The 286,511-nt window shown below is 47.8% G+C and overlaps 5 protein-coding genes, 1 long non-coding RNA gene and 1 pseudogene across 22 annotated transcripts; 4 read left to right on the top strand and 3 right to left on the bottom strand.

Annotated features, from left to right (window-relative positions):
• Positions 1–30,897: 30,897 nt before the first annotated feature.
• DMRTB1 (DMRT like family B with proline rich C-terminal 1) lies at positions 30,898–42,323 on the bottom strand. Its single transcript, XM_057546819.1, has 5 exons — positions 42,306–42,323; positions 37,831–38,410; positions 35,688–35,893; positions 32,320–32,464; positions 30,898–30,962 (listed from the first exon to the last, which is right to left on the bottom strand). The coding sequence occupies exons 1-5, from the start codon at positions 42,321–42,323 to the stop codon at positions 30,898–30,900; spliced, it is 1,014 nt and encodes a 337-aa protein (XP_057402802.1).
• An 8,920-nt stretch (positions 42,324–51,243) lies between these two features.
• On the top strand, positions 51,244–54,090 carry LOC103003505 (phosphate carrier protein, mitochondrial-like; annotated as a pseudogene).
• Positions 54,091–144,478: 90,388 nt separating this feature from the next.
• On the top strand, positions 144,479–226,095 carry LRP8 (LDL receptor related protein 8). Of its 15 annotated transcripts, none has more exons than XM_057546193.1 (21): positions 144,479–144,763; positions 145,544–145,663; positions 181,263–181,385; positions 189,055–189,183; positions 192,380–192,769; positions 193,994–194,116; positions 194,939–195,061; positions 197,044–197,082; positions 198,240–198,359; positions 198,431–198,556; positions 201,585–201,759; positions 203,770–203,997; positions 206,993–207,111; positions 207,687–207,826; positions 209,248–209,389; positions 210,692–210,844; positions 211,717–211,941; positions 213,961–214,029; positions 217,948–218,120; positions 219,060–219,236; positions 221,436–226,095. In XM_057546193.1, the coding sequence occupies exons 1-21, from the start codon at positions 144,658–144,660 to the stop codon at positions 221,472–221,474; spliced, it is 3,039 nt and encodes a 1,012-aa protein (XP_057402176.1). In that variant the 5' UTR covers positions 144,479–144,657; the 3' UTR covers positions 221,475–226,095. The 15 variants fall into 15 exon arrangements, with proteins under 15 accessions (XP_057402176.1, XP_057402170.1, XP_057402187.1 ...); XM_057546187.1 differs by having other exon boundaries at positions 197,044–197,121; XM_057546201.1 differs by lacking the exon at positions 192,380–192,769 and having other exon boundaries at positions 144,480–144,763; positions 197,044–197,121.
• LOC130708191 (uncharacterized) lies at positions 225,161–229,070 on the bottom strand. The gene is made up of 3 exons (XR_009008279.1): positions 228,683–229,070; positions 225,879–226,014; positions 225,161–225,236 (listed from the first exon to the last, which is right to left on the bottom strand). It is a non-coding gene; the product is annotated as an uncharacterized LOC130708191 (long non-coding RNA).
• On the top strand, positions 229,016–239,311 carry MAGOH (mago homolog, exon junction complex subunit). Of its 2 annotated transcripts, XM_007164433.3 has the most exons (5): positions 229,019–229,199; positions 232,275–232,333; positions 233,550–233,660; positions 237,825–237,907; positions 239,071–239,311. In XM_007164433.3, the coding sequence occupies exons 1-5, from the start codon at positions 229,112–229,114 to the stop codon at positions 239,168–239,170; spliced, it is 441 nt and encodes a 146-aa protein (XP_007164495.1). In that variant the 5' UTR covers positions 229,019–229,111; the 3' UTR covers positions 239,171–239,311. The 2 variants fall into 2 exon arrangements, with proteins under 2 accessions (XP_007164494.1, XP_007164495.1); XM_007164432.3 differs by lacking the exons at positions 237,825–237,907; positions 239,071–239,311 and adding an exon at positions 235,249–235,610 and having other exon boundaries at positions 229,016–229,199.
• A 1,646-nt stretch (positions 239,312–240,957) lies between these two features.
• CZIB (CXXC motif containing zinc binding protein) lies at positions 240,958–246,954 on the top strand. The gene is made up of 8 exons (XM_007164434.2): positions 240,958–241,115; positions 241,357–241,440; positions 242,763–242,819; positions 243,206–243,287; positions 243,497–243,528; positions 244,817–244,894; positions 245,626–245,691; positions 246,696–246,954. The coding sequence occupies exons 1-8, from the start codon at positions 241,110–241,112 to the stop codon at positions 246,771–246,773; spliced, it is 483 nt and encodes a 160-aa protein (XP_007164496.2). The 5' UTR covers positions 240,958–241,109; the 3' UTR covers positions 246,774–246,954.
• A 9,313-nt stretch (positions 246,955–256,267) lies between these two features.
• Positions 256,268–284,899, bottom strand: CPT2 (carnitine palmitoyltransferase 2). 2 transcript variants are annotated; one of them, XM_007164435.2, is made up of 5 exons: positions 284,619–284,899; positions 271,421–271,501; positions 269,546–269,652; positions 257,927–259,231; positions 256,268–256,902 (listed from the first exon to the last, which is right to left on the bottom strand). In XM_007164435.2, the coding sequence occupies exons 1-5, from the start codon at positions 284,768–284,770 to the stop codon at positions 256,571–256,573; spliced, it is 1,977 nt and encodes a 658-aa protein (XP_007164497.1). In that variant the 5' UTR covers positions 284,771–284,899; the 3' UTR covers positions 256,268–256,570. The 2 variants fall into 2 exon arrangements, with proteins under 2 accessions (XP_007164497.1, XP_007164498.1); XM_007164436.3 differs by lacking the exons at positions 269,546–269,652; positions 271,421–271,501; positions 284,619–284,899 and adding an exon at positions 269,407–269,452.
• Positions 284,900–286,511: the final 1,612 nt, after the last annotated feature.

Below are 286,511 nucleotides of genomic sequence, written 5' to 3'. Positions count from 1 at the left end.
GTTCTAGCATTCTGTAACTAGTATTTACAATAGGCATCATTTATTAAATGTGGAAAGAATAGTCTCTTCAACAAATGGTGCTGGGACAACATGCAAAAGAATGAAGTTAGACCCCTACCTCACATCATATACAAAAATTAACTTAAAATGAATCAAAGACCTAAAGGAAAGAGTTAAAACTATAAAACCTAGAAAAAAATAGGAGTAAATCTTCACAACCTTGAATTAGGCAATATTTTCTTAAATATGACATTAAAAGCACAAGCAGCAAAAACAACAAAGATAAACTGAACTCCACTAAAATGGAAATTTTTTGTGCTTCAAGGGATACCATTAAGAAAGGGAAAAGACCCTCTGAGACCCTCTCCAACCAGGCTGGGTCTAAACCCCACCCATACACCCTCACCCAGGGCCTTACCTCCAAACTCCAGAACTCCACACTCCAGAGGCCCCCCTTCAGATGTGCTGCCTCTCCCCTTCCATACAGGTCCTAAGCAGAGGCTCCACTCCACGCTTCAGTGTTGCTCTGCCTAGGCCCCGCCCCCAAGGCCTTTTCGGCTGCGTGGGTCCTGAGCCTAGGCCCCACCCCACCCTAAACCCCACCCCTGCCTAAAGGTAGTTTAGTTCTACCACCCGCCTAAACTCCACCCCCATAGACAAGGCCTTTTTTTTTTTTTCTTTTTCTTCTTTCTTCTTTTAGGTTGGAGTTCTGTTTTACCTTGTTGTTGTTGATTCATTTATATTTTTATTTTTTCTAATAAATCTTTTATTTTTCTAACTTTATTTTATTCTTTACACTTTGTTATTGTTCTGCTCATTTTAGCTTGTTCCCGTTTTTTTTTTTCTTTTTCTGTTTTGGTTTTGTTTTACCTTGTTGCAGTTGATTCAATTATATTTTTATTTTTCCTAATATATTTTTTATCATTCAAATTTTATTTTATTTTTTATTCTTTGTTGTTGTACTGCTCCTTTTCTTCTTTCTGTTTTTTTGTTTGTTTGTTTTTGGATTTTGGTTTTGGTTTTTTTTTTTTCCATTTCTTTTCTTTTTATTAATTTTTTTTTAAAACATCTTTATTGAAGTATAATTGCCTTACAATAGTGTGTTAGCTTCTGCTTTATAACAAAGTGAATCAGTTATACATATACAATATGTTCCCATTTCTCTTCCCTCTTGCATCTCCCTCCCTCCCACCCTCCCCATCCCACCCCTCTAGGTGGTCACAAAGCACCGAGCTGATCTCCCTGTGCTATGCGGCTGCTTCCCACTAGTTATCTATTTTACATTTGGTAGTGTATATATGTCCATGACACTCTCTTACCCTGTCACATCTCACCCCACCCCCTCCCCATATCCTCAAGTCCATTCTCTAGTAGGTCTGTGTCTTTATTCCCGTCTTGCCACTAGGTTCTTCATGGCCTTTTTTTTCTTTCTCCCTTAGATTCCGTATATATGTGTTAGCATACTGTATTTGTTTTTCTCTTTCTGACTTACTTCACTCTGTATGACAGACTCTAACTCCATCCACCTCATTACAAATACCTCCATTTCATTTCTTTTTATGGCTGAGTAATATTCCATTGTATATATGTGCCACATCTTCTTCATCCATTCATCTGTCGATGGACATTTAGGTTGCTTCCATGTCCTGGCTATTGTAAATAGAGCTGCAATGAACATTTTGGTACATGACTCTTTTTGACCTATGGTTTTCTCAGGGTATATGCCCAGTAGTGGGATTGGTTTTGGGTTTTTTTTGTGGTTTTTTTGCCATGCCATGCACCTTGCGGGATCTTGGTTCCCAAACCAGAGGTTGGGCCCAAGCTCCTGTGGTGTGAGCACTGAGTCCAAACTGCTGTACTAATGGAGAACCTCAGAACCCAGGGAATATTAATCGGAGTGAGGCCTCCCAGAGGGCCTCATCTCAGTACCAAGACCTGGCTCTACCCAACTGCCTGCAAACTCCAGCGCTGGATGCCTCAGGCCAAACAATTAGTAAGACAGGAATACAGCCCCACCCATCAAAAAAAAAAATGAAATGACAAAATAATATGTTGCAGACAAAGAAGCAAGGTAAAAACCTACAAGATCAAATAAATGAAGATGAAATAGGCAACGTACCTGAAAAAGAATTCAGAGTAATGATAGTGAAGATGATCCAAAATCTCGGAAACAGAATGGAGAAAATACAAGAAACGTTTAACAAGGATCTAGAAGAACTAAAGAGCAAATGAACAGTGATGAATAACACAATAACTGAAATTAAAAATACTCTAGAAGGAATCAATAAGAGAATAACTGAGACAGAAGAATGGATAAGTGAGCTGGAAGATAAAATGGTGGAAATAACTGCTGGGGAGCAGAATAAACAAAAAAGAATGAAAAGAATTGAGGACAGTCTCAGAGACCTCTGGGACAACATTAAATGCACCAACATTCGAATTATAAGGATCCCAGAAGAAGAAAAGAAAAAGAAAGGGTCTGAGAAAATACTTGAAGAGATTATAGTCAAAGACTTCCCTAACATGGGAAAAGAAATAGTCACCCAAGTCCAGGAAGCACAGAGAGTCCCATACAGGATAAACCCAAAGAGAAACACACAGAGACACATATTAATCAAACTATCAAAAATTAAATACAAAGAAAAAATATTAAAAGCAGCCAGGGAAAAGAAACAAATAACATACAAGGGAATCCCCATAAGGTTAACAGCTGATCTTTCAGCAGAAACTCTGCATGCTGTAAGGGAATTGCAGGACATATTTAAAATGATGAAAGAGAAAAACCTACAACCAAGATTACTCTACTTGGCAAGGACCTCAGTCAGATTTGACAGAGAAATCAATAGCTTTACAGACAAGCAACAGCTACGAGAATTCAGCACCACCATACCAGCTTTACAACAAATGCTACAGGAACTTCTCTAAGCGGGAAACACAAGAGAAGAAAAAGACCCACAAAACAAACCCAGTTCAATTAAGAAAATGGTAATAGGAACATACATATCAATAATCACCTTTAATGTAAATGGATTAAATGCTCCAACCAAAAGACACAGACTGGCTGAATGAATACAAAAACAAGACACTTATATATGCTGTCTACAAGAAACCCACTTCAGACGTAGGGACACATACAGACTGAAAGTGAGGGGATGGAAAAAGATATTCCATGTGAACAGAAATCACAAGAAAGCTGGAGTAGCAATACTCATGTCAGATAAAATAGACTTTAAAATAAAGACTGTTACAAGAGATAAGTAATGGCACTACATAATGATCAAGGGATCAATCCAAGAAGAAAACATAACAATTATAAATATTTATGCACCCAACAGAGGAGCACCTCAATACATAAGGCAAATGTTAGCAGCCAAAAAAGGAGAAATCGACAGTAGCACAATAATAGTGGGGGACTTTAAGACCCCACTCATACCAATAGACAGATCATACAGACAGCAGATAAATAAGGAAACACAAGCTTTAAATGACACAATAGACCAGATAGACTTAATTGATATTTTTAGGACATTCCGCCTGAAAGTGGAAGAATACACTTTCTTCTCAAGTGCACACAGAACGTCCTCCAGAATAAATCACATCTTGGGTCACAAATCAAGCCTTGGAAAATGTAAGAAAATTGAAATCGTATCAAGCATCTTTTCCAACCACAACACTATGAGATTAGAAATCAATTACAGGAAAAAAAAAAAAACAGTAAAAAACACAAACACATGGAGGCTAAACAGTGCACTACTAAATAACCAAGAGATCATTGAAGAAATCAAAGAAGAAATTTTTAAAAATACCTAGAAACAAATGACAATGAAAACGATGATCCAAAACCTATGGGATGCAGTAAAAGCTGTTCTAAGAGGGAAATTCATAGCAATTCAAGCTCACCTCAAGAAACAAGAAAAATCTCAAATAAACAATCTAATCTTACACCTAAAGCAAGTAGAAAAAGAAGAACAAACAAAACCCAAAGTTAGTAGAAGGAAAGAAATCATAAAGATCAGAGCAGAAATAAATGAAAAAGAAATGAAGGAAACAATAGCAAAGATCAATAAAACTAAAAGCTGGTTCTTTGAGAAGATAAACAAAATTGATAAACCCTTAGCCAGACTCATCAAGAAAAAACAGGAGAGGACTCAAATCAATAAAATTAGAAATGAAAAAGGAGAGATTACAAATAACACTGCAGAAATACAAAAGACCATAAGAGACTACTACAAGCAACTATATGCCAATAAAATGGACAACCTGGAAGAAACGGACAAATTCTTGGAAAAGTACAACCTTCCAAGGTTGACCTAGGAAGAATTAGAAAATATAAACAGACCAATCACAGGTAATTAAATTGAAACAGGAATTTAAAATCTTCCAACAAACAAAAGTCCAGGACCAGCTGGCTTCACAGGTGAATTCTATCAGACATTTAGAGAAGACTTAATTCCTATCCTTCTCAAACTCTTACAAAAAATTGCAGAGGGAGGAACACTCCCAAACTCATTCTACAAGGCCACCATCATCCTGATACAAAAACCAGACAAAAATATCAAAAAAAAAAATTATAGACCAATATCACTGATGAACATAGACAAAAAATCCTCAACAAAATACTAGCAAACAGAATCCAACAGCACATTAAAAGGATCATACACCATGATCAAGAGGGATTTATCCTAGGGATGCAAGGATTCTTCAATATAAGCAAAACAATCAATGTGATACACCATATTAACAAATTAAAGAATAAAAACCATATGATCATCTCAATAGATGCAGAAAAACCTTTTGACAAAATTCAACACCCATTTATGATAAAAACTCTCCAGAAAGTGGGCATAGAGGGAAACTACCTCAACATAATAAAAGCCATATACAACAAACCCATAGCAAACATCATTCTCAATGGTGAAAAACTGAAAGCATTTCCTCTAAGATCAGGAACAAGACAAGGATGTCCACTCTCATCACTATTATTCAACATAATATTTGAAGTCCTAGCTATGGCAACCAGAGAAGAAAAAATAAATAAAAGGAATACAAATTGGAAAAGAAGTAAAACTGTCCCTGTTTGCCGATGACATGATACTATACATAGAAAATCCTAAAGATGGCACCAGAAAACTACTAGAACTAATCAATGAATTTGGTAAAGTTGCAGGATATAAAATTAATGCACAGAAATCTCTTGCATTCCTATACACTAACAATGAAAGATCAGAAAGAGAAATTAAGGAAACAATCCCATTTACCATTGCAACAAAAAGAATAAAATACCTAGGAATAAACCTAAGGAAGCAAAAGACCTGTACTCAGAAAACTATAAAACACTGAAGAAAGAAGTCAAAGATAATGTAAACAGATGGAGAGATATACCATGCTCATGGATTAGAAGAATCAATATTGTGAAAATGACTATGCTACGCAAAGCAATCTACAGATTCAATGCAATCCTTATCAAGCTACCAATAGCATTCTTCACAGAATTAGAACAAAAAATTTTACAATTTGTATGGAAACACAAAAGACCCTGAATAGCCAAAGCAATCTTGAGAAAGAAAAACGGAGTTGGAGGAATCAGGTTTCCTGACTTCAAACTATACCACAAAGCTACAGTAATCAAGACAGTATGGTACTGGCACAAAAACAGAAATATATATCAATGGTATAAATCAAGGATAGAATGCCCAGAGATAAACCCACACACATATGGGCACCTAATTTATGACAAAGGAGGCAAGAACATGCAATGGAGAAAAGACAGCCTCTTCAATAAGTGGTGCTGGGAAAACTGGACAGCTACATGTAAAAGAATGAAATTAGAACACACCCTAACACCATACACAAAAATAAACTCCAAATGGATTAATGACCTAAATGTAAGGCCAGACACTATAAAACTCTTAGAGAAAAACATGGACAGAACACTCTTTGACATAAATCACAGCAAGATCCTTTTTGACCCACCTCCTAGAGTAAGGGAATAAAAACAAAAATAAACAAATGGGACCTAATGAAACTTAAAAGTTTTTGCATAGTAAAGGAAACCATAAACAAGATGAAAAGACAACCCTCAGAATGGGAGAAAGTATTTGCAAATGAAGCAACTAACAAAGGATTAATCTCCAAAATATACAAGCAACTCATGCAGCTCAATATCACAAAAACAAACAATCCAATCCAAAAAGTGGGCAGAAGACCTAAATAGACATTTCTCCAAAGAAGACATACAGATGGCCAAGAAGCACATAAAAAGCTGCTCAACATCACTAATCATTAGAGAAGTGCAAATCAAAACCACAATGAGGTATCACCTCACACCAGTCAGAATGGCCATCATCAAAAAATCTAGAAAAAATAAATGCTGGAAAGGGTGTGGAGAAAAGGGAACCTTCCTGCACTGTTGGTGGGAATGTAAACTGATATAGCCACTATGGAGAACAGTATGGAGGTCCCTTAAAAAACTAAAAATAGAACTACCATATGACCCAGCAATCCCACCACTGGGCATATACCCTGAGAAAACCATAATTCAAAAAGAGTCATGTACCACAATGTTCATTGCAGCACTATTTACAATAGTCAGGACATGGAACCAACCTAAATGTCCAACAACAGATGAATGGATAAAGAAGATGTGGCACATATATACAATGGAATATTACTCAGCCATAAAAAGGAATGAAATTGAGTTATTTATAGTGAGGTGGATGGACCTAGAATCTGTCATACAGAGTGAAGTAAGTCAGAAAGAGAAAAACAAATGTTATATGCTAACACATACATATGGAATTTTAAAAAGCAGTACTGATGAACTTAGTGTCAGGGCAGGAATAAATACACAGACATAGAGAATGGACTTGAGGGCACAGTGGGGAAGTGGAAGCTAGGATGAAGTGAGAAAGTAGCATTGACATATATACCCTACCAAATGCAAAATGGATGGCTAGTGGGAAGCTGCTGCATAGCACAAGGAGATCAACTCAATGCTTTGTGACGACCTAGAGGGATGGGATAGGGAGGGTGGGAGGGAGGCTCAAGGGAGTACATGTATACTCAAGGGAGTATACATATATACTCAAGGGAGTATTTGTATACATATAGCTGATTCACTTTGTTGTACAGTAGAAACTAACACAACATTGTAAAGCATTTATACTCCAATAAAGATGTGAAAAAAAAAAAGAAAGGGAAAGGACAATCCACAGAATGGGAGAAAATATTTGCAAATCATATATCTGATAAGAGACTTGTATCTAGAATACATAAAGAACTTTTACAACTCAATAATAAAAAGACAACCTAATTTTAAAATGGGCTAAAGATCTGAATCAACATTGCTCCAAAGAAGATTTACAAATGGCTGAAAAGCACATGAAAAGATGCTCAACATCACTTGCCCCAGAGAAATGCAAATCAAAACCACAATGGAATACCACTTCACACCCACTAGGATGGCTGTCATCAAAAGTCAGATAATAACATGTGTTGGTGAGGATATGAACAAATCAGAACCCTCATACAGTGCTGGTAGGAATGTAATAGGGCAGCTGCTGTGGAAAACAGTTTGGCAAGTCCTTGAACAGTTAAACATAGTGTTACCATATGACCTAGCCATTCTACTCTTACATAGAATAAAAACCCAAGAGAAATTAAAAACATGTTCACACAAAATCTTGTACCTGAATGTTTACAGCAGCATTATTCATAATAGCCAAAAAAATGGAAACAATCCAAATGTCCACCGACTGATGAATGGATAAACAAAATGTGGTATATACATACAATGGAATATTATTCAGCCCTAAAAAGGAATAAAATATTAATACTGCCACAACATGGGCGAACCTTGAAAACATTATGCTAAGTGAAAAAAGCCAGTCACAAAAGACCATATATTGTATGATTCCATTTATATGAAGTGTGTAGAATAGGCAAATTCATAAAGACAGAAAATAGATGAATGTCCGTCCAGGAATGAGAGCTTGGGGGGAACGGGAAGTTAATGGTTATAAGGTTTCTTAGCGGGGGTGGTAAAAATGTTCTAAAATTGATTATAATGATGGTTGCACAATTCTAAAAACCATTGAATTGTACACTTTAAATGGGTGAATTGTATGGTATGTAAATTATGTCTCAATAAACCCATTATTTTTGAAAAAGAGAGTCTGTGTGTGGAATTTGTTCTTATAAACCTAGAGAAATGATGGCAGAACCCATGCAGTCTAATTAAGTGACATCTTGGCAGCAGCACCAAATGACTAATCTGTTATTTTTCCCACTGGCACTGCATTTCTCATCAGTATGCAGCCCTGTCCCTTGCTTGGTCAGCTGTCTCACCTCAGAGACAGAAAACTAACAGGTCAGGTACTAATTATAAAAAAAAACTCTCCTTGAGCAGAAGAAAGGAACAACAGGGAAACATGTGCATCCCAGGTACATACTGCAGCAAACCTTTTTTTTTTTTTTTTAATTTTTAAAAAATTACTTTAGGGTTTCCCTGGTGGCGCAGTGGTTGAGAATCTGCCTGCTAATGCAGGGGACACGGGTTCGAGCCCTGGTCTGGGAAGATCCCACATGTCGTGGAGCAACTAGGCCCGTGAGCCACAACTACTGAGCCTGCATGTCTGGAGCCTGTGCTCCGCAACAAGAGAGGCCGCGATAGTGAGAGGCCCGCGCACCGTGATGAAGAGTGGCCCCATGTTTAAAAAAAAAAAAAGAGTGGCCCCCCCACTTGCTGCAACTAGAGAAAGCCCTCGCACAGAAACGAAGACCCAACACAGCCAAAAAAAAAAAAAAAATTACTTTATTTTAAAAAAAATCTTTATATTTTATTTATTTTAGAATTTAATTTTAATTTTATTTATTTATTTTTATTTTTAATTTCTGGCTGCGCTGGGCCTTCACTGTAGCTCACGAACTCTTTGTTGCAGGCTCAGTAGTTGCAGCCTGTGGGATTAGTTGTCCTGAAGCATGTGGGATCTTAGTTTCCCGACCAGGGATCGAACCCACATCCCCTGCATTGGAAGGCAGATTCTTAACCACTAGACCACCAGGGAAGTCCCTACAGCAAACCTTTTATACAAACTAAAAGAATTAAAGTCAAGGGTTGATCTCTAAAGAAACCTCAAAGAAACACCATGGAAAAACATGCTCTTACAGGCACAAGGGCTGATAGGAGGTGAGTTGGGTGCTTTTACAGCTGTGCCGGGAGCCTGGGTAGTCTTTGTTCTTACAAGCAAGTTTTCCCACAACTTCTTTTGTTCTTTCTCCAGGGGAACAGCCTGTGCAAAGGTGTAGAAGTGGGAGAGAGACAGTGGGGTGAGCTGAGCACTGAGGTCGTTCAGGCCAATGCAGTGGGCGGGGTGGGGAGGGTGGGAGGCTGGAGAGGTCAGTGCGCCAGGACCACCCAGGGCTCTGACTCCAGCTGACGAGTTTGGATGGTCTAGCTGGGTGACCTTGGGCAAGTCACCGACATCTCTGAGCCCAGTTGCACATCTATAAGTGTCCTCGGAGGGTGGTAGTAAGAATCCCATGAGATAATACATTGTAACAGGATTAAGAAGGTTCTTGGAAGGAGCAAGCACTGAGTAAATATTAGCTGTTACAAGGACAATGATGTTTCTCTGGCTTCCCCAGATTGCCTGACACAGGGAAAGTCTAAGTGAAATAAGAGAGGGAACCTTGATAAGCGTTGATCTCATCTCCTCCTAAAACCCCATTAAGGTGACGGGACAGAAATAAGAAAGACCGTGGGAACAGGAGCAGAGCCAGTGGAAGACGGGGCTGATGGGGCCGTGGAGACTGCACTAGCTGGGCAGAAGCAGCTCCATGTCTGCGGAGGGGGCACTGCTGGACATGAACAGGGTCTCCCACGGAGCCCCAGGAACGCCCAGGACTCAGAGGCACCAGATATTGAAGAAGGTGGGGGCTGGGGTGGATTAAAAAGAAGGGGGGCGGTGGAAAGTCAGTGTGGGAGATGTTAGACTTCCTGGTACCCCCTTTCCCAACCCTAAAGCCAGGCAACTAGTCCTCTCCCTACCACTCACCTCCCACTCCCAGGAGACCAGGAGATGAAGGTTCATTCTCCAGAGACAAAGAACCAGGGCAGATCCTGACCCAGAAACACCCTGAAGGACAGGAGGATGGAGAGTCCTCTCTGCAGTAATTGGTCTCTAGAACCTTCTCCTCGAAAAGCTGACTTGCTACCAGAGCACCCCAATGGAGCCCACAGTCAACAAGTTGTGCCCCCCCGCCATCCTGAAATCAGGCACACAGCTTCTTTTTTTTTTTTTTTTTTAGTGCCTGTAACAATCACCAGGAACAAACAGGGACAAAATAAACCCTGGAGGAAACAGACAATGCAGGCAGCAGAGCAAAACTGAAACAACAAACAAAGGAGAACTGAAATGAAACCCTGGACAGAAGGTTTGAAAGGTAACATTAAGGAAACCCTTCAGAGAGTAGGCAAAAAGTATAGAAATAGAGAACAGGAAAAGATAAATAAGAAGGCTTGAAGATCAATCCTGGGAGTAATATCTGACTAATAAAAGTTCCAGAAAGAAAAGAGAAAATGAAGGAAGGGAAGCTACAAAAGAAGCATTAAAAGAAAAATTTTCATAATGGAAGGATATGAGCCTCCAACTTGGGAGGCCAGGACAATGGATGAACAAAAGAGCCTCACTGAGACAAGTCATTTGAAAACGTCTGAAGACCAGGGATGAAGGAGGGGTCCTAAAAAGAGGAGGAGGAAGTGGAGGCTAAAAGGAGCGAGAGAGCCCCATACAAAGATACAGGGTCAGAACGTCAGCGAATTTCTCAGAGTAACACTGGAAGACAGACAACTGTAGAGACAAGTCTTAAAACTTCTGAATGGAAACAATTTTCACCGTAAAATTCTATGCACAGCTAAACTAGTAATCAAAGGTGAGTGTGGAATAAAGATATTTTCAGACGTGAGCTACAGAAAAAAGTATTTTCTATGCACCATTTTTCAAAAAGCTACCAGAGGACAAGCTCCACTAAACTAAGGAAATAAAGCAAGAACGAGGAAGGAATTGGATCTTGCAAACAAGGAAGCCAGTGCAGGAGAGGTCAAAGCCAAGGCTAAGTGGACAGCCGCGCAGCAGGGCTAGAGGAGCAGAGGGCTGAACTGGAGCCTCTGACGCATCCGGCAGTGTGGACAGTGCTATGGAGAGGTGATATACGTGGCCATCAGAGGGTTTGCGAGGGATGAGCAATAGGAACATAGAAAACCAGACAAATGAGAAAACAAGGCAATTATTAATTTCAGAAAACAGTAGAAGTATGAGAAAAAGAAACTAATCAGAGTACAGTACTTGGATTAGTAAATATTTACACAGTCACGATAACAAAACTCCAGAATATCTATTTAATGAAAATTTATGTGCTATAACTACTGGGAGTTTGGGGAAGAGGGAAGTGGTGGGAGCGTCAGAAGAAAACCAGGCCGTCACTGTCCCCCAGGAAACCAGCAGAAAATATCTCAAAGTAAAGAGGCAAGAAATAGCACTTAACGTATTGTATTGAAGTGTGAAAGTGAATACAGAGGAAAAAGCTTCAGTATTTGACTGTAGCTGCCCCTGGGAAGTGGAACTGGAATTGAGGCTTCTTGAGACTGGGATAATTTGGGGACTGTTGATTTTTGTTCTCAGCAGTACACTACTTGATTTAAAAAAAAAAAAACCAATGTGTTTATATTACTTTGAGAAAAATTAAAATGAAGGAGCAGTAGGAATAATTAATCCTCTTGGTAGGTGAAGATACTGATGCTCGCTAAGTCTAAGGGGCGTGCCCAAGACCCCAGCATGGCCAAGTTAGGACAGGAGCTGGGTCCCCCACTGCCAGGTGGCTCTCGGGTACCAATGACTGTAAGCCATGGTCACAGGAAAGATGAAAACGGGAACGTTACCATGTTGAACCTCAACCTTCCAACGCTGGAAGGACCGTTTGAAAAAAGTTCAATCCGTGTATGTTATGGTTGGTGAAGCCAGTTGAGTTCAGGAGAAACGTATGACCAGAATTTGTATTTATTTGATCCAAAAGCTTGACTTTCAAAGAGGGGGAAATATGGGACCAGGGGAAATTCTTCTCAGTGACCGTGAATTCCCGGGCCACAAAGCAGAGGAGACAATTTCCATAATATTCCACCTTATTCTGTGCACGCTTCCAAGCAGCCTTTGAAGCTGAGTTTAGAAAGCAACCGAGAGCCTCTTGCTCTAAAACAAATCAGCTGTTTCCCGCCTACCCCTCCCCAATGCCCACCCCCTCCACCCCACCCCACTGCCTACTTTTGCAGCCTCAGCTCCCAGCAGCCCCCTCTCAACCTGCATTCCAAATGGGGGCAGCTCAAATATAGGGTGTGGGGTTTGGGGGTGCCAGGGCTGGACCGGGTGTGGTTGCTCTGTGAGCGCCCTGGGCACAGGGGGCCTCGCCCGGACTGGAAGCCGGTTAATGTTGACGGAGGGAGGAAAGGAATGAACTTGTGAGTGCCGGGCTCGGAGGCGCGTCCAGCCTGGCGCCCCGGACAAGCTGCCTTCGCCTGCAAAGTGGTGTCTCATAGGGTTGTCTGCGGGGCCCCTGGTTCAGAGCCACTGGGGGCCACTGGTACAAATGCAGATTCCCGGCTCCCTCTCAGGCCCTCTGAGCTTTGCAGCCCGCACCCCAGGGCTCAGCGCCCTTCCTCCAGCCGTGGCAGCCTTCTACTGGGCTGAGAGGTCTACTTGAGGCCCCCAACCCTGGTCCCAGGGATTTGTGCCTCCTGGCTACTCACAGAGCAGGGTGAGAACAGAGCCGAAGGCCCAAGACCTTCCCCTGGTGGGGGCATTTGGGGGCAGGTGGCCTCGAAAGCATTCAATTCCTTGTGCCTCAGTTTCCACACCAGCAGAGTCAGGGCCCCGACTTCCCAGAGGGGTGTGGGGATTGGGCCAGTGTGGAAACATCCTCAGCAAATTTCAAAGCCCTTCAGAGCCGAGAGGCAGCCTCCTGGCCGAGAACACTAGCGGAGGCCGCAGTGGGCAGTGGGTAGGTGGGTCCAGGCACAAATCTCTGCAGGGTGGGGGGCTAGGGAGGCACAGGCGCTGCTGGGCCCACCTCCCTGCACTTCCCACACCCACCCAAGTGAAGAAGGCACCACCATTGACCAACGGGAAACAGGCCTGACAGCGCTTGCGGGGACTTTACCCAAGGTCTCTGGCAGAGCTGGGAACCGAGCTGGGCATCCTGCCTCCTCCCCAGGATGGGAGAAGCCCTACCCCATGACAAACTTTCAAATTCTCATTGCAGCTAATAGCCCCTTCGAAATAAAGTTAAGTAGAGACTACGGAGCCCTCTCTGCTGGAACAGCCGGTTGGCTTGGGTCCTGGCGCCCCCTCGTGGCCGTTCCTTCAGCTTTCCCCAAATGCACTTTGCAGTCCAGCTGCCTGAATTGCTGATGGGAGGAGACCTGGGGGTCCCCACCAGCTGCAGGGGGCTATCCCAGGTGGAGGAAGGGGTCAGAGGCCTGGATGCCTCTTGGATTCACTGTGCAACCTTGGACAAGCTCCTGAATGCAGCCAAACCAATTGTCAGGGGAGATTAGAGCAGAAGGCACCCTGGAGACTACTAACCTCCCCCGACTCATCTTACAGGGGAGCAAGCGGGCCTAGAGATGCCAGGCAGGTGTGATGTGGGAGTGGACACGGGGGTGCTGGGGAGGGTGCACCATCATGCACTGGCTGGCTCTGGAGAGGGGGGCTTCCAGAACCAGGAGAACGTGCCCTCCCGACTCTCACCCCCAGCCCAGGACCCAGGGTCTTCGGGTCAGCCGCTCCCCTCCCCCCCTCACTGTCTCCACTATCCTCCCTCCCCACAGCCTGACTCCTGGCTGCTCCTCCTGCCCCAGACCCTCAACACTGCCAGGACGGTCACTGGGCAGGCTGGGGGCAAGCTGGAATTCACGTCCAGCCTCAGTGCTGCCCCAGCCTTGCCCCTGGGGCCCCCTCCCAGCTCCACGCCCCTCCACCCATGCAGTGCTCACACTGAGGACCCCACGGGCCAGTCCTGTCCAGGTGCTAGCGGCAGACTCTCCTGGAGAGGCAAACCTCCCTTCCCTCCTCCCTCCCAGAACCCCAGCCACAGGCCCCCCTCCTCCTCCCCCAGAGTCGGGAGTGCTGATGGCCCTCTGTGACCATCAGAGGGCCCTCTTGTGACAGCTGGCCCAAAACCCCACAAACTAACCCTCATTCTCTGCCTCCTCCATCTGTAGCCTCTTCGCTCTTTCCTCGTCAGCACTTAAAGAAGTTCTCAGCTAATCTTAACACACACACTCACAGACTCCCTTCCCTCACCAGCTACTTCCTATTTCTTCAGAGCCCAGTCTTCAAAAGAGCAGTTACACTCATTATCTCCCCCTTCCCACTTCACAATCACTCCAAAGCCCTCTTGTTCTGAAATCCATTTGACACTCTTTAGTCCACTCTTGACCCATTCAGCTCAACCAGCTGACCCAGGTTCACCCACTATGTCTGTCCTCTCGGGTCTCCAGGCCTTTGCATATGCTGTTCCCTCTGCCTGGAACACCCTTCCCTCCCTTCCTCACAATACTAATACCTTCTTTTTCTTCAGCACCAAGCCTGAGTGTCACATCCTTTGGGAAGCCTTCTCTGATGCCCCAGGCTGGTCTGGCATACCCTCTAAAGGCAGCCCATGATTCATGTGACCTGGCCCCTGGTCCTCTCAGCCCCAGGGAATTTCTTTCAGTTTCTCAAATATGAAAACCTTTTTCCTACCTCAGAACCTTTACCTGTGCTACTTTTCTGCCAGGACCCATATCTGCCCACCCTGTCCCCCATTTATATCTGGAAAACTGGTGTCTCCTCTTCCAGGAAACCCTCTCTGCCTCTTCAGAGGCCTCCCTGGGTTCCTGAGGTCCCAGGCTTCCTCTGTCACAGCACTGACCCCTCTGGGTGTCACGGAATGCATATGTCTGCCTCCTGTAAGCTTAATGGCTCGTCATTCCTGGGCACCGTTCGAAGCACTTTGTATATATTAATCCTATACTGTATAGAATAATCCTATTGCTATCCCTGTTTCACAAGTGGAGAAAGTGAGGCCCTGTGTCCTTCATTAAGGCCAGAGCCAAGCACACAGTCTGCACCAGGCAGAGCTTCCCAGATCTAGAGCTGAGAACCGACGCCTCCAAATCTGGTTTAAATGGAAACCAGCCTCTGAGCAGCTCCCCACCACCCCCCCCCCAAACCAGCCCTGGATGAAGGGTCTGCATCCCCTTTCATGCTGTTTATTCTTTTGAACAAATTGTGAGTTTTATAAGACATTCAAGGCCTGTGGTGGCAAACACATGTTCCCGTGGTGAGAGTCATTGGACCTGCTGGGCAGAGGGCTGTGAGTGCAGACGGCCCAGCCACCCAGCCCTGCTCTTCCTGTCCCTACTCTTCCGAGAGCTGTGGACACCCTCAAGCACCTACAGCCCCTTGGACCACTGGAGAGAGAGGCCGCAGCTTCATCTCCGCAGCTCCCTGACTCCACCCCCCGCCAGCATCTCCTTCACATCCAAGGCTCTCACGCTCCAAGGAATGCCCCCCAACCCCACTCTGCAGCAGCCGGAGCCTCACAACACTGCTGTCACCTCCACTCAGCAGGGAAGGAAACCGAGGTTCAGAGAGGGGAGGTGCCTTACCCAAGGTCACACAGCTGGTTAGCCGACAGGTTTTGTGTCCCTTGCACCTGGCACATTGTACTCCACGCATGATGTCCTGGAAAAGCCTGAAGCTCTAGGAAGCAGGGGCGTTGCAGTCTAGGCCTGACTCTGCACCTTGGGAAGTCACTCACCTCCTCAGGCCTCAGTTTCTCCTTCTGAAGAACAAGGGGGATGGGCCCACAGAGCTCTGCAGACCCCCACACTTCCAAGGAAACAGCTTGGCCGTGTGACCTCAGGCAGCCCTCACAATCATCAGGTCCACCCCTCTGAATGCTGACTCTGTCAGTGAAAAGACTCTCCCTATCTCTTTTTTATCAATTTTACAGGTAACCCTCAGAAGTGCCCAAAACAACGGAGGTTGTTTTAGTCTCACAAGCATTCTCCAACCAGAACTTGGTTTTTCAAAATAAAGTAATTGAACAAGTGCCCCATAAAATGTGACACTACGTAAAGATTCAAATATGAGGCAACCTCTCTTTTCGGAGGGATAAATTTGGGGGAATACCCACTTGCCTCATATTTGATCATGTACGGTAGCTGCCCCTCCCCAGAGGCCTGGGGGAGCACCCTGGCTGCACTAGGCCTCTTTCAGGGCACCACTGACTCCGTGCTCCAGCCACACCCACAGCAGCCCCTCCCTGAACCTCCTAGGAAGACTTTGGTCTTATGGGGATAGTTCCTGGGAGGGGAAGGCTGCAGACCCAGGTGGGCTAGGGCAGATATGTGAGACAGTGACATTGCAACAAAAACAGAATGATGAAGAAGAGCTAGACCAGCAAAAGCATTCTGAGATGAGGACACAGCAGGTGCAAAGGCCCTGGGGCAGGGATGAGCTGGGAGTATGAACTAAGGGGCCAGAGTGGCTGGCAGGAGGTGGGTGAGGGAAAGAGTGCTAGAAGGTGGGCCGGCAGGGGCCTGGGCAGTGAGGTTCATAGCAGCACTGCCCCCACAGCCAAACCTGCACACCGAGTGCCAGCAAGAGGGACAATGTGAGAAACCTGGGACACCACACAGGAATATCACATAGCAGGTAAAACAAAAGGGCCACAGCAGCCCACAATGATGTGGATGAGTGTGAACGATATATTGTAATAATCGGTGAAAAAAGTTCGCCCCAAAGACTACAGCCTAAAATAACTTTAAAAAAACACTTAGGAAAACATATGGATGTGATGAAATAAAAAAAGGAAAGCTAGTGAATGAGACACAGGGATTCAGGGTGCTGGCTACAGTGGGTGGGGGAGGTGAGGGTAGAATTGGGGACCAGATGGCTGGATGGATACTGTCAAGGGCCTGGCTTTTGTCTGGAGCAATGGAGTGATGGGTGCTTATCACATTATTAAAAATAAACAAGCAAATGGAAGTAGGCCGTGCATGGGCCAATGATGAATTTATCTCATGTACCAGCCTGGGTGGTGACCATTTGATTCAGAACCTCAGAAACCAGGCCAAGGAGTTGGGGTTTTACTGGAAAAGCAATGGGAGCCACTGCAGGGTTTGGGGCCGGGAGTGACCTGATTTGATTCATATTTTATAAGGATCACTCTAGTTGCTTACGGAGAATGGAGTGGGGAGGGGAGGCAGGGCGTCCAGTTAGAAGGCCACTGCCATCCACCAGGCAGGAGGTAATGCTGGGGGCAGGGGTCAGTGGTGGCTGATAAAGCTGAGAGCTCTGTTTTGCCATGTCCAGTTTGAGATGTGGAGCTGGTTACTCTCCCTTTGCATCTCACACACAGATCCCTTCTCCACCCTGTGTCCAGAGGGGCTGACCCCTGTGGACAGCATTTCCTGGGCTCCTTTGCTCTCTGGCTTCCAGTAGGAGACCAGAGGATGGGAGGAGATAGAACTTGGGATATCTCCTCTACAATGAAAGGTATGTGGCCCCGTGTGGTACCAACTACCACTAAATAAGAGGCACGGTGCTAAAGGGGCCTCTGGGTTTTGGAGGTTGCATACACCACACCTGGGGGTGCAGCTCTGACCTACTGACTGGGGAACTGGTACGCCTGCCAGTTTTGGATGGGCCCATAGTAAGAGCGGGCTCTGCATTTGGTCCAGACTGTAGTGCAAGCTGTCCTGCCACACGGGCCTTATGACCCAATAGATCCAACGGGACTTGGGGTGACGGGGGCCGAATGGCGTGGGCTGGTGTCCCTGGCATGGCCCCCACAGAATCGCAGCGCAGACCGCTGAAGTTTGGGAGCCCAGCTTGCTCTCCTCCACTGACAGCTCTTCAGGCTCTAGGAGAGACTGGACCCCGTGACCACGGAACACTGAAGGGCTGGGTGACCTGAGCTGCCGGCTGGATGTCCTCCTGCTGCCTACCCTCCGCTGCCCCTGCCTTCTCCCCTGCTCTGTGCCCCGGAGCCTGACCTGTGTGGACTGTATCAAGGGGCTCCTTTGTCCTCTGGCTTCTGGCTGAGCTCAGCATTGAGGAGCCCCAGCAGGAGATTGGAGCGGGGAGGGGAGAGGGGTCAGAGTGGAGTGTCCCTGGGAGAGGTCCTTGCTCTGTCATAGCAGACTTCTCTACACGACTCCTTCCATGTCCCACTAGCTGCTCTGTCCCCTTGCCCCTCAGCCACCCCAGGGATGCTACCCAAGCTCTGTAGGTGCTGCACTGTCCTTGTGGTTTCTCACTCCTCACCAAGCTTTTGTATTAATTCCTTTATTGGGCCCCCTTAAATTATCTTAATTTGAACATGCTGTTTCCTACGGGGACCCCGTATGATAGTGTGTAGGCAGAATTCTAAAATGACCCCAGGAGTCCGCCCCCTGCTGTACATGTCCTGTAGAAACCCCTCCCCATGAGTCTAAATATGATGGGATAGTCACTCCTGTGACTACATTATATAAGACCCTATCATAGCAGACTGGAGAGAGATTCTCCCGCTGGCTTTGAAGAAGTAGGCTGCCATGTTGTGAGAGGCCCACATGCCTGGGGCTGAAGGTGGCCTTTAGGAACTGAGGGTGATTCACCACCAACAGCCTGCAAGAAGACCCCAGTCCAACACCTGCAAGGAAGCGAATTCTGCCTGAATGAGCTTGGAAGAGGACCCTGAGCCTCAGACGACATTGCCACCCTGGCCGACACCTTGATTTCAGCCTGATGAGACTCTGAGCAGAGAATCCAGTTATGCAGTTACCCAGCTTCTGACTTACGGGAACTACGAGACAATAAATGGGTGTTGTTTTAAGCCACTAAGTTTGTAGTGATTTGTTATATTATAGAAAACAAACACACTGGATTTTATCCACTCCTCCAAACCATAGGGTTGAGTGTGAGCAGCAAATATGTGCGCAACACTGGGCTGCAGCAGGTCCAAAGGCAGAAGTAAATCATGCGAACACTTGGCTTACACGCCCATGGAAACTTCTGCTGGACTCTGCCATCTCCTTTGGGGAATTCCCTGTGACCAGTTAGCAGAAGAGAAGCCACTAGGAGCCTGATTTACAAATGGGTGTGCATGGTGTGTCACCACCAGCCAGAGTGGATGGAGGCTGCATTACAACCCCATTCAGGGGCTTCCCTGCGAGTGGCGAAAGGAGATCCTCCTATGAGCAGGGCTTAACTTGTACCTGATGCCCACATCAGAGGAAGGAGGGACAGCCTGAGGTATGGATCTACACTGATTCATGGGCAGAGGTGTATGGGTTAGCTGGCTGCTCAGGGTTTTGGAAAGAACAAGATCGGAAAACTGGTGGGTATGTGGCTGGACCTCTCAAAAGAGGCAGTGTGTGAAGATATTCACTCCCAAGAAATGTGCACCAGAGGGTTACCACTGCAGGTGAGGCTCTCAATAGCTAGAGGGACAAGAGGACCCATCTTGCAGATGTCAGTTAATCTCTCTCCCCAGCTCAGTGGGCTCATGAACAAAGTGAGTGTGACAGCAGGTGTATTAGTCTGCTTGGGTTGCCATAACAGACTGGGTGGCTTAAACAACAGAATCTACTATACACAGTTCTGGAGGGTGGGAAGTCCAAGATCAAGGTGCCGTCAAGGTAGGTTTCATTCTGAGGGCTCTTCTCTTGGCTTGTAGGCAGCGCCATCTTGCTGTGTGTTCACCTGACCTCTTCTTTGCATGCATGGAGAGAAAGAGAGAGGGAGCTCGCTGACGTCTCTTCTTATGAAGACTATTCTTATGGGATCAGGGCCCCAGACTCATGACCTCATTTAACCTTAATTACCTCCTTAGAAGTCCCATCTCCAAATACAGCCACACTGGGAATTAGGGCTTCAACATATGAATTTGGGGAAGACACACTCAACCCATAACAGCGGGGAGGAAGGCTTTTCATAGGCTCAACAACATGAACTCCCCCTTACCACAGCTGATCTGGCTGCTGCCGTTGTTGAGTGCCAAGTCTGCCAAGAACAGGCCAGTGCTGGCCAATGGTGCCCAAATGACACCATTGCCCAGGAAACCACGATGATGGCAAGTTGATTACCTTGGATGTCTTCCACCATGAGGACTGCATCAATTCATCCTCATGGAATCTGGGTATAGATTTGCCTTCTCTGCTGGATACTTCTGCCAGCACCACCATCTGTGGTCATACAGAATGCTTTCTCCATCACTATGGTGTGCCGCACTGCTGCCTTCAACCCAGAAGCGCAATTAATAGGGAGAAAAGTGTCGCAGGGGGCTTGCACCCAGCAGCTAGCCTGAGGGGATGGAGGAATGGCTGCTGAGGGCTCAGTTACAGCACCAGCTGGGAGTCAGCACCCTGTGACGACATAGGGGATCCATCGCTTAGGATGGGGCGTGTGCTTAATCAGTGACCGATGTACAGTGCTGTCTCCCACCAGGAGCGTCCCCACTCACTTTTAAAAACAATAACAGCTTTATTGTATATAATGCACATGCCATATTATTCACTTATTTAAAGTGTACAATTCAATGGGCTTTGGTATATTCATAGTAGTGCAGCCATTACCACAGCCCACTCACGGTTATCCCTTCATAACCCATTTGTGAAGTTTTGGCTTCCTGTCTCTGCAACATAACAGATCATGTTGGAGCTCTGCACAAATTCCCTCCGATTCCTGCTGTCCATGTTTGGGCCCTTCCTGGGTTCAGCGTGTTTTTGCTTCCAACAGGCACATCTGAGACCTTTTCAGAGAACATCCCTTGGGCTTCCAGAGCCTGCTTGGCCCACAGGCTCAGACAGCTGGAGGTGCCTGGGCATTTATATCACCCCCGGGGCGGTCCTTAACCAGTGACTGAGGGTGAAGGAGTGTGACAGCCCAGTTCTCTAGCCTCAGCTCCCGGGCTGAGGCTGAGAGCTTGCCTGAAATGGCATCCTTCCTGGCTTCTCCCCCTTCCTTGTCCTGCTCTCCCCTCTCCCTAACTGGTCTCTCCCAAGAGCACCTCCTTCATAAATCACTTCTACACTAACCTCACCTTGGGGTCTGCTTTGAGGAATCCAAACTACAACAGCGGCCTTGGGCTCAGTAGGCTGGGGGGTGCTAGTTCTCAAGGCTTCCACCAGAAAACACTGCCATGGTTCCGCTAAATTAGAAGCGGGGCTGCCTCTTGGCCACTTTGGGCTCCTTGTGTTATTGAACTGACAGGCAAAGAGTTGCCGTGCTGTCCTGAGTGGGTGACCGCGACTACCAAGGGGCCACCGGGCTCTGCTGCACACAGGGAAAAGAAAACTGGGCCTGGAACCTGCAGAGCCACTGAGGTCGGGGACCAGATGCTTCCATATCCTCTAAAACAGTAGGCGGAAAGCTGCAGCAAATGACAATGACGGGCTGACCAAGGACTCGGGCCACGTGAGGAGGAAGAGCTGGGTCACCCTCCCAGGTACAGAGCTCCCACCAGCTGAGCGGCTGGCAGAGCATGAGGGGAACATAGAACGGGTGCTAGAAAGAAGCACTAATGATGATTCGCTTCTGCCTCTCAACCAGCTACAGACGTGGCGACTGCCGCCACGATCCGCGTCTTATGCTGACTGGTCAGTTTTTTCCCCTCTCCTGCCATCTAGCTGATGCTCTGGTTTAGGTTCCAGGCTGGAGTGTGACTGAAGCGACATCACACCAGGACGATCCAGAGGCTGATGGCTTGTGTCCCTCCTCTGATTTTGAAGATAAGAGTTTCTTGCTCTGAGAGAAGGGTAAGGACGCTGAGTGGCACGGGGCGGACTGTGGCAGTGACTCTCTGTTTGCCTCCCCCCAACTATTCTCTGCCCTCTTGCCCTATTCTGTGCCCAAGGGGCTAAGCCAGAGCACTGTGAACTGCATCCCACCCTCACCACCAACCCCACCGCTGCCCACAGCTCCTTTGCCCTGTGGCTTCCAGTTGGGTTTGGCCAATGGAAAGCACCAGCAGGAGATCAGAGGAGGGTGGGAGGAGAGTGAGGTAGGGTTGTTTCTACCCAGTTCCCTCCATGGTCTAAGCTATTTTGTGGGGCCAAAGTTATATCCCTCCATGACTGCAGCCCCTGCAGGCAGACCCGCATCCACAGGCTCCAGCTCACTCTGGGAAGACTATTTTCTAGTCTAATCCTGAGCCTTCCGAGTTGACTTCTGTTTCCTGCCAGGACACCTTTTAGACATGCAGGGAGAGAGGTGCGTAGACAAAGCCGACACAAGTGTGGAGCCCGGGCCAGCCCTTATAGCGCACTAGACTGAGTGTAAGGACGTGGATCTGGATGAGTAACTCCAGAGAAAGAGCATTGTCAGGAAAAAAGGAGGGTCCAGGGCCTGCCTGAGGAGTGCCAACATCCAGAAAGCAGGCAGAGGAGGGGGCAGAGCAGCCATGCATGAAGGAGCAGCGATGAGGCAGGAATCAGGAGAGACTAGCGTCCCAGAATCTAGAGAAATGTGTGTAAAATGCATCAAGAGGTTGAGGGAGCACAGGACAGAGAACTGACCACTGGATTTGGCCATGAGGCTATCACTGGTGACCTGGATGGATGAGTCAGATGTCATCCTTACCTGTGACAATCCCACTGGAGAGGCAAGTGAGTGCAGTAATGTCTTGGAGGGAGAGGTACAGGACACACCTGGCATCAAAGGAGAGCAAGACTGGACTTCCTTGGGAGGCTCAGAGCAGGCTCCATGGAGGTGCTGATGAGGCCCAGGGGAAGGGTGGCCCAGGCAGAGGATGCTGTGTGAGCAAGGCATTTTGGGAAATTCTCGTACAATGGGGGCAAAGAGGCATAGAAGACTCTGAAATGCTCAGCTGGACTGTGGGTTGTGAAAGGCCTGTAGGTCAGCCTGAAGAACTGGGCCTTGCAGTAGTGGGGAGCAAGAGGAGGGTTTCATGCTGGGGAGTGCCCAGGCCAGGATGTGGGAGGGAAACAGCCACCTTATCCTAGGAGCCCAGCACAAGGCCTGGCCCATTGCAGGCACGCAATAGACGCTTATTGGCACTGCGGACAGAATACGGGCCACTGCTGATGTTAAAGATGGTGGCTGGCATCACCCTGTGACTAGGTTGGTACACTGTGTTAGCAAAACATTCATTCCAAATCGGAAAAAAAAAAATCCAAAATCCAGATGTTCAAAACACTGACAAAGACCGACAGTGAAATGGCCAGGGTTTCCAAACCAGGTGTGTTTCACACATTTCGGAACGAGGTGTTATTATCTCTTGTTTCCCCAAGTCGGGGGGTGGGAGGAGCAACTCTACCAGCAAATGGCTGACAACACTGGGAGGCAACTCAGTGTTTGCTGGGTACCTGGAGTATAGCTGGGAATTAATTGTCCATGAATGCGGAAACGCAGCCAAGTCCACACAGAGTGTTCCATGGACAGCATCTGCTCCCAGGAAGAAAGGAAGGAAGGGAGGGAGGGAGGGAGGGAGGAAAGAAAGAGGGAAGGAAGGAAGGAAGGAAGGAAGGAAGGAAGAAAGAAAGAAAGAAAGAAAGAAAGAAAGAAAGAAAGAAAAAAGAGAGAAAGAAAGGAAGTCCTGATTCCAATTAAAAGAAGAAAAAAGATGAAGACACCACCCAGCACCTAATTACTGACAGACCAATGCCTGTGTTAGCTCGAATGTAAGAGCTGACATGATAGAATGTTAGCATCTCACGATCTGCTGTTAATTAAACGTAGCACAAAGGCGCAGAGGAGCCGTACATCTGCTCACAGGATGCCGCATGGCTCGGGGAACGCTTCCTGGCCCGCCTACCCGCTCACTCACCGGGGCTGGCGTGGAATCCCCAGCCTGGGCTTGAGGGCAGGGGTGAAGGACTCTATGGTTGGAGGTTGGACGGCCCCAGAAGGAGTGAGAGGTGGGCTTGAGCTTGCTCACCCAGATGCCCTCTGCAGATCGGCTGTGTGTGTGTGCCCAGCCAAGGGTTTCTCTGAAGGCGGAGGGGTCAGTTTGGTGGCCCTGCTTGAGAAGAAAATCTTAGCCGGAGAAACCTTTAAAATTTTAAGTTAGCAGTAAGAGCAAAATATTGGAAACAACCTAAAAGTTTCATAGCGGGGCACTGGTTACATAAAGTAAGGTGCATCCATGCAGTGAAGGACTACTAAGCTGCTAACAAGAATGAGGCCAGGAGGATCTCCAAGCTCTGATGCGGAAGTTCATAACCAGGGTCCGGAAGAGAATTAGGGGCTCTGTGAACTTGGCTGGGGGAAAATTACATCTTGATTTTCACTAACCTCTAACTATAATTCAGTGTTTCTGTCAATTATGAGTTCAGGCCACCAATCCCAGTAGAATTAGCAGTGACTTGGTCACCAATAGAAATCACAGATTTCCTCATATCACTTTACAGTGGTTGCAAATAACTCAAAATATCAATTATATCACTACTTAAAAACGGTTAATAGTGATTAGACCCACCGATAGATTTTGTTATTTAATGTGTTAGTAAAGAAGTACACGTATTACTAAACCACAAATGTATTTCTCTATTTTGACAAGTATATTAAACATAATTGGTTTCCTCTGTAACCTTATGTGTTTTATTTTATCCATTTAAAGCACTGCTCTGAGAAGGGGTCATAGGCTTTTCCAGACTGACAAAGGGGTCCATGGCTCAAAAAAAGCTCAGAAAATCTGATCTGGTGTTAACGAAAAGAGAAATGTGCAGAACAGTGTGGATCATACACTACCATTTGTGTGTTTTAAAAAAACATATCAATGGAACAGATTAGAGAACTAAGAAATAGATCCACACAAATATGCTCAATTGATCTTTGACAAAGGTGCAAAAACAATTCGATGGAGGAAAGATAGACTTTTCAACACATGGTGCTGGAGCAATTGGTGCTGGAGCAATTGGACATCCACAGGAAAAAAAATGAAACTCAACCTCACACCTCAGACAAAAATTAACTCAGATGTAAAATGTAACACTGAATCTGAAAAAAACTGAGTAGGCTGTATCAATATCAATATTCTGGTTATGATACTGCATCATTGAGGGAAACTGGGTAAAGGGCATGTGAGATTTCTCTGTGTTATTTCTTAGAACTGCATGTGAATCTATACTTATCCCAAAATCAAAGTTTAGTTAAACAAACAAACAAAAAAGCTTGTACAAATCATCTCTGGAAGGAGACAGAAAAAAGAGGAGATGTCTCTGAGGAAAGAAACAAGAATGGGTAACAGAGGTGGTGAAAAAAAAATCTGCTTCTGGCTTATACTTTTACCGTTTTCTTATATTCACAATTAATTAATTATTTTAAAACAAAAACAAACAAAAAGTTTGGAGAAAAATGAAGAAATGAGCATGACGAGAAATCATCCCGATGAAAATCAAAACTGTTTCCTAGGTTACATTTGAACTAAAAGTACCATTACTGATAATTTTCCTATCTACCTTGTGGAAGGGTATATATTTAAATTTTAATATACCTCATTTTTTAAAAATCAAGTACTCATTTTTTAAAAATCAACTTCATGCTACTTTGTTCATTTTCAAAATGAAAATAAAAGGTTTTAATTTTTAAAATAATTTTATTCCTTGTATAAGACCTGAGCTAGGTTGTTCTTTGTGTTCAGCCTGTCCACATGCCTTGAAAGCATCTAGGCTGGGTGGACTACCGTTGGGCAGCAAGTCTCAGGGGGCCCATGACTTCCCCAAGACTCACAACTCTCCCTTGCTGAGAAGCAGGAGAGGCCAGTGTGGTTGGGAACTTAGCTCTGGACTCAGGTGGAACTCAGATTTGATCCTGGCTCTGCCACTTATAGACTGTATGACCAAGAGCAGGAACTTAACCTCTGTGGGCCTCAGTTTTGCCATCTGTAAGATGGAGGAATTACAGTGCCTGCCTGGAGGAGTTGCTGTGAGAATTCACAGAGAGAATTTGTGGAAGCACTCCTACAGTGCCTAGCACATGGGGAGCATCAGGAAGTAAAGAGCCACAGCTGTTAGCCTTTGTGATTCTTAGCCTCCCGACACAGACTCAAAGAGGATGTTGCCTTCAATCATCTGACCACACGAGTACCATATACCGTGCACTGAGAGGTGGCATCGAAGGCGTATTTCTCATGAGAGCTCCCTGCATCCTCAGCACACCCCTGAGCCAGTGCTAAGAGGGCAAAGGAGGCTCAGAGAGGTTATGTGATGTGCCCAAGTGCACACAGCTAGGAAGAGGTAAGGAGGAAGAGTGGTGCCCTAAGACCTTGGGTCTTGGCCAAGGAGAAGCAGCCACGGCTCATTCTAGGGCCTTTGAGCAGCTCTCTAGTAAGAGGGGCCTAGGTCCAAGCCCACCAAGACCACGGCATACAGGAGTGGAAGGAGCTGTGAGAATCCCCAGGACGGCAGGAGACGAGGGAGAGGACCTCGTCTCCTGCCCTAGACCCAGAAGGGCATGTTTAGGCTGCAGAGGATCCCCACCCCACTCTCCAGGAAAACTGGGAAGGTCAAGGAGGGAGGGCTTCTCTCCAGTAGGGTTTGGGGGGCCAAAACCTACAGGTGCAGCCTTAGAAGACACACCTCTGTCCTCCACTCTGGCCACAAGAACAAGCATTCTGTCAGTCCCAGCTCACACCATGGGGCTTGAGGTGAAGCCCAGGCCACAGCAGGGGCTCGAGCAACAGGAGGTGTTGACTGCCTTCTGGCCCAAAGACCCCAAGGGCCCTTTCCACACTGGTCACAACAATGCCTATTTTAGCATTCTCTCAGGAGGCTTTGCATGCTGGGGTCAGTGAACAGAGTGAGCAGTGGTTTTAGGAGGCAAAAGTCCTCAGGCCGCTCTCTCTGTGCTATGCTAGAATCTGCCGAGAAACGAGGGTACATTCAGGTAGTCTGTGTTCAAAAATATCTCAAGATGGTAAGTCAGGGCAAAATGGATATTAACAACTCTGTAACTGGTGCCCAGGGATGTATGTCATCCTCTGTATGCCCTTAGCCACTTATAAGCTGTGTGACTTTAGGCGAATCAATATCCCTCTCTATGCCTCAATTTCCTTCATAAAACAGGGATGATAACATACCTCTTCCCTGGGTTGCTGTGAGTATTAAATGAGGGAGCGGTGCAGTGCTTGGCACACGGTAGAGTTTCGGTAAAGGCTGACTCCCTGTTCCTCTGCCCCCGTGTGACGCCCGAGCAGATAGAGCACACGTGTAAGGCAGAAACGCCGAGTGAGTGGCCAGAGGCAGGGTAACTCAACCCTCCACCCAATAATGCACAAAATGATCCTGAAATTCTGCAACTGGCGCTGGATAACTGTAGTCCTAACGAATGCTGAGCCCACCTGGGAGTGGGGACACAGAGACAAATGAGACCTTGTCATTGCCCCCAGGAAGCTCACGGGCTTGTGGGAGGGACATCTACTTGGTGGGATCAGTGTGATAGAGGGCCTGGGCAGGCCCCAGAGATCCTCCTAACCCAGGCTGAGGAGCCCTGGAGGAGAGGTCACCTGAACCAAGTCGGAAAGGGATAAGTAAAAGATGAGTTACTTGAAGCTGGAAAGTCTAGGAAGAAGGCTTAGTGTGAGCCAAAGTGCAGAAAGGGGAGAAAGGGTGGGGGGATACGTCATGGGACACGGGGATTGGGGCTGGTGTCTGAACACAAAGATAGTAGAGCATCTATTTCAAGAGCAGGGCAGAGCAAAGGTGATTGCTGAGAGGTTGGTGATCATACAGCCCGGGCTAGAGGCTCATCATTTTGATTTCCCAGGGAGATCCCAGGTCTCCTGGGGGCGCTGCACGCCTATTCCTCCAGCTGTGCTTGCGGAGGCGCAGCAATGGACCCGCGCGCTTCTGCGGAGGCCAGTCGCTGAGCAACAGGCCCCGCCCCTGCGGTTGTCTCGCCTCCACGCGCCCTCTCCTGGCGGCCCCTTGCCACTGCATCCGGCGTCAGGGAATGCCGCCTGCTGCCTTCCAGAACGTTCTCCCAACTCATAGCCAAGCCTTGGTTATTTGGGTTGAGCAATGCTGCCCCCGCCGACGGTCTCTCTGCTTCCAATCTTTTTCTGCCTGGACCCGGCTGACTCCACCCCTGCAGGACCTGGGCTGGGCCAGCCAGTGAGGGAGGCGGCCAGAGAGGGGGACAGGCAGGTTGTGCTGAGAACGTTGGTCTCAGAGCAGTAGGGAGCCATGAAAGGTGTGTGAGCGGGACAGCAACATGAGCGGGTCTGGTGTTGCAATGCTCATGCTGAAGCTGCTGGAGGACAGCCTTGTGGAGCAAGGCATTCAGGGAGCACGGATTAAATTGACTGCAAAGGCTACAGGCAGCAGGGGTCAACTGAGCCCACCAGGAAGTAACCATGGTGACGGCACACAGGAAAGGGCAGGCTGGGGCTCTCAGAACTTGGGGTTCACATCAAGGGGAAGGGAGCTAGGCAGGGTTCCACCCTGCCCCACAGCTGGTCTTTTCAGCCCCAGCAGGCACCCTCAAGGCTGCAGGAAAGATGCTGACCAGTCTCTGAGACTCATCAGTTCACAGGTCTGCAGGACAACTGAGCGATCCTCCCCTTCCAGGAGTCCTATGGACATGGATCCCTAGAGGACAAGGGGACATTGCTCTTCTCCATAGGACAGAGCTTCCCATCTCAACCCTGCAGGCTAATTAAACATTGGTCTGGAATGGTGTGGAGTCCATGTGGTCACAGACTGCCTCTTACTTGAGTGTGTTGATCAGAAATGCAAAAACAGCTTTACGGATTAATGCAGTTTGGTTGAAAAATCTTTCAAAGCATGGGGTCTAAGATAAAGCAAGGTGATGAAAAATTAGGGTCACTGATCCAGCCCCACCTGGCCATACTGTCAGAAGGTCACAGGTCCAGTGAGGGCAGAGTTACGCCAAGTGGAACCAGACGCCGGGTCTTCCCCCACCCTCCTGGGGTTCCTACAGCCCTATGGACCCAGGGGCAGCACCAGCATTGGGGTGGCTGATAGCTTTAGCCTCAAAGCCAGGCTAGTCCAAAATCGCTGCATCATCAGGTCCAGACTGAAGCCAGTGTGACCTGCAGGCCTCAGTATGCCTGGTTCTGCTCTGCTGAAAGCACTGTCTGTAAAGCAGTAACTGAAAAATTCCTATGACTGTACTTGCTCCAGTACCTTCCAACAGAACAGGCCCAGGCCCTTGACCTCCAGCCACCACACTGATGTTGAGAAAACAGTTAGAATATCACTTCTCAGTGTTATTCCTGCCACCTGTCCTAAGACGCCTGGCCCACAGGCAAGACAGGAGGCAGGTCGGCCTAGTTTCCTGGGTGCCAATCCTTCCCAGACAGAGAACAGGACACTGTCCCTCACCCTCAAATCTGTCACTCCAGGTCTCCTACCCTTTCTATCTCCCTACTGAGAGTGCCTACCCTCACCTAACTCATTCTTGCACTTTAAGATGCAGTCAAAGCCCCAATTTTTCCAGAAGGCTTTCTCTGACCAACCCCCCCCCGCCCCCGCCAACAGCCCCTTTACCTCTCTCTGTCCCATAGCAATCCCACTGGACTGTCTATTTGTCCCACTAGATTCCATGCTCCTCATGGGCAGAGCTGATTGCCAGGTTCTGAATCCAGCAGAGATGCAGGATGCTTTTTAAATGACAGAGGAAGCGAAAACAAGGGAATAGAACCAGGACCCTAAAACACAAAAATGGGATCAAGTTCTGTTTTTTAAAACCATGTCACTCAGCAGGGACCATGAAAGGAGCTAGGGAAGAGAAACTACAAGAAATCTTTACATTTTATGTGTCTGCATCAAATTTCCTTAAAAGGTCTCTACTGCTTAAAATAACAACAATACTGATAGTAAAAAACCTACTAGCCTGGTCCAAGGCTCTCACTTGGTAACCGAAGTAAAGGAAGGGCCTTGCCTAACTACATAGAAAGAGCAGGCCAACAGGCCACAAACCCCAGCTCCCGACTCCCCTACCCAATGCTGCCTTCTACAAAGATTTAAAGAGAGGATAAACCTTCCACAAGGATTTCTACTGCCAATTTTATTTCAATAGTCAACTGTTCCCAGGGAAGAAACTGCTGGTGCCACAGGTGATGTGGAAGAACCGTCCTGTTCTCTGAGAACTGCATCAATGCTTATGAACAGACTACTTTTTAAAGCTGGCAATCACTATAAAAACACCAAACAGTCAAACTTTAATAGATTTTTTAAAACCAGAAATGATGCCTATAATGGCTTAAACTTCATGGAGGACAAGTAAAGCAGCCCTAGCGGCTGGAATGCTTATAGTAAAGGCCCCTGGAGAAGGGGCGAGGGGGAGTGGCCAGGCTGACCCTGGGGGACAGAGCAGCAAGGAAGGATGCTGCAGAACCTGCTGTCAGCACCCTAGTCCTGGCTGCTTGTGCCATCCACCTGGATGTGCTGGACACCTGATGTCTGTGTGGCCCCCAGCTGGGGACCAGGTGGAGGCAGCAAAACCAGAAGGCTGAAGTAGACGATGCCTCCTGTCCTGGAGCGGGACCTAAGGAATGAAAGGCTGCCTCTGGGGGTGAGTCTGATAACAGCAGCACAACTCAGAGATGGTTAAATTCATTCCTTAACGTGAGCTTCCGCCAGTCCCCCACTCCTTACAGCCCTGGCTCTGCCCTGGTGATTTCATCCTCCAAGCTCCTTTTCAACCCCCTGTTATCTCAGGATTGAGAGAACTTAAGCAATCACCTTCCTTCCTCCAATCTTGAAATGGGAATTAACTGCCATCTTACGCCTATCACTATCCTTCCTCCCTACACATCACTGAACAGAGACAAGAAAATTATTGCTGTAACGCCCCCAAGGCCCCACTCTGCTGGCCTGAGGGCCTGGGCCTAGTCGGACTGCTCCTGGGACGAAGGCTGGCTGGGCTCACATGGCCCCTCCGCATACTGGTCATCTGTGAAGGACAGAGAAGAGGGGCTGGACTTAGCAAGAGGGAAAATTACCTGTTTTCAGATGTAAGTTTTCTCTAAGGCATTCTCATCATTCCCATTCCCTACGGAGAATTAGTTATTCCCACTGCCACCTTTAATTTGCTAGGAGTCAGGACACTGGAATTCTAGCCCTGGTCACATGATACAGATTCAAGTTCAAACTCCAGCTCTGCTTGTCACAAGCTGGGTGGGAGGAAGCAAGCTACTCCCAGCTGTGAACCTCAGTTTCTCCTTCTCCCCAGCTTCTCCTTCTGTCAAAGGAGATGAGGCCATACTTTGCAGCATCAGGGGATTAGGTGAAACAGTAAATGAGAACTAACTTTTACTACCGCCTTCATCGTTTCAGCCATCTTCAGGATGGCCTCATGAAGTAAGGGACCCTTATTAGTCCGCTTGTGCAGATATTGAAACTGAGGCACCAAGGAGTGAATTAACAGGCCCGAGGTCATACCGTTGGCAAGCGCTGGAGTCAGGACTTATACCCAGGCTGTGCGGCACCAGGGCCAGCGTACTTCAAGCCACACTGCACCATCTCCCCACCTAACAGATCTAGGTGTTGCACACACAGCAAGTGTACAATAGGCCTCAGTTTCTTTTCCTGTGGAGCCTCAGGGGAGGATGGAAAGGGAAAAAAAAAAAATCCTAGAACCTTTAAAGCTGCAAGGGTCCTCAAAAGAAAACCCAAAGCATTTTCACATCCAGAGTTGCAGTTGACCCTCACAGTAACCCTGTGACAGGGCCCGTTTTACAGGTGAGAAGACTGAGATCTAGAGGAGGGTGTGAGTGCCCAAGATCACCCAGTACACCAGTGGCAGAGCTGTGAAGGGCAGGTTCTCTCTAGAGTGGCCTGGGGGAGAGGAATCATCCCCACCAGCCCCCAGACTGGCTCCAGCTGCTGCTCCAGGCTCAGCACGTGCTGTTTCCCCAGCCAGAGAGGCCTGGCACCTCTGGTCTTCTGAACACACCACATGCGTGCCATCCTCCAAGTCTCTGTCCACGGGCACTACTAAGGTGAGGAAATTAGCATTGGACCTGGAGCCAGACAGAGAATTCTGTTGAAATCTGAGCTCCGCCACGGACATATAGGAGAAGCTCTCAGGGTTCTGTCGGTTTCCTCACCTGGGAATGGGGACCCACCTCCCCTAGATGCTCACAGATGGAATTTAGGGAGGGGTGCAAGGAAGAGCTTACCCAGGGCCCAGCACATTTAAAATTCTGTTCTCCATTTCCCTTCTCTGCACGTCCACTTCACAATAGGGCCCCCTTCCTCCAGAAAGTCTCCCTGGCACCCCGGCAGCTGGAAGATGGGGGCTCACTCACCAGTGTCCACGTCAGACACAATGGACAGCGAGAAGGACGGCGGCGGGGGCAGGCAGTGGAGCACGGAGAGGTACCGCGGGGGGAACTGGGGCGGCGGCGGCGGCAGGTAGTAGCCGGGCTGGAGGTCTTCCACTGGCTCCACCACCTGTGGGGCACACACAGCAGAGAGCCAGAGGGGAGAGGGTTGGCCAGAAGGGCCGACCCAACGTTCATTCTCCTGAACGGGGGGCTCCCCGTGGGGCAGATTCACCTCCGTGGCCCAGACACCGGGGCACAGGGCGCTCGGCAAGCACCTGCCATAGATGACTGAGGCAAGAAGGAACACAGGCACACCTCAGATAAGCCCGGGAGCAGGCGCACTTGCACAGGTCCACAACCTCCTTCCATCCTTACGACCCTAGGAGGGAGGTTCTACTACTATCCTCACTGTGGTGACCAAAAACTGCATCAGTGAGATGAAGGTACAGGCCCAGGGCCACAGAGCTGGTGAGTGGCAGAGGCAGAACTGAATCCCAAGTCGGCCTGACTCCACTGCTTTGCAACGGAGAAGGATCTGCATGCATCCCGACTACGTGTGGTCCCACCTTCTGCACGTGTAATGACTCAGACTCCAGGGTCGCTGGGCCTGGGGGGTGTCCCCCTTCTAACCACACAGTGTAGTGCAGCCGTTACTGAGGCAAGGGCAGCTGGGTGACCTCAGGAAAGTGGCTTCAGCAATCAGCCCTTCTGTATTTCTGTTCCTTCTCTGGAGACGGAAGCTCACCCCACACCACAGGACCCCAAGGCTGGAATGAGGGGACGTGGAGGGGTGATGACTACACAGAAAAACTCAGAGAAACTTAACTGGAAAGACGTGAATGGAATAGAAAATTATGAATTTCAGGTGTGGGTCCTATTATTTACTTCTCCATCCAGATACTTCAGAGCAGCCCTTCTTAAGCTGTGTTCCAGAGAACTCTGGTGTCCTACAAGGTATTTCCAAAAGTGCTCTCAACAGTGTTCTTTGTCCAGGGAGTTTGAGAAACCCTGCATACCACCTCCACACTGGTGAGTCGCACACAAGCATATTAAAGGCCTCGAGGCAGTCTGCAAAAATCTCCTTAGGTTAACCCAGCACTTCCTAACTTAATTTGACCACAAGGAAGGGAAGATAAGCCCACTTTTGAGCACCTGCCATGTCCCAGACCCTGTGCCAGACACTTTGTACACATTCACACCTTATTGCTGGAATCTATCAATGGCCCTATGAGATAGGACTCTTACCCCCGTCCTACAGATTAAGAACCCAAGCGAGGTCCTCAGAGGTTAGCTGACATCCCCAGGCCATGTGGCCAGTAAACAGCAGAGGTAGGATTGGTCTTTAGGTCTGTGCGATTCCAGGCCTGTGCTCTTTTGTGGGAAGAGAAAAGAGGAAGAAAGAAGTAGCAGGTGGGGCAGGACAGGAAGAGAAGGTGGAAGGTGGCTCGGGGCGTATCTAGGAGGCTGGGCAGGGGGCAGCAGGACAAGGATGAAAGCAATTCATAGGCTCTTGGGTTCGAAGCAGCTTCACAAATAAACGCCTGATCCTCTCTCCAGACGTGAAGGGGGTGCGAAGGGGGATTATTAGTGCTTTAATTCCAAGCTGCTCAGCGGAGTCTCTCCCTGGATCCCAGCTCCTGCCTGGGGCGTGTGGTGGCAGCTCAGGCCCAGATAAACCAACTGAGATCACACTCCTAACAAAGGCCGTCTGGCAGGCCTGTCAATCAGAGCCCTGCCCTGGACGCCAGGCCCCAGGCTTCTGTGTGAGCAGACGGTGGGTGTGTGCTCCATTTGGCCAAGGTCCCTCTCTTTGTGTGGAGGCTAGAGACGCCGTGCTCTCCCTGGGCTGCAATGGGGTGGCCGGCACCCCCAAATTTCCGGCAGGGCAGGGGTGGTGGTGAGAGTCAAGGGCCATGTTTGCCCTGCCTCTGTCCTGGCTCTGTCACTGACCAGCTGTGTGATCTGAATCCTAGTCCCTCACTCCCCAGTCCTGTGACCCTGGACAAATACACAACTTCATGGAGCCTTCGTCCTCTGCCCTACAATGAAATAACATTCACCTCGAGGGCTGACATAAGGGCCAGTAGGCACTCCGGAAATTATCAAGACCAGGGGTGTTCCAACTTTTCCCCCTTGAATGAATGGAAAATGATTTCTAAATAAAACTTTAAAAGATCTGGAACAGACAGAGGAGAAGCTGCTGAGGTGAAGCAAGAGTGGGGATCCAGCCCCTGCGCGCCTGACCTGCCTGGTCACAGCTGCAACCCCACTGAACTGGCGAATGACCTGTGGCTAATGACCTCATTATTAAATGCCAAGCTTTTATCCTTTCTCTTACTCACTTCCCACATTAAACCAAAGAAGCCTACTCTCTACTCACTCTTCTCCACCCTCCACCCAAGGGAAACATCTCTGTAACACCCAGGGTTAGGCTTGTAGCTCTGAGGGAGAGAGTAAAGGTAACAGTGGTCTACATTTCCATGAACTTGAACTGCGTCTGAGCCAACCTCCCCCACAGGTCCAGCCTTATGGGGTCAAGGTCAGGACTGGTCACCCAGGCCTCTCACTGTCCTGCAGTCCTGATGGCCCTCAGTGGTTGCCAAAAGGGAGAAGGGTGGAAGGAGCTGGTAACCAAGGTCACAAAACCTGGTCACCCCACCTGTATCTCACACAACAGCTCTGACTTTTACACATCCAGCACTCAAAACTCCAGGCTCAAAAGCACACCAGTTAGTAGCCAACCACTGATCTTATAAAAGGATTAAATTTCATCCATTCTTTCAACAAATATCTCCTAAGGTGACTGGTGTTTGGGGAAGGTTTCCATATTTTTCATGACTAAGCTTAAATGCCATTTCCTTCTGAAGGCCCTCTGCCATCTGCAGTGGGATGTACCTTTGGGGCAGGGGACCTACGTCTGCTCCTGGCTCTGCCCTCAAATGTGTGGCTCCAGGAAAGTGATATTTCCTTTCTGGTACCCAGCAAAATGAAGGGCCCTTCTAGCACTGGCATTCCATGGGTCAAGGCTGGTGGTCACTCAGTGTTACTGTGTGGCGGTTCCTTGGGCTCATCTGAAATGTGTCTGTATTCCTTCTTGCCTGAGCTCCCGGAGCCTTTTAACCCATTCCACAGCCCAGTCTGACTTGTCTACATGTGTACAAGACTTGGCTACACACGTGCATTCCCAGAGGCACACACGGTACAAGGTCAATGCTGTATCCTTCCGACCAGTGCCCAGGACCTGGTACAGAGTGGGCACAACGGCTGGCTTCCTGGGACTGAGGGTCCGTAAAAGCAGCCAGGGTAACTGGGATAAGGCGGAACCTCGAAAAGTCAGGGATGGGACTCACCAAGCCTGCTCCATGGTAGTGGCTGCAGGACACGTGCCGGAAGTCCTGCTGCAGGGGGACCCCTGGGGTAAGGGATGCATCCTGGTAGCCCAGCAGGAACGGGTGGTAGGGCTGCATGCTGGAGCAGCTGCGGTACAGCTTGGAAGGCTCTCTTTCCAGGTACTCAGACCCCACCACATGATCTGAGTTGACGCTCAGAGGGGGCCCTGAAAAGGGACACAAAGAGGGAAGTGTTAAGAACACACGGAGCTAGGAAACAGGGCATCACATTACTGTCTGAAGGTAGCAGTACAATAAACACTCATATCCATTTACGGAGAACTCCCACATCCATTATGCTTTTGACCCTCCCTGCTTTTTAAACCCTTCACCCATGTTCCACTCACTGTTCTTAGGAAAAGTCCTTTGGCACAGCCACGAAGCCCCATGTGGGCTGGTTCCTGCCTCCACTCCAGCCTCCTCGTTCCCGAAAATCTAGCAGCTCCTTCTTTCTCCTCCACCTCAGGGCCTCTGCAGATGCTGTTCCCTAAGCTTGGAAGGCTTTTTCTCCTGATCCCACTTTGCCTCTTGAAGTCCTCAGTACTCAGCTCCTAATCTTCCTTCTGACCACAGTTAAACCATCGATTGATTATTAGAGCTCTATACACCAATCTGTGCAACTCTTTGATCAGTGGTGTCCCTCTCCCAAGGACAAGATCCTTGAGGGCAAGGAATCTGACTCATCCTTTTCATCACTAGTGTCTGGCACATAGTGCTCAGGGCTCAGTCCCTGTTCTTTGAGGGATGAAACAAAGAAAGGCACTGTGGGGCTTCCCCGGGGGAACAGTGGTTAAGAATCCACCTGCCAACGTAGGGGACACAGGTTCAAGCCCTGGTCCGGGAAGATCTCACATGGCGCGGAGCAACTAAGCCCGTGTGCCACAACTACTGAGCCTGCGCTCTAGAACCCGCATGCCATAACTACTGAGCCCGTGCTCCACAACGAGAAGCCACCGCAATGATAAGCCCACGCACCGCAACGAAGAGCAGCCCCCGCTCGCTGCAACTAGAGAAAGCCCGGGCACAGCAACGAAGACCCAATGCAGCCAAAAATAAATAAATGGAAGGAAGGAAGGAAGGCACTGTGTCCATGGAAAGGTATCCTTCTCCTAGAATTGCTGTTTCAGATCTGTCTTCTCCATCTAGTTCTCTAGGGACCTATATTTTCCTAGAATGTCCCAGAAGGCAGAAACGGGCTTCAGAGAGCATCAGGCCAATCCCTTTAGCATACAGAGGGGAGAGACTGCCACAGAAGGAAGGAGCTTGCCTAGGGTTACAGAGTGAGCAGGCCCCCAGCGTCCTGACTCAGACTTGTGCTCTTTCTACCACACTGCCATAGAGAAAACCAAGAAAACACGTGTCTGCACCCAAAAAGAGCCCCTTTAAAAAAGCTTCAAATCTACATGTGACTTGAAATTGTAATAGTGAAAGCCACAAGACCTAGGGAACAATGTAATTTATGCATATGGAGGGAGGGGAGAAAAAATAGGCAACAACAATCATCTCAATAGACTGTCCTGTAGGGAGCAGAGATCGCATTCCCACCCACGCCTGAGAAAGAGCTGGAAGGGCTGCACAGTTAGACCCATTGCGGCAGGGCATGGCTGAGGGGCGGGGCCTCTAGGGCACGGAAACGGAGGGGACGGTGCGCAGGCGCAGTCTTGTTGCGCTAGCCCACCCACAGGGACGTCCTGGGGGAGGAGCCTCCAGCCCAAGAAAAGGGCGGGAAGAGGCGCGCAAGCGCAGTATGGTCAGGCTCCCTCGGGCCTCTCCGTGGAGGGGGAGGGGCAGCTAGGTCGACTGGAGGCCATTTTTTTCCTTTCAGGATGGAAAAGCAAAAAGCTGTAGCTAAAAGTTAAAAGCCCTCAGAACCACCCATTCCTTTCTCTCTTTTACCTTCTTGCAAAAAAGGCACCGAACCCAAATGCGTACTCAGAAAATGGTATCCCAAAGCAAGGTTACCTCTAGAAAGCATCTTCCCCACCCCCACCCCTTCCCCGCGGGATCCGAGCAGGCCTGGGACGCCAGCGTGGGGAGCGGGGAGGCGGCAGCCCGGAGAGGAACCAACAGCAGGGCAAGGCCGCGCGGGGCCCGGGAATCTTACCAAAGTCGGCGAACGGCGGGCTGAGCGCCGGCCGAAGCGGCCTGCGCAGCTCCAGGCATCCGGGGCAACCCCGGCCTGCGGCCTCCGCCCCAAGCTGGGGCCTCAGAGAACTGGGCATGGCCGCGGCGGCTCGTTCTCTCGGCCCCACGTGGCTGCGGCCGCCCAGAACTGGCTGGAAGGCACCCGGGCCGGGGCTCGGGCCCCGCGGGCGTCTCTCGGGGAAGAAGGCGGCCGCGCGGCCCTCGGGGCCCGGGTGCACGACTCCCGAAGCGGCAGGCAGAGGCAGCGTGCGGAAGCTTGAGCCCAGGACAGCGGCCGCGGCCGCGGCCCCGGAGGCCAGCTGGGGCCCCTGCACGCACAGGGCCACCTCCTGCTCCTCCTCGGAGGCCTGGTTCGTGAGCACCTGCTGCGCGGCCATGATCTTCTGGCGCTGGGTGATCAGGTAGCACTTCTCGCAGGTGCACTGCTTCCAGCGGCACTTGCCCGCGTGGCCCTTGAGGGGCACCAGGAAGCCATGGTTCCGGCACCGGCAGCACCTGGGGGAGCGCAGCATCTTGTCGGCCAGCTTGGCAAGGTCTGCCTACATAGCACAACCGCTTCCTCTGGGAGCTGCACAGCGAGTGGAACAGCGATGAGCAGCGCCCCACGAGTCGCTCGTGCTGGGGACTTTGGATACACTTGTAACAAAGCGGCTCTCAGTGCGTCCCAGGAACTGCAGCAAGACCCTTGCATTTTCCCTTCCTTTTTTGGGTGCAAAATTTGGAGTTTCTATCCCTTGGTTAATAAGATGCAAGGGATTGGGTTGAATAAGTTCTTCATGGAATGCTATTGCATATATGTCATCTGGATTATCTGACGTTTTAGGCATTTAATTTCCAAACTCTTTATTCCCGCCATCCCACAGACAGAAGCTATTTCGTAGTTTCAAAAAAAGGCGGAGTGATATTCAACGGTGCACAGATTTAAAGCTCCAGAGGAACATATAAACCCATTCCGGTAGAAAAGCATTCCAAGAGGCAAACCGTGTTTCTCCCAAAAGCTGCTGCTTCTGCTGAATTTAATTTATCTCCCCTGCAGGGAAGCAGCCGTTCACAGTGATGCTTCCAGAATATTCTCAAGAGCTCAGTGCAGTGTGATAGCTGCTCAAGGGTGTGCCCTATAGTAATTCCCATTTTTTAAGAGTCTTATTGGTATAGGAATGCATTTCTGGAAGATGGCATATTGCTGTTGTTGATGCCTTCCAAAGTCAAGCATACTTAGAATGCTTTAAAGTAAAATAGACTTAGGATATTTTAGCATGAGCTTGAACCATTGCCTAACTGTGCCATGAATTTAGTTACCTCTGTAAAACAACCCAAATCTCGGGACACCTAAAAAGCTGCCACAAACTTCATAGTTTCCCAAGACTACTAAACTAATTCATTTTTTTTGTTTTATAGAAATTTGTGACTCCCTGAGGTCTTCCCCCTCCCCCCTTAGGTCCAAAAAAGAAAGAAAAAAGCTTATGATCATAGGATCAATCATTTTCTTTAAGGAGGTAGTTATAGTTAATACCTGGCGAAAACCTGTGTAATTTTAACTGCCCTTTCTCTGAAGTTCTCTCTTTCGGGTAGCAGAATGGTAGAAGCTGAGAGTCAAGGCCTGGTGTCCACCTTGATCTTCCTGAGCCTCTGGTTGCAGCTGTATTTTGCATTTCTCACCAGCTGCCTGACAGTAGGAAGTGGTTGCCAATCTGAGGCTAATTATGTACTGGAAAGCTGAAAAGAGGTTTCTAAAATCTTTTTCTGCTTTAAAGAAATATATTCCTCATCTTAATAAGAGGGCAAAAAGTATATTCTTCCTGTATTATTTGGCCCTTTAGGAATTTCACTGGTAATTTAAATCCATTTAAAGAGATCTAGGTTTGTCTCTGCTTTGTTCTAACACCCTGTATCTTAATTTTTGATTTAAAAAATAAAATATGGTCCCATAGATACAAGGACAGGCAAGCTCTTTTTCTGACTCTACTCAATTCAGAATGTCTAACTTTTTCACCGACCTTGTCAATTGAAAATGTTACTTAAAAATCATATTTTCAATACTACTGTCAAAAAATCTGGGGCATAAGCTGCATTGTTTCATTATGCTGCAAATTATAAGGTCATTTTCTGCATTATCAAATTAAAAATTTTTTTAATATAAATTTATTTATTTTTTGGCTGTGTTGGGTCTTCGTCTCTGCGCGAGGGGTTTCCCTAGTTGCGGCGAGCGGGGGCCACTCTTCATCGTGGTGCGCGGGCCTCTCACTATCGTGGCCTCTCTTGTTGCGGAGCACAGGCTCCAGACGCGCAGGCTCAGTAGTTGTGGCCCACAGGCCCAGTTGCTCCGCGGCATGTGGGATCCTCCCAGACCAGGGCTCGAACCCGTGTCCCCTGCATTGGCAGGCAGACTCTCAACCACTGTGCCACCAGGGAAGCCCCTCAAATTTAAATTTTAACATCAGGTGACATCAGCTGATAAGGCCTAAACAAGAAAACTACTCTCATTTACATTTCATGCTTGACCACCCAAGCTCTCTTCATTTTCCTATTAATGATTTAAAGGAAAATCCTATTCAAAGACAACTATTTGAATTAACTTATTTTATCCTTGTTAAGGACAAAATGCTTCCATATTTATTTCATAACTTTAGGGGCAAAATTTACCCAAGGTGATGTGAATTTGCATAGTGCTTTGAATTAATAAACAACCATATATCTTTTTAATCAGTAGTCACATTATAAGATGCAGAAACCTCAGGGTTTATACAGTAAACAAATAAGAAAAAAAGAAATACTAGTTTATTTCTCTCTTCCCCGCAAAGTCTCAATCTGTGTAGGTAAATTCCAACAGAGCTTTATTTATTTCACTCTTGGAAATTCAGGCAAATTGATAGTTTTGTTTTATTTAGGTTGATGACTGATTACTTCTTAGGCTGCTGCTGCTATATAGAAATAGACACAGACATACTTCTTTAAATTATTATTTTAAAAGATGGTAAGATGTAAAAGTGAAAAACTGGAAGTCAAAGAAGGATGACAGCAGTAAGTACATAGTAGACCCCTTCCTTCCCCACACCTAAACCTTTGGCTGTTATGTTTAAGAAAGTCTGCATCATCGTAAGCAGTAGTTTATAAAATGACAAGTTATAGTTGCTGGGGAATCACCAGTTTGACTAGTTAACCAAAAAGGGGCTGGTTGATGGTCATATCTGAGTTCCAGCTTTAGATACGGCTACTTTTTCCTCGGAGTCCCAAATTTCCTGCTTTGAATGATGCCTCTTCTCTTCGGTTAATACGATTGCTATTCGTACTGTTTAATTCATATTCATTTTAAAGAGCCCTGTATTATGCAGTACACAGGGGTATCACTTAATCATTAAATATTGCATGCACTATAATGTTTCCTCACTGGTAGCACACAAGAGTAAGGAAGGGCTTTTTTGCCTATAGCATCTTTCCCCCAGCAGCTATAACCTAGATATCTTCTATCTTCTTCTTCAGGTTCTCTCTAGTGAGCAATGAAAACTTTATTGAAGATTTTGTAGGGGATAGAGGGGAGGATTTACATGACACATCCTACAGCAGATGCTTTAAAATCCTGCCTTAGCATTTCTGTTCTCTCAAGATCCTCCTCTGCTGTGCCACGCCCACTGGAGAGGAACTGGTCTGGTCCCCCCCCCATCTCCACCACCTCCCACCCCCACCCCAGTACCCAGCCTCTCTAGTTTTTCTCTCCTTGATTTTTGAGAGTTCTGTAATGGATGTGACTATCTTACTTTTCTTTATGTCTAGTTCAATGTAGACATTCAGTAAATATTTGTTGAATGTACAAATGAATCTTACCTCCCTCTCCTGCCAATGTCAAAGTCATCTCCTTTCTCACCGGCACAGTAAATCAACTTGAATCCACCAACTTTTCCCAAACATCATACAAAACAGAAAGCCCAGAGTGAACAGGAGTACTCTCCCGACAAGCAGAATCTGAGGATCAACTTTGGTTCCTTGAGCTTACCCCTTATCCCTGATGGTTTAATAACAGTAATAATACCTACTAGCACTTACTAAGTGTTTGTATGTGCCAGTAATTATTAAGTCCTTTATGTGTATTAATTCATATAATACTCAAAACAACTCTCTAAGGTAGGTACTATTATTTTCAGCCCCACTTTACACATGATGAAACTGAAGCCTACAGAAGTTAAGTATCTTGCCCAAGGTTTTCAGCCATTAAGTGACAGAGCCATGATTCAGAACCAGGAAATTTATCCTCAAAGTCCATGTTCTTAACCATATATCTGCTAGCTCAATATTTCTTCTAAGCAACACAGTGCTCTCCCCAAGAAAGCATTGGTGATTAATAGAAATGTTTGTCTTGTTACATACCCCATTACAGTTGGGGCAAAGGAGGATGAAGGTGTAGCAACTTGGTGAAAATTCCTAGGATGCCCTGCTTACTTGCTTTTCTTTACCCATAGCCAATATTCATTGAGTGCCAACTATGTGCTAAGCATAAAGGACACAGAAGTAAATAAAAAGATAGGATCCTTACCTTTATGTATACTTCCTAGCTGGCAAACCAGGCAGTAAACAAACAATTCCAGATGAAAGCTGAGGAGTAGTGGGGAGACCCAGGATGCTATGGGAGTCCATATGAGGGTCCTAATCTGGATCAAGAAGTCAAGGAAGACTTCCTTGAGGGGCTGATTCCTGAGCTCAGGCCTAAAGGATGAGTAGGAATTAGCCAGGTACAGGAGCAGGAGAGGTGTGTCCCAGAAAGAACAGCATGTTTAAGGCTGCAGCGTGGCTATCGTAAAGTGAGGTCAGGAGCCTGGAGGGAGAGGAGATGGAGAGGTTGAGCAGTAACCATATGGAGGGAGTCCTTAGAGGAAACTATAGCAGTCACTTTTGAAACTGAGCAGTCACTTTTGAAACTGAGCAGGACCCTGCAGGGCCCTCCGGCATACAATAGCCCCTCCATGTCTCCCGTTTCTTATAAAGAAAAAGGCTTTATAGTCTCCTAGGCCTTCCCAGAGTTCCAAAGAACAGATGCAATCAGTTACTAATTAGGAAAGTGAGGGAATGCAGAAACAAAGGAAAAGCAGTCAAGAAACAATAGTTCAGCAGTAAAACAGAGTCCTAGTTCCTCCTTAAGGGATACACGCAACAATCTGACACGTATCTTTGAGTTATTCTGTAGGAACTGGAACTAAGACCCCCACCCGAGTGGAGGATGGTGATCACAAGCTGAGCAGGAGCACTAGACCCCAGACTGGTTGGAATCAGAAAGTTAATGGTTAAGATTCCTGAAACACCACCCTGTTACCTCACCACTAACCAATCAGAAGAAAGTCATCCCCCTGCAACCCTCACCCCAAATGTTGCCTCTAAAAGCCCTTCCCTGAAAGACATCGGGGAGTTCAGGTCTTTTGAGCATGAGCTGCCTGTACTCCTTGCATGGCACCCTATAAATAAACACCATACTTTCCTTCACCAGTAAAATGGCTTTGCTGCACAGCAGGTGAGCAGACCCAAGTTCGGTTCAGAATCACTATCTAAGACTAAGGAGTGGAAATGACATGGCAGAGCCAGGCCAAACTAGAACCCACATGTCCAGACATCTAGTCTCTGTCCTTGGTTTTTCTTTCAGAAGGTGGAACAATAAGTAACTAGGACTCACATAGGTATTGCAAGATTAAAATGGAGCTGAGTGGGGTTTTCTTTGGGGCAGTTGTTCCAGGTGGGGCACACACTTGAGGCCAGTCATGGCCCTGAGCTAGCACTACGCTAGGCAGGGTTGTTCCTCCTAACCCTGGGTCCCTGACCGATTCATATGACATCTCCTAGGAATCTTAAACAGACGAAACACAAAGCAGCAGGGATGGAAGGCAAAGGAGTGAGAGAAAAGAAAAATGAGATGAAATCAAACAGAAAGCAGTTGAAGAGATTGTGTAGATAAAGACTGGAACAAACAATTCTGTGGAGCAGATAAGAAGTACAACACCTGGGCAGAGAGGGCATGCTCACAGTGGCATTGCTAGCTGAGTTAGACTCAATAGCACTGACATTTGTTTTGTTTTTACTTGCTAATTTGATGGAAACAAGTATTTTTACACACACAGAAACTTTCACAGTATATATAACTGATCACTTGTACTTTTGATAGTACTATCCAATTTCTATAAATTTCAAGAAATTTTTTGTCTTAAAGGGTGACATGTCCCTATAAGTACAGTGTTAAAAGGGGCTAGTAGCTTTAATATCTCTGTCCTTTGTTAAAATGCAGATTTGGTTTAATACAACATGCATGAATTTAATGCCAATATATGCAGGATACTGTTCCCTAGTAAAATCAGAGTAAAAAGGAACAAAGTATACACCAGAAACTAGCACAACATTGTAAATCAACTATATGAGAGAAAAAAAGAACAAAGAAAAATTTAATCTTCCTTTCTCTATGTATGTTCCTTGTCTAGTTTCTTAGAACAGTAAATTCCTATTTATCAAAAAAAAAAAAAAAAAAACACAAAACACCCAGTGTTTTTCCCTGAATTCTGCTTCTATGAGAACAGCAAGCAGACATCAGGAATTTATCTTTCAAAAGACCTTTTCATTTTATGTATAACGTCAGTACAAATTCAGTCCATGTTATAACTGTAAACAGATGACAAGAAATACTGCTCTAGAGATAGGCAAACTGGGTTGAGAACCTGATCATTACTTATTAGCTGTGTTACTTTGGTTGTCATTTAACTTCTTTGCACCTCAGTAGTAGTAGCGGTAGTAATGTTTGTATAATTGCTGCAAATTCCGAAGTGTCCCACATTTATCCCATTTAATGATATTAAGATTTAATGTATGCTTACAGCTTTGTAGGCAATGCAAAATGTAAAGTGCAAAATGTGGCCTCATTTAAACCACAGAACAACATCTATAAGGGAGGTACATTTATTTTGTCCATTTGACAAATGATAAAACTGAAGCTTAGAGAAATTAAGAAATTTCTTACCCAAGGTATACAGGAAGTGTCAGAAATGTGTATGAATAGCCTCCAAGTCTGTATCTTAGCCACTACACTATAGTACCATCATTTAGTTATTTCATTTACTTTAACTATAAAGTAAGATCTCTGATTCTTGCAGGATTAATGAGATAAGGCATTTAGAATATCCAGCACAGCAACCGGTATCTGACACATGGTTAGCATGCATTATGCGATGTCAAGGAAGAGGAAGGGGCAAGGGAATGGAGAATGAGGAGAAAGAAGTAGTACCTCTGGCTTACCCAAGTCTACCTCTAACCAGAAGATTCGATTCAGCTGCACAACCTTTTTGTGGTGTCAGGCTCTCCAAGCACAGATTAAACCCAAGCTGTCCAGTACCATAGCTATGAACCCACGTGGTTATTGAGCACTTGAAGTGTGGCTAGTCCAAATTAAGATATGCTGAAAATAAAATACACACCAGATTTCAAAGACATAGTATGAAAAAAAAGAATGTAAGTATCATTAATAATTGTTTATAGATTATATATTGAAATAATGATTTTTTTGGATGTATTGAGGTAGCATGGTTTTTTTTGAAATGTGGTTTTTTACTTTTTTAATGTGGCTACCAGAAAATTTTAAATTACATATATGTCTCACATATTTCTATTGGACAGCTCTGAAATAGAGATTTGCCTGCTCAATCCTCCTTCCATTTCTGAAGACCAGGTTTTCAACAGCAGCTCAAATTCAAGCGGTCTTGCCATTGTCATGAGGAGTACACCGCTTTCATACATCCCTTCCTCATGTTGGCTACATTACCTTCACTAACTTGAATGTACTCCTTGTCATTTCGGGCCTTTCCAATGGGATCAAAACACTCATGCTTTACAATTGGAAATATTTATCTGACTACTAGAATATGTTAGCTAGAAGAGTCTAATAAAGCTCTAGTTTGCATTTTGAATCTGCAGATGCATCGATGTTATTTTCATAGGAATATTTTCATATTTATCTTGTTAGCTATAAATTACCAATAAACTGCTGGGTAAACTCGGAAAGAAAGAAGGGTGTCATTATATACTAAGGTTACACCATTACTGTGATACATAGTCCATCAGATTCTCCTAAGATTCCAATCAAAGGGCACAGGTAGATTATGTACATGCTGCTTGATCAGTGGAGTTCTTTGGAAATTTAACATTGTTAAGAACTCTGGAAACTTAAAAAGTACTTGATGTATGTACTTCCCTCCCCAGAACCCACCACAGGTAAACAGTTATTACCACTAGGAGCACTAATGTTGCTTCACACAAGTAACTCCTTAAACAAACAAACAAAAAGGCATGAAGATCTGTTATGAACGATTTTCATCCAAACATACAGGGATTATTACCTCCCACAACATTCTCTTTAAACATGGTTCGACTGAGTTTAATGAGTCTGGAGATTGTTGCTTTTCCCCCTTTAACTTGCCAGATAAATCAGAAATATTTATTTTAAGAGACAATTTAAAGAACTCCGTAATTCCCAATCTGACGGAGTTTTACAAATAAATCTCAGTTAAATGCCTGTCATTGTTTCCAATCTGGTCAAGCAAAAAAGGGGGAAAAGTATACAATTCATCAGAATAATTAGTTGATTGGGGTTAAATAATTCTAAGAATAAACATTTGACCCCCTGGCCCATCACAAACCTCCTGGAGAGAGGAGGATTATAAATTAAATGTACAAGATTTAAAATGGTCCAGATACACCCTGAACATTATTGCAGGCATGTGGGACACATTTAGATAAGTTAAAACCAAGTGTGGGTTTAGAGTTTAGCCATCTTTGATCAGTGGTTTACTAAAGCTTCGTTGCTTTGGTGTGAGGATGGGGGGAACGCAGAGCAGCGGGTAGAAAGAGAGGAATAGTGGCAACAGTGCCCCCTGCTGTCCAATGGGCCACCTCCCTTCCTTGAATCAGGGATTTTTAGAGACATGGTACCCCAGGGGATAATGAAACCCTCTTAAGTATGTGGAAGTCAGGAAGGAGAGAACTAACATTCATTGAGGGCCTATAACATTGCAAGCACTGTGCTATCATTTAATTTAGTAATAATATGAAGTTCATTACAAATTCAGGAAAGAATAGGATGAAGTTTACAGATATAGAAACTGCGATTCAAGAAAGATAACTTTTACATGATTCATAGCTAGAGTTGCAACGAGCCAGGATTTGGGCCCAGGGCCGCCTGGCTCCAAAGCCAGTGATTCTTATGCCACAGCTCACTAGTAGTGGCTGGAAGCCACGAGCACAGCTCAGACTCCTATAAGTACACTGTCCTGATTTGCCTGAGACGGAGAGGGTTCCAGGGACACTGGACTTTCAGTGCTACCACCAGGAAAGTCTGGGACAAACTGGGATGAGGTGGCAGCCCTAGGAAGAATTCAATTGAATAAGGCACTAGGCTGGAAGAGTCACTTTGGAAAAGGAAAAAGGCCGCCCGGTTGTCTGTCCTGTTCCTCTCTGTGGCCCCCCCTGCTGTGCCACAGGAGAGCAACCTCTGTTCTACTCGTTTTATGCCATGACATGTCCTGGGGCAGTGTCAAAGAAGTTCACACGTCTGTCACTTAGGATTTCTTCAGTTCCTGTCCTAAACCGTCTAAGTCAGTTGGAATTTAGTTAACAGAATAAATCATCCACTCAAGTGGAGGGGAAAGAGCAGAGACTACGGCATCACAGAAACATGGGTGCTGAGAGGATTAAGGAGGACCAGAAAAGGGGGACAAGTAACAGAATTGACACTCATGGGATGCTCATTAATGCACAGGGCACTGGGCTAGGTGTTTTGTGTGCATAATCTCTTCGTATAACAACTCTAAAAGGTTATAATTAGTCCTAATTACAGGTGTCAAAAATACATAAATAAATGGAGCTCAGAAAGGGGCTAAATAACTTGTCTAAGGCCACACAGCTAGAAAAAAAAGTGAACTCAGAATTTATTTCTGCCCAAAGCATGCGACTTTTTCCACTATACATAGTGTCTTACACATAGTAGTGCTTAATAAACATTGAATTCCCCTTCCCATTCAGTTCCTAAGAACTTAAATTTATTAATTTCAATGTCCTTCATGTGCTTTTTAAAAAAATGACATACCAAAAATTGTATTCTCTAAATGTTTATGATGGATATAGAGATTCACGATGGGGGATGAAGTTACCTGCTTAAGTTCATTGTATATGTTAAAGCTAAGAAAATAACTCAAGCAACTACTCCAGTTCACTCTCACTGATAAGGGAGTTGGCCAACGCCCACGGAGACTGGATAGAACACCGAATCATGACCTGATACATAAACAAAGTAAGCTGTGTTCTTACAGTCTCATCTGAAGTATTTCCTTTACAGTTTTTTAAAATGGCAATTTACCAGTCTAGATTAAATACAAATGAATGTCTGGCAAACTAAACTGTAATTACCAGAAAAACACAAAGGAGGTAGGTCAATAAAGGAAAGTTTTCTGACATACATACTTTGCCTCTGATTCTGAAAAACGACATGAACCGGCAGAGGAAAGTGGAAAGACATACACAAACACATGGACATAGGGGTAAGGACATCGTGCACAGATATATACTCGTGTAATTGGAGCAGACAAACCATCAATGGGCTTAAGTATTTACGGCCGAAAATCAAATACCCTACCTGCAAGTTAAAATGTCATGAGAAGAAAGTGAGCAAATATGATGTAGAGATCACAGCATATCTGCCAGATACCTGAACAAACAGAGGTTCTGTAGCAAAGAGGAATAGGCAATTGGCTTTTGGGTAGACAACAGTGTCCGCCATTTATATCTATAAAATGGGAAGAATATCTATCTTGTACAGTTGTTGTAAGGATTAGAGATATTTACATCACCTGGAAAAGAGCAGGCATTTGAGAAGTGTTTGCTGTTTTATCTGGGAACTCTGTGATTCTGTTTTAGAGCTCATAAAATTCTGTTTGAGGACAATGTAGATTATTAGTTCTGCTTTGGTATATTAATTCAAAATATGCCTGGCACATAATAGAAGTTTAGTAAAAATCTGTTGAATGAATGAATACATTTTAACTTTCTTCTCTTTAAGTACAACAAGTAAGAAAACATAAAAGTCTACATCTGGCCCTGTGGAAAGGTCTACTGTTCAACTCAAGTTAGCAGGGAGAATACAGCAAAAGTGTAATAATGATTTCAAGACAGAAATGTTGCCCTACGTTACATAAGTACCAAGGAGATAAACTTAATAGTGGTGGTTTTTGTGCTCTGTAATGCCAAAATACTTTTATAGGCTACTTCCAGTTGTTTCTGACTTTATGGCTTAGTTATTGAACTAAGAATTGTCTAAGAAAATTCTGGTCCTGAAGATTTCTAGATTGGTTTCTTCAACTTGTACATTTTCTTTAGCAAATATCTTAATGGTAAAGAACAAGTATCTCATATGAATGAGATAAGTTGATTTCACCTCAGTTTTCACAGAATAGCTGGTGACCTGTGTTACATGTTAGCAAAACATGCAAGTTGTACCTTTAGGAAACAGAGGCCTAAGTAAATGGTAATTGCTATTATTACTCTGGTCCTCTTTACTCCTTGTTTTCTCTTAACTTCATTTTTGGATAGAGTCCAGCATTTCCCCAAATATGCTCCACGGAAGACTACGTCTGTGAAATGTGAATAGGTATAATATAAAAAAGGGCTTCTGAGATCCAGTAAGATTAGGGAACCCTAAGTTAACAAAGTAAAGTTCTTTACTATGGAACGTCTCTTTAAGAAGGGAATCTGCAAGAGGAAGCTCTAGTGTTCCTTAACCTTTTATTCATTATTGGCCTTCCCTTCCCACATCCTTTTTAGACTTTCTTTCCCTAAAGGCCTTTTTCTATCCCCCTGACCCTCCCTGCTCTCCTCCCCCAACCTGGAAATTAAATAACAAGGAATAAGATTTTGTTGGGTAGAGTTGAGTTTTGGAAGGTCTCAAACCACTGTACTAAGATTTTTTTGCCCCTTAAGAACCAATTTTCACCGCCTTGGGGATAATATCACCTCAGTTGAGAATGAATGCTCTAGTACGAAATGCCCCTCGAACTTGTTGGACCACTGACCTTTTTCAAGTGGACCAATATCCTCAGGAACATACTTAGGGAAGCCCTGATTTTGTCAGCATGGGATATTTTAACGCTTCATTGTTCTCTTATGACTCAAGGAGAGAGTCTTCTCTTTAATACTGAAATTCCTGGTGTTAAAAGATAAATTGAGGCATATTAGATATTCTAGGAGTTTATTTGAGCAAAAGTGGATTTTTTTTTTAACATCTTTATTAGGGTATAATTGCTTTACAACAAAAGTGGATCTTAATCAGCATCATTTAGCAGCACCAAACAGGAAGTATTTAGAAGTGCTCCGGTGACAGGAACTAGGGGAAAGACTTTATAGAGATGCTGAAGCAAAGCAAGAAAATTATTTGATTGGTTATAGCTTAAGCGTTTGCCTTATTTGGAAAATCAAAACCAATCACAAACAGCCTAGTTGGTTTCCTTACATAAATTGCCAAAGCATTAAAGTCCTCTCAGTCTAAGGGCCTTGTTTAATTAATTAACATTGGTATAGGACTACAATAGGGGCTTCCCTGGTGGCACAGTGGTTAAGAATCCACCTGCCAATGCAGGGGACACGGGTTCGAGCCCTGGTCCGGGAAGATACCACATGCCACGGAGCAACTAAGCCCGTGAGCCACAACTACTGAAGCCCGTGCGCCTAGAGCCCGTGCTCCGCAACAAGAGAAGCCACTGCAATGAGAAGCCCGTGCACCACAACGAAGAGTGGCCTCCACTCACCACAACTAGAGAAAGCCCACAGGCAGCAATGAAGACCCAATGCAGCCAAAAATAAATAAATTAATAAATTAATTTTAAAAAAAAGACTACAATAAGGAAAGGAGTTCAATAAGACTTGTTGATTGAGGAGTCTTGTATCTGCCTCTGCTTTCCCTCTGGCCATCATCCCTAGTTTGTGGTTAGAATTTTACACCAGCCAATTTTTTAAAAAATAATTATGATATAACATGTGTAAAGTGTGTAATGAGCACTAATTTTCAATGTACAGCTTGATGAATTTTCAGAGTTGTATACACATCCAGGATATGTGTTGAATTACTAATCAGAGAACCTTAAAAAAATTCTTGACCTCCCATCATCCACATTCTGTGGCTTTCAAACTTTAGTGAAGTTTAATGAAGAATCCACCCAAGGGAGCCTATTAAAATTGCGTAGTCCTACTCTCAGATTCTCATTCAGAGGGTCTAGGGTGTGATCAGGGATTTTAAATAAAATTCTCCAGATGATTCTGATGCAGGTGATCTATGTATCACACTTCTGAGAAACACTGGCCTCCCTACATGATAAAAGTCAAAGTCCTGAACAGGTATTAAGGCTTTTCCTAATTTGACCCAATTCTATTTTTTTCAGACTCAACCCTTGCTGGTTTCCACCATGCCAAATTACTCACCTCTCCTCAGTGGGTCATGCACTCATGTTTCCCCTAACCTGGAATTATCTTTCCATTCTTCTTAATATAACCAACTCCTACTCATCCTTCAAGACCTCTGAGAAGTCTTCTTAAATTCATCAGGCAGAATTAGTTGCCCCTCATTGTTCATCCAGAACTTTATTCAAACTCCTGTCATAATACTTATCACACAATACCAATTTTTAATCTCCTTGTTTAGACGTAGGCAAGAATATGTCTGGCTCTTTGCTAAACCCCTAATCCTGCATAGGGGCCAGCACACAGTGAGTGAATGAATGAATATATGCTACTTATTTACACGTGGAGTCATTTACTTCTCATTTTCCAGGCCAATGAGACTGCAAGCTCCCTAAGAGGAGAGAGGATTTCTGACTTTCGTAAACTCCAGAATCATGGCAGGGATTCAGTAGTCAATGAAAAAAATACCTAATGAATGAAAATAATCAGCACCCTTCTCTCAATTTAGTGAGAACCTCCATGCTTCCTAAACCTTCACAACTCTTGGAGGGAAACAAGAGTGGAGTGTGGGTGTTGGGGGGAGATATCCTTCCCATCTACAAAAGAAGAATGTTAGGTAAGGCTGGAAGCTGAGGGACTGGGCCTCCAACGTCAGGTTCCTGGTTCTCTCTGCCCATTCCCTCCATAGAACACTCTGTGGCCATGGAGATGACCATTACCATAAGCGGGCAGTTGAGTGAGGACTCCAGAAAAGCCTTTCAGGAAGGCAATGGTGCATGGCGACTCTTCGCCCTCTCACTCACCTCCTTATCTATTTACTTGCCTATTCATGTGTTTACTCGTGTTTGTACTTGTTGATTTATTTTTTTAGCATCTTTGTAGAAGACTAAGCCGCTGAGCCGGACAGAAGCCACTTTAGGAACGGTAAGCCTCACCCACCAGCGAAAGTGAGACCTAGGGGCCACTGACCATTGGGTAAGAAGGGCTGAGGGGCGGGATTCCTGCCGTTACCAGAAGCCCATTCACCCGAAGGCGTGAGGGCGGGGCGAAGGGCGGTCCTGGAGGTGAGGGGCGGGGTGATGCCCCTACTTAAAATTTCAGGAGCAGGATTGCAACCCCAAACAGCCCAGCCGATGGTAGGGGGTGTGCAGGTGCAGGTAGAACGCGACTGAAGCCCTATGGGCGCCAGCCGGCCTGTTCCTCACCCTGACCTTTGGGTTGGCGGGCTCTCGGGGGTAAGTTCAGACGCATGCGCAATGCACCAGGGCCCCTGAGGGAGGAAGGAGCTCCGGCAGAGGGGAGTGTGTGACTAGACTGAGCTCGGCCACGTGTGACGCTGGCAGTTACCGAGCCCTGAAGGCGAGAAGCACGGGCCGACTCAAGGGCAGGCCCTGGGCGGCGGCTGCGGAGGAACCCAGCTATGAGTACGGCTCCACGAAGTACCTGCAGCTGTGCGGCCTGGGCGGGATGCTGAGCTGCGGGCTGACACACACGGCCGTTGTGCCCCTGGACCTGGTCAAGTGCCGCATGCAGGTGGACCCCGGCAAGTACAAGGGCATCCTGAGCGGCTTTGCGGTGACGGTGCGGAATGACGGGCTGCGCGGCCTGGCCCGAGGCTGGGCCCCGACCTTCCTGGGCTACTCCCTGCAGGGCCTCTTCAAGTTCGGCCTATACGATGTCTTCGTATAGATCCGCTACGCGCAGCTCCTGGGCCAGGAGAAGGGCTATGAGTGGAGAAGCAGCCTGTACCTGGCCGCCTCGGGCCGCGGCCCCCAGGATGTACGGTGAGGAGGGCCGGTGGGCCTTCTACAAAGGCGTGGCGCCGCTCTGGATGCGGCAGATCCCCTACACCATGATGAAGTTCGCCTGCTTCGAGCGCACCGTCGAGGCGCTCTACGAGTACGTGGTGCCCAAGCCGCAGAGCCAGTGCACCAAAGCTGAGCAGCTGGCCGTGACCTTTGCGGCCGGCTACATAGCTGGCGTCTTCTGCGCCGTCGTGTCCCACCCGAACGATTCCGTCGTGTCCGTTATGAATAAGGAGAAAGGCAGCACGGCCTTTGAGGTTCTCCGCAACCTGGGGTTCGGGGCCGTGTGGAAGGGCCTGTTCGCCCAGATCATCATGATTGGCACCCTGACCGCGCTGCAGTGGTTCATCTGTGACTCGGTCAAGGTCTGTTTCAAGCTGCCTCGCCCTCCGGTCCCTCAAACACCCGAATCCCTAAAGAAGCGAAGTAGGCATGGATTGGACGACTCCTGTGGCCACCGTTGGCCAGTATTTCAATTCAGTGCAGGACTGCATTCAAACAATACTAGTGTGTAGGATGTTAACGTTTGTGGAGAGGTGACTTAACGTGCAGACCGACTTTAAGTGATTGATTCCTTCTTTCTGGCAATCCAAGAGAATTGCAACCGTTTCTTTTGGGGGTTTGAACCATTATCTTTGGGGAGTCGGCATGATTGCTTTAACTCAATAGCTTTTCAACAATCATAACGAAAAAATTCTTACCAGGAAGTAATGTTAGGTGATTTCGTGTCTCTAGATTACAACTTCTTTGATTCACCATTCGGTGGAGATTATCCAAGCATCACTACTGAATAGCCTACTACTGAGGTTTTAAGGTCAGCACAACTATGTGGGACAGAGAGCAACGTAAAATTCTGCTACATGGTGCTCATCTCAGTAGAAATCGTGCACCTATTGAATAAAGGACCCGTTCCGTATTTCCTGTTCATGTCCATTACAGGTAAAAATTATTAAACGTTAAATTGTGACTTACATTGCCTGATAGCTTAGAAAGCATTCACTGTTTTCAAAGAGCATGACATGAAATCTGCATTTTCTCATTTGGCTTTGTCCTATTCTCTTCCTGATGTTGCTGATTAGAACCTAGCTCACTCCAGGAAGTGCTACAATTGGATCAATGTGGAAAACCAAAATGAGATGAAGGGCAGGCTCTGGGAGTAAGTATGTAAAGAAAAGTCTCTGTTCTCTAAAGATTTCTTTTGTACAACTCAGCTTTCAACAGCCATACATCCAAAGAAAATCATACCACCCTGACATTTAAACACACACACAACCCTACAAATTCCAACAAATTTTGGTTAAATATTAAAGAATGGTTTTTGTGATTTTGAAAGGAAAAAATCTCACTTTTAATGTAACAAATGTCATTCATTTAATTTGGTAGATATTTCACTGATCTTTACAGTGGTTGAGGTTCATAAAATTTATTGAAGTTATAAGGCACGTTTTCAGTTTTCTGTAGCCTTCATGTCTCTCACTGGGGAAACTATAAAATTAGTGAAATTCTGTGAATTAGAGATGTTTGTAGAATGTGAATAAGAAATAAACTTCAATATGATATTTGATATGATTTATCAAAATGTTACACAATTGCCCTAACAACTTGTATTAAAAACCACAAACTTAGGATATGTTAATGTTTTAACTATGTAATAGTAAAGTGTTTAGTGGTTAACAGAAAAAAAGTGTCTAAGTATGTTTGAACTGTCTTGACTGGATAATAAAGAGCTTGGAGGAAAAAAGTCAGAACTTGTGAATGAGATGCAATGAAATTTATATTTAGCACTCCTATTTTCTTAGGGAGGATGCAGGAGACAGGTCATTATGTATTTTTAAGATACTTTCACTTTCCCTAGGAAGTTAGTGTCCAGGTTTGTGGAAAAGAAAAGTTCTCAAGGAAGGAGAATGATAAATTTTGAGGAAATAAATTGTGCAGTTTCATTTTTGCAAAATTTTAAAACATATATTTTTGACTAGTGTTGTAAAATGTTTGTAGAAAGTTTCTTTGGTCAATAATTTATTAAGTAAATTGCTTTCTAATGTAATGTAATTTAAGGAATTGCTACAAAATCTATGGAGTTTCAAGAAAGTGGGAGACCGATTATTCTGGTCTGTGGTATTTCATGATTGTTCTGTTGACAACACCAGATAATTTCTGTAATATACAACGTGTATGTTTAGACAAGTATAATCTAAGGAGAACTGTTTGGCATGATTCTTACTGTCATGGACATGGTTGAGAGGATGGGTTTACTTCGTTTGGGTCAGCTGTTTTCATATTCAGTCCCTAGATTTCTTTCTTTTTTTTTTTTTTTTTTTATTTATTTATGTTTGGCTGTGTTGGGTCCTCGTTGCTACGCGCGGGCTTTCTCTAGTTGCGGCGAGCGGGGGCTACTCTTTGTTGCAGTGCGCTGGCTTCTCATTGCAGTGGGTTCTCTTGCTGCGCTTGTTGTGGAGCACCGGCTCTAGGCGCGTGGGCTTCAGTAGGTGGCATGCAGGCTCAGTAGTTGTGGCGCATGGGCTTAGCTGCTCCGCGGCATGTGGGATCTTCCCGGACCAGGGCTCAAACCTGTGTCCCCTGCATTGGCAGGCAGATTCTTAACCACTGCACCACCGGGGAAGTCCCAGTCCCTAGATTTCTATTTGCCTTTTTTTGTTCATGGTAGTTTACAAATGTCTGAATAAATAGGGACCATGGTAGCTAACAATAAAGAATAAAACATAATTTAAGAAAGATAATGTGAGTTCAGAGTCATGAGGTATTTTTTTCTAGTTACTATTCCTTTGGAACAATTTAAACTGATATTCAGTGTTTTACCTTGTCTGTAATTACCACTCTGTGAAATCGTGCATATCTGTTAGAATTAGAAGAGCCATAGATTATGTCTGGTATTGTTAGACATTTTATATTCGTTTTCATGTAATCTCAATCTTTGAAGTAGTCCATTTTATATATAAAGAAACAGACTCAGAAGCTAGGTAGCTTGCTCATAAAGCTAATAATTGATACAGTCTGAATCAGAGTCCATATTTTCTTCATCACTCTAGCTCAGCACCTTGACATAACCAATGACTATACTTTTCATAAATTGCTTTTTCTAATACCTCAAAAAATATATTTTTTAAATCTTCTATTTGTATATACTATAAAACTTTACTAATTTTGCACTAATGGAAAGTTTGTAATGTGTCTCAATTGTGAAAAACCTATTGTGTAATAACTTAGAAGTAATCAAACTGCAAAATACTTAAATACATTTAATTTAATATTTAAATTATTTCCTGCACCAGGTCAGTGCCTCATCCCTAACTTGAAGGGACTGATGATCATAAAAACAGTGATTTTAATTTTTAAAAAATTTGTGGTACTGCAGTTTCAACAAGAGGCTTTACCCTATCACATTCTCTAATTTTTTCCTCTAAGCTTTAGTTCCTACAGCTAAAAAAGCTAGCTTGGGCTATTTATCTTTTCCCCCAGGTGCTGATTAAAAGTAGCTTTTTCAAGTATTTGAGATTAATTTCATGATAGGGAGCTGTAATCTCATCCATTGATCTGTCTTTTGAGAAGTGAATAAGGAGAGTAGGTAAAATCTTGAAAAACAAAGGCCATATTTACATGTTAAACCACACTGATAAAGATTGGAAAGAATCAGAGTATTAATGTTATGAGTATTTTTCCTTGCTGTACAAGTGTGTCTTTAGAAAGTTTTTCTTTAGATCCTTTCAAAGGCAAGAAGAATTTTCTGAAGTCAGAAGATCACATTTTGACAGGCAACCATTCAATTAAAGTATGCTTGTTTTATGTGGTCTTAAAGATCAGTTATTTTTTAAATCATGAGCAAAGAACTATTTGAAAGGAAATTCAAATTTTAGTATTATTTATAAAGCTTTGTCTTGTTTTCCTGAATGCTATTATTTGGATGGGTCGGTGAGTAGAGAGGATGCTAACGATGTAATTATAACTAAGATTTGTTTGTATGTGTGTCCATTTCAGTTAGCATATTTTGAGACCTTCAGTTATAGAGTATCCAAAATTTTAGAGGCAGTTTGCTAATTCTGCCCATACCCCAGTCTATAACACTGTTGATCAACATCTACCATGTGCCAAGCATTGTTCTAGGCAGAAGAGTTCTCATGAGGAGCACAACACATGGTCTTTGCCCTTGTGGAGCTTAAAGTCTAGTGGAAAAAAATTTACAGTTGTGCAAATGCTGCAAAGAAGTGTAGGGTGTTGTAAGATTGTACATCTAAGTGGCATTTGAGATGATACCTAGAGGATAAGTAGGAGGTAGACCAGCAAAGAGAAGATACACAGCACAGTATGTGCATTTCCCCTGAAGAAAGAGAAGGACTGATGGTTTTGAGAAACTAAGACTTCACTTTGGCTGGAGCCCTTCAGTTGCAGACAGCGTGATGTGAAGTGAAATAGGAAAAGTAAACAGGAAGACATTCACTGCAGGCTCTGTAGTTCTTATTGAAGATTCGAACTTAGAGTGTTCTTAGAGCCATTAGAAAATCCCCGAAGGACTATGAGCATGAAATGACCTTCAGTTTGCTGTCTGGATAGAAATGGAGCAGAGGGAGAGAGGTTAGTTAAAATGTTCTTGCTGGGGACTTCCCTGGTGGCCCAGTGGTTAGGAGTCCGCCTGCCAGTGCAGGGGACGTGGGTTCGAGCCCTGGTCCGGGAAGATCCCACGTGCCACGGAGCAACTAAGCCTGTGCACCTCAACTACTGAGCCTGCACTCTAGAGCCCACGAGCCACAACTACTGAGCCTGCGTGCCACAACTACTGAAGCCCACGTGCCTAGAGCCCGCGCTCTGCAACAAGAGAAGCCAAAGCAATAAGAAGCCCGCGCACCGCAACGAATAGTAGCACTCGCTCGCCACCGCTAGAGAAAGCCCACGCGCAGCAACAAAGACCCAACACAGCCAAAAATAAATAAATTAAATAAATTTTTTAAAAAAATGTTCTTGCTGTAATCCAAGTGAGAGAATGGTACCCTGGACTAGGATGATGACAAGTGAAATGTTAAAATACCATGAGAAGCCAAAAGGTGGAAACAACCCAGATGTCCATCAGTGGATGAAGAGATAAACAGATTATGATATATGCATGCAATGGAACATTATTCAACCATAAAAAGGAACGAAGTACTGATACATGCTACAACTTGGGTAAGAAAGAAGCCAGACACCAAAGGTCGCATATTGTATGACTCCTTTTATATAATATATCAAAATAGGCAAGTCCATAGACACAGAAAGCAGATTAGTGATTACCTGGAGTCGGGGTGAAGGGAATGGGAAGTGCTTATTTAATGGATATGAAGTATTTTCCCCTGGGTGATAAAAGAGTTTTGAAACTGGAGAGAAGTGGTGGTTGGACATTGTGAAAAATTAAATGCCACTTAATTGTATACTTTTAAATGGTTGTGTGTTAAATGAATTTCATCTTCATAAAAAAAGCTATCATGTGATGCTTTATGCATAATAGCCCCAAAGTGGAAACAACCCAAATGTCCATCAACTGATGAATGGATAAAAATGTTGTATATCCATACAATGAAATATTTTCACCATAAAAAGAGAATAAAGTACCATTTGCCGTAAAAAGAAACAAAGGAATAAAATATATGCTACAACATGGATGAACCTTGAAATCATTATGCTAAGAAGCTAGACACAGCCACACGTTTTATGATTCCATTTATATGAAATGTCCAGATTAGGCAAACCCATAGAAAGTAGATTAGTGGTTGCCAGGGGCTGGAGTGGGAGTTGAGGGATGGAAGGGAGGAATGAGAGTGACTGATAATGGGTACGGGATTTCTTTTTGGAGTGATGCAAGTGTTGTGGAATTAGTGGTGATGGCTGCACTATTTTGTGAGTATAGTAAAAGCTGTTGAGTTACACACTTTAAAAGGGTGGATTTCATGGTATGTGAATTATATCTCAATAAAGCTGTTATAAAAATATCATGAGACTATAAAATGCACCTTAAATATCTATTTCTTCCTTAAAGTACAGCCCTTACCTCTATCTTCCTCAATCAAGTTAAGACTACAGCTCCAAATGTAAACTGCTGTCTGTGACATGTTAAATTCCATATAAATGAGTAGGAAAAAATCCACCATGTTGTGAAGGCTGGAAATTGCCTCTAAGGAATGAAAAATCTCTTGGTTTCTAGTGACGCAGAGATGATTAATTTTGGAGAATCATCTCACAATGTAAGGTGTTGAGCCACCAACAATTTTGCCCTCTATTGTAAGGAAGAAAGGGGAACAGATGGATTTTGAGAAAAGCAGGTGTGTGTATAGTGTCCAGGAAAATCTCAGTTAACCAGAAACATTCAGGAATTGGTGGTTTAAAATCCCCTTTTGTTTGCAATCCTTGATTAATTTCTCTTTTATAATATACTGAATATGATTAATAATTTAGGGATTATTTTGTAAATAATATTTTGTAAAGCCTCTGCACAAAGCTTTGTAAAGCCTCATGGGCCATCAGCTATGAAAATCAATGCTTGTTGAATAGCTATAGAAGGCGTAGGGCTTTTGTGGATGGATGTACACAGACTCTAGATATAAATGGATATGGATATGAGTATGTGTGTGGGTGTGTTTAATCCTCAGTGTTAGTTTGAAATCTTGTCATTTGCCTCTACTAAAACATAGAGTGAAGGAAAATATCTGGTTTACTCTAAGATTATTTATTGAGTATCTACTATATGATATTACCTCTGTTAGCTAGGTACTTTCACATGTTATTTTACTGTATTTTTACTTTGTGTTCTAGTATGTTGTTTCAAAAATTGGTGATTTCATGTCTAAACTATAGGTAGTCCTGTGAGTTACCACAGTGCTCCAAAATGGTAGGCTATTTCTAAGGAAATGATATTTCTAAATTATTATATTTTTAATATATGTATATCAGTATTTCTATCTTTCCTGCCATAAAGACATAAAACATGTTTTCAGAAAATACTAGTAAAAATTGGTATTCTGGAAAGAGATTCTGTGAGTTGAAAGAACTCTGCCCCTTTGCAAGGCTGGTAATTCATGTAATTGTCACAAATACATGTAATTGTCAGGCTTCAGACAGGAATCGGAGCTGCTGACAGGGTGATTGTTCGTTTTTAAGAGGATGGATGGAAACCTGGCAAAGAACCACGGTCCCTTCATCTCCAGTAGTGCTCGAATTCTGGCTATAGTTACATCCTACTGCCAGATATGAGGATTTGTCACTGTAATCATTTTCTCATACCTTAATGTCTCCCCGGACCCTTACCAAGAATATAAAGCTTTTTGGTTGCACTAAATCAGTTATCATTCATCTTATTTATCTGTGTTGTATTTTGAAACTTTTGCTTTTTTAGATCATTTCCTATATCTGATAAATGCTGTTACTAATATTTATAGCAACCATTTACTGTACCAAGCATTGTGCTAAGAACTTTACATACAATGTATCATTTATTTACAACCATTTTGTGAGTTTGTTACTTGTATAAGTTAGGATTTTTTTTTTTTTTGGCTGCAAACAACACAAAATCTATTACACAACAGGTTAAACCATAAAGAGATTGATTTTTTTTTAAAGATTTTTTATTGATTGATTGATTGATTGATTGATTGCTATGTTGGGTCTTCGTTTCTGTGCTAGGGCTTTCTCTAGTTGTGGCAAGCGGGGGCCACTCTTCATCGCAGTGCGTGGGCCTCTCACTATCGCGGCCTCTCTTGTTGCAGAGCACAGGCTCCAGACGTGCAGGCTCAGTAGTTGTGGCTCACGGGCCCAGTTGCTCCGCGGCATGTGGGATCTTCCCAGACCAGGGCTCGAACCCATGTCCCCTGCATTAGCAGGCAGATTCTCTACCACTGCGCCACCAGGGAAGCCCGAGAGATTGATTTGTAACAAGAAATCTGGAGACAGGCACACCAAGGTTGGTTCAGTAGATCAGTGTTGTCCCCAGGGACCTAGGCGCTCTTGGTCCTTCTTCTCTGCTGTCTGTAATGTGTCCGTGATGTTTCCCCTTGTGTTCAAGAGATGGCTGCCACCGTACCAAACATCACGTCTCAGCAACAGCATCCAGATCAGGAAGCAAGGAAGGCAAAGGCAGATGGGCTTTCTCTTCATGTGTCTCTCTTATCAGAGAGAAAAATCTTTCTCACAAGCTTCTGGCTGATTTCCCCTTTGGCCTCATAGGCCAGAATTAGGTCACATGCTTTCCTGTAGCCCCTATAAACCAATCACTGACAACAAGAACGGAGGACTTAGATCAGTGTGACACATCTGCGGGGATTAGGCACATGGGGTCCTGAACAAAACCAAGATTTTCTGTTGTCATCGTTGTTAGCAAGGAAGACGAGGTAAATGGCTGTTGGGTAGGCAACCAGGGTTTGCCCTTATATTCTTTTCCTTTTTTCGCAAACGAGGCGACTGAGGCTCAAAGTAAGGTAAAACCATAGTGACAAAACCAGGATTCAAACCAGATTTGTCTGCCCCCAAAACAGTTTTGTTGTCACATTACTTGCTTTAGCTTGGAAATTGCTCTGAGACAGAGCTACTATAGATCATATCACAAGGGATTTATTACTGAAAGTGTCAGAAAAACTGCTTTCTAACAGCGACTAATCCATAATGAAGTCTCAAAACCAGGAATCTGGGCAATGGCGGTACGTGGATAATGAGATATGATTAAATCTAAAGTTTGCTATCATCATGCTCTGAAAAAGAGAATCCAGGTGAGAAGAAACACACAAAGAAACATCTTAAAAGAAAGCAAATGTTTGTAAACCTTTTTTATAGTCACCCTCAGTCTTTTCTTTCTGCACTTTTCTCCCCATTGACTTTCCAGAAATGGCCGATTTCTTTCAAATGCTGCGTACTAGAAAAATGCAAAGGATTCATCAGATGAACAAATTTCAAAGAGCCACTACCAATTTTTTTTCCTTAAGAAATACACCAAAAAAAAAAAAATTGGTTCTGAAGAACCTAGGGACAGGACAGGAATAAAGACGCAGATGTAGAGAATGGACTTGAGGACACGGGGTGAGGGGAAGGGTAAGCTGGGACAAAGGGAGAGAGTGGTATTGACATATATACACTACCAAATGTAAAATAGATAGCCAGTGGGAAGCAGCCGCATAGCACAGGGAGATCAGTTGGGTGCTTTGTGACCACCTAGAGGGGTGGGATAGGGAGGGTGAGAGGGAGACGCAAGAGGGAGGCAATATGGGGATATATGTATATGTATAGCTGATTCACTTTGTTATAAAGCAGAAACTAACACACCATTGTGAAGCAATTATACTCCAGTAAAGATGTTAAAAAAAAAAAAAAGAAATACACCAAGCATCCAATTTGCTGCTGATAAATTCTCCGTAAGTAGCATTATAATTAAGCACACACAAAACCATTCTGTGTTTCCAAGAATACAGCTGGGCTGGCCCTGAATCGGTGATAGCGCATGGGCACCGAGTGGCAGCGTTCCATTGCATCTCAACTACCATGTACCTTCTTTGTGCAGCGACCAATCTGTCTTTCCCCCCACACATCCTCTGAATCACAGGCCATTGCCCATTCACCCCGTGTCTGTCACTGAGCAAGCTTATTGGGCACCTTCACTGAGCCTTGAGACTGGCTGTCCTGCTTCCAGGTTCCAGTCAGAAACAATGGCAGGAAACTGAAATGGTACACCTTTCTCTGCATGAGTCCCCACCACCTCAGACCCCCGGACTTGGCCCTCGGAAATGGAACAATGGTCTGCGGCAAAACTGGGGAAAGAGAGACAGTGGAGGGCGGGGTGGCAGGGAAGGGTGGAGCAATCAGACCAGGCTTCCAAGCCTGGCTTCACCACTGGCTTTTCATGGCTTTGACAGGTTACCTTACCTCCCCAAGTCATAGTTTCCTCATATGGAAAATGGGGAACCACAGCACCTACCTTGAAGACTGATTGTGAGAATTAGCAATAAATCATGTAAAACACATGGTATAAAATAAAAGCTCAGTATATTATAGCACTTATTATTTTACCAGTCCCTTAGTAAAGGAAGGCGGTTAGCATGGAAAGATTTAGCCTGTGTTGTGTTGTATTGTTGTTATGGCTGTTCTTGGTTATATACAGGATTTATTTGCTTTAATTTTTAATGCATCATAAAGTACATAACCCTTTGTGGGAAATGCCGTGCGTAGGGAAATGAAAAGCAAGTAGCCTAGTCTGTTGTGAGTATAGAAGCCGACAGGGGCAATCCCATGTCTCCCTGGCCCCTAGGCAAACAATTTCTTTCACAAGTGTGTTTTTGGTATGCAAATCACTCTATGCAGATTTCTGTGTGCAAAATACAACATAGAAAATGGCCCTCTTGCCAAGGGAGATAGGAGGTGTTGGCTGCCATCAAATGAATTAGCTGCAAAGTTTAGATTTCTTTTCCTACTGCTCTTTCTAACAATGTATGGGGTGAGCATATTTTTGGCACGTTAAAGCGAATTATTTTGGCTTTAGATTGTGTGTTCTTGTGATAAAAGTGTGTTTATTGAAGCCTGCAACTACGTTTTGAAGGCATAATAATGTTTAGTGGTATTTAATTTAGCATTTCACAACAGTGTGCCACCTCCAGTCAGTAAAAATGCTTGTTCTGAAGTCACAGATGGCTTCTGTCTGAGGTTAGGCTGCTAGTCTCCATGTACTTCCTACTTTTCTGTGTAGATTTGTGCTTATTAACAGATTTAAGTTTATATTTTGGAAAATGTTTTCTCCCTAATTAATGGATGTCTTAGTAAGTGAAAGGAATACATTTAACATTAAAATCATCTTTTTCTTTGGGTGAGCATGGGAATCCAGCACTTCATTCACAAGGCCGTATTTTATCATCCAGGCAGAATAATAATATGTCTCTTTTATGGTGTTTCTCACCATTTTCAAAGTCTTTTCCTTTTGGCTCCTCTTGTGAGCTAATGGAAGGAGGTGAAGCAAAGCCTTTGTCTGAGGTCACTTGTTAACAGACAAGCCCAGGGCTGGGTGTTTTGTTTTTCCTGATCATGCTCAGGGAAAACTGCAACTGCAGGCCAGTGGCCCCAACTTTCCCCTCTCTCCTCTTCTTTCCTTTCCCTTCCCCCAACCATTTTTTGCTTGGTCTGAAAGTTTCAAACTTGCCAATTGAGACACTCATTAATTTTACAAAAACAAAGTCTAAATTAAAGGCATTTTTCAAAGCAAAGTACCTCATCAGAGAGAGAATGACAAGTGTAGCTTACTTCTATTGGACATCCGAATGGCTGGAAAAGAGAGAGGAGATAATGTCTTCACTCACTCATTTACTCATTCATACATTCAGGCATGCGTGCGTGCATTCATTCATTCAACATCGTGCTTAGCGCTTGTCAGGCATTGCCCTAGGCACAGGAACACAAAGCTGAAAACAGTCCCAACCATTGAGTTCACTGTCTGTCAGGGAAGATAGATATGTGTAAACAAACCGACACTGGCGTTGATTCCCCAACAGAATTATGTACAAAGTATAAAGGTGGCACAAAATGGGATCATTAACTCCATCAGTCTCGTAGTAAGGAAACACTTTTTGGAAGAGTTACAACTGAATAAGATTTTGAAGGATGACTAAGTGTTCTCCAGGTCGGTGGGAGTGTGGAGAAGAAAGAGCACTTGAGGTAGAGGGAATAGTAAGGATGAAGCATGGAGGCCTGAACCAGCAAAAGATGGGGAAGATTTTCATCGGAGAAATTTCTTTGGCTTAAGAACAGGGAAGGAGAGAGGTATGGAAAATATTCTCAACATCTCATAGATCTGCTTCCCCCTTTTATTTCTACTTCACTACACGTGCAAGGTTACTTTATGGCTTGTCCAAATTATTGCCATAGGCTGGTCTTGTTGCCTCTAGCTTCTTCCTTCCTTAACACAGAAGAATACTTCAAAGGCCCTGCAGTATTCATCCTACCCACGTCTGTTCCACTGGGCAGAAAATAAAGCCCAAGCACCTTACCCCAGACCATCTGAGACCTGTTATGACATGGTCCCTCCTGGCCCCTGGCATTGATCATTCCCACGCCACTGCCCATGCCTCACACTGTCTCTCAGGTCCCAGGCTCCAAGCCTGGCCTGCCTGCTTCTACTTCCCTTCCTTTGCCCATATCAGTCCCACTGATCAGGCTGTCCATCCCTCACTGATCTTCACTTTAGTCCTTCAAGAGTTAGCTCAGGGACACTTTGGCTGGCTGGAATTGGCTCCATCCTCTGTCTGCCAATATTGTGTCAGAGACAAACAGGTTTTGGAGTCCCAAGATGTGGGTTCCAATCCTGGCTCTGGCTTTAGACAAGTTTCTGAGACTCAGTTTCTCCAACTGTAAAAGATGATGGTTTATCTTGCACAGTGGTTTTAGGATTAACAGAGCACATTGTCTGAGTGACTGACACACAGTCAGTCCTCAGACATTAGAGCTATTATTATTGTTATAATTTAACCTCTTTGTGAAATTCAAACAATTGTAACTACCTTTTTTTCTTTTTAAAAATATTTATTTATTTATTTGGCTGCGCTGGGTCTTAGTTGTGACACTTGGGATCTAGTTCCCTGAACAGGGATGGACCCCTGGCCCCCTGCATTGGGAATGCGGAATCTTAACCGCTGGACCACCAGGGAAGTCCCGTAACTACCTTTGTAATTTGCCACGAGGATCGTGTAAACTGATGAGTATGAAATTTCTGTAAACTGAAAAGCCCTTAGATAAAGCTAATTATGATTTTTATCTCCTATTAGTGGATTTTTATCTACTATTTGTGTCTCCATTTATGTACTCATTCATCTTTTAATTCATTCTTCCATTTACTCATTTAACAGTAAGTAAATTCCCAATATTTGGTACATTGTAAGCTCACCATGGAGGATATAAAGATGAATTTGAAATGCCCCCAAAGAGTACAGGCCTTATGAGAGAATCAGACAGGAAGGCAGTCACATCTAAAACCAGGTGGGGAACCCAGGGACCAATATGACTATGCAATATGGGAAGGCTGAGAGCTCAGGGATGAGTTCCAGAAGAGCAGCCCTGTGCTTGGGTCTGGATGGATATTACGAGGTGGGGAAGGGTGTGGCAGGCTGAGGGAACTGGGTCAACCTGGGCCGGGAGTGTGAGACCACTTAGGGTGTCGGGGAACTGCGGTGAAGGCAGGCATGGCTTTCAGTCATCCCTATCCCCCCGCAGTCCCTGCAGCACACAGGGCCCAGAGCTGCGCAGTAAGTCGTGATGGGACGTTCCCCAGTGCAGCGAGAAAAGCCGCCCCGGCCACCATGCCAGCTGTGCCCCCAGGTCCCCCAGAACTCTCCCTCACGGCCCTGAGGGTGGAGGTGGTGTGTTTTTGCCAAGGAGCTGCAACATCCATCGTGTAATAATATGAGTCAACGGGAAAACAGGGTTTGTGTTACAGAATTTTGCTTTGCGTCAATTATGCTGAAATGTATATAGTTACAAACTGAGGGACAGTCTGCCCTTTAAAGTCTGTGGGACAAGGGCGACACCATGGAGGTGTTAAAATAAACATTAAGTTCATGATCAAAAAATGGGCTATAGGGCACTGACTATAAATTGTCAGAGGTTGAGGATTAATGACCTTTTCTGCCCCATATGTGGAGAAATAAATGCTTAGAGCAGAAACATGCAGAATTCAGACAGGCCTGGTACTATGTTACTACCACCCTCTGAAATAAGGTTTTGAAAATAAACACTTGAAAGTCTGCCTAGATTGTTGTAATCTTATTAATCTAACAAAGAGACTCAGTAAGTGCCTCAACCAGGGGGATGGTGTTTACCATGTAATTTGCAACAAGCTGATAAACACACCCTTGCCCCACTTGCAGAAAACTCTGATGCTCCCTGCAAAGAAGCAGTTGGCAGGAACACAGTAAAAAAGGATTAGAGACCCAAAAGCCACGGTTTAGGTCCTGAGTAAATGTTTGTTCATCTCCCCTACACCCCAGCCTCCCAGCCCCCTGCCATTTCCAAGTTCAGAGGTACAGTGTGTGGTTTATCCCAGTCTTGCCCTCCTAAGGGTTCTGCCACGATGCTTCGGCCCTTCAGAGCAGTCTGGCAAGATCTCCCTATGCGGGATTTCTGCCCTGGGGTCTTGCTGGGCAACTCTGAGGTCATCCTGGGTTCTTTGGTGGATTTGAGGGCTGGCTTGTCTCCACAGTCTGGGGGGATTGCAGAGGGCAGTGCTTCTTCCCCCAGTCTATAGGGGCAGTGTTATTTGACAACACGGGTGAGCATGGCTCCTCATAGAGTTCTTGGTTGCGAATCACAGGACGACCTCTGGCTAACTCAGCAGAAAAGGTATTTATTGGAAGAATAGTAGGCAGGAGCTAGGCAGGCTAGGCAGCTGGGGTCATGCCGACTTACCACAGGCAAAGTCTGGCTGCCCCATCACACAGCCCAGCCACCCCTTCCTCAAGTCCACCAGCTCTGCAAATCATCTCTAAGCATGGTCAGAACATTTGTCTGGCTCCCTCAGGACTAAGATTCCAGGAGGGGGCATGCATTTGGCTGCCCCCAGACCCAGCTTCCGCCTTCTTCGTGCAGGGCAAGCCCTGTCTGCCACCAGGACCCACACAAAAGGAAGAGATTTGGAGGTTGGATGGTCAAACAATGAAAAATATCCACTCACTCCTCTGAATAATAATGGCTAACACTATCTGAACACTGTGCCAGGCCCTTTAGATCAGCGGTCCCCAGCCTTTTTGGCATCAGGGACTGGTTTCATGGAAGACCATTTTTCCACGGACGGGGCTGGGGGTGGGGTTTGTTCAAGCTGCAACGCGAGCGATGGTGGTTCAGGCCATAACGCGAGCGACGGGGAGCGGCAGATGACGCTTTGCTCGCTCGCCCGCTGCTCACCTCCTGCTGTGCGGCCCCGGGGCGTTGGGGACCCCTGGTTTAGATGGATGAACTCATTGAATCCTCACAACAGGCCCATAAGAAAGGGCTCCATTTTACAGATGAGAAACTGAGACATGAAAAATTGAGTTAACATGCCGAAGCCCTCGCAGCTAGGAAGCCACGGAACTGAGTTAAGCCTCACCGCGGGGTTTGGACAGAAGTCAGTCACTGTCCGCAGAGGCTCTGGAAAGCTACGTGTAAACCTCACCTGAGATGAGCCTCTCGCATATAAGCCGGCTCACCCAGTTTGCTCCTCTAACCTGCTCTCCTTCCTGCGTTTTGCTCTGCTTCCAGGCCCACCTGCTCCCTCATCCACCTTGTCTATCCAGGCTCTCGCCCCCATCTGTTTATGCAGGACCCCTCTCTTATTTAACGCTGGTTCGAAAGAGTGTGTGGCCCACTCTGGAAATGCACTAGGACATCAAATGCCAGGATTAATTCTACGTGATGAATTCTTCCACTATATTTTAAAAACGGTTTGTCCTTATGAAGGTCTGTTCCAGGATCTGAATCACTGAGTAAAAAAGCATATTAACCTTTACAAATCTAATAGTCTTAATTTAAAAAAAAAATGTGTCTTATCAGTGAGTGATTGTAACATGTATAGCAATAGAATTTGACATTTAGGGATTTCTATTATTTTTCAAGATTGGCATGCTTGGAATCTTGTACATGGTGGCACGTGATCAATATTTGCTGTATTAAGGAATGAGAACCAGAGGACTGTCACTCTGGTAATTGCAGCCTTTATTGAAAGATTGACATTGTCTTTGTGAGTATGTTACAAACAAAGCCTCATTTTCAATCTTAAAATACCCTAAAATTTTAGTCTTTTATTTCCCCATTTCTTACCTCCTTTTAGATTACTGATTACCTCCACTTGCACTGTTGGGAAAGGGTTTTTTCTTTATAGGTACTTTTAGTGACACCCCCCACCCCCAAACACACACACACCCACACACACAGCACGAGAGAATTCGTCACGTTTCACGCCATGACTGAAATCTAAACACGACTATTTAGATTCTGAAGCTACCAGGCAAGAACGTGTGTGTCAGTTTGTCTTCTTCTGCAGAGCCCGTATCCCACTGTGATTTCTCAGCAAGACATCATAATTATCCATAATTGTAGTGGGCACAGCAGTCAGATAGTGTCTGAACATTAAAGCCATCCTTCTAAAAGCAAAATATCAATACAGTGGGACACAGCACGCCATGTCTTTGCAGGCCCGAGTTGTGGTTAGAAGGTACCCGACCAGCTCCTTCAACTCCACTCTGAATAAAGTTTCTCAAGTGACAATGGGCCAATGCTTTAGAAATAAATTTGTTTTGAATAAAAAGCAATTTAAGATGTAAGACTCCAGGAGTGACCCAAAAAGGAAGGGAAAGGCCTCAAGACGCCTTTCCCTAAATCGGGATGACTGAATTCGTTTCCACCAGCTTGAGCCTTTCCTGAAGGCGGTGAACCAGAGCATGTGCAGTCCCCCTCGAACAGCTTATCAATCTCCTGCCGCAAAAATGAATCAGGGCTGCGACCGGATCCTCATCCCGCTTCCCCTCAGCACAGCACCTGCCGGCCTGCGTTAGGAGTGAGCGAGGCCCGCACAGATGGAGGTCCACGCCTGGCGCTGGGGGCCTCAGGAGGAGAGGAGGAGCCCTCACAGCTCACGCTGCTCTCCTCCCAGACCCTACGGCTCACGTGCCCTCGGGCTGGTCTGTCACATCCTGTTGTCAGCAGCAGAGCAGCCAGCAGATGTGTGGTGCTCAGAACCACAGAGACGCTGTCACAGCGGAGCTGCTCCCGGGTCGTGTTCCTGTGAGAGGGTAACAGTGTCTCAGCAGCTGCAAGCCTGGCCCTGCCCCTGGTTGTTTAGGGGGCTTGCCTCTCCCAGGGGTCTAAACCCCATAAAATCAGCCTCCCTAAAACTTCTCTAAGGTTGCTGTGCACATTGCAAATTCCTTGGGGGTACCTACCTGGCCCTTTGGGGTGAATTAAACATCTCGTGTGTCCATGGAAACCTCTGTGGCCCAATAGCAGTGATCCTTTTTTCTGCCTGGACAGACTGAAGGTCCCTGGGCCTCCCTGTGGGCAGATAGACCTGGGGTCAGCAGCTGTGTGTTCTGATTCCAGCACAGCCACCCGGGCGGGTTCCCTAACCCATCCAAGCCTCAATCTCCTCACAGGAAAAGTGGGGATAATAGTACTCACCTCCAGAGGTGGTTTTGAAGCTGAGAAGTGCGCACGTACAGCACCTAGCATGGCAGCTGGCACACTCCAGGTGTCCTATTTACTGGACTTGTCTATTGTCAAGATCTTTAAAAAGGTGGCCAGTGTGACACATTTGAGACACTTCCCTGAGAACAGAAACAGAGATGGCCATCAGGGAGAGAGGCCTCCCCTACTCCCGAGTGCACGGGGAATTCTCCTTTCCCTGAGCTCTCCAACTGTATTTAAACTCCCAACCAGGCCCTGGCACGTGGACCTAAACTCCATCGTGGGTGAGCTTCACTTGCCCTGTGAGAGAGCTTGCAATCTGCCCTATGACCACTTCTCTTAAAATTTCTCTCCTTTTGTGTGTTCTCCTTTCATAGTTGGCATTAATGGCTTCAAAGAGCCGGAAAGGACCTTGGTGATCACCTGGGTCATGGGCAGAGTAACAAGGGCAGTGGCAGAGCTGTGGGTGATATCCCTGCACTCCTGGTCCAGCACTCCTTCTGTTCTCCACTCGGTCCTGGGCATGCGTGTCCTGAAGTGTGGTTGCCCAGGGAAACACTTGCTTGGCTCAGCTGCCCCTGCTGATCCAGCAGCACAGCCAGCCTCTTGCAGGAAAGAAGAGGGGCAGCAAACGCTGTGCTTAAAGCAGCTGTTTTGGGGTCTGGCCCCTGTGCACTGTGGAGCCCCCTAAGGTTGAACACGGGTCATCCTGGCATCAACAGTTACTGTCTGGATAAGTTAATGACATGAGCCTCGTCTGTGGCTTCCTTCAGATTCTGGAAATTTTATAGTCTGTGAATGTGTTCTGGCCCCATGCTCCCTCCTCACCAGGCCCAGATTCCAGCCTCACACCTGTGCCCCAGTCCTTCCCCGCACCCTCCTGGCAAACCAGACCCTGGGACAGTCCAAGGGTCTCCCTCTTCCATGCCTACCCGGGTCACTGAGCACTGCTGGCTTCTCACCATTTCTGGACGTTCAGAACTGTCATTCTCCCCATTCCACCCAACCTCCAGTTCAACCCCTCACTCCTCTCCTGAACCTTCTGTCCACAGCCCTGTCCCCTGGCTCCAGCTCTCCCTGGGAAATTTCAACCTCTGTGTTCCAGGGCTAAACTGCTGGCACCACCAGCCACTCTCCGGGAGTCCCTTCCCACAGGCTATCCATTCTCTCTTCTGAACAGGTCTTGATGGGCTACCTTCTCTATCACGCTGGTTCAGGTCATGGTCACCTTTGGTCTTGGTTCCTACACTAGCCTCCCAGGCACCCTGCCCCCAGCCTCACCCCCTCCTCTAGTTCTCCCTCTACTCTGAATGGGTTATCTCTGCAAGTCAGACCTCCTTCCCCCATCCATGAACTTCAGGGCTCCCCTATCCCCCTGGGGGTAATCTGCCCCTGGCTTTGGCAATACATCATGACCTTCTGTGATCTGGTCTCTGCCAACCACTCTAGCCTAGGTCTTCCCTTTCTACCCCTCTGACTTCCTGGGTCCCTCCTCCTGCAGGTTCCCTGTCTGGCAGGCCTACCTCCCCTCCCAGCCTCCTTCTTCAACTGGCTGACTCCTCACCATCCTTCCAGACCCAGCTCCTGCATTGCCATCTCTGGGGCCAACCTCAACCTCTAGGGTTAAGGTCACAGCCCCTAACTGTCCTTCTTTCTAGCCTGGATCTTAAGGAGCTATTGCTGTCTGTCTACACATGTCTCCCAGACAGCTAGAGTGTTGTTCCAAGACAGGGCCATGCCCCTTCACCTCTGGCTCCCCTGAGCCTAACAGATGGGCAGTCAGTGGCTAACTTGCAATGGAGCTCAGGCTAGGATGTGAATACCCAACACCCATGCTTCTGGCCTGGGCAGACAGAATGATGTGTCCTGCTCATGTGAAAGGACCCTATCTCCAACTTCATCTCCTACTCCTCTTCAACTCTGATGACAAGAGCAGGGCTGCAGGGTCATCTAGCTTCAAATACTGACTCAATGACTTACTAGTTTGGGGACTTTGGGCAAGACACTTAAACTCTCTGAGCCTCAGTTACCTCATGTGTAAAGTGGAGTTGATGATGCCTGCCTTGTAAGGTTCTGATAACAATTAAATAAGGTGATGCAAATAAAGACTAAGTAAGGTCCTGCACATAGTAGATACTTTAAAGTGGGAGATATTATCCCAGTGGCTTTTTTGGTAAATACTTTAAAATTAAATGCAATAAGACTGTTGTATTATTGCATTAGCTATAGAAACATACCAGGGGGTGATGGAGTGAGCACTGGGATAGGAAAAAAAGATCCTAGTTCTACCTCTGTCACCAAACCAATGTTCTCCATGGCTTAACAAAAGGGGGGAAGATTTGATTAAATTGGAAACTAGATTCACTCCCAGCTCACAGATCAGCTGATTTTAAGATTCTTTGATTCGACAATTTTATGAATTACCATGTGTAGCCTGAGGCTCTATTGAGGTTTTTTAAGGGGAAATGCATTCAAAACTTAATTCTATTGAAGGGCAAAAGACCAGCATTGGAAGGCCAAGTCAGGTGGCAAGTCCTTACCTACAAATATTTCCCACCCACATGAGAAGGTGACTTTCCTTCTGAGGGGTTCAGAGGCAGTGATGCTCAAAATGGCCATTTGTGAATCCCAACAAAGCTCAGCATTCCAGCAGTCCCTGTGAAGGGCTGGCAGAAGCTGATGTCTGCAAAATACAGCCTTCTAGATGAAATTTGCAGGGAAATAAAGCCTTCAGACATTACAGTGTTTTCAAATATCATTATTACTGCTCTATAAATGTCACACGCCCACAGTGTATCAGGTGCCACATGGGAGATATTGGATTCGGTTGGAGGTTTTCTTAAAAGACACATAACAGTACTGTATGCCAGTCATCTTAGTTAGTACTTATGTACATGCTGCAGAAGCAAAGATTAGCTGTGTCAATATGTATAGAAAACCCTCACAAAAGAGAGTCTGTGGGATGTGTATTATCTGCACTTATGATCAAAGCATTTGCCTAATTTTTTTACTTCTTTAAGAGCTATTTCACCCATAAATTACAGAAAGGTTGGAGGAGTGAGGAATTATTACAGCAATAATCAGGGGAAAATTCTCAGAGATCCCTGGGGTCTCCTACTGGGAGTAGTTCAGAGCCTCTGCAGCTAAAAAGAGCAGTTCCAGACCTGTGAACAGCAATTAACCCTTCCATTTGCTTTTAACTAATGGGATTCAAACATAGTTCATTCCTTTTCAATTATCCTCAGCAGCATACCAAAAGGGAAATTGCTTGGAGGAAAAAACATTTTTGATGAGAGACATGCAAGAGAAAAAACTACTCTCACTAATATGATTCCAAGTGCAAATTTACACATGAGCACTATGCATATAACCAGTCAGCTGTTTTAGTATCTGGGTATATGGACTGAATTGTTTCCCCTCCTAAATTCATATGTTGAAGCCCTATCCCACAGTGTGATGGTATTTGGAGATGGGGCCTTTGGGAGGTATTTAGGTTTAGATGAGGTCATGAGGATGGATCCCTCATGAAGGGATTAGTGCCCTTGTAAGAGGAGACACCAGAGAACTTGCTTCCTCTCTCTCTGCCATGTGAGGGCACAATGAGATAGTGGCTGTCTACAAGTCAGAAAGAGAGGCCTCTCCAGAAACTGACATCCTAGCACAATGATCTCAAACTTATAGCCTCCAAAACTGTGAGAAAATAAGAAGCATCTGTTGTTTAAGCCACCCAGTCTACGGTATTTTGTTATGGCAGCCTTAGCAGACTAATACAATGTAGTTCTTACACTCTCAGCTTTCATCTTAGACAGTGATGAGATAAAAATTCAGGATTACATTAAGCAAAGAGTCACATTCAGTGACTATGTAGGCAGTGAGGTTATTGCCTTTGACAGGCTGGTAGGGGTGGGTACTGCCATCTCCCTATTTTCTTGATAGAGCTGGTTGTTATGGACTGAAAGGATGTGTGACTATCTGTTGGGGACTCAATCCAGAGCTAAAAATATGAAATTGTCCAATAATTTGGAGAACAGAGAAGTACTAAACAGCCTAATGCCAGCAAATGGTTTGAAATTGGGAAGCAATATTGTGGAGCCCCGGCAGGTGGAGGGCAGGGAGAGGGAACAACTTAGTTTATTATGAATTGCATTTCTCTTTACTGCACAGTTTTATTTTTAATTGCAAAATGTCTGGTTGAGCAGTTATTACTGAAATTTATTTTTGTAATAAAAGCTCTCTCTTAAATCACAGTTTTATTAACAGTAACGTGAACTGGATTTTGCTGTAATATATAAGATGCTGAAGTGCTTTTAAATTTTTGAAAAAAAAAAAAAACTACAGCCCACCCCAAATCTTTTTTTTTTTTTTTTTTTTTTAGGATTTTCTTATTTATTTATTTATTTATTTATTTATTTTTGGCTGTGTTGGGTCTTCGGTTCGTGCGAGGGCTTTCTCCAGTTGCGGCAAGCGGGGGCCACTCTTCATCGCGGTGCGGGGACCGCTCTTCATCGCGGTGCGCGGGCCTTTCTCTATCGCGGCCCCTCCCGTCACGGGGCACAGGCTCCAGACGCGCAGGCTCAGCAATTGTGGCTCACGGGCCCAGCTGCTCCGTGGCATGTGGGATCTTCCCAGACCAGGGCTCGAACCCGTGTCCCCTGCATTAGCAGGCAGATTCTCAACCACTGCGCCACCAGGGAAGCCCACCCCAAATCTTAATATGACTGTTAGGCAGAAAAAACTGTGACCTAATTGGATTGTCTGAGAACTCATGAGGTACCTGTGTTGAGCATGCTGAAGGCTTGGTTGGCTTCAGGAGCCTGGTGTTCTGGTCAATTCGACCCCAAATAGCTATGTGCCCTGGGACAAGTCCCTTCCCCTCTCTGGGTCTTAGTTTCCTCATGTGTTCAAAACAAAACACAAGGAAGCTGAACCTTTCTGCTCGTACACTCTCCTCAGGAACGCCGTTCACTCAATAGCAGGCAGCCCTGAAAGATAAATCCCCAGACCTGGCAGAAAATGAAGGGTTAGGGACAGAATTGAAACGTCAAAACCATTTACCCAGGTGTGGAGCCCCCTGTTTGTCTCCAGGTCACGGGAGGAAGGGCCCAGGCTGAGCTACTGCAGGGAGCCTGGCACAGAGGTGCCCCCTGGACTGGTCACTTGGGCACTAGATGAGGACTCTGTGCTCCTGGAAGGGCTGGGCAGGTGCCAGGGGAGCCCACGGCACAGCGCAGCTCCCCCCACCCCAGCCTGAGCCACTCACGGCAGCCACTGAGGCCTGTCTGAGAAGCAGCCGGGAAAAGCTCCAGCTGCCCTCCCTCCAGCGGGGCTGGTGAATGTCGGGGTTTGGGGGTGTATCCTTCGCTAGGGCTGCCATGACAAGGTGCCACAGATGGGGTGCCGTCAACAACAGAAGTGTATTTCTCACGGTTCTGGAGGCTGGAAGTCTGAGATCAAGGTCAGCAGGGTTGGTTTCTTCTGTCGCCTTCTCCTTCTGTCTTCACATGGTTTGCCCTCCGTCTGTCTGTATCCAAATATCCTCCTCTTATAAAGTAGATTAGGGCTCACCCTAACTACCTCATTTAATGTAACCACTTCTTTAAAGACTTTATCGCCAAATACAGTCATACCCTGAGGTATTGAGGGTTAGGACTTCAACATATAAATTTGTGGAGGGAAACATGATTCCGCCCATGACCAGGGGCTGCTGATACTTTAGTTTGATAGGGACCCTGTATTAGCTTCCCAGGGCTGCCGGAACAAATTACCACAGACTGAGTGGCTTAAGACAACCAAAATTGATTTTCTCTGGAGGCTTGAAGTCTGAAATTAAGGTGTTGGCAGGGCCATACTGTCTCTCCGAAGGCTCTCATAGAAGTTCCTTCTTTGTCTCTTCCAGCTTCTGGTGTTTTCTGCCCATGCTTGGCAGTCCTTGGCTTGTAGACACATCACTCCGATCTCTGTCTCCATCTTCACGTGACGTTCTCTCTCTGTGTGTCTGTGTCTAAACTTCCCTCTTCTTCTAAGGCTTACCCTAATCTAGTCTGACCACACTTAACTTGATTATACCTGCAAAGATCCTATTTCTAGGGAATTCTCTGGCGGACCAGTGGTTGAGACTTGGCGCTTCCATTGCCGGGGCTCAGTTTCAATCCCTGACTGGGGAACTAAGATCCCGCAAGCTGCGCGGTGCAGCAAAAAAAAAAAAAAAAGGCCCCATTTCCAAATAAGGTCACATTCACAGGTCCTGGGAGGTAGGACTTGAGCATATCTTTTTTAGAGGACACAGTTCAACCCACAACGGGCCCCATCTCCTTATGCCCCTGCCCTCCTGCCCTCAGAGCTGCTCAGGTACCATTACTTTGCTTGAAGGTTCAGGAAGGGTGCTAACTGGCTCCCCTTGTCCGATGCTTTTTTAAATGCCCAATGTCTTTCTCTTTCCCCGGTACCTTTTCTCTTTCTCTCTTTGTCTCTTTTCTCTTTTCTCCCTCTCCCCCCTCTCTTGTCCTCCCAGGTTTTTGTCTCTCTGCTCTGCCTCTCTCTCCCCTCACTTCCCACTCTCCTCATCCTGGCCCCTCTCCCACCCCACCCTCCTTGCTCAAGTATCTGCCCAGAGGACACCATTTTTTCTCAGATGTGATGAGCAGGAAGAATATTCTCAGTTGTTATAAAAATCCTAAGTCTCTGTTTTGCTTTAGTGGCCACACAATGGCTTTCTTTCCCAAACTTGTCATGGATTGGGTCTGCTTTTTCCAAGCATTTTATAATAATCATTTGGTTTTTTCACCCTTCTGAATTCTCTATGGAATTAAGAAAATAAAAATTTAAAAACCCACTGGTTGTTTCCTCCTTCTAAAAGGAAGCCCCAAATGGAGATGGATCAGTTAATTCAGCAGGAGTCCACTCTGTGCCCAGTGAGGGGACAACAGTTGGTTTCTCGTTAATATATAGGAGCCCATTGTGGGCCCCGTGTGGGTTTGCACACGGATACAGGCTCATGCAATCACATTGTTTCCTAAAATCTTGTTGCTGGAGCCCTGAAGCTTCTACCAGGTTTTTTCTAGGTTGCTCTTGGCTATCTGGTCAGTCTATCCTGAGTCCAAATCTTGGTTCACCACCCTCACTAAGGAATACAGATGCTTAAGTCCTAAGTAAACTATTAGCAAACCAAGAGTATTCAAAGAATAATAGGCCATAACCACATAAGGCTTATCGCAGGAATTCAAGGAAGATTCCAAGAAATGAACCATCAATACATGGTTCATGTACTGATCTCAAAAATCATTATTCTGGGGCTTCCCTGGTGGTGCAGTGGTTGAGAATCTGCCTGCCAATGCAGGGGACATGGGATCGAGCCCTGGTCTGGGAAGATCCCACATGCCGCGGAGCAACTAGGCCCGTGAGCCACAATTACTGAGCCTGCGCGTCTGGAGCCTGTGCTCCACAACAAGAGAGGCCGCGATAGTGAGAGGCCCGCGCACCGCGATGAAGAGCGGCCCCCGCTTGCCGCAACTAGAGAAAGCCCTCGCACAGAAACGAAGACCCAACACAGCCAAAAATAAATAAATAAATAAACTTCAATCAAAAAAAAAAAATCATTATCCTGAGTGAAAGAAGCCGGACAAAACATGAGTGCATAGGAAACTCTAGAAGGTGCAAACTAATCAACAGTGACAGAAAACAGACTTGTGGCTACTTGCAGGAGAGGGTTACCGGGAAGGGGCCAGGAGGAAGCAATTTCAAAGGGGCACGAGGAAACTTTTGGTGGTGATAGATAAATTCACTCTCGTGATGGGAGATGGTTTCACAGAGGGTATGCATATGCCAAAACATCAAATTGCATACAAAAAGAGATCAAAGATGATTCTACATTTAAGAAATCTTTTAATGCAGCCAAGTGTACAAGACTTGGTACAAGGGGTCGAGACATAAAATGGAAAGGCACATGGCAGATGGGCAGATACAGCGATCACCCTGTCAGTCATTCCCACGCAGGTTTGTTCCAGGACAGTGGATCCTGGAGTCCAAAGTTCCCCTGAGTTCTCACCCTACCTCTGCCTGCGGTCGTAACTTGGCCACTTGTGCTTGGGCCTTGAGCCTGTTTTCTGCAAAATGAGGATAATAACTGTGGAATGAGGATAGTCACAGCCAGACTTGGAGTTGTCAGGGTGAGAGGTAATAAGAGTGAGGTGCTTGTGACAAAGTAGAGCCTCCATAGCTGGTAACGATGAGAAAAGGATTATTCCTCACACTTTCTCCAGGAACCTTCTGTGTGCTCAGTATTACCTGGCAACACAGATCCTGTGAGGAGAGACATGGTTCCTGCAAGAGTGTATGTGCAGGAAAAAACAAGACATCCGCTGGGCGCAGAGACCAGCCCACCTCAGTCCTCAGCACACTGATTTTTCAGGGTCTCTTTTATTCGGTCATGAGTCCAGCCCAAGATCTATCTTCACCAGCTTCCCAGAAATTGTTTTGGGATCCCCCAGGGGAGGGAGGCCTTTTCTCACAAGCAAACAAATTTTAACAACTGTTAGAAAAGTGTTTCAAACATGTATTTTGAAAGCAGGGTGTAACAATAAACACAGGATAATAAAACATATATTTGAAAGGAAATTCACCTATGCATTTGATAAGAAAGTAAGTTAGTATTAATCCAGAGCAAAGGAGAGCATGACATTGAGGGAGCGAAACATTAAAAACATGTTTTGTTAGTTGAGTTTTTAACTTTTAGGATACATACTAATGTCCTTGTGATTCTGGAGGGCTTGAGGCCCTCATCAACACCACCATCCCTTGTGGAGGCAGAGACCAGCCATATGGTGCGAGGAGGTGCGCTCAGAGGCTGCACTGGGGCAGCGACAGGTAGAGGTACAGTTGCATGGTGGCTGGTGGCCAGTCCTTCCAGCCTCACGCAGTAGCCCACGTGTAGGCAGTTGCATGAAGGAGCAGATCCCGTCTTGGGTCTGGTCAGGTTGCAGAAGGACAAACCCCTCCCCCCCATCATCATCATCATAATCATCACCACAGCAGCAAGCTTATATTGAGTGCTCACCTTGTCCTAGGCAATGTTTGAAACACTTTCCATCTTTCATGATTGTCTTGTTGAATCCTCACAACAGTCCTATGAAGGTTAGTACTATTATTATCCCTATTTTACAGATGAGAAAACTGAGGCAAAAAGAAGTTAAGTCACTTGCTCAAAGTCTTGCATGCAGGGTCGGGGAGAGGGGGGGAGTTGAGATGCCAGCAAGAAGAATTAATAGGGGGGTATTGTTAATGGACCAGTCATCTAAAATTTTGATTTTAAAGGTATAGACTCCCTAATACCTAAAAGGATACAGGCCTGGGGACACTAAACTGGTGTGTGTGGGGGATGCCTATTATCCCCATTTAAATGATGTTCAGAAGAGGAGTAAGGGCAGGGCCAAGCAGGAGGCATGGGGTGATTCCTCTGTTTGTCTGCTCACACAACTTCTGAGTGACCTCACACTTGACGGATGAGGAAACTGAGTCCAGAGGAGCTAAATAACTTGGCCAGGGCCCCACAATGAGTACAAGCTTGGACTTGAACTTGGGTCTTCCAGGTGCTAGCTTCGCCTACAGCTAAGAACTGTGAGAGTCCCCTCCTACTCAGGCCCCCAGGACTGAGGCCCTGGGAGGCGAAGGCTCTTGTTGAGGGCCCAGCTGGCCAGAGACAGGGCTCCGTGTCTGTCTGTCTCTCTCATCCTGTCCTTTTGTCTCCTCCACATGGGCCTGGCTCCCCCAAGGCCAGGCACTGTCACTATGGGTGGAGGGGCTTTCCCACCACGGTCACCCACACCAGGAAGAGAAGTGCAGACCCTTGCAGCTGCCACCCATTTGGGCAAGCAGGGGTCCTCACGTGTCGGCTGGCCCAGCTGAGGCCCCGCTTTCTCTGCTCTGCTCAGGAAGGGCAGGCATAATCCAGGAGAGTGCATGCAGCTTTTTCATAACCTTTAATACCTGCACATTGAAAAAAAGAACATCCACACAGAGAAAATTAAATGAATGCTCTGTTCAAAAGACTTCGGTTGGGGAAAGCTCTTGATCAGATCTGGGAATGCAGCCAAGAAAAAATCATTTCCACAGCCTCGCTGGGAAAGGCAACAATGACCCAATTAGAGAAGCCCTTGGGAAGGGCCTGTCCTGACTGTCCCCTCTGCAAGGGGCCTTGCCACCCCTTCTCTCCCAGAACCACATGCACACAGTTCTTTAGGACCTTTAATCCTTCTCCCTTAAAAAGGAAGGGGGTTGGGTGGTCCCTCCACTGGGGCCTGGGCTGGACTAACTGTGGCACGTCTTCATCACGGAATACTACGCAGCATAAATAGTAGTGACCCAGGAACACGTGCAACAACAGTGATGAATCTCAAAAACAATATCCTAAGTGAAAGAAGCCAATCTCAGAAGGATACATGCTGTATGATTCCATTTCTATGATATTCTGGAAAAGGCAAAGCTACAGGGATAGAGAGTTAGAAGGGGACCAATGTGGCCAGGGCTGGGGGTGGGTAGAGCATGAACTGCAAAGGGTCCCCAGGGAACTTCGGGGGATAACGGAAATGCCCTATGTTTTGTGGGGTGTGGCTACACTTTGTCAAAACATCTCAGACTGTGTTAAATAGGTAAACTGTATTGTATGTGAATTTTATCTCTACACAGCTGATAGATCACTGAAAAATGAGGGAATGAATGAATGAAGGGTAGCAGCCACTGGCTGTTTCTGGGTCCCAGTCTCTGCCTTCATGCAGGTGGGAGGGGTGCCTTCAGCATCCCTCTGGGGAGGCGCAGCCCTGTGGGGAGCCCTCGCCAGGCCCCGTGCCCACTGGCACTCGCACACGTGTGAATGAATGAGTCCAGAGACAGCTCCCCCAGGAGGGGCACCTCCGACCACAGCTCTCACAGATAAGGCGGGAGGCCGGTCCCTGGCCTCCGCCCAGCAGGCTGCCTGGTAGACGCTGTCCTGGCTGAGTTCCCGAGGACAGCCTGCTTCTCTCACCCACCCCGCACTGAGCCTGTCTTCGGTGCCAGGCTCTTCCCTGGAGGGGCTCACACTCTGGTGGGGGGTGGCAGGGCCAGCTGCAGACGATTATGACAGGCAGGTCAGAGGAAATCCCTGGATTGTGGAACCCGAGGAGGGACCGGCCCTGATGGAAGGCCAGAGGGGCTTCCTGGCAGAGGTGACATTCAGGCTAAGCTGGGCCAAGGGTGAGGAGGGGGTAGCGGGTGAGAGGCCTGGGGAACGCCCTGAGCCAGGGCAGGCATGAGGCACCTTGGCCTTGGGGAGGAAGGCTGGGGTGTGGCAGCAATCGGTTCTTCCTGGAGAATAAGGAATGAGGCAGCTGGTAAGGGCCCTCCCACGTCTTGACGGCTCGGGAGCCTCTTGGACTTTGGACTCTCCTGAGGCAACGGTGAGGCCCCAGGAGAGCAACATCATCAGACTTTCATGGCAGAAAAGTCCCTGTGGCAGGGGATTTACATGAGCCACACCAACAGGTTTAGGGTGTGTGTGGCTCTTACAGGATGCTTATGTGAGTGCCGTCTCAAGCAACATCTACAGAGGCACTTTGTGAATTTATGTACAACTGTCATGGCCCCCTTCGGGCAACCCTGTGAACCCACGAGTGTGTGAACCCTGCCTCATGGGTGGGCAGATAATGTAGAGAGTCCCAGCCATCCTGTGGCGGGTCCAGGCTGGAGCCTGGCACGTTCCTCGCCACCCTGCCCGCTGAAGAGGGAGAGGAGAAAATGTCATTCACGCATTTCTGTGTTCAGCAGTTGGGTGCCATCTCCCCTGGGGTGCTACCTGCCCACACCCAGGAGGACTGCCTGGCAGGACCGGAAGGCCTCAGGCCTGAAGAGCAGAGCAGTTCTATGATACATCTGCCCCCTGAGCCTCTGTCCACATGGTGGAGGCCTGAGCTGGGCTGGACGCCATTCATGACTATGGCCAGCAGGGGGCGCCCCAGGACAGATGACTTTGGACTCGACCGCAAGGATCATCCAGGAACGGAGTCCTTCGTACACTCAAAACCAGTGTGCCTGCTCTTCCTCTTTTTCCTAAAGCCCAGATGGTCAGATGTCTTCAGTAAATCATGTTCAGACAAGCCCTTCTGCACCTGACACCCTAGACCAAGCCCAGTCTTTTGGAGTGAGGGATCCTTGAAAAGCCCCCGCCAGGAAAAGCTTTTTCCAAGATAACTAGTCAGTCCTATTTATGGAGGAAGGGGGATAAGTAATCTCGGGGTGAGGACTGGGGGTTGCTGATTGGAAGAGGTTCCCAGGGCCTTCACCAGAGCCATTTCTCAGAGCCCACTCAACCCGTTCCCTCATTAGGCCCCTCCCTCCCAGGGGCTCTGCGTGCCGGGAGGGGTGTCAGGATCGGGGAGCCCCACTCCCAGGACACCTGCACTGGCAGGGGTGGCTCTGACCGAGCTCAAGGGCTCAGGTCGGTTCACCCTGAAGTCAGTTCCAACGTTACCTCAGAACCGCCCTGGCAGGGCACAGGGTGCTGTGGGGCTGGGGGGAGACCTTCTCTGGTTATTTTAGGGTGAAAGCAGGCAGCCTTGCTCAGGAGCGCGCAATGCGCTGTGCAGATAAGTGTCATATGAGCAGAGTTCAGCGCTGTAATTAAATACTACATACAACAAAGTTAATCCCACACCTACTTAAAGACGTGTGAAGGCGATTGTGTAGCAGGATTAATTGGGCAGAAATAGAACATGTGTCACGTAAATGACTATAATTATCACTGCTTTTGCTCAGCAAACCTTTCTACAGCTTCCTGTCCTCCGCCAGTGCCTTCCTATCTAGGGCAGGGTTGACATCAGTTTCATGTCCATCTTACCCACACTGACAGAGACAGTGATTTTCCTGGAGGAACTTTCCTTCCCCTACTTGCAGTCCATGTGATTTTGATAGTACTTGACCCTACACCTAACTTCAGGGGTGAGCTTGTGACCCAAACATGCCCAGGTAGAACACTGCCCACACCTGTGCTCCCGTGACTAGTTTAGGAATGGGCGTGTGACCCAGTCACAGTCAATGGACTCTTAGATCTGCAGGGAAGAAAAAAATCTCTTTCTGCAGGCCCTGATGTAGGGAAAGTGAGGCCATCCCAAATTTATACTGGTTGATGAAAATAAACAAAGCAGAGAGACCAGGTCCTATGGACATCATGTGATCTCCTAGATTCAGCCAGGCCTGAAGCCACTGCTGAACCTTTTAGTTATGTGAGCCAATAAATTCATTTTTTTGCTCAAGCCAATTTCAGTTAGCTTTAGGTCACTTGCAATTAAAAATCCCCTCTCTGCTACACGTTAGGGAAGGTTAAGGCCAAAGGAAGATAGGTGGGGAATGGGAAGGAACCTGAAGTTGGACAGGTGCTAGGGAGAGAAAATTGGACAGATCCAAGGAGAACTTAGCAGGCATCAACTATAGGACTCCCTGAGTGACTGGATTTGCTGGGAGAGGGAGAGAGAGGAATGAGGATGAGCCAGGGGGCCAGGGTCATGCTGTTCACCGAGCCAGGGAGTACAAGGAGGAAGAGAGGGTACACGGACAGACACAAGCTTCCACTGTGCAAATGATCTGTTTGGGTGCCTGTGGCATCTGGGCACTTATCCAGAGGGCTACTGGCTGTGTGGGTCTGAGCAGACACCTCGATGGTCAGCAGAGGGAGAGTCTGGGAGCCTTGAGAGTGGAGCTGTTGCCCAGGGAGGGGGAGAGGAGGACAAAGGAGCTGGGCCGGGTGCCAAGGGGCACCCACATTAAGGGAGGATGAAACGCTGGAAACAGAGAAGGAAAGGGTTAGGAGATGACAACTCTGGAGAGCCCCGCCAGAGTCATTGCCAGTCCCCTCATTAACCTGGCTGCCACCAGCCTGTCTAAGGGCAGGGACCGTGTCTGATTCAGTCCCCAGTGTGTCCTCAGCACCAGCCTATGCCTGGCATGTGATGGTAGCTCAGTATCCCCATCACATTTGCTGGATGAATGAGTGAATGAAAAAGAAAACAGCAGAAAGGCTGATGGACTACAGAGAGGAATTTGGTCCAACTTCTTACCAAAAAAAAAAAAAAAAAAAAAATCAGATCGGAACATTAGGACACCAGGTTGTCTTGTTCCTTGGGTTGGGCACTTTGTCTGGCACCTCTGAAAAGGCCTCTAATTTCGGGGCCAGAGTCCTCCCCCACTCCCCTTGTCTCCCTTATGCCATCTCAAGTCCCAGCCAGGAAGGAGCTGGCAGGGAAACAGGCCACTGGCTTTCCTTTTCCTTTTCAAGAACCTGGCCTTCCCTTACCATAGGTGCCCCTCGGCGCCTGGCACTGGCTCCCCGTCCTCCTCTCCCCCTCCCTGGACAACAGCTCCACTCTCAAGGCTCCCAGACTCTCCCTCTGCTGACCATCGAGGTGCCTGCTCAGACCCACACAGCCAGCAGCCCGCTGGATAAATGCCCAGATGCCACAGGCACCCAAACGGATCATTTGCAAAGTGGAAGCTGGTGTCTGTCCGTGTACGCTCTCTTCCTCCTCATACTCTCTGGCTCGGTGAACAGCATGACCCTGGCCCCCTGGCTCATCCTCACTCCTCTCTCTTTGTCCCCCGCCCCAATCCAATTTCTCATCCAGTGCCTTTGATGCCACCTGCTAAGTTCTCAGATCTGCTCACTTCACTTTTCCTCAGTCCCTTCCAACTTCAGGCCCTTGAATCTGGCTCATTCTTTACCCAGCTTCCTCTGGCTGCCAAGCTCCTCTGTTGGAACTGCAGGTGGGAGCGGGAACCAGCCTTGCCCCTGTGCCTGGACCCCCTGGACTGCAGGGAGCTGACAAAACGGAACTCCCAGTGGATGTGGTGTCTTCTAATTTGCATGTCCCTAATGACCTTAATGATCTTAAGCATCCTTGCATGTACAGTACTCATTTGCCCTTATTATATCTTCAGTGAAGTCTCTGTTCAAATCTTTCCTCAGTTTTTAAAATTAAGTTTTTATCATCTTATTGAGTTGCAAGAGCTCTTTATGTATTCTAGATACAAGCCCTTTGTCGGATATATGTTGTTTTTGTTTACAGTTTTTTGGACATACAATTCACCCTTTTAAAACTGCTGTATAATTCAGCAGCTTTTAGTATATTCACAAAGTTATGCACTGATCACTATGTCAGATATATGTTTGCAAATATTTTCCCCCAGTCTGTGGTTTGCTTTTTCATTTTCTTAACATATCCTTCTGAAAAACAAACCTTTATCATTTTGATGAGTCCAACTTACAGATTTATTTCCTCTGTAATTTGTAGTTTTTGTGTTGTATTTAAGACATCTTTGTGAAACCCAAGGTCATGAAGATTTTCTATGTTTTCTTCTAGAAGTTTTATAGTTTTGGCTCTCATATTTAGGTCTATGATCTTCTTCAGGTTAATTTTTGTATATGGTGTGAGATAAGAGCCAAAATTTATTTTTTGGTCATTTTGATCATATAATTGTTCCAGAACTGTTTGTGGAAAAGAGCATCCTTTCACCTTTGTTGAAAATCAAGTGACCATATATGTATGGATCTTTTTCTGAACTTTCTAGTCTGTCTCATTGATTTATTTGTCTATTTTTATACCAGTACCACACTATCTTGATTACCGTAGCCTTATAAGTCTTGAAACCATGTAGTGTATGTCCTCCAAGTTTATCCTTCTTTTTCAAAGTTGTTTTGGTTATTCTAGGTCTTTTGTATTTACATATAACTTTTGGACTCAGCTTGTTAATTTCCACACACTTGCAAAAAAAAAAAAGCCTGCTGGGTTTGACTGGGATTGCATTGACTCTATAGATCAGTTTGGGAAGAACTGACATCTTAACAACATAGAGGCTTATGATTCATTAACATGGTCTATTTCTCATCTTATTTAGGTCTTAATTTCTCAGAGCAATGTTTTGTAATTTTCAATGTTTAGGTCTTGAATATCTTTTTAACACATTTATCCTTAAGTATTTTATATTTTTGATGCTATAGTATGATATTACTTTTAAAATATCAATTTCTAATATTCTATTTCCAGTATATAGAAATACAGTTGATTCTTGTATATTGGCCTTGTATCCTGCAACCTTGTTAAACTCTCTTATTATTTCTGGTAGCTTTTTTGTAGGAGGTATAAGATTTTCTACATAAATAATCATGTCATCTGTGAATAAAGAAGTTTTAATTCTTCCTTTTCAATCTGAAAGCATTTTATTGCTTTTTCTTGCCTTATTGCACTGGCTAGAGCCTCCAGCATTATAGAAGTGAATAGAAGTGATAGGACATCCTTGCCTTGTTCCTGATCTTGGAAGGCATTCAGCTTTCTCCTAGAAAGCATTTGGTCTTTTGTACATGCCTTTTATCAGGTTGAGAAAATTCCCTTCTATCCTTAGTTTGCTGAGAGTAATTTTTATCATGAATGGAGACTAGATTTTTGTCAAAACTTTTTTTCTTTTATTAAAATGATCATATGTTTCTCTTTTTTAGTCTGTTAATATGGTGAATTACATTGATTACAGTTTTTGAATATTAAACTAATCTTACATTCTCAGGATAAACTCCGCTTAGTCATGATATGTTGTCCTTTTTATATATTGTTGGATTCCATTTGGTAAAATTTTGCTAAGAATTTTGCACCTACGGCTGGTAGGAACAAAAATGATTCCCTATGTTGTGTGAGCTCTGGATGTTGTGTCCCCTGCTCCTTTGGGGCAGCTCTTCCCCAGACTCATATAGTCTCCTCACACACATGCCCTGATCAGTTCTCAGCTGAAGGCATGAGCGAGGCAGATCTGCAGAGCTTTCTCTCTGGGCGGCCCCCTCTCCTCTGGTACTCTGCCCTGAGAACTCTGGTTGTCTCGGCTCCATAGACTTTTGTTCTGTCTCTTTAGCTTAGGGGAACCAGGTGCCACCTGGGTTCCTCTTCCTGCACCGAAGCCAGAAAACTCTCCAGACAGGAAGCTGGGACAATCAAAGACTCACTCCCAGGGGTGTCTCCTCTCTCAGGGTGACTGTCCTGCACTGCCTCTTGTTCAATGTCTGGAATCCATTGTTTCATATATTTTGTATAGTGTTTTATCTCTCTTGGGTGGGAAGGTAAGTCTAGTTCCTGATACTCCAGCCTGGATGGAAGTGAAGTTCCAGTCTTTTTTTATGTGAGAAGTTTTGTCAGTTTTTAGGAAGTCAGTATCATCTTTTTTTCTCACTCAATATTTTAACATCAGCATTTTCATGGGACTTTAAACATTCCATAGATGTCACTGTGAGAGATGCAAAATATTCTGTCAAGAGTGTGGCCAAGTTTCGTTGACCCTGCCCATGAGTCTGGACAACGCCCATCCCAGCCAAGTAAAAGGAGGTGCAGCTCTTCCCTCACCAGGGGCTCCACCTTCCCTCCCAGACTTTTCTCATCGCTCTGATGCACTTCCTCAATGGAAGACATTCTGTACGACAAACTTCAATGAGGTGGTGATTAAGGAGTGCAGAAGAAGCATTTTTCAAATTAAACCTATTCTTTTCTTGAATGGAGCAGGTGTCTGTAAGTCACAGTTACAGGAATGAAAAGGATCACATTATTCACAGATTTCCTGTAATTAAACTCATCGACTTTCTGAATGAAACCTTGTGCCCAAAATAATAACTATAGCTCTCATTTGGGGAGTTCTGTCCGTGCACCAGGCACATTCCTGGGCACCAGAGCCAGGCAGTGGTTTGCTCCAAATACTGGTGAACAACAAGGAGGCCTCGCCTGGGAGCCTAGAGCAGGCCAAGGTCTGTTGTTAGCTGAACTTCTGCTCTGACCAATCTTTCTTCCCTCTGGTGCTGGTAGAGACCTGGGGTAGCAGATAAAGGGAACCTGTTAGGAGGTGATTGATAAGATAAACTCAGCAACAATGTAATACTAATTACCACGATTTATTAAGACTCAGTGCTAAATACTTACTCTTCCCCCCAAACCCTGTGAGCACTAGATTGGGAAATTACAGCTCAGAGCAGTGAATTAACTTGCTCAAGGTCACACAGCAAGTTGGTAGTATTACTGGGATTCTAACCTGGACACTCTAAAGACAAAAACCTTTCTGTTAACTGCTATGATTTGTTTAGCTAACAGAAGCCCCCCGCCAATACCTATCCACCCTTCTCTCCACAAAAATCCAGGGGAGCTTGGGTGGCTGGGGTAGCCTGAGAATTGCTGAGCCCCTAAGAAAATGCAGTCCTGGGAACTGACTGCAAGGGACCTGAGGACTCCTAAAGCCAAGAGCCACGCAGAGGCCATGCTTCCATCCTGGAGGGAGCCGACTGGGCCCTCTGCCCAGCGCAGGTCTCTCCCGCCCCCATGCCCACACCCTGCCCCGAGGCCTGAAAGAACCAGAAAATTCTTTTTTTTTTTTTTTTAAGTCTTCTTCCAATTTAATCTAATACTTTGCAGTTGTTACATAATCTAATCCATTTTTACCGTAGGCACAAGAGTGTGTAAGTCCCTGATTAAAAAAAAATGGGGGGAGTATTTTTGGTCTCTGGAGTTCCCTTCCCAGAATGCTGTTTAGGGTTTTGTTCTACCTTTTAACAAGCAAAAAGATGCGATGCACTGTTAGAGTTTTTTTTACTATTATCACATATTTTTGTTCTCAAATTTTTTATTGAGGTATAGTTGTTTTATAATATTATATTAGTTTTAGGTGTACAACATAGTGATTCAAAATTTTTATAGGTTATACTCCATTTATAGTTATTATAAAACAATGGCTATATTCCCTGTGCTGTACAATATATCCTTGTAGCTTATTTATTTTATACATAGTAGTTTGTACCTCTTAATCCCCTACCCCTATCTTGCCCTACCCCCCAGAAAATTCTTTAGTAAAGTCTGCCATTGTCTTGCCAACCAACACTCCCATTGTGGTGCATTACAGTATTCTCTTTTGGACTTTTCTGGGTGTTATTCTTCCAATTTTACTGATGAAGAAACCAAGGCTAGGGGGTGGGGGATGATATGTCCAAAGAAAGCAAAAGAAACAAGACTTGAACTGGGGTGTGCTGCAGATCCTGCCATACTCTGCTGAAATATGAACCACTGGTGGTGAAATTCTTCCTCATTTATCACGAGGCTTCATATCCCTTATCTCGTTTGTGAATCTACAAGTACTTATGTAGCAAGTGGAAAACAGAAGGCGCTCTGTCCCTCCCAGGGGGCTGGTGGAGGATTAGACAGATAACAGATATTACACTCTTAATCCGAGGCAACCCTGACCACACAAATGGATTCTGAAGCTTCCTCTAAACCATTCTGTGGATTAATTATGGCGTGACCCTTCAGGGTCTTGGTTAAGGACAACAAAAATAGACTTAAGCAACTTGAGCAGAAAAGAGGCTTGTTGAAAGGATATTGCTTTGAGCCAAGGGGGCCAGGCTACCGAGGACCCAGCCACAACCGTGCCTGGCATCAGTGTGCTTAGGGTATCCCTGCAGCATGACTGGGGATCCCATGGAAGACGTGCCTCCATTGGCAGGAATTTGCCATCACCACCATCACAAATAGCAGCATCAGCTAACCTTCACTGAGCCCTCACCAGGTGTGGGCACGTGCCAAATTCTTTACCTGTACTTACTCATTTTACAGATGAGGAAACCGAGGCATAGAAAGGAGAAGCAAGTTGCCCAAGATTAACAGCCAGTAAATGGAAGAGCCAGGATTCCACCATGCTGGTAATTTCCAGACCCCACACTGTTAACCACCATGGTTTGCTTTCTTGCTACCATCCTTGTTGGTTCCTTCTGCTTTGTGTCACTCCTTCAGGATCCAAGGTCCCAGCATAGTTCTGAGCTAAGCCCATGGCCCAGCTTTCAGGGAGAGGAGAGGAGACCATCTCTCTGCCTCAATTTCCAAAGTGAAAGGTATGGCCCTGCATCTCAACTGTCTTTGAGATTCCCCCACATGTGGGAGGGGTTCAGATGCGGGGTGACCCTCAAATGCCAATGACCCCTACAGGCCTGAGATAGCTCCTAATAAGGACTGTCTGCCATGTCTGGTCCTCAAAACCTTCGGCCCCCTAGCTGGGGGTTGAGTTACACAGACTTTGGGCTCCTTAGCAAGTAGGGTCTTCCCGGGTTCCAGGGAAGAATGGGCAACTTGCAGCATTGGCTAGTGGTCCTTCATGGGGACCGCTGGGCTGGGGTTCCCCAGATGCTCGCGGGCCTTTTTCCACACAGGATGGGAAGCCGCGCTTCCCAGGACGGTGTCGTCATCCCTCACTCAATTTTCCCGAGAGACGCGGCGGCTGCCTGCCCATCCCCGGAGGCACATCTCAAGGAGAGCAGGGCTGCTATCTTTGTTTGCCATTTTTCAATGTCAGCAGCAGAGAAGAAAAATCAGCCCAAAGGGCTGTTTAATTGCAATATAAAAAACCATGCTTTTGCAAGGGAAAAAAGGAGAGTTCTCCACCCCCTCAGTTTCCAGTGCAATACTGTATCTGCTGATTCGGTCTCATTCAAATCCAAACAAGCAACTCATCACTGTGAAAAGTGCCATTCAAGTGAACGCTCTCCGCAGGCCTGCATTTCGCCTCGAATGTTCCCAAGCCCAACTAAGCCCGGTGCAAACTACTGAACCCCAGCAGAGGGGGTGTGGAGGGGAGATGCTACAATGCCTCCTGAAACACGCTGAGGCAGAAGGAAGTCACCAGGAGCCTTGGACTGAGTCTAATGGTCTGGCTCAAATGCCAGCTAAGACCCAGGGCATGTCCTTTCCCCCCTCTGGGGCTTAGTCCCCTTTCTGTAAAATCAGAAGATCGGGCTGGATCAGGGGCGGCAAGTACGTGAACCTTGCACCCCCATTCTTCCTTCCCTTGCCCATGCTGACAGCTCTAATTACTCAAGGCTTTATTTACTGAGCCCAGGTTTGGTCTCAGAATCCTTCTCAAAACAACACTTCAGGCAGCTGGCGCTGAGATGAAGTGTGCTGCCACCCCTGGGCTAGAAGAGTCTCCTGGGTCCCTTCCAGGTCACACACTTCAAATTGGAGAGTAGTAGCAGCAACCGACAGACCCTGCTGTGTGCTTCCTGTGGGCCAGACAGTGTTCTGAGCGCTTGGCCCATGTGAGTACTTATTTGGCCCACTCAGCAAACTGGTGCGTGTTCCAATGGCCCCATCTTATGGCGGAGCCAGGCTGGATAGATAACTTGCCCAAGGTTACACAGCTGTAAGTGGAGAAGTCGGGATTCAGACTCAGGCCGCCAGGTTCTAGACTCAGAGCTCTTAACCCCTCACTGCAGTGTAGGTTCGTCAACAAAGGGCCAGCCTCTGGAGAGAAAGGGGGGCCACACCTGGGCCATCTTCATGTCCCCAGCACTCTGCACTCAATATGTGTTTGTAGACGAAGCAACTGAATGGATGAATAAAGTGAAAACAAGAAAAATGCTGGGAACTACACAATAATAATGATAATAATGCCATTTATTAAGCACTTACTGTGTGCTGGACTTGATCCCCCTCCCGCCGCTTGGGAGGAGCTCAGTAAATACTGGTTGAAAATGGGCACAGTAATACGTGTCTCATCCAGTACTTTACCCTTTTCAGGTAAGATCCCCACGGCCTCATTGCACGAAGGCGAGAATGTTCCCTAGTTTCCTCTGTTAGTAATGGGCAGAGCTGGGCTCTGTGTCCAAGTCTGACTCTAAATCCTGTCCTTTCTGGACTCTGCCTACATGCTCTGGGAGGACCAGGGAGAGGGCAGCTGAGAACTTGGAGGGGGTGTGTCCCTGTCAATCCTGCCCCGGGAACCCCCTCAAGCTGCTGAGACAGTGGAGGTTAGGAGGCCAGCCCGGGAAAGCCTCCACGTTTCTGCCGTCCACGTCCTGGGCTTGCTCTGCCTGGCAGCTCCATGACAGGAGGCGGGGGCCTGGGGGAAGCACACAGAGTGTAGCGGTGCCCTTGGCATCCCCCCACCTCTGCTCTTGCCCCATCAACACTGGCCGGCCTCCAGGGAAGAAACAGCCTGACCTCGCTCAGACAGAGGGTCTCCAGTCCTTTTGACTGACCCACGGAAAGAAGTTGGTTTTACACACACACTTTAAAACAAATCCTACAAGACAATATTTCCCCTTTCTAATTGTGAGTATTGTGATAACTTTCTGTTCTATCAAAAGAAAACGCTAGTGGTGACGCACTAAGTTGATTCCACGGCCTGTGAGTGGGTTGTATGACTTGAAAAGCCTCACTCTAAGGTCACACATTAATAACAACTAATGTTAATGGAATGCTCACTACCAACTCTGTAGCTAGGAACCGATTTCACTCACACAACAGCCCTACTAGGTAGATCATCACTATCCCTGTTTTTCAGATGGGGGAACTGGAGTAACTCAGCACTGTATCCCTGATGTGTTGGTCAACCACAGTTGCAGAACAAGCAACCTCAAAACCGCAGTGGTGCCAGCCAATAAGCATTTATTTCTCACTCACTCACAAGTTTGTGGGTTGGCTAGAGTGGCTCTGCCCCATAGGTCTCACTCTCATCCTCATCCTCATCCCAGGCCAGCAGGCCAGCTGGGACACATTCTTTTCCTAGCAGTGGCAGGGACACGCAAACCCCACCCACGCACCCCCCGCTCCCTGCCAAGCACATTTCAAGCCCCTGTTTGTACCACACCTGCCAACTCCCAAGCCACGGCGATGCACTGTTGCCCTTTAAATTAAGGCTTTGGGCTTTTCAGAAGAAGAGAAAAGACACAGACCTACATAATCACCACAGCAGCTCTGCACGTTCCACGCAGACTGCTTTTTGGGTTTAGAGTCAAATGAAAACGTCATTTAAATATCATCCATTCACATACTCCATGGTAAGACATAATTCTTTGCTTCTGTGCTTCCAGTGAGTTAGTTCCTTTAAGAAGGAAGGAAGAAAGGAAGGGAGGAAGGAGAGAAGGAAACAAGGCAGGCAGAGAGAGAACCCCAAGCGTGGACATGTGGGCAAATGGGCTCACATCTCTGAAATTTCTTCACCTTTAAAATGATGACACAGATGAATACATTCCAACATGCTGTTGAGTGACAAAATTAGGTTACGGCGCAGCATGTAGTGTTTCATTTTGCAGCTTTGTATTCATATTTAATATATATGCATGTGCATATGTATTTAGGTGCACAGATGTCTGAAAAAGGTTCACCTAAATCTTGCAGTGGTAGGATTTGGAGTGATTTTTAATTTTTTCTGTTTACTCTCTGTTCTGAGTGAATGTTTTTACCAGGAGAATGTATTGCGTAGAGCATCAGAGAAAGCAACGAGGGCAATCCCATTTGCTCAACAAAACCAGAAGCACCAGTGCCTGTGTCCTGGTCCAGTGTCCTCAGATAGAGGCAGCGGCCACCGCCTAGCTGGCCCCCTTCTGGAGTCCAGTACTGCTTATCGCCCAGACGGGTTCCAGCCCACGCACACTCCCTCCTCATTCGGCTGTGTCCTTGTTCTTCGTGCTCACCACCCTGGACACTCTGGACATCTTATCTTTCACGTTCCATCTCCCTTCCCTGTTCCCATGACCCTAACAACATGGAGTTAATCTTCACTAATGCTCTATGAGGCTGGAATGCATTCGTGCATTCATTCATTCATTTTCCACACAGGCACTCATCTTTCCATCCCTTCATCAAACATTCACTGGTGCCTGCACTGTACCAAGCTCTGTGCTGGATGCCAGGGACCCAGAGATAAATCAGATGCCAGCCCTCAAAATATCCCAGTCTAGCATGTGACACGCACTGGCTAACAGTAGTCTTTACAAAATGCTACAGGAGCACAGGGGAAGACTTTGAGTCTCCTGGCCAAACCCTCCAGTTTACAAATAGAGAAATAGTATCCCTCCAATATACAGAGAAGCACAATAAAGGCCCCAATGTCAGAGCTAGAAGGCCCTTAGAAGCAGCTATTAGGAACTGTAAATATGTGGCATATGTAGCATCGCCAATCAAATTGACCATGGCAAATGTTACTGATCAGACAGACATCTTTCCCCGTGAACCTGGGGCACCTTTGAGTCAGCGTCTGCACTCTGTGCTGGGCAGCCCTACCGGGTAACTAGAGCTGGCATGTGTGTTATCAAGTCCAACCCGGGTGGGGAATGGAGACTCAGAGAAGCTCAGAGGCGCTGAAGGTCACTCAGCAAGTTAATCTCTGGACCCCTTGCTCTTAGACACAGAGGGAACTGCCCACAGAGAGCTTGTGTCAGAGTTTACTGTGCGCTTCTCCCCCTGCCGCCCTGCACCGCCGGCGTCGACTCTCGTCTTCCTCTGTTTTCTGCCCCGTGCCAGGCAGGGAGGAGGGATGATCTTCAGCTGAAAAAAAACTAGGAGGTGTTGTGGCAGGCAGCCTTTTAGCGGGCCTGTAAACTGCCAAGTGGATTAGGAGGGATAGATAAGCCGGAAGACTCCAGGCCCACACACGGTAACGGGCACAGCTTGCCCGGATTTCATTTCTGATCACACCGGAACGGAGCAAGAATTGCGGACAAAGTGCATGAACCTAAGCAGCCGTGCCTGATAATTTACACTCCTCACTGTCATTTTTAATGCGCCATGTCTGCCTCCCTCCAACCTGGGAAACACTAAATCCGGCTGCTTGAAGAACCACTTCACACTACAATACGCCAAGAGTCTTCCTCAAGACTTGGCTTGGTTCCCATGGGAGCTTCCACACCGCACCCCACACACACCGCGGCCCTGCTCTGGGGACTGAACAAGAGAACGAGTCTGGCAGAGGGGGCGCTTGACACGCGGTCTGTGTTAGGCACAGGCCCACAAGCCCATACCCACACCCTCCTCTCCAAAGCCCCATCACACGTTAGGCATTAGAACAGGTTGGGAGCACAGGCTCTGGGGTCACGTGGACTTGGATTTCAGTCCTAACCCCAACACCTGTGAATGATGGGACTTCGGATAAGGCACTTAATCTCTTGCAGCCTCAGTGCCCACATTTGCAAATGGGCTAATGACATCTACTTCGTGGGGTGGTGTGGGCAGGCCATGCTGAGAATATGTGTCTGACACTTTGTACAGTTCATGGTACCCAGTTAATACGTTGAGTATGAGAGTTAACATCTTGGTTACTCTCCAGACAGGATGCTGGACCTTTCCCCCCACCTTGGGGCCCATCTGAGATGCCCTACAAGCCAAGGTTCACAGAGCCCCCCCGCCAGACACAGAGGATGGACTCTGCATGTACTGGATGGATGGATAGATAGATGGATGGAGGGGTGGATGGAGAGGTGTGTGGATAGGTGGGTGGATAGGTGGATGGATGGACAGGTGAATAGCTAGATGGAAGGATGTCCGAATAGGTTCTGTTTCTGGCACAGAGACCATCAAAGCAGGGATTTGAGAAGGCCCAAGTTTGGCCTCCTTGATGGCTATCTCAAAGTTAACACGTCCTGCTCCCCTCAGTAACCCATCACTCACCCACCATTAGACAATTTCCCTAAACTCTTCCCAAACCTACCCAGATCCTCAGCAGAACTACAGAGACTCCACCCTGCCCCTGCCTTGTTCTGCCTCATTCGGTCCAAAATCCCTAACTTAGCACTTGAGACCACTGTGGCCAGGCCAGTCCACCCACTCCCTGAGCTAGGCACAGCAAGGTGCTTCATGGAGGGAGGGCTGGCTCTGGGAGGTGTCGGGAGCTCTGCTCTGGGCTCAGCAGTTAGAGCTGAAGCATCTGGGGAGGAGGCCCAGCAGGCAAGTGTGACTGGGATGAGGCTCTGGGCCTCTTGGAATCAGCTCAGCTGGGCCCATGGGCATCATTCCTTCCCAGCTTTAATCAAAGGCTTGCTGGGCAGCCTACTGTCTCACTCAGACGCCCAAGGCAGCACAGGGCGGGGCCTTCCTTGTATCTCCTGCGGTCACTTGACACACAGTAAATTGCTTTTCATGAACTCAGGCAGGATGCAATCCAAGGGGAGCCACTGCCTCATGATGAGTGACATTCGTAAGGTGCAATCTTCATTCCACGCAGGCAGGGTTAGGGCTGCCTGGCATGGAGAACCCGCAGCAGTGGTGGGCTGCTGTACCCTGACACTGGCCTGGGGCTAAGTGCATCAGCCAGTGGGGCTCCACTGAGGAGATGTCAGTAGAGACACAGGTGGAGCTGGGTGGGGTGACCTGAAAAGACCAGTGCCAACTGCCCGCTGCTCGCTCCAAGCCTTGGTTTCCTCCTCTTTAAAATGAGTGCAATGGCTTGTCCCACTTTACTGGGTTATTCTGAGGATCAGACAGAAGTCACAGCAGTCATAACAATGCTTGCATTTGTACAGCACGCTACAGTCAACAAAGGCCCTTCCCTTGCCAGGAATACAATTCAGTGAATATTCTCCCCTCACCTGTGAACTGCTGCCTAAAATTCTACCATGAGACTGGAGTTCCTTGATCCTAATCCGTTATTGCTCCCCTCCTGCCCCTTCCCAGAGGGCAGTGCTTTGACTGCTCCAGGGTGGAATGTTCGAGAAGGAGAAGCAGCAGCTGCTGGCTTCCGGCTAGGGTGCTCGCCTCTGCGCCCTGCTGTCTCCTTCCATCCTTGTTGTGGCAGGTTTAGTGAGGAGCAGGAAGATGCTGGAGGCCTCCCCATGGGGGGAAGGGCCAGGGAAGGGGGTCTGGGATGCCACAGAGGAGGCTGGCTCTTCTACCCAGGGGAGGATGGGAGGGAAGGGAAACGACCCCCACAAGGGTCAGCTGATCCCAGATGTACACTGGGTGTTTCACAACGTGTCGTGTGATGCTCCCACAACCACTGCTAGGTAGGTAGGGATTAATATCCCTGTTTTACAGGGATGGAAACCGAGGCCCAGAGAGGGCAGGGAGCACATCCCAGCCACAAGGCTAGGAGCTGGCCAAGCCAGTACTCAGATCTGCTCTGTCTGAGGTGGGGGTGGTGGATGGGGGAACGAGGAGAATTACATGGTCTTGGACATGTCGACAGACAGACGAGTAAGTAGCGGGTGGAAGGGTGGTGGATGGTGAGGAATGGGATTAGGAGGATGCAGGTTAAGCCATAAGTTACCAGCAAAAGATGGAGTCAGGCTTCATCCCTGCAGCTAGCTCATTGTTCTACATTCTCCATTCTGGGCCTCGCTGGGTCCCTAGTCACAGGCAGGAGAGGCCTTTACCTGGGCAGGGTCTCCAGGAAGCCTGGGTGGGCCTCCAGGGAGGGGGGGCGGGGCAAGAACAGTAGAGAAGGCTGACTTCCTTCCACTCCAACCATGGAAGGGCTCTCCCTCTGCCTGCGACCTCCCCAACCCCAGCCCCCGCTGCCCAGGGACCGAGGGACCGTCTGGCAGGAAGTCCTGCCCTTGTGGAAGTCGTGTTGAGAGGCTCCGGGCCTCTAGAATAGGCACAGCATCACTTCTGCCGGAACAGAAGAACTCCACCTGGGGGAAGGGGTCCCCTGGGAGTCCCAGAGTGGCCAACGCAGAACTGTTTCCCACCCTGGCTTCCAGCAGCCTCTCCTCATCAAAGGCTCAGCCTCCTCCATTATTCACCAGGCCCGGGCTGCTCCCCCAGATCCACGGGCACTGGGGCCACTCCTCCCCCGGCTCCTTTCACCCCGGGAGCCTTGCACATCAAAAGCTTCTCTCTCTCTGCGCTCGGTTTTATTTTTAAATATACTTATTTCCTTCCTCATCTCCTAATTCATCTACAGGGACAGCTTTCCCTTCCAGTTGCCCAGGCCAGAAACCTTGGGATCATCCTGGAAGACTCTCTGTCTCTCCCACCCACATCCAGTGGGTGTGTTTACCACTTGAACACAGCTTGTCATTAATGTTTTGGGATAGTGTCTTCTAGTCCCTTTTGTTAAAGTTTTTATAGCAAGAACCATGAATTGCTTTTCTACTCCAGACCCTGTCCTAGAACATTTCCAAATATCGTCTTATTCTTTTTCGCAACAAGCCATGTGGTAGGTATTGTACGTAACTTTCAGATGAGGAAACAGAGGCCCAGAGGGATGAAGAAATTTTCTCAAGTTTAAACAATTATCATAACAATTGTGTTAGTACTGGACATGGCAATTTTTATCCTGCCTTTTTCACTGAACTATATTATTATCATGTCCCCATGTCATTAAAACTATTTGTAAACATAATTTTTAATTGGCTACAGAATATTCTTGCCAGAGAGCATGCTCTTATTTCCCTAACTAATCCCTTATCATTTAGAATTTTGGATATTTCTAAATTTTTATTATCATAAAGAATAAATGAATATTCTTAAACATAAAGCTTTCCCATATTTTTGATTATTTCCTTCATCTAGATGTCAAGAAAGGAAAACCCAGGGGTAAAGTTGTACAAACTTTTAAAGAAAAGTCTCTGGATGCCTGTTACCAAATGCCATGTTGACGTCTGCAACTGGACTGGTTCCGAGTGTGTGTGTGTGTGTGTGTGGCAGGGGGGCTCATCTCAGATATTTTCCTGTGGTGTCTTTGTCCTATTCACGGCCAGAATGGCTCACGTTTCTCCGGGCAAGGCCCTCGTTCATTATTGAAGCCCCAGCCTCGGCATGGCTGCAGCCATGGCCTCTGGTTCACCACATTAATATTGCAGGCAGGGCTCCTGAGGACCTAAATATTTGATCAGATCGTGTGCTGGGCTGTCAGTGAGCCATATGCAGGGCAAATGAGACCCTCCTTCCCTTCCGCACCTCCCAAAGTGGCGTGAGGCCTGGCCACCCTCAGACAACTCGGTTAGTTGTCTGTGGAGAGCTAATCACTATGGGGAAGACAGGGTAAAACAATAATGACATGTATTAATTACCGCAGCCTCAGAATTCACTCCTTTTTTTTTTTTTTTTTAAATAAATTTATTTATTTATTTTTGGCTGTGTTGGGTCTTTGTTGATGCTCATGGGCTTTCTCTAGCTGCAGCGAGCCGGGGCTACTCTCTGTTGTGGTGTGTGGGCTTCTTACTGCAGTGGCTTCTCTTGTTGCAGAGCACGGGCTCTAGGCATGTGGGCTTCAGTAGTTGTGGCATATGGGCTCAGTAGTTGTGGCTCACGGCTCTAGAGCACAGGCTCAAGTAGTTGTGGCGCACGGGCTTAGTTGCTCCGTGGCACGTGGGATCTTCCCGGACCAGGGCTTGAACCCGTGTCCCGTGCAATGGCAGGTGGATTCTTAACCACTGCGCCACCTAGGAAGCCCAGAATTCACTCTTTATGTCTCATTGTGACAGCCTGCAATAGCATTCTGCAATCTGGATGGGAGGGAAAGGCAGGGTCCACGACCCCCAGCCAAGGCCTGGTGCACACTAGGTCGCCGTGCATGTTTGTCTGTGAGTGGGTGACTTGTCCTTGGAAACTAGGAAGGTTCATTCAGTTCATTCACTCGCCACTTATTAAGCACCTACTGAGTACCAGGCTCCATGCTATGTACTTTGTAGTGATTATTTTAATTTCACTTAGTACCGTGCCTAGCCATAGTGTTTTTATTTTATTATTTATTTATTTATTTCTTAATATTTATTTATTTATTTGGCTGCGTCGGGTCTTAGTTGCAGCACGTGGGAGCTTCGTTGCTGCATGTGGGATCTTTAGTTGCAGCATAAGAACTCTTAGTTGCGGCATGTGGGATCTAGTCCTCTGACCAGGGATCGAACCCTGGCCCCCTGCATTGGGAGCGTGGAGTCTTAACCGCTGGACCACCAGGGAAGTCCCTACCCATAGTGTTTTTAAAGGCTTAGCTATTATAATAATAACAAAAATGCTATTACTTATTTGTTATTATTATTTATTATCTCAATTGTGTGAGGGAGGCATGATCACTATTCTCATTTTACAGATGAGAAAACAGAGGCCCAGAGACTCAGCTAAGGAGCCAGGAGGTTGACCACAGACCTTGACCATTCATTCTAGATCTAGAACTGGGCCTGGATGCCATGGCTCTAGCTCAGGCTCCAGGACTGCCTGGGACTCCACACTTGTCTCTCCAGGTTCCTCCCACCCTGGCTTCAGCCCCAGGTCTCCGGCACCTGCTCCTTGCCCAGCTTGGCTACAGGGGGAGAGGGACAGACAGACTCCTCGGGCTAGTGGACAGGCATGGCCCTGAGGGGAGAAGACAGTGGTATTCATGGAGGAGGCCCTCCTCTCAAGCTGACATCTAGCTTCTCCCTCATAATGGAGCTCCAAGGCCTGGGTGACAAGGGCCTGGAAAGAGAACAGAAGTGAGCTGCAGGAGTGACTGGGGGATGATATAGCACAGAGGATGGTGATGGAGGAGGAGGCCCAAGGCAAACTGCTGGCCCTCAGGAACACTCTTGGCCATGTGACACTAATACAGAGCTGGCACCTTGAGATAAGGCCACCTGGAGCAGCCTTGTCCCGCACGCCAGTGAAGAGTGAAGGTCTACCCTGTGCAGGGACCAAGGGCCAGACTCACCTGTCAGGTCTAAGGGTCACCCACCACCTCATTGCTCTGGGTAGCCTTCTGACAGATGTGTCCTGCTTCCCACGTTCTCCCAGTTCTCTCTGTAACACCGAGTCGCATGTCCCAAGAATACTATTACTCTGTGAAAATAATCAAGGGGGTGCGTAAACTTAGTCACACTGGTGTTCATCGTGGTGGTGATAACAGTAATGCTATATCCGTATGACTAGACCCATTCACACACACAGTCACTGATTCTCTCATTCATTCATTCACCAGACATGCTAAGAGGGGCAGAGTATCACTCCTCTACCTTAAATCCTCCACTGACTTCCCATCACACTTAGAATAGAAATCAAACTCCTCACCTGGCCTACAAGGCCCTGAGTAATACACACTGTGGTCTACCTCTCCCACGTCCTTCTCTTTCTCCACTAGCATCTGCTGTTCCCTTTGTCTGAAACATCTTCCCATCATCTTTCAGTCTCAGCTCAACACCCCCTCCCTGGCAGGCCTGGCACCTGAGGTGGCCTACCTACATGGGGTCCCTCTACCCCGTCACCCTGTTTTCGTTTCTCAATAAATTATTTCATTTAGTAATTTACTTGTTTGTTGTTCACTCCGATTTTCAAAGCCCATGAAAACAGGGCCTTGTCTTGTTTACTGGCTGTACCCTGAGTGTTCACACTCATGCCTGGCATTGATGAAGAAAGAAAGGAGGGAGGGAGGGAGACCAAGCAGGTCCTCTGTGCCGGCTCTGAGCCTAGAAAGCAGAGACTGGGGAGGGGGGGGGGGGCGGGGGGAGGGGGAGGGAAGGACGCTGCATGTACCAGGACCCACTGGGCTCTGCGGGGTCTCTTTATCTCAAGAGATGAATAGGGCAGGTGTGTCTTTGCCCTTGTTACACGTGAGCCTCTTTAAAGACAGGCCAGCTCCTCCCCTCCCCCAGCATTCTGGGCCGGCCCCTCCTCTCAGTCAGGTGCCCAGTTCCCACTTCGGGAGCCCGCCTGCCCTGCTTGTCATTCCGGCCGCGGCTTCCTTTGCTCACGCGCTTCCCACTGCGCCAGGAGTGGGTTTCTGATAACGTCCGAATAGATTATTTAAGAGACTTTCCGCAAGGCGGGGATGAAGCTCCAGGCTGATAAGCGGGTGGGGGCGGGAGGGGAGGTTCAGGGCTCCTGCGCGGGCCGTGGCGGTTCATCCCGCGCCCCCTGCAGGTGGTTCCGCGCCCGCGTTAGCGTGTTAATTACACCCGCGGGCGCGGCGGGGGATGGGGACGGTCTCACTCCTGAGCTCAAAGAACCATCGAAGAACCACGGGGCAGGGAGAACAGGCCGGGGTCACAGGCTGAGAGGACTGCAGAGAGCCCCTCAGAAGCCCCCCAAACGGGAAAAACAGGGTTCCCGACACAGGCAGGAATCGGGATGGGGCGCCCCTGCGGAAATGGCGGGAATGGCGGGCAGGGAGGCGTGGGGTAGGGATGCCCTGTGAAGAGTGGAAGACCTCAGACAGGGATGTGGTTGTTGCCTGAGGAAGCACCTCTGATTCAGGGGCAGAAATAGAGGCTGGACCGTTCAGGGGCCTATGTTGTTACTATGGGGACCCAGGTGTGCCTGTGGGATGCCAGCCCCCTTCCACATGACTAGACAGGGGTCCTATCCAGGGCAGGGGGCTGCAGGCAGGTCGCTTGTTTTCCCTCCGTGGAGGATAAGAGCACAGCCCCTCAGGTCACCCAGTGTGGGGAGGTGAGGTAAAGCATGGTCTGGTGACCATTGAGTGGAAGCAGGGGTCAAGCCCACATGCCCAGGTGTGTAATACCTTCCCGTTTTTTCCAGGAAAACTTAATCTGCCCCAGGTGGTGAGAAGAAGGGGCTTGTGGCTTAGGCTAAAGCACAGATTGGTACCCACCAGTCACTACTGTCCCCAGCCCCTGGTGCTGGCAGGCCTCTGGCTCTGAGGCCTCACTCGGGTCTCTGGAGGGGCTGGAATCATGTGTCCAGTCCTGCCTGAGGTCCTGTTATTTCAGGGCCTGTGTGTCCCCCCTCAGTGAGGGCTGCTGTCTTTTCCCTCTGGGGAAATTCCTTCCTTCCCTCTCCCCAAGCTTCCCTCAGAGGGCCCCTCACAAGCATAATTTCCTGAATGAGCTTTTGAAATCCAAACCATGAAGAGAAGAGGCCTGCTGTAAGCCTCCCCTGAGCCAGGAGGACAGAGCCCTTGCTTGAAAGAGGGAAGAGAGGGGAGAAATACCAGGAGAAAAACATAAACTGGCATCTCACATGATATTCATGCCCTCTGTAATCCTAAGTAGCAGCAGCGTTCTTGGGGGCTGCCAGGATTCTTCTTCTGCTCTAAGGTGGGTGACAGAGTGGGCTGGTGGCTGCAAGGGGCGGGGCAGGGCAGGGCCCAGGAGTAATGGTGGGAGGAGGGGGTTCTTGGCTGGGGAATGGGTACTTGAGCCTTGGGTTTCTTTCTAAGTCTGAGGAAAAGTGGGTGCCTAGTTGGTGGGCTCGGTTCAGGGTATCCCTGAAAAGCTTTGTTTGGGGGATGGTTTGGGGCAAAGTACTCAAGCCAAGTGGATTCAAGACTTGGCTGCCATGTGCCAGCTGTGACCCTGGACCAGTGTTCTGAGCCCTCTGAGCCTCCACCATCTCATCTGTAACTTTAATGTAAAGCACCCTCAGGCTCCACCTCCCGTGGCCCTACACTGGCTGGGGAGAGTCCCTCCAGCGCTCAGCACACAGGACGTGTTTTGAGTCCCAGAGGACCGGGAGGTAGAGAGCTGGGGTGGTGGTTGAGGTGCTAGTCTGGGGAATGAGGTGGTCAGGACTGAGGCCTGGCTACAGTGCATGGTGCTGTGTGATATCAGGAAGCCGTGGCCCCTTCCTGGGCCTCAATTTCCCACCTGTGGGTGGGAATCTTAGTCCTTGCCCTACCCACTCACAGGACACAGATAAATAATAACAACTCATCCTTATCGAGTGCTTCCTGGGGGCTCTGCTGCCCTAAGAGCCATTCATGTATATCTCATTTAGCCCACACAATAGTCCTGAAAGGTAGGTACTATTATCCCACTTTACAGATGAGGTCACAGAGGCACAGAGTGTTAAATAACTTTCCCAAAGACACAGCCAACAGTGGCTAAAGCTGTCTTCGGAATCAACACTGTTAACCATCACACCGTGCATTGGTACGGATGGGGAAGATTTGCTTTCCAAGTTCTTGGGTTGTCAAAGCTGACCCTTGCCACCCCCCAGACCCAGACACTGGCAGGACCTGCCAAGGCCCCAGAACCTGGTGGTGAGCTGTGCTCTTTCCCCTCAAAGTGGACCTGGAGGAGGCTGAACCCAAGGACTCAGGCTGCTGGAGTTGTGGGTGGGACTGTGGGAGAAGGAAGGAGGGGAGGTCTGGCGGTGGGCGGACAGACTGTCGGCAGCTGCGGCAGCAGCCTCGCCCCCATCCCCACTCAAGGAGCAGATCTGCGTCACCGATACTGGGGCCGCCTCCCGCCCCCTGCCAAAACCCAGCAATGGCTCCCAGGTGAAGAGCAGCTGCCACCCTGGGGGGGATGCCTGCCGCTGATGCCACATGGGAGGCTGAGCCATCAGGGCCCACCTGGCTCCAAGTTGGAAGGGTGAAAAGAAGGAAAGCAGCACTCCCCCCCAAAACCTCTGCTGGGCCGGCCCCAGAAAGCACTGCCTTGTTTTCATTTCATCCGCACAACAACCTGCAGCGTGCAACTGTATGACAGCCCAGTTAACACCAGAGAAACTGAGGGCTAGAGAGTGTGGGAAGAAAATATGCAACTGAAAGCAAAGGGGACAGCTGAGCATGGAGAGTTCTCAGGCGCTGCAGGTGATGCACAGTTGCACACAGGCTAAGGGCTCAGAACCAGCATTTGCTGAGCACCTATTTTGTGCCTGGGGCCATTAGCTCCGTTTTATAGACAGGCAAACTGAGGTTCAGAAAAAAGGAAGTGGGGGGCTTCCCTGGTGGCACAGTGGTTGAGAATCTGCCTGCCAATGCAGGGGACACGGGTTCGAGCCCTGGTCTGGGAAGATCCCACATGCCGCGGAGCAACTAGGCCCGTGAGCCACAATTACTGAGCCTGCGCGTCTGGAGCCTGTGCTCCGCAACAAGAGAGGCTGCGATAATGAGAGGCCCGCGCACCGCGATGAAGAGGGGCCCCCACTTGCCGCAACTAGAGAAAGCCCTTGCACAGAAACGAAGACCCAACACAGCCATAAAATAAATAAATAAAATTAAAATTAAAATTAAAAATTCCTTAGCATGATTTTAAAAAAAAAGAAAAAAGGAAGTGGCCAGCCCTGGGTCACGCAGCAGGCTGTGTCAGAGCTAACAGCAGTTCTCTGCCCTCCTGGAAGTTTTAGTCTGTTGAGGGAAACAGATTCATACCAGACCAAAAGCAACTGAGCTGTGATTGAGATATAAACTCCCCTGGGAGACAGAGACAGGAGGGAGAGTGCCAGTCAAAAGTACTTAGTGAAGGAGAGGGAAGTGTCTGAGTGGGACATCTGGGCTGCTGAGCACTGGTTTAAATGGCAAGATGGGGGAGGGCACTCCAGGCATGGGAGGAGCAGGGCAAAGTCCTGGAGGCAGAGCGGGTCAGGGCGGCTTGGAGAACTGTGGGGTGGCCTGGGAGGCTGGAGCACTGGCCGAGAGAGTAAGGAGGGGAGGGAGGCAAAGTGGCCCTCTGGTGGGGTCCCCTGAGGAATGGAAGTCTCTCTGAGGTTTGGAGAAGGGAAGGCCTGTGGAAAATGGCTGGGAGGAAGAGAAACAGGGCACAGGCCACAGATAAGCAAGAGGGGAAGAGCTGGAAGTGGAGGGAGACACTGTGGGTAGGGCTCCTGGGTTCAGCTGGGCCAGTTGTCTTGGGCTTAGGCTCTGGCATCAGGCACACCTGGGTTTGAGTCCTGGCTCTGCCCTTACTTGCTGTGTGGCCTTGGAAGTTGCTTGCCCTCTCTGAACCTTGACTTCCCCCAATATAAAGAACTGCCTCCTGGGGTTGTTGTAGGTGGCAGCCGTGAACCCAGGGCTTTTCATTTCTCCCTTCCAACCTAGGAGGTAGGAGCTGTCATTTCCCCCATTTCACAGAAGGGCAAACTGGTGACTGATCATGGCTAGGATGTAAGGGTCCAGACAATTCTGTCCACCATGGAAAATTAGATGGGTCGTATCGGCTCCAGGGGTGGCTGAAGCTCTGTTGGACCAGCATCACCCTTTAGCTTCTCCACCTAATCCTGCTTCCGCCTCCTCCCTTCCCCAGGTGTTGATCCCTAGTAAATATCCTCCACATCAGACTCCATCTCGGGCTCTGCTCCTGGACAACCCCACCTGCAACAGGTGCATTTATGTTCCAGCCGGGGTGGCTGAGTCCTGGCTGTGCCCACAGACTCCTCTGTGAGCAGCGCGGCTCCGGTGGCCAGTTCTCAAGCCCCACCCCCCAAAAAAACTCTAGGAGGAGCAAGGATGAACCCATGAAAATGAGGAACCTGTGTGCAAGGTGAGGCAGGAAGATGCCTGTGGAGCCAGCCACACTGGGCCCTGTAGTGGGCTGAATGGTAGCCCCCAAAGATACTGCCATGTCCTAATCTCCAGGACCTGTAAGTCTTGCCTTATTTGGAGAGAGGGTCTTTGTAGACATTTAAGTGAAGGATTTGGGGATAAGGAGATCATCCTGGATTATTCAAGTAGGCCCTAAATCCAGTGATGTGTCCTTGAACGAGTGAGACAAAGGAGAGAGACATGCATAGACAAGAAGGTGATTTGAAGATGGAAGTGATATGGCCACAAGCCAAAGAAGCTGGCGGCCACCAGAAGAGGCAAAGAAGGAACCCTATCAGAGCCCCTGGAGGGAGTGTAGTCCTACCTTGATTGTGGACTTCTGGCCTCTACACTGGGAAAGAATATGTTTCTGTGGTTTTATGCCACTCAATTTGTGGTAATTTGGTACCACAGTTGCAGAAAAGGAGTACAGGCCTCATATCCAGTTGGAAGCTTGGGGAAACTTTCCAGGAGATCCCTGGAGGTCCCCGAGGTTGGGCACTCCTGGCCTGGGCTGGGGGTCAGAAGAGAGGAGGCCGGCTCTTCAGAGGAAGTCTTGTCTATCCTGGATTTTGACCTTGAGTAGGAAGTACTCCTCAGGAAGGGAGGGGAGAAGACAAGCCGGGGAGAGAAACGCAGTTTGCAACAGCCCAGAGAACTGAAAATCATAGTGCGTTCCAGAAAATTCAACTTGTAGATATCATGGGAGTAGAAAATTCCCAGAGGAGAGAGGAGAGAGACACAACTCAACGGGAGGCAAGGGCCCCATCTCAGAGGTCACTGAGTGCCCATGTGAAGCTTGTTTTTCTAAATGTTATATTTTAAAACAGTTTTAAATTTCTGGAAAAATTGCAAAGGTAGCACAGAGAGTTCCCGTACACCCAAATTCCCCTATTATTAACATCTTACATTAGTATGGTACATTTGTTACAATTAATTATTCCGTACATTAAGTCAAGTCCATACTTTATTCAGGTTTCCTTAGTTTTTACCTAATATCCTTTTTCTGTTCCAGGAGCGCATCCAGGATCCCACATTACATTTAGTTGCATGTCTTCTTAGGCTCCTCTTGGCTGTGACAGTTTCTTCTTCTTCCCATGTTTTTGATGACCTTGGCAGTTTTGAGGAGAACTGGTCAGGTATTTTGTAGACTGCCCCTCTGTTGGAATTTGTCTAGTGCTTTTCTCATGATTAGACTGGGGTTGTGTGTTTTGGGGAGGAAGAGCCCAGAGATAAAGGGCCACTTTCATGATATAACAACTGTACTTGCTGCCAGCAGGACTTACCACTGTTGTTGTTGACCTTGATCCCCTGGCTGAGATAGTGTTTGTCAGGCTTCTCCACTATAACTGTGAAGTTACTCTTTTTTCCCCCTTTCCATAATATCTTCCTTAGCAGCAGGTCATTCTGCACAGCCCGCCCACCTTACGGGGTGGGAGGGTAATGTTCCATCTCCTTGAAGGTGAGGGGTTTTAAGCAGGAAATTCACATAGTCAGGTTTTCTTCTTAAAGCCCAGTTTTGACCAAAATGTGGGGAAATAGACACCCTGATATTCTGTCAGCGGACGTGGAGATCAGAACAGTGTTTTGGAGGCACAATTTGACACATCCGTCCACATGTTAGATGCACATACCTTTAGGCCTAGCAAGTCAACACTGCACACGTGCCTGATCACGGGTGCAGTGATGCCTGGACAGGAGTGTCTATGGCAGCGCTATTGATAGCCATCAGAAACGGGAAACAACCAAGCGCCCACTGACAGGGCAATGGATGAGAGAATGAGGTAGATCCATCTCACAAAATACCAAACAGCCATCAAAAAGAAAGAGGTAAATCCCTGCATGTGGACCCGTGAAATTCTCCAAGATATATTACAAGTGAAAAAAGTATTCGCAGGCTCATATGCATGAATGAAGCCATTTGCATGAATAAAAATGATATGCATTTATATATGCACATAGGAATGGAAAATGTGTGGCAGGACCCATAAGGAACCATCACCCATGGTGACTCTGAGGAAGGTGTAGAGGAGGAGGGGCTGTTATTTTTCACTTTAGACCTCTCTGACATTTTGCACAATAAGCAAGTACGGCTTTCATGATAAAATGTTTTTAATATTAAAAATATTTCTTTGGAGATTTGCATTTTAAGGAGTCCACTGTGGCTTCTTGTGAAGGATGAGTTTGGGGAACCAGGGTGGAGTGGAGAGACCAGTTCAGAGCTCTCAGGGCATTTAGATGACAACTCAAGAAAGGGCAGGAGAAGAGGGTGGATTTGGGGGTTACTTACGAGGTACAGATGAGAGGACTTGGTGACTTTTTGGTGGAGGGGTAGGAGAGGGGAGAGGGTGTTTCATGCAGGATGCCGGCAGGAAGCTGATGGTGCCCTCAAAGTGGGTTATGGAGGAGGGTGTAACAAAGGGACTGCTTACAAGTCCAGGCAGGATAAGGGAAGCAAGCGAGGGGTGGTGTCACACCCGGGCTAGGCACATCTGGGAGCCATCACCACCCCCAGGCCTTCGGCAGAGGGAGGGCAGGGTCCCTGGAACTGGGCAGGGCAGCTGCGGGGCAGGGTGCCTGATGGGAACTGAGGCTCAGAGGGACCAGCCTGCCTGTAACCTGGCAGAGAGAGAGCCTGGGGAGCAAATACCCCAACCTCACTCCTGCCTCTCCCAACTGCCATTGCAGATGGTACCTCCCACTGGCTAAACCCACCTGGGAGCCGGAGGGCAAGTTCAGAGCAGGGTAGAGGAGGGCGGGAGGGGGCCCAGCGAGCAGAGTGTGGGGTCTAGGTTGATGTCCAGGCTCCTGGCTTGGGTGCCTGATCGATGAATGTGCCCCTTGGAGACGGGGAACACGGAAGGGGGAGCAGGATTTTAGGAGGGTGCAGGGTTCCATTTATGGTCTGTTTCAGCCAGCGTGGGCTGCTTGCATGACAAACAGCCCCAAATATGTTGGGGGGTGGGGTGGAATATTGGGTTAGAGCTTAGATCCCAAATGGTCTAGCTTCCTGTGATAGTCCCCCTGGCACCCTTTGAGGTCACCCACCTTCCCCGCTACCTGCCTGGAGCTCTGCCCAGGCACATAGGCTCCTGCCTGAATGTGGAGGGTGGACTCTGGAGGACTTCTGTTGGGGGGCACATACCAGGGGTGTTGGGCTTCCCGCAGTTCTGCAGGGTCACCAAGACGGCTGCTGGGTGACCCGTGGGATCTGTGGGCGTGGCCAGACCCTAGGAAGGCAGCCTGGGGATCCAGGGCCTCGGGGCTGGGTTAAGCTTGGTGGAGGGGGGAGGGGGGTACCCACAGCTTGCTCAGAACAGCCTCGGGCTGGGAGGTCTTGGGCCACCCTATTGTCCCCAGGTAGGGGGAGATCTTTAAAGAGGGTTTGGTTTTTTGTGGAGGGGTCAGCTGTGGGAGACGTGTGGTGGTGGGGGGCATTATCCCACCAGCCTGTAGGGGACTGGAGATCCTCCAGGATGGCAGCCAAATCCTCATAGGAATGAAGACCCCAGAACAGTGCAAACAGGGTGTTTGCAGGGACAATGAGGCACCCATTGGCACTATCAGCACATTCCATCCACAGGATTCTATAATCAGATTAGCTCCCAGGAGGGATGAGAAGATGGGGTGGGGAGAGAAAGTGGGCGAGGAAAAGGCCTCCACTCTGAGCTCTCCTATTCCCACCCGGCACTGTTTCTAAATCTTTCATGTCTCACCATCTAATTGCCCTCCTCGCTGTTCATATGGGGAAGCTGAGACCCAGAGAGGGAAAGGGACCTTGCGGGGTCCACAGTGTCAGGGATAAGTCATGCCCCAATCCTGCCCTTCCTCTGCAGTGTGCTGTTTCCCTGTCCCCTTTGGTGACAGTCTCATCCACCCCCACAGGAATGGTACATAATTTGCAGGACCCAGTGCAAAATAAAAATGTAGGGCCCCTCATTCGAACATTATTAAGAATTTCAAGATGATGGTGACTGCAGAGCTTGTAAGCCCTATGATTGCAGTTTCCTGCTGATGGAAGTTCACAGTACTTCCATAGATGGAAGTACACAGTTTTTTTTCTAGAAAATGAGCATGAATACGATAAAGTCTCTAGATCTAACCACCAATTTACAGGAAATACAGGGGACAGAGGGACATGTTAAATAATGTCACTGGTAAGCAAATAAGAAAAACCCAGATGGTGAAAAAAAAAAGAGGCGAGGACCTTTAGATCAAGAGACTTACATAGATCTCAGGATCTAATGCACTGTGTTGACCTTATTTGGATCTTCATTCAAACCAACTGTTAAACAAAATCATGAGATGATTAGAATTGGATATTTGACAATATTAAGTATTTCTGTTTAACATTTTAGGTGTTATAATAATATTACACCTAAATAAATAAATATAACTCTGTCTTCCCTAGTTTGCTCAGGCTGCCACAACAAAGTCCTACAGACTGGTTGGTTTAAACAAACAGAATTTTATTTTCTCACAGTCCCGGAGGCTGGAAGTTCAAGATCAAGGAGTCGACAGGATTGGTTTCTTATGAGGATTCTCCTTGGTTTGTAACTGGCCCTTTTTTCCCTGTGTCTTCGTATCTTCCCTTTCTATGTGTCTGTGTCCTAATCTCCTCTTCTTATAACGACACCAGTCATTTTGGATTAGAGTCACTCTAATGACCTCATGTTAATGTAATTACCTCTTTAAAGACCCTATTGCCAATTCAGTCCACATTCTGAGGTACTGGGAGTTAGGACTTCAACATATGAATTTTATGGGGACATAGTTCAACCCATAACAGTTGTGATTATGTTTTTTTAAGAATCCGTATCTTTTAATATTTTATTCTGAAATGTTAATGCATTAAATGATATGCTATCCGGGTTTGCTTTTAAATAGTCCAGTTTGTGGGGGAGGGTGGCAGTGGAAGTAAAAATGAAACAAACTTGGCCATGAGCAGATAATTGTTGAAGTTGAAAGACAGGTACGTGGGGGTGAATTATTCTATTCTCTTTACTTGCATACATATTTGAAATTGTCTACAATAAAGCGTTTTTTAAAAAAAATGCTAACCTTCAGTGGCTTTCCATCATTTATGGAGTAACCTCCAAGTTCCTAGCCTGGGACTCCTTCATTCCACCTGTCTGCTTCCTAACCACTTTTCAGCCTACAGCTTCCACCAAACTCCCTGCAGTTCCCCAGACATAGCAGGCTGGTCCTCATCTCTCCATCTTAGCTCCTGTTCTTCCCTTCGCTTATCATGCCCTTCCCCTGCTTTTCTTCTCCTCCTCCAGGGTTCCCACCTCCAAGAAGTCTTCCCTGATCTCCAGGCTGGGAAGGTTACCTCCTTTGTGATTCCTCACCCCCATGTTCCCTGGTGCCGATCCACCTATGCAGTCACCATTGGTTTCTTTCCTCCCTCTTCTCCTTCTCTACTCCCTGACCTCCATACACTCCCCACCCCCATCCACATGCATGCACGTGCTCCTCCCCCGCAACACACACGCACGCACGCACGCATGCACATGCGCGCACACGCACACACGTGCACGCACACACATACAAGCCTGTGAACTCCTTGAGGACTGCGACTCATCTGATCAGGTTTCTGGGTCCCAGTGAGGTGAGCATGTGGCCAAGGGGAGCGGGGATGACTGGGAGACGCAGGCCTTCATGTGGCGGTTGTCACTCTTGTGATAACACAAGAAGGTTTCACTGCAGCCCATGGGCAGCCACTGAGGGCGGGGGTGACTTTTAAGGAGCGCTGGTGTATACAGGGGGGAAGAGGTTGCTCCCTGCCTCTTCCCCAGGGAGATTCTGGCCTGGTTTCGGGACCTGGTATCACTGGAACCCTGGCTTTCAGGAGCTGCTTCTCATGGACAAGTGTTGAGAGGTTCCTAAGCCCCTCCTTTGCTCCTTGGGACCCTCTCCCAGCTTGATACCCCCTTGCACAGATGAGGAAACTGAGGCTTGGCAAAGAAATCACCTGCCCACTTTCTAGCTGTGTGCCCTTGGGGCCTCTCTGAGCTTGGATGTCACCAGAAATAGTCAAGATGTGTGACATGTGCCTGCTCACGATGACTGTTCCTCTCCCCGGAGAGAATTGAAAGACCCATCGTAGATCAATGTTCCCTGCCTGCCAATCCCTTTATTAGTTACATAGCATGGGGTAAGTCCCTTTCCACTGCCAGTCTCAGTGTTCCCATCTGCCAAATGGGCATGCCTTGGGGCTTGCTGGTCACTGTCTCCCTCATTGTCCTGGGGCCAGGACAGTGTGAGACACCCAAGCAAGAGATGACAGATCCAAGGGCTTCTGGGTCCGCCCCCACCTGAAACAGTGGGGCTGCCTCCTGGAAGTGAGATTTCTGCAGACCCAAGTATCCTAGCCAGAGGAAATGTGCTCAGTCACTTACAAATACCCACAGGCCTGGGGTATGGGGTAGACCCCTCAGGAAGCTCACAGACTAGAGATGATGCACCCCACCCCATACCAATGAGGGATACCCAGTGGCTGCAGTCTCAGAGGAGCCCCTGACCCACCTGGAACTGAGGAAGGCTGGGACTTACCAATGATGAATGATGGGAGGGGGCGATTCACCAGGTAGAGGGAGAGGAGTAACAGCACCAGGGAGCACTGAGCAGGGCTGGGTCGGGGCGGGCTTCCTGCAATCCGTGCACTCATTTTGTGCTATTAGTGGTCATCGATCAACATTGACTAGAGCCATAGTTCATTAGGGTTTGCAAAATGAAGATATTCTGATTCTATTATCCCATTATCATCTTTCAGCTAGACTATTTCTCCAAAGAGAAACTTCCCTTTATTAAATATTAGGTTACCTTTAGGAACAGTCACTGCAGGTGACTAAGCAGGTGTGTGATAGGGTCAAATTTGCCTTTTCTGAAAGAAAATTTTAAAAGGCCAAATAGCAGAGAATAAACAAAGGACATTGTTAAAGAGTTATTCTCTAAAACCACCATACTCTAAATGTTTTACAGAGGCTTCTTCTAAGCCTTTAAGGGACAGATAAGTTCTATCGAAGTACACTGTTCCAGAGCAGAGAGGAAGGAAAGCTTCCCATTATTACCATGAAGACTGTTTAACACGGATAACAAAACACAACAAAGCGCAACATAGAAGCAATAAATCAATCTCACATAAATATTGGGGGAGTGACTATCCTAAGTAAAATAATAATTATAGGAATTGTGATGGTTAATTTTATATGTCAACTTGATTAGGCCACGGGGTGTCCAGATATTTGGTCAAATATTATTCTGGGTGTTTCTGGATGTGACTAACATTTGAATTGGTGGACTGAGTAAAGCAGATTGTCCTCCTTAATGTGGGTAGGTCTCATCCAATCTGTTGAGAGCCTGAGTAGAACAAAAGGCTGAGGAAGGGGGAATTCTTTTTCTCTGCCTGACTGTCTTCCATTTAGGACACTGACCTTCTCCTGCCTTCAGATTTGGACTAGAACTGGAACTTAAACTATCAGCTCTCCTATTCTCAGACCTTCAGACTCAGACTAGAACTACACCATCTGCTCTCCTGGTTCTGGACTTCTCTGCTTCCATAACTGCATGGGCAAATTCCTTATAATAAATCTCTCCCTCTCTACATATATATATATATTTATATATATATATATCCACACATACACATATATATATATATATATATATATACATACATATACACACACACACACACACACACACACACAGACATGCACACATATCCCATTTGTTCTGTTTCTCTGGAGAACCCTGACTAATCAGAAGTATCATTTAGTATCCAGAAGCACATTAAGAAAATAGCACACATCTGTAACTAATCTTTGCATGGTTCAATTTTAGAAAACCTAGTAATGTATATTAATATCAATAATGTAATATTATAAAATGTCATCATTAACAGATCAAAAGAGGAAGAAAATTGTTATCTTCTGTATAGATGCTGAAAGGGCATTTGATAAAATTCAACATTAATTCCTGATTTTTAAAAACTTCTTCATAAAATTGAAATAGATGGATACTTCCTTAATGGGATCATGTATATCAAGGCAAAATCCATCAGCATGTGTAATGGTGAACAAGTTGAAGCATTTCCAATAAATTCATGAGCGAGACAAAGATGTCCCCTCTCACCAGTCTTGTTTAACATTACTCTGGAGATATTAGCCACTATAATTTCACAAGAAATGAGGAGCATAAATATTGGAAAGAAAGAGACAAGAGTATTGTTATTGGTATATGATATGATTATACACTTGAAAAGCCCAATAAAATAGAATAATTATTACAAATAAGATAACTTGGTAATACAAAATTAAAACATAATTAAAACATAAAAATTAATAATTTCCTATACATGTACAGTGAGTTATAGAAGATAGTTAAAGGAAAAATCCCATCTATGAAAATAGAAAAGAAGACAAAGTACAGAAGATAAAATGTCTAGCAACACGTTTAATAAGAAAAATGCAAGATATACATGAAAAAAATTTAAATGCCACTGGATACCTAAAACAAAACAGGAATAAATGGAAGGGATAATTTGTTCTGTGTAGGAAGATAGTAAAAATAAATCAGTTTTCCCTATATTATTATATACATTTAGAATGTTTCCAATAAAAATAAAAATAGGGTTCTTAGGAGTGTATATTTATTAGAGTAGGCTAATTGCTTTAACAAATAAACTCTGAGTATATAATGGTCAGAACATGATGGATGTTTATTTCTAACTTACATAAATCCCAAAATGGATGTTCCTGATTTTGGGCATCTATGTGTGTGTCTTTCTCAATCAGAATTCTTTAATCTTTGGCTCTGCTATTTTCCACACATGGTTTCCAAGGTGACTATGCTCATCTGCCTGAAGCTGGCAGAGGAATATGAATGATTAAGCATGGCAAGTTTTCATGAGCCAGTCTGAGAAGTAATACACATCACTTCTACTCGCATTCCGTTGGCTAGAACTCTATCACATAATTACATTTAATTACAAGAGGCTATGCTATGTTGTCCGAGTGCTCAGGAAATAGAGGAACTGAGTTTAAAGCACTCTTTGTCATGGGAAAATTGACAGATTCTTAAGTTCACATGAAAAATGTGCATGGGGAACATTATAAACAACTTTATGCAAAATTTGACAACTTAGATGCAGTGGACAACATCCCTAAAAATGCAACTGTAGCAAAACTGACAAAAGAAGTTATAGAGAACCTAAATAGCCCCATATCTATTTTAAAAATGGAATTTGTAATAAAAATCCCTCCCACAAAGAAAACTCCAGGCCCAAATGGGCTTCACTGGTAAGTTTACTCAAACATTTAAGGAAGAAATAATAGTGATTCTACACAAGTTCTTTCAGGAAATAGTGCTATTAAAAATCAGCAATGAGGGACTTCTCTGGTGGCACAATCGTTAAGACTCCATGCTCCCAATGCAGGGGGCCCAGGTTGGATCCCTGGTCAGGGAGCTAGATCCCACATGCATGCTGCAGCTGGGAGTTCGCATGCCACAACTAAGGAGCATGCCTGCCACAACTAAGACCTGGCACAACCAGATAAATAAATAAATATTTTAAAAAATCAGCAGTGAATGTTGAATTTTATTATCTATGGAGAAAAATAACATGAGCACTTCCCAACTTGATTTAATTTCAGTTTTCTTAAATTTACCAAGGCCTGAGTGGTCCAGTGGTTAAGACTGGTGGTCCAGTGGTTAAGACTCCACGCTCCCAATGCAGGGTGCTGGGTTCAATCCCTGGTCAAGGAACTAGATCCTGCATGCATGCCACAGCTAAGAGTTTGCATGTTGCAACTAAAAATCCTGCATATAACAATGAAGATCCCACATGCCGCAACTAAGACCCGGTGCAGCCAAATAAATAATAAAAATTAAAAAAAAATACTAGATAACGTCAATTAAATTAAAAAAAAATTTACCAAGGTTTGCTTTGTGGCCCAGCATGTGATCTATCCTGGAGAATGTTCCACGTGCACTTGAAAAAAACATGTATTCTGCTGCCTCTGGGATGGTAGGGGGGAAGCTGACTGGGAAGGTGCATGAAGGAATCTCTGGGATGATGGAAATGTTCTGTCTTCTCTTGAGTGGTAGTTATACATTGTATGCAACTGCCAAAATTTAGTGAACTGAACACATAAGATCTGTGTATTTTATTATATGTAAGTGATATCACAAAAAATAACAAAATGAATAGCTGGGAAGATGATAAAAAAAAGAATCCAAAATTAGACACAAACACATATTAGATTTTAATTTGATACAGGTGTCATTTCAAGTGAGTGGGTAAAAATGGATTATTTAACAAATGATATTGAGATAACTGGAAAAAAGTAGTTTGGAACCACATATTACTGTTCACACCAACATTAATTTTGGATGGATCAAAGATTTAAAGGTAAATAAATGAAACCATGAAAGTACTGAAGCAAACATTGATGATTCTTTTGTGGTTCTGAGTTTGAGAAAGGGAAAGACTTTCTCAAAATGATTCAAACCAGAAGCCACAGAAGAAAATATGAACACTAAAATGGAACATGTCTGATTTGAAAAAAACCCACAAATAAAATTTAAAGAAAATGAATAAACTATCATATAAACATGAGAGACCACATGTCAATTTTTTTTAAAGATCAAAAATCTAAAAGAAAAATGGTCACAGGACATGGACAGATGGTTCACAGAAAGTGTATACAAATGGCTTCTAAACATAAGAAAAGATGCCCATGCTCGGTTACAGTAAGATAAATGCCAACAAAAACTACATCAAGTTACCACTTCCCCCTAATAGATGGCATAGACCAAAATTTTTGATAATGTGCTGTGTTGGTAACAGTGTAGGGCAGCAAGCTCTCTCATGCATTGCTGATGGGAGTAAAAATTGTTACAATTCTTGAGAAGACAATCTAGAGATATCTATCAAATACAAAACTGCATATACCCTGTGACCCAGACATTCAACTTCTAGGAATGAATTCAACAGATACACTTCCACATGTCCAGAAAGATGAATGATCTTGATATCCAGTGCAGCCTTGTTCACAGTGGCAAATAATGGCCATCAAGAGGAGGCTGGTTAAATAAATGACCGTGTCTGGATGTAACGGGATTCCATGACACTGCTTGAAGTAGATTAATGTGGTCCCTCAGAACATGGACTCTAGAGCCAGAATGCCTGAGTCCTAACCCCAGCTTTCCCACTTACTGGCTGTGGGACTGACCTTGGGCCAGTTACCTAACCTAACCTCTCCGTGCCTCAGTTTTCTAATCTCTAAAATGGGATAAGTAGCAGTAATAATAATGTCACCTACCTCAAAATGTGCTGAAGAGTAAATGAGTAAGGCACATGGTAAGTACCATGTACGGATAGACTAGAATTATTACTGATCTGAAACCATCTCCAGAATCTATTAAGTACAAAAAAACAAAATGCAGTTCCAGTTGTATAAAACCAGGGTGTGCAGGATAGTTCTACATATTTATACTTGCATATGCATAAAATATCTCTAGAAGGAGGCACTAGAAACTAGAGATTGCATCTGGGGGGTGATTGGGGTGGGAGAGAGTTCTCAACGAATAACTTGTATACTTTTTTTTTAACTTGTATACTTTTAAATGTATTTTTTACAAAGTATGTGTATTATCTATTCCAAAATTTTAAAATAAAAAATGTATATTTTGAAAAGAAATTCCCTTGAAGTGATGTAACTGTCTGTGTCCTGATTATGGTGGTGGTTACACAAATCTATACATGTGTTAAAATTCATAGAACTGTACATAAAAAGATAAAAGTAAATTTTTCTGTGTGGTAATTAAAAAATAAAAATTGAAAAAAAAATGTCCCTTTGGCTCTAATGCATAATACAGAGCAAGCCTGGTCCTCCAGGAGGCCAGTGAGGAGCTGATTGCATTTTAGGGGAAAAGAAATTCTTAGAACCTGCGGAAGGAGCATCAGCGGTGGGGACAGAGAGGAAAGAATTCAGAAGTGTAGAGGAAAAAGGCTTGTGCTCCATTCTTTTATGGACTACACCCCGACTTAGCACACACTGTTTGCTGGGCACGGTGTGCTTTCTCCTCATAACGATCCCAGAGGATGATGGTTATTTTTTTGTCATCCCAATTTTCCAGATGAGGTAAAAGTGATTTGCCCAAGGTATAAGTAGCAGAGCCTTTGAACCAGGTCTGACTCCAAAACCGGTTCTTTTTGAAACCGCACTCCTTCTCAGGTGGGACTTGAATCCAGCTGCACCTCAGATTGGGACTTGAACCCACAATCCCTGACTTAGGAGGGGACTTGAACCCACTGTCTTTTAATTGAAACCATTCACCTGGTGTCAGGACTTACTGAAGCTCAGGTTCTTTTGTCTCATGGCAGAAAGAATTCAGTGTGAGGCAAAGCGATGGGCAAAGAGTGGGTTTATTAGCAAAGGATGCTAGTGAGAGATACAAGCGAGCTGGCAAAGGAGTGCAGCCCCGAGAACAAGGAGGGGTACATTTTTATAATCAAAATAAAAATGGAGAGGGGAGAAGACCACCTTCTTCCTCGTTCTTGGGCAGATGTCAAGATTCACATCATTAGCTCCTCCTTTGACCCTGCATGGTCTAAATGGGACTGTCATGGCACTATTTAAATAATATGTATTTTAGCAAAAGTGTTGCAACATGTACTAAAATATGGTCATTTATCTCAGGTTTCAGTATAATGTTCCCTTTCCCCTACTTTGTTTTTTTTTACCTTTCACCTGTATTCCTGTTTTGGCTACATGCAGAAATGCTACTTTTCAAGGACTATTACCTCTCTGACTTCATGTAACAAGATTCAGACCCCATATCTATTGTCTTGTGTTTTAACTATCAGGGTTTGTGGCTTGAGTGTGCCTGGTGCTTGGATGCACCTGGTCTTCCTACAAGGTAGTGTAGATTGTTGCTAGGTTACTGGATTCTTTTCTTGAGTGGTCATTAGCTTACAGCAGTCTCTCAAACTACCTTAAAATTCCCTTTCTGTCTTTAATCCCCTAGTGGGATTTCTAAACTAATTATTTAATTATCCTACTCTATCCCTATCACTTTCAGCTCAAAAGACTTCTTTTCCCTAGTAAACTAGATCTGGGGAAGTCTGGGAAGGCTTCACAGAGGAGGTGACATTTGAACTGGGGCCTTGAAGTTTATCCAGGGTTCTATCCCACACAATTTCAAGTGCTGCCATTCACAAGGTAGTCTCTGGCTCCCCCTGTAGTTGTGTAGGGCAACTCTGAGTTCTTCACACAGAAATGGAGAAGGTGCACCAGTTAGATTTGGCTGTCTAACAAATCACCTCCCAAATTCAGCAGTTGGTTTAAAACAATAAGCATTTACAGGTCAGCTGGCTAGTTCTGATCTCAAGCAGGCTTATTCCTGCACCTGAGTCAGCTACTGAGTCAGCTGTAGGGTGATCGGCCATCCTGGTTTGCCTGGGACTGTCCCAGTTATAGCACTAAAGGACCCGCCTCCCCGGTGACCCCTCAATCCTGGACAAACTGAAACAGTTGGTCACCCTAGTTGACTGGGGCTGTCGGGTCTAGGTGGGCCTGGGTGAGGATGGCTGGCGTCTCTCTCTGTGGTGTTTTTCATCCTCCAGTGGGCTAGCCCAGGTTCTCATGGCAGCAATGACAGGGGTCCAAGAGAGCAAGTGGACACATGCAAGTCCTGTTAAGGCCAAGGCTCGGAACTGGCGCATTGTCACTTCTGCCACATTCTATTGATCAAAGCAAGTCTTAAGACCAGGGGTAGGAAAATAGCCTCCCCCTCTTTATGAGAGGGGCACACTGCTAGGGGCATGGATATGGGAACAAGTGTGGGAAACGGGCCAATTTCATAATCAAACTGTCACATAAGGGAAGTCCTGACTCAGGTGTAGCAATAAGCTCAGCTGACCTGTAAATAGTTATTGTTTGAAACCAGCTACTGAATTTAGGAGGTGGTTTGTTACACGGCAAAATCTAACTGATATACCCCCAACTCATGGGGTATATTTGGGGAAGTGCAGGAGGTTCAGTGTGGCTAGAGCATAGTGGGCTGTCAGAAGATGGGAGAGAGATAAGAATGACTGGGTCTGTGTGTTTTCTCATCTCCTGGATTGACAAATGAGGACAACAGGAGAGGGACCATGATTCCTTTATACAGATGAGAAAGACTGGGGCCCAGAAAGGGCAGGCACACACCCAAGGCCACACAGCATGGGTAGGGACTGGAACCAGGGCTTTCCCTGCTGGGCCAAGGGAGACCATGGGAGGAAGGGGGGCTTGATGGTGCTTTTGCAATCTCTTACTTAAGACCAAGAGGCCATCAGGTATTCATAAAAGAATGGGGAGGGGTGGCTTGATGGAGATGGGTGGGTGTTGAAATCACCAAAACCCCCTGGCACCTACACTTCTGCAAGACTGTGCTTATTTATTCCTTCAATTTGAATGACTGGATTTTTCCCCTCCAGATATTCTCTGGGGCTCCCTCTATATCAGTAGTAGCAAATGGATTTACAGGTGTTTAATTAGGCTGGAAAATTAAAGACAGCCGGAAGCCTTGACCATGGTTTTCCCACCTCCTGGGGAGGCCCCCCTAGGCCAGGAAATCAGCCCAGTTCCGGTGAAAGGGTCTTCCTGCTGATGAACTGGCCAACCAGGCCCCTGCAAATCCACTGACCTGCCACTAACTTACTGTGTGTCTTTGGACGAGCTGCTCTGCTCTCTGGGCCTCGGGCTCCTGGTCTGTACCGTGAAGGAGGGGACGAGGGGAGACACAGTGTGGTGGGATTTGAGAAAGCAAGGAGACCTGGAGATGGCAGGGACAACCATGAGCTGTGCAGAGGACATTATGGGCCCCAGAGTGGCTGTGAGGAGCAGGGTGGCCCGTGGAGCAGGGAGGAGATGGGAGAGGCTCTGTCCTCTCTTGGAAAGGGTAGATGATATTCTTCTTTGACCAGCAAGCCTACTGTGTGCCCAATTGCACGTAGTCTGCATGGACTCACTTCAGCTTCTCCGCACTCCTGGAGTTGGTGTTTGCTACCGTGATGGACAGACGGGGGAAGCAACTGCCCTGTATCACACAGTAGGTGTGAAGCACGGGCAGTCTGACTCGGATTCCTGGCTTTCTCCGCAAATCTGCTGAATGTCTGCAGCCACCCTCCCACCTCCACCTGCCCGGGATTAAACCGGATGTGCTCCACTGGCCCTGCAGACACACCCTCTGCCTTGCCCTCTGTTCCACCAACTGCATCACATGAGCCCCCTCGCCTCTGACTTCCGGTTCCTTCGGCCCCCGGGAAGCAGCAGCAGGAGTTCGGAGGGTGGAGGGTGGAGGTGAGAGAGACTGGGGATTTGTTCCCCGGGCCCCTCCCTGCTGGGCCAGGCTGCATCCTCCGTCAGGTGGCACTCCCCAGAGCCTCAGCCCTCAGGGACCTGGGCAGGGCTGCCTTCACAGCCCTACAGGCGCTGACTGCTCCCCACTATTGCTAGGCTCAGGGTGTTTCACCACCCCTAAACCTGTCATTGGACTCATTTCCATCCTGACTCGGAGAAGGACCCTGGCAGACATCCCTGCAAGGCTGCTCCTGCCCCCAAAGTGCCCTGTGCTCTATCACCCATAATTCCTCCTTTCCCCTCTCCCTGCCCCTCAAGGCCTTCCCCTGTGGACACAGGGCTGGGAGGAAAACACACTGATCAAGCTGGTTCCCAGCAAAGAAGTGTTTCCCACCCATCGGTCCCTGCAAATCTCCAAAGCCAGTCTTTAATATTTCACTTTAATCAACTCTCTTTTCTGTAAAAACTTAAAAAAAATTGAATCTGAGTTTTTAAAATAAATTTTTAATTTTAGAACAGTTTTAGATTTACAGGAATATTGTGAAGGTAGTTCACAGATCGACCAACTCTCTTAAACTTTATTTGAAAAGGAAACTTTTCATTATTCCTGCAAATGAAACCAGCATGATGTGCCTCAAATAGACTTTAATCTTAAAAATGAACAATGAAAACAAAACAATGTTATCAAATTTTAAAAATTAAAATAAAAAATTAACAGCCCAACAGAAGTATTAATAAATCTGATTGATTTGTATAATGCATTTTGCATACAGAATTGGCTGGCATCTGTGCATGTGTGTCATGAAGCGCTCCCCAGTGCAGGGCCATCACCAGGCACTAGGCTGTTTTCCACCATGACCCACGTCAGTGCCCTGCCAAGAGTCCTCTGAGGAATGGACCAGCTATAGCACAGCCAGCGTTTATGGAGTCCCGCCTCTGGTGGGGCACTGTTCCGATGCCTTACATCTATTAACTTGTCAGAGCCTCAGAATAACCTGATGAGGTACTAGGTACTATTATTACTGCACCTTTTAGATGGAGACACTGAGGCAGGTTAAGGAACTTGTTCAAGGCCACAGGCCAGAGCCACGCGGGGGTAGTCAGGCTCCCAAGTCTGCATATGGCTGTGCTCTGTTACTGAAAGCAGAGAAAACAGGCCTTTTCCCCATCCCACTGCGGCCTCCCCGGACCACGGCAGCAGCACCGAACTCACCTCTGTTCTCTCCCGCCTGTCCATTCTCCGCTCTGCAGCCGAGCGCTCTCAAACATGTGGAGCTCTGTCCTGCCCTTGCTCAACATTGCACAGTAACATCCACCACTCCTCAGTTTTATTCTCCCCCAACCAACTTTGTACTCTGAAATTCCTCTATTACATAGAAGAGGTGAAAGACTAGAAAATGAACACCCTATATCCTTATTCAAAATTCAACAATCGCTAGCATTCTCTCTCTACCTGTGTGTATTCTTCTATTTTGAATTGAAACAAAGCCTTTCTTCATGTGTCCTTGGCAATGATAACAGGTTTGATGTGCTTGTTATTTTTTTCTAAATACACTTGAAAATAAATACATTACTGTGAAAAGAAGATATTTGGCCATGTACCTCCTAAAATCACCCTGTGCATCCCCCCTGATATGACCGCCGCACACTGGGGAAATCAGTACCTAATGTGGGAGGGATCTCCATGGACCTCCATGGTTGTTTTCAGCAAGGATGCCACCTAAACTCACCAGTTCCCTCTGGCGGCAGGGCTGGGAGCTGTGTAGGGAGATTCTGTGGGGTCTAGGTGGGGAAGGCAGAGGCGTCCTGGGGGTCTACCACCTAGGCTGGGAAGGGAAGTAGGACAGTGCAGTCACGGCTTTGCACTGGCTGTTCCCTGTACTCTTCCTGTGTATTTGGAGGCACCCTCCCTCCCTTTAAGTGGGTGTCTGCTCAGATGTCCCTCTCAGAGAGGCCTTGCTAACCACCTAGCTACAGTTCCCCCACCCCGCTCAACCTGCTTAATTTTTCTTCAGACAAACACTTCAGACCACGACACTGTTTTCTACACTAGTCTGTCAACTCCATAAGGGCAGGGACACAGCTCTCTTTACTCAGCACTACACTCCCATGCCTGGCACAGAGACCGACACTAGCACGTGCTAAATAAATGAGGGTTGAATGAGCAGATGAATGAATGAATCGGTGGCCTGGGGTTCAGGTTCAGACTCTAGGCCTGGTGCCGTCACTAGGGGAAATCCAGCCTCTGCTTGCATGCCCTCAGTGATGGGGATCTCAGTCCCTACATTCCTGAAAGATGACCACATTCGAAGAGTTACTTTCTAGGTTTTTCCCACAGATATGATTTTTTATGTTGCCCCCAAAACTGAGACTTATGTTTATTTCAAACAGTAATGTAACGCCCCGAGGAAATGAGAGGGAGTTCGTGCCTGCCAGGGACTCAGGGAGGGCAAGGACCCTCTGCTTTCTCCTGACCCCCATTTACGCATATTTCTGAGTAAGAGCCCAGTTTCCCGTCAGGCTCTGGGTCCATGGGGTCCGCACTGCCCCCACACTTCCCTACTGGTGGAAAGATGGGAACATCATCCTCTCACCTGAGAAGACTTGTTGACAAAATTCTGAACTGGACGAGGTAATGGAAAGTGCTCCAGCTGGGACACAGCAGGCCTGGGTCCTCTGCCACAGACTCACTGTGTAGCCGTGAGCCTTACCTTCCATACCTGTAAGATGGGGACAGTGAGTTTGCTCTGAGCTCAGGGATAGGAAACTATACTAGGTCAGATTTCCAAGCCCCAGGGGCCTTCTGCAAACAGCAACCGAACCACCCCATCCCCCGAGGCTCTGGGCACAAATCAGCAGCAGAGAAGCACCACAGGGCCCATTTTACCTAAGCACAGGCAGAACTGTAGCAGAAGAACCAGGCAAGTGGCTCCCGTGGCGGCCTGATTCTGAGCTGTTGGCGTGATGTATGGGTCAAATTAAGTTCATAAATAAAGTCAGAGTGGGCTGTGGCAACTTGGCCACAAACTGTGCTCCTTGGCCACCTTGGCTGGGGACCTGGCATGGGCCCCTTGGAAGGCCCAGCCCATTGTCTACCATGTCCACCTGCCCTCCCCACAGGCCACCCTGAGTCTGGGCACCAGGCCTTTGCTCAGGCCGTGTTCCTGCCTGATGTGCTCTCCCTGACTGGCTCAGCCCCACAGTTCCTGATGCAGAGAACAGGGTCTGGTGGGAGTTGAGGTGCTCCTGGGGGTGAAGTACCTGAGCCAGTAGTTGAGGTTCAAGGCCCAGTTTTAGGGTGAGGGCTGCCCCCTGCCTGGCATCCAATGGGTTAGGAGTGAATCAACTCCCAGGTTCCATCAGGAATCCCTCCTATTGGGATTCTCACACCCTGTGTACTAACCTCCCATGCTTCAAGGTCAGCATCAGGACGCCTCCTCCAGGAAGCCCTGCTGGAATGGCTCAGATTCAGCCCCCTAACTCCCAGGCACATAAGCTTCTCCCAAGGTGGGAAGGTCCTGGGCTGGGCCCAGCAAGATCATCCCTGGCCACGCTGTGTAAAATGCCAGCTCCTCCTTGCCTTAGCATTTCCAGTCCCCTTTCTCTGCTTTAACCTTTGAGCATGGTCCTTATCTGATGCACTTTAAACTTGCTGATTTGTTAATTCTCTGGCTCTCCCACTAGCATGTAAGCTCTCTGAGGGGAGGGCCTTTGTTGTTTGTGTTTGCTTTTATATTTCTGTGCCTAAGCAGTGCCCGTGTGCAGTAGCCTCAAGTATTAGTTAAACAAAGAATGAATAAAAGGAAGGATGCACAGCACATGCAGAGACTCAGGGGTGTGAAAGGGCGTGGGAAGTAAGAAGGCGCCACCAAATGCAGGATCCCTAGAGTGTGGTCTCGAGGTGAGGTGGGAAAAGGTAGTAAGGCCCAAACTGAGGAGGGTCTTGAATGTCAGGCCAAAGGTTAGAGGCGGGTGGGAGTTACGGCAGGACGTTAGATGGGGGAGCAACAGCGTCACATCGGGGTTTAGAAAGACCCTTCTGGCTGGGTGGGAGGAAGGACTGTGGGGCAGAGAAGAGTGGGAGTGGAGAGGACAGTGAGGAGGCCATGGAAGTAGCCAGGCGAGAGAGGGTGGGCAACTTGGCCCAGGGCGGGCACCTGGGGGAGGGTCATGGTGGGACCTGGAGGGCGAGCAGGAGGCCTGGGCTGGGCAGGGACTGGCCAGCAGTGGGGAGCATCCTCTGGGACCGGCTCTGCCTGGCTAGTCTCGCCCCACAGGGCTGCCCCACAAGGGGCAGCGAGCCAGGGGACCCAGTCTGGCCCTGCCTCTTGGGACTCCAGGGATGCACGGTGCCTTCTGTTAATGGCAGGAAACTGCAGCCAGCATTGCCCACCTGGTGTCTGCCATGTGGAGTGTGGAACAGGGAAATTAAACCAGTGTGGGGAGCTCAGCTGACACCACGTACCTGGCTCCTGAGGCTTCGGGTGTGCAACCCTGTGGGAGAAGGGAACCGTCACTGAGCTGAGCTAGAGGGTGGGGCCAGAGCATTTTATTTCTTAACATGGCTTGAGGGTTGGGCTGCCTGGGGTTCCACCCATTAAAGCAGCTTCTCTTTTAGTCCCAGGGGCATCTCTCAGGTGGCCAGTCCCCACTGGAGGGCTAATGACCTGAGTCCACTCCACCAATTCTACATGTTCCAGACCTGATGAAGGGGATGCAGTCTCAAGAGTCCTGGGTCTGAATCCCAGCTCTCCCCCCAGCTGTGTGACCTTGGGCAGGTTCCCTCACATCTCTGGGCCTCAATTTCCCAGAGGGTTCAAACATTCCAAGGGCAGGACACAGCCTGTACTGTAGTTTGTTTGTTTGTTTGAATCAAATTGGTTGCCAACATTTAAAACATAAAAGATCAGGAAATTTCACACAAAAAAATCTAGATTTTCAGGTTTCATTGATAAATCAGAAGATCTGGGCTCACTGGGTTCCCACCCCTGTCAGGTAATAACCCACTAGAGTAAGTCACTTTCTCCAGTCCTCACAGGCCAGGCAGCCCCTGGAAGCTGGTGGGTTTTCTACCCCTGTGTCAAGCTGGGAGCCCCCAGACTCTTGCCTCAGCGACCCCAGAGCTCCTGGCCCACGCCTGGTCATTGGATATGTGCTGGGTTGATGAATGAATGAATAAATGAATGAATAAATAAATGAACACAGCAAAAATGATAATAATAATGCCTGCTCCCTGCCCCCCACTTTCCCAGAGGAGCACAAGGAGGTCCTGGCATCTCATAAACCTTGAAGTCCCAGGAACAACAATAACAAATATGTAGGTAGCACTTACCAGGTGCCTAGCTCTGTCCAAAGCAATTTTCTTCTATTATCTCATTTGTCCCTCACCATGCCCCTGTGAGGTGGGACCTTCTCCATCCTGGGGAGGAGAGGGTAACAGGGAATAGTATGCCGCTTACAGGGTTGGTGGGAGGATTAACTGAATTAATGAAGGTAAAGTGCTTGGAAAAGAGCCTGGCACACAGCAGGTGCTCAGTAAGCACTGGCCATTGACACACAAGCCAGGCACTTTCACAGCAGTGATCTCGTGTGGTAGACAGATGAGCCCCCCAAGCTGGGAGGGGTTGAGACTTGCCCAAGGTCACAGGGCAAGTGGCTTGGAGAGGATTCTCAGATGGGGAGACACGTGACTTCAGCAACATAATTCCGGCCCTGGCTTGGCTTTGGCACTCTGGGCTTCCTCCCTCCCCTCCCAGGTTTGCAGCTGGTGTCTGGAGGCTGCCGCGTTGCAGCCTGAACCCAGTGCCCTCCCTCCGGCTGACCCACCCACCCACCCTCTCAGCCCAGCTCCTCGCCCTCCAAACGGAGGAACCAAGGCCTGGGGACAGGCAGCCTGGCAGGGTGGAGGTGCCTGGGTTTCACTCGTCCCAGCCCTGCCACTTACCGGCTCTGTGACCCTGGCCAACCCTCTTAACCTCTCTGATTCTCCTTTCCTCATCTTTTATGACTCGTCAAAAGTGTTTGCCTTGAGCCAGGCACTGGGCTCAGAGCCTTGCATGCATCCTTCCACGTATTCCCGATGACAGCCCCGTTTCATGGCTGGGAGGATGGAAGCTCAGTCTTTCCCCTAGTTGCAAAGCTGGGAGTAGATTCAGAGTCAGGTCTGGGTGAGTCCAAAGCCTGAGTTCTTTAAATGAAGAAAGTGATGTGTACCTCATCTGGTCATTGTGAGAACATAGAATAAAAAATAAAATAGTAGTTAAAGCTTCCATAGCCTTTAATTACTGTGCCAGTGGCTGTTCTAAATATTTTATATTCTTTTTTTTATATTCTTTTCCATTATGGTTTATCACAGGATATTAAATATAGTTCCCTATGCTATATACATTAGGACCTTGCTGTTTATCCATTCTAAACGTAACAGTTTGCATCGGCCAACCCCAAACTCCCAGTTCGTCACTCTCCCTGTCCCACTCCCCCTTGGCAACCACAAGTCTCTTCTCTGTGTCTATGAGTCTGTTTCTGTTTTGTAGATAGGTTTATTTGTGCCATATTTTAGATTCCACGTATAAGTGATAGCATATGGTATTTGTCTTTCTCTTTCTGACTTACTTCAGTTAGTATGATAATCTCTAGTTGCATCCATGTTGCTGCAAATGGCATTATTTTGTTCTTTTTTATGGCTGAGTAGTATTCCACTGTATATATGTACACATCTTCTTTATCCATGCATCTGGTGATGGACATTTAGGTTGTTTCCATGTTTTGGCTATTGTGAATGGTGCTGCTATGAACATAAGGGTGCATGTATCTATCTGAATTATAGTTTTGTCTGGATATATTCCCAGGAGTGGGACTGTTGGATGATATGGTAATTCTATTTTTAATGTTCTGAGGACCCTCCATACTGTTCTCCATAGTGGCTGCACCACAGTTACAATCCCACCAACAGTGCAAGAGGGTTCCCTTTTCTCCACACCCTCTCCAGCATTTGTTATTTGTAGACTTTTTAATGATGGCCATTCTGACCGGTGTGAGGTGGTACCTCATTGTAGTTTTGATTTGCATTTCTCTAATAATTAGTGATGTTGAGCATCTTTTCATGTGCCTGCTAGCCATCTGTATGTCTTCTTTGGAGAAATGCCTATTAAGATCTGCCCATTCTTTGACTGGGTTGTTTGTTTTCTTGTTGTTGAGCTGTATGAGCTGTTTGTATATTTTGGAGATTAAGCAATTGTCTGTTGCATAATTTGCAAATATTTTCTCCCATTCCATAGGTTGTCTTTTTGTTTTTTGGGTTTTTTTTTATGGTTTCCTTTACTGTGCAAAAGTTTGTAAGTTTGATTAGGTCCCATTTGTTTAATTTTGTTTTTATTTCTATCACCTTGGGAGACTGACCTAAGAAAACATTGGTACGATTGTTCTAAGTATTTTACACATGTTAAGTGGTTTCACCCACACATCAACAGTATCAGCAGGCATCAGTGCTCCTATTATCATCTCCCTGTTATAGATCCAGGAACTGAGGCACAGAGAGGTTAACATGCCCAAGGTCACAAACTAGTGAGTGGTAGAATCAGAATTTGAATTCAAGCCTTCCAGCTCCAGAGTCCTTGCTTTCACCCACTATGCTGTGAACATAGAGCACCATGCATGAGGCATGTGCTGAACCCCAAACCCACAGGGGCTCTCCCCATCAGCTCCGTCATCAGTATGTCAGCTGCAGAGCCAGCAATGAGGATGCAGGCCCCAGGGATTCCTGCCCCAGACTGCTCCCCACCCCCATCACTCCAGCCCCACCCCAGGGTCTAGTCGGGTACACAGGCCATAACCACCAGGACAAAGAATCAACAGCCTGGGAACAATGCAGGAGCTGCACCATCCATCTCCCTAGAAACCCAAGACAGTGCTGGCCCAGCTGATGCAGGGAGGGATGAGGTGTGTGCCTCCTGTTCTCTATCCTCACCCGGGCCTCCCCCTCTCAGTTCGCTGAGCCTAGACAGGGAACTCTACAGCAGGCACCACAATCTGGGAGCCATGAGCATACTCTCCGCTTTCTCCTGTCCTGTATCCCATCCCTCCAGGTCCTCCTAAGTGAGGACACTTATGACGCTGTTTCATTATGCCCTTTCCAATTTCTGGGCCTTTGCTCAGACTACTCCTTCTGCCTGAAGGCTCTCTCACACCCCTTCGGAAAGACCTCCTTTTCCCTGTAAGCAGAGTTTGTCCCGCATTCCTCTGATACCCTATGGCCCCCATGGTCCCTTTCATGTCCCATCACACACCATTGTGATTGTGTATGTGTCGTTTCAAGCACACAATGCCCTCTACACACATAGCAACAAACTCAGAAACATGCAAGCACATAGAAATATACCACTCTCTTCTCATAGGGTACACTCCCACACCCAAAGGCCCATGCATGCACTATGACCGTCTAACCAAGACACCCATGTACGTGCTTACACTCAAGCAAGTATCAAGGTAACATCTGTGACTTTGCATATGTACACACACACACACACACATGCACATACACACTCACAGCACACAATCCAAGCACACAGAGCCAAGCTACCCACAGAGAATCACATACTGCGGAAATAGTCAGCCTTCTACACTCTTGAACACACATAGTTGTTCAATCATGCAGAAACATGCAACAACACCCACCAGTGGGATCACACGTGGGGATGCCGAGCTGCGTACATTCCGGAGTCATTCCCTGGGTAGGCTGGCCTGAGGCTGTGAGGATGTCTCCTCGGAGACAGTCTGGAGCCTGGGTAGCAGGGCCTGGGAAACCAGGCTACCACCTCCCGCTGGAGCTCGCGCCTGGAGGGGAAGATAAACGATGTGTCTATTGGGCTCCTGGGTGGAGGGTCCTGTGCGGGAGGGGGGCTCTTGGGCTGATTCCTGGCTCCTGTTTCCTACTTGCCACTTGTGCTTTCAGACCAGCAAGCCCCTGCCCTCAGGCCAGGCCTAAGCTGTTCCTCTAGGCGCCCTTGGCAGCCTTGTCCTTAAATAATAGGAACCAGCTTTTACCAGCATTCTCTGAGCACAGGGCTGGACTGGGAGAACACCACCCCAGTGGCCTCACAGGGCTCATGCTGGTGTCTACCCTGACAGCACTGACACCATCCAGAGGGATCCTCTTGACACCTGACATGTAGGATTATTCTGCCCATTTTAAAGGAGTGGAAATGGAGGCTCAGAGAGGTAAAGGGACTTCCCCAAAGTAACACAGCCAGGGGGTGGTGGGGCAGAAATGGACCAGCCTTCCCAAGGGAGCTCCTGGTCCCTGGGCTCCCAGAACAGCACTGGGTCACCCTCACCTACTCCTGAGGGAAGCAGCAGGAGCAGGGAAACCCCAGGGTGAGGTGGAGTCTTTTCTGGGGTCTGGGGAGGCAATGAGGTAGACTTTGCTGTGGTGCAGCCTGGACTTTCTGCCTCTGAGAGGTCAACTCCTTGAAAAATCAGGAGAGGGACTCCAGGCCTGAAAGCCATAGACATTGGTGGAACAGCAGTGGCTGCTGTTACCTGTGCTCCCAGCCCCATTTCTGGGTCCTAACAGGCTGTGACCCAGTTACCAGTTAGAGACAGCATCCCTGGAAGATTCCTGTGGGACCCCAGGCTCCTGAAGCCCCTCACCCGAAGGGGTTGAGTGTCTCAGGTTATTGTGGGCACTGCAAGGGAACGGCTGGATCTGGCACCAAGGGTTTCAGAAATTACCACAGGAAAAGCTTATAGCTAAGAAACCTCCGTGCCAGGCTGATTGCCTTTAAAAATTAGGTAAGACAGCCAGGAGCAGACAGAGCTCAGATCTAGAGGAAGCATGAAACTGCTCTAGGCCTGGGCCTCCCCGAGCGCTGGACCCCAGCAGAGATTTTCAAACTACGTACCCTACTTGGGGAGGGGGCCTGGGTGGAGTACTGCCAGCTTTGGGGCTCTAGGATTCCTCTCCACCCTTCAGCAGCAGCACTGAGTGTGACCACAGGCTTGCCAGTCTTATTTCTTCTTCCTGGGCCCACAGGAAGACTGCATTTCTCACCTAACTTGCCAAGGTGACAAAGGCCAGTCACTGGGTTCTTTGGAAAGAGTGTGAGCAGAAGTAATGTATGTTGTTTCCAGGCCCAGCTTTAAATCTCCTAATGTGACACTCTTTGCTCTTTTCTTTGCTTCCCATAGTGACAATGTATTGAACTTACATCATAGATAGGGACACTAAGATGGAAGCAACTTGGATCCCTGAGTCATCATGTGGAGGAGAGATGCTCAGGAGAGCCACTAACCCACATTGTACTTGTGTGAGTGAGAAATAAACTTTTATTGTTACCCCACTGAGATTTCAGGGTTTATTTTGTCATCTCAGCAGAGCGCAGACTAGCATGGCTAATATATTCCTCTTGGATGGATTTTATATCTTGAGGTTGCACAAAGATTTTTATTGAAGAAAGAACTCCGTGACTAAAATCCCACGTCCAAAGTGTCCTCTCTCAGGGTCTCCCAGCTCTGATGTCCTGACATTCTGTATTTAGACAGCTGTGGACAGTGGAAGTCAGGTGGCTTGAACTTGGTCATATACTCTGACTCTGTGGCCTTGGGCAAGCTTCACACTTTTCTGAGCCTCGGTGCCCTCACCTATAAAGTAGAGGCGAAGATGCTTCACCTACAGGGCTGCTGTTAAGATCAGTGAGGAACTGTAAACTGTAAAGGGGGGAGATTTGCTTCAGGGAATGCACTGACGGTTTGTCATTATGCTCATCCCACCCACCACACCCACCACAGGCAAGGTCAGGGGACAGAGACTTCAAGAAGGCATGAAATTTCATTCATTCAGTTGGGGGACACTTCCAGCCCTGTGTGGGGCCCTGGGCCACAAGGCGAGGCTCTGCAGAGAGACTGTCTCTCTTCTCAGCTGTATTTTCTCTGTCTTGGAGGAGGGGGTGGTATCTCACCTAATCACAGTGATGGCTCATTAAGAGGTTACAATGTTCCTGGCCCTTAATGATTCAATTAGGACTCACTGAGGCAGGTACATTCCTCATCCTCCTTTTACAGAGTAGGAAACTGGAGGCACAGAGAAACTGAGCCTCTTGTCCAAGGTTACACAGGTAGGATGTGGGCAATGCTGGGATTTGAACCCAGGAAGTCCTACAGCAGTGCCTGGACACAAGACCTCTGGGCTATTCAGATCTCTTAGCATGTGTAGCATCGGTGTCTGGGTGGTGGATGCAGGACGGAGGAGGGGAGGCTGTCCTGGGAGTGGGCTTCCAAGATTAAGCCGAATAGTAAAATTTCTCTGTTGCTTTGTCCCCTTCTGTCTCTCTGACTCTCTCTCCCCAGTTTCCTTCTTAACCTCATTTGATACCACTCTTCCCGACTTCATAGTTTTCCTTGCCTCACTTTAATTCTTTCAGAGCCTCCTCGCTGCCCTCAGGATACAGCCCAAGATCTGAGGCTTGGCATTCAAGGCCCCAGGAGGTGCCCTTTCCAGTCTTGCTTCCTGCTGCTGCACTGTCCTCTTGTCCTGTGCCCTGTGCTCTACTTAGATTGAACTGTGTGAACTGCCTTCCCTGAGCCCAGCCTTCTCTTTCCCACCCCACGTCTCGCTCCATGTTGTCTCTGCCTGGAGCTCTCTCCCCACCTTTCCCACCAGCTCACTCAGCTCCAGGCAGCCGTCCCGGAGTCTCCAGGTTTGGCCATGTCTTCTGCAGTGCTGTAGCCCAGAGTTGTGTCTCTCCTCTGATCCTCTGGGTTGCCACAGTCTCCATATCTGTCTGAACCTTAACAGCTCCTCTAGGGCAGGACCTGGGCTGGGACCCCAACATTGCCCAGCACAGGGCCTGGCACAGAGGGGACATCAGTGACCTTGGGTTGCAGGTGAGGTCTCAGGAACTCTGGAGGATGGCCCCACACAGAGTGACAGGTGGAGAGGAGTCAGGGGTAAGACCCAGGGTGGGGGGTGTGTGTGTGAGGACTAGGGCATAGGGAGATCAGAGTGGCTGGAGGGGGTCATTTGAGGCCTTGAGGACAGATACCCAGACTGATTCAGAAGGATGCCAGGGCCAAACCACAAACATCCCTTTAGACCGTGGCCAGGCTGTGGCCCTGGCATTAAAAATTACATGTATTATCTAATAATAGATATATATAAAATAGACGTGTGTTGCATTTTTATAAGAAATAAACAGACTAGTCATATGCTTTATTATCCAAACCAGAACTTTCTGAGAAAGAAAGGGATTGCAGTGAATAATTATGTGGGACAACAGGTATAAAGCAGGACTGTCCTGGAAACCCCGGATGTATGGCCACCCTGGGTATAAAGCATAATAATGAACACCTTTGAACCCAACTTAAACGTGAGCGCATGACTAATGCTATGGGCTTCTTCCTTATCCCATTTCCCTGCCTTCCCTACAGAAGTAACCATTATCTCGAATTTTGTTGAATCATTTCCTCAGTTAAGCTTGTATCACATATGTATGAAAACCTAAACAATATAGTTTATTTTTGCTTGTTTTTGAGCCCTCTAAATGTTGGATTTTGTCCTATGAAGTCTTCTGCAACAAGCTGTTCTCCCTCAGCGTTTTTTCTAAGATTTCCTCACATAGTTGTCTGCAGCTATATTTGATTCATTTCCACTGCTGTATAGGATTTCATTATATGGAGATGGCATAATTTATTAATTCATTTTCCTTCTAAGGACATTAGCTTAGTTTCCAGGTTTTTGCCATTATAAATGGCACTATTATGAACATTTTTGTATGAGTCTCCTGATGCTTGTATGCATGAGTTTCTCTAGGGTTTACACTTAGTAATGAAATCACAAGTTCAAAGTGGTTGCAGCAATTTTCACTGCATTAGGAGCATAGGAAAATTCTGTTGCTTCACATCCTCACCAATACTTGTCACTGTCAGATTCCTTTTGTGTGGAAAATCTCATTGTGGTATAAATTTTGCTTTTTCCTGATTACTATAAGGTTGAGCATCTTTTCTTCAGGTTTATTTTCCATTCATATTGCCTCTGCTATGAATGCTTTTTCATATCTTTTGCTATTTTTTTGAGTTGTTTGTCTTCTTAGCATTTGTTTGTAAGAGTTCTTTATGTATTCTGGGTAGAATGCTTTGTTCATTATTTGTGCTGTAATGTATTCTCCCAATCTGTGGCTAGTCTTTTAGACAATGAAAAAAAAATTAACTTGGAGGAAGCAGAGACTATACATGGTGATAAATACTCACAGGAAACAACAACAAAACATTATTAACATCCTGAAAGAAATAAGAGAAAATATTGCATCATGAAAAAAGAACAAGGTACTATAAAAAAGGAATAGACATTGAAAAAACAAAGAGCTCTTGAAAATATGATCACAGGAAAAATAAAAATAAAAACCTCTGTAGAAGGTTGAAAAAATTTTCTAGATAGAAAACAAAAAGAGGTGAAAATATATATATAAGAAATGTAGAAGACCAGTTCAGGAGGGCCAATATTGGAATAACTAAGGAGATCCAGAAAGTAAAAAACAGAGAAAATGGAGGCAAGGAAATCGTTCTGTTATAGAGGTAGCTCTAGAAAATTTTCTCCAAACTGAAGATGAGTTTCCAGAATGAGAGGACCCACTGGGTGCCCAACACAGTGAATGGAAACAGATTTACTCAAAGACACACTGAGGACACAGGTGCCTAAACACTTCCAGAGGGAAAAAACAGGGCTCTGTAAACAGGAAACAAAATGGCATTGGACTTTTCAACAGGAACTAGAAGACAATGGAGCAAGCCTTCAAGATTCAGAAGGAAAATTATTTCCAGCTTAGAACTTTATATCTCATCAAACCACCAATTAAATGAGAGGCACTTTTAGAAATGCAAGGTCTCAAAAAGTTTACCTCAGATACCTCCTCTCAGAAAGCTATGAACATAAGTTTGTTTTCTATGTCTGTGAGTCTGTTTGCTTTGTAAATAAGTTCATTTGTATCATATTTTAGATTCCACATATAAGTGATATCATATGATATTTGTCTTCCTCTGTCTGACTTACTTCACTTAATATGATAATCTCTAGGTCCATCCATGTTGCTGCAAATGGCATTATTTCATTCTTTTTTATGGCTGAGTAATATTCCATTATATATAGTCTTCTTAAACCAATTGTCTCTTGATGGGTACTTGGGTTGTTTCCATGTCCTGAGATTACCAAAGGGAAAAGGGAAAGGGGGAGGGATAAATTAGGTATATGAGATTGACAAACTATTATACATAAAATAGATAAGCAACAAGGATTGACTGTATAGCATAGGGAATATGTTCAATATTTTATTGTAACCTGTAATGGAAAATAATCTGAAAAATATACATATATATATAACTGAGTCACTTTGCTGTACACCTGAAACTAACACAATATTGTAAATCAACTATACTTCATTTTATCCTTTTTTTTTTTTTTGACTATATGGTGCGGCTTGTGGGATCTTAGTTCCCTGACCAGGGATTGAACCCAAGCCCCCTGCAGTGGGAGCATGGAGTCTTAACCAGTGGACTGCATTACAAAAAAAAAAAAAAAAAAGCTATGAGCAGATGTTGCCCCAAATAAGGTAGTGAGGAAGACACGGGATGTCGGAAGCAGGAGATTCAACACAGGAGAACAGTGCAGAGAAGCCTCCAGATGATGGGGAAGGGAAAGCCCACAAGGAGAGCTGAGCAGCTGGTCTTGCTATCAACCAGTCCAGGATGGAGAGTCAGAAATCTGCAGTGACTTCCCAGTCAAGTAAATTGGTAGAGCACTAATATGGGTGATTGTATTAATAGGAGTTTACACAAATGAGGGAGAGTTTGGGGATAAGGGATGAATACTTAGAAATGAAGCAAAAAGTAAAATGATAAATAAATATCCATTACTAACTCCAGGAAGAACACAGTTATGCAGGAAAAGATACTAACCATGGCACACTGTGAGTAGCATTTATTTTGTTATGATCACATAAAAATCCTTTCAATATATGGCACTAAAGCTCAGGCAACAAAAGAAACAGTAGATAAATTGGACAACATAAATAAAAAATAAAAACTGTGTATCAAAAGACACAATCGACAGAGTGAATAGGCTACCCACAGAATGGAAGAAAATATTTGCAAGTCATGTATCCAGTAAGGGATTAACATCCAGAATATATAAAGAACTCCTACAACCCAACAACAGCAAAAAACAGACAACTTAATTTAAAAATGGGCAAAGGACTAGAATAGACATTTCTCCTAAGAAGATATACAAATGGCCAAGAAGCACATGAAATGATGTGCAATATCACTAAGAAGGAAATGCAAATCAAAACCACAACAAGGGGACTTCCCTGGCGGTCCAGCGGTTATACTCGGCGCTTCTACTGCAGGGGGCATGGGTTCAATCCCTGGTTGGGGAAGATCCCGCATGCTGGCAGTGCGGCCAAAAAAAACCCACACCACAATGAGATACCACCTCATACCTGTCAGGATAGCTACTATAAAAAACAAAACAAAACAGAAAATAACAAGTGTTGACAAAGATGTGATCCCTTGTGCACCATTGGTAAAATGTAAAATGGTGCAACTACTATGGAAAATAGTATGGCAATTCCTCAAAAAATAAAAATGGAATTACTATATGATCCAGCAATTCCACTTCTGGGTATATTACCCCAAAGAACTGAAAGCAGAGACTTGAAGAGATATTTGCACACCCATGTTCATAGCAGCATTATTCACAATAGCCAAGAGGTGGAAGCAACATATGTGTCCATTGACAGATGAATAGATAAACACAATGTGGAACATACACATAATGGAATATTATTCATCCTTAAAAGGAAGGAATTCTGCAATATGCTACAACATGGATGAGCATTGAGGACATTGTGCCAGTGAAATAAACCAATCATAAAAGGGCAAATACTGTACAATTCCACTTACATGAGGTACCTAGAGTAGTCAAATTCATAGAGACAGAAGTTAGAATGTGGCTGCCAGGGGTTGGGGACAAAGGAGAATGGGGAGTTATTTAATGAGTACAGAGTTGCCGTTTGCAAGATGAAAAGAGTTCTGGAGATGGGTGGTGGTGATGGTTATGCAACGGTGTGAATGTACTTAATGCCACTGAATTGTACACTTAAAAATGGTTAGGTAAATTTTATGTTATGCATATCTTACCACAACTAAAAATAATTTTAAAAATTTAAAAACTTTTTAAAATCAAAGAATCACAACCATATTGGAAGGATGGGTGAGGGTTGACTCAGAGAGTGAGTGTGTGAGAGTCCGTGTGTGTATGTGTCTGGGGGTGCAGGGGGGTGGTGGTGAGAGAGCTAAATCCTTGTCTTCATGGTGGGAAGTCAAAAGATAGTGCCTGAAACTGAAAGATCAAGAAATAGAAATGTGGGCCTTCCCTGGTGGCTCAGCGGTTAAGAATCTGCCTGTCGATGCAGGGGACACGGGTTCGAGCCCTGGTCCGGAAGATCCCACATGCCGCGGAGCAACTAAGCCCATGTGCCACAACTACTGAGCCACAACTACTGAGCCCACGTGCCACAACTACTGAAGCCCGCATGCCTAGAGCCAGTACTCTGCAACGAGAGAAGCTACTGCAATGAGAAGCCCGAGCACTGCAGCGAAAGTGTAGCCCACGCTCACCACAACTAGAGAAAGCCCGTGTGCAGCAACAAAGACCCAACGCAGCCAAAAATAAAATAAGTAAAATAAATAAATTTATTAAAAAAAAAAAAGAAATAGAAATGTGTGTTATTTAACTATAGGGAGGTAAATACCAAAAGAATCAGCTAAAAGATTTGAAAGTGTTTGCCTCTGGGGAGAAGGAGATGGAGGCGGGGCGTGAACGACTTAAGTTTCTCATAACAAAGTGTGCAGAACTATTTGATTCTTTAAACTATGTGAAGTAAAACTCTGATAAGAAAAAATAAAATAAAAACTAAACCAAAACAAAAGCAAACAGAAAATTGCTGAGCCTCCCCTAGAAGGCCCTGTGACTCAGGCGATGGGGACCCAGGGCCTGACGACCTCTGAGTCATCTTGAGGAGCCTGCTGTCATGGGCAGAGTGGCCAGGGCTTCTGCCCTCCATCCTTTTTCCCAGATTAAATGGGGGATGCAGAGCTGGCGGCCCTGAGAGAAGCGAGACACATCTGGATGGACGGAGGAGCATTGTTTATTTGAATAAGCACACATTTATTTTAATGTGTACTGGAAAATATGATTAGCATATCAAACCTGTGATTTCGTGGAGATTATTGCTTAGGATGAAGCGAAGTTTATTAAGTGAAAGGATTTAAAGGGAAATACTAGGATGGCAGTAGAGCAGGTAAGGGGAAATGGAGAAAGTCATTCCCCGGCGATAAGAATGACTGACTGGTCATGGGAAATACTGACCTAGTCCAACCCTCATGTTAGGGATGGGGAGCCCAGCCCAGAGAGGGAAAAGGACTTGCCCAGTGTCCTCTAGCAAGGCAGCGAAGGAGACAGATGTGACTCTCCTGAGAGCACACGGCCAGGAGGCAGGAAACCAACACTGGGTCTGTCTTGCTCTGCTCTGGTCAGCTCTGAAACCCTGAAACGCCTTCATCCTCTCAGTTCCTGGGTGTATTCCTCTGTATGAGGTTCTGCAGCTAATAGCAGTAATGTTCACGATAATTGTAGATAGTCCTTAGGAAGTGTTTACTGTGTACCAGAAAAAACAGCAACAATTATAATAGCAAACACATATATAAGGTATACTATGTACAGAAAACTCTTCTAAACACTTTACTTATATTCACATATTTCATCCTCACTAACCCTGTGAGATAGTGTGGCAGCCAGTCTCCGAGATGGCCCACAGTGATTTTTGTCTCCTGGCTGTCGCTCTCCTATATAGTCCTTCCCACGTGGAATAGGGCTGACCTGTGAAACCAATAGGATATTGCCAAAATGATGGAGTGTGACCTCCCTAGTTAGGTCATAAAAGACATTGTGACTTCCTCCTTGCTTTTTCTCTCTCCCTCTTGGATGGGGGAAGCTGGCTGCCATGTCATAAGGACACTCAAGCAGTCCTGTGGAGAAATCTGTGTGGTGAAAAACGGAGCCATCCTGCCAACAGCCAATATGAACGTGCCAGCCATGTGAGTGAGCCAACTCAAACCCTCCAGCTGCAGTTAAACCTTCAGAAGACTACAGCCTGGCCAGCATCGTGACCCAACTAAGTTGCTCCCAAATTCCTAACCCACAATGTGGGGGATGATAAATATTTGTTGTTGTTTTGAGTTTTGGGGTATTTTGTTATGCAGCAATAGGTAATTAATACTCTTAGGTAACACTGTCATCCCCATTTTATAGATGAGGAAATTGAGGCACAGAGAGTTCATGTAACTTGTCCCAGATCACACAGTTAACAAGTGATTTAAACCATGGAGGTTTGGATCTGTATAAAGTTCATGTAATAAATTAGAATCCCTTTTACAGGAATGAAGACACTGCTGGGAAAGAGAGAGAGAGAGAGAGGGAAACACAGGGACAGTGGCAAAGAGAAATTGGCAGTTGGTTCCCAGTACAGCATAACAGACTTAGGCTAGACTTCTGTAAAGTGATGATAGTGGACAGTGGGGGAGTTCTGCTGTCCTTGCAGCTCAGCTGTGATTAGCTTGGGGCCACTGGTCTCTGTCCCCGGCTGCGTGGTTGACGTGGGGTGGGGATGTGATGCCTGTGGGCACCCCCTCTCTGGGGCTCTTATCACCCTGCACTGACACTGTCTGCCCCCAGACCAGAGATCCTCAAGGGCAGGGATGGAGTCTTGCTCATCTGTGCCCCTTGCCTGGTACAAGGCCAGCCAGAGCAGACTGGGGGAGGTGTATATGCAGAAGGCCCTCTGGCCCTGGCCCTGGAGAGAATTCATATGGTCACACTACCCTTTAACAAATTATCACTGGGGACACAGAAGGGACCAGGATGACCCAGTTTCTGACTTGAGCAGCTCCTTATTGGATGGAGGATACAACAATGATAGCCCAGTGTGATCAGAGAGATTGGGACACGGCGTGTTGTGGGAGGCCAGAGGGGTAGGGAGGACCTCTCTAGAGGAGGCCGGAGGACTTCCCAGAGGAGGAGGAACGTGAGCTGAGGCCCAAAGGATGCATAGAAGTCAGCCAGAGCAAGATTGTTCTCAGCAGAGGGTACAGCCTGGCAGAGGCCTGAGGCCTGAGGCTCTCTTGGGGACAGGGTGAGGGAGTAGAATGTGCAAGGGGTGGGCCACTGGCCTCTGGTGGCTCTGAAGGCAGGACACAGAGACTTGGGATGGGCAGGGTGACATGCTGACAGCAGGTGGAATGTCACCTGTTTCTGTCTCGTGGGGAATTCATTGCACTTGGGGTTGGGCTTGAGGGTTTTCTTCGGAAACCCAGGACTGGGCGAGGCCTGTATGCTTGAGTCAGCCCAGGATGGAGAGAGAGGACAGGTGAGGACAAGAAGTCACTTGGGAACAAGTTGTACAAGGACCTCAGTGTCCATTTGGTGTATGGTGTGTGTCAAAGCTTTCTTCATTTGCCCCTCACTAGAATTAACCAACTTAGGTGCCCTGAAAAATTCCCATTTCTGCCCTCTGTGTTCAAATGCTAGGCCTGCCATTTACTAGCTGTATGACCTCCCCACCCCTTAGTTTGCTCATCTGTAAAATGGGATCAACATAAAACCTGCCTCATGAAGATGCTGTAAGGACTAAATGAGTTAAAGCGTTTAAAACACCTAGATGGTGCTTGACCCCCTCCCCGCCTCCAGCAAGTGTACAATAAGTATTAGCTATTATTATTACTTGGTATGGTTTTCCTTTTAACCTTTTCAAGGATTTAAACATCATTTATCTAATGCCTGTTATATGCCAAGCCTTGTATCTATCCTCTGAAAATAGGGATGAATAAGACATAGTCCTCCTAGGCATACAGAAACCATGGTAAAGGCAACAACAAACAAACGTTGATCAAACATGCCCTGTGCCAGGAACGCAGAAATGCAGGAGAGCTGGTTCCTGTCCTCAGGAAGGTCACAGGCTGACTAGGGAGAGAGAGAAGTGGCCCAAATTGGGTGGGGGCTGAGAGGAGCCTGGAGAACCTCCAATAGGGGGTTTTCGAGAGACAAGGAGTTGCCCACTTTGGCAGCTGGATGTGTGTCGGACAGTATGAGCAAAGACCCCCTTGGAGGGGAGGTCAAGGAAGGCTCAGTCTTTATTCTTCGAGTGTTAGGAAGTCATCAGGGATTTTTGACAGGGAATTATGTTTGAATAACAGTAACATAACTAATAGCTATTATGCACCTACAGTACAGTGCATGCTATGCATCTCCTCTAATGTAATCCTCACAACCTTGTGAGGCACTGTCACCATTCCCATTTTACAGATAAAGAAACTGAGAGACAGAGGTTAAGTGAGTTGTCCAAGATCATGTAGCTAGGAAGGGAAGGAACAGACTTAAACTCAGGCAGTCTAACCCAGAGCCCATGCTCTTAATCTCTCTACCCTGCTGCCTCTGAACTTTAATCCACACAATCTTAAAACTAGAATAGACCTTTGAAATTCCCCATCTCTATTTTGCAGATGAGAAACTGAAGCTCAGAGGTGGGAACTGACTTTCCTTGAGACCACAGAGTGAAGGAGGGGCTGAGATGAAGCAGTCAGTCTTGGCTGCAGGAGGGGCTCCAGAGTCCCAGGCATCCTGCTGTCACAGTGGTCATCGTTGTGCTTGGAACAAAATCCAAACCTCCTGCTGGGGCCTACAAAGCCCTCATGTGATCAGAACCTTGCTGACTCTGACCTCACCTGGTCACCCAACTTCTCATCACCAGGCTCCAGCCCACCTCAAGGCCTCTGTCCTGCTGGTCCCTTTGCCAGGAATGCCCTTCCAGCCAATCTTCCTATGGCTGGGCTCTGTCTTAGTCCACATGGGCTGCCATAACAAAATATAATAGATTAGGTGGCTTAAAAACAACAGAAATTTGTTGGGAGCCTGAGAAGTCCAAGATCAAGGCACTGAAAGATCAAGATGCCAGCAGATTTGGTGTCTGGTGAGAGCCCACTTCCTGTTTCAAAGATGACTCTCTTCTCTATGTGTCCTCACATCGTAGAAAGGGCCAGAGATCTTTCTGGGGCCTCCTTTATAAGGGCACTAATCCCATTTATGTCCTAATTGACTCCCAAAGACCCCACTTTCAAATACCCTCACATTTGGGATTAGGTTTTAACATATGAATTCTGGGAGGACACAAACATTCAGTCTACAGCAGGCTCCTTCTTGCCATTCAGTGAAATGTCACCTCCTCAGAGAGGCCTTCCCTGGTCACCTCTTTAAAGTTACCTCCCATCACTCTCACATCACCCTACTTTATTTTTTCCATAGCAGTTATGATGATCTGAAATTATTATCATTTCTTGTTTGTTTTCTTGCTTTTGTGTCTGTCTCTCCCAACTAAGATGTAAGGTGCAGGAGAGCAAAGAGGGACGTCATCTATTTCTACACTGTATCCCTGGGTAATGCCTGGCACATAGGAGGTGCTCCATAAGTTTTTGTTGAAAGCATGCTTGCATTTCACTGTCTGTCCGTGGATGGTCTGTCTCCCCACCAATCAAGCTGGTACCATGTCTGATTCACCTTGGCACTCCTAGGCCCAGGGTTGGCACAGAGCAGAGCTGGGATGTGCTTGTTGGATGACCGAATTGCTAAGGGGCTGCCCTCTGTGGGAAGAAACAAGGCTCAGTAACAGGACTGCTGATGAGACAGAGTGGCTTCCAGGCCTGAGACTAACAGCTCCTGAAGCCCCTTCTTCTGCCCCTCTGCCATGGAGGTGAGGCAGCAAGAGAGGAGGGGAGGGTGGACCTACACTGGGCCTAGCCACCTTCCAGTCTGTCTCTTTTAGTGGCCAGTGCCCTCAAAACTCATTGTCCAAAAAGGCTGGGCTGGTTGGGCCTTGCTTACCAGCAGGTAGCTAAAATCTAGTCACCTGTACCCTGGCATGGATAAGATGGGGCTGAGACCTTCCAGGGGAGAGGTCTTATTCATGCCAGAAGCAGACAGCAGCCCTGGGTGTGCATCCCCTATTAGCAGGGATGAGGCATCCCTTCTGGGGGGTCCCACAGTCTCTGCCCTTCTCCATCACAGCAAGGACTACCCTGTCGTCCCTGCAGTTCCCCCTGATGGTCTGCCCCTCTGCCTGGCCCAGCAGAACACTGAATGAGAATGAATGAATCAAGTTTGTGCGCCAGACCCCAGCCACCTGCCTCACATCCTTGGCCGTGGGAATTCTCACATGAGAATGCAACATAGGCACGTTAACCAGCTACACAGACATGTAATATCCGGGTTGGAGTCTTGGAGCGGTGCAGAGGTCCATTCCTACTCCCCCAGCTTCTCCCTGATCACACGAATCCTGGCACCCCAATCCCTGTCCACTACCATCCCTGCTCCGTGTGCACACGCCCAGGCCCGTGCACCCGGGAACATCACCTCCCCTCCCGCCCAGGTTCACTCCTAGGCCTCTCTCAGCCGCCTATCAGCATGTCACCTCCTCCAGGCAGCCTGTGCTACTTCCCTTGGGCCGTCTGCCACCTCTGGGGGTAGGGGCCTCGCCTGGCTCATCCCAGCGTCTGCAGCGCCCAGCACGCGGCGGGCCTTGAGCAGGGTCACCGAGCGCGGGCCTAGGGAGAAGTGGACCAAGGGCATGAGGGAGGAGGGAAAGGAGGCGTCAGCGGGAGGAGCGTGGGGCGGAGGCGGCAGCGGGAGGGGGCGCGCGCGCAGGCTGAGGCAGCCCAGGCCTGGGGCCGCGCGCCCAGCCTGAGCCCGCCCCGCCGCCGAGCGTCACGGAACCTGCTTGAAATGCAGCCGAGGAGCCGGGGCGGGCTGCAGCGGCGGCGGCGGCGGCGGCGGCGGGGGCAGCGGCAGCCCCGGCGCCGCGGCAAGGACTCGGAGGGCTGAGGCGCGGCGGCGGCACAGGGTGCGCGGGGCGCGGCGGCCGGAGCCCGGGGCCCGCCATGGGCCGCCCCGAACGGGGCGCGCTCCGGCCGCTGGCGCTGCTGCTGCTGCTGCTGCAGCTTCAGCATCTCGAGGCGGCGGCGGATCCACTGCGCGGCGGCCAAGGTGCGTGCGGCCGGTCCCCGGCCCGGCTTTGCGCCGCGGGAGCGGCCAACAAAGCACGGCCCGGGGGCCGGGGGGCGGGTTGCGCCGGGGCCCCCGAGCCCGGGCCTGGCAGGGAGGCGCCCGGGTGGGATATGCTCCTCGGGACCCAGCTCTCCCTTAATTTGCCCAAGACCCCCGACCCGCGGCTCCCTGTGTGGTGGGCTCTGCCCTCCGGCACCTGCTCTTGGGGGATGGGCGCCGTGGGGGCCGGGCAGGCCGGGAACTTTGCTGGGGGTGATCACTGATGCTTTCGGGAGGGCTGTGTGATTCTCGCCGTTGGTGTTAATTTGACACACGCGCTCCGCGGCGGCGATGAGCGGAGCCGGGAGACTACCCCGCCTGACAATGCGTTTCCGGCGACCCCTGCGTGTGGCAGAGAAAGAGGGGCTGCGTGCGAGGCGGATGTGCCCGCAGCGCCCAGTGCGCGTGTCGCGGCGTGTTCAGGGGCTCCCTGTGGGCTGTGTCTGAGTGGATCTCTCACTGAGGGCCGTGTGTGCGGGTGAGTGTTCTGAATGGGGGGCATACCCAAGTGGTGGGACACCGACTGTGTGTGCCTGCCACAGAGCAGCCCGTCATCCCAGGAACCCTTACCATCCTGCCCTCCTTCCTGATCGAGGGTGCCAGAGGCCTCCAGGTCGTTGGCTTCAGCATCGGGCCCTCTCCTTCACTCAGTAGACCCCTCCCCGCGGCCGGGATCGCTTGTTCCGGGGATCCGGCTCACGTCCCCTCTCCCCCGCACAGGGTCGGTCAAGGAGTGCGAAGAGGACCAGTTCCGGTGCCGGAACGAGCGCTGCATTCCCTCTGTGTGGAGATGCGACGAGGACGACGACTGCTCGGACAACAGCGACGAGGATGACTGCCGTGAGTGGCCGGCCGGGAAGGGAGGGAAAGGTGGGGGACGCCTTGCCCAGCGTCCACGTGCCTGCAGCCGCCACCGGCCCACCTGCCTGGACCTTTACTGCCGGAGCCTGCAGCCGGGAACCCTCCCGGGAGCCCCTTCCCTCCAGGCACTGAGGGACCCAGCGGGTTCTGGGCAGCCGGCAGGTCCTGATGGAGCCGGGGGCGAAGCCCGGCGCAGCAAGGCCCGGGAGGAGGGCACGCCACGCCCGGGTTGCTGGGCTGGAACTGTGGGGCGGCGACGCGACGGTCCCTGCAAGCGTCTAGCTTTCTGCGATCAGGCCCTCCGGGACTCTTGCCTAGGCCCCACGGAACGCGCGCGTGTCGCAAAGTTCCAGGCAACTCTGGGCCTAGCCTCACTCCTTTTCCTGCTGGGTTTTTGAATGAATGGGCTCCCCGGGGCCCCTGATTGGCTGTGCGAGGACCACCCCATAGGTCCCTGTGGCCGGAGCAGGCCAATCGTGGAACGGCCGGGTGTGCAGTTTTCTGGCGCCCTTGGCGTTGGGGCCCTGCCCTGGCCCCGCCTTGGCCACACCCCCGCGCCTCCCCTGGGTAGTAGGTGCAGGCGGGGCACTGGCGCCCGCTGCTTTTCTGCCTAGTCATGGTGAAGACGTTTCTTGTGCCACCCTGGTTGGCTGACTGCTCTCTCCTGCCAGCCAGAGTGAGGCATGAGTCATGGGGCAGAGCAGGAAGGAGGGGGCCAGAAGGATGAGTTTGTTTCCTGGAAGGGGCGTGAGGATCCCAAGGCCGCGCGTGAACCCATGGTCACGTGCAGGTGGCCGGCCGCCTTTGCTGAGAGTGGTGTTTGTACACCCGGGCGCGACTGCTTTGGAAGCTGTTTCGTGAGGTGCATACGGTTTCTGATGTCTGTGGGACCTGAAGCGAGTTAGCAAGCAGTTGCCACAGTGGAAGGAGTATAGTTCCAGGAACAGATAAACAAGACTCTATAAAAACACAGACGCGGGCAGTCATTCATTCATCGTTACTGAGCACCTGCTGTATGCCAGGCACTGGGACACTTTGGAGAACAGGCCCACCCCACAGGCCAGGGAGTGCAGGTTCTGTGGGAGGAGGGCAACAGGTGGACAGGCCCACAGCACCACGCAGTGGCAAGAAGGGTAGAGGGACCACCTGGACAGGCATTGTCTGTTGAGTTATAGTGTTTTTTTTCGGGGTTTGCCAGTCAGCCTCCAGGTTCATTCTCAGACCAACCCAGATTTGGCTGTGTGACATGGGCGCATCTTTCCCTCCTGTCTCAGTTTCCTCTCCTGACCACTTGGGCTAATGATTCCTGCCCTGGTTTTGAAGACCAGTTCTAGAAATGTAATTGAAAATGATGTGACTAACATGTGCCGACTGTTAGCTGTGTGCCAACCACTGTGGTAAGTGCTTATCTTATATAAACTCCAGTAACCTTCAGAGCAGTCCTATTTTATACACCAAAACAAACCAAAAAACACAAAACAAAAAAACCCCAAGACACTGAGAGATCAAGTTAGTTATTCCACAGCTGTTGAGCTGCTAAGTAGGAGCTTAAATTTAAGCACCTGACTCCAGAGTTCTTAGCCTAATTATGACCCTAACCATTTCCCAATGCTATTGAAATTCTGAAAATGCCTGAGCCAGGGTAAAATGTGATAGTCTCCTCGCCCGGAGTTGTTCTTCTGTGGTTCCCTTACAGTGGGAGTGCTGAGGATGAGACGGGGAAGTGAAAACTGTGCATTTCTGGGCTGGTTTTACCTTATCCCTGGCTCTGTATAACAACAGTTTTGTGGAGGGTGGCTGTGAAGAGCAGAAGTGTTTCTTGTCATCCCCCTTTGTAGATAAGGACTCTGGCTCAGAGAAGTTGAGTGACTTGCCTAAAGTCACACAGCTGAGAGTGACAGAACTTGGTCAGGGTGTCCACCTGCCTCCTAGCTCAGGGGCACTGTCTGCTCCGGTGGGAGTGTGGGGCAGAAGGACCCAGGAGGGTGATCCGGGTGCTTTTCATCTCCATCGAGGCTCTGGGCAAGATGGAGGAGTGAAGTAGCACGTGGCTGGGTGACCCCAGATGGGACCAGGGCCAATCTGATGACCACTCTGGGCTCCTGCTTTCATTCTGAGATGGATGGGGTGAAGTCACAGGCAGAGAGTTAGTGAACAAAAGCAACCGACGTTGAGGGCTTTGCTGTTGGTGTCAAGTATCCGTCCCCAACACTGGATTTTTCTGGACTTGTTTCCTCATCTGCCAAATGGGGGGTAGCTGTTGCTCCACCATCAGTTATACCCATAGAAAGTCTTCACATGGGGCTGCTGAAGAGAAGGGAATGGATGAGTGTTCACACCACCAAGGTCTTTAGAAAGGGACCCCTAGGGGCCAGAAAGAGAAATCTTGAAGAAAGGGGTGGGAGCTTTGGGTGGCTGTATGAGGCGGCGTGGTGTTGGAAAATGGTCTTTTGTCACCCCTTCCTTCCCCATCTGGGGAGTTCCCTCCATTCCGGGCCACCTGCCGAGCTGCATTTCTTGGAACCATCCTCCCTGCCTTATGGACCACTCCAACCATTCCACCCTGTGAGAGGGCCTGAATCACCCCATCTCTATACCTTTCGGCATGCAAAATGGGGATTGCCATTTGTAAGTGAAGTCTCTGTGGGGCAAAATGAGTTCAGGCTCCCAAAGGGGCCAGAATGCAGACCATAAATTCTGAGAGCTGATGGAGGTTGGAGGGAGGGAGCTTGTATGTGGAAGAAGCCAAGGAAGGCTTTCTGGAGGAAGAGACAGCTAGGCAGGCCTTGAAAGATGGTAACTAATGCCATTCCCTCAGAGCTTACCATTTAAAAATAGGTGATGCAGTCTCCACATTATAGAGGAAGAACTGGGGTTCAGACAGGTGAAATGACTCCCCCAAATTCACACAGCTCCTCAGGGTTGGAGCTGGAACTCAAACTAAGACCTTCTAAGTGCTGAAACTTACCCGCAGCGGATGGGACTTGGCCTTTTGGAGACACAGATAGAGCTGACAGGGATGGGGAAGGGAAAGGCTCATGGGGTTTCAGTTCCCAGCTCAAAGGGCCTTCAAAGTGGAGGAAGGGGCTGGAAGCCCAGGGGCGGCCCGGCCGGGGGAAGGGGTGGAGTTCCTGGCTGCACCTGGGTCACGTAGGCCAGCTGGCGCCTTGGCCTCAGTTTCCTGTTGCTGCTTAGTGTCTGGGAGCAGAGACAGGGGTTCTGGTCTCCAGCCAGCCCTTTGCCCCCGGAGTAGTAACAGCAACAACAATGAACACTTACTGAGCACTTGCTGCGGACCAGGAGTTGTGCTGAGATTCTACACGTATCACCTCGTGCACCTCAAGTCTATAAAATGGGGTGACTCTTGGAAGTACCCGCATTTTCCTCATTTTACAAAGGCACAGAGGGTTTAAGGTGTATGATTTTTAAGTGAAACTGAAACTGCTGGGGTGTGAATGCAGGCACCCAACTAATGGAACTTGTGCTGCATCAAGCACTAGCTGACGACCTCAGGCAAGTCCTCCCAGGCCTCTGTTTCCCCATCTTGAGGGGACATCAACCCCCCCACTCCACTTCCAGCTCTGGGAAGAACTCTGCGCTTCTCCGTGTGGATGGACTGCTTAGACAGGTGGACCGGTCGTATGCTCAGTTTCCTCTACCTGTTCAGGCTTCTTTAGGCTGCCCTGTTCTCCCAGCCCCCATCACCCCTCCGTTCCAGTTTTAATAAAGAGTGGCCGCAGCAAGGTCTCCCATGGCCGAGAGTTCATTAGCTGGCAAGGCCAGGCCGCAGGAGTGCTGAGGCCTGCTGGGAAGCAGCCTTGTAAATAATTAAAGCTCGGCCACAGCTCCCAGCTGGGGCTGCAAGCCCGCATCTGGTCTTCAGTGTGCCTCCTGGCCTAGGCCATTCTCACACCCCTGACATGAGGCCCAGCTTCGTGTCCTTTTTTGGATGGAGTCATCTGACGGATCATGCTGCGCTCTCTGAACCTTGGTTTCCTCATCTGACGCACCAGCTCCACCATTCGGAGTCCTCCTGAAGCTCCCATGTACCCATAGGATAGGGTCAGCTTAGACTCCTCTGCATCTGGCCCTCTGTGACCAGCTTCCGCTGCCCACTGCCCTCCAGCCCCTTCCTGCTCTTCTTATGAACCTGTGACACCAAACTTCTGTCACATTCTGGCCCTCCTACTGCTTCTTACTGCTAGGCCTTTGCACGTGCCATTCCATCTGTATGGAACACTTTCTGCGCCCTCACCTGGCTACCTTCTTTTTGTCATCTTAGAGTCATCAGTGCAGGTATCACCTCCTCCAGAAAGCCCTCCCTGCTACCCTCTTTCCCCAGGGCTGAGATACAGGAGTCGAAAGAGGGGACTTAGAGATGTGTGTTGGAATAACTCAATGTGGCCTTGAATCAGATACTCCTGGTTTTCTATCCCAACTGTGACTTCTGGCTGAATGGCCTTGGAGGTGATAATAGTCTCTCCCTCCCAGTGATGAGGATTAAGTGAGATAGTGTCCCTGGTAAGCAGTAGGTGTTCAATGAATGGCAGTGGGTCTGTCCGTTCCTGGAGGAGGAGTTTCACTGAGGTCTCTAGATACCTGTCTGCCAGGACCCCCTGGTTTTCCTGCCCACATTTGCTTAGCCCGAGATCCAAAGTCTCCCGCAGCTGAGGCGTGCCTCAGCCAGAGGGATCCCCAGCCACAGTGGAGGTGGTCCCAAGGCCATTCGGCCCTGAAATGGACCTGGGAGTGGAGAAAGGTACCTAGGGAGGGCCTGGGGGAAGAAATGAATCAAATAGGCCTGGTTGGTCTCAGTGAATGAGTGGCCGGGGCCCTGGGTGGGGCAGAGGAAGGCTTCCCTCAGGCCGTATGCTTGTCCCAAGGCTGGTTTCCAGACCTGTCTGTGCCTGGGACGGGGAGGAAGCCCTACAGCCCCCATGGCTCTGCCCCGCAGGGCCTAAGCTTCTCCCTTCACTAGGGCCAGGTCAGTGTCTCCACGGCTGGCCCCAGCAGGCCTTGGGAGTGTTTGCTGAAGACTCTCCCATGTGGCTTCCCAGGGGCTCTCCTGGGACAGAGTTCCCCTCTGGGAACCCCCTGGGCTTTCTCAGGCCTGCTGGGGGTTCTGAGTGCAATAGGCCTCAGGGCTGGTTGGCTTAGTCCTCTCGGTTGTCTGCAGGCAGCTGACTTGACAGTTTTCCCTCCTTGGGGAGATAGCAACAGCAGGTGAAACCAGAGAGATGCCCCCAGGGAGAGGGTGAGGAGCGAGAGGACCCAGAGGGCTGATGGAGCAGGAGGGTATAGGCTTATTTGTGCCACCCTTCAGGGCTGTTACCAAGTGGAAGTCTCCTGGCCCAGGGTCAGTGGTCAGACCCCCAGGCCACTGCCATCCCCATGAAGCCAGTCCTGGGCCTAGGGGAGGGTATGGGGCCCTGCTCTAGGGGCTGGGCAGCCAGGCCTCGGGGCCCTGGATCTCAGCAGCACTGGTAACACCTGCTCTGCAAATGCCCGCATGCCCAGATCACCCAGTCTTTGAAGGCCTGGTGGAGATGCCACCTCCCCCAGGTGGCCTTCCCTGACCTCTTGCTCCCTAGCCCCTGAGCTCCCACAGCATGTCCCTGTTCTCCCCTCGGTCTCAGATCTGTCTTCTCCACATTGTCTGCTCTGCTGTCCTTGTGCTGAGCACGAGGGATTCCAAAATAAATAGCTCCCTTGAGGGAATTACTAACAACAGATACTGGCTACTTCCCCCCATGCCTGGCATCATGTTGGACAATCTGAACTCATTAACGTTACTACTCACAACCCTGTGAGGGCTGTTTTCTTATTATTCCCATTTTAAAGATGATTGAAACTGAGGCTCAAAGAGAAGTGAGTTGGCCAATGTCATGATGTTTGAGTGCTAGAGCCAGGATTTGGCCCAGGCCTGTCCACTCTGGAGCCTGGGCTCTTCCTTAGCGTCTTCCTCTCTGAGCTTTGTCTACCTGGTTGGGGTCAGAGGGCCTGGGGCCCAGAGGTCATGGAAGAAGAGGGTGAGGGGCTGCAGTGTCCAGTGATGCCTCCCTGTGCTACAGGTTTCTGTCTAGGAGGGACCGTATTTTTCGGAGACCGCATGGAGCCCCAACATAAGGCCCCCCCTTGTCCAGCACCCTCCATGAGTGTGACCCTCCACAGTTTCCAAGGGCCTTCCTTGGCCATTGCCTGTGGGGTGGTGAGTACTGTTTCCATTGTACAGATAGGAAAACTGAGGACCCAGTGATATGTCTCTGATGCAGATGACTTCAAGGAGTGTCATTTCCAATATTACCATCCTTCCTCAGAAAAGGCCAAGAGCCCAAGTCATCCAAAATGTGGACTTTGGTTCTCTGACCCCCATGTAATTCGCTGACTCTAGGTCTCATACACACATAATTTTCTTCTGCTTGGATTGTCCTTCCGTGGCTTCTACCCATCCTTCAAAACCCAGCTCATTACCACGTCCATGAAGCCTTCCCTGTCTTCCGGGTGTGATCTAACCTCTCCTATGTCTGGATGCCCATGGCTTTGTGTACCCTTGTAATAGCCCATCGTAGGAGCTCGTGGTTGCTGGGAGTGTCTGTGGTGGGGGACCACAGGGCCTGGCCCAGAGCCGAGGCATTTGAGGGATGGTGTGTGCATGAATGAATGGACTGAGGAAATGTCACCCACTTTTGAGGGTGAGAAGCTGATATCGGTCAGATGTAGGGGACCCAGGGGCCTCTGAGAAGGCCCTGAGGGGTCCTTGAAGCTGGAGAAGGGAGCTGGGCTTCCTTTAGGGACCATAGTCAGGCCCCCTCTTGTGAGCTGGGTCACCTGAAGCCCCGAGGGCACCAGTGACATCCACAGTCACACAGGGCCTGGGCACGCAGGCCTCTCAGTGCTCACCCTGCAAACTTGGGAGCTTCCCAGCCCCAGGCTTCAGAAGGTGAAACCGAGGCCCTGGTGGCTGGACATCAGCTCCAGGTGTCAGCGGGGACCCATTCTCAGAACTAGGGTGTCCTCCGTTCCTGGGTGGGACTGGGTCAGAACAGTACGCTCCCAACTCCCACCTGCTGCCACCCCGCCCGCCCTCTCCTTTCCCTGCTGGACCAGGGAGCAAGGTGTTCTCAGGCTGCAGGCGGGCACTGGTTCCTGCACACAGAAAGGGAACGCAGGTGCACACTGCCCCTGGCTGCGGCCTGCTGCCCACCCCCAGATCGCTGGGAACTCGTCTAAAATAAAATTGTTAACTATAGTAAGAGTTCATGAGCATGCTCACTGCTGGGGGCTTTCTCATGCAAGACCTCCCTCAGCCGGTGCCTGGAAGCATCATCACTGCACTTCACAGGGAAAGAGCCGAGGCTCTGAGAGGTGAAGTCACTTGCCCCAGGCAGGTCAGCGGGTCAGCGGCAGGACTGGGCCATGCCTGTCCGGCTGCATTGTGACACAGGTGAAAGGAAGAGATACACGTTCACACATCCCAGTCACAGCTGCAGTAGGAGTGGCCTGGGATGTGCTGCGACCGCCCTTCCTGTCTAGGTACCCCAGGCATCCGTCTTTGCCAGCCCCTGCCAGTGGGTGTACCGGCTCCCTCCTGAGCAGCTCTGGCCCCTGGGTGCCCCCAAGTATGAGCGCGGCCCCAGGTGGCAGTTTTGATCATCAGTCGTACTCGCTATGGCTCATCTTACAAGCCGGTGTATGTCACAGGCCCTAGGAATAGCCCCTCGGCTGGAGTGGCTCAGGAGTGGGCCCTGCCTGTGAGCTCCCCCATCCCCCTGCACCTGGTTTGACCTCCCTGACCCTGGCAGGGCCCAGGCCAGGTGCCCACAAGCCGGCTGCTTTGGGGGCGAGGAACCCAGCTTATTATCAGGCCCCTTGGAACACCCTCTAGTGACTAGGAGAGTCACCCAGAGAGGCAGGGCCATGGGGCTCCTAGATCCACACAGTTCCCATGACCCCTCACGGCCTCCACGCACCTGCCCCTTGGATATGGCAGCCCAAAGCCTCTCTGAGGTCTGCCAGTCTGGGAGTACACGGGAATGGTCAACGTGACCACCGCCCTCCCTTGGTCACTGGCTTTGAGATGCTACAGGGGACTTTACCCCAGCCGCTCCGGAGACTATTTCAGTTTCCGGCCCTCTCAGCCTATTCGAAACACAATATGGCCTTTTCCAGTTTGTGCCTCACAGCTGCTCTGGGAGGAAGGTGGTGCAGGAGTTCATTATCGCCCCCATTTTCCTGATGAGGAAAGTGAGGCTCAGCAAGGGCGTGGGGCTCACCTGGGGCCACACAGCCTGTTACTGGTAGTGCTGAAGCTGAAACTCACTTCAATTGATTTCCTTTATTTTTCCAACGGAAGTAAGTTTTTCTGATTATATAAAGGTAATTTCATACTTGTAATTTAAAGAAAAGAAAACACACAGACAATTCAGAAAAGGGAAAAGAGGAAGGTAGGAGTCCCCCTTGGTTATACCACCGTGGGAGCTGCCTGTCCTCCCAGAGGTGTTCTTGCATTCTCTGCATGCGAGCTGGTGTGCATGAACATGTGTGTTTCTGGGGTTTTTTTTGTTTGTTTTTTGAGTGTTTTCGCAAAACGAGCGTGTGTTATGCCAGTTGTTTTCTCCCCACATCATGCACATCTTTCAGTGTCAGTAACAGTAGATACGTATTATCGTTTTAAAGGGCTAGATAGTAGTCCACTGCATGAATCTTCCCTAATTTAATGACGCAGTCTCCTACTGATAGACATGTGTTTAGTTGGTTATATATATATATATATATATATATATATATATATATATATATTTTTTTTTTTTCCTGTTCTACACAGTGCTGGGGTGAATATCAGTACTACATCTTTGTGCATTTGTCTGGTTCTTCCCTTAAGAGAAAGTCCTAGGAAAGGCATGGCTGAGCATGTGCGTTTTCATCCTCACCTTGTCGCTCTCCCTCAAGGAGATGTTTTCCTATCTCACAACACCCCCTGACTCCCCATGGCCCTTCCCAGACAGGCTGGCAGCCCGCAGGACCTCCCTCTTCCTTGAGCACACCTCACCCTGGCCCCGTGGGGCAGACAAAGTAGCCAGATCCAAGCCTCACAAAACAAAGCAAAGAGAAGGGACAACTGTGTTCTGGCCCCAAGGACTCCCCACCCCCACCAAAGAAAACAGAAGGGAGTATAACTGGTCTTCATTTTTCTCAAGATATTTGTAGAATCTGTCTGCTCCACAGCTTTATAAAAGTTGTTCTGCCCCTGCCCCTAACTTGCTGTGTGACCCTGCGTGAGGGGCTCTCCCTCTCTGAACTTCATCTCCCCTTTACCCATTGGTCCTTGCTCCACCTGCACTGGAACCAGCACTCTGAGCAGATTTCTTCTCCCTGGAGCTGGGCTCAGGACCAGTCCTGGCCTGGGGGAGGGGGACCTGTGGCCCTCGAGCTCCTTAATGCCTGGTGAGGGCTGGTAGGAGTGTACTTGGCTTTGTGGGTGGATTCCAGGCAGGCAGATGGAGGGTAGCTGGGCTTTTTAGGGTCCACTTCCAGAACTCAGCCCTAAGACCCGGGTTCCTTGGGCCACTTTCCCTTTTGTCTTCTTCCTGTGCCCGTGACTGCATTGGATGCAGTGGAGTGATGGAGAAAAATGGAGTCAGGCCACCAGCCCTGTGACCCACTAGCCAGGGTCCCTGGTATGGGTCTTATGTTCTGAGCTTTAGATCCTTGGTCTCTGAAATGGGGGTGATGAGCCCACCTCTCAGAGGTGTGCAGGCTGATGTAAAGTGTTCTGCCCAGACCTGGCCCTGAAGTGAGCATCCCCTTTCCCCTTCCCGAGCCCGTGATCCCCGCCAAGTAGAAGCAACCATCAACGGCTTTCCTTCTCCTCCTCCAAGGACATAACAAGAGGGCAGTTGCTGAAATAGCAGCAGGAGAGATGTAGGTCAGCTGGCCAGTTGGGAGGACTCGGCTGCCTGGGAGAACAGCAGCTTCTCGGGCTGGGAGGGACCGTAGGAATCACCTCATCCGCTGCCATCTGCACCGGGGGCCCCAGTGTGGCTGCTTCCTGGGTGGCCTAGGGGAGCTGGTTAAGCAGAGAGAACCAAGGAGAGCTGGTTAACCATCCGGGCCTGGCATAGTTAGTTATCTAGGAGGGGGCCTTGGTTCACCAGTGGGTCCAGTTTAACATCAGAGAGTTGGCAGCTGATGAGAGGCAGGAAGGGCCCGTCGGCCCAGGTTAAGCTGCTGGTATGAATAGCTGGAGGCCAGGGGTGGGCTTTCCTGGTGGCGTGAATCCAGGGATATTCACGCCAGTGCTCCTCCCGCCCTCCCTCCCTCTCCACTTCCTGGACCCCGAGCTGCCATCTGCTGCCCTCATCACCCTCAGAGCCGCACTCGGCCATGTGCACCGGCACACGTGCGTGTGCATGGAGTGTGCGTGCGCAGAGAGCGGGTGTGCACCAGGAGGGAAGTGACTGTTCTGGATGCACAGAGGCTGCAGGAACAAGGTGACGCTCTTCCTCCCATGCTGGCCAAGGCTGCCCAGCCAAGGCAAAGCCAAAGCCCCCCACTGGGCTGTTTGTGGCGGGGAATTATTTGTAGCTGGAGAGGTGCCAGCAGTCTCTGTTCCCAGCCTGCCCCCTGCCATGGCAGCCTCTCCCCTCCAAGCCTCAGCCTATAGCCCCCTGTCTGCACCCACCCACGCCCCACCCAGAGGGCTGAGGTTGATATAAATGCCATGGCCCAGAGACCAGGCCCACCTCAGCTCCACCCCTGCTCCTACCTTACCTAATGGCCATCAGCAGGTCTCTGCCCCTCTTGGGTCTCTGCTCACTGGGAGCTGGGCATTTCCAGGCCCCTCTCAGCCCCAATTCTCTGGGATTCTTTTGTTTTCCCCTGAGAACCACGGAGTTCACAGGAGCTCCGCCATGACCAGGACCCAGACGTGGCGGTCCAAGGAGCTGCCCCCGTTCCCTGAGGCCCAGAAGGCCCAGAGCAGGGAGCAAGGGCTGTGAAATCCAACCCATCGCACAGGGGATGTGGCTAAACTGTATGTGCAAAGCCGGAACCAACTGTTTATTAGCAGCACCTATATCCGCTCGGGGGTTTCCGCCTGTTTATTTTTTTGCTGAGTCTGACCAGGCCAATTCTTTAATACCTGTAGCCCCAGGCTTTAAATATGCTGCGTATGTAATGCTCTCATGTCTCCCCCTCTTTTTGTCCCCCATCTGCACAACTGCCTGCTTCTTGGAGGTGCATGGACAAGGCAAACACATGGCCTCCCAGTGTCAGCTAGACTGGGGTTTCCACTGCAGTCCTTCCACGTCCTAGTTGGAGGCCTGGGACAAGTCGCTCGAATCTGAACCCCAGACTCCTGCTCTGTGCACGCGGGTAATGAGCAATTCCTGGTCTGGGTACAGTATCTGAAGCCTCATTGGGTCTCACAGAGCCAGTCGGTTCTTCCTACACCGGGAACTGGGCCATACCAGGACACAGAGGTCTGCCAGCCATGTGGTTGGAGCCCCTGTTCTCTCTGCCACCCCTTCTCCCAGACCTCTCGCCCTCCCTCTCCCTGGCCTTTGGCCTCTCCCACACTTGCAAATTCTGCACTGAGTTCTCCCCCTGGAAGCAGAGGCCTGAGCCCTTGTCGCTGTTGATCCATTACGAGCGAGTCCCCCCCAGGCTCTCACCCTCACCACACCAGGAGCCAGGTAGCTTCACCTTGTCGCTGATTTGCTGAGGGACTTGGGCAAGTCTCTGCTCCTCCCTGGGCCTCAGTTTTCCCACCTGTGAGGATTGGATCAGAAGTCTGAGTCACTTTGGACAGCTTTTGAAATTCAGATTCCCTGACCCCTGTCTAGGTCTGACTCCAAACCTCTGCTTGTTGTGCGGCCAGGTGGGAGCCATAGACATGGGGGTGGGAAGCCCCCCAGGTCCCCTACGTCTGACTGCTTCTGCATTGCCTCATCCATGAGCGACTCCACTGTGACTCAGATAACAGCAGGGCCTCTAACCAGGCTGCCTGGGATTGAGTCCATCCTTCACCGCTTCCTAGCTGTGGGACCCTAGGCAAGTTACTTCACCTCTCTGAGCACTTGTCTCCTCTCTAAAATGGAGCCATCAACACCTAACCCTCTAGGTGGTTGGACGATTATATGAGTTTGTTTAGGAAAAGCACCAAGAATAGTGTCTGGACGTGATCAGTGCTCCATTCAAGATTTGCTCCACTTATTTTGACCTCTTTTTCTGAACCTCCATCTCCCATTTGTCCTCTAGGAATCCCCTCCCATGCCAGGCTGCTGCACTGCTGGGTGGGCTGGGAGGGGCCAGGGAGTGCCCCCAGAAGTCACCTTTGTCCCTGCTTCTTCCCCCGCGGCCCCAGGCCATAACTTACTGTCCTAATTTTATTAGGAAGAGTCCTTCCAGGGACCTCATTAGGAAATGAGCCCAGAGCCTTGGGGACCTCCAGGAGGGGTGGGGTGCAGGAGGAGTTTGCATTGTGTCTGATCCTGCCCAGCCCTTGGCCCTGTGCCCCAAATGTGCCCAGGAAGATAAGGGAGCCCAGCCCCTTAGACCTGTGACATGGAGCGTGGGCAGCCGGGGCCTCCGTCCTCTGCCCCCTGCCCAGCTTTGGCCTCACGCCCCTGGATGGGGGTGGGGAAGATTGAGAGATGAGGTTTCTCTTGTTCTGCTCCACCTGCCCCTGGTGCCCGCTGCCTCTGGCCTGGCACAGAGCAAGCCTTGGTGAATGTGTGTTGAGTGAATGAATGAGTGAGCTGTGGCTCTTGGGGCTGGAGCAGCATCTTTTTTTTTTTTAATTAATTAATTTATTTATTTATTTTTATTTTTGTCTGTGTTGGGTCTTCGTTTCTGTGCGAGGGCTTTCTCTAGTTGCGGCAAGTGGGGGCCACTCTTCATCGCGGTGCGCAGGCCTCTCATTATCGCGGCCTCTCTTGTTGCGGAGCACAGGCTCCAGACTTGCAGGCTCAGTAGTTGTGGCTCACGGGCCTAGTTGCTCCACGGCATGTGGGATCCTCCCAGACCAGGGCTCGAACCCGTGTCCCCTGCATTGGCAGGCAGACTCTCAACCACTGCGCCACCAGGGAAGCCCTGGAGCAGCATCTTCATTTGGCCAAAGCAGGCTCCCCACCCCCACCCCAATGCAGGAATCCCTTCAGCAGCCCCAGGGGCTGGAGTTGGGGAGGGGGGGGATTGTCTGCTTGAATACCTCCAGGGACAGGGAGCTCACTAAGCAACCTGATAGCTTTTTCTGTCCCTGGATAGCCCTTCCTGTTACAAAATCTGTCTTCCTTTCAATCTCAAATCTGTCTCCTGTGACGCTCCTGCCCTACCCAGCTCCCAGCTCTGTTTCTGAGACCTCTGCTCACAAACACGGCCCCCTACCTTCACTCCAAGCCTGCTCAATGTCCCTTCCTGGCCTGTGATAGCTGACATGCTGTGTGGCCTCGGGTAAGGCCTATCCCCTCTCTGGCCACTGCTTCTTGGGGCCTGGTGGGCTGCACACTCTGGGCTCTATAAATACTGGCTGCTTTCTGTAACCGTGACCTACCTCCCAAGGAAGTGGGGGGCTGAAGACAGATGTGCCGTGGCCAGCAGTAAAGGTGACACCTCTGCAGACAGCTTGTCTCCGGGTCAGCAAGGTGGCAGTGCCCAGACCCTGCGATGACCTGTGGCCGGGCACACGGGCACTGGGGGCTGTGCATGGACCTCTTCTGCCCTGAGGCCAGTCCACAGCATGGACACTGCCCTGGCCTTGGTTAGGAACCTGGGAGTCATCACAGCCCCCGTCTCCCTTACCTTTAACGGCCACCAAGGCCTGATCCTCCCCTCCTACTTGCCGGTCCAGGCCCTTTCCCCATCCCACTTCAGCCTCCCCGGACCACAGCAGCAGCACCAACCTCGTCTCTGTTCCCTCCCTCCCGTCCATTCTCCGCTCTGCCGCTGAGGGCTCAAACACGCGGAGCTTTGTCCTGCCCTTGCTCAGCGTCCTACAGGGACGTCCCCCACTCACAGGGTAGTCTGCTTGCTAACATTCAGGGACCTTCAACGCCCAAACACATACCTGGCATCTCTCCTGCTGCAGACCTCACCATCCACTTGTCCCCCCAAACCCCATGGCTCTGTGCTCCAACCACACCCCACATGTGTTTGATGTCACAGGGGCATCATCACACTCTCACATGTGGGTCCCTCTGCCTGGAAGGCCCTTCCTCTGCTTGTCCAGCCCCACTTTGCTTCAAGAGTCTCCATTTCCAGGGAGCCTTCACACCCCAGCTGAGTCAGGGCCTCCTCTGGGCTCCCCCATCCCTGTGTTTCCTTCCATCTCCATCCTTGCCACTCTGCATCACGATGGTCCGATTAAGAGTCTGTGGTTCACACCAGACCACGGGCCTCAGGAGGATGGGGCAGGGGGACCTGGCTAGGGCCTGCGGAGAAGCAGGGAAGGGAGGAGAGCGGGTGGGGGTCTTTGGCTTTTCACACGCCCAGCGCCCCTCCCACCCCAGGCTGTGTTTCTGCCCCTCGTGCTGCACCCTCCTGCGCCACGTGCCCGCTCGCACGTGGTGTTTCTGTGAGCCTCCGAGAAGTGCCTGGTGTGGACTGGAGCCTTCGAGTCTGAGCTCCAGCATCCACTGCAGGCCTACTCTGTGCCAGTGCCCTGCTGGGACCTGGGGAGGATCTGCAGATGGAAAAGCAGGCCTTGGCCACCCAACTCAATATGTGACCTTGGGCAGTTGGCTTCTCTGAACCTCAAGCTTCCTTGGCAGTGAAAGGGGTGGAGGACCCATGTCTCCTTCCCCTTTTCCTTGGGCACATCTGTGCTGCAGTTGGGGGCAGACGTGGCTTCACAGGACCCTGAGACGGCAGCTAGACCAGAACTTCCTCCCTGCTGGGGCCTGTGGGGCCTTGGGCCAAGCTTCGTCGGGATGAAGGGGGAAAGGGGTTATGCTCTCTGTTCGGTGCAAAGACCCACCCCCATGTTTGCCTGCACTTTGGCATTACCAAGCGCCTGCTCCCATGCAGGGTGCCCGGCTTGGAACCCCCCCCGTTTTAAAATGAAAAGTCTCATGTCCAATGGGACTCTTGGCCCGCCGGCCTGCACCCTGCCCACCGCCGTCGCTGCTCCCCTGGCTCTGCAACAGGTCTTCCCCCGTTACCTGTGGGTTCTGCTGCCAGTCGGGCAGGGCTCACTCTAAAGAAAGGAAAAAGCTGATTTCTTCCCCATGTTTTGGGAGAATTCAAGGAGACATAGACCCCCTTGGAAGGTCTGGAGGAGCCAGGGCTGAGCATCCCGGTTGGGGTGCTGGTGTGGACGTGGCCAGGAGGCCTGGCCTTTGTTCTGACCCTGCCTCTGACACAGCTAGCTGTGTGACGGCTCCCTCTGGGCCTCAGTTTCCCCAGCTCTGCCCTGCTCACCTCACATCAATACAGTGAGGATCATTACCTCAACAGCCCTGCCTTTGCATTCCTGCTGCCCTTTATATTCTTCAAGGCATTTTTCTGTCTGTTCATGTCCCATTCTGGCCCCGCTACTCCCAGGAGGAGGGCAGCACTAGGATCTTTATTCCCACATCAGACAGGAAGAAGCTGGGGACACAGGCCGTTTGCCTTGTACAAGGTTCTGTGGTTTACAGAGCCCTTTCCGTGTATTGCCTCTGGGCTCCTAGTATCCCTTGGGAGGCGGGCTCAGCAGGATTTGCTGTACCAGTTGTACAGATGGGGACACTGAGCCCACAGTCGCACAGGATTTCGACTCCTTAATGGTTTGGGAGAACGTAAAGGAGGAAGACTGTTGGGTGGGTGGCCGTGCTGTGGCCGTGGTGTGTGGTGATTACCAGTAAGTGGGGGTCACTGACTGGCTGGTCCTCTTCCCCTCCCCACTCCCAACTTTGTCAGTGGCTTCATCAGTAGGAGACAGATGCAAGGGAAAGGAAGACACAGAGGGGAGTGGGGAGAGAGAGGACGAGGGGTGCAGGGGAGAGCGCTGGGGAGGTAGGGGGGAGGGGTGGGGTCCAAGCAGCATCGCTACTTCCTCTTGTGGTTCTCACAGTCTGTCTGCACCGATTCCTGACAGATGGAGGGAAGGGGAGAGCTGGTGCCAAGAGGCTGTCACCGCAGGCGGGCAGAGCTGGGGGAGGGTGCTTTGTGGCTAGTGTTTGTACGGGGAGGGGGCAGCAGCTGGTGGTCTGGCTGCTGGGCCTCCTTGGAGCCTGCTCCCCGGGAACTGTGGTTGGCAGGGTTGTAGATGCTGGGGGGGCAGGAAAGTGGGCAAAGGGTGAGCCTGCCACCTGCCTGGGACTGGCCGTGCCCTCGCCCCTGTCCAGGCAGACAGCCACCTGTCTCTCCTCTGCTCCCTGCTGCCAGCAGGGCCCTCCCTCCAAGGACACCTCCTAACCCCCCGACTGGGTTTCGGGGTGGGTGGGGGCTCTGGAGGCTGATGCTGAGCTGTGGTCAAGGTGGACCAGGGCAAGGAGAGCATAGGCACCAGGAGACCGTCGGGATCACAGGGCCACGAGGGGCTCAGAGCAGGTGGGGCCTGACCTCATGTCTGCAGGGCCAGAGCGCATTCACTGAGCTGCCCCGGGTGTTCCCCAAGCCCCCTTCATGCCAAAGGGCCTCTTGCTTTTTCTCCAGCCTCTGACACGTGTACAGGGGTGGGCAGCCCTGGCCCGGGGTCAGTTTGGCAACTTCAGTAGCTCTTGCCTTTTTAGATCGTGGGTTTCTCCAGTCAGGGTTGTGTCTCATGCTCTCTTTCTCAACTCCCGTTGGCCAACACAGGGCCCAGCACAGCGGAGGGGCCCAGTGAATGCTTGTTGAATGAATGGATGGATCTCTTGCTTGCACACCTCCTGGGACGGAGACCTCACTTCTTTATAAGGCAGTTCTTTTTATTTCCAAAAACAGAGTTCTTTCTGATTCTGTCCTGAGAAGCCCTGTGGGCCCCCTGGCTAATCCTGCTGCCTTGGAGCTGCCCTGTAGAGACCAGAGAACCCCCGAGCCCACCCGGCTCCTCAGGGGCACCTGACAGGGCTGGTCTCCACTAACCTCCGGGGGGTGGGGGGTCAGTAATCATAGCCATCGTTTATTGAGCTGCCACTCAGTGCCAGGTGGTACCTCACTCAACCCTCAGGTCAGCCCGATAAGTGGACAGACTGTCCACTCCCTCCTCCCTACACTGTTCCCAGACACATCCTTGACACCAAGACTCCAACTGGGTGTCCCTCAGGTGAGCCCTGGGGACCTGGGGCCCAGAGCCCCTCTTGTTCCCCTGGTTGTGCTCCAGGGGGAGCCCCAGGACCTTAACATGGCCTGTCCTGTTCGGTGATCTAAGGTGTGCAGGGTGATGGCTGGGGGCCCGAGGTGTTGGGATGGGTAGGTGGGAGCTGGGCCTCCTTCCCGCTGCTCCTTAAAGTTGGTTCTGGTCAGAGGTGTCCTCCACATTAATATTAATAATAACAATCATTAATGATAAATTATGGTGTTCCCTCCCCATGCCAGGGCTGCGCTGGGTGCCCTGGGGGAAAGCCGAGGGGAGTAGAAGGGGGGACCAATCCTGATAGCAGTAGGTGTACCTTCCACTGCATTTTTCTCTTCCCCAGAGCCTGACACAGGCTGGGCCCTCGGGGGGCAACTTAATAAAGTCTTAGTGGTTGAAAAACAGATACCTCTCTGATGGGACACCTACTGCCCAAGGGCCTGCTTCTCCCCTTCCTCCATCATTCACAGATTGATTCCACTAACATTACTGCCAGGCCCCGTGCCCACCCCAGCATGGCCCCCACTGCCTGACCTCACCCCTTGCCTTGGCTCTTGAGATCCTTCCAGGGGCTCTCAGTGAGCGTCATGGGTGACTGTGGTCCCCTCACCCCCCTGACTGTGTGACCTTGGGCAAATTAGCTCCCCTCTGAGTGCCTTGGTTTCCTCATCTGTACAATGGGGCTATGGTAGTTTCTTCCTCGAAGGACTATGAGGAGGATTAAATGAGATGGATGATGAGCACAGCGCACGGTAATCACTCAATAATGTTTGTTCTTATGCTCATGATGGGGTTGGGGGACGAAATGAAGATCTCAGAGCACCTTTGCTCTCCACGCATGACCTCAGGAATCCTATGACAACTCTGTGAGGGGGGATTTGGCTTGTTCCTTTGCTGACGGGGATGGCGAGTCACAGAGAGGTAGGGTGACTCACCCAAGGCCTCTCAGCATGTGAGTGGCAGATCCGAACCCTGGTCTCTCAGGCTCCAAGGCCCGTGCATTTGTCACTGAGCCAGGTAAGGATGAAGGGCTTAGCCTGAAAACTCCTTTGGAATTGGTGTTGCAAAGGCTCCCGGCTTCCTGTGCTGATCTGCAAACCTCCATCCCCCAGATCCCAAATCCCTCCTAATCCTGGGAAAGAGGCAGCCCCGGGTCACATCCATCAGCGGCTCTGAGTGCTCTCCCTGGGCCTGTCATCTCCCGTGTGAGCTGGGAAGTGGCAGGCGAGGGCCTGGACTTCGAGGATGGGGGATTTCCCCACTGGGTTGAAATCTGTCACAACATTCATGTTAATTAAGCCTCGTTAATTCAGCCTTCTGCTTATGCAGAACTCCTGACAGCAAATTACTCATAAGTGAGGCGGTAAATTTATTGCTGCGTTTTCCCAAACACTCAGCAGCAAAGAACATGCCCTCGGGAAAGGCAGAGGAAAGGCCTGGAGGGCAAGTGCTGCATGGTTCCTGCCAGCCTGGACCACCAGGGACCGTGACCCAGATAACGGCCGGGGTTCACCAGGGGACCTGGGTGACGATGGGCTCTGGTCCATTCAGAGCAGGCTGCCTGGAGACAGAGTGAGCTTCCCCTCACTGGAGGCATGTAAATGGGCAGGCAGGGAGCATTGCGAGTCCCTCTGGGCTGGCCCGTCATCTTCCCGCCTCCTCCATCTCGCCCGGCAGACTGCGCTGGCTCTGTGCATTGTTTCCTCTGACAGTGCCTTGGAGTCACACAGTAGGGCTCGTAAAGGGTGAGTTGGGATCTGGACGTGAGCCCCAGAGCCCACCCTGGTGTCTGTAAACACCTTCCTCTGCAGTGAAGTCTGAGGAACCAAAGTGTGCAGGCAGGACCAGACAACCTGGCCAGGGGTGCTGCGAGGAGTCTCTCCCTGTCCTGGGTTATAGGGTGCTCTTGGAAGCAGGATCAGGACCACATCTGGGCAGATGACCCTTGAGTCCGGACCCTGCTTACTAGGCTAGGTATCAGACCTCCAGGTGAGGATGCAGGCTCTCCCGGGCAGTGGGAGCCCCTCCCCCTCCCCCGCCCCACCGTCCTTCCCCCTAAGGTCTGCTTCCTTCCTTGGTTTCTAACTGGGCCATGCCTGGGACATTTGGAACAAACCCAGGCTCTGGGTACACAGAACTTTTTAAAAATTAATTAGAGCATTAAATGGTAGCCCTCTGGGAGAATCCCACCATCTGGCTGTCACAGGAGAGGCAGGAAAATCTATGCATATCTGTCTGTAGCGTGTGAGTGTCATATGAAGCCACCTGCGTATGTGTGGGTGTGTGGCCCGTGTGCTGCGGTGTGTGCACAGCATGGCGTGTGTGTCTGTGTTTGGTATGTGGTGCACATCTGAGTGTGCAAGTGGGCAGTGTGTTTGTGTGCATGTGTGCCCATCTGCATATGCTGTGTGCATGCGCCCGAGGGTCTGCATGTCTGCCTGAGCACACTTCTGTGCCCAGGCCTGGCTTTTGGGGGCAGTGAGTCACACTGAGCTGTGTGCAGAGAGGGGACAGCCTCGCCACCCCTCCTGGCTGAGGTGATGCTCACAGAAGGGGTGGTGGGCCGTGCACAGGTGGGACAGGGGTAGGTTTGGCAAGTGCACAGGAGGCCTGCAGGGGGCGGGCAGGGTGGGATTCTCATCCCCTGTTTGATAGATGGGGAAACCCAGGCCTGCCCAAGCACTGAGCCAGTGTGTGGAGAGGCCAAGACTGGAGCCCTGGCTCTGGGGCCCCCTGGCTCTGGGGCCCCCTGTGCAGTGCTCTTTTCACACCTTTGGCTTCTTTTATGCTGTTGGATTTTCATGGAGGCTCAGAGAGGTTCTTGAGAGGGTACTACTCACATTTCTCAGGGTTGCTAAGGGGGCAAGGTCAGGACTTGCACTGCAGATCCTGCATCCTTCTTACTGTGTGGAGGAGGGTGGAGTCAGGGCAGAACACTGGGCCGATGGGTGGTCACTGACTTGCTGTGTGGCCTGGGCCCATCCTGTCCCTTTCTTTTTTTTTTTTTTATCAATTAGTTTATTAATTTTTGGCTGCGTTGGGTCTTCGTTGCTGTGCGTGGGCTTTCTCTAGTTGCAGCGAGCGGGGGCTACTCTTCGTTGTGGTGTGCAGGCTTCTCATTGCAGTGGCTTCTCTTGTTGCGGAGCACGGGCTCTAGGCACGTGGGCTTCAGTAATTGTGGCACGTGGGCTCAGTAGTTGTGGCGCACAGGCTTAGTCGCTCCGCGGCATGTGGGATCTTCCTGGATCAGTGCTCGGACCCATGTCCCCTGCATTGGCAGGCGGATTCTTAACCGCTGAGCCACAAGGGAAGCCCCATCCTGTCCCTTTCTGAGCCTCATGGGTGCTGTAAGAACTAAATAAGGAGATGCATGCAAAGCGCTTTGTAAACCTCAAGGTGTGGTAGATAGACGAGGGCCTGGCCCAGGGGCGGTTGTCACACTATGATCAGGGCCACGTGTCTCCAGGGTTCCCTGAGGAGCAGGTAGGAGGTGGGGCCCTGGACGGAGGCTGGTGCCCTACCCAGCCTTGCAGACTGTGAACCTTTCCCCAGAACTATCTGCCTGGGTGCTGAGTGCTGGCACTTACTGTCTTCCAGCTCCAGTCTCCCACATGTGGCTTGTGATGATGAACTAGAGCAGGAACAGGGCTCAGAGAGCAGTGGGACCCACCTCTCCTCCAACAGGTGGTGACACTAAGGTCCAAAGAGGGTGAGTGGCTTGCTCGGGGCCACATAGCAGCTCAGGAGTACAGCTGGGACCAGAATGCAGGCCTCCTGGCCCCTGGCTCTGTTCTCCTTGGTACTGTGTCTTTGGAAAGGGAGAAGGAGAACAGAGAGGTGGTTCCTGTACCTGTGGGGAGGGAGGTGGGGGTACCAGCCAGCTGGAGAGAACTTGGGATCCCCTGAAGCTCCAGTTCATTATGCATGAATGAAGGATTTTTAAAGCATTGTTTCAATGATTATTGTTTTTACTGTGTATGCAGAATGCTGGATGGTAAAGATGGTTTGTATCTTGGGCTGTAAGTTCTGTATAGATAGAAAAGACCCAGGCCTCGAGATTGCACATGCTCTTTCATTTATTCATTCATTCATTCATTCATCGTTCATTCATCCAGCATCCATTTCCTAAGCATCCCCTTGGTGCTCACCATGTAGATCTTATCCTGCCTCCAATGAGCTGCTTGTCTGGTGGGAAGGGTAGTTGAGTGACAGGAACACGGGGTGATGAGGCTGTGGCCAGAACAGGCCTCAGATTCCATGTGGGGTCATGGAAGACTTTTCAGTAGAATGGGGGAACCCCAAAGAATGAGGAAGATGTGCCCACCAGACACCCTGGCCTCACATGGGCTTGACCTTGGATAGGCTGACCGTTCACCCAGAAATGGGCCACTGGGCACCTTCCAGCTCCACTCCCCTCCCCTCCCCCATGCAGCTCTCCCTGGGCTCGGGCCCACACCCAAGAATGGAAGAGAGGCTCCCTTAGAGGACCCTGGCTATCTGTGGGTCCATGGGTGGAGATGGCAGGGCGTGCTAGTGGCTGGAGCTTGCCACCTGTATGCCTAGGTGGGCCAGTCTTGACTCTACCCCACTCAGGGTTATGATCACGGGGGGAGTAGTGGCGACACCACTTCTGAAATAGCTTGTCCTTTGAGCCCGGCCATGATTCCACCTGGACCTTTTTCTCCAAGGAATAGCCCTTCTTTCTACTTTATACACAGAGAAACCATGTTAGGAAGAACCAGGAGGCACAGGATGACAATGGCCAGGCCTCCTGATGTCCTTTAATAATTGTAACAAAAACTTCCTGAGGGCCTACTAGGTACAGAGCCTGGGGGTGGGAGAGCGAAAAAGAAAAGTTGAGAGGAACTTGCATCACTACGTCGGGCACTGCTGTGTTATCTTACAAGCAACTACCCTGCAAGTCAGGATGCAGCATCACAATTTTAGATGAGGGAAACAGAGGCTCCGAGAGGTCAAGTAACCTGCCTGAGGTCACACAGCTAGTAAGGGGCCAAGCCAGGATGTGAGCTCTGCTTCCTTAACCTGCCCCTTGTGGGAGGAGGACCACAGAGGGCTGCAGACGAGCATCTTCCTAATCTCTGTACTGGGAGAAAACGTCCACTTGAAGAAAAGGCTGAGGAGGATGGACTTGTCATGGGTGGTGGGCGTGCTCACGGAGCAGGCTGTTTCAGAGGCCGCTTCCCTTTCAGCCAGGCTGTGGTGGGACCTATCTTGTTGGAGGAACCATGCTGGCTCAGAGCCCAAGTGACGGCCCCCTGTCAGAGGGGCTCTGAGAAGTGGCAAGGGTCTAGGCCAGGATGCCAGTGGGGCGTGAGGCTCTGCTGGGCACCTGCCCCACTCCTTCTCTCAGCTCACTTCCCACGGCCGCAACTGTCTCCTCTGCCCAGCTCTGGCCGGGAGCCCTCCCAGAAGTCCTGCTGGGGCCCTGGCCGTAGGCACTGAGATGCGGCCCTTGGCCATTAACTCTGCCCACGCTGCCTGTCCCTTGGCTGGCTGCAGAGAGGTGGGCGGTGCAGGCCAGAGCCCTGGGTGCTAGCCCAGCAGGACCAGCACCTGAGACAAGGCCACCTCTGAAGATCTTGCCTAATGGCAGGGCTTACCAGCACCTAGCAGGGTACTTGGCACACAGCAGGCCCCCTACTTGATTCTTTCAGCTTCCAGAAGCAGAGACTTGAGACTTTTCAGTGGGAACAGGGGTCATCAGAAGCTTGGCCCTCCCAGGGTCCCTCCCAGAGTGCAGGACTAAGGGTGTGTGCTGACCCCGACTGTACCAAACTCTTCCTTAAGTGGGCCGGGACCCGCTCCGCTGTGAGCACTCGCCAAGCGGTCCAGTGGCAACACGTGGGCATGCCTTTTCTCCCCCACTCTGGCAGAGCCATCTCCCAGGAAACGTGGAATTTTCCCTCATTCCCATTATTAGGGTGCCAGGGCAAACAAACAGCCTAATCCAGATGAGCTCTGGGCCACAATCACATTCTCTTTAGGGGTTTTCTCTCTATTTCCAGCAATTTTGAGAAGCCTGAGTAATTGGTATTCCACACAGGTTAATAGAACTGCTGTCTCCTCTGCATTATGCCTTAATTTCCTTTATCACATAGCAAGTTGGAATTAATCGCCCCTCTCCTTCCTTTTTCCCACCGAAACACATTACCAGCCTGTCTGCTGGTTAAAGTCATTTTGTGGCAGCTCTTGGCTCCTTTCCACTTCCCTGGGAATCTTTCTGACCAGAGCCAAAGAACAAGGAGGGGTGAAAAATCCATTTGTACGAAGTGGGGATCTCCTGTTGAGAACTTATTTCCCTCCCTGTTCAAGAGGAAGGAACGTGTCCAGCCTCCAGCCGGCACAGCTGACTGAGTCCCCTGTCACTGAGAGCATTCAAGAGGGCGGAATGGCCATATGTCAGCGGTGGGAACAGAGGATTCCTGCACTGCTGGGGGGGAAGGGACAGGCCTTTGCCACTCCTGGCGCTTGGATTAGATTCTGCGATTTGAAGCTTCTAGGATTCTGTTGTTTGTAAGTTTAAAATTTTCTCTGTGATTTCCAAGTTGAAAAGAAGCTGTGAATCCATGATCCTACCATTGAGCCATTTGGGTCTAAGTACTTTTAAATCGTGTGCTTTAATATTCTAAGATACTGTCCTGGAATTGGAGATTCTGTTCTGTGATTCTAGGCTATTTTACGATTCCATGAGCCTCTTAAGCTGCAGTTCTGCTCCATGACTGGGTCTCAGGAGGGAGTGTAATTGCTTTGCCGAGGCTGCTTTGGGAGTGTGAAAAGCCCAGGCCTTCTCTGGCCTCAGTTGCCCCATTTATGAAATTCGAGGGTTGGACCAGAGGGCCTCCAGGTCCTGCCTCGCAGGTGTGTTCTGCCTGCAGCTCCTTTGGCTCCTTCTGAGCTTCGTCCACACAGTGCCCCGTCAGCGCTGGCCGCCCCACGGCACCTCTGGGCACCCAGAAGCTTTTCCCATGTGAGCCACACCCCTTGCCCACTTGCCCCCAGCCCTCTCGCATTCCAGCAGGAAGGCGACCCAGCTCTCCTCCAAAGTCCCAGCAGGAAAGCCGGTGGGGGTGATAAGAAGAAATAAACCAGATCATTGACAAGAGCTCCATCTTCTTTGTGGGCTGAACAATTCAGTCTACAATTTCAACATCTACAATCTCCTTTAAATCTTGCCCCCCAAGGGGGTGTAGTTACTGATTGTTAGCCCCATTTTATAGGTGGGGAAACTGAGGCTCCGAGAGGTTAACTCACCTGTACTGGTGAGTTCCAGGACCCTGAGTCGCTTGCTGCTTGCACAGCTGCTGGCCACATGCAGGCTGGATTGAACGAGGCATGAGCAGCCTGAGGTGGTCAGTGTGATGAGGGAGCCCGGGGGCATCTCTCCCCAGAATCTGGGGCAGAGTGGGGTTGCCACCCACACACTCGTGCTTCTCCCCTGGAACCACCCCTGGGATGTTCAAGGGCTTCAGAGAATGGACCTTGTTTCCTTCCCAATGCACCAAGAAGCCAGAAAAGAAACTACCTTCTTCATCTGCTTTTAGAATCTACCTCTTCCTTCTGGATCAAACGGCATTTCTCAGGGCGGGCTTCCTCAGCCCCCACTGCTTCCTCATTAGTGCAAAATCACCCCTTCTTTGAGGTCCAACTCAAAAGGCTTCTAGCTCACTGCCCCTGTCCCCCAAGCACCCCTCACCCCTTAGAGGAGAGGCACTGGTGAGAGCTCCCCAGGGCTGAGTTCAGCATCCTTGTTTTCAGCTGGGGCACTGAGGCCCAGAGAGGGAGATGACTGTCTGAGGCCACACAGCAACCTCACCACCCTCGATTCTGATCAGGACTACCTTATCTTGTTCTGGGTTGCAGCTTTTATATCTGAGTTCTTGTCTCCTCAGCTTGGCTGTAATATCTGTGAGGGAAGGTCCACCTCTCATCCTTTGCTTTCCTTGTCAAGCATTAGGGATAAGATGCCCTGGGTTCTGGTCCTGCCTTGAGCTCTGTGACCTTGGGACAGTCCGTTGCCTTCCAAGGGCTTTTGCTTCCTCATCTCTCAAAGGGGGTGATGCCCCCTGCCTCACAGAGTTGCTGTAAGGAGCCAGACTGAGGGGCGGGGGGCTGGGGTCGTAAATCTGCCGCTCAGCACCGCATTCATTCAGGATCCCAGTTCTGCCAGATTTCCTTTGGCCTTCGCTGAGTTTCCAGCCAGAGACTCTCCTTGTCCCCAGAACAGCCCCACGGTTCCCCACGTCTGAGCTGCTGCTGCTTTGTGGCCCCTGCTGTAGGGCCCTTGCCCCCTCTCCATGGAGCACCCACCTTGAGCCACGCACGTGCTCTGCTGTCCTCACCACCCAGCTGCACACCTGCCTCCCCTTCTAGACGCGGGTGCTGACTGTGCCGGCTCAGGGCATGTAGCCCTGCCCGCACGTCGGGAGTGCCTTCCGTCTGTCCCTTCCACTCTCCACCTGGAGGGGTACCAAGGCAGACCTGTGAATGGTGCACATGGAAAACCTGACTCCTTTCTCCTCCGATGTCTAGATGAGGAGACCAAAGCACGGGGAGGGCAAGGGACTTGTCCAAGGTCACCCCAGTGGTCGGGGCAACCTGGAGTAGTGCCCAGGGCTCTGAAGCCCAGACCACTCAGAGGCTCCTCCCCAGCCCCCCCCCCCCACCACAACCCAGGCGTGGGTTTGCAGAATGCCCCCAGAATAGCCCTGTGAAGGGCTTTCCCACAGCCAAGGGCCCAGCTACAGTGGGAGGGGAAGGTTTGCATCTCCCTGAGGCCAGCTCCACAGGCTGGCTGAGCCTTGGGATGACTCACTGAGCCCACTCTGGTCTGGTGGAGCCTCCCAGGGCCTCCCAGGCTGTCAACAGGGAGATGTGTGATGTCCAGCCAAGCTGCAGAGCTTCACCTCGGCACTGATGGCCAGGGTGGGCACAGCCTGGAAGGCTTGCTGCGGGCACTGTCCAGGTAGGTCTGACCTGCCAAAAATATGGCAGCAAAATAAGCACCCTGTGGTGACTCGAGCTTGCTAGTGTCTGGGCCCTGGCAGGCCCCAGGCAGGAACTCCACTCCTTTGGGCCTTGTTGGAGGTAGAGGGCGTTGTCAGACGCCATCAACAGCTGATGCTTGAACTGGCCTTGAGGAGTGGGGAGAGTTTTGCCAGGTAGAGATGAAGAAGCACCTCCTGCAGGTGGAGCTGCACGAGTAGGGACACCAGGTAGGCAAGCCCACGGTTTGTCCATGACCGTTGGGTGGATGTGGAGGCGTTGGTAGCTAGGGGTGGGCGAGAGCAGTTAGTGGGGCAGCCTGAAGTGTCCCTGAGCACCCTGCTAAGACACTTGGTCAGATTCTAGGGGAGATGGGAACCCAGCAGGACCAGGAAAGGTGGCTTTCTGATGATGGACAGGGACAGTGGCTACTGGCTGTGGATTTCCAGCCCTCTACCTGGAGCCACAGGGGTGGACTGGGAGGGCCTGGGGACTGAGCCACAGATCCCTTCCTTTGCCAGCCTCACTCTGGACCTCTTTTTAGCACCATAACTAAAAAGAAAAGGAACTTAGAGGTCATCTCGTCCAATCCAGTCCCGTCATGGAGGAAGAGAGCCAGGCACAGGGAAGGCAGAGGACTTATACAAGGTCACACAGTAGAGCCAGGTCCCCAGGCCGGTGGTGGGGAGAGCCCAGTGCCAACCCTGTTTGCAGTGAAATGGTCTTAACCTCTTTCCAAATAAAAGCCAGCATCCTCCCAGACACAGGCCTCAACAACTTTGCAGAGCAGTGCCCTAACCCTCAGGCCTCCTGTTGGGCACCCAGTGGGCCAAGGCTCCCTGGATGGCTGGCGAGGGGCTGAGGGTGGCAGAGAGCCCATACCAGCCTCCTGGGCAAGAAGCCCAGGGCCAGCACAGAGGGGGTGCCCCGGAGAGGGTGCCCCAGAGAGGCCGCAGCCCAGCCAGCCCCAGGGGATGGATTTCCCAATAACAGGGTGTCGCTGTCCATTTATCACCAGGATAGCCCAGTGGGGCTCCTCTCAAAACGCTTCTCCTACCAGCCTAATTGGTGAAAGCGTTTGCATTTTCCACTCAGGTGGGGCTGCTTCCCAGCCGCTGCCTTGTGGGCAGAGGGTGCGGCCATCCAGAGGGTGGTGAGGAGGGACTGCCCCTCCCCCAGACAGGTGGGGGTCATCATCCCGTCATTCACTGCTTCGTGCCACCTGGCTGCTTGGGTAGGAACGAGTGGCCACCGGGCTCCTACTCCCTTAGCGAACCCGACGCAGGCTGCTGACTGAGGCAGCTTCTCAGGCCCATCTGGCCTGACCTCCTCGCCCACCGCGGCAGAGTTTTGTCCAGGGATCCCTGGGTTTCCCACTCGAAGTCAGCGGGGTGGAAGCAACAGAGCCCAGAGAGGCCTGGCGGTGTTACGCAGCTTGTTGGTGGCAGAGCCCGGCTGGAATGAGACCTGGAGCCTGGAGCCTGGTTCCCAGCCTGCAGAAGAGCTGTCCCTCTTCCCGCTGGGGCTGGTGATGGGAGAGCAAGGCCTGGAAGGTGGGGTCCTTGGCAGGCTCTGAGGTCTGCTCGTGGGAGGCGGAGCCGTGACTGACTGGGGTTAGACAGGAAGGTCCCCAAGTTCAGAGGAGGCTGAGTCCCCACTGGGGCCAGCCAAGTGCTCTCACCTGAGCGGAGGGACAGTGTGTGGCTGGGAACCAGGCAGGGCTCTGGCTGGAGGTCGTGGAGGGTTTCCTAGCCGCGCCTTCTGCCTTCTGGAGGCTCCTACCCTGAGGATACTGTGAGTTTCCCTCTAGCTGTTTCCTTGAAACCTCAAATCCCAGTGCCAAGTGGGTGTCCCATATCCGGAGTGGGCAGTCCTGAGCCTGGAAGTTGGTCGGGGAGTGGCCGTCCTCTCCATGCTGCCTGCTCCTCTGACAGCACCCCTTGCGTGGTGCTTGGTCCTTGTGCAGGCGCCCGCCGGGGACCCCTGCTGACCCCATCCACCTCTCCCCCACACCCATTCCCCCCGACCCCCTCACAGCTGTCACTGGCTTAATACCCCTCTGTCCACAAATCACTGCGACAGGAAGACCCCTTTGTCGTCTGTCCCTCGGAGATGCGCATCTTCCCTGTGGCGACAGGGAGTCCCACATATCCCAGTGATGGCTTGGACCTCCCTTGGTGACAGCGGGGCCGGGGTCGGACAGCGTCCGAGAGCAGCTGGGACGTGCCAGGGCCTGGAAGAGGGACTTGGCTGTGGGAAGCCCCAGGTGATCCCCTGGAGCAGCACCGTGAAGCACGACCCACCTGTGTCCTAGAGTCACAGACCCAGAATGTCAGCTGGAGGGGGTCCTTAACGATATGTTCACCTGAGGAAACTGAGGCCAAGGGGGAAGAGGTCACATGGTCTGTCAGAGGTGTGGGGCCATAGGTATTCTCTGAGCACCTGCTTGGCATCAGACCCTGTATGAGGGGGACGCTGAGATGACGGAAATGTTGGCAGGTGCTGGTGTGCGGAGTCAGGTGGACACCCGGCTGAGGACATTGTCCAGTTTAAAAGCAAAGGCGCCCTCCCCAAAGAGTGATCCTCCCCCCCACCCCCCTTCATTCTTTCATCTTCTGCCTCAAGCCCTTCGCATGCCCACCCCTCCCCGCCAGCATCTGCTGCTTCGTTTCCTCTTACTCCCCAAGTGGGATGCGAGGGTGGAGGAGAAAGCGGACTCAGATGTCACCTCCTGATGGATGGTGGTGGCCTGAGCCCCGGAGCCCGCTGGGCAGCACAAAGCCTCAAGCTGAGCCCCTCCCATCGCGCTCTGTGGGTGTCGGGACACTGTGGGAATGGGTTGCCTTTCGGGCACCACCCAGAGCCTCGAGTCTGACTGTCAGCGTGGACTCGGGGACACAGTCCCTTGCAGGATGGGATCGGGGGGTGTCCACAGCTTGTCGACACGTGTGTGTCATGCAGTAACTGTCCTGGAGTCCCGTCATGAGGCTGAGGGTGTGTGGGTCAGGGTGGTGCAGTCTTAAAAACTTGGGTCCTTAGAGAGTGAGAACCTTAAACCCACAAAAGCTATTCTAAATGTTGTATTAGACTCACGGGATCTTTAAACTGAGGGTTTTTGGGAACATCATGTGTTGGGGGCAGGTTTGAACCCAGTGCTGCTGGACCCCAGAGCTGCTGCTGCTGGGCTGTGAGCCCAGGGTTTCATGGCCCCACCAGGGCTGCTAAGGGAGCGATGGGGTCCCCTCTCGCCCTGCTTCCAGTAGTGCAGCTCCATTTTACTCTATTTTATATGCTGGGGTTTCACTTAGGAAAAGCATCCCTCTGCTTAAAAATAAAGTTTTCCAGGCCCTGTGCTGTGCTGCAGCTCTGGGCCAGGACCCGCCTCAGCCTGAGAGGGTGGCTCTGGCCGGCGGGTGAACAGGCAGGCAGACCGGGCTTCCCGGGAGGGGGTGCAGGTTGCTCTGGGCCACTGGCTCCTCCCCCTCTCGCTCCTGCTGTGTTGTTGCTGCAGCCAGAGAACACTCCGGGTCTGTCGTGCCGTTGACTGGGGTGACAGTTTAATAGTAGCTTCCTGGGCTGTCATTTAAATCTGCCTGCCAGGTTAGTAGGCCGGGGCCGGCTGGCACGCCCCCTGCCCCCACCCCGGATCTTCGTTCTGCTGGCAGTGGTCGTCTTGGCAACGCCAGGGCCTGGCGAGCTCTGCAGAAGGGTAACCGTGGGGGGAGCAGCTCTTTCATCTCCCCGACCCGGGTACAAGTGGCCCAGCTGCCTTAGGGCTGGGCGGCAGGGCCAGAGCCAGGCCGCTCGGTGCTGGTCCGGGCCTGAGAGAGGAAGTGGGAACAGACGAGTCCCCTCTGTGCACAGGGCTCCAAGGTGAGGGTTTACATCTTTGCTCTCCCAGACTCTCAACTGCCCTGGGAGGGAAGGGACCTGCCCCAGGTGGCTTCGCAACAATGTTGAGCTGGAATCACCTGTCTGTGGGTCTCTGCTCTGCCCTCAAAGAATGTTCCCTGGGGCCCACTACCTGTCTGCAGAAACCTGAGGGCAGGCAGAGCCTGCATCTCTCGCATCTCCCTGTCCCGTGTGGCCTGGTATCAATTCCCCCCTGACCCCATCCTGGGCTTGCCTCTAGACATGTCCCTGCTCTTAGGACTGGGGTCTCCCCAGTGGAGTCCCCTCAGCTTCACTTTGCCCCAAGTACTCTGGGAATGCCTTCTCCTGTTTTTCATGGCTTGGTGGAGCTGGCCCAGAGACAGAAGATTGGGTACCAGCCTCTGCTGTGTGACCATAGGCCAGTCCTTCCCCTCTCTGGGCCTCATCTTCTGATCTGAGGGGCTGGCACCACAGCAGTGTTTTGTCAAGGGTGGTTCATTGGACGCTTGTTTCTTGGGAAATTAATAGACGTGGCATCCAACAAAGACATTCCTTGGCTAAACAAGTTTGGGAAGTGCTGGAGGAAACAAAATCAATCTGATATCTTTACTGTAGGCCTCTCAGGGCCCTTAGTAAGCCAGTGGGCATCATGAATCTCCAAGGGGAAGGTAATAAATCTTAACCCAAACATCTGGGTGGATGGTCGGTCCTGCAGCTCTCTGCCCTGCCCTCTGCCTCTCTCTGCCTCTGCCAGGGCCTGATGGTCCGTGTGCATGGACACGCCAAATCCTGAAGGAGGCCCAGGCAGCTTGGAGCCGTGGGTTTTGTTGGCTGCCCTGTGCTTAGCAGGGGCGGGGTGAGTCCCTAGGTGAGCTCAGGGAAAGCCAGGTCCCTGCACTGGGCCTCTGAGGGGCAGCCTGGTACCATGCGGGGTGAGTTGGCCCCTGGCCTAGTGGAGCTCCCAGGTCCCTTGCCACTTGCCTCCTCCCCAGCCCCAAACGGCCATTCCGCTGGCTCCTCCGCACCCCATGGCCTGTTATCCCTCTCCCTGGAACACCCTTCTCTGCTCTCCTCACTCTCACAGCTTGGATGACCTCTCTTCCTTGAACACAGTCCCCTCTTCCAGGAAGCCTTCCCTGACCCCTGGAATGGTTGGGTAGCCCTCGCCTGGCTTCCTGGCCACACAGTGGGACTGGGGGTCAGAATACCTGGGCTCAAGTACAGCCCTCCCAGAGACACGTGCTGTGCCTTGGAGCAGCCCCTTCTCCCTGGGCCTGGCTTCAGCTTCTAGAACAGGAGAGCCGCAGAGGGGACTTCAAGGCCCTGGGCTCTGACAGGACGGAGCATTGTGATTGCCAAGACGAAGCCACACCGAGCAGCTCCAGCTGGCAGTCCTGGCTAATCTTTGTTTTGAAGCCTCCTGTCTGCACTGGGGCTGCAGGATGAGCATGGGTGGGGAATAACAGCATGAAGCATGCACGTTGTCTCGGGGCAGGACGCTTCTGGGGACGGGGAAGCTGGGAGGTGATGAGTGATCATAACAATTTCGCAAGATCATAGACTCTGGGCACAGAGGGCTGAAGATTCAGTCAGCTCCACACTTGCATATCCAGATGAGGAGGCAGGCCCATGTGGCTGATGAGCCCAGTGTCACACACACAGCAGCTGGAGCTGCTGACTTCACACGCCGCAAACTTGCACCTTTCTGCTTTTCAGTTCATAAGGTCCCGGCACCATCCTTAGCCCGTTTGCTTCTTACAACAACCCTGTGTGTTGAAGCAGAGATTTTATCCCTGAATGTAGGTGAAGAAAGTGAGGCTCAGAGAAATTGTGTAACTTGCAAAAGGTCACACAGCCCACAAGTGGCAGAACAGAGTTCCATCAACCGTGAGCAGTCTGATGCTTTCCTTGGCCTGCGTTCTTGTTATAATTAGCAGCTCCCCCTTCTTTTGTCCTGGATTTCCCATTCTCTCCCCCTCTGCACTGGGGTTGGCCCCTCCCCACTGCCCTTAGGAATCCCAAGTCCTTTGTGGCAGCCCATCTGTTGCCATGGCACCAGATTATGATGTCGCAGATCCTGGATGACTGTGTACTGCTCCTGGGCTGTGGAGTACAGGGATTCACAGAGGTGGGAATTGTCCAAGGGATGACTGGCGTGGGGGGACATAAATCCCTGGAAATAGAGAGCCACGGCCTCGAGCCCAGCTTGGGAATCACCCTGGAAGCTGGAGCCAAGGCTGCCAAGGCCAGGAGAGTGGGGGCTGGCATGGTTTGCTCTGACAGCTTCAAAAGACTGCCCTGCCCTCATCTCTTGGCGGGGCTGATGTAGCCTCTTGACAAGGGGCTGTTGGGCTCTTTACACTGCACAACCTGACACTGGGATGCTTGCTCAGATCCCTTTTTGCCTTTTGACCTTGTGTGGCAGTGCTGCCTGGGAAGGCCACCATCCTCACTTGCCCAGAGAGAGAAGGAACTTGCCCAGGGTCACCCAGAGAGGAGGTGGCCGTGCCAGGGTTCAGGCTCAGCTCTGCTTCCAAAGCCTTCCATGTGGTTACACTTCACACAGGGTCTGCCAAGGTGGTTTAGTCTAGTCCCCAGCCTGAAACTGACCATGCTGCCTCAATTTCCCCAGGGTGGTCCATTAGCAAAGCATAAGTTGTCACAGGCCCAGGTTTATTCTACCGCACATTTCTGGGCACATTCCAGGGGAGCCCTTCATGCAGGTGCCTCTGGTCTGTGGTGGATCCGCCACATTGCCTTGTCCTGCAGCCTCTGGGATCTAGTCCAACTGCATTTGCCTCTCTGGGGTCCTCATTCTTTGCCCGATAATGCTGAGGTGGCTAAGGGACTTAGTATAAAGAGTCCAAGCTTTGGAAGCTGCCACATGGACTTGAAATCCCACTTCTGCCACCTACCACCCTCACCTCTTTGAGCCTCAATTTCCTCTTGTGTAAAATGGGATTAACAACAGCTGCCAGGATTGCTACGAGGAATCACTGGGATATTGAGTGAAAGGTGCCAGGACAGAGCAAGGGTGGAAAATGTCCAACTGGTCATGACAGTGAAACAGGTCTGTTCCCCAAAACACCACCATGGGACATGCACCCGAGCCTGCCATTTCCTGGCCTCAGTGCTGCCCTTCAGGACTGTGATGTTGCTTGTGGCTGCTCTGGCCTCTTTACCTAGTGCCTGTCAGGACTTGGCACACTGTGGGAGGCCAAGCTGACTCCCAGGCTCCCAGGATACCAGGGAGGAAAGGGTCCATGGCGAGCATCTGGCTGGCCGAGGCCCAGCGATAGAGCCCCTCCATCCCCTTCTTCTTCAAGCCTGCCTTGCTCTCCTGGGGTTTGCTGGTCATGCACTCGTGCTGACAGGCTGGGCGGACTTCTCATCAGTGTGCTCAGGGCACAGACACAAGCTCACTGAGCGCTGAGCTGAAGCTTCCATGGACTTCCCACCTATTCTTGGGCTTTTCTTCCGTATCTGATGCCCCTGGGCATTTTGTTTGGAGAGCCACGGTGGGGAAGAGGGACGTCTGACTGTGATGTCCAACTGTGGCTCTGCTGCCACCGAGGTGTGACCTTGGGCATGTAACTTAACACCCTGGGGCTGAATTTCCCCACATGTCAAGTGAGGACAGAACAGGCCCTTTGTCGTGGAGTTTCCTGGTAAAGTGCCTAGCACAGAGACTGGCACACGGGATGCACTTGGAGAATGTCAGAACAGGAAAAAGAAAACACTGGAATATATGTTTGTTTTTTGGATGCTGAGCTCCCTGTGGAAGGAGCACTCTGGTGTTCATATTAGAAAATGCCCCAGGTGCCGTGGTTCATAACTATACTTCCTTTCTGATGCATTATAAGCCGTGATTTACCAAAGGCAGTACCACGTTGGTATCTATCACCCATGTCGACCCCTCAGTGCAGGGCTCAGCGAGGGCTTTTTGGGGGTCCTAGACTGGGAGGCAAGTGAGCTCGTTCTCGTCCCTTCCTTCCTGTGTTTCCCTGACCATCCCTTTTCTCTCTCCGGGTCTCAGGCCCCCATCTGTAGGTAGACTCTGATTCCTCTGGTTTCTTCCAGCCCTGCACAGGCAGAGATGTTCTTCTAAGGAAAGTGTGAAAAAAGCTCAGCTTAGAATGCAGATGCACTGCAAGGATTTCATTGAAAAGAAAGGCAGAAATGGAACAGATTCAGGAGGCCTAGCGTCTGTCCCCAAATCCGTGTTAGGCTGCTCAGGGGGAGCAGTCATGTGGCTCCAGAGGGGGCCAGAGGGCCTGTGGGAGGATTGACATGACCCAAGGCTGGTCACTGGGAAGGAGCTTCCCGGGGAGAGGGAGAGCCTGGCCCTGGAGGTGTGGGAGCAGAGGCTGGGCAGCTACGTTTCCGTTGGGTTCAATGCCCTGCACTGAAATCTACCCTGAGTTGGGTCCTGTGCTGAATGTGATGCAATCCCTGCTCTGGGGGAGTATCAGGCCAGTGGAGGGACAGGGAGAAAAGCAAACCCTGTTGGTCCCTGTGTTCTTGTCCCAGTTCTGCTCCCAGCTGTGAGAGTCCGACTTGCTGCATACATCCCCTATGAGGGCACAGAACACCCCATTTCCTTTGCTTCTAATTAAGACTCAAACCATAAAAACAGCAATAGCTGCTACTTACTGAGCATCTGCTGTGTGCCAGGGTCTCTGCTGCCTGATCTTCATACATTATAACTTCTTGTTACTTCTCCTTGGAGCCCTTTGTTTCTTTCTCTCCATTATATAGATAAGAAAACAGAGGCTCAGAGCTTAAGTAACATCCCCAAGGTCACACAGATAGAAAGAGGCAGAGCTGGGATTCCAACCCCCTGCGTGGCCATAAACGCCTTGGGAGCAGAGACTGATTTGGATGTCTTGCCCACAGATTCTCTTTCCCTCACTCTGAACAAAACACACCTCATCAATCTTGCCACAAGGTGATCATTTACTTTTATGATTTATTATCACCAGCTCCCTGGTGCTTGCAGAAGGAGCCTCGACTTCAGTCTGGTTGTGGGGAGCAGGAAAGGCAGGTAAAGGGACTGAGAACCGGCTGAAGGGGCTAAGGCAGCTACTGTATATGATCAGGGAAGGCTTCCTGGAGGCTGTGACAGTGGACCTGGACTTGGGGGGAAGAGAGAGGTGTGATGGGAATGGGCATTCCCTTGATGGATGGATCCTGTCACCCTTGTTGAACTTGGAGAGCAAGGCCAGGGATTGCCCGTCTCCTCCTGGTGTGGAATGAATAAGCCTTTCTCTCCTGTCCTCTCCTCTTGGTCAGGGAGGCACTCGTGGCCTCCTGGGGCCATGGGAGGTCACGTGGTCCAGCTTGCAGACCAGCACATTCTGGTCACCCCGTAGCCACCTGAGTGTATGTCCTAGAAAAGCCTCCTGTGCCCACCAGGCCCTTCACGCTCTTCTCCTTGCCCTGCAGCTAAGAAGACCTGTGCGGACAGCGACTTCACCTGTGACGACGGCCACTGCATCCGAGAGCGGTGGAAGTGCGATGGCGAGGAGGAGTGTCCCGACGGCTCCGACGAGTCCGAGGCCACTTGCAGTGAGTGTTGCCCTTAGGCTGGGGGAGGGGACCTGGCTCTGGGCTTCAGTTTCCTCATCACGTCTTCCGGTTGGGAGGTTGGGAGGCTCGGGTGAGGTGATTTGTCATGCACAGCCTCAGACTCACTTTGTGCTGAGCCCTTGCAAGCTCCGGGCTGACAGTCCGGTGCCTCTAGTTGCTGGTTCTGGTGACCTGTTTCTGGACTTTCTTCCCAGCCCTCTGGCAGTTTGGGCCCTGCTCCTGTAGTTCCAGGAGCTAGAAACAGCCCCTTTGTGCCCTGCTGCCCAGAAGTAGCCAGAGCACATCCTCCAGGCCTCCCCTCAGCCTCCCCCACTATTTTTTTTTTGACGACTCTAATCATAATTCTAATAGTGCTAATGGCAGCTGGTGCTTATCAAGCATTCACTGTGTAGTGGGCAGTGTGCTAAGCACTGTGTATGCTTTCATTCATCTTATTCCCACAGCGGCCTCATGAGGCAGGTACTGTCACTTTCCGACTTTTGCAGAGGCGGACACTGAGGCTCAGAGAGGTTGAGTGACTTGCCCAAGGCCACTCAGCCGGGACTTTGAGGACCCAGCTCTGTCCTCTGCTCTGGGCGGGCTGATGGCAGTGAAGACAGCCAGGGGCGAGGCGAGGGCCAGAGCGGAGCCCCAGGCCCACCTCCCATACTCAGGCTTTGTCTCTTCACGATTTCTTTTCCAGGCCCTAATCCTCAAAGCAAACTTACACCCGCCAGGTCATTCCGTGACATTTGTTAAATTAAAGAGGAGATGAGACGGGGGCAGGGAAGGACCCGGTGGTCCCGGAGGCAGAGCTTCAGCAGAATGAGCCTGAGACAAAAGGCTGGGGTGGGGGCCGCACGTGGAGGACAGGGGGCGGGGCAGGGGGGCCTGGTTGGGGGTGGGGGGGGGCTGGCAGGGACCTGCGAGTCACAGTCCCGGATCTTCCTTAAGGGTCACAGTCACCCCAGAGGCAGAGGTGGGGACAGTGGAGGCCAGCGTCCCATCTAGGGCTGCGGCTGGTGATAACTGGGTTTCCTTGTCTCCTAGCAACAGAGCTACCAGTCTCTGTGGGAGAGAAAGAGAAAGGGACAGAGAAAGGGAGAGCAGGAGCCATCCCCGCCGGAGACAGGGCACCCCCTCGTTTCCTTGCACAGCTGCCCTGCCTCCCCCGGACTTGCTGCAGGCCCTATTCTTCCCTCACCCCACCAAGTAGCCAAAGCTGGTGCAGTCCCAGGTGTCTGGGCCCAAGGGCAGCCCAGTGCTTTGTCCTGAGCTTCGCTTCGGGAGGAACAAAGCCCAGCCACGCCCACTTGTGACTCATCCTCCTGGCAACCTTGGGGAGGGGGGTGTGGATCTGTTTAGAGAGAAAGAAACTGAGGCTGGGACAGGTTCAGCCACTTGCCCAAGGCTGCCCGGCTAATATAGGGCAGAGCTGTGTGCAGCCCAGAGTGTGTGTTTGGGCAGGGGGCTGTGGCCACCATGGCAATCAGCTCTGTCATCCAGACCCCGTGCCTGCGGTTTCCCTGGACACTGGAGGTGGGAGGGGAGGGGCGGCATCATCAGGGTCGCTACCGGGGTCTGTCCTGCTGCCTGAGAGCTGGGCTCCCCCTCCTCCCCAGGTCTCTGTCTCTTTGCACTGATGCTCCTTTTCATCTCCCTCCTGCCCAGCCCTGCACTGTCGGGCTGCGTCCCTTCCCTGCTTGCCCCTCCTCCCCCTCCCTCTTGCCGGCTCTCTCTCTGCTGCCCTGCCCACATTTCCCTCTGTCTTCCTCCCTCTCGTCTGTCCCAGCACTTGCTGCCTTCCCATCCTCTGGGCTGTGCGGGTGCCCTCGGGCCTCACGCCTCCTGCCTTCCAGGCCTGCTTTGTGTTCAGCTGTAGAGCACGGTTACTCTGACTGTTGAGTAATTGGAGGCTTAGGGAAGCTGAGGGCCCTGCTTCCTAGACACACAGGTGGTTCATGGCTGGTCTGCCTTCCAGGACAAAAGGCAGGCTCCGCAGTGTCTCTGAGGCTTGACAGGGGGCTCCGTGGGAGCTGCCACCAAGGCTACAACCTGGGAGTCGGCGGCCCAGCTCTCCTCTGGGCTCTCCCAGTGATTCACTGTGAGGTCCTGCATACTTTCCCGCCCTTCCCTGGGCCCTAGTTTCTAGCAGTCCAGAATTCCAAAGACTGTGATTCTAAGACTCCTGGACTCTTAGGATTCTGAGGCCTTCTTTCTCCCTTGCCTGTACCCAGCTGGGGCACAAGGCCCAGGAACCCACTTTCCACGCACAGTTACATTGGTCACAGGTGGGCAAGGTCTGTGGGTGGGGAGGGCAGCCAGAGTGGGTCCTTGAGGGTCAGGCAGAATTTGCGGGAGCAGGACCTGGTAACAGGCTTGCTCACAGCCTCAGGACCTGGTAACAGGCTTGCTCACAGACTCCTGACCAAGTGAGAACCCAGCAGCCAATACACAGCCCGTTTAATTGGCGTTGTCATAGCAACCTCCACAGCCTACCAGGTTCCTGGGGACTGTGCCAGCTTCCAGGATAGAGCCCCCTGCCCACCTGCAAAGAAAGATTATAGACAGTAGTAAAGGGTAGTGGGTTTGATGTCTGATATATTTGGGTTTAGGTCCTTTAACCTGTGAGACCTCAGGCAAGTTGTCCAATCTCCCTGAGCCTCAGTTCATTTGTCTGCAAAATGGGGTAATGGTACCTACCTTACGGGGGGTTATGAGGATCAAATGAAAAAAATGCACACAAAGTGTCGGTGCTGGAGCAAATGGCAGTGTTATTTTATGATTACGTTTTGACTGTAGGCCCGCTCCCCAATTTAAAGGCTTAGAATAGTCTAAGTGAGAGGGGTTGGCATGGAAGGGAAAGGGATTTGGGAGCAGGTCCCCCTTCTTGTGTTCCCCCATTATGTCATCTGCCCCTAGCTGCCTGGGGTTTCTCCCAGCTCTGTTTCCTTCTGGTTCTGGATTCTGTGTCTATCAAATTGAGCCTGGAGTCCCAGTGGGAAAGCCCGGACATGTGCCTAATGAAAGTAGCATTTCAGCTCTAAATATAGCTCACTTGACTGTGGCCGTTTGTGATCCACCTTCAGGCATCTGTTGGGAGGGGCACGGGATGGGGGTGGGGAGGTTAGTTCAAGGTGAATGAGTTACAATTCTGGGTGCTACTTATTGAAAATGAGGTTTTATTCATGCATCTTAGAGCCTTCCCATGTGAAAGGGGGACCTCACAGATTAACCAAGCGCACCTTCCTATCAGAGACCAGAGATTTTCTGAGATCCCAGCAAGTTAGAGGCCAACCCAGCTGACCCTGTGAGAAGAAGCTTGGTGTAACTGCCCCCTTCTGCACAGTGGGACGTCCCATGTCGTGCTTCCTGGGGCAGCAGCTAGACCCTGTACTTCCCGCTGCCTGAGCCTCTGGTCCCCTCGGAGCTGGCAGTCCCCATGTGGAGGTTGTCTGCCCCTATGCCTCTCGTGACCTGACACTGCAGATGTGCTTGCTCAATAAGTAGCTGTCAAGCACTTTCATTCTTTTATTCAACAGACATTTCCCTTTTTGTTAATTTGTGAACTTATAAATTAGAGAAAGTACCATTGGATTTGGATTTCTGATGCAGGCTTCTCTGGGAATTTATAAATGCCTCCGGCCACTCCAGGGTGCAGTTGCAGGCCCTTGGTGACTTGGAGGATTCCTGATGTCTGAGAGACAGTGGGGTTTGTCACTCCTGCCTCGGAGAACCTGGGGTTACTTGGACAGCAGGCCAGAGGCATCCCTTGCAGCATCTGTTTCTGAGAGAGAGAGAAGGAGGGAGGGAGAGAGAGAGGGCAAGAGAGGACAAGAGGTGGAGAGAGGGAGAGGTGTTCAGTTCAGGGGTGGAGGCTGCGTCGTGGCAGGCCGTGTGGACTCTAATAATGTGTAATGTGCATCCCCAGGGGTGAGACCAGGGCCCTCCCAGCCCTTTGTATCTGCACTTCATGAAATAAAACTAGGGCAACTGTTTGCTGAGTTCCAAGTTTGCTCCAGGCCCTGAGTGTAGGGATTTCCATGTTTCCTCATTTAAACCACCCACCAACTCTGGGAGATTATGTAGCCCCTTTTTCAGGTGAGGGGAGCCAGGGTGCAGAGAGGTTAAGTGACTTGTTGAAGGACCTTCATGTTAGTAAATGAGATTTGGACCCAGGCCTGTCCGACTCCAAACCCATGCTCTGTCTCCTGCGTCGTGCTGCCTGGGGCCTTTAGCTTTAGTTATCCTGAAAGTGGACGTCTGATGGCCATCTGCCATCTCGCAGACTCTGCCTGAGCCAAGGTCCAGTGAGCCTCCTCCCTCCAGTGACCCCTCTGCAGCCCAGGGTTGCCAGGAGACCGGTGGGGCCTACTTTTCTCACGTGCAGTGTCCAGTGCCATAAGTTAAGCAGTGCATTTGGAGTTGAGGGACCTGGGGAGGAAGCCCAGCTCTACCCTTCACCACAAGACTTCAAGCAAATGACTTTCGCTCTCTGGGCTTTGCTCTCCCCATCCGTAAAATAGAGGTAATAATAGCACTCACCTCGTGAGGAGATACTGCACATCAACACTCCCCAGACTCACTTCCCAGGGCTGGGCGGTGAGAAGCCTCACCCAGGAGCCCGCGGGGCAAGGTCTGTGTCCTGCTTTGGGGAACAGCTGCATCCCAACAGAGACGGCAAGGTTCTAGGAGAGACAGCAGTTGGAACACCCAGCCTCTAGTAGCCGGGCAGGTCACTTCCCCTCTCTGGGCCTCTGCCTCCTGTCACTCCAGTGGCTGCTCCTCAGCGTGACCTCCAAGGCCTCTTGTGTCCCGGTGTTCCAAGAAGGTGCCTTGGCTCTTTGAGGGTAGGAGGGCTGGTGTCAGGCACTGCTGAATCCTCGAGAGCCTGTAATTAGAGCTGTCTATTTAAGGACACAGCAAATGTCTTATTAATTATAAAGAAAGGAAGCAGACGGATTGTTTAATCATTGTCCTTGCTGAAAGGTTATGCAATTAACTGTATAAATATTCATTCAGAATTCAAGCAGCTGCCTGCTGCACTGGGGTATGCAGAACCAGGCCCCCAGAGATGGTGTGGAACAGGTCAAGGGCCATTTCAGTCACCTGGGCTTTTGGGCAGAGAGTTTGGGGCTGGTTCTGGGCCACTTCTCTACCCACAGGAGCAGGAGGGGTTTGATGGAAAAGGGCAGGGTTTTTAGTCAAAGGAACTGGGACTCTGCCCCTCACTGCTGTGCATTTTGGGCCAGTTACTTGGTCTCTCTGAGCCTCAGTTTCCTTATCTGTAAAATGGAGTGCTTACCTGCAGGACCACTGCCCTGCTCCATTCCAGGGGTGCCACTGACATGATGATCTTTGTGAATGGTGCCCCTGGAGTTTGCACTCACAGCCTGCAGGGCCTGCTTACCTGGCAGGGTGAGGGTCAGGATGACATGGGAAAATATCAGCTCCTCAGAATGGAACAGCCTGACCCACTGTAGGTGCTCAGTAAATGTGGCTCCCTGCCAACTCCTCTGTTTCCTAAGGCCTGGCGCAGGGATGTATGGCTGCCTTGTCCCTCCATCCCATGGTTCCCTCAGGGGCTTGCAAGCATACAGAACCTCCTCTGTCACTTTTCTGGGAGTCAATTTAAGAGATGAAATATCCTATATCTTTTAGACTTGTCAAATGATAACTCAGGGGTTCTCAAATAGGGTGCATGAGAATCACCAGGGGAGGTGGAGTGGGGGGAGTTGGCTAAAATGCCTGGGCTCTGCCCTCGAAGTTTGGATTCAGTCTGGAGTGAGCTGGAGCCAAAGAACCAGCACTTCTAACAGCCCTCACACACCCACCCCTTAGTCAGGACTCTAGGACATGCTGGTCGCTGCAGCCCCCACGTGTTCTGTTGGGCCCAGAGCAGGAAGTGCTTTCTCGGGTCCTGCAGTGCGTGGGTGATGGAGGTGCTCTGGGCCCCTCTCCTGACTCCCAGGCCCCTCACCACCCTACTCTACCGCCCTGAGGAAGCCTTTGTAAAGGGTCTTTGAGTGTCAGTGCTTTCCAGGGCTCTACACGACAGTATTTGTAAAGGGAAATTTCTGTAAAATGAATCCTATGAATCCCGTATTCCCAACAGGTCGCCTTATATTTGTGAAATGTATTCCTAGGGATAACTTTGGGGTCCACAGTTAGGGGTCCGAGGTACTCCTCTCCCACAGCGTAGTAGTGTCTGGGGGCATTGACTCAGATACCCGCTCCCAACCCCACCTTGTCTGTGCCCTTTTCTCCATCTCTTGTGGCCTCTCACCCCAGCTATGGAAGTAAGAGGAAGAAAAACTGGTCTGAGATCAGAGAGAAAAACTGAGGGTAAGGCACGAGTAACCTGCCACCTGCAGGGTGCAGTGGACTGTGTCCAGCCTCTGGCATCAGACACAGCTGACTGCATCCTCACTCGGCTCTTTACAGCTGTGTGACTAGGACCTGGTGATGGGTGCCATGTCTGGTACACAGCAGTGCTCAATAGCTACTCACTGAGGGTTACAATAAACAAGTCCTCAGCTGCTCCGCGTGGAGAGTAATAGTAGGTATCATTGGTGAGCACTGGCTGGGCGTTCTAAGTGCTTTACAGACATTAACGTAGGTGTCATAACAATCCTGTGGGATAGGGAATAGTATTGTCCCCACTTTATGGGCACAGAGATAAGGATTGCTGGCCAAGGTGGATAGCCAGTGAGTGACCGAGCTGAACCCGGGCAGCCAAGCTCCAGAGCCCATGGCCTCGACCTTCGTGCTGGAGGCCCCGACATAATCTTCACCCCGCTGGGGTGTTGTAAAGATTAAGTGGAAGCGTCTAGCACTGTGCCTGGCACATCCTGGAGACCACGGAGTTCGGCCTCGTGTACACCCTGAAAGGCAGACGGAGCCAGCCACGGAGGTCTGAGATGTATCTGCCTCAGCTGGCTCTGTCACGTGGGCCATTCTGGGACGCTCAAGATGAGAGCCATCCCCAGGCCTGATCAGGGTTCTCATTCTTTCTTCCAAATTGAGAATCAACCCTGGGGCTCCGAGCCCCTGATTGAGTCAGCCTCTGATTGCAGCTGCAGTAATTATCGCTATGTGGTCCCGCTGGGCCCTGCCACTCGGCGGCCGCTCTCAGCAGCGGCCTCAGCACCGTCGCCAGGGGAGGGGGCTTGGAGGGAGCTGTTGGGGCCTTGGTGAGCCCTTCACATCTGCAGGTTCAGATCATGGAGTCACTGATCTGGAAGGCAAACTGAGGCCCACATGGGGCATATCTCACCCAAGGGCACACAGCTGGAAATGGCAGAGACTCATGCAGGGCAAGGCGGCTCCACATTGCTGGAGCCTAAAGGGAAGGCTTGGAAGGGTGGAAGGTCGGGCCGGTGAGGCAGGCGGGGGTTGGCTGGATCAAGGAGGGCCTTGAGGGCCAGGGGCCAGGGGGCCATGAAAGGGTGTTAGGCAGGGCAGTGGTGGGGTCAGCTACAGGATTCAGGAAGTCTTAGGGGAAGACAGGGGCTTCTTCTCAGACGAAGAAACTGAGACATGGGGCAGGAAGGCCCTGGTGGATTCCCAGGGCCTCGGGCCCGGTGGCTGAAGCCAGGCAGTAGGACCGGTTGGCACCATGCCCTGTGTCCCCCTCGGCTAAGCCATGCACGTGTGTCTGTCTCCACAGCCAAGCAGGTGTGTCCCACAGAGAAGCTGAGCTGTGGACCCACCAGCCACAAGTGTGTGCCCGCTTCGTGGCACTGTGATGGGGAGAAGGACTGCGAGAGTGGAGTGGACGAGGCCGGCTGTGCCACCTGTGAGTCCGGGGTCAGGTCCCCAGGGTTTGCCAAGCACAGTCAGGCAGCCTCGGGGAGCAGTGGCTGCTTGTGGGGAGGGGCCAGGTTCTCCAGGGGGCTTGGCAGGTGGAGAGGAAAAGGTAACGGTCAGGACACTAGTAATGGCCGGGCACTTTGGAGAGACATTCTTTTTCATCCTCACAACCACCTCACGAACAGCCATTATCATTCCCCATTTGTGGGTGAGGAAACTGAGGCTCAGACGAGCGAGGAAAAGTGCCCACAGCTGAGTGATGGAACTGAGATTCGAATTCAGGTCTGGACCACAAAATCCATGCGTTCTTAAACCACGCCTGCCTGACATCTGCTCATCCATTCCATACGTCTGTGCTGATATCTGAGCAAGGGCAGGGAGACCAGGAGACCAGGGTGGGGACCGTAGTGAGAGATGGTGGTGGCCTGGGCCAGGGCACTGGCAGTGTCGCGGGTGGGGAGGGGGACAGACTCCTGAGGTGGGAAGGAGGACCTTTGCTAAAATCTCAGATTTGAGCCCCGGCGCCATAGGGCAGGAAGACATTCCCAGCAGCCTCGGCAGGGACAGATGGAAGTGGTCACTGGGGCAGTTCCACATCACTGAGCTCCAAACACAGGGATTATCTCCTTCCCAGGGAGCGGGCCAGCAGGGCCTGGGCCAGTGGGGAGCACAACCCGACCGTGCATGTTTCATATTTGATGGGCACCTACTGTGTGCCAGGCCCGGAGCCAGGCTCCGAAAGGGCCGATAAGGTGACTGCTACACAGTCCTCCCTCTGGGAGCTCATGATTAACGGGGTAGACAGACTGGCTATCATTACTAGGCTGTGAGGCTGGGCTGAGATCTGGGTGATCCCTTGGGGGCTTTTGCCAAACACTTGCCCACCACTGTCTCCCACCCCCTTCCTTCATCAGCTTCTGTATTTCATCCTATCCATCCTTCCAGGCCCAGGGGAATGCCATCTCCTCTGGGGGCTTCTGAGTCACAGCACTCTAGGATTCTGAGTCTGGAGTTTGGATATGTCTGAAGCCGGAAGCATCTGGTTATGGGGGCAGATCCTGGCTGGGTCCAGCAGTTTCAAAGCCCCATTGACGGCATTGGCTCATTTCTTCAGCTGTGATAATTTTGTGGGGCCTCGCTGGCCAGTGAGAATCCTCTTCCCTTCCCAACCCCCTGAAAATCAGATATTTCCTCAGTCATCAAGGCCATCAGCCACTACTGCAGGGGATAGGAGTAGCTCTAACAAGGGCATGTTGTGGCAGGACTGTTTCGTGTTAATTATAGGAGATAGTGGTGTTCGAAGGTCCTGTGGGGCTGCTCTGCTTCAGCTCCCAACCACCGGGGGAAACAAAAAGAATTCTCCCTTCTCTCATCCCTCAGAGCTTCTTCCATTCGTGAATGCTGGGCGTGGGGGGTCCCTGGGCACAGGCCTGAGGATATAGATCTTCAAGGTGCTGTCAGCTTCGAAACCTTGGAGCGAACTCAGGATAAAGATAGCACTTCTCAGAACTCTGATCGTAATGAGTCCTCCCTCCCTTTCTGGACAGGAAGGAGGGGAGCTAATCTAGACATCAGCTTAATCTTGAGGGGCAGACATCACAGGGTAGGGTGTGCTTTTCCCACCAATGCCCCAACATCCCAAAAGTCCAAAAAGGGAAAAAAAAATGCATCTGTCAGAAACTTGGTAGCGCTGTCAGCAACACATGACACGAGCTGCCTAAATTGTGAAACTGAAGACATCGTTCTCTTTTATGTTCCCTGATGATGAGAAAGGACTTTTTCCCACCGGAAAATAAAAACACAGACTCTTGGCGCCCCCACGTGGAGAGATCTGGTGCTGCCACCACCGAGTTACCTGTGGCCACAGCTCCTGCATCCACACCCTGCCTGGGCCCCCCAGGCCTGTTCTTGACCTCTGTGTAAGGAATGAAGGAGGGAAGGAGGCCAGGTCCTGCTCTAGAAACAGCCTACACTGCAGGATGGGAGGAAAACTAGAAAGCTGAGATGAGTCAGAGTAGGAAGTAAGAGCCCCAAACCTGAGTTCTGGTTCCCTCATCACCATTGACTGACTGTGTGACCCTGGGCAAACTGCTCCTCTCTCTGGGGCTCAGTTTCCCCATCTGTAAACTGGTAGTTGGGCTGGTGGTCACTAAGGCTCTCCCAGCCTCTGAGCTCAGAGCAGCCCACCAGAGAGGGGAAGCCCAGGGCCTCAGGCAGGGCCAGTGACCTGTGCCCTTAACTACTGCACATCCCTAAATTACTCCTCACACCTGGGCGTTCCAGCCTCCGTCCACACCACACCCACTCACTGCAGGGAGCTCCTCTGTGCCAGGCCTTCAGAACAAAAGTGGATCAGTCTCAGAGCCCACCCCCATGCAGTCTGTGGTCATGGGGCAGACAGAGAAGGACACAAGACCCAGACACCTGAGCAGGCTGTGAAGGGCACCAGAAAGGAGAGTGGAGGTGGGTGGAAACTTGCCAAGCAGGGGAGCACAAAGTGTGTTATGAAAGAGGTAGAATTTGGGCCCTTGAAGGATGCGAACTCATCATTGCGATATACAGAGACAGTGGTGGGCAACAGATGGGCGCCCAGCAGATGGAACAGCTTGGGCAAAGGCCAGGAGGTGGGAAAGTGTACAAATGGTCCAGTGTGTGACGTGAAGCTGGAGCATGTGCGGGAGTGAGGTGTTGGGGCAGAGCAGTAGCTCCATGCTAGTGGCCTTGGATGCTAGGCCAAGGGACTTAGGATAGTTCTGGGCAAACTGGGGAGGGGGAGGGACCTGAGCTGTGTTGTAAAGAAGCAGGTCCAGACCTTGTTTCCTGGAAGGGTCAGTGTCATGTTACATATCATTTCCTGAGAACATCACAAAGCCCTTCAAGACAGGGTGTGTTCTGCAGCCTTAGAGACTCTCCTAGTCCCACCATCCTGCTGGGAGCAGCACAAGAATTCCTACTCCCAGTGAGGCTGGGGAGGTTCAGGGAGGCAAGTGTGCTGCCCCAGGTCGCCCAGCATGACCCTGGCAGGACCCGGATTGGAGGCCCCCTTTGCTGTCCCCTGTTCGGCCCCCCAGCCGGGCTCATTCTGGCCCATGGGTGAGGGTCAGGGCCCCTGTAGCGGGACCAGCGGGCCGGGGCACCGGGGATGGAGTCCGGCGGGCCGACCGACTCTCTGTCCCGCGCAGTGTGCGCCCCGCACGAGTTCCAGTGCAGCAACCGCTCTTGCCTCGCCGCCGTGTTCGTGTGCGACGGCGACGACGACTGTGGCGACGGCAGCGACGAGCGTGGCTGTGCCGACCCGGCCTGCGGGCCCCGCGAGTTTCGCTGCGGCGGCGGCGGCGACGGCGGCGCCTGCATCCCCGAGCGCTGGGTCTGTGACCGCCAGTTCGACTGCGAGGACCGCTCGGACGAGGCGGCCGAGCTCTGCGGCCGCGCGGGCCCCAGGGCCACGTCCGCGCCCGCCACCTGCGCCGCTGCCGCCCAGTTCGCCTGCCGCAGCGGCGAGTGCGTGCACCTGGGCTGGCGCTGCGACGGCGACCGCGACTGCAAGGACAAGTCGGACGAGGCCGACTGCCGTAAGCCACCTCCCCTCCGTATCGCCCAGAGCCGCGGGTGCGCGACTGTTCGCGGAAGGGCCGCGTCTCCTCGCCCTAATTTATTTATTTATTTATTTTTGGCTGTGTTGGGTCTTCATTTCTGTGCGAGGGCTTTCTCCAGTTTCGGCGAGAGGGGGCCACTCTTCATCGCGGTGCGCGGGCCTCTCACTATCGCCTCCTCTCTTGTTGCGGAGCACAGGCTCCAGACGCGCAAGCTCAGTAGTTGTAGGCTCACGGGCTTAGTTGCTCCGTGGCATGTGGGATCTTCCCAGACCAGGGCTCGAACCCATGTCCCCTGCATTGGCAGGCAGATTCTTAACCACTGCGCCACCTCTCCTTGCTCTACTCTGATCCTAGTAATGTTTTAACGGTGGCAACAGGACTTGGGAAAAGTGAAGTGACTTGTGTGAGGTCACGTGGCTGCTAAGCTGCGGAGCTCAGGGTCTTCACAGGTACCTGTGACCTTCAGTAATGCTCCCCCCCACCCTATACCTCCCATCCCTGCCCTTCCCTGCCCCAAGCAGTCACCCAGTGGTTCCAATGCCAGACACCTTGGTACACTTAGGAAGCCCCCCACCCTGCCTACCTGCTGGGCCTGCTCATCCTTCAAGGCCTCGCCCAGATTCCTCTGATGGACCCAGCTGGGCTGCATCTCTCCCCTGAGCTGCTGCAGGTCCCTGGCGCCCTCTCTTACAGCACATCCACACCGTGATGCCCTCGTTGCTCGCCCCTCAGCCCCACTGTGCACCCTTGAGCTCCTAGAGGATGGGGAGGCTCTTAGTAATCTCTGTGTTCCCCACCCCTGCACAGCACCACACACACACTGGGCGCTCAGGAGGGGTTTGCTGAAGGGATGAGGTCGTTAAGTAATGAGCATGGAGACTCCAAAGAAGACCACGTGTCTGTTTGGAGGGGTGGCCCTGGGGAGAGACGGTGGAGTGGGAAACAGGAGACCTGAGTTGTAGTCCTGCCTTTGCCAGCCAGAGTGCTGTGTGACCCTGGGTGAGCCTTCCCCCTCTCTGAGCTTCAGTCTCCCCATTTTGTGCCTTGGCCAGGTGTCCTCCGAAGACTCCCAAGCTCAGCGACCGGTTCTGTTTTTGCCAGGGCTGGATATGGAGTGGGGGTGAGGGTGGAGGTTGGGGGAGGAGAGCTGTCCCAGCACCACAACGGCCCTGACTCTCTCCCCTTGCCCTCTCCTGGCAGCGCTGGGCACCTGCCGTGGAGACGAGTTCCAGTGTGGGGATGGGACTTGTGTCCCTGCCGTCAAGCGCTGCAACCAGGAACAGGACTGTCCAGACAGGAGTGATGAAGCTGGCTGCCTGCAGGGTGCGTGTGGTCAGCGGCAAAAGGGCAGCATCCTCTGAGGCGAATGCCTGCGCTCCTCCCCCTGGCTCCGTAGAGAGCAGCGAGGGAGACATCACCCCTTGGTCCCTAAGATGCATCTTCCCTCAGAGCACTACTTGCCCCTAAACCACCCAGATCCCCTTCCTGGGGTCCTAGCGGCACTAGAACTGGATTTTTAAGGACTTTGCAAAAGCTGAAAGAGGCCTAGGGGGAGGGGACATGAAGGCACTGCAGGAAGTCCAGCCCCCACCATTTGTCCACATCTACGCCTCCAAGCAGCCTCCCTCACTGGTTCCTAGACTGAGCAGAGGCTGAGTCCCGCTTCCCAGGGAGCCCCCTTAATTCTCAGATGGCTCTGTGGTCATCACCCTGCAGCAGCAGCAGGGACCCTGACCCACTGGTCATCTGGAGAAATGGATCAGTGATTGGGCAGTGAGGTGGCCGCCTCTGTCTAGGACACTTGGAGCATAGGTCCCGCTCAGGAGATGGTCAGTGCATCCGCCAGGGTCTCTGTAGAGCTGCTCCTTTTCCCTCCAAGTTCCCTAATACTGATAGATCAGACACAGACCCCCATGCCCTGCCCACCTAGATGATGCTTGGGTATCCCGATTATCCCTGGGGTCCTGTCCTTCTGTGAGCAGAGCTCCCACTTGCCCTGTATCAGCTGTCTGTCCTGGGTCACTTTCTGGAGACCAACAGGGGCTGGGGCTGGAGCTCTTCTCACCTCCCATGGGCCCAGCCCACCCCAGCCCTCCCTGCCCAAGGTCTCACAGGTGCTGTCCACTCTCTTGTCCGGCCCGACAGAGTCAACATGTGAGGGTCCCCGCAGATTTCAGTGTAAGAGTGGCGAGTGCGTGGACGGCGGGAAAGTGTGTGATGCTCAGAGGGACTGCCGGGACTGGTCAGATGAGCCTCTGAAAGAGTGTGGTACAGTACCTGTCTCCGCCCCACTGCTGGACTAACCCTCCCTGCCACGCCCCCTCCTGGCTCCCGGCCCTCAGCCCTCACCTGCCCCTCTGCACACGTTCTGATCTGACCCTCTCTCTGGACTCGTGTGCTGTCCCGTGGTCTCAGACGGGGCTCTTTGCCTTTGGGGCCTCTTGTTCTGCTACTCTGCAAATCGAAGGGCCTTTCCTTTCCAGATGCTCAGAAATTATGCTTCCTCTCACAAATGCAGCCTCTCCTCACTTCTTCCAGATTCAGACCTCTGAGTGTGTGCTCACTCTGGAACTTTCTCTCTTCCTCATTATTTTTGCCCTGCCGACCTAGCCAGGGCGCTGGCCTCCGAGGCCTTCCAGCCCCCTGCAGAGGAAGAGGTGGGGAACAGCAGGTGGGTGGGCAGACGAGGCACATCTGAAGGCCACTGGGCTCAGGCCGGGCCCGGATGAGCATAGGGCAGACCCAGCAGCAGAGGGTGGCACCATCCTGAGCCCTGAGGAGCTTTCTGGGAGACCAGACTCACAGGCTGGACATGAGTTAGGAGTGGAAAGACGGCCAGAGCTGTAGGGGGTGGGTTCCAGGCTAAAAAGAACAGCAGAGTCTGGACTGTAGGTGGGCGGGCATCCTAGAGAGCACGCAGGAAACCCAGCGTGGGCTCCAGGAAGGTTCATTTCTGAGGTCAGGGGACAGAGAATCCCTTGGGGGACAGAGCCTAGGTCAGACCCTCCCTCCCCTACCCTCCTGGCAGACCCTTTTCCACCCAGTACCTCCCCTCCTGGGCCCTCAGGGGAGCCTCATCCCCTGGAGCTCCCTGGAATAGCACGTTTCTGCCCCTATTGAAGATTAAGAAATTGATTTCGGAAGGAAGAGTAGCTGGGTGAAGGTCACTCGGCCTCCACCTGAGCTTGCAGGTGACAGACTCCCCCCAGGCCCTGCCATGGAAAGTCCCAGAAGAAGGAAGTTATGGAAAAGAGGATAAGGAAGCAGGAGCAGCTGAGCCTAGCCACCGCCTCCCACCCCCGACCCACAGACTACTAACCTGCTAAACTCTCTTCTCTCTTGTCTTTTGCATGACACACCAAAGAGACGTATGTACGCATGTGTTTGTGTCTCTGTGCTGGTGAGAGGCCAGTGTCTGTACCCATGGCTCCTTCTCTGAGGAAGGCAAGGGAATTGCATCACGTATCTCTGTGCGGCTCCCACGTCTGTGTGAATGTGCCTGCCTGTGCACGTAAGCTGGTGTGTGTGTGCATGCAGGTGTGTGCATGCAGGTGTGTGCATGCAGGTGTGTGCATGCAGGTGGGCGTGTGTGCTGGGAGAAGGGCACTGCCCCTTCCTTCAACAGGGGAACTCCAATGCTCCTCAGGCCTCTCTGGGCCACCTTCCCCTCTCCCCACCCTGCAGGCCCCCCAGCAGAATCACCTCCAGGGTAGGTAGAATTGGGAAGGCCCGGAGGCTCCCCTCAGCCTCTGCCTCAGCGCTGGCCTTCCAGGGAAGGGTTGACGGAGGTAGACAGCTCGGGACCCGCTACCCATTCTCTGACCTCAACTCACCTCAGCCCTGGAGGACTCAGTTCCTTGGTCTTTCATCGAAGCCTGAGTCGCGTGGAGCTCTCCCCTCTCCCCTTGCAGAGCCATCCTACACGTGCCCCTCCGCCCCGTGCTCGGTAAACACAATGGTTGAGCTGCTGCTCCTGCAGAAGGAGGGGTAGGAAGTGAGTGATGCGTGACTGAGGCCGTGAGTGAGCAGGTGAACAGAGGAATGGACGGGAGGGAGTAGTGTGGTGTCGGAGAGGTCAAGGAGGGCTTGGAGTGACAGAAAGAGTCCTGGAGGGTGGTGCCCTACAGAGACCACCGCAAAGCTACCACAGCTCAGCCCACCCCGAGGGGCTGGGGCTTCCCAGGGCTGGGCCTGGCTGAGTCACCCCCAGGCCCCCGAGTCATGGCGTTGCTATGGTCTTCTTCTTTCAGTTCTGCCAACATCCCAGAGAAACAGGAGGCGGCCCAGGGGTAAAGAGGAGCATTCCCTAAGCATGGCTCAGGCTGGAGGTGGGGCACCACAGCTGTGCATGGCCTGGGGTGGGCAGCTCAGACCAGCTGTGTGCATGGCCCTGGCTGGCCTGGCACAGCTCTGCCTGGCTTGGCTGGAGTGGTGGGGCATGGGCCTGATGGGCAGAGGGTGGCACGGCACCTTCCCTGGCTGGCAGAATTAACCGTCTGTGGTTCTAAAGCCCAGAAGATGCTGTGAGAACTTGGTGAGCCTTGGTCCTGGCCTCCCTGACCTCCGCTAGGACCCTGCCAGGAGGTGGTAAGGGAGCGGAGGACGGGGGAACCAGATGACCTCCTGGCATCCCTTCATCCCTTGCAGCAGTTGGTAATACTGGGACCAGGCCTGTGACTAAGTGTAGGAATAGGGACAGGTGCTGAAATGAGAGGTGAGAAAAATCCACCGTAGTTCACGGTGGGAGAGAACTGACTTAGCAACAGCTCCATGGAGAAAGAGGCCTGGCAGTCTTAGATAACCACAAGCTCAGTAGCGGGCAGCCCTTGTTGTTCAGACTCCTCTGGGTGGCGGACTAGCTCTGGGCCCTGCCGGAGAAGGACACAGACAGATGGAGTGCATCCAGAGAAAGGCACTTGAATGGCGGGGGACCAGGAATCGGGGCTTTAAGGAGATTCTGAGGGTGCCATTGGACTCTGGCCAACCCCACACAGAGCCAGCTGCCTCAGGGGGGAAGCAGGCTTCCCGAGGCTGGAGGTGTTTAAGCAAGGGCATTTCGGAAGGGATTCTTGGGGTACCTGAGGGTTGGACGTGGTACATGCAGGCACCTTCAACTCTGAGGTCACGAGGAAGGAGGAGCCATAAGAAATGTGTTTGTGAAAGGAAAGACCTTAGGCAGCCTAGCTGCCTTCAGCCTGGTGGTGGACAGAGCCCTGGCCTGGGAGGCAAAGGACCCGAGTTCTGGTTCCACTGTGTCCTGTCTATGTGACCTGGCCCTCTCTGAGCCTCCTCTTGCCCAGTCACCTGGCCAATGAGGCTGAGGCTCAGTGAGGCTCTGGGGGAAGCTCGCTGCCCTGGGTCTCTGCTTCAGCTCTAGGCCCATCCCTGTCCTGCCCCCACCCCAATCTGAGCTCCTGGACCCTCAGGAGCCCACGTCCCTCCCCAGGGCTGAACGAGTGTCTGCACAACAATGGCGGCTGTTCCCACATCTGCACCGACCTCAAGATCGGCTTTGAGTGCACGTGCCCATTGGGCTACCGGCTCCTGGACCAGAAGACCTGTGGTGGTGAGACCCTCCCCGAGCCCCTCAAGGAGGCAGCTCCTCCTGCCAGTTCTGACCTCTGCTCCTCCCCACAGACATTGACGAGTGTGAGGACCCAGACGCCTGCAGCCAGATCTGTGTCAATTACAAGGGCTACTTTAAGTGCGAGTGCCACCCTGGCTACGAGATGGACACCCTGACCAAGAACTGCAAGGCCGTCGGTACGGACACCGCAAGGTGGGGGGCAGGGGAGCAGCTCTGAGGGAGTCCAGGAAGCAGTGTGCTTCACATACGCGAGGAGCAGGTGTGCACACCTGCGTATACACACACAGATGGCAGGTTGCACACACGGTGCTCAGAGTGTAAATATTCAGCACGCACACGATGCACTGTGCATGAACACCACGCAGACACTGCACAGCGCCACCCGGTACAGCCCACAGAGTCTGCACTCGCACGACACACAGTGCCAGACGCGGGCTGGACCGTGCTGGCTACACGCGGCACGGGCAGCCCACACAAAGAGCAGGCCATGTGCAGACCTCACGTTGACCGTCAGGTCAGCCAACGGAATTCACTTGTTTTATTCAGTTCTTTACACTGAACACCTAACATTGTTGTAGGCACTAGGGATTCAGCAGTAAGCAAAACAGACATGAATCCCTGTCTATCCTCATGGGACTTACACTCTAGTTGGTGAGACAGACAAGAAATCAGAAAAATAAATACAGTGCATGGCAGATGGTGATGAGGGTTCAGAAGAAATATAAAGTAGAGAAGTTATAGTTTTCGATAGAGGGGTCAGGAAAGCCCTCACTGAGAAGGTGACATTTGAATAATGACCTGAAGGAGATGAAGGAGTGAGCCATGCATTACCTGCAGGAACCGAAGGCAGCAGCATGCCTGCTGTGTTCAGATAAGAACGAGGAAGCCAGGGCAACCAGGGCAAGGAGCATAGGAGATGAAGTCCAAGAGGTGACTTGGTGGCAGATCACAAAGGCCTTTGAGACCATTCTAAGGGCTGACTCTTGGTTTCACTGTCAGTCAGGGGGAAGGAAGCCTTTGTGGGCTCAGAGTAGAGGGACAGGGTGTGCCTTACATTTTAACTGACTTCCTCTGACGGCTGTGTTGGGAATAGACCGTCGGGGGCAGGGGAGGAAGCGGGGGAACTGCTGCAGAGGTCCTTGCAGTCAGCCAGGAGAGAGGTGATGGTGGCTGGGATCAGGGCCTTGCGTGGGAATAATGAGAAGTGGACAGTATGACAGTATGAATATATTTTGAAGGTCAGGATTTATTTTGAAGCAACAAGATTTGCTTATGAATTAAATGTAGGATGTGAAAGAAAAAAAAGGAGTCAAAGATGACCCCAAGGTTTTTGACGAACTAACTGGAAAAATAGGATTGCTATTTATGGAGTTGGGAAAGACGGTGAGAAAAGCAGGTTTGGGAGAATATTAGATTGATTTGGACATGTTAAATTTAACAAAACTGTTTAGACATCTAAACAAAGTATTGTGTAGGCTGTTGGATATATGAACCTGGAATTCAGATGCACGAATATAATACCCAGTCTATAGGTTATAACAACACAGCAGCTACAATAATTGACATGTAGCCCGTAAACCCAAAACATATACCACCCAAACTGCACAATGTACAGCACATACATTAGCACATCACATGTAACATGCAACCTGTTCTTACCCCCACATGGGACAGGTGTGACACAGAACAGGGATTACATACGTGCAGTGGAGACAACATACACCCATGTATACACAAACCCCTACGTGTGAATATCTAAAGTGCAGTTACACAAAAACTCAAATCATAAACACACAGGGTTCCTGTCACAGTCACACCTCTCAGTAAAAATCACCTCAAGTTACCCTGTAACCCAGCTCCTGCCCTCAGGAAGGTGAAGTGTCTTTGCTCTCATTTTGAGGTGAGGAAAATCACAGTTTGTCAGTGGCAGAGCTGGGCCTTGAATCCAGCTTTCCTCCTTTCTCCTTGCGCTTAGACCTCTATTTTTCCATGGTATCTGTTTGTCCCATACCTTCCCTGTCACCCCAACCCTGCTTTGAAATAATCTACACACAGGTCGCACACCCAGCCCCAGACCCCACCTGGCTCTGTGCTGGTCCTACCCTGTCCCCAGGGAGCACAGATGGACAGTGAGGAACCAGGTGGCCTGTAGAAGTGTCAGCTGGAAAACAAGAGGGGGAGAAGGTAGGTACAGGCAGCGCCAGGGGCAGGTGTTGCCATTCAGTATTGCAGGTGCCTGAGAGCGGCCCGTTCCATCTGAAAACAGGCTGGAGGAGTGGCGGCCTGTGCGAAGTGCTAGGCCCTCATAGGCCTGGGGGACAGTGACCCTCCCCATGGAGTAGCCAGGAATGTCTACCTCACTGAAGATCTTCCTAAAATCTAATCCTAAATCTGAAAATGGGTTTGTGTATACACGGGAAGTTGTGTGTTGTCCCTTTGCACGTATATAATCTGTGTCATATTATACACATCCCACCCCTGCTATTGGCTCAGAATAAAGTGCAAACTCTTCCCCTGGATCACAGGATCCTTTGTGATCTGGTCCCTGCCGGCATCTGCAGATTGATCTCATGCCAATACACTCTGTATAAACTAAAGACTCACAACGACCTCCTTGAATCTCCTCCCTCGAGTCTCACCCCTAGCCCTGAGGTCCGTGCTCCATTCTGCAGCCTCAGTCATCTTTCTAAATCATTTAACGCTCATGTTGCCCCTTCTTGAACACTGCAGTGGGGCCCAAGCAGAGGAGGTGGCAGCTGCTGGGGAGAAATGCATTCTAGGTGGAGGGACAGCTTGAGCAAAGGCCCCGAGGCAGCAAAGCTCTGCCGTGGCGAGGTGATGACAGGTAGTCTGGTGGCCGGAATCAAGGTGTTAGTGGGGTGAGTGATGAGGCTGGACAGGGAGTTGGGGTCATGCTGCGGAAGGCCTTCCGTGCAGGCCAGAGGAAATGGGGAGTCATCAAAGATTTGGGGGGAGTTTGTGTCTGATAAAAAGAATAAAAATCCCTCTGTTACGCGTGGTGCTTTGCATCTTATGCTTTTTGTACCCATCATTTCACCTGTTTCTTTAACCTGTGAGGTAGGAGTCGTCACCACTTTTTACAGGAAATGAGGAGTCCCCCAGCAAACCAGTGGCAGAGCCTTGGTCTCCAGATCCCCCGCCTCTTACACTGACCCTTTCCCTCTCAACCCCCCTGCATGGCAGCTGGCAGAAGCCCGTCCCTAATCTTCACCAACCGGCACGAAGTGCGGAGGATAGACCTGGTGAAGCGGGACTACTCGCGTCTCATCCCCATGCTCAAGAACGTCGTGGCGCTGGACGTCGAAGTTGCCACCAATCGCATCTACTGGTGTGACCTCTCCTACCGCAAGATCTACAGGTGAGTTGAGGCCTGGGTCCTGCAACCAGGCCTGGGGGGCGGGGCTGGGGCCAACAAAGGAGGAGAGGAAGGGTGGCCTCTGCACCCCTTCTGCCGCTATATTTCCCCAGGACAGAGATGGGGCTTAGGAAGGCATGCGGGTTCACAGTGGTTGTGGAACTGCCAGGACTTCTCCACCTGCTGGGCCTTCCAGGGCTGAGGGCTTGGATGGGTGAGCAGCTTTGAGCCCCACACGTGGGGGCTTTGACTGGCCTCTGGTGGCCTGATGGGGCAGTGCGAGACACAGGAAATGTTCAGCCAGGGCGGAAAGGAAGCAGCCTCTGGGCTTTGGTAGGGATTTTCAGAGCAGCTCACATATATGTGTGTTGGATGCTGGGGACTCAAAGATGACTCAGACCTGGTCTTGCCTGGAGGATCCCACTCAGAGCATAGCGACATCCATTGTTATGATCATGAGGGAAAAGTATAGAGGAGGCCTCTGACCCAATCTGGCGGTCAAGGAAGTCTTCCTGGGTGGCACTACCTGCAGTCCAGCCCTTCACACCACAGTCAGTGGACTCTGGCGCTTGGGAAGGCTCCTTGCACACACAAGGAGGTTCTCTCCTAGAAGCCTCTGCATGCCCAGGCCCCCTTTCTTTGTCCTGAGATCCACTTGGCAGGACTGCCGATGACCAGGCACTGGGCGTACTGTTGAACGAATGGTGGATGGATGGATGCTGCTCGCTGACTACTCGATGCCTATCACACCCCAGCACACACAGACACTCACACTCGCACACCCAGAACCAGCTTGAGCGGTGCCTGTCCAATGGTTGTGACGGAAACAGGCAGGATTTGATGATGCCCTGGGTATGGAGCTGTGGGAGGAGGAGCCAAAATGAATTCCCAGGTTCATTTTGGGAGTTTCAGTTTCCGGCTTGGGAGATTTCGTGGACGGTGGTACCGTTCTCTGAGATGGGAGCAAGGGAGGAGTTTCCGGTGGGGGGTAGGCAGTCTGTCTGTGTGGCTGAGAGGAGGGGAATGGGGATGAACAGTTTGGGATGTGTTGAGTTCAAGGTGTCCATGGGACGTCCGACGGGGGCCAGTTGGCTTTATAGTCTGGAACTTAGACAGTTGTCTGGATCAGAGGGTCAGAGCTGTGGATGGCCATGGGCACTGTGGAACTAATCACCCGAAGAGAGGGTATGTGGAGAGGAAAACTTTGGGAAATAAAGCATTTGGGAGAGAGAAAGCCCTGCTAATTTTGCCTCCTGAGTGTCTGCTGTATTGTGGCCCCTTCTGTCCATTCTTACTGCCTCAGCCCTTCTGCAGACCCTCTTCGTTTCTCACCGGGATGCGGTCACAGCCTCCTAACTGGTCTCGCTGCCTTCATTCCCTCCTCCTCCAATCCCTCGCATATTCCGCAGGTGCCACAGTGATCTAACATGCCTATCTGGCCATGTCCTCCGACCTGTTCAGTTACCCCTCCACAGTGAAATCCTGAGCCTTTAGCGTGGCATGCAGAGCCCGTCAGGATGTGGCCTCTGCCTACACTTACTTCCTGCCTTACACCCCACCTACCCCACTCCACCCCCACTGGATCTTTCACTGTTCCAGAACACACGCCTCGGCATCTGCACATGCTGTTCCCTCTGCCTTCTGTTCTTTGTGTTCCTGACAAACTGGTCCTTCAGGGCTCAACTACAAGGCCTTCTCCAGCCCTCCAGGGTGATGTAGTCTCCATTTCTCTGCTGCTATAGCCTCTGATACTTTCCGTAATCACAGTGTATTGGTGTAATTATCTGGCTGTAAATTTCTGTCCCTACTAAACTGAGCTCCTCCAGGCCAGAGACTGTGGCTGACTTGAGCCTGTATCCTTACCCTGGTGGCCCAGGGAATGTGTTGAATGGAAATTAGCCAAGTTCCTCTCCAGTGCACTGCTGTGGCCCAGAGGGAAGAGAGAGGGGAAGGGCAGCTCCAGATGGGCCTGGGGGTGGCACACCTGCCCATGCCAGCCCTGGTTGCTCCTAGCGCCTACATGGACAAAGCCAGCGACCCGACAGAGCAGGAGGTCCTCATTGATGAGCAGCTGCACTCTCCAGAGGGCCTGGCAGTGGACTGGGTCCACAAGCACATCTACTGGACCGACTCGGGCAACAAGACCATCTCAGTGGCCACAGTTGATGGCGGACGCCGCTGCACTCTCTTCAGCCATGACCTCAGTGAACCCCGGGCCATTGCCGTTGACCCCCTGCGAGGGTGAGTGTTTCCACCCCAAATTGCCCTAGGTGCTCAGTCCTCATGTGTCTGTCACAAGAGCTACCTTGAGGGCTTTGGAAGGCCCTGGGCCACCCAGACACAAGCCATAGGGAAGAAAGTCCATGCGGGCCCCTCAGCTTGTGAACCCCTGACCAAGAGTCCCTTGCACATTGGTCGCCAGGGCGGTCCCAGGACTCTGCCACTCTCTCACCACATCATAGAACCAGAGCATCTCAGAGCCAAGTAGGGCTCTAGAAATTGCCTGATAGATGCTCCCGAGGCAGGAAGTCTTCCCTCAGGCTGCTGCGCGCTGCAGGTGGGCATCTGGCGACTGTTCACACTTCCAGAGACAGGAGCTTGTTACTTCTCATACGGCCTGTTTCATTTTGGGGCAGGTCTGCCCATTAGAAAGTATTCTTTTGTTTGTTTCTTTCTCATATTTCCGTATCTGCCTCTCTTCGACTTCCTCCATTGGCGTCTGGAGTTACCTGTAGCATGTCTACTTCCTGCCCTGCAGGACAGCCAGCAAGATTTGAAGACTGAGATTACTGGGTCAGCTCTGCTCCAGCCTGCGCACCTCCATCCCCATCCCTGTGGCCCACAGCCTCTGGGCCCCTCACCACCCAGGCTGCCCTGCTCTGGCCATGCCTCCATATCAGGGGTAGGGATTCTGAACAGAGCAGGACTCCCTCCCGCCCTCCCTCCCTCAGTGGGGATGTCCTGAGATGGCATGGTTTTTAAGCGGCTGCATCATATTATGTTTACCAGGATCACCAGCTTCTTCCTACTGCTGTTTCCTTAATAGTTAAGCAAGGATAAGAAAACCCTCTTCTTCCAGTGAGGGCAGCTGGGGGTGAGGCTGGCCACCTGAGAGGGTGTGCGTGGCCTTGGGAAGTGACCGACAGCTGCCGCTTAATAGGCATGCACAGGTGCATCCAGCACAGTGCCAGGCACTCTGCAGACAACTGAGTCGCCTCATTTATCCCCCACCTCAACCCTGTTCTCTGTCTGCTATCACACAGACCTGGGGCTGCACCTGCCATGTCCCCCAAACCATATAGTTACACCCAGCCCATTCCTGGTCCATTGTGGCTCAGTCAGGGTCCCGCCAGGAAACCCACTGCACACTCATTTTAAGATAATTTAAGGCCGGTTAATAAAGGGACTATTTACAAAGGAGCGGGTAAGGTCTAATGCACAATCCTGGACTAGTAACAGGTAACAGGCCTGAGGGGCAGGAGCAGGGAGGGTTACCCGAGTTGGGAAGGAAAGAGCGGGGTAGAGAGGGTCACCTTTAGGGCATTAGCCAGCTGGAGGCACCTTTGTAGGGGGTAGTTAGGGGAATAGACATCCTGACCTCAGTCTCTCCCCTTCCCCCTCCGATATTTTGCTGAATGCAACTGGAAGCCAGACGGCTAGGGAGCCGAGCCCATTGATGTGGTTCCCACATGCGCCAGCCTTGTGGTGTACGGAGCAGAATGGCGATGGGATTCAAAGTGGCAAATGGAAGGGATCCAGAACAACCAGCCCCCTAGCCTGGAGCCAGCCTTGGCTTGACACCAGCTTTCAGCAGAGGCATTTTGGGGAGGATTAAGCACGCGGGCTTTAGAGTCCAACTTAATTTGAACTTAAATTTGAAGCCTGGCCTTACTACTTATTCACAACGTGATCTTAGGGAAGTCAGCCTCTCTGAGCCACAGTTTACTCATCTGTAAAATGGGACTAATAATTATACCCTCTTGGGGTAATTGTGAGGCTACTTCGTTCAACAAATAGTAAATAAGGCCTATATGCCACACACGAGCTACCTGCCAGGTACAAAGTGAGGAGTAAGGCAGATGAGGAGCCTGCGCTCAGTGGAGCATATAGACTAGTGGGGAAAACAGACAGTAAACAAATACGCCACACACCCGAATGCACACGTAAATAACCGATGGTGTGAGCGCGCTGGAAGGAAAAAAACAGGGTGTTTTAAGAGTCAATAACAGGGAGGACCTATTTACACTGAGGGTCGAAGGAAGGTTCTCTACTGAAAAGACGTTCTAAATGGCAAACAAGTGGGGGCAAAGGCTCTGAGAAGGCCTTGGTGCCCTGAAGGATCTAAGAGAAGCCCTGGGGGCGGGTGTGGAGTTTGTAAGGGAAGTGGGCAGTGGTGGCAGGAGAGACAGCTAGAGAGGTAGGCAGGGACCTAGTCATGCAGAGCCCTGTCGGATGTGGTAAGGATTTGGGATCTGATTTTAAGGTCAATAGGAGAAACCATCATAAAGTTTAAAAACCGGAGAGTAATAGATCTTAAAAGTTATCACAAGAAAAACAAATTGTAGCTATGGGTGGTGCTGGAGGTTAACTAGCTTCTTGTGGTGCTCATTTTGCAACATCAAATCATTATGTTGTACACCTGAAACTAGTGTTATGTCAATTATATCTCAATTTTAAAAAACAGGATAATGACAACTTATTTCCATTTTTAGAAGCTCATTTTGCCTGCTCTGTAGGGATTGGATTAGAGGGGCAGTGATTACTGCATTTGTAAGTACATGAGATGAGGCCACTCACCTAGTAAATACTCAATAAATGTTCAAGAAAAAAGAGAGAGAAGCCCTGGACAGAGTTCTTGCTGTGTGACCCTGGCTAGGTCATCGGCTTTCTCCTCTGTCAACCAGGAAAGTAAGAGGATTGACAGGGCCCTTCCCTTCCTGCTCTGGCATGCTAGGGCTGTAACTGGAACTGCTGAAGTGGGAGAGATGGGCTGACAGGCTGTTCAGCTGAGGTCAGGTGGACTCGGGGAATACAGGCTTCTCCAGGCACTCAGATAAGGCGAAGACCAACACGCCTGCCAGCGCTAAGGTTTGATGGTTCTCGTGAACTTCAGAGGTCTTTCCAGTCCCCACTAAGCATAATCTTCAATATTCAGAGGGCCATCGAGCCCTTGTGACCCATGCCACCCCAATCATGTCCCCTGACAAGAAGCCCATTGGGTTCTTCTCTCTTCCAGGTTCGTGTATTGGTCTGACTGGGGGTACAAGGCTAAGATCGAGAAGTCTGGGCTCAACGGTATGCACCGGCAGACACTGGTGTCAGACGGTATTGAGTGGCCCAACGGAATCACCCTGGGTGAGCCCTGCCCTCCCTGGTTGGGGGGGCCTGTTCTAGCGCCTGGTGCTGACCACTGCCTGGAGCTCCATGGGTCTTGTTTCTGTGTCCCCCTTTTTGTTTTTAAATTAATTAATTAATTAATTTATTTATTTATTTTTGGCTGTGTTGGGTCTTTGTTTCTGTGCGAGGGCTTTCTCTAGTTGTGGCAAGCAGGGGCCACTCTTCATCGCGGCACGTGGGCCTCTCACTATCGTGGCCTCTCTTGTTGCGGAGCACAGGCTCCAGATGCGCAGGCTCAGTAGTTGTGGCTCACAGGCCTAGTTGCTCCGCGGCATGTGGGATCCTCCCAGACCAGGGCTCGAACCGGTGTCCCCTGCATTGACAGGCAGATTCTCAACCACTGCGCCACCAGGGAAGCCCTCTGTGTCCCCTTATAGTACCAGTGCCTGTGTTTCCTGATGGTTGCCCTGGGCTGGCCTCCTTCTGAGGCCTGGCCTGGAGATGCGGGCAGGGAAGGGGCACAGAGGAGCAGAAATCCGGGCTGTGGTCCCAGGCTCACAACCCGATCCCCTTGTCCCTTTTTCCTCCTCAAGATTTGCTGAACCAGCGCTTGTACTGGGTAGACTCCAAGCTGCACCAGCTGTCCAGCATTGACTTCAGCGGAGGCAACAGGAAGATGCTGATTTCCTCCCCTGACTTCCTGAGCCACCCTTTCGGGATAGCTGTGTTTGAGGTGAGCTCCGTGAGGGGAGGCATGGCCCCATCAGGAAGCTGAAGCCTAGGAAAGGCTGTTCAAATAGGACGACTCCCTGAGACTCGTCCAAGTGGAAACAAAGGGACAGGGAAGCCGACTGGCTTGTTTGTACACAATATGTAAGCTGTCTGCAAACAGAGGCTATGCAGCCCGTTGTCCACCTGGCAGCCTTTCCTGTGCTTCCTCCCCAAGGCCCCTCCCTCAGAGCACTTCTCACAGGTAAGTTGCTAGACCAGGTGCCCTCAGCACCCAGCACTGTACCCACGTATACAGAAGGTACCCCAATAAAGAAAGGGAAAAGGAATACACATTTCCTTAGTATCATTTACTACTGGAAATGGCCTGAGAGATGCTTTTCAATTCAGCACACTCTCACTGACCTTTGCTGGACCCTGGGGTCATAGAAGTGAATCAGACATCATCCCAGTCCTCAAGAAGCTCACAGGAGGGTAAAGAGTCAAGACCCTCCTGTGTTCTGACCCTAACAACCTTTCTCCTTGGGGAATGAGGAAGCCAGAAGCAACCAAGTTCTCGCACACCCATACCTCTTCCCCAAAACTAACTCTGCCACCAAGGGGAGGGAAAGCAAGGGGACAGTGGCCTGTGGTGGGCATTGGCAATATTTGCTTGGAGTGACATCACCCAGCACAGCTCTGAAATTGTGGGCAAAGCTCCAGCTCCCAAGTCCAGCCTCTGCTTCAAAAGACAGGTGTGTTCAGACACATGTGTTTGTGCTTGTGCGTATATGTGGCATGTATGTGTATGTGCCTGGGTATACATAAATGCGTCTGTTTAAAAATGTGCATTCCTGTATGTGCTAGTGCTTGTGAGTGTAAATATGCATACCAGTACCTAGACAAGTTCATTTTAGGTACAAGTGTGCCTTTGGGTGTGTAGATGTGCATGTGGGTATGTGTCTAGATCTGTACATGAGGCTGCACGGTTGTACCTATAAATGTGGATTTGCCTACAGGTGCACATTTAGGCTCGTATGGACTAACCATTGGATGTGTATGCGTGTATACCCAGAGGCTGTAGGAGGCCCCGTAGGGATAGTTCTCACTAGATCATACATCCTCTCCAGTCTTGGTCCCAGGCCCTAGTAATGGTAACAGCTACAGAGACCCAACCTTGGTTTCTGCTGAACTCCAGGAAGCAGGCCTAGCTCAGCGTTAATGAGCAGCCTTCAGGCCAAAGCACTGAATAACCCTCTGAGACAGAAGGGAACCAGAGCATACGCCACAGATCAGAGCTGAGAATCCCACTATGAATCTGTGGACAAGAGAGTTCAGGGGAGATGCCAGAGCAGTTCTTGTGACTATGGTTTGAGGCCAAGCCCTCAGGCTGAGGTCATGGGTTTAAACTCTAGGCTTCCCATCCTCTGTATTTGTACCCCACAGGACAAGGTGTTCTGGACAGACCTGGAGAATGAGGCCATTTTCAGTGCAAATCGGCTCAATGGCCTGGAAATCTCCGTCCTAGCTGAGAACCTCAATAACCCACACGACATTGTCATCTTCCATGAGCTGAAGCAGCCAAGAGGTGAGCCTTCCCCGGTCCCAGGTCCGCTGCCCACATCCTCTCCCTCTAGTAAGCAGGCTGTATTCACATTCATGTCACGTCTCAGCATCCCCAGAAGTAGTGGCAACAGTCCCTCTCATTGGTGGACTGCCTTGCTGTCACATATTTTATTTCATTTTGCCTTAAGCTCTTGGTGAACTAAGGCTGGGTAGAAATAAATAAATATACAAATGTCCCATTTTTGCCAGTCTTACAAAGTATGGATATTACTGTTCTCATTCAACAGCTGAGGAAACTGTAGCTCATAGAGGTAAAATAACATTAGCAGGTGGTAGAGCTAAAGCCTAAACTTAGGCCTGTCTGATTCAAGAGCTCCTTCTGCCATAAAGGAACACATTGCTTCTCATTTGCTATTTGTTCGTACTTTGCAGTGGTATAAAATAGCGTATCCTAGGGCCATCAGCAAGTCAGCTTGCTGGTTGGCAATAGACGCCAGGAATCCTACAATTAGGTTGTCCCTTCCTCTGTCACTAGGATGTACTCATTCTAACTGTAATGGGAAGGGTGAAGGTGGGAAAGCAAAAAGGGGTAAGGAGATAAGGTTGGTGCCTGATTCTAGATTAGAGATTTAAATAAGAAAGAGATATGGCATGTGGCATAGGGAGGAAAAAACATGGACTTTGGAGTCCAACAAACCTCAATTTTAATTGTCTCCAAAATTACTAGAGGTATAGCTTTGACAAGTTTGTTCTCTTTGAGCCACAGTCTTTTATCTGTTAACCTGGGCATAACATGCCCCCCTCCGAGTTGTCATCAGCATTAAATGAAAGTGTGGGAATGGACTTGAGGACACGGGGAGGGGGAAGGGTAAGCTGGGACGAAGGGAGAGAGTGGCATGGACATATAGACACTACCAAATATAAAATAGATAGCTAGTGGGAAGCAGCTTCATAGCACAGGGAGATCAGCTCGGTGCTTTGTGGCCACCTAGAGGGATGGGATAGGGTGAGAGGGAGGGAGGTGCAAGAGGGAAGAGATATGGGGACATATGTATATGTATAGCTGATTCACTTTGTTATAAAGCAGAAACTAACACACCATTGTAAAGCAATTATACTCCAATAAAGATGTTAAAAAAAAAAAAGGAAGAAAGAGTGGGGATAAAACAGCAGGTACAGTGACAAGAGGTGCCCAGTAAAAGTAGTAGAGAAAGCATTTTGATTTAGCCGAGTGGGAAGGGCCTCGTACGTGGGGGAGGGAGACCCTGGCACGTCCTGTCTGTGCCCCAGTACTCTCTCTCCCCATCTCTCTCTGTGCCATTAGCTGCAGATGCCTGCGAGCTGAGTGCCCAGCCCAATGGAGGCTGTGAGTACCTGTGCCTTCCTGCTCCTCAGATCTCCAGCCACTCCCCCAAGTACACTTGTGCCTGTCCTGACACAATGCGACTGGGCCCTGACATGAAGAGGTGCTACCGAGGTGAGCAGAGCTACTAGGAGGGATGGCCCCCGGCAATGCCAGACCCCATCTGCTGAAGTTTTCCTTGACTTCTGGAAAACCATGAGCGCCTGGTCTTCCTCCATCTTCTCTGGCTACTTGTTGCCTTTGCAGGCTCCTCTTCTGTACCTGCCTTGAATGCTGGTGTCCCATAGGGTCCCTCCAAGGCTTTCTCTTCTCACTCCCAAGAAAAATGCACATATACGTACAACATTTTAAATTCAGTTTCAGGGGGATCAGGAATCCCTTGAAGACCTCAAATTAAGAAACCTTGATCCCCATGGCTTTGATTACTATTTATACGCAGGTGACTATGATCTTGCCCGTTTCTCACCCAGAACTTAACACACTATCTAGCAGCCCTTTTGTGATATGATTGGGACTAACAGTTAATACTTCAACCATATAAATTTATATCCATCCTCCAGTCTTGATGAAGGCACGAGGCCTTTTGTTTGAGCATAAGTCTGCTGCAGCATTCATGATTTCCAGGTTCAACTGTTTAAAGTGGAGTGAGAATTTGAACCTAATAGTGTACCAGTATACATACAAACTCCTTCTAGATTTATATAATTTCCACGCCTCCCAGTCTTTTATCGTGGTCTTGCCCACACCTAATTCTACAGCATTGTCTTAATGACTCATCTTTATCAAATCGAAATGCAGTATAAACACAGACAAGATGCTTGGCGTTCAGCTAAAGTAAAAATCATAGCCCATTCAGTAGGATTAGGGAAGGAGTTTGAGTTGAGCCATGAGAATGAGTTCATAAGTATACTTCATCGAGGCAATAATTTAGGCACTAAAACAGCAAAATTCTTTGTCCAGTGACCTTCATGATATTTCCCCTGCAGCACCTCAGTCTACCTCAACTACGACGTTAGCCTCCACCACAACGAGGACAGTAGCCGACACCACCAGAGCCCCTGGGACCACCGTCCGCAGCCCCGCCTACCAGAACCACAGCACAGAGACACCGAGCCTGGCAGCAGTGGTCCCAAGCTCAGTTAGTGTTCCCAGGGCTCCCAGCATCAGCCCGTCTACCCCACGCCCTGCAACCAGCAACCACTCCCAGCACTGTAAGGAAATGAGTTCTGCCTTCTTTCATGACACGGGCGGGTCCTAGGGAAGCCAGGAAGGGGGGATCTGTGGGAAGAAGTGGTCATACCCGAGCTAAATATTGGCTGTCTACAAGGAGGAAGCAGCGGGAGGAAGAGTGCCAACTCGCAATTTAGGAGTCACAGGTGCTCCTACCTTACAGAGGGTCTTGAGAGAAGCTACTTCCTATCTCTGAGCCTCAGTTTCCTCACCTACAAAGTAGGATAATAATAACCCTTCCCCTACCTGCTTCGCAAGGTTGCCATGAGAGACAGAGGCATCCGTGTGAACAGAAGTGCTCACGCACACAGCCTCTGCTGACTCTGATAGTGTGTCTGGGTCACACGTTACTGACGTGGATGAGGGAGCATCCCTCAGATTTGGAAGCTTCAAGTGCCCTGGTCTCAGTTCTCAGCACTCTCGGTAGGTTCCCCATATAGTAATATCCATAACTATGGTCTGTTAATGCCTCTCTGCAAACCCTGGGATGAAAATAATTAAGTTCACCACTTATTAAATCATCGGGAGCATTAATTGTCACTGCTAGAAATGTTCTATCTCATTAACCAGCACATACCTTTTAAATTGAGTTACCTGCTAGGGGGAGTTCATTTTAGAGGATAAACTATCTTTTAAATTTTTTCCCATATGTGCATGGCCCAGAAACTAAGCAGCGTGGTAGCACCTTAATAATCAGGCCCATCTTGCCAGCAGGAGCTGGATTTTCAGAGCTGAGCGCTTACCCTGAAGTTCAGAGAGGCAGGTGGGTCGCGTGTGAAGTCCAGTTCCTTTCACTTGGGCCGAACCTCCGACCAGGGGGTCTCCCCACTGGCTTCATCACGCTCTAGGCTTTAATATCACTGTCCTGTGTTTGCTTGGGACCCGGAGGGAGAGGAGAATGGCATTTCCACAGTAAACTTTGTAAGCAGTGCAGCTCTTTTCTCCCCTTAATAATTAGGTTCCCTTGGAGTAACTTGGAGAAATAGACACACTGAGAGGATAGCATTTGGGCCGTTGCCGGGAGACAATCATCTCCTCTCTTGGAGCAAATGATAGCTCCTCTTCACACCTCAGAGGGCTGTCATGAGGATCCAAGGGAAAACTGCTTTTTAAACTAAAAAGTTCTGTACAGATGTTATAATGAAGATGAGTGTAAGAGAATGAAAAAGATGGCGCAACCTACTTTTAAAAATATATAGTACAATTTCCAAGCACTTTTCAATTTAGAAAGTGCTTTTATCTCCCCTATTCAGGCCTCACAACAACCCCTACCCCACTCCCTGGCCTCTCTGAACTAGGCAAGGCTGTGCCAGGCACTGTGCTAAGTAAGCATTTTACGTGAATTATCTCATTTAATCTTCACAATATCCCTAGGAAGTAGGTGTATAATTATCCCCATTTTAAAGATAAAGAAATATAATATTATAATATATAACAACTTGCCCAAGGTCACAGAAGTAGTAAGTAGTAGAGCCAGGATTTGAACCCTAGAAGTCTGACCCAGGAGCCTGTGCTCTGGATTCCACTATGCTATACTGTGTCTCATTTTAATTACTCATTAAAAATAAACTGATGATGCAGATGGACAGACAGACCACCAGAAATAAGAGAGACAAAACAACAGATACTGGCTGAAAAAGGCAATTGCCGCAGGTAGTCAGCAGCATAAAGACCTAAGGGCTCAGCCCCGAGCTTCCTACCACCCAAATACTGTGGAAAGGGTAAAGGATTTAGGTCACAAATCCTGGGTTTGAATCCCAGCTCTGCCACTTCTCTGTGAGTCCCCAAAACCCCAAGAAGACTCAGTTTCCTCATCTGTGAAATGGAGATGACCTCTGTCCTGAGAAGATCTGGAAAGACTAAATTATTAAGCAGTAGCCAGGATCATCATTTTGGAACGGGAGCAAGAAGCAGTTGGGTCGTTTTTACTGCTTGAGGCCAGCAAGGACCTGGGACTCACAGTGATGGAGCATCGTTCTGCAAATGTTTGTGTTTTGCAGATGGGAATGAAAGTGGCAAGATGGGCTCAACAGTCACTGCTGCTGTCATTGGGATCATTGTGCCTATGGGTGAGTGTGGCCCCAAGTCACTGGTGAGAAAAGAGAGACACTGCCCAGGGTCTGGGTAAAAGCACTAGAAGAATAGAGCACTTAGCACACGGACCTCTCTCATTGACTTTTTCTGCCCTGGCCGCCTTCCTGCTCACCTCCCAGTCCTGATTTAGTTTGGTTTCTTAGCTTGGCACACAAGGCTCTTCAGGACCTGGCCCCAGACAACTATCCACATATTTCCCACACTACCCCTCGCTGATACTCTACACACCAGCCATGTGAAGCCAAACTGTAGGCTCCATGGGGACAGGTCTGGTGTCTCTCTTGCTCGCCACTCTCCCCAGCTCCTAGCAGTGTCTGGCACATGGGAGGAAATAAAGTATTTGTCAAATTAATGAGTAGAAAAAACATACATTTAAAAAAATTCGTAGAGCTGCTTGCCATTCCTTTAATAGATCGTGCTATCTTGCTTTCTTTCTGTTTCGTTTTCAACAAACATTTATCAAGCAGCTATGATGTACCAGATTCTGTGATAAGGGGAGGGAAGGTGATTAAAAATAAGTAAGACATGGTTCTTGTCCTCCAAAAGTTTACAGACTTGTTGGAGAGACACACATAACACAGATAATTTGATACTGACATGGTAAGTCCTAAAATGAAGCCATATGCAGTTCAGTAGAAGTGCTGAGGAGGCACTTATCTTGGAATTGGAAGAGGAGGGAAGCGGACAGCAGAGGGTTCCTAGTGGAAAAGTTATTTGAGCCAAATCAGCCAAGTGAAGAAGGATCAAGAGCAACCCAAGCAAGTGAAGACAGCATGGGTAAAGCCAGGAATGGGAAATGGCACGGGAGGGCGGGAGTGGGGTGGATTTGGAATATGGCCAGAATATAACATTTGGTTAAACCTCACAGAGAGCCATGTGGGCTGATTCATTCTCTCTTACCCTGATATTCACTTAGTATCCTGCACATCCTATCTCTCATACCAGTCTCTTCTCTTGGTTGGATCTTTGAATTGCGATTGTCCATTCATCGGTTTATCTCCCTTACTTGCCCATGTGTAGTACCTCAAGGATAAGGACTTGGCCCTTTTATCCTAAGAATCCCCAATATGGTGGTGAGTTAGCGAGTGAATGTTTTAAAAACTTCAACACCATCCAAGGGACTGTGTGAGGTGCCAAGGATCCAGGGAAGAAAAAGATAAAAGACTTTAAGAGCTTTCACTTTTTAATCAGACTTAATCATAAAAAAGGTGATACAAGAGAGGTGTTAAGACATATTATAAGGTGCTATAATAGAGACCCGATGCTCTGTGGAGGAGAGGGAGTGGCACTTCTAAAGAAGGTGGCATTTGAATTGGCCTTGGCTTTATTAGTAAAGATGATGGTGAGACTATTCCAGGCTCATTTTGAGTAGAGTGGAGAATACTCAGCATTGTTTAGTGAAAGAGAAATCAGCTCCTCTCCTGCCATACTCTGCTCCATAGAAGGGCATGTGTATGCTGTTTCCCTGATATAACTGCCCTAATAGAATCATTATTTTAAATTTCTGCTAATCTGAGGGGTGAAAGATGAATATTCTTTCCCTGATATTTCCCTGGGAGGCAGAGTATCTTTTCACAAGCGTATTGGCCATTTACATTTCATCCTTTATGAATTGCCTATTCACAGTCTTTTCTTATTTTTCTATTGGTTCCTTGTCTTATTCTTACTTATTTGTAGAAATATTTATACATAATTAATGTTAAACCTTTGTAATATATGTTACAAATCATTTCTCCCATCCTGCCACTTGATTTTTAAAATCTGTTTATGGTCTCTTTTGCCATGCATAAATTAAAAATTTTTAAGTATCAGATCTGTTAATATCCTACATTATGACTTCTGGGCTTTGTGTCTTGCTTAGGAAGGTCTGCCTCATTCTAAATTATTAAAATATCTCTCTTTATATTTTTCTACTATTTTAAGCATTTTTTAGTATTCAATTATTAATCCCTTTGGAATTTAGAATGCAGCAAGAGGTAGAGATTTAAGTATTTTTTTCTACATGCTTGTCTAGTTTTCACAAGACCATTATTGAATAGTCCATCTTTTCCTTCTGACTTGAATTGTCATCTTTATTGTAAACTATATGCCTATACATACTTTGATCTGCTTTTAGGCTGTTTATTCTCCACCAATTCCTATATACTATTCCTATACACTCGAAACACAACTTTATGATATATTTTAATGTCTAATAGGGTATTATTATTCTTGGAACATTTTCTTAGCTATTTTTATTCAATTTCTCTTCTAAGTGAACTTTAGAATCATCTTGTTAATTCTATAAAACTTATGATGGAACCTTATGCCTTGGGTATATAAATTGATGTGGAGAGAATTTACATTTTTACAACATTGAACCTTCCCATCGAGGAACATGACATATCTCTCTATTTATTTGAGCCTTCTTTTATGGCCTTCAGTAGAATTGTATAGGTCACATAGGACTTGCACATTCCTTACTGGGTTATCCCAAGTATTATAGTTTTTTGTTGGGCTATTACAAATGTGTTCTTATTCCATCCATTTTCTAATTGGTTATTGCTGATTAATAAGAAAGCTATTGATTTTTTTATGTTGATTCTTTTTTTTTTAATTTTTTAAATTTATTATTTATTATTTTTATTTTTGGCTGTGTTGGGTCTTCGTTTCTGTGTGAGGGCTTTCTCCAGTTGCGGCGAGTGGGGGCCACTCTTCATCGCGGTGCGCGGGCCTCTCACTATCGCGGCCTCTCTTGTTGCGGAGCACAGGCTCCAGACGCTCAGGCTCAGTAGTTGTGGCTCATGGGCCCAGTTGCTCCGCGGCATGTGGGATCTTCCCAGACCAGGGCTCGAACCCGTGTCCCCTGCATTGGCAGGCAGATTCTCAACCACTGCGCCACCAGGGAAGCCCCCTATGTTGATTCTTGATGAACTAAAATCGTTTCTAATAGTTTTTCATATGCTTTTCTAAGATTTTCCAAGCATACAATATCTGTTAATGACAGTTTGATTTCTCCCTTTCCCATGTGTGCCCTTCAATTCTTTATTCGGTCTTACTGCATAGCTAGATCTCTGGGACAACAAATTCTAGCAGCGATAACAGGCATCCTTGCCCTGTTCTTATCTTTATGTATATCAATTATTATTGATTATTATAATCTTACCAAAGTATTGTAGAAACCCCCTCTATAGCATCCTGGATAGCTATCACCCAGCCTCCACTTGAATGCGCAGGGTGACTGCTTACTATCTTGTGAAGCTGCTTGCCCCATTTTCTCCCGGCTCTATCCGAGAAATTCCTCCTTTACTCATTAATATATCCATTGATTTTAACTCAGAGCCTGTGTTTCCCTGCTGTGTCCCCTTCTAGAGATGCTCCTCTTCTTGCAGAGCCCCAGCTTTGGAAAGAAGCACCCCACCCCACCCTCCACCCTCCAATTTTGGGAGAGAATGGTTTCTTAGAGAAATCCAGGGAAGTAGCAGTATTAGGGCAAGAGTGTGGTGAAGAAATTCACTCACTCACTCAGCATGTTACTGAGCACCTACTCGCTACTGGGCACTGGGCACAGTGAGAGAAAGAAGGTATGGTCCTTGCCTTCAAAGAGCTCAGTCTAGTTGGGGGTACACATATATAAAGTACAACACTGTGGTCTAGGAACACACGTGAGGGAACAACTGACTGTACCGTGAGAGGTTGAGAAAGACTTCACATTTGAGCTGGATCTTGAAGGATGAGTAGTTAATGAACGAAGAGCTAGAAGAAGGGCTTCCCAGCAGCAGAAAAAGAATATGCAGAAACAGAGCCTGGGAACAAGGGGCAGTCAAGTTGGAGAGGTGGCGAGAAATGCACTGATGTCTGGGCAATGGGCTGGAGCCTGCTGGAGATCCACTGTAACGTGTCTCTTCCTCCAGTGGTTATAGCCCTGCTGTGCATGAGTGGCTACCTGATCTGGAGAAACTGGAAGCGGAAGAACACCAAAAGCATGAATTTCGACAACCCCGTATACAGGAAAACGACAGAAGAAGAGGATGAGGATGAGCTCCACATAGGGAGGGCTGCTCAGATTGGCCATGTCTATCCAGCAGTAAGTGTTCCTTGCTGGAAGAATTCCTTCCTTCCTTTCCTCCCTTCTTCCTTCCCTCCCTTCCTCCCTTCTTTCCCTCCCTCCCTCCCTCCTTCCCTCCTTCAGACATTTATCAAGAACCTACCATGTGCCAGGCACTGTTCTAGGCCCTGGGGACACAGGGATGCTGGGGTAGGTGGTTGGGATAGAAGGGTATCAGGACCACCTTGTACCTAGAGGCTCTCCTGGAGTAAAGAGGCCTGTCTTTGTGCTGAATACATTTTCAGAACCTTTGGCCTAGAAAGGCAACTGTGGCCATTCAGTTCAAATGCATTCATTTCAGTGAACAATGTATACCAGTTATGTGCCAAGTACCACATAAGATACCAAGTGTTCAAAAGTAAAGAAGGGATGTATTTGCTCCCAGGGAGCTGGTGGGGGAGTTAGAGAGTCACTGGCTATTGAACAGCTGTGTGCTGAGTGCCATGGTGGAAGCTCAAGGGTCCCCTCTTCTAGGAAGCTTTCCCTGGTTTCTCTGTTCTCTCACCACCTCTCTCCATCACAGCACCTGTCACACTATAGTCTACTTGTCTTTTTACTCATTGGTCTCCCCGCTAGACCGTGAGCTCCTTGAGGGCAGGATTGTCTGATTAATGTTTCCCTGGTGCCTAGCACAGCATATTTGGCTCCCAGTAAGTATTTGTTGAACCAATGCTATGGAAACATCAACAAAGGTGACAGAAAAACTGTGTCCTTGGAAGATTCATAGCAGTCTTCCACGTAGAGAAGGAGGAAAGTGGCATTCCAGAAAGAAGCATGTGCAAAGGCTGAGAGGCACGACAGGGTGTGGCTTGTTGGGGGATCAAGGACCACAGAGTGGCTGGAGCAGATGTCATGGTTGTATAGCAGAGTCGGGGCTGGGTGTGACCTCATAGGTCATCCAGTCCATCCCCCTGTCAGGCGATCAGCAGCTTTGATCACCCACTGTGGGCAGAGCCCTGTCTTGGGGAGACCAGAGAAATGGAAGACCCAGCCCCTGCCCTCAAGGAGCTTTTTGTCTTGCCGGGGGAACCAAGGTCACAGCTGCACCAACTCCCGAAGAACCCTCTTTCCGAGCTGCCTGTCGTCAAGTGCAAGGTAGGGCAGTGCCACTCTGAGTCTGAGGGGCTGATGAGTGAGGGCATGAACCAGGCAGGTGCAGTCAATCCTAGAAGGCTTTCTGGTTCTAGAAGGCTGCAAACTGTGAGCTGGGTGCCGGGGCAAAGGAAAGATGGGTTAGTTGCAGACCAAGGAAATGGCATGTGGAAGAAATGACTGAGTACGGGTTAGGACAGACAGAATTGCCGCTAAAGCTAATTGTTCATGAAGGGGAGACGTGGGAAATGAGGTCGAGCAAGTGAGGAGGGTTAGCAGATGGCCTTGAGGATCCTTAACCTTGGCCAATCCAAGCAGACAGTTGCTTAACCAGTTTTTAAAGATCAGAGGGGGCACAGTGGAAGAAATGTTGAGCTTGGAGTGGAGATGACTCCCAGTTTCACTATTCCACAGCTCTGTGATCTCAGTCCCTTCTTTCTGATTACTTTTATTTGTAAAATGGGAATAATAACCCCCATTCTCTCTGCTGCCTAAGTTTATAAAGTTCAAGTGAGATAGCACATGTGAGAGTGCTTTGTGAGTTATAAAGCACTCTGCACATGTAAAGTGTCATTGTTTCCAGAGAAGGAAACAACCACTCAGGAGGAGCTCTTCCGGATGAATCTAAGGCCTGAAGAATAAGCTCCTGCCAACTGCAGAGAAATAGAGTAGGAGAGTGAGGAAATTGACATTTAGTAAGAACCTACTGTGTATCAGACACTACTCAGTGTTTTACATGTATTTTCTTGTTTAGTCTTTACAGGAACCTATATACTTGATATTATTAGCCCATTTTGCAGATGAGGAAACTGAGACTCAGAGAAATTGAATAACTTACCTAGGATCACAACTAGAAAGTGCTAGAACCAGGATTCAAACTCCTATCTGTATGTACACAAAAGCCCTTCTCAGGTAGCTCCACCATCACTGCTGGGACCTGACTTTGGCCTAGAGATCTATCTTGAGGAGAGTGGGAGCATCACAGACTAGAAAAAGATAGTCTAGTGGAGCAAGGCCGTGACATTCATGCAAAACCACAAATAATCCAAAGATGATTTGAAAGGCAGTGGAGTTACTTTTTATTGTTTATAGAATGTTCAGAGATGGAAAATGCTAGTCTGGTTCTATCTTATGCTGGTGAGGTTGCTTTAGAATACTCTGGACCCCATGTGTGTTAGGTACTACATTAAGCACTCTACATACATAATCCCATTTGATTTCCCAACAACCCTATGAGGTAGGTCCTATTATTACTCCCATTTAACATGATGAAACCGAGGCTCAGAGAGGTGAAGTGGTTAGCTCAAATTCGTATAGCTATGAGAAAGATCTTGAAACAATGGGGTCTATCCAAGGAGGGTATCCAGGAAATGGAAGAGTGGGACACAGCATTATATCAGGACCAGGTGGGGGAAGCTAGCCTGGAGAAGAAAACACTCAGAAGGAAGGGAAGGGATCACAAACACTGAAAATTTCAAGGGTTGTCTGTGTAGAACTCTCTGAGTCTAAGAGAATCAGGGAACATCGGAAGATATAAAGGAGCAGATTTCATGACAATATAGTAAAGAATTTAAGTCCACTGTCCGCAATGGAATAGACTGGCTCAAGGGTTAGTGGGCTTACCATCTAGTGGTCAGCCATTTGTGGCAGAGGGAAGTCTAGTATCTAATGACTAGAAAGTTGGGGTGAGGGAAAGAGGGATTAAACTTAATTGATCTCCACTGCCTTCCAATTCTGTATAATTAGTTGGGAGGGGTGCAGCCAATTACCTTCCTGATTGTGATTAGCATGCTAGAGACAAGTAGCTAATGGCCTGGGATTAAACATTTGCCAAAGCTAACCCACTGAAGTTGAGCAAACCTAAAATCCTGTAAGGGAGGATGGAGAAAGTTTGGATCTCTGCAGCCCTCCTCTTCACAGAGGCAGAACAAAATAATGAAAAAAGCTATAGCTCTGGATTCATACAGATCTGGGTTCAAATTGAGTTCACCCGCTTGCTATATGATCCAGGACAAATGCTGTTTAAGCTCGTTGAGTCTCAGTTTTCTCATCTGTAAAATAAATATGACAAACCTGTCTTCTGAGGTAGCTTGAAGAATATGTGAGCTACTGCCTATAAAGTAATAGAATTTCTGGTACCTTGTGATCCAATAAATAGCTCCAATGGGTCTAATGATGATTTCTTTGCTCTGTCTCCCCCAGCGAGTGGCATTAAGCCTTGAAGATGATGGACTGCCCTGAGGATGGGACCACTCCCTTCGTGCCTCATGGAATTCAGTCCCATGCACTACACCCTGGATGGTGTATGCCTGGATGGAAGGGTTTCTGTACATGAGTCTGTGTGTCTGTGTGTTTGTGTGTGCGTGTGTAATTTTTTTTAATTTATATTGCGGAAAGGTAACCACAAAGTTATGATGAACTGCAAACATCCAAAGGATGTGAGAGTTTTTATATGTATAATGTTTTATACACTTTTTAACTGGTTGCACTACCCATGAGGAATTCATGGACTAGCTACTGCTGAGTGACTAACGTGATGTACATAACCAAATGGGGCCGATGGTACAGTAGCTTACTCACCATTTAAAAATTATATTTACAGAGGGTATTTGGTTTTCGGGGGCTTTTTTAGGTTTCAGAGTTTTGTTTTTTTGTAAATAGAATGATTATGCTTTGTGGCTATCCATCATCATAAGTAAAAAAAAGAAAACACTTCAACTCCCTCTCCCATTTAGATTATTTATTAACATATTTCAAAAGTAAGATTAGTTCTATAAGTAATTTAGAGAGGTGAGAGTATTTATTTTTGGTATGATTGGCCTACCACCCGGACTCTGTGTGCATTTATGTTTATGTGTGTATGTGAGTGAGAAAGAAAAATCTGTAGAGAAGAGGCACACCTATGGCTGTTGTTCAGATACATAATGATAAATATATTTTAAAACAGTCCACAAGAAGGGTTATCTGTAGTTTTCAGAGAAGCCTTTGGAAATTTGGACCAGAAAAGAGATACCATGGTTTGTGCAAACATGCAGTGGGGAGAGGTAGATCTTTTCTGCCTCTGGCTGTTCCTGGGATTCCAATCAGTCAGGAAAAGCCCCTCAGCTCACCCGTGGCTACTGTGGTTCTTACCTGGGCTTTCTCTTCTGTGGCTAAGGCCAGTGTACAGACTTCACACAGTACCCAAAGTTGCCGCGAGCTCAGGTGAGAACATGCCTGAACCTCGGCTACTCCTTGTTTTAAAGTTCAGCATTTCAAGTAACTTCATTTTCCTTTAGGACACTTGGGTTGAATTCACTGTTTCCTCTGAAGCACACTGAGGGTGCCATCCTTACTGATCGAGAGCTAAATGGAGATGTTTCTTGAACAGCCCAAGTTTACTGTTGGGACTGGCTCAGGCACTGACCTCTGAGTATGCTATGGGTTGAGGATAAGGATGGAGGAATAGGTTTTGTTACATCTCTATTTCTCCCTTCCCCTTACTCTCTACCATTTCCTTTAGGTGGAGAAAACAATTTAAAGTGATACATAGGTTTGTTACCATCGTGTGTTCACATAGATGAAACTAATATTTGGCTTAAATCAGAAGAAGTGGCCAAACCTAAAATCCTGTTTGAGGGGGAAACGGCGTACACAATACTACAGTATATTGGATATATATGTTCACACAGGGATTTGGTTTACTGCTTTGTAAATAAAAGGAGAAACTCTGGGTATATGTATAGATTTTTTTTTCATTGTGGACACTTACTTTGCTTTTCCTGGGCCTTGGGGGAGGCAGGGAGAAGTGCACTTTTCTTTTTGTGGGGTCTACCATTGAAAAGATAATCCTACAGTCCCAGAAGGTGTGGTCTTAACTCTGCTGTTCTGCCACTTAACTCCCACTGGACAACCAGGGATAAGGTGTGACATGGAAGTGTTTGGTTTAAGTAGGAGCAGAGGACATGTATCTAACCTTAACATACCTGGAACTTGACACTTTTAAGCAAATTCCTCCCCTTCTACTCCCCAGCTGCCCCCAACTCTGTGAAGCTTGGATGTCTCACCAGCTTGATACCCTCTGAATTTCCAGGCAGACGTTCTGGGGTTCTGTCACCCTGTTCCTAGGACCTTTCTCTACATCACTCATGGTCTCCTGTCTTCTGAGAAAATAACTGTATTCTGGAGCCTGGGCACTAAGCTTTGCATAAGCAAGCAGTTTCTTCATGATATACCTGTGTTGATAGTCCTGAAACATTCATTGAGAGGGTATATGCAATTGACCTAGAATGACCAAAACCAAACAGAATTTTAAGAACAGGTGGCCAACTCCTACAGAGCTTAATCACTTACTACTATTCTTTCAAGAATGGAAAGTAAAATTATTTTTGACTGAAGAAAAATCATGAAAGTGAAAAACACTGAAATTTACACAAAACAAGCAACTTTTTCTGTAACCTGCCTCCAAAGAAATAGAATTTCCTGGGGAAATGATAATAGTGACTAATGCATAGTTTCTAAACTTTTAGTCAGATCCTGTCCTTCACAGAAAAAAATAATGAATAGGGTCAGTGATTCAGCCTGAGATCTCAAAATGATGATGAAACACAACTTTCTGAGAGACATCCATGTTTCCTGAATATGCTACAACTGCAGTGTGGAAGAGGCAGTTACGGAAGCAACCTACAAAAAACTGTGGAATACTCATGTGTTGGATGGCAGTAAATAAGATGAAATCTGAGGAGTCAGGTTCATTCTTCTCTTTTCTTGGATGCATTTTGAGGTACAGTTGCACTTCTGTTGCCTTTTGCCCCTGCGTCATCATATACCTACAGCCAATAATGGATCACAGAGTCATTGGACTATAGAGCTGGAAGGAAGCTTAGAGATAAGGCCTGAAAGGCAGAAAATTTATCAGACATTTTTTTATGTGTGTAAAAGAAACTAGCCCCAGCCCTTTTCCTCGCTTTCCTTTTCCAGGAGACTACTTTGGGCTGCCCGAACATTGTATCAGACCTGCTACCTATCTTATGGCCTATCTTTCTGGTGGAATTTTGAAAGCACTGGCAGAAATATTCTTCCAGAAATGGGGAAAACTAAAATTTTATTTATTTACTCTTGATAGCATGATTACATATAAAACAGATTGAGGTAAACTGTAACCTCAGAATGAGATCGTATTTAAATATATAGCAATAAGTACTCTTCATCCCTCCAATTCTGTGTGATTGCAATATGTATATTCATCCACTGAAACCATTTGCTAGGTACCAAGTAAGTGCCAGGTACTGCAGATGTACAGGTCAGTCAAACGCTTTCTGTCCTGACAGAACTCACAGTAGCAATTAGAGGAAGACATGCGGAAACAAAAAAAAAGGAATAGATATTTTTTGGGGTACTATTAGTTTACAAAGGTGTAAGAATGGGGTCAAGAAAGGCATTGTAGGGAAAGTGGCCCTAAGCTAAGTCTTAGAAATTAAGTAGGGGTGTCCAGGCTGCTTCAGGCAGAGGACACACTGAGCTAAGACACAGAAGCATGAAACAGCATGGGGATCTTAAGAAACTGCATGTAATTCATTGTAATGAGCAAAAGGCTCAAGGGAGACTTAGCAAGAAATGAGGCTGGATGGAAAGACAGGTTCAATGTAAGCACTTTATAGAATACTTCTATTTAATTTCTGATTCAATTAATGAAACATTTCTTGGTCATTTACTGTGTATAAGGCACCAAGTGCATCATGGAAAATTGATCAGAATGTGTTGCCAGCACTTTGCAGACATGACAGTCTTCACTCTCAAGCTTTCCTGTGGCCAAAGGGAAACAGTGACTGCTTTTCACATATTTGAGTTGAAGTTTTTTGATACGGTCAATGAAGACTGATGATAGAAGGGCAGTGGGATTTTCACAGAAGGATTCCATGTTGTCAAGAGCCTCTGGGATTTTCTCAACGGTGAAAAAGAAAACTGGAAATTTTGAAGACGTGGGGTCTGCAGAGGGGACCCCAAGCACTGTCCAGTCGGGTGCTAGGGGGAATGGGGAGAGAGCACAGGAATGTGAGTCTCTCTACCCTACTCCCTCACTCCTGCTATACACTCATCATTTCACAAAATATAAATGAGTTATCAGTTAAATGCTTCAGAGTAAATAATTTCTTTTCCCGGCAATGCATGAAGATAAGAGTATCAGAATCTTCTCACACTATTTTTAGGGTATTGGGGATTTTCAGGATATGGAGAACTTAGAGGTGGAGGAATTACAGCTTCAAATTTTCAGTTAATATAAGAAATCAGGAAGCTTTGTTCATTCAGGCTATGCACCATGTGCATAGTCAAGAATCAGCAGAAATTCTCTGCATTTGCAAACACTTTGTGCTATAAAAAGTAATTTTAAAAAGCCACCTGTATATGTATATATATATTTAAAGACATGAAGGTTTTGATACTTTTTTACAAAAATTACAACAGAAAACAAATATCTGTACAAACCATGTGTTTTAAAATAGCATTTTGTTCTATACAAGCTGTTGTTGATGTGGGGTGAGCTCCTGGTTTGCAAACTCCATCACATTGTACACAAATGAACATTCCTTGTTTGTCTTCCTCCGAACACCCCCAAGTGACCATATTTGATGTAACAGGCATGTTAGAATGTTGGGTCACACTAACCATTTATGCTTTTTTGTCTTGTCCTTCTGAGTTCCGTTAGCTTCTGTACTCAGTCCCCTTGCAGTCTGGTTTCTCTTCCAGAGGCAAAGGGTGGTGTGCTGCATCTCACTAGTTGTACCAACATCATCTTGGTGAACTAAAAACCAAATGTGGACATTTGTAAAATCAGTGCACTGTTTCTAGAGAGAGATTAAATTCATTTTTTTTAAATCTGAAAGTACTGTGATGCTTTAATGAGGGGGGGAGTGAATGATATTGTGAGAGAAAGACTATCAATATTATAATTCCCATTTTAGAGGTGAGAAATATGAGTGAAGAAACTGCCCAGAGTCAATAGTTATGTTTAGTGCCCCCAAAGTACGTGTAGCACATGTGGTGTTCTCTGCCTCGATTTTCCTTTTCTGCCTCTTCATCTGGCTAACTCCTATTTGTCCTTGAGTACTCTCCTTAGGAAGCCTTCTCTATTCTCTCAGACTCAGACCTAACTCATAGGGTTAGGTAATTCTGTGCTTCCACAACAAATTTTTCCATTTGTATCCCAATATTTCCGCTCTGCCTCTAACTCCCATGCCAATGAGGTTGCTTTTACCAAGGTCACCCAGGACTTCCTTGATTATAAACCTTGTAAATATTTTCAGTCCTTATCTTCCTTGACCTGGAAGCAGTATGTAACACTGTTGGCACTCCTGTCTTGAAATACTCTTATTTTGGCTTACATTGACACCATACTCCTGGTTTTTCCCCTACCTCTCTGGCTACATCTTAATCTCCTTGCCTATGAGTTTCATACTTCTAATCTTTCCATTTTCCAATCCAGTCTACAACCAGCCAGAGTGATCTTTCTAGAATGCAATAGGTCATGTCACCACCACCTCTTTCCACTTTCCTGCCTAAAGCCCTTCATCCATTTTCCTTCCATTTAAATCCAGTAGCCTTGGGTTTTAGCCCAAACTCCTTAATATGGGTTGTAAGGCCCTTCATGATTAGTCTTCTACCCCTTCTCCAACCTCATTATTATATTCACAACCTTATTCTGTATTCTAACCACACAGTTCTGGGCCTTCTGTCTGGAACATTTTCTTCAGGAAGACTTCCCTTAGACCCCCTAGACTGGATTAGGCGCCACTCCATGTGCTTCCATAGTATTCTGTGCTTCCCCTATTTGTAAATTTTATCCCTACATTATAATTGCTTGTATGTTCCTTGATTGCCTCCTCTGTAAGCTCTATAAAGGTATGTCTTGTTCACCACTGTATTCCCAGCACATGACACATAGTAGATGCTCAGTAACTTATGCTAACTTCAGGCATATCAGACACATAGACCATGCTTTTTCAGCTATACTATGTGGCCTCATACCCCAAAACCTGAAATCACCTTACAGCCTGATCGGAGTCGGGTGTCCTTTAAATTTTCTCAGCACTTTTGATATTTGCCATATCTGTAGATGCCCAGATTCATCAATTACGTTATAATTTTTTATAATTTCACTCTTGGAAAATAACCTTATGGTAATTACCCAATGTCTCTAAATACTTAACTCCAACTACCACCTCAAGAGTGTCATGAGGATTCGAAGAACAAGCACTTGTAAACAGACTCAGCTTAGGGGTTGACATTTATTAGGTGCCTAATACACAGTGGATCCCTTCTCTTTTTTATACAAGTCCCTTGTTACCACCCACATCCACTGTTTTTTTTTTTTAATAAGATGCCTTATAGTAATTTACAGTTTACAAAGTATTTTCCAATTTCCAAGACATTGTTTCTTATCCTTACAACAGTTCTGCCAGATGTATAACATTATTATGCTCATTTTAAAGATAAGAAAACAGGTCCAAAAAATTCAATCAGTTCACCTTTGGTCACAGTGAATCACTGTCACACAAGGGATTATTTTAATACAAATCTCCAGTGACTTTTCCCCCCCATCACACCCACTCTACACTCTGCTACCAATTCTTTTTCAGGGAGAAAAGTAGTAATGTCAAGACTGGGCATGAGAATCAGAGACCACTAGCCCAAATACAGAATAGTGTAGTTACAGGCACCAAGAATGATGCCATTTCGGCATTGTCTCTAGATCCAACTCCATCTTCCCCTCTGGCTGGAACTTAGATGAACTACAGCAGGCTTCTACTAATTAGGAGTTTTGTTGCCCTTGGCCTAAGCAAGGAGAAAAATTTTTCCATAGCCAGAAAGCCTTCACAGAGGTCAATCAGTTTGGCCTGAAAAGACAAGAGCCTCTCGGGCAGTAATTCTCAATCCTGACTCAACTGGGGAGCTCTGCAAAACAAAACAAAACAAAACAAAACGATACCGACACACAGGTCCACTGTAGGAGATTTTGGTTGAATTGGTTTGGGACAGGGCCCAAGCACCAGTATTTTTTTAGGTGCTTCAAGGCGATCCGATTGCGCAGGCCGGGCTGAGAATCACTGCTGGGTAGGCTGTGCTGGGGAGTGGGAGATCAAATATTCAACTTAAGTCCTATTCACAGCACCTCATCTAGAGACCCGTGAGGTAGAAAGGGAAAGGAAGAAATAAAAGGTAGAAAGAGAGAAAATGGGGGATAAGTGCGGCCGAGTTAGCTGTAGGGAAATGAAAAGCTCCACTGTGGATTCAGGGAAAGCGTCGCTGAGGATTTCTAGAGCTCATCCTTAAACAGGCCGAGTTCAGTCGGAGCTTGCGTTAGACGCGTTCACCGTGGTGCGCTGCGTTCTCCCTTGAGGTCTCCCTTTAACCCTATTTTACTGATGAGACGACCTAGGTCCAGAGATGGTGAAGGGCCTTTTCCAACTCACACAGTCGGATGTCCCAAATGGAGGTGGAGCCTGGGGGGACGCAGGATTCCGGGTGTTAAGCCCGAGGTCAGGCAACGCGGCCTCCAGACCCCCGCCCCCCGCCGCGGGGCCCAGAAGTCCACGGACGGCTTCCGCCCTCAAGCCCAGGAGAAGGCAGGTCGACCAGCCTCAGGCCCTTCACGCCTCGGGCTGAGCCGGCAAGGCTGCACAGACCCCGCCTCCGGGGGAATGGAGCTTCGTTCGGCCGGGAGGGGCGCTGCCGCCTTGTCCCACCTCCGGGTGGACGGGGTAGGGACCGGGTCTCTCCGCTACAGGCTGTGCCGTTGCCTGACGTCACTTCCGCGCGCCGCCGTAAACGTCAGTGTCGGGCGCGTACGGTGGCGGTGAGGTGTGCTATTAAAGTTTGGTCTTGGTTGCCTTTTGCCAGCTATGGAGAGTGATTTCTATCTGCGTTACTATGTGGGTCACAAGGGCAAATTCGGCCACGAATTCCTGGAGTTTGAGTTCCGGCCGGACGGTGAGAGAAGCATCCCGCTCCCCGGGAGCGAGGGCTAGGCCTGGGGGCGGGCGAGTGGGGAGGCTGGGGGTCCGGAATGTACGACGAACTGGAGGAGGAAGGGACAGATGGCTGTGAGACGCTGATTTGGAAGGAACGATCCTATGTCCGCCCCACTGGTTCTTTCTCTATGTGTGCAGGGACTCCTGTTTAGTGACGTTTTTGACCATAATGCTTCATTCAACAGACATTACTTGAGCGCTTATCTTGTGCCAGGTTCTGTTCCACATTCTGGGATGCAGGAGTGAACGATGGACACGCTTCCTCTCTCATGGAACTTGTATCCTCGTGCTGGGAGATCGTAAACAAACAAAAAAAAGATTCCAGATAGTGATGAGTGGTCAGAAAATAAAACAAAATGATGAAATAATTGCTGGTGGGCCGCTTTTAGAAAGGGTGGCCATTGGAGAACTCTGAAGAGCAGATATTTGAACTGAGATCTGATTGCCAAGAAGGAGCCAGCCTTGTGAAGCTCAGGAAGAAGAGCATTCTAGGCAGAGGGAGAAACAAGTGTCAAAGCCGTAGGGCAGAGATGAGATAGGCATGTTTCAGGTGCCCAGTGTGGCTGAAGAGTACGGAACTCTGGGGAGAAGAGTAGGAGATGATGTCGGATAAGTATGCAGGGGTCACACCATGTAGTCTTTATAGTTCATGGTAGAGTTTAGATTTTTTTCTAAGTGCAGCAGGAAGCAATTGGAAAGTTTTAAGCAGAGCTGTAATCTGTTCTTGAAAAAGTATTGTAACCATTAGGTGCAGAATGGGCAAGAATGGCAACTACTTAATGGGAGACGGTTACAGTTGTTAAGACAAAAAGGATGTTGTTTGGGACTAGAGTGATAGTAAAAGTAGAGGGAAGGATTTTTTTTTTAATTTATTTATTTTTGGCTGTGTTGGGTCTTCGTTTCATGCGAGGGCTTTCTAGTTGCGGCAAGCGGGGGCCGCTCTTCATCGCGGTGCGCGGGCCTTTCACTGTCGCGGCCTCTCCTGTTGCGGAGCACAGGCTCCAAACGCGCAGGCTCAGTAGTTGTGGCTCACGGGTCTAGTTGCTCCGCGGCATGTGGGATCTTCCCAGACCAGGGCTCGAACCCGTGTCCCCTGCATTGGCAGGCAGATTGTCAACCACTGCGCCACCAGGGAAGCCCCGAGGGAAGGATTTAGGATACTGTTGGAGGCAGAACCAGAAGGACTTTGCCAATTGATAGGATTGGGGGCGTGGCCAGTATGGTGAAGGAAAAGGAGTCAAAGATGACAGAAAACTTCCACTAAATGGGGGCACAAAGATGAACTGACAAGCCCCAATTGTAGAGAAAGTTTTGTTAACAATAACAAGACAGTGTATTGGGTGTTGCGGTAGAAAGAAACAGAAGATTCTAGGAGCAGAAAGAAGGTACCTAACTTATCCTGAGGGTCAAAGATGGCTTCCTGCATAAGATGAAGATGACACGGGGAAGGGGGGTGTGAGTCTTTAGGAATGTGTAGGAGTTGGTTAGGCAGATGAGTCAAGAAGGCATTTTGGACAGCATTAACAGCAAGGAGGCTGAAAACCCAAAAAGTGCATAGGATGTTTCAGGCAGAAACCAAGACAGTTGACCCTGGAACAACAAAGGTTTGAACTGCATGGGTCCCCTTATATGCAAATTTTTTTCGATAGTAAATACTATGGTACTACATGATCCACAGTTGGTTGAATCTAGGATAAGGAACCATAGATACCAAGGAACCGCAGATGCAGAGGGCTGGCTGACTCTTAAGTTATACTCGGATTTTCGACTGTGTAGAGGGTGGGCGCCCCTAACCCCCACGTTGTTTAAGGGTCAGCTGTAGTTTGATTAACTCCAGCTCTGTGAGAGAGGACTATTATAGGAGTGAGGCTGGAAAGGGGCTCAGCTTAACAGTAAGCCACATTAAGGAATTTGGATTTTATCAAGAAGGCAGTGAGAAGCCATTGTCAGTATCAGAGTATTAGAGTAACCTAATCAGATCCATCTGTTACTATATCACTTTGTCCACTGTATGGAGAATGACCTGAAAGGAGAGAGACTTGAGGCAGAGAGACAGTGCAGTGAGGCATCAATTAACTTGGCTCTTTTTAGTGTGCCCTCTATAGGGAAATAATTATCTCCTCTATTTCCTTTTATCTTCTCCTTCATATCCACCATATATACCCAAATTAGCCTGTTAGATGCACATATGCACAAAGGGCCTTGTATACCAAATATGCTCAATAATAAATCCACAGCTTTTCCATCATAGGGATAGATAAGAATGTTTCACAGTCACATGTTAATATTTGTAGAAAGCATTTTACAGTTTTCAGAAGTTTTCACCACTCTTTTGAGCCTTAGAAGGCCCTGTGTGCAGGTAAGTTATCAATTACTCCTATTTTCAGCTGAGGACATTAACCTGCAGAGACATGATTTGCCAGTCACAAAAGAGTCTGTTCTTTTATCACACCTGAGCTGCCTTTTGCAAGAATTGTAATTCATTGTCAGCTGTATTTTTGGCTGGGAGGCTATTTAATAGTGTCGACTGAAAAAAAAAAAGCACAACCTAAAGATTGAGAATTATGTTTTATTCGGCAGAAATTCTGAGGACTTAAGCCTGGGAGACAGGCTCTCAGATAGCTTTGAGGGACTGTTCCGAAGAGGTAAGGGATGAGCCAGGATATATAGGAGTTTGTGCAAAAAAAAAAAAAACCTAAAAAAACAAAAAAAACCAGGTAGTCAGAAGATCAAAATATTACTATTAACTATTAATTAAAGAAATACCAGACAGCTCAAGTTAAAGAAGTTAGCACTTTTCTATGTAGAGGAAGATGCTTGGCTCATTGGGATCATTCCTTTGATATGCACGTAACTATCTAGGGCCAGTATCCTGTTTCCCCCACCCTGAATCCCCTCAGGGTCCACCCGTGGGAGGGAGCTGGGAGTGGTGTGGCTGGTGGCTTGATGGCGGCAACATCCTTTGTTTACTCATAAGGCAGCCTTTATATATATGTTTTTATTATATATTGAATTTGTTTTTTGCCCCTCACAGGGAAACTGAGATACGCCAACAACAGCAATTACAAAAATGATGTCATGATCAGAAAAGAGGTAATGTATCTTCTGAGAGCCTTCCACTCACTACCGTTTAGCCTTTTGTCCTTTTTTTGTTCTTTCTGTGAGTAGTATTGAAAGATAAAGAATAGGGAAGTATAGACATGTCTGTAGACAGCTTCTAAAGTTTTTCTCAAATCTTCTTTTAGTTTATATTTTCTTTAACAATGCTGAATCGGTAACTGGTAATCATTTGAAGTCTTGCAAATCTTGGTTTGAACCCTGAATCTGCTACTTACTAACCATGTGACCTTGGGCACACTTCCTGGTTGAACTTGATAAGTTTCAGTTGCTTCATCTGCAAAAACAGAAAACCTACCTCCCCCACTAACTTAGTGTTTGATGTATTCCCTGGTACCTAGCACTCAATAGAGCTCTTTTAATTTGCATTTGAATGGGGGAAAGGGAGCATGGGAAAGCAGTTAACATCACTGAATGCATGTTAGATGCCAGGCATGACACTAGGTATTACATCTGTGATCTTATTTTAACCCTTATTGTAAGCCTCTGTGATGGGTGGTATTATATACCCTTTACAGATAAGACAGTGAAGGCCCAGATATTAATTATGGGGCTTGTACAAAGTTAGCCCTCCTAGTAGGAGATTGAGCAGGAATTCAGACCTATGCCTGCCTTTGTCAAGTCCGTGTGCTCCATTTTGGCATGATTTCTACCACACCATTAAGGTTTCATCAAAGTTATTCTTTCCTTTTAAGCACTTTGTCACATTTGAAAATGTCTTAACAGTCAGTATATTCTCATGCTATTGTATTTAATTAGCAATCAATATTATGCTTACCCACACGTCAGCATCCTCACAATTTTTTTTAATGTGGACTAATATGTAAAATGTAAAAGACATATCTCTGTTCTTCAGAAGCATGTCATTTAGTTAAAATTAACCAGAGTTACTCACAGATCTTTTGTTTGGGGCTCAAGTGTGAGATTAGTAGGTAGGCAAGGAGTAGGTCCATGTGAACAGGATATACCAAGAAATAGAAACAACTAGTTGGGGGACTGAGGTGTAGTCATTGGGCACTTCTGACCCTGCCGTCCTCTTGACATGCTGAGGTCAAGCCGGAATGTCTTCCCACTTACAGAGGTGCCAGAAATAAGTTTTCATGAATAGTCTTTTTTTTATCTTTCATCACTATCTGAGTCAGAATGCTGCTTAGCGATACAATTTAAATTCTGTTTTTTAACTTGCTTTCAGGCTTATGTACATAAAAGTGTGATGGAGGAACTGAAGAGAATAATTGATGACAGTGAAATTACCAAAGAGGATGATGCTCTGTGGCCTCCTCCTGACCGAGTGGGCCGGCAGGTGGGTGTTTTAGCAACTACCCACAGTGCAAAAATCTTACAAGTAAGATGAGGTTTACTGCTCTGCATATGACACTGAATATACTCATGTATGTATGTGCGATATGGAGCCCTACACAGAGCAGATTACCAGCACCTTGGTCTAAGGAAGCACTAATCCCACACAGAGGATCGGGGAGAGCAAGTGGTGCTGCTCACCACCTAGAGCCCAGCCCTGAATTTCCTCTTGTGATCCCTCCCTTGCTTCTCAGAGTATTTGCTGCCCATATTACTTACTGAGTAACGACTATGGACAAAACCTTGTGAGGATACGAAGATAAATAAAACATAGTTATTTCAACAATCTAATGGAAGATCATGCAAGCAACTAAGTATATCTGTTTAAATTCATGGCTTAGATATTTATTCTGAAAACATTGTGGCAATTAAAAAATAAAAGCCACTGTCATACTTGACTGAATTAATAGGAAAGGTTCTTCTTTCCACTTTAATGCTGCTTTCCTAATCCAGACTTCTAATTGATTTCATTGTTTCTTTTGTCCTGTACAGGCCATTTTTCCTTCCTGAAGCCAGAGTAATCTTTTAAAATGTAAATTTGTTTGTTCCACTAATTTTAAACTCTCCAGTGGCTTCCCACTGCATTTAAAATAAAGTCCAAACTCCCACCTTACCTTCTGCTATTCTCACCATCTCTCACTGTGTTCAGACCTCACCAGTCTTATTTCTGTTACTCAGATACACCTAGGTAGTTCTTAGTTTAGGACCTTTGCATTTCCTACATGCTGCCCGGAACATTCTATCCAAGACTGTCTTTATTATTGAGGTCTTCACATGTCACTTCCTCAGTGATGTCTTGCCTGTCCATCCAATCTAAAATGCCTTTCCCCAGCACTTAAAAAAAAAAATCTGGTTTTTGTCTTCATAGCATTTATCATTGTCTGAAATTGCCTTGTTTGGTTTTCCTTATGCATCCCTCTTTCTCCTCCACTGCAACAGACATACACATACACATGCATACTCCTTCAGTACAAGGATTTTACCTATTTTTTTTCACTGCTATATCTCTAGTGACTGAAATAGTGCCAGTGTGTAGTAAAAGCTCAATAATAATTATATTTATTAAATTAATATGAAAACTCGTATAAGCTTATTCTAATTAACCTCAGAATGATGAGCCAACTCTTGAGGAAGAGTGAAAAAAATCTCATCCTCAGTACTTACTCAAGTTAACTTTTTAATTAATGTTCATGAGATCTTAGTAATACTATATATACGTATTTTGCCTTAGGATTGATAAAATTTTCAGCTCCATTAGCTCATTCAACATTCACAATAGTCCTGTGAAGTGGGCAAGGCATACTTCTGTATACCAGCAACAACCTACTGGATAGTGTAATTAAAAACAAAATCCCACTCATAACAGTAACAAAAGCTATACAGAACTTGGGAGTGAATTTAACAAGGTATATAAAACTTATAGGAAAGGGCTTTATAGAAGGACATAAAAATATGTATCATTTTTATGGATGGGAAGACTCAATGTTATATCGATTTTCACCAAAATAATTTATAAATTCATTCCAATTCAGATCAAAATCACAACAGGATTTTTCCTAAAACCTGATGGAGCCTCAAATTCATGGAAGATCAAAGGGGCAAGAGTAGCCAAGATAATTTTGAAGATTTCTTATAAAACTATAGTCATTTGTATGGTGACATTGCCTCAGGAATTGACCACTAAACCAATGGGACGGAATAGAGAACCTAGAAACATTAACCCATGAATATACTGGAACTTGGAACAGTATATGACAGAGGTGGGCTTTCAAATTAGTAGAAAAAGGATGGACTGTTTAACAAAGTATACCAAGTTGATTGGCAATATATTTACAGAGTATTTTTTAATTAGACGATTTATAGAAATAAAGCAAAATTTTAAAACATAAAAGAAAATATAGACTGTCTTATTATTTCCGGGTAGAGAAGTTTTTTAAACTCCTCAAGGGAAAAGATTAGTAAATTTGACTTCTTTAAATTTGAAACTTCTTTTTATGTAAAGATATCAAGATAAAATTGAAAGATAAGCCACAGGTTAGAGGAAGGTATTTGCAAAACATAACTGGCAAAGCATTTCAATCCAGAATATATAAAGAACTACAAATTAATAATAAAAAGGTAAACTAGTGGCAGAATGTGTAAAGGTTATGAATAGACAGTTCCAGAACTGGAAAAACAAGTGGGCAATAAATTTATGAAAACATTTACAGTTTTATTTGAAAAGTGAAAATGAGGACAACAGTGAAATACCATGTCAGACCTATTAGAACGGTCAAAAAAAAAAAAAAAAAAGCACCAAGCTTTAAAAAGGATATGAGAAAGAAAAGGGGGATTCATATATACTGGTGGAAACAACATTGGTACAACCATTTAGGGAACGATTTGTTAGTGTCTAGCAGAGCTGAAAATATGTTTACCTTCTAGGAATTTCCTAGAGAGATTTTCACATATATACACAAGATGCATAGAAGGCTATCCTTGCCACATTGTTTATAGAAACAAAAATTGGGAACTTAAGTCTGCTTCAATAGGGAAATGAATATTCTAAAGCATTTAAAACTAATGGACTTGATCTACCTACAAAAACTGTTGAAAACAAAAAACAAAATAAATGAACAAGCCAAACAAAACCACATAGATAGAGAAATCAGAGTAGTGGTTACCAGAGGGAAGGGGCTGGGGGAGGGGGGGAGGGGGTGTTGCAAAATGGGTAAAGGGGATCAACTGTATGGTGACAGATGGAAACTAAATTTTTGGTGGTGGGTACACTGTAGTAGTTACAGAAGTAGAAATATAATATTGTACACATGAAACTTTTAAACCAATTTTAACCCAATATGGGAATTCCCTGGTGGTCCAGTGGTTAGGACTCATTGCTTTCACTGCCGTGGGCCCAGGTTCAATCCCTGGTCAGAGAACTAAGATCCCACAAGCTGCGTGGTGTGGCCAAAAACAACAACAGCAACAAAAAAACAATGTTAACTCAATAAAAAACAAATAAAAAAACACCCTTGTTGAATGAAAAATGCAAAAAGATACATATAGTACAATCATTTATGTAAAATTTAAAAAATATACTACCTAATATAAAATCATGAGTGGAAAGAATACACCCCAGCTTCTGGGGAGGCAGGAAGGAGAATAGAGTGGGAGGTGGGTCTAAACTCTAATATTTCTTAAAAAAGAAATCTGACACAAATATGATAAAATATTAACATTTTCAAATCTGAGTGTTAAGAAGTAGAGCTCGACAGATTGTAAGTTTGGGACTTCCCTGGTGGTCCAGTGGTAAAGAATCCTCCTTCCAGTGCAGGGGATGCGGGTTCGATCCCTGGTCTGGGAAACTAAGATCCCACATGCCGCGGGGCAGCTAAAGCCACTATTAGAGAGAAGCCCGCGTGCCGCAACGAAGGAAGAGCTCGAGCGCTGCAGCAACAGATCCTGCATGCCTCAGTGAAGAGCCTACATGCCGCAACTAAGACCCAATGCAGCCAAAAAAAAAAGAAAAGTAAATAAATAAATAAATAAATATTAAAAAAATAGATTGTAAGTTCCACAAGGGCAGAGATGTTTGGTTTTGCTGATCTTTCCCATAGGCCCCCCCACAATTCCCCACCCAGTAGATTTTTTTTTTTTTTTTAAGATTATAGTACTTGTTTCACTCTTTAGAAATTCAGACCCAAGGGCATACAGCTAGTAAGTGACAAAGCTGGGATCTGCTCAGGGTCTGGAATTCTTTTCCTTGTCCCATGTTGCCCAGAAAAGTTAGATTCTTGGTATTCATAAAACAGATTTATACATGTTACTCCACATTGTTAACAATGAAAACTCCTATACAAAGCATGATGCAAATTCTTCTAAATGGTGGAGCCTCACACGCACAACTTCCTCAAAGAGTATAAGCTACTCAAGGGCTAATCCAGTATTTATCTCATACCAATTATTTATCTCTTTGTTTCTAGTACCTAGTACAGTTTAGGGCTCAGATTGAAATGGTCTTGGTAATGTGGCCAACTGTATTAGAGTTTGTATGATTTGGCAGATGATGAACCCTTCTGCTGTGTGACTGATGAAAAATTCAATTCAGCTTGACATTTCATGTTTCTAGGAGCTTGAAATTGTCATTGGAGATGAACATATTTCTTTTACAACATCAAAAATTGGTTCCCTTATTGATGTCAATCAATCCAAGTAAGTATCCATGATCCTTATATCCAGATGTGTCTGTTAGAGCAGGTTGATATGAAACCCTTAACCAAATTGGGACCGTTATGGTAAGATCTGGTACAAATGTAAGACAGAATTGGTCACCTTTGTCCCCCTCAATAGAGAGACTCCAAATTATATATTTTCAAGGGCTTGCTCCTTTTGCTTTTGGTGTTTTAGTCAATCATTGCTAATAAGAGCTTCTCAGTGACACACACACAGAGTAATGCCGTAAGAGCAGCCAAAGTGGGTAAGAATCTGCCCAGAACAGAAATGAAACACGAAGAAACAAGTGCTGGAAATAAACTGTAGAATCAATGAGTCTGAACACCTTCCTCAGTGTTGGCTATTCAGATAGCACATCTTAAAGCCTGACTTCAGTGAAACTTGAAATTATTCAGAATATAAATTTAAAAATTCATTTTGTCAGTAGGGTAAATTATAAAGTTGAGACATGAATCTACATACCACAAAGAATCCTTAGAATTTGGCAACCTCTTTGGCTCTTGTGCTTTGAGGATTTGGGGTTAGATATGGCTCACTTTTAGTACATGTTGGGCATAACTGTCTTCCTGTGAACAGTCTTGTTCTTACCCAGTTATGCTGTAGTAGTCTTCAGCCTCTTGGTCCTGCTTAGTACTAATTAAAAAATAAGTTTTCCTAATTCTGAAAGTAATACATGCTCATTGTTGAAAATATAGGAAATACAGAAAAGTAGAAAGGTGAAAATAGCCCGTAAACTTATCAATTAGATAACCATTAATCTTAAAGTATTTCTTGTCTTTTTCCTGTGCTTTAAAAAATATATATAGTCTTTTAAAGCACAAAAAATGTAATTGAGATCAACAGTCTGTTACTTTAATCATGATTTTTTTCCACTTAATATAAGCATTTCCTCATTAAGAAGAAACCTTAACATTTTAAATTACCTCATAATATATAGCATTTTAATACATTTATTAATATATTTTAATATATAGCATATAGGCTTTTTCTTCTTTTTGGACACTGGGTTGTTTTCAAAGTTTTAATTCTGTAAATACCTCTATGAGGAATATCCTGGTACATAAATAATCTGGGTTAGTAAATGGTATTTTTTTGCTGAGTTTTCTCAGCTTTCTAAACATTTTTTTCTTCTTGCATTTTAGGGATCCAGAAGGCTTACGAGTATTTTATTATCTTGTCCAGGACCTGAAGTGTTTGGTCTTCAGTCTTATTGGATTACACTTCAAGATTAAGCCAATCTAGATTGAATATTAGTGTGGACACAAGGGGGGTGGGAGTGCTGCTTTTAATTACCATTATCAAGACATTTTTGTGTATATCAGGGCAGTATTTTTTTTATAAACTATAAATGATTGTCTTTAATAAATACGTAACAAAATGCAATTTTTATTATTTTATAAAGACCCGAACATGTGCACTCTTCTCAATTACTTTTTAAGACTAACATCCTATGTGAAGTATTGCCAAAAATCTGATCAACTCTATACATATAACTACCAGTTTACAGGAAGTAAAAGAATAGAGAAACATGCTAAAAAATACAGTGGAAATCCAATCAATATCCTTGTCCTGGGAAACTCCAGGACAAGGGATCTGGTTTCTTCAAAAAATAAGCTGCAAACATAAAGTAAATGGAGATGGAGTGAGAACCTATATATTAAAGGAGATTTGAGAGACACACAGTCAATACAACATTTGAACCCTATTTGGATCATGATTCAGGAAATGTAAAATTGACATCATTAAGGAAATTTAAACACGATATTTGGTATTAATGAAGTATTGTTAATTTTTTAGATGTGAAATAGTATTGTTGGTATCTTGGGTTTTGTTTTTTTCATCCAGCTTAATAATTGAGGTTGGGGTTTTTTAAATCACCTTTATAGATATATCTGAAGCTACTTCAGTATGGGGGGAAATATTTGGTTTAATACATTATAAGGGATAAAATGCCTGGTCTCAGAAAAATTTTCCAATAATTGATTTTAAAATCAGAATACCAGCGGCCATTAAGAAGCAACCTGGTTGTTGTAGATAGTGTGGGGATTTGTTCAGCAGGTAAATCTGTAGGAACTTTTCTTGCTGCTAAATTGCATGGCTTCCTTAGTGAGGCAAATTGCTGACTGAACAGACAGTGGGCGCTGAAAGGAACTAGGTCTTGATAAATCTCATTTGACTGGGGGGAGGTGATCAGGCTGAGCTCAACATCCCTCAAGACAGGCCAACTTGGGACACGTCCCAAGTCTGGTGACCCCTAGGCAAGTGTTCCTCCACAACACACACTCTACTTTGCCTCCTTCAAAGATTACAGGGCAGCAAGTTAGGTGCAGATCTGGGACCTGAGATGTCAGGCTTCCTGGCTACAGTGCACCCTCTGCTACAGAAGGGTACCTGGCAATGAGGTAAGTTCGTGGCAAAGCAGACATCCGAAAGAGTCACTCCAAATTTTTAAGAAACTAGACCTCAGGAAGCTGTAAAAGCCTCAAACACGCTGTTCCTTATAATGCTCACAGCTTCTGTATGGTCTCAGCTGTGCCCTGCACAAGAGCACAGGTTCAGTAAATGTATGATAGAAAATAAACCAGGAACCCAGAGAAGAGCCAGCTGAAAGGGAGTGTTCAGTCTTGGCGACCACAGTGAGAAGGACATGTACACGAGCCAACCCTCTGAAAGGTCCCCTGGGGGAAAGAGGAAGGAGCAGTTTAAAGATGAAAAAGGTCCCGTCTCTCAAATCTACGAAGCCGGCCCTGGGCTGGGTGAACGGACGTGATCTAAAAAGCCTCCAAGGGCAGGCAGGGACCAAGCGCGAGGTTGGGTGAGGGAAGGCAGAGTCTGAAGGGCAGGAAGCGGACCCCGCAGAGGTTTCGTGCAGGACTGTCTTGTTAGCTGCGGTATCCCTCAGACTAGCATGGCGTTCAGTAAATATCTGGAATTACCGATTGCTGGAGGCAGCCTTCCGCGGGTCCGAGCACTGGCTAGTTGCGGACTCAGCCTACCTCCACAGGATCCCTTTGCCTAGGAGAAAAAGCCAGGTGTGCGGGTGAAGCCCCGGCGCGCTGAGACCCGCCCCGCGACTCCGCGCCCCGCCCATAGCCGCAGCGAGGGTGCGCAAGCGGCGCCCGCCGTTTACGACGGGCCGGAAAGCAGTGGCCGTAGCCAGCGCTGGCTGAGCCGGGTCGCTATGGGGGTAAGCGGAGGCGAGCCGCCGCCGGGGCAGAGGCTGGGAGGTGGCGAGAACCTGGGAGGCAGGTGCTCGCGCCAGGAGGGAAGGAGGGGAGTGGGCTCGCGCTAAGAAGGGGCGGGGAGGCGCAGCTCATGCCGGGAGGGGAGGAGAGGGGCGGGGCCGGACAGGGGCTAGGCGCGGGGCTGCCCGGGCGCTGTTGACGCTGTCGTCCTGGCGCCCCTCCTTCTTCTGCTCCTCCTCTCAGAAAATCGCGCTGCAGCTCAAAGCCACGCTGGAGAATGTCACCAACCTCCGGCCAGTGGGCGAGGACTTCCGGTGGTACCTGAAGGTAAGGCTCTGGTGGGGGCGCCAGGGCCGAGGCCGCGTAAAGGTTTCCCACCCTGATCTCAGTGGTGAACGGGAGCTTTCTCTCCGGCTAGATGAGAAATGCTTATTACATGTTCTCTTTTCTTCTGCGTAGAATTTTATGTTTGCTTTTTTAAGTTTATTGGTCAATTCTTTTTATTCTTTTTTAAAATTTTTATTTATTTATTTATTTATTGGCTGCGTTGGGTCTTCGTTGCGGTGCGCGGGCTTCTCATTGCGGTGGCTTCTCTTGTGGAGCACGGGCTCTAGGCGTGTGGGCTCAGTAGCTGTGGCTCCCAGGCTCTAGAGCGCAGGCTCAGTAGTTGTGGCGCACGGACTTAGTTGCTCCGCGGCGTGTGGGATCTTCCTGGACCAGGGCTCGAACCAGTGCCCCCTGCATTGGCAGGAGGATTCTTAACCACTGTGCCACCAGGGAAGCCCTACTGGTTAATTCTTAATTGGCAGTATCTTGAAATATCTTTTGTACTTTTTTCCTCTGTAACGTATTTCATGGTATGTAAACAAACACTAAACGAAAGGCTACTTGAAGGGATCTTGTGATTATTTAGTAAGAATAATTTCACCTTCTCTTTTGTTGATTAGGTTTTATTTACTGTGAAATCGTTTAATTTTGTGCATGGCTCCATTCTTAATTCCCCATCCTGTATTGGTAAATCTGGTACTCTAGTGGAATGGTCTACAGAGGTCCTCTTCTTAACTGAGCAGTTTGAGGCCCTTTACTCTCCCAGATCCCGGAGCTTCTGATCTGTTTTCCTTTTAGTCTAAATCCCAGAATCCTTCAGTACCTGGCAAAAGCCCTATCTTTCAGGAAGCTTTCTGCCCACCTTTATTTCCAAATATTTTGAAGCCTGAGTGCCAGGGCTTATTTGAGGAGTTGATGTTTCCTGGCTTCAAAAAGCAGAGTCTAGAGAAGGAGACAAAGAAGGAGTAGCAACAGAGTGATAAATACTTTTACCAGGAACCTACAGGGCCTGTAAGGACACACAGGAAGCTCCTAACTCAACCGGGGGGTGGGGGGACTTTGAAGCCATTTCTGTACTACTTGAGCCTTGAATCCCTAGCCAGACTGGGGACTTCTTAGAGGAGGATGAGCAAGCCAACACAAGAAACACTTTGCCCAGAGATAAGTCTGGTTACGTCCTTAGTGGGGCTGGTCATAAGGATGAGGTAAGATTGCTGACAAGATGATGACCCTGCCCATCTCACACTGTTCTTAACCCTTCCCTCAGCATCTGCCCAGCTGAGCCAACTTCTTTACTAATACTCTTTTTCCCCCTCCCCAAGATGAAATGTGGCAACTGTGGTGAGATTCCAGAGAAGTGGCAGTACATTCGGCTGATGGTAACTGCTCCCCCCACCACTATACCCATATACAGACACACATAGGCCTCTGGGCAGGGATTTGTGGCCCTCACCTCCCCGGTCTTTGGACCCCACTTTTTGTGGTTTGGGAGGGCAGGCAGAGTGTGATCAACTGGGAACAATGGGCTTTGGGATGTGAGGCAGAGTTCAAAATCAAGGGGGAGTCCTTTCCTCAGTCTCAAGAAGCCTTCCCAGGATTCTTGTCCTAGCAAGTTGCTCACCCTGTCTGGGTCTTGGTAGATATAGATGGTGTGTATTTAAATATTGTTATAATATTAATTGATAATAAGTGGTAGGACTGGGTCTCCTGGGGACCCTTACATCTTACTGATATGTGACTAGAGGTTCTGTTTACTGCTTGCCAGGACAACGTGGCACTGAAGGGAGGCCGTGGCAGTGCCTCCATGGTCCAGAAGTGCAAGCTGTGTTCAAGGGAAAACTCCATTGGTAGGTAGGCCATGGATACTGACCTCTGCCACGCTGGCCCATGGCTTTGTGGTACCAGACCGAAAGCATGCTCATGTTACCAGTGGGTGGACCCAGGCATGAGGTATCCAAGCTTCTGCCGTAGACTCTTGCCCAGAGCCACACCTGGGTACCTGGGTGGGGCTGGGATATGGACTCAAATAGACTTTGTCTTCTCTTTTACATTTCAGAGATTTTGAGCAGCACCATCAAACCTTACAATGTAAGTTTCCTGCTGCAGTGGCAGGCATGGTGGGATTAGATCCCAGCTGGGAACTAGGAGGCCTGGGTTCCAGAGTTACATCTGCACCAGAGTGACCCACCATGGAACTGATTGACTTCATGTGCTTACTTGTTCATTCATTCACTGTCAGTCATTTATTCACCTTACCCTGACTGAGTGCTCGGTAGGAAGAAGACTCATAACTAGGCTATTGTACTGCCTTCTTATAAGTGTTGGGCTGTGGGAGCTTAGGGGACCTCTGACCCAACCTGGCCACTCAGTTTCCATCACTGGGAACACTTGCCTTGTCTACATCTTGGAGGGCTAGTGAGCCTTCTCTGAATCCATGGGTGAGACAGTACATCCACCCTTGATATTTAATTTTATTAGGTATTTATACGTTACTGCATTAACAGATTAGTCCAAAGGTGAGGGAAGGAGTGTATGCTTTGGGTCTGTGTCTTTAAAGAAGGGCAGTTACTTGTCTTCATCCATTCCTTATTTGGTATTTTTGAAAAATGTCTGATTTATGCTAAATTCTCAGCTTTGTCCTGAAGTTAAAGGGAAAAATCACATAAGGACTTGCCCTCAAGTAAATCATAATCTATTGGAAGAGACAGACCAGCAAACAAAAACCAATCCAGGGCCAGGCACATGGTTGGTGTGCAGGAAGCATTTCTACAGTAAATGACAGAATGAGAATGAATGTGTGGGTGTGTCCTTGGGGTCTGTGGGCCCAGGGGTCAGGGAGGCATGAATTTCGTGGCTGTACCACCCCCCTCAGTGTGCCTCCTCCACATGCATATCCCACTTCAAAGGCTTTAAGTCAGCCCCTGCGTTGACAGCATGGCGGATGGTTAGCAAAAGGCCACAGTGAAGTGTACTGGGGCCTTTTAGATGACCTGGAAACCTTATAGCTTAACATTCTTCTTCATAGTTTTTATTTTGATAATTTAATCTACCATTCATTGAGCATAGTGTCAGGTCCTATACTGGGCACTTTACACCTAGTTCAGGTTCTCACAATAAACCTGTAGTGGTTTCCTCAGCTCCAGCTGACAATCTTAGGCCCAGAGAAGAAGAGAGGCAGAACTGTGTCTGAGCTCACATCTAGGCACCCTGACCCCAGAGTCCACATCCAAGAAGGTCTTGTGGCAAGCAGGTGTCAAGGCAGCCTTCTTCCAGAACGGGATGAGTTGCCCCTGAGTCCCATTCTGGGCTCTCAGGGGCTGTGGAGTCATCCTGAGGGCACAGTTGGACCTACCTCCTCAACACACTTCCTTTCTAGGCCGAAGACAACGAGAAGTTCAAGACGATAGTGGAGTTTGAGTGCCGAGGACTTGAACCAGTCGATTTCCAGCCCCAGGTGCATGTCTTCCTGGGGAACCTGTATCTTTGGGGAGGGCATATAGGAAGTGACAGCAGAACTGTGCTTCCTACAGAGACTGTGGACTAGGAATTCTCATTTCTAAGAATAACAGTTGTTATTTATTAAGCATCTAATATATGTTGGGCACCAGGCTTGTCACTTTTAATGTTACCTCACTTAATCCTCACAGTAACCCTGTGAAGTTATACATCCTATTTTTCAGATGAGAAAAGAACTTCAGAGATTTTGCCACTTGCCCAGGGTGACGCAGTTAGTAAGCAATGGAGCTGTAATTTGAACCCACATCTATCCGACTCCAGAGCCAGTGCTCAGGCCACTTTATTTGTGTAGCATTTTCACCTCACAACCCTGTGAGGTAGGCAGAAGAGAGAGTATTGTCATCCCCGTTTCATAAGTAAGAAAACTGAGGTCCAGAGAGGGAAGTGACACGCCCAGGGTGTTTCAGAAAATCAAGGGTAATGGAAGGGTTTACCCCACACCTCCTGCCTTCTGGGCCAGGGCTCTAATTTGGAGAAACCACTCTAGTCCCAGGGCAGCTGCCAGGGCATGGAAGCTCAGTAGTTATTCCAGAAGAGTAGCCCACACTGTATTTCTGTCTTCCCATGCCAAAGGTGTTGTGAGAAAGGCCAGTTCCCTGACCAGGCCCCACAGGCCAGACCAGTGCCTCCTTTCCCCCAGATTAACTGCTGCCTTCCTGTCACCTGCAGGCTGGGTTTGCTGTTGAGGGTGTGGAATCCGGGACAGTCTTCAGTGACATTAGTCTGCAGGAAAAGGTACGAGACTTGGGGGCCTTGCGGGGAGCTCTAGGGCACCTGGTGGGAATAACCCTTTTGGTGAACAAGGCTCTTCAATGGGAAGCCGACTCCACACTTTCGTGCTTTTTGTTGGTGATTTTGGCGTTTATGATAGCCCCAAGTGTAGTGCTGAAGCGCTGCCTAGTGTTCACACGCAGGAAAGCTGGGTGTACCTTACAGAGAAGATGCGTGTTAGACAAGCTTGTTCAGGTGTGAGATACAGCACTGTTGGCTGTGAGTTGAGTATTAGTGAATCAGCTATGTATGTGTGTGTGTGTGTATATATATATATATATATATATATATATATATATATATATATCACAGCACTGTTGGCTGTGAGTTCAGTATTAGTGAATCAGCCATATATATATATATATATATATATATATATATATGTTAAATAAGGTGTTTTTAAACAGAATCAGATGCTCCCAGGAACCTAACCCTGTATTTCCCCTGGGAGCAGTGATTCAGTATTCACTAATACAGTGTTTGTGGGGACTTTGTAGAACATAACTACTGTGAATACCAAGAATCAACTGGACATGTTACTGCCTTGCAGATAAGGAAGGCTTGTGGTCAGGCCTCAGAGGAAGGAAGGACAAAAACATTCAGTTTGCATAGCACCTAATAACAGTAACTGGATTTACTGAGCTCTCATATGTGCCTGGCCCTAGGCTAAATACTCTTACATGTGTTAACTCTTGATTCTTTCAACATTCAGTGTAAACTCTATTGCTGTCCTCTTTTTTTTTTAATAGAGGACAGAACCAAGGCTCAGAGAAGTTAGTGACTTGCCCAAAATCACGAAGCTAGAAGAGTAGGAATTCAGGCCTGAGCAGTCTGGCTGTGTCCTGGGTCTGACATGTTCCTGAAGATCTGAGCCGGAGCCTGAGCTGGCCCTTTGAAGGCCTAGTCCTCCACTCCCCATGCTGTCCCAGGCTGCCTCGTGAGGCTAACACTGCCGTTTTTTCCCACAGGACTGGACTGACTATGACGAAAAGGCTCAGGAGTCTGTGGGAATCTACGAGGTCACCCACCAGTTTGTGAAGTCCTGAACCCTCTTCCTGCACACTTACCTCTAAGAACTGAAAAGGGACAATGTGCCCCAAGCAGCACAGTGCAGAGGCTGGTCCCCTCATGTCTCGTCTCCTGGCAGCTGTTCAGGCCCTCACAGCCTGCGTGCTGGGCTGTCACAGCTTCCCGAGCCCCACCAATAAAGCCCCTGTTTGTGCTACACTGGTGGATGAACAGCCGCTCTCCTCCCTCCACTCCCCTTCATGTTGGAGGGCTTTGATGGCTTCTTGGCACCTTCCCACAGTACAGAATCTTAGCCTGATCCAATTTGCAAAATAGGAGAACAGAGCTCCTAAGGGCACTCAAGCTCTTGGGGAGTGCACAGGCCACCCCAGGGGACCAGAGGTGTCAAACTCATTGGTACAGAGGGCAGCGGAGCCTGCGGAATGATGTCATGAGCCCAGTAGTCCTGAGCCAAAATGTCACATTGACCACATTGGCTCTTGGGTAAACCCAGGCAACTCTGTTCACTGGTGTCACTGCATATTCCAGGGCCAGAAGGGACTTTGGAGGTCAGCAGTTCCATCCTGGCATGAATCTTCTCTCTACAATCCCTGCCAGATGGTCATCAGGTCTTTGCTCACTTGCTGTGATGGGGCAATCCCTCCCACCAAGGGAATCCCTATGAAAGTTCTTCCTTATGCTGAGTCAGCCTCTATGCTTCCTTTAGCTCCTCCTGATGGTCCTGGTTTGTCTCCTTTGTGGTCACACTTCTGTATTCTTCTGCCCCTGGACAGCCCTGTGGAGGTGTGAAGACAACAGTCCCAGCCTCTGTGTCTCGTTGGCCTGGTTCCCTGGGTCTAAAGATCCTCCTACAGTGGATAGAGTTGTTCAGTGCACAGTTAAGTCATGAGGGCGAGCTCACATCTTCATACCGGTGACTCCACCATTCGGAAAACCTGTCATGAGAGACCTTACTCCTCTCCAGTGTTCTGCTGGAGCCTGGAATTCTTTGGAAGTAAGAATTACTACCTTCATTTTCTGCGTGGCCCTCTGGGAAAGGCTCTGCCCACTCCAAGGCTGGTTGTGGAGCTCTAGGAAGGGGATCCTCAGAGGCAGGTAAAGCTGGCCATGTCCAAGGGCGGGGAAGAGATGCCTGCCCTGTCCCCTCTCCAGTCTGGCAGCTGTCACGTGTCCTCTAGGTCCCCCATGTTCCCGGCCCCTGGGCCTGTGCTTTCTGCACCTGACAGAACAGGGCTTCTTTGGCCTCCTTCAGCCAGCAGCTCCACCAGCCCCCACTGACTAGAACGGTCCATTGCCTGGCCTGAAAGCAAACAAGGGAGCGTCACGCTGGATAAACAGGCTTTCTGGGTTTTAGTCTCCGTACTAGCCAGTATGTGTTATAAAGGCAAGGACTAAAAGGATCTCAAGGTTTTCTTTATATTGTATTTTCTCATCTTGTAGGGAGTAGAGGAACACAAATAATCAGTAACAGATGGAAAATAGATTATGTCAATAGATGCAGAAAAAGTATTTGGTAAAATTCAGCAACAAACCATAGAAACGCTTAGCAAACTAGGAACAGAAAGGAACTACCCTTACCTCACAAAGGATATCTACAGGAAACCCAGAGCAAATGAAATGTTTGAAGTATTGCATTCACGATTGGGGTGAGAAGAGATGAGGATATCCTGGATCACTCTATTCATCATTGTCCCTACACCGCCCCCGCCGCAGCACTTAGACTGAAAAGAAAGTAAGGTGCAAGGACTAAAAAGGAAGAAATAACTCACTTTTCACAGATTTTGATTTTCCACTTAGCGAATCCAAAAGCATTATCAGGTGCTGGATTTAAGATCAATATACAGAAATCAAATGCATTTCAGTACACTGGCAACATGTAAAACACAATTCAAGAGAAAATACCATTTACAATAGGAACAGCAACCAAAAATATACCACCCCCAAAGGTAACTGGGAATTAAATCTATCATATATGTTCATGACTGATCAATTGGTCAAAATGGCAGGAGTAGAAAGACCCTTAGCTCACCTCCTCTCACGAGCACACAAAGATCACAACTGTTTGTAGAACAACCATCAATGAAAAATATAGGAACCTCCTGGAAAAGATCTACAACTAAAGATATAAAAAAGGGACCACACGAGATGGGTAGGAGAGGCGGGCTTATGATACAGTCAAGTCCCATACCCCCAGCTGGATGACCCACAAATGAGGGTAATTATATTGCAGAGGATCTTCCCACAGGAGCTCCTGTACTGGGAAGAAGAGCCCACAGAGCAATTGGCCTTGAAGGCCAGAGGGGCTTGGTTTCAGGAGTCCCACAAAACTGGGGAAAGAAGAAACTTAAAGGGCACACAAAACCTCATGCTCTGGGACCCAGGGCAAAAGCACTAATTTGATAGGAGCCTGGGCCAGACCTACCTGCTGGTCTTGGAGAGTCTTCGGGGTGGGGTGGGGGGGGGCGACTGTGGCTCCCCTGGGGACATAGACACTGGTGGTAGCCATTCTTGGGAGCTGCTTCTACCACATGGACCCTGGCGCTGCTGGGCACCACTGTGGATCCCGTCCTCTGGCTCATTAGCACCAAGACCTGGCCCCATACAACAGCCTCTAGGCACCGGGGCTGGGACGCCTCGAGCCAAGCAACTAACTGGGTGGGGACACAGCCCCACCTGTCAGCACACAAGCTAAAGACCTCACGAGCCCAGAGCCACCTCTGGACACTGCCCTGCCCACCAGAGGGCCCAGGGCCCAGCTCCACCCACCAGTGGGTAGGCACCAGTCCCAGAACCCCCTGGGCCCCAACCCTGTCCTCCATGAAGTCTGCTCTAACCTTCGGACCAGCCTCACCCACAAGGGGACAGATACCAGAGGCAAGAAATCCGCAATCCCACAGCCTGCTGACCCAGTCGGCCCACAGCAGGCTGCCCTGGGACCAGCTGGGCCCTGACCCTGCCCACTAGAGGCCAACAAAGCTTTGGGACACCCCACACTCCACCCATGTCAGGAATCTCCCTTCCCCCACCCCCGAAGTGATACGACACCAGCTCTGGGATCCTGGGGCCCTGCAACCATATTCCAGAACCCAGCTCTGCCTGCCAGTAGTCTGACACTAACCTCAGGACCTGGCTTTGCCCACCAGTGGGCAGACTACAATCCTGGAGTCTTCTGGATCATGGCTGCACCCACTAGTGAGCCAGTACTAGCCCCAGGGCCGCCTGGGGTTGTGCAGTCAGCTGCCTCGTGACAGCCCTGCCAACCAAGAGCCAGCAGACTCTGCGTAAAGCAGGGCCTGGCAACCAACTGGACTGGGGGCTACCCAAGCCTACCAGACTGCCCACATAGCCTGCCAAACAGAAAGACCCATGCAGCCCTCATGGGTTGCAACCCTAGAGCATATAGCTTGGGGACAAGAGGGGAGTGGGGTGCTGGGACACATAGGACGTCTACAGAAGGCCACTTCTCCAAGGTCAGGAAACAACTAACCTACACGATACATAAAAATACAAACAGCAATTTAAGCAAAGTAAGGCAACAGAAGAACATGTTCCAGATGAAGGACCAATGTAAAAGCTAAGAAGAAGAACTAAGTGAAGTGGAGAGAGCCAATCTACCCAAGAAAGAGTTCAGGATAGTCATCATAAATATGATCAAAGAACTCGGGAGAAGAATGGATACACAGAGCAAAAGTTAGAAGTTTTTAACAAAGAGTTAGAAAATATAAAGATCCAAACAGAGATGAAAAATACAATAACTGAAATGAAACATACACCAGGGGGAATCAAAAGTAGACCAAATGATACAGAGCAATAGATCAATGAGCTGGAAGACAGGGTAGTGGAAATCACTGATGCTAAACAGAAAAAAGAAAACAGAATGAAAAGAAATGAGGACAGTTTTAAGAGACCTCTGGGACAACATCAAGCATACTAACATTCACATTATAGGAGTCCCAGAAGGAGAAGACAGAGAGAAAGGGGGCAGAGAACACATTTGAAGAGATAATAGCTGAAAACTTCCCTAATCTGGGAAAGGAAACAGTCATCCAAGTCCAGGAAGCACAGAGAGTCCCATACAGGATTAACCCAAAGAGGAACATACCAAGACACACTGTAATTAAAATGGCAAAAATTAAAGAGAGACTATTAAAAGCGGAAAGGGGAAAGCAAAAAGAAAGGAATAACATACATGGGAATTCCCATAAGTCTATCAGCTGACTTTTCAGCAGAAACTCTGCAAGCCAGAAGGGAGCGACATGATACATTTAAAGTGATGAAAGGGAAAAATCCTGCAACCAAGGATACTGTACCCAGCAAGGCTCTCATTCAGATTTTATGGAGAGATCAAAAGCAAAAGTTCAGAACCACCAAACCAGCTTTACAAGAAATGTTATAGCAACTCTAAGTGAAAAAGAGAAGGCCACAAATAGAAACATGAAAATTACAAAAGGAAAAAGCTCACCAGTAAAGGCAAATATACTATAAAGGTAGGAAATCATCCACACACAAAGCCAGTAGGAAGGTTAAAAGAAAAAAGTGGTAAAATCATCTATATCCACAATAAGTAGTTAAGGGATACACAAAACAATTAGATGTAAAATATGATGTCAAAGACAGTCACTGTGATAGGAGGAGAGTACAAATGCAGGGGTGTTAAAATTCATTTGAAATTAAGAGATCAGCAACTAAAAACAATCACGTATACATAAAGATTACTATGTATAAACCTCATGGTAACCACAAACCAAAAATCTATAACAGATACACACACAAAAAAGAACAAGGAAAAAAATGAAATTTTGCCGTTTGCAACAACATGGATGGACTTGGGTATTGTGCTTAGTGAAGTAAGTCAGAGAGAGAAAGACAAGTACTGTATGATATCACTTATATGAGGAATTTTAAAAATAAAACAAACTAGTGAATGTAACAAAAAAGAAACAGATTCACAGATATAGAAAACAAACTAAGTGGTTAACAGTGGGGAGAGGGAAAGGGGGAGGGACAAGATAGGGGTAGGGGATTAAGATGTACAAACTAGTATGCATAAAATAAGCTACAAGGATGTATTGTACAGCACAGCAATCTAGTAATGGAGACAGTTGCAGAAACTGAAAAGCACTGTGATAAAGGTCAGATTGTCCGGATGCTCTGGGCATACACAGGAGGGGCACCAACTAACTCAGTCTCAGAGGGGTGTGGTGAGAGGAGGTGCAGTCTATCTGAAACCTGAAGGTTGAGCAGAAGATAGCTGAAAGGGTGGAGAGGGGCTTATGTTCCAAGCAGAGGCAACTTCCTCAGGGTAAGCTGTTAAGAGAGGTGGGGCTGACAAGATGAGCAGGGCCAGCTCCATCAAGGCCACAACTGTCACACTGAGGAGTATGGACTGTTTTCCAAGTTAATGGAAAACCACTGAGGAATTTTAAGCAGGGATATGATCAGACTTGTACATGAAAAAAATCACTGACTACAGTGAGGAGAATGGACTGGAGGGAATGAGTGGAGTCTAGAGGCAGGAGGAGGGCCAGTTAGGAGGGGAGAAATAGGCTCCGCCTCTTGACGGGAGGCGCTACAAAGTCACCTTGCAAAGGTGCGGGTGCCGGAAGGGAACGCAGTCTCCAGCAATAACACATTATGTGTCAGGCCCCTCGCTGGCCAAAACAGAAGCCAAAGCTGGGAGTAGCGGAGGATGGAGGAAGGGATGACCCATTCTTCCGGGGAGACCCCATGAGCGTGGCTTCATGGGAGGGGACATTTGAGCTGGGCTAAAAAGAACAAGGACTAATTTGGCAGAGAATGTGCTGGAGCCAAGGGCATTCTGAGGATGGAGGATGGCATTTGTAAGGTACAGCGTCACAGTAAAGCTCAGACATGTCTGAGACCAATGCGAGGCTTAGTGTGGCTGAAGCATGAGGCATGAGGAGGGCTGGTAAGGAAGTGAGGGGCTGCTAACGTGAATTTTTTTTTGTTCCTGCCTAACAACTTGGTATTGCACAAACAGTATGATATCAATAAAGGAAAAAAGAAAAAGAAAAACATTTTCTTAAACCCCACCATCCTAGCTCCCTAACAGAAGTGTGTTTATTTTCCCCTGTTCTCTTTCAGGGCCTATCTACACACAGACATGTTTTTATATGGCTATAATCCTAGCAGCATTAAGATTATATTTAACTGTTTTCCACTTAATATCATAAATACCAAATGTGATTCTGCTTATTCAGTGGCCCTGTCTTCTTTACAATGGAAGACTCCCAGAAAGAAGATATACTTGTAACCAATTCCGCTCAAGCAGTCCCCCGAGCTCCATTCTCTGCTGGAGGCTCCCTTCATCTCTTTGTTTATCAAGCTCCAGTTGTGTCTCCTGAAACACCCTAAACTCTCTCCCTTCCAGCACCTACCCCACTGTCTCATGTCTACCTCCTCCAATCCTGGCTCCCATTCCTTTTTTGTCAGTTATTCTGTCACATGAAGATAATTGGATAGGTGTCACTAGATTTGGAAAATATGTTCGAGGTGGTCTAATTTAAAACATAAGCTAATAAAACCCAAAATGAGATACCACTTCACACTCACCAGAATGGCTATAATCCAAATAGATGAAAACAAGTGTTGGTGAGGATGTGGAGAAGCTGGAACATTCACACTCTGCTGGTGGGAATGTAAAATGGTGCATCTGCTTTGGAGAATATCCTGGCAGTTTCTTAAATGATTAAACATAGAGTTACTACATGACCCAGCAATTCCACTCCTACGTAAATACCCCAGAGAAATGAAAACATATGTCAACACAAAGACTTATACACAAGTGTTCATAGCAGCATTATTCATAATAGCTAAAAAGTGGAAAAAACCCAGATGACTATCAACTGATCAATGAATAAATAAAATGTGATCCATCTATATACTGGAATAGTATTCAGCAATAAAAAGAAGATAAGTACTGACATGTTCTGGAACATGGATAAATCTTGAAAACATTATGCTACGCAAAAGGCCACATATTGTATGATTCCATTTATATGAAATATCGAGAGTAGAAAAACCTATAGAGACAGAAAGTAGATTATGGTTTTGTCTAGGATTTGGGGGAAGTTAGGGGGTTGAGGGAAAAGGAGAGTGACCGCTAATCGGTACAGCTTTTCTACTGGAGATGAAAATGTTCTAAAATTGATTGTGGTGATGCTTGCACAACTCTGTGAATATGCTAAAAATGACAGAATGATATACTTTAAATAAGTGAAATATATGGTATGGGAAGTATAGCTCAATAAAGCTGTCTCTTAAAAAATGTAACCTACATAGTATCCACGAAACTCACTCTGGGGATCCTGGAGGCACCTCAAAGAGTAGCAGATAACTTCCCGAGAGGCTGGTGTGACTGTGGATCTGGAGATGTGCCACACTCGTGCGGGCGTCCCGGAGAAGAGCCGCCTGGACAGAGCTCGCTGGCTTCCCAAAGCACCGTGGGGAACTCCACGTGGGAGCTGCTTCAGGGTCAGGAGCAACAGGTATTAATTTAACAAAACTCATCCTCCTGAGTTGGGAGGCCAGCTAATTTAAGGTCTAATTACCGGAAGCCTAGACAAACAAATACAGGAAAAAAAGCACTGGACAAGGAATCAAGAGAGTTGGTCCTAATCCTACATGTTACCAAGCTCCCCCAACCTGTCCATCTTTTGTATGGAAAATGGGGATAACTTCTGTTTCAGAGCTGAGGGGATCAAATCGGCTGATGCTCTACAAATAGTTGAGTTCTGTACAAATGTGCAAGACCTGTGTGTGAGCTCCAACTGGATTGAGACTTAACTGTTTTTGCCATCCTAGCTACCTCGTAGAACCCTTCATAGCATGAATCCAAGATCAGAAGGAGGGGTGGAGGAAGTTGTAAATAGGAATGCCGAACACTGGGACAGGCCGGCAGTTCCCCTTAAGGGACTGCTCGCACCCAAGAGGTACTGCCCAAGGGTACATCCACCTGAACATAAGCATGAAATATACTTTTCCACCAAGCTTCAATTGAGGCTTCGGTCTTAAGAGCTCCTGCTATGGGGAACTTGCTATCCAAGAGGGGTCAGCACTTCAATAAGGAATGGAACAGCGGCAGCAAGACATCACAGAACAAGAGAGCACAGGCTCAGCTTCAGCTGTATGCCAGGTGCTTTACCTATATCGTTACAGCTAATTCTCATGACATCCCCATGCCATAGGAATTATCCCCATTTTACAAAGGAACTCACAGACCAGAAAGGCAAAATAACTTGCCTCTAGTCATAAAGTGAGGACATGGTGGAACCAAGATACCAGAGTTCAGGTGTTCCTGATCATGGTTCCTGAACGAGAGCAGCATATGCTGATGTGCATTGGCAGCCACAAATGCCTCTCTCTGATCAAACCATGGAATGTGGAGGACCTGGGACCTGTTGGGTATTCACTAAATGGTTAATGAGCAAAGGATGGACAGGGTCGGCTAAGAAGACATGCAGGAGTGTTTACATGAACTGTAAGGAGGATTAAATGAGATAATGCATTGGAAGAGCTTTGTGACTGGCTCATACCAGAATTCAACCCAGCTGTCTAGTAACTTGCTGGGCAAGCCACTGGAAATGCAGGTAAAATTAATCACAAACAAAAACCCTTCCTTTTCAAAAACAAAACAGAATATGCTTCCTTTTCACGTTACAGCAGTATTCTAACAATAAATTGTTAGAGCAGTAATGTTCTAACAATAAATTCTGTGCTCACTCAATGGAAGGTTTCAAGGGCAAAATGTACAGAGCAATAATTCTACCTTATTCCACAATTAGCACACAAGATTCAACTGGTAAAAATAAATACACACCAGTTATTAATCTTCATTTGGCTGGAAGAACAGTGATATAGAACTCCCTAAATCCATGAGTATAACCCTTTGTTGCAGCAGGACTATCAGAACCGAGCAGTAGTGGTTTACTCCTTAGAAAAATGAAGAGGGTTTTTAAACAAAGGATATCCCAGGAGAGAGAAGCAAGTTTACAGGAAAGATAAAAGAGCATTTCCTACCATCACCCAAAGAGCCAGGAGCCAATATGAACTTACTATCACCTGAACTTACTACTGGAAAGTTCTTTGTGGAGATTAGGTAACGAGGTTAAACAATTAAAAACAAAAACAAAAAACAGGGCTTCCCTGGTGGCATAGTGGTTGAGAATCTGCCTGCCAATGCAGGGGACACGGGTTCGAGCCCTGGTCTGGGAGGATCCCACATGCCGCGGAGCACCTAGGCCCGTGAGCCACAACTACTGAGCCTGCGCGTCTGGAGCCTGTGCTCCGCAACAAGAGAGGCCGCGGCAGTGAGAGGCCCACGCAGTGCGATGAAGAGTGGCCCCCGCTCGCCACAACTAGAGAAAGCCCTCGCACAGAAACGAAGACCCAACACAGCCATAAAATAAAAATAAATAAATAAATAAGCAAATATGGTTAAGAAAAATTAAAAAAATTAAAAAAAAACCCAAAACCTAAGAGGAAGCACCTCTAAGCATGAATTGCATTTTATTTCTGCTTCAACAATAAATACACCTGAGTTATTTTCTAAGTCTTACCTCCTGATCAAATGTCCTTAAAATTGAAATCTCACATTATCTTTAGTTGTGATCTAGTCCCACTTGGAAATTACATGTTTAGCTTTAAAACCATGGTTTTAAAGCTCAAACCTTATAGCACTGGTGCTCAGGCACCTCACAATTAGTTTCGTTAGTCACAGAACAGTGCATACTGGCTACAGAGGCCCCAATTTTCATGTTGATGAAGCAGTAGAGGCTTTTCATCCACCCAGAAGTTAAGATTTGATGGCTTTGCCTTCTAAGGCATCAAACACGCTTTCTAAGGCCTTCTCCACACATTGGAGAAACTCATGGGCATTGCGGCCTTGGTAGGCAGAGACATTGCAGCCTATCCAGTTGTCATGAACAGCATACGCAATGCCAAAACCATCAGGGACCACGGGGGCAAAGCCGCCGATGTTCACTGCTGGGCTGCTCAACGTGCTCGTGGACAGGATGTTGTGGTTTATCTGCCTATATGCAGGGTCCAGGTATAGCTCAGGCAGGTCAATCCCTTTGGCTGCTCCCAGGTACCGCAGAGCAAACAAGTGTCGATCAAAGCCCTGGCCTGTCAGAGACAAAATGGAAAACCAGAGTCTCAGAATCTCAGAACTGAAAGGGACCTCACTTGGTAAAACCTCCCACCCATGGTAGGAATACCTTCACAGCATCCTTGAGAGTGGAAGAAGGGTTTGTTTATCTCTGCATGCACACCTCCAGCTTGCTAACCTCTGGAGTTTATTCTAGAATATTCCTTTTAAAAAAGCTGTGAACAGCTGAGCTAAAAATCAGCCTAAAATGAACATGATTTTTAAAATTTTGAAATTGAATCAGTTTAGTCAAACAGTCAAGAAAAGTATGTGGAGAGCACACTATGGACTCAAAAACTAAGGTAAAAGCCAAAGTCTAAATCAAGTGTAAAAGACAAGATTGAGTCAGTGGAAGAAAATGGAAGGGGTATTTGACCAGGGTTCTAATCTCCGCTTTCCTGCTAATTTGCCGTGTGACCCTGAACCAGTGGTCTCAGTTTCATACTTATAAAATAGAGAAGGATGAGACTAGAATGTCTTGGAGGTCCCTTTCAGTTCCAGGACTTCGGCTGCATGAAAGGACTGGACTGTGTGATCCTCCAGGTCCTTTCTAGGTCTCGAATTTTACTATGAAGAGGCAAAGAAGGATGACACTTAGGTTGGGAAGAGCTTCTGAGATGGCCTATTTACAGGCAGCCAATGCACTTCAACCGAAGTGAAGTAAGAGGGGCCGTGGGCTTAGAAATCCTACGTTGTCAAAAGTGAGTCTGATGACCAATAAATAATAGGAAGACAGTATGTAACACGGATGAAAGTGACCTTAAATGAGGACGAAGTTAGATGCATTTCCCCATCCTTGCTTAGGAGGAGAGAATATTCTGAACCCTAATGGCTAGTCTGGCTGTTTGGACTGCTAAGGTAGAAAAAAATAATAATCAGTTGGCAGGTGGATTAAACCTAGTGAAGAGGTGGAAATCAGATGTGGGGTAGAATAGTGCTGAGGCTTACCCCAGTGCTGAGGGCAACAAGGCCTAAGGGCATGCTCCCCAAACCCCGTCTCACCCATCGCTGCTTCTTTGGTCAGCTGGTTGTGGTACGTGGAGCACTTGGCCATCATCTGCTGAAGCTCTCCAGCGCTGTGCTTGGAGGGCTCCCTGACAAAGGCCTCAGAGCATCTCTTTGTGAAGACGGAGGCCGGGCGGATGGTCTCGGTGCGGCCGTGCTTGAATGCTGCAGTGCTACAGGACTCATAGGTGGCCACTGTCTGCCCGTACTGCTGCAGGAAGGCCATCTGGAAGCCCAGCTGAGCCACCGAGTCAGGGCTCAGCTTCTGCTTCTTCAGGAATTCTTTGCCTCCTCTCTGAAACTGGATGTAGTCAATGGTGAGGGTTTTCATGGTGGCATCAAATTTTTCCTTAGCAGTGCTAATGCCAGTCTTTAAAGCATCGTTCAGCTTGAAGTTGAGTTTCTGTACGGCGACAGAAGAGTCAGTGTTAGCTGGCTGGCTCCGTGGAGTGACAGCAGGGGCCTGAGTGCTGTCTTTAAACACTTCATTAAAAAACCTGAGCACTGCAACACCATCACCCCAAGCATGCTCAAAGTGGACAGCAGCAGTGCCATCCTTGGCTATAATGAGGTTAAAGGATTTATCAAACCAGCGGTTTGTGCCGTCACCGTGCAGCATGTTGTGGGACAAGTGGACAAGGTCCTTAATGGGGAAGTCATCTAGGCAGAGACAGAATACAGCAGAGTCCACTTTCCTTAGGGCCTCCTCATTGCCACCACTCACCAGCTTCTGTCTGAGCTCTGCCCAGATGTCCCGGTTCTCACTGGTCAGATATGACAGTGGAAACTCGGGGGCCAGGCTATTGTCTGAGAGAATGTACTTCAGATGAGCCTGGATTTCTGAGGCGCTCACAATGTTCCCATCTTGATCCAGGACATCAAAGACATAGAAATGTCCTCTTCTTAGGACCAGGAGGTGTCTGGCCTTGTCATCAGTGAAGAGTTCATCTCGACTGGGTTTGGGTAAACGAGTGGAGTTGAAAAGCCGAAAATACTGGGACATATCCAGGGGATATGCATTGACCAAGTAGGCGCCATACCAGGACAGAGAGGAAGGCACAAAGCGTATGAGTCTCTTGAAGGTGTCAGTGTCACTTTTGGCAGGGTTCAAGTGGAACACTTCTGGTTCCAAAAGGTCAGCCCGAAGTGTCTTCAGAAACCGGACGGCAGAGACAGTCAAGTTGGTTGCCCGGGTGAGCTGGTCGTTGTACTCAGACTTTGGGTCAGGGTTGAATGACATAAATGGATTAAAGTTCAGGACAATGGGGTCTCGGGCAGTTAAGTACATATCAAACCAGGGACCTAAAAAATAAAAATTAAAAAAGAACAATAAAGAGTTAATGCAGTTCCTAAAGATAAAATTTGAGAAAGAAAAAAAAAATCAAGCATATTCAGAAGTGACATTAACCTCCAGAGGATGGGATTTTCTGATTATTTTTTTGCTCTGCAATAATTCATAAATGGTAAATGGGATCATATAGTATGTGGTGCATCTGATTTCTATCACTTACGATAATGTTTTGGAGGTGCATCCATGCTATAGCATATATCAGTCTTCATTTCTTTTTATTGCTAAATAATGTTCCAATAATGTACCACATTTTGTTTATCCATTCATTTGTACATGGACATTTGGGTTGTTTCCACTTATTGGTTATTTTGAATAATGCTGGTACATACAAATTTTCCTGTGGACATATGTTCTCAGTTCTTTTGGGGGATATAGCTAGGAGTGGAATTGCTAGGTCATATGGTAAGTCTATGTTTAACCCCCTTTTTTTTTGACTAAAATTGTTTGATTTTTTATTAATTTTTTCTTTTTTTATTGAAGTACAGTTGATTTACAATGTTGTGTTAGTTTCAGGTGTACAGCAAAGTGATTCAGTTATACATATACGTATACCCAGTCTTTTTCAGATTCTTTTCTATTATAGATTATTACAAGATACTGAATATAGTTCCCTGTGCTATACAGTAGGTCCTTGTTGTTTATCTATTTTAGATATATTAGTGTGTCTCTGTTAATTCCAAACTCCTAATTTATCCCTCCCCAGCACCAACCTTTCCCCCTTTGGCAACCATACGTTTGTTTTCTATGTCTGTGCGTCTGTTTCAAACATGTTTTGGAAATAAGTTCATCTGTATCATATTTTAGATTCCACACATAAGTGATATATGATGGTTGTCTTTCTCTGTCTCACTTACTTCAGTTTATATGATAATCTCTAGGTCCACGCATGTTGCCGCAAATGGCATTATTTCATTTTTTAATGGCTGAGTAATATTCCATTGTATATATATACCACATCTTCTTTATCCATTCATCTGTCGATGGGCATTTAGGTTGCTTCCATGTCTTGGCTACTGTAAATAGTGACGCTATGAACACTGAGGAGCACGTATCTTTTCGAATTAGCGTTTTCTCCAGATATATGCCCAGGAGTGGGATTGCTGGATCATATGGTAACTCTATTTTTAGTTTTCTAAGGAACCTCCATACTGTTCTCCATACTGCACCAATTTACATTCCCACCAGCAGTCCCTTTTCTCCACACTATCTCCAGCATTTATTATTTGTAGAATTTTTGATGATGACCATTTTGACTGGTGTGAGGTAATACCTCATTGTAGTTTTGATTTGTATTTTTCTAATTAGCAATGTTGAGCATCCTTTCATGTGCCTGTTGGCCATCTGTATATCTTCTTTGGAGAAATGTCTATTTAGGTCTTCTGCCCATTTTTTTTTTTAAGATATACAATTTATTTATTTATTTATTTTTAAATTTATTTTTGGCTGCATTGGATCTTTGCTGCTGTGCGCGGGCTTTCTCTAGTTGCGTCGAGTGGGGCTACTCTTCGTTGCGGTGCGTGGGCTTCTCATTGCGGTGGCTTCTCTTGTTGCAGAGCACGGGCTCTAGGCACATGGGCTTCAGTAGTTGTGGCACACGGGCCCAGCTGCTCTGTGGCATGTAGGATCTTCCCAGACCAGGGATCGAACCCGTGTCCCCTGCATTGGCAGGCAGATTCTTAACCACTGCACCACCAAGGAAGTCCCATTCTGCCCATTTTTTTGATTGGGTTGTTTGTTTTTTGATATTGAACTGTATGAGCTATTTGTAAATTTTGGAGACTAATCCCTTGTTGGTCACATCATTTGCAAAAATTTTCTCCCATTCCGCAGGTTAACTTTTCATTTTGTTTATGGTTTCCTTTGCTGTGCAAAAGCTTTTAAGTTTAATTAGGTCCCAATCATTTATTTTTGCTTTTATTTCCATTACTCTAGGAGACAGATCTAAAAAAATATTGCTGTGGTTTATGTCAAAGAATGTTCTTCCTGTTTTCCTCTAGGAATTTTATAGTATCTGGTCTTACATTTAGGTCTTTAATCCATTTTGAGTTTATTTTTGTATATGGTGTTAGAATGTTCTAATTTCATTCTTTTACATGTAGCTGTCCAGTTTTCCCAGCACCACTTATTAAAGAGACTGCCTTTTCTCCATTGTATATTCTTGCCTACTTTGTTGTAGACTAATTGACTGTAGGTGTGTGGATTTATTTCTGGGCTCTCTATTCTGTTCCACTGATCCATATGTCTGTTTTTGTGCCAATACCATGTTGTTTAGATTACTGTAGCTTTGTAGTATTGCCTGAAGTCTGAGAAGGTTATGCCTCTAGCTGTGTTCTTTTTCCTCAGGATTACTTTGGCAATTCTGGGTCTTTTGTGGTTCCATGTAAATTCTAGGATTACTTGTTCTAGTTCTGTGAAGAATGTCATGGGTAATCTCATACAAATCATGTTAAATCTGTAGATTGCTTTGGGTAGTATGGCCATTTTAACTACATTAATTCTTCTAATCCAAGAGCATGGTATTTCTTTTCATTTCTTTGAATCACCTTCAATTTCTTTTATCAATGTTTTTATAGTTCTCAGCATATAAGTCTTTCATCTCTTCAGTCAGGTTTATTCCTAGGTATTTCACTTTTTTTGGACACAATTTTAAAAGGGATTTTTTTACTTTGTCTTCCTCATATTTCATTGTTAGTGTAAAGAAATGCAACTGATTTCTCTATGTTAATCTCGTATCCTTCTACCTTACTGAATTCGTTTATCAGTTCTAATAGTTTCTATGTTCGGGAGTCTTTAGGGTTTTCTATATAGAGTATCATGTCATCTACAGATAATGACAATTTTACCTCTTCCCTTCCAATTTAGATACCTTTTATTTCTTTTTCTTGTCTGATTGCTGGGGCTAGGACTTCCAATACTATGTTGAATAGAAGTGGTGAGAGTGGGCATCCTTGTCTTGTTCCAGAATTTAGTGGGAAGGCTTTTAGCGTTTCACTGTTGAGTATTATATTGGCTGTGGGTTTGCCATAAATAGCTTTTATTATATTGCGATATGTTCCCTCTATACCCACTTTGGTAAGAGTTTTTATCATGAATGAATTTTGAATTTTGAATTTTATCAAATTTTTTTTCTGCATCTGCTGAGATGATCATATGGTCTTTGTCTTTTCTTTTGTTGATGTGGTGTATCATATGATTGACTTGCATATCTGAACCACCCTTGTGACCCTGGGATGCATCCAACTTGATCATGGTGTATGATCCTTTTTATGCGTTGTTGGATTTGGTTTGCTAACATTTTGTTGAGGATTTTTATATCCATATTCATCAAAGATATTGGCCTGTAATTTTCTTTTTTGATAATATCTTTGTCTGGTTTTAGTAACAGGATGATGGTGGCTTCATAGGATGACTTTGGTAGGGTTCCCTCTTCAACACTCCATGTGCACTTGAAAAGAATGTATTCTGGTTTTTTTGGATGTAATGTCCTGAAGATACCAATTAAATCTAACTGTTCTACTGTGTCATTTAGAGTCTCTGTTGCATTACTGATCTTCTGTCTGGAAGATCTGTCCATTGACGTCAGTGGGGTGTTAAAGTCTCCTACTATTATTGTATTCCCATCAATTCTCCCTTTATGTCTGTTAGTATTTGTTTTATGTATTTAGGTGCTCCTATATTGAGAGCATGCAGGATAATGAGTGTAATATTCCTCTTCTTGTATTGATCCTTTTATCATTATACAGTGTCCTTCTTTATCTTTCTTTATGACCTTTGTTTTAAAGTCTATTTTGTCTGATTTAAGTATTGCTATCCCTGCTTTCTTGTCATTTCCATTTGCATGAAATATTTTTTTCCATCCCCTCACTTTCAATCCATATGTGTTCTTTGCCCTAAAGTGGGTCTACTGTAGGCAGCATATTGTAGGTTCTTGTCTTATTATCCAGTCTGCCACTCTACGTCTTTTGATCAGAGCCTTTAGTCCATTGACATTTAAAGTAATTATTGATAAGTATGTATTTATTGTCATTTTAAACCTTGTTTTTCAGTTGATTTTGTATATCTTCTTTGTTTCTTCTTTTTGTTTTTCCTTTTGTGGTTTGATGGTTTTCTTTTGTATTATGCTTGAGTACCTTTTTTCTTTTTGTTTTTTTGTGAATCTTTTATATGCTTTTGATTTGTGGTTACTCTGATTTTCAAGTATGTTAACCCATCACTAAATCTACTTGCTTTAGACTGGTAGTCATATAAGCTCAAACACATTCTAAAAGATCTACATTTTCTTACTCCCCTCCCCCACATTTTGTGATTTGATGTCCCATTTTTACATCTTCATGTTTATTCTTTTGCTGTACACTGTAGTTATGATCACTTTCATAGAATTAAAAAAACTTTTTTAAACCTATGTACTGACTTATTTAAGTGAGCTTTAATCCTTTTATATATTTACCTCTTCTACTGTTGTTTTCTCTTTCCTATAGATTCTTGCTTCTTTTCTATTTAGACAAGACCTTTCAATATTTATTTTAAGATAGGTTTAGTATTCCTGTATTCCTTTAGTTTTTGCTTGTCTGAGAAATTCTTTATCTCTCCTTCTATTCTAAATGATAATCTTGCTGAGTAGAGTATCCTAGGTTGCAGGTTTTTCCCTTTCAGGACTTTGAATATATCTTGCCACTCCCTTCTGGCCTGCAAAATTTCTGTAGAGAAATCAGCTGATAGCCTTATGGGGGTTCCCTTGTAACTGCCCATTTGTTTTTCTCTTGCTACTTTTAGAATTCTCTCTTTATCTTTAACTTTTGGCATTTTAATTATGATATGTCTTAGAGTAGGTCTGTTTGGGTTCATCTTGTTTGGGACCCTCTGTGCTTCCCGTGCCTAGAAATCTGTTTCCTTCTTTAGGTCTGGGAAGTTTTCAGCCATAATTTTTTCAAGTACATTTTCAATCCCCTTTTCTCTTTCTTCTGCTTCTAGGATTCTTATTATGTGTAGATTGGCATGCTTTACGTTATCCCATAGATCTCGTATGTTGCTTTCACTTTTTTTCATTTGTCTTTGTCTGCTGTTCTGATTGGGTGATTTCCATTATTCTATCTTCCAGATCACTTATTCATTCTTCTGCATTATTTAGTTTGCTATTTATTGCCTTTAGCTTGGTTTTCATCTTGGCAATTGAGTGGTGTAATTTTGATTGGCTCCTCTTTGTAGTTTCTAGTTCCTTGTTACAATGATCTGAATTTCTAACAATAGCTTTTCTTAATTCCTTCAGCATTTTTATTACTTCTTTTTTGAACTTGTGGTCTGGTAGACTGGAGAGGTCATCTGTTTCATTGTTCTTTCAGGGGATTTCTCTTGTTCTTTTAATTGGGAGTAATTCCTCTGCTTTTTGATTTTTCTTATATTTCTCTGACTATGAATTTAGGAGAAAGAGTTATCTACTGTGGTCTTGAAGGGCTGTTTTTATGTGGGAGTGTCCCTGTGTAGCCTGCTTGAATCCAAAATTTCTCGTGTGAGGGCTATTTTTAGTATGGATGCTTGCCATCTCTTTCCTCAGGGTGGCCCTTGTCCCCTTGATAGGGGGTGTGTTTGTTGCTGTGGTGACCAGAGCCTGTAGTGGATGTTGGGTGGGGCCTCCTCTTTGCTTTGTGGATGTCACAGCCCTGCAGGGGGGAAGGGTCTGCTCCCCAGTTGTTGTAGTAGAAGTCCCCAGATCTGGTTCTAAGCTGTGGTGTGAAGCAGGTGGGACTGGAGCACTCCCTCTGGGAAAGGAGCCGCTGCATGTTTCTCCCCAGGAACTGTGACGCAGGACGTGCGATTCTGTGATGCTGCCTGCCACCTGGTGTGAGCACCCACAAAGACCACTATTGCCTGGCACTGCCCTTGGGGGACACCTTTGCTTGGGGGCTCTGGTAACCTGAGGTCCCTTAGGAGTGCAGGCGCACTCACAGAGTGGTTGCTCCATAAACCCACTGGAGCCGTGTTCCCTGAGCCCGCCTACAATCAACCCAGATGGCCTTCAGGCACACATGGTTCTGGTCCCAAATCCACCAGAGTGAGAACTCACTGGGACCACCTCCCTGCGCCCACAGTGGGACTGCTGATAATCAGCTCAGACAGCCCCCAGGCAGGCACGTGCGGTCCTGAACCCAAAATCTGCCAGAGCGGCAACCTGCCAAAGCTGCAACCCAGCACCTGCAGTGGGATCGCCAGAGATAAGCTCAGATTTCAGGCCCGCCTTCGTGTGTGCCGCCCACAAAGTTCACAGCATCTGTGGTGATTGGAGCCACGCCCTGCTGTGAGCATGCTGACAGTGAGGCTGCTACGGCAGGCCCACAGCCCTCCCTTTGTGTGTTGACAATGGGGCTCCTATGGCAGACCCATGCTCCATCCTGTGTACACTCCCAGTCGCAGCCTGGGTCACACTCCAGGCCCTTTGGGATGTCTCCCCACAGCCAAACCGTGTCCTCTCCCTGGGTGTGTCCTCTGAAACCTGAGTTTCAGCACCCAGTCACTGCACACACCAGCAGGCACGCGTCTTGGGCTCAGAAATGCGGCAACATGGCCAGGACCATCTGTGTTGGTGTATCTCTACCCTGCAGGGCGGCAAGCCAGCTCCCACACTCTCCTCTCCAGCCTCTGAAGCTCCCTATCTGTCCTGGTGGACCTCCCAGCCAGTGAAGGAGGTTCTCAGCGTGAGGGAAGCTGTCCTCTTTCACCGCTCCCTCCCAGGAGCGCAGGTCCTGTCCCACATCCTCTTCTCCCTTTTCCCTTCATCCTACCCAGTTACATGGGGATCTTTCTTGCAGCTTTGGTTGTATGAGATCTTCTGCAAGCTTTCAGTAGATGTTCTGTGAGAACTGTTCCACATGTAGATGTGTTTCTGATGTATTTATGGGAGAAGGTGAGCTCCACGTCCTTCTACTCTGCCATCTTGGACTGAACTCTATGTTTAGCCTTTTGAGGAATTGCCAGGGTGTCTTCCAAAGTGGCTGAACCAGGGCTTCCCTGGTGGTGCAGTAGTTAAGAATCCGCCTGCCAATGCAGGGGACACAGGTTCGAGCCCTGGGCCGGGAAGATCCCACATGCCGTGGAGCAACTAAGCCTGTGCGCCACAAGTACTGAGCCTGCGCTCTAGAGCCCGCAAGCCACAACTACTGAAGCTCGTGCGCCTAGAGCCCATGCTCCGCAACAAGAGAAGCCACCGCAATGAAAAGTGTGCGCACCGCAACGAAGAGTAGCCCCCGCTCGCCGCAACTAGAGAAAGCCCGCGCACAGCAACAAAGACCCAACGCAGCCAAAAATAAATAAATAAAATAAATAAATTAAAAAAATAACAAAGTGGCTAAACCATTACCACCAGCAGTATACAAGGGTTCCAATTTCTCCACATCCTCAGCAGCATTTGTTATTGTTACTGTAAGTCTTATTTGATTGGAGCCATTCTGGTGGGTAACCATCATTGTGGTTTTGACTTACATTTCCCTAATGTTTATTAATTGTTTTTTCCTCCTCATTCCGTTTCCTTTTTTGACACTTACAGAAATAAAAAACAATAATACCTCACTGGCATTCATGCTGAAATAGAATAGTTGTTAATTCCTACCCCATCAGCTTAGGTTTCTCGTGCTTCATCTCCTTTCAGGAACAACATTCACACCTGACTGTCTCCCTAGTATGGCAAAAAGTCTTCACCATCATTCTGTGTACTATGTACATTACTGCACTCCCTCTTTTAGGAAATGCTTGAAAAGCAATTAGAAATAACTATCAGTGCGAGTGAACCAATCCAACTAGCCCTCTGTATTCCTGTGGATGTTTTGCTTGTAAAAATTCCAGAGGCAGTATCTTATCAGAAAATGTGTTTTCAAGGGAAGTTCTTGGTGGGATTAGGAACTTCCTAATCAAATATAGTCTATCTTTGATTCAAGGAAATAGTTTTTACATATAAAGTATTGGGAAAGGATTAATGGACATGAATTTATCTATTATTCATTTGTTGGTCCATTCATTCCATTTCATTCCTTGCGAATCAGTGCTGTGCCAGGCCCTGGCCCAGGGGATGTAGAGAGGAATAGGGCATGGACTTTAATTCAGAAGAACTCTGATGAAGGAGACAAATAGAATTAAAACATAATGCAAGGCACTAAAATGGGGGCAAGACATATTTGACAAAAGAAGACACGAATTTATGCCTCTGATCCCTTCAGTAAAAGAATTTTAAAGAGACAGAAACCAATAAGGCAAAGAGAATGAGAGAGGAGAAAAGAGCAAATATTAGAAATTGGAAAGCTCTCTAGCCAATTCAAGGAAGCCAACCCCAACCTGGCAGCAGAGAAAGCCAAGAAACAGTATGATTTACACAGCAGAACCCCCAGAGGGCTCAGGAAGTAGCAGCCTAGATATATCTCGTTGAAGGGCTGTTTAATTAGACCCCCACCTCACCCCCCAGATTCCCTCCCCACTCCAATAGGAGACTTAAGTTTTATTCACTGGAGAAAGTAAAATTGGGGGACATAAGTCACATATGAGAGCTCAAGCCTTCTTCCCTTATCCCACTCCTACAACAGCAGCAAACAGGAAAATACCTTTTGGCAGTTTACTGGAAAAGCCTTCCCTGGGAGTCTAACCCAAAGACACCAACATCAGGGGTACCCCGAGGAAATGGTTTAGCTGATCACATTACAGTGAAGCTGTGACTGACAAGCACACCCTCATCTACAGAGCTTCCCACAACTTTTAAATATCTCATTCAGATCTAAGACAACAGAGAAGGATTATGAAACATCTGAAGAAAGAAAAGAGGGTAAAACAAACCAGCAAAAAGCAAATTCGAGATAGACTATGAAGGAAGATGAGAATTAAAAAAAAAAAAAATCCCCGGTAAATTATTAAGCACATAGAAAGCAAAACAAAAGAAAGTATAATTATTAACTTCAGAGAAAACAAAGTTCATATGGGAAAGGAAAAACAATTCCAATGTGCTACACAATTCAGCTGACAATACTGTTTACATGATTATAATAGTGTAAACACTAGGTATTGAGCAAATGAAAATTACAAATAACTATACTGTGACAATGAGGGGATGGAAATGTGGTGAGGATATAAGAGACTGCTAAATCCTAATCTTTTACAGTGAGACATCAATAGATAATGCCTAAAACTACAAAAGATGCATTAATATGAGTAAGTAATTTAGAGAATGCGGGAAAATGAGAAGTGAGAAATTAGGGCAAGGTCAGGAAATTTCCGTTTCTCCTAACAAGCCTGAGAAAACTATTTGATTCTTTAAACTATATGCATGTATAACCTCATTAAAAATATAAACTGAGTTAAAAGAAGTGCTGTGGGAACAGAGGTGGAAGCAACCAACTCTGAATGGGAAGAAGGGCTGAAAGGTTTCATAGAAAAATCATCCTACCCGATCTTTTTTTTTTTCTTAATTGAGATGTAATTGACATATAACATTATATTAGTTTCAAGTGTACAACATAATTTGATATTTGTATATACTGCAAAATGCTCAGCACAATAAGTCTAGCTGACATCCATCACCATACATACTTACAAAATTTTTTTCCTATGAGAAGCTTTAAAATCTATACTCACAGCAACTTTCAAATATACAATACAGTATTATTAACTATAGTCACCAGGTTATACATTACATCCCCAGGACTTACTTATTTTATAACTGGAAGTTTGTACCTTTTGATCCCCAGCTCCCACTTTGCCTAGCCCCTGTCCCGAACCTCTGATAACCACCCTAACTGGGTCTTAAAGGAAGAATTTGCCAGATAAAAAATGGTGGTGCGAACAACATGGATAAAGGCACAGAAGAATGAAAGACTAACGGGTTGAGGGAAGGAGTTGTTCAGTTTTGCTGAAGCATGGGTGTGTCAGGGAGGATGGTAAGAGATGAGGCTGGAGCGGGCAGTTGGGCCAGACCGTGAAGGACCTAGAATGATACACACAGGACATAGGACTAAATCCTGCATCCTTTACAGACAGAACCAATGATTAGGTTCTGTCCTGATCCCACCTACAGAGCAGGCAAGCTACTGCTCTTGAGCATGGACTCCACGCAGCACCTCAGTGGAGGATGAACTCACTCAACCTTAATGTTTACCTCAGGAAGAGAGGATGAGATAACACTTCAGTGCTGGTCTCACCAAAAATATCTGTGAGATTAAAACAGGAGAGAAGATGACTTGCTTTCCATTACGGAGGGCTCTGGAAATATCAAGCCCACAGCCCTGCCTACCCACCTGAAATGTAGCTCGTATGTTTATTCTGCTTGTCCTGAGCGACCAGCTGCTTGTGCAGTTCTTTTCCAATCCCATTTTCAAAACTCTTACACAACTGTTCCGTTTTCCTGAAATGTTCAAGAAAAGATAGAATCAAACCATGGCAGGGAATAGATGATTTTTATTTATTTATTATTATTATTTTTTAACATCTTTATTGGAGTATAATTACTTTACAATGGTGTGTTAGTTTCTGCTTTTATAACAAAGTGAATCAGCTATACATACACATATATCCCCATATCTCCTCCCTCTTGCATCTCCCTCCCACCCTCCCTATCCCACCCCTCTAGTTGGTCACAGAGCACTGAGCTGATCTCCCTGTACTATGTGGCTGGAGAATAGATGATTTTTAGATTCATGGCCAAGAACTCATCACAGAACTTTGGGTCCCCAAAGCATATCCCTAGAACCAGGGACTGAGATCAGAAAGTACCTCTGGTCAGAAGAACAGGAATCAATCTAAACAGATAAATCTAGGATATCTTAAAATGATTGATCAGGAAGATGAATCCACATCTCATAAAACAATGTGTAATCTGGGAGGCAGCTTGGCATGGAGAAAATGATATAAGCTTTGGAGCCAAGAAGAGCTAAGTTTGAATTCTAGCTCTGTTACTTTCAAACTGTGTAACCTTGGACAAGTTACTTGATCTCTCTCAGTCTCAGTTTCTCTATATGTAAAATAGAGAAATACACCACCTTACATGGTTTTTAAAATATTTATAGAGCTAAGGATTTAGGATAGTTTGAAACATAATACTTAATAACAGGTAGCTATTACATCATTACCATGTCAAGAGAAGCTTCAAGTGACTAATGTGGAATATTTAAAAGCAGAGGACTACATTATGAATGGTTCAACTTTTTTTTCCATCACTGTCCATTGAAGGACTCCGTGATTCTAATGAGAAGGCCAGTTATCTGCACAACAAATTCCCATTGTGGAAAAAGAGTACTACACCAGGATACAAGAGCTTGATGGAATTCGCTTTTTGACAATATCCAATATTATTTTCCAATTCCATACTGAATTAGTTTCCTAGGACTGCCATAGCAAAGTACCACAGACTGGATGGCTTAAGACAATAGAAACTTATTCTCTCACAGTTCTGGATGCTAGAAGTACAGAATCAAGGTGCTGACAAGACCATATTCTCTCTGAAGACTCCAGTGGAGAAGCTGTTCCAGGACTTTCTCTTAGCTTCTGGTGTTACCAGGTATCCTTGGCATTCCTTGGCTTGTTAATCCACTCTAATCTGCCTCTGTCCTCACATGGCTGTCTCTGTTTCTCTCCTCTTCTTACAAGTATACCAATCATATTGGATTAAGGACTCAGCTGTCTCCAGTATGACCTCATCTTAATTAATTACATCTGCAACTACCTTATTTCCAAATAAGGTCACATAATGAGGTTCTCAAAAGGGAATGAATTTGTAGGGCACACTATCCAACCCAGTACATATGCTCACCAAGCAAACTTCTTGTCTGCCACATGCTCTCCTTAATGAACCTCCCTACCAAGAGCACATGCCCTCTGTAAATGACTGGTACCAGCTAGCCTACCAGGTAACACCCACCAAGACAGCACAAATTTGGCATTCTGGCTTATAAACCATTGCCTGTTGAGTCTAGTTAAAGAGACTCTCACCTCAGGGCTTAGTCAGCCCTTCATGAGTGAAAATCTATTTCCTGAACTTGCAAATGTAAAGACTAGGTCCTAGGGGTCTGGTGACCCAATCAAATCACAGACACTCCCTGAAGCTTGGTTCACCAGCACTTGCCAGCCTCCCCTGAGCCACCCATCCATGGCCATTCAGGGTTCTCAGCTTTTACCTGAACTGGCCATCATCCAAGAGAGGCTTCTGCGCACTGAGGTATCTCCTAATGGTGTCTTCAAGTTTGGGAATAGGCAGCCTGGGAAGAAAGTAAGGTCAAGTGTAAGGGTGACAATCTGTGGAAGAAGTTAACTAGCTTCCCAACCCAAACTAACCAATAATTACTGGATAATTAACTTCTTTCCAAAAAAAAACAACAAAAGGAAGCCACTTACAAATGAGAATAGATGAATTTAAGTATCATTGGTAGCTCTTTTTTTTTAAGTAAAATAATAACTTTTTGATGTATTAATGATGAATTTCATAAGCTGAATTAGTAAACATACTAACAGATTCAAAATGGGGAAGCAGAAGCTGCCCCAAAATTCCTGTTTCCTGTCACAGTTATAATACCTGTGTTAACCCTATACTGGCACTGATTTTATTTCTACCCTTAGTTTGAACGACTGTCTTTTTCTCTCCCAAGATGAAAAAAAAACTTTTATTTTTAAATTTTCTAGTGTATTTTATGACAGAGAATCATACAAAAGGGAAACACAGGTCTGTCCAGTGGGCCAGCCAACCATGGGATCGACCATCAAGCCATGCCCAGCTCAACAGGAGTCCTGTGAGGAAGAACCAAATCTTCCTCCATGCTTACTTACTCATTATTCTCTACTGGTGGATTCCCAATGACAGCTATGGCGATGAAGTTACAGGTCCACAGTGAAATGAAAACACCAGGGCTATGTCGTGAGGCATACTTTTTTTTTTTCATGTTAATAATTTTATTGAAAGATATATCCCCTAGTACCAAAACTTAATCCAAGTTTGTTAGGTTACCTCTGCCAACTCAAAATTAACACTGATACATTCAAAATATCTAAATATAGCAGCCATTTAGGAAAACTGAAAAGTTATCCATAAAACACAGTTTAAGACCTTACTATAAGATACACTGTAGTTCTTCAGTTTATTTTTCAATGCATGTTTATCCAAAATACAATGTCAAAAAATAAATCTGAATTTACAGCCATCATGGACTTAGGCTGCACTGAGTAACCATTCACAACACTTTAACACTGTAGGTCCCCTTACGTGGACTTATGCAGAAAATCCCCAACACTACCTCAGCTATCTCTTAAGTACAAAGTTACCTACTTACCTTTCTCAAGACTTTGTTTTGATACAGTAGGGACATTAAGGAAAATTTACCTTCTTTTTAAACAATTCTAAATTAGAGGCAATGGCAGTTTTATAAAAGCAGTCCTTATTAAAAAGATTCTGGAGTGTTAACTCTAGCCTGAACTTACTTTAGTGGGGTAAAGTAAGTTTTCAGAGTGATGATTTATTTTGGAGTTATTAGTACAACAAACTGAATTTTCTCAATGGAACTAAATTAAGGCAGTATAGATTCTACAAAAAAATTTTTATCATGGATACAAAGTCACCTGTTTTCTATAAAAATTATCAAAGATCACTTAATGAATATGCTAAACTTACCAAGTCTTTATTTTTGCCTTCTATAAAATACCCTCAATGTAAATGTCAAATAACAACATTGTCCATATCACTGGATTATCTGATACTAGCAGCAGATGGCCATAGTTCTGAAGTTACTGGTTCACAAGGAAATAAAACAAACATGGATAGTACAGTGAGCTTTTCACAAAGCTAAATTTGCTTACATGAAAAGTCTGTTCTTAATTCTGAGATTGTCCCATCCCACCTTTTTGGGTGAGAGTCATTAAAGGTCTTTTTTTTTTTTTAAGAAATAATGTTGATAACAGTATTTTCCCCTATAATTTTACTGATCTGTGAAATCTAAAAGTATAAGAACTACTGACGGTGAAAAGACAAGGAGATTTAGAATCGGACCTAGGCTTAAGTCCCAGCTCTGTCACTTAATCTCTCTGATATGGTTATAGATGGCAAATTACTTCATGTCCCTCAGACTCCAATTCCTGCCTCACAGGAAGTTGGAGAGAAGAACTGCCTCACAGAAAGATCTGAAATCCTGCCAAGTTCCAGCCCCACCCAGCACAAGTCTATCACCAGCACAGCTGGTATATGGAGAGGTTAGGTTCACAGACTTTGGACTCTCACAGACAACTCAGAGTTTGCATCCAGGATTCTGTCACTTACTATCTAGGTGATCTTGGGAAAATTTCTTACCTCTCCAGCCCTTCTTCCTCCATGTGTTAAATATTAGCTCACTGGACCATTATGAGGATTAAATGAAACAAATATATAAAGAACTTAACAAGGTACCTGACATATAGTAGGCACTAAACATATAGCACATATGGAATGTGTATTTGTAGAACCCAGATACCTATTGATATCTATAGACAGCTCCTTCCATCTCCTTTTCATTTCCCTCCTAGCTTCCTGCTTCCCTCCTCTTTTGACACCTCCCACCTTGGGCACAAACCCTGTCCCCAACCATTCCCTTCGACCCACTCAGCAACATCCAGTTTAATAACATAGCTATTATTCTTCACTAGCCACCTCCACTCTATCTTGCAGAACCCCCATTCCATTCCGAATAAACTACCCTATATTTTATAACTTCTTCTCCAGAACTTCTTCTACCTCCTCACCTTTCTCAAAATCTGACTATTCTGTAAATACCACTTGCCTTCAGATTTCTCCTCAAAGAAAGCCACTCCCATTCCATTCCGAATAAACTACCCTATATTCTATAACTTCTTCTCCAGAACTTCTTCTACCTCCTCACCTTTCTCAAAATCTGACTATTCTGTAAATACCACTTGCCTTCAGATTTCTCCTCAAAGAAAGCCACTCCCCAACTTCTAGGAAGGACCAACACCCTCCTAACCTCCACAACCTGCCATCAACATCAAACAAATTTCTTTCCTCTCAAATCTAATTGTACCACCTTCTCCCCATCCTCCTCTGTTATCCACTCCAAGGAATGCTGGGTTAGTAAACCAGCTCTCTGGTGGGTAGGGGGGTGAAGCCCTGATTTGTAGCATTTACCAATTTCTGTAAATCTCCCACCATGGCCAAGTTCAAGCTACCAACATGATGTCACCGAATGTGGAGCTGGGAAGAAATGCACAGAGTTGGCTCGCAAGATTATGGTGATGTATAGAGAGGGGAGCTCACCACTCATTAGAATTCTTCCTCTGAATCCCCTTTTCTCACCTCCACTGGCACATGGGCTGGCACAGAACAGGTACTCAATGTGTGTTAAATGAATTAGTTGATTACCTTCCTTTACCCCCCTACACACCCCAGGACCCTATATTCTTCTCTATCATTTTTAGTGGCATTTATGTATTTATGTCTCTCTTCCCCATCAGACTGCAGACCATGAGATCCTTTAAGGATGCAGAAGATGGAGTTAGAGATTCTCTTCTCCCATCCTGTTGGTTTTGACATCTTCTTCTGATTCTCTTTTCCTCCATTATGTCCTCTTGCCCTAAAAGTGCCAGTTTTCTCAAGACTGGCTCCTCTGCCCTCTTCTGACTGGATACTCCATCGGTGATCCCCCCTGCTCTGACAGTATCAACGCTGACACTTACAGAGGCTCTTCCAAGCAGGCAACGAGGAAGAAAACTGAAGGTATGCAAGGGAGCATAATCCTGTCAACTGTGGATTCGTTCTTTGTTTAGGGACAGTATGCTATGCTGGAAAAGCCTAAGCTTTGAAGCCAAACAAACCCGAGTTCAAATTTTAAACAAGTCACTTTTCAGAAAGTAGACTGGTGGTTACCAAGGGTGTTGGGGGGAATGGGGAATGACTACTAATGACGGGGAGAGGTGATGAATTAGATAGTGGTGATAGCTGCACAACTCTGTGATTATATAACCCTCCCCCATGGAACTGTACACTTTAAAAGTATGAATTTTACCAGTGCACAGGCACTAGACCCAGGACCCCCGGGGCCCTGCAGCCAGAGACCACAGGACCCAGATGCACCCACCAGTGAGCAGGCACTAGCCCTCAAATCCCTGACCTGCCCACCAGTAAGCCTGCTCTAGCCTCAGGACCAGCCTACCCACTAGCTGGTGGACACCAGCCCCAGGGCAACAACAGCCCCACAGCTGGAGGACCCAGCTCAGACTCCAGCTGGCCAGCAGCACCTGCCCTGGGACTGGTTGGGCCCTGGCCTCACCCACCAGCAGGCCAACACAAACTTCGGGACACCCTTGACCCCGCAGCCAGCTGTGTCAGGAGCCAGCCCCATCCACCAGCAGTCCAACACCAGATCTGGAACCTCTGGGCCCCCCGGGCCCTGCAGCCAGACCCCAGGAATTGACTCTGCCCACCAGTGAGCCAGCACTAGCCCTGGGACTGCCGGAGCTCTGCAGCCAACCGCCTTGTCACCCAGCCCAGCCAACCGGCAGCCAGCAGCCTCTGCACACGGCAGGGCCTGGCAATCAACCAGACCAGGGGACAACCAAGCCTATCAGACTGCCCATGGTAGTCAGCCCACCACAGGAGAAGGACCCACGCAGTCCACATTAGGGGCACCCCTAGAGCATATAGCTCTGGTGACAAAAGAGGAGTGCAATACTGGGACGCATAGGACATCTCTTACAAAAGGCCACTTCTCGAAGATTGGGAAACATAACCAACCTACCAGATACACAGAGATAAAAACAGCAAGTTAGGCAAAATGAAGTGACGAAGGAACATGTTCCAAATGAAGGAACAAAATAAAACCCCAGAAGAAGAATTAAGTGAAGTGGAGATAGGCAATCTACCTGAGAAAGAGTTCAGGGTAATGACTGTAAAGACGATCATAGAACTCAGGAGAAGAATGGATACACAGAGCAAGAAGTTAGAAGTTTTTAACAAAGACTTAGAAAATATGAAGAACAATCAAACAGAGATGAAGAATACACTAACTGAAATGAAAAATACACTAGAAGGAATCAACAGTAGGCTAAATGATACAGAGGAACAGATCAAATGAGCTAGAAGACAGGGTAGTGGAAATCACTCATGCTGAACAAAAAAAAGAAAACAGAATGAAAAGAAATGAGGATGGTTTAAGGGACCTCTGGGACGATATCACATGTACTAATATTCACATTATAGGGGTCCCAGAAGGAGAAGAGAGAGAGAAAGGGGCAGAGAACATATTTGAAAACATAATAGCTGAAAACGTCCCTAACATGTGAAAGAAAACAGACATCCAAGTCCAGGAAGCACAGAGAGTCCCATACAGCATGAACCCAAAGAGGAACACATCAAGGCACATTGTAAGTAAATGGTAAAAATTAAGCATAAAGAGAAAATATTAAAAGCAGCAAGGGAAAAGCATGAGGAACTCCCATGAGGTTATCAGCTGACTTTTCAGCAGACTCTGCAGGCCAGAAAGGAGTGGCATGACATATTTAAAGTGATAAAAAAGAAAAACCTACAACCAAGAATACTCTACCCAGCAAGGCTCTCATTCAGATTTGATGGAGAGATCAAAAGTTTTTCAAACAAGCAAAACCTAAAAGAGTTCAGCACCACCAAACCAGCTTTGCAAGAAATGTTAAAGGGACTTCTCCAAGCAAAAAAGAAAAGGTCATAACTAGAAACATGAAGATTAGAAAAGGAAAAAGCTCACCAGTAAAGGCAAATATACAAAAAGGTTAGATCATCAACCACATACAAAGCTAGTAGGAAGGTTAAAAGAAAAAAGTGGTAAAATCATCTATATCCACAACAAGCAGTTAAGGGATACACAAAACAATTAGATCTAAAATATGATGTCAAAAACTGTCATCATGATATAGAAGGAGAGTACAAATGCAGGGTTGTTAAAATGCATTTGAAATTAAGAAACCAGCAACTAAAAACAATCATGTATATACACAGATGGCTATATTTAAATCTTACGGTAACCACAAACCAAAAATCTATAATTGATAACACACACAAAAAAGAGAAAGGAACCCAAAGGTAAGACTAAAGATTGTCACCAAATCACAAGAGAACAAAACTAATAAAGGAACAAAAAAGAACTACAAAAACAATCTCAAAACAATGAACAAAATGGCAATAAGAATATACATATCTGGACTTCCCTGGTGGCTCAGCGGTTAAGAATCCACCTGCCAATGCAGGGGACACGGGTTTGAGCCCTGGTCCAGGAAGATCCCACATGCCATGGAGCAACTAAGCCTGTGCGCCACAACTACTGAGCTTGCGCTCTAGAGCCCTTGAGCCACAACTACTGAGCCTGCGTGCCACAACTACTGAAGCCCGTGGGCCTAGAGGCCATGCTCCACAACAAGAGAAGCCACTGCAATGAGAAGCCCGTGAACTGCAACGAAGAGTAGCCCTCGCTTGACACAACTAGAGAAAGCCCGTGCACAGCAACGAAGACCCAACACAGCCAAAAATAAATAAATAAATAAATTTATGTTAAAAAAAGAATATATATATCAATAATTGCTTTAAGTGTAAATGGACTAAATGCTCCATTCAAAGACACAGAGTGGCTGAATGGATACAAAAACAAGACCCATATATAAGCTGCCTACAAGAGATTCATTTCAGATCTAAAGACACACACTGATTTGAGGGGATGGAAAAAGATATCCTATACTAACGGAAATCAAAAGAAAGCTGGGGTAGCAATACTTATATTAGACAAAATAGACTTTAAGACAAAGATGGTTACAAGAGACAAAGAAGGACACTACATAATGATCAAAGGATCAATCCAAGAAGAAGGTATAATAATTTTAAATACATATGCACCCAACATAGGAGCACTTAAATACATAAAGCAAATATTAACAGACCTAAATGGAGAAATTGACAGTAACACAATAACAGTAGGGTAGATTAACACCCCACTTACGTCAATGTACAGATCATCAAGACAAAAAATCAATAAGGAAACACTGGCCTTAAATTACACGTTAGACCAGAGAACCTAATAGATACATTAAAAACCTTCTATCCCAAAACAGTAGAATACACTGTTCCAAGTGCACATGGAACATTCTTCAGGACAGGTCACAAAACAAGCCTCAAAACAAGCTACGCCACGAAACAAGCCTCAGAAAATTTAAGAAAACTGAAATCATATCAGGCATCTTTTCCAGCCACAATGCTGTGAGACTAGAAATCAACTACAAGAAATAAACTGCAAAAAACAAAAACATGTGGAGGCTAAACAATATGCTACTAAACAACCAATGGGTCACTGAAGAAATCAAAAAGGAAACAAAAAATACCTGGAGACAACTGGAAAAAACCCCACAATGACTCAAAATTCATGGGACGCAGCAAAAACAGTTCTAAGAGGGAAGTTTATAATGCTATAAGCTTACCTAAGGAAACAAGAAAAATCTCGAATAACCAATGTAAACTTACACCTAAAGGAACTAGTGAAAGAAGAACTAACAAAACACTAAGTTAGTAGAAGGAAAGAAATCATAAGGAACAGAGCAGAAGTAAATGAAATAGACTAAAAACAAATAGAAAAGATCAATGAAAATAAGAGCTGGTTCTTTGAAAAGATAAACAAAATTGATAAACTTTAAGCCAGACTCATCAAATAAAAAAGAGAGAGGACCCAAATTAATAAAATCAGAAATGAAAATGGAGAAGTTACAACTGATGCCACAGAAATACAAAGGATCGTAAGAGATTACTATGAACAACTATATTCCAATAAAATGGACAACCCAGAAGGAATGGACAAATTCCTAGAAATGTACAATCTCCCAAGACTGAACCAGGAAGAAATAGAAAATATGAATAGACCAATTAACAGTATTGAAATTTAATCAGTAATTTAAAAACTCCCAACAAACAAAAGTCCTGGACCAGATGGCTTCACAGGTGAATTCTACCAAACATGTAGAGAACAGTTAACACCCATCCATCTCAAACTATTCCAAAAAAAACTGCAGAGGAATTAATGCTTCCAAACTTATTAATAAGAGGCCAGCATCATCGTGATACAAAAAACAAAGATACCACACAAAAAAGAAAATTACAGGCCAATATCACCAATGAACATAGATGCAAAGATCCTCAATAAAATATTAGCAAACCAAATCCAACAATACAATAAAAAGATCATGCAGCCTGATCAAGTGGCATTTATCACAGGGATGCAAGGATGGTTCAATATCCACAAATCAATGTAATACATCACGATAGCCAATTGAAGAATAAAACCCTTACGATCATCTCAATAAATGCTGAAAAAGCTTTTGACAAAATTCAACATCTATTTATGACAATACTCTCCACAAAGTAAGTACAGAGGGAACACACATCAGCATAATAAAGGCCACATATGATAACTCCAGAGCTAACACATACTCAATGATGAAAAGCTGATAGCATTTCCTCTAAGATTAGGAACCAGACAAGGAATTCCACTCTTGTCCCTTTAATCAACATGCTATTGGAAGTCCTAGCCACAACAACCAGACAAGAAAAAGAAATAAAAGGAATCCAAATTGAAAAGGAAGAGGCAAAACTGTCAGAGTTTGCAGATGACATGATACTATGTCATAGAAAATCCTAAAGACACTATTAAAAAACTACTAGAGCTCATCAATGAATTCAGTAAAGTTGCAGGACACAAAATTGATATACAGAAATCTGTTGCATTCTACATGCTAACAGTGAACTATCAGGAGGAGAAACTAAGGAAACAAGCCCATTTACAATCGTATCAAAATGAATACCTAGGAATAAATCTAACTAAAGAGGTAAAAGACCTATAAGACACTGAAGAAAGAAATCGAAGATGACACAAACAGATGGAAAGATATACCTTGTTAATGGATTGGAAGAATTAATATCATTAAAATGACCATACTACCCAAAGCAATCTACAGATTCAATGCAATCCCTATCAAAATACCAATGTCATTTTTCACAGAACTAGAACAAATAATTTTAAAATTTGTATGGAAACACAAAAGACCCCCAAATAGCCAAAACAATCTTGAGAAAGAAGAGAGCTGGAGATATCACATTCCCTGACTTCAGATCATACTACAAAGCTAGCATAATCAAAACACTATGGTACTGGAACAAAAACAGACACATAGATCAATGGAACATAAGAGAGAGCCCAGAAATAAAACCACACACTTTGGTCAATTTATCTATGACAAAGGAGGCAAGAATATACAATAGAGGGGCTTCCCTGGTGGCGCAGTGGTTGAGAATCTGCCTGCCAATGCAGGGGACACAGGTTCGAGCCCTGGTCTGGGAAGATCCCACATGCCGCGGAGCAACTGGGCCCGTGAGCCACAACTACTGAGCCTGTGCGTCTGGAGCCTGTGCTCCGCAACAAGAGAGGCCACGATGGTGAGAGGCCGGCGCACCGCGATGAAGAGTGGCCCCGCTTGCCTCAACTAGAGAAAGCCCTGGCACAGAAATGAAGACCCAACACAGCCAAAAATAAATAAATAAATTTTTAAAAAAAGAAAAAAGAAAAAAAGAAAAATAAGAATATACAATAGAGAAAAAACAGTCTCTTCATTAAGTGGTGCTGAGAAAATGGAACAGCTACGTGTAAAAGAGTGAAATTAGAATACTTTATCAAACCATACACAAAAATAAACTCAAAATGGATTAAAGAGCTAAATGTAAGACTGGAAACCATAAAACTCCTAAAAGAAAACATCAGCAGAACACTCTTTGACATGAATCACAGCAATATTTTTTTTGATCTGTCTCCTAAAGGCAAAGGAAACAAAAGCAAAAACAAAACAAAAACAAATGGGACCTAATCAAATTTAAAAGATTTTGCAAAGCAAAGGAAACCATCCAAAAAAAAAAAAAAAGACAACCTACTGAATAGGAGAAAATATTTGCAAATGATTTGACTAATAAGAGGCTAATGTCCAAAATATATAAACAACTCATACAATTCAATGTCAAATAAACAATCTGATTTAAAAAATGGTCAGAGGGACTTCCCTGGCAGTCCAGTGGTTAAGACTCCATGCTTCGGGACTTCCCTGGTGGTGCAGTGGTTAAGAATCTGCCTGCCAATGCAGAGGACACGGGTTCGAGCCCTGGTCCGGGAAGATCCCACAAGCTGCAGAGCAACTAAGCCCGTGCAACACAACTACTGAGCCTGAGCTCTAGAGCCCATGAGCCACAACTACTGAGGCCACGTGCCACAACTACTGAAGCCCGCATGCCTAGAACGTGTGCTCCGCAACAAGAGAAGCCACTGCGATGAGAAGCCCGCGCACTGCAACGAAGAGTAGTCCCCGCTCGCCACAACTAGAGAAAGCCCGCATGCACCAACGAAGACCCAACACAGCCAAAAATAAATTAATTAATTAATTTAAAAAAAATCAAATCTGACTCCTATCTCATGATTGTAACCACCATGAGATGCTGCTTGCCACTTATCCATTATATAATAACTGTTTACCTGTTAAATCTCCCCCACTATACAGTAAGCTCCTCACCATGACTGACTGGTCTCCAAATCCCTATTAATAAATGTTTATCAAATTAATAATGCGAATGTGTAGGTCAGGTTGTTCCACCCTTTCTCTCCTTTGGACTTGCAGTTTTATATTCTGAGATTAACTGCTCAGTGTGTATAAATAGAACCCTAAAAAAAACACCTAACTGAACTGTACACCTAAAAATAGTTAAAATGGTAAATTTTATGTTTTGTATATTTGACTACACTGAAAAAGAGCAAAGATAAAAACGTAACACCTAAAAACCAAGCAAATGGGGGCTTCCCTGGTGGCGCAGTGGTTGAGAATCTGCCTGCCAATGCAGGGGACACGGGTTCGAGCCCTGGTCTGGGAAGATCCCACATGTCGCGGAGCAGCTAGGCCCGTGAGCCACAATTACTGAGCCTGCGCGTCTGGAGCCTGTGCTCCACAACAAGAGAGGACGCGATGAGAGGCCCGCGCACCGCGATGAAGAGTGGCCCCCACTTGCCGCAACTAGAGAAAGCCCTCACACAGAAACGAAGACCCAACACTGCCATAAATAAATAAATAAATAAATAAACCCAAAAGTTTAAAAAAAAAAAAAAAAACAAGCAAACGATAGTGCAAAGCTTCCTAGAGGAAAGCAAGTCCAAAGCCACTTGATTAAAAGGCAGTGATATAATAGGAAAAGGAAGAGGGAAGGAGGAAGGGAGATCCAGTTGGACCACTTAATACTAAGGGACTAGTCCTTCCCATGCCAACTAATAAGGACAGTTCCCTATTTTGGCATCTTACCTCACTCTAGCCTCACAATAGTCCTATGAATTGTGTGTTCTGTTCCTACCTTACAGGTAAGAACTAGGGCTCAAAGAGGTTGACTGAATTGCCTGAAGCTATACAGAAAGAGTATCAGATCCGGAATCTGAAACTAAGTTCTACCAGACTTCAAAGCCAGGGCTTTTCACCAAGTGTGACATCAAAACGAGTGTGAAAGACAATTCATTTTACCTCTCCAGAATCTCAGATAAAAGGAATCTCATCTAACTTCCAACTCACAGGTGAGGTGGTGGAGGCCTGGGGAGGGAGTCATCATTTAAAGTTATACACAGGTGATGAGCGCTACTGTTTGTAGCTCCGAGATATCTGTGCTGTGGATTGGAGGAAATGATCTTGATATTCCTTGATATTCTTAATATTCTTCCCAGCTTTCCAATTCGAAAATGGAGAAAACCCCTCTGATCTTACACCTGGGTGGGGCCTGGGACTGTCTGAAAGTTAAAGGCCATCTGTTGCTGGGCTTGGCAAGTGAAGATAGGCTCTGTCATTCCTCACCTTTCCCCCACATACTGGCTCAGCTCATAGTCAGGAGGTCAAGGCGTATCTCACAGGCACAGAGACTTTTTCTTTCTCTTCCCCATCCTCCTGCCAAATTTAAACAGTAGGATTGGAGCTAGATAATCTCATTTTAACTTGTTTGAGATGTTTGCACACTGTAATTTCACAAGAATCCCTCAGATGATACTCCTGAGAGGATGGGGGTGGGCAGTGATGACAAGGGGTTATGGGGTTCCCGGCTGTAGAGAAAAACAGCAACCTAGTAGTTGGGGTTGATGCCTGTGACAGTCTTTGTTCTGTTCATGGGGTAGGGTCTCCAGCCCCTGGACTGGGAGGGAGATCCCTGATGGCAGTTTGGGGAGAAAGGAAGTAAAAAGGCTCTTTGAAACAAATTTGGAAATTGGCACCAGGAACTATCTGGTGAGTAGGTAGAGAAGTTAAAGTTTGGTTTTAGCGGGTGAAGGAATTTAGGGACATTTCTAATATTGGAGGAGACCTGGCAGCTTAGAGTAAGGCTGGGAGTTCAAAGACTGGGCAAACTGGAAGCTGAATTAAAGAAAATACCGGATGAGGGAAGGAGAGAGGAAGATGTATGGGAGCTGTGTTTCACAGGGGAAGTAGATTCTGGGAGAAGTGTTTTAGAAGCGGTGGAGTGGGGGGGAGTAGCTATGGTGAGGAGGCACAGAATTTGGGTGGGCTCTGTATCTAATGTGAATAAGGTAAGATTTGGGGAGGAGTACTGAGGGTGCTGCCTAGAATTCTGTGAGGGTGGGCTGAAGCTGCAGGGGGTAATGTGGGTTAGGGAGGAGGGTGGGGGTAGTGTTGAGGAAGGTTTGGTAGGGGTGAAAGGTTTCCAGGTGAAGACTGGACTTAGAATGCTGAGGACTTGGAGGGTAAGATGAATACTTGAATCTGCTTGGGGGAGGACAGCGTGCTAAAATACAAGAGGACTGGAGGCATGGGGAGTGGGGCTGAGGGTTATGAGTAACAGGCATGAAAAAGGTGGCGTGCTGGGAGAAATTGAGGGAGAGGAACTATTATATATCAGGAATTGACCCATCCATATTCTGTGCAGGAATGCGGGAAGACAACCTAGTTGGAGGGCTAAGGGTAGTGTTGGCGATATGCAGGTTGGACATTTTTCAGGGAGAAATGTGAGGGACAATTAGATATTTGATTGGAAGTCGGTTTTTTGGAGGAGTTGGAGAAGAGTTCAAGAGAGAAAATCTGAGAGAATAATGGCTGTGGGGGAGTGGGGGATTCTGGAAGAGAATTTGGGCATTCTGATGTTCCAGTGCCATGAGATCCTGAAAGTCACAGGATTTTCAGATTGGAGAATGCGGCAGCGTCCCAGGTAAAACTTTGGAAGCGGAAGAGGGTTCAGTAGAATAGGCGTGAGTGACTGGAGAGACGCTGGGGCCGAACCCCGGCTCGTGTGGACGGTGGGGGCCGGGAGGCCGGGCTCACCTGGGCAGACTGTCCTGGTAGTGCATAGTGGGCACGATGCTCAGCTGCAGGTACTGGCCTGGGTCGAAGCTTGTGCTCAGGAGCCGACTGGGGGCTCCCGGGCCAAAGGCAAGGCCCCGGGGCCAGGCGCGCAGCAGTAGGCCGGCCACCATCGTCCCGGGAGACGGCAGCAGCGAGAACGCGGAGAACGCGGAGTTCTGGTTACAAAGAGCAGGCCGCAGCCCTCACTGCCCGTCAGGGACTCGCGTTCAGTTTGCGCCCGTCCGCGGAACAACTTCCGGCCTTCTGACCCCGCCCACGGAAGGGCCCGCCCACGGAAGGCCCCCTCCCTCAGATGGGCCCGCCCACAGATGGGCCCGCCCGCAGATGGGCCCGCCCACAGGCCCACCGAGGCTCAGAGGGTCCAGCCCACTGCGGGACTAGCACGGCGGTCTCTTCCCGGCTCTGTTGGTCTCTCTTCTGCTTTCTAGGCGGCAGGAAACCGAGCTCCGAAGCCACACCCTTCTCCTGTTTTGGAACAAGATAGAAACTGAACTGGAGAAAAAGAGAAACCGAAAAAAGCTTTTGGAATCTGATAAATTTGATCCAGACTCTGTCCCTGGGAGATCGTGGGAAAAAATTTAAACCTCTCTTTCCTCATCTGAGAAGTAGAGGTATGATATTCAACCCAGCCCCCACGTTCCTAGATGTGAAATGAAACAACTTGGTGTGTACGGTGCCTGGCGGTGTAAGCAGTAAATGGTGGCTGCTGTCGTTACTAGTCACCCGTCAAGTTTGCCCAGCAGAAGATTTTTGACATACCGTGATTAGCCCCTCCGAGCTGCCCTTCGAGCTCACTTGAGCCGGTATTAGAGAAAATGTGTGCAGGAGTTCCCTGGCAGTCCAGTGGTTAGGACCTACGCGCCTTCACTGTCGTGGGCCGGGTTCAATCGCTGGTGGGGGAACTAAAATCCCGCAAGCTATGCAACGCGGCAGGAAAAAAAAAAAATTAATAGAGAAAATGTGTGCAGAAGCCGGAAACCATGGAGTCTCCCATCCAGCCACCACTTCTTTGCAGAAAACACTTTTTAGAGCAGGATTCCTTCTGCTAGAACATCCTTTCTCAGTTTGAACATTTCCGAAGACAGGAAGCTCTGCCTCTGGCCCTAGGAAGCCTTCCATGCTCAGTGGACCCCATGAGGCTGCGTGTCCCCACAGATCACCTCCAAGTTTCCTTCCAACTCCGACTCTAAGATTATACAACTTGAAAAGAGACCTATCAGCCCTTACCCATCACAAAGCAACCCCACCACACTCCCATTCTTGCTTTCAACTGCAGTTTAGGATTAAGCAGGCTTTGCTCCCATTTTACAGAAGAAAAGGAGGTATCAAAAGACACAAAATCATGCTGTCTGGCTTGAGGTACAGAATTCCATTCCAGGAACAGGACCTTCCCTTAGCTTCCGCTCTCACTCGTGGCCCTGTGGGTTTGAGGTAGCCCAGTACATCTGCTCTGTCCCATAACTGACTAAGCAGTGCCAGAAGCTGGAGCACACTGAAAAGAGCTCTGGACTGGGAGTCAAGAGACCTGAGTTTTGGTCTCAACTCTGTCCTTATCTAGTTAGGTAACCCCTGGTTGAACGGGAAGATCACTCACTAATGAGCCCACACTCATTCAGTGGTGACTACAAATCCCTAAGAACTGAACATGAAACTTAAAAATACTGAATGTCTAATCCTCCTCCCTTGAGGGGAGAACAGACAGCACTGTTTAGACCCAAGTCTAAAACATCAGTGCCGTTTGCCTGTAGTGTATAGGACCAGAGGGAGAATATCAAATCCTTTCTGAAAAAGCTTACTCCAAATCCAGACAGTTTTCAAAGCCTTGAAACCTGAGGCAAACATCAGGAGCTG

The sequence above is a fragment of the Balaenoptera acutorostrata genome, chromosome 1 (genome assembly GCF_949987535.1).
Source record: "Balaenoptera acutorostrata chromosome 1, mBalAcu1.1, whole genome shotgun sequence".
NCBI lineage: Eukaryota > Metazoa > Chordata > Mammalia > Artiodactyla > Balaenopteridae > Balaenoptera > Balaenoptera acutorostrata.
Note: the sequence above shows the minus strand (reverse complement) of the source record. Positions and strands in the feature narration are given on the sequence as shown.

Bases quoted from the DNA above. Each gene is read 5' to 3' on its own strand.
- DMRTB1 (XM_057546819.1), bottom strand. The intron at 32,465-35,687 runs GTGAGTCCCATC...TGTGCCCCACAG, and splicing joins ACTACCATGGAGCAGGCTTG to GTGGTGGAGCCAGTGGAAGA. The intron at 30,963-32,319 runs GTGAGTGAGCCC...TGTCCTTCACAG, and splicing joins TGTGTCTGACGTGGACACTG to ATGACCAGTATGCGGAGGGG.
- LRP8 (XM_057546187.1), top strand. From the start codon at position 144,658: ATGGGCCGCCCCGAACGGGGCGCGCTCCGGCCGCTGGCGCTGCTGCTG. The intron at 209,390-210,691 runs GTGAGCCTTCCC...CTGTGCCATTAG, and splicing joins TGAGCTGAAGCAGCCAAGAG to CTGCAGATGCCTGCGAGCTG. The intron at 219,237-221,435 runs GTAGGGCAGTGC...TGTCTCCCCCAG, and splicing joins TGCCTGTCGTCAAGTGCAAG to CGAGTGGCATTAAGCCTTGA.
- MAGOH (XM_007164432.3), top strand. From the start codon at position 229,112: ATGGAGAGTGATTTCTATCTGCGTTACTATGTGGGTCACAAGGGCAAA. The intron at 229,200-232,274 runs GTGAGAGAAGCA...TGCCCCTCACAG, and splicing joins GTTTGAGTTCCGGCCGGACG to GGAAACTGAGATACGCCAAC. The intron at 233,661-235,248 runs GTGGGTGTTTTA...ATTCCAATTCAG, and splicing joins CTGACCGAGTGGGCCGGCAG to ATCAAAATCACAACAGGATT.
- CPT2 (XM_007164435.2), bottom strand. From the start codon at position 284,770: ATGGTGGCCGGCCTACTGCTGCGCGCCTGGCCCCGGGGCCTTGCCTTT. The intron at 269,653-271,420 runs GTAAAAGCTGAG...TGAACATTTCAG, and splicing joins TTGGATGATGGCCAGTTCAG to GAAAACGGAACAGTTGTGTA. The intron at 259,232-269,545 runs GTGGGTAGGCAG...TTTATTTTTTAG, and splicing joins ACATACGAGCTACATTTCAG to GTCCCTGGTTTGATATGTAC.
- CZIB (XM_007164434.2), top strand. The intron at 242,820-243,205 runs GTAACTGCTCCC...ACTGCTTGCCAG, and splicing joins GGCAGTACATTCGGCTGATG to GACAACGTGGCACTGAAGGG. The intron at 243,529-244,816 runs GTAAGTTTCCTG...CTTCCTTTCTAG, and splicing joins GCACCATCAAACCTTACAAT to GCCGAAGACAACGAGAAGTT.